General features: G+C 41.7%; 5 protein-coding genes across 7 annotated transcripts; 2 read left to right on the forward strand and 3 right to left on the reverse strand.

The window, feature by feature from the left end:
• Window positions 1-3,745: 3,745 nt before the first annotated feature.
• On the reverse strand, window positions 3,746-78,618 carry spire2 (spire-type actin nucleation factor 2). Its single transcript, XM_067998022.1, has 15 exons — window positions 78,260-78,618; window positions 73,536-73,579; window positions 52,414-52,767; window positions 39,673-39,756; window positions 37,941-38,105; window positions 33,104-33,190; window positions 27,087-27,213; window positions 20,372-20,547; window positions 18,667-18,880; window positions 15,055-15,191; window positions 12,783-12,920; window positions 11,595-11,662; window positions 10,761-10,788; window positions 9,074-9,189; window positions 3,746-7,066 (listed from the first exon to the last, which is right to left on the reverse strand). Exons 1-15 carry the CDS (start codon window positions 78,543-78,545, stop codon window positions 6,862-6,864), a joined length of 2,229 nt encoding a protein of 742 aa, XP_067854123.1. The 5' UTR covers window positions 78,546-78,618; the 3' UTR covers window positions 3,746-6,861.
• Window positions 78,619-95,254: 16,636 nt separating this feature from the next.
• On the forward strand, window positions 95,255-174,637 carry LOC137333715 (Fanconi anemia group A protein-like). The gene is made up of 43 exons (XM_067998023.1): window positions 95,255-95,827; window positions 97,962-98,071; window positions 98,227-98,320; window positions 104,668-104,810; window positions 105,891-105,986; window positions 109,386-109,459; window positions 110,940-111,052; window positions 112,765-112,847; window positions 113,882-113,915; window positions 116,143-116,212; window positions 117,734-117,846; window positions 119,765-119,841; window positions 124,504-124,645; window positions 127,296-127,429; window positions 135,469-135,579; window positions 135,877-135,972; window positions 136,222-136,281; window positions 136,723-136,811; window positions 138,259-138,319; window positions 138,494-138,543; window positions 140,938-141,014; window positions 142,616-142,720; window positions 143,720-143,853; window positions 145,657-145,727; window positions 147,882-147,981; window positions 148,427-148,626; window positions 150,459-150,555; window positions 150,837-151,007; window positions 151,684-151,757; window positions 152,317-152,445; window positions 153,502-153,592; window positions 154,782-154,951; window positions 156,217-156,322; window positions 159,128-159,187; window positions 161,949-162,053; window positions 164,554-164,666; window positions 166,345-166,486; window positions 168,724-168,786; window positions 169,489-169,594; window positions 170,023-170,098; window positions 170,532-170,694; window positions 171,570-171,662; window positions 173,055-174,637. Exons 1-43 carry the CDS (start codon window positions 95,752-95,754, stop codon window positions 173,160-173,162), a joined length of 4,380 nt encoding a protein of 1,459 aa, XP_067854124.1. The 5' UTR covers window positions 95,255-95,751; the 3' UTR covers window positions 173,163-174,637.
• On the reverse strand, window positions 173,426-214,547 carry znf276 (zinc finger protein 276). Of its 2 annotated transcripts, XM_067998024.1 has the most exons (11): window positions 214,256-214,539; window positions 198,329-198,647; window positions 196,113-196,183; window positions 193,556-194,110; window positions 190,416-190,497; window positions 189,492-189,575; window positions 186,838-186,927; window positions 186,053-186,128; window positions 183,040-183,157; window positions 178,582-178,681; window positions 173,426-176,338 (listed from the first exon to the last, which is right to left on the reverse strand). In XM_067998024.1, exons 1-11 carry the CDS (start codon window positions 214,452-214,454, stop codon window positions 176,080-176,082), a joined length of 1,953 nt encoding a protein of 650 aa, XP_067854125.1. In that variant the 5' UTR covers window positions 214,455-214,539; the 3' UTR covers window positions 173,426-176,079. The 2 variants fall into 2 exon arrangements, 1 of the variants encoding a protein (XP_067854125.1); XR_010965972.1 differs by lacking the exons at window positions 173,426-176,338; window positions 178,582-178,681 and adding an exon at window positions 183,865-184,104 and having other exon boundaries at window positions 183,075-183,157; window positions 214,256-214,547.
• A 397-nt stretch (window positions 214,548-214,944) lies between these two features.
• Window positions 214,945-218,545, forward strand: nip7 (NIP7 nucleolar pre-rRNA processing protein). Its single transcript, XM_067998025.1, has 5 exons — window positions 214,945-215,052; window positions 216,082-216,168; window positions 216,492-216,630; window positions 216,887-217,027; window positions 217,782-218,545. The coding sequence occupies exons 1-5, from the start codon at window positions 214,991-214,993 to the stop codon at window positions 217,899-217,901; spliced, it is 549 nt and encodes a 182-aa protein (XP_067854126.1). The 5' UTR covers window positions 214,945-214,990; the 3' UTR covers window positions 217,902-218,545.
• An 18,177-nt stretch (window positions 218,546-236,722) lies between these two features.
• On the reverse strand, window positions 236,723-285,549 carry dpep1 (dipeptidase 1). 2 transcript variants are annotated; one of them, XM_067997491.1, is made up of 11 exons: window positions 285,462-285,549; window positions 282,321-282,375; window positions 264,456-264,582; window positions 256,423-256,555; window positions 253,321-253,471; window positions 252,794-252,863; window positions 251,352-251,528; window positions 243,410-243,494; window positions 242,190-242,265; window positions 240,711-240,846; window positions 236,723-237,158 (listed from the first exon to the last, which is right to left on the reverse strand). In XM_067997491.1, exons 1-11 carry the CDS (start codon window positions 285,463-285,465, stop codon window positions 236,991-236,993), a joined length of 1,182 nt encoding a protein of 393 aa, XP_067853592.1. In that variant the 5' UTR covers window positions 285,466-285,549; the 3' UTR covers window positions 236,723-236,990. The 2 variants fall into 2 exon arrangements, with proteins under 2 accessions (XP_067853592.1, XP_067853591.1); XM_067997490.1 differs by lacking the exon at window positions 285,462-285,549 and having other exon boundaries at window positions 282,321-282,431.
• Between the last annotated feature and the right edge of the window lie 2,809 nt (window positions 285,550-288,358).

A 288,358-nucleotide genomic window follows, 5' to 3' on the forward strand; every position in this document is an offset into this window, starting at 1 on the left:
AAGCCTTTCCACCATCTACAAGGCACAAGTCAAGAGTGTGATGGAATACTCTCCACTTGCCTGGATGAGTGCAGCTCCAACAACACTCAAGAAGCTCGATACCATCTAGGACAAAGCAGCCCGCTTGATTGGCACCCCATCCACCACCCTAAACACTCACTCCCTTCACCACCGGTGCACTATGGCTGCAGTGTGTACCATCCACAGGATGCACTGCAGCAACTCGCCAAAGCTTCTTCGACAGCACCTCCCAAACCCGCGACCTCTACCACCTAGAAGGACAAGGGCAGCAGGCACATGGTAACAACACCACCTGCACGTTCCCCTCCAAGTCACACACCAACCCCGACTTGGAAATATATCGCCGTTCCTTCATCGTCACTGGGTCAAAATCCTGGAACTCTTTTCCTAACAGCACTGTGGGAGAACCTTCACCACACGGACTGCAGCTGTTCAAGAAGGCGGCTCACCACCACCTTCTCAAGGGCAATTAGGGATGGGTAATAAATGCTGGCCTTGCCAGCGATGCCCACATCCCATGAACAAATAAAAAAAATCATATTAAAGAAAACATGAAATGAAAGCAGGCCAGAGAAAAGAATTGGGAAGAAAATAGAGGAAGAATATAGTTTGGCTCTTCACAAGAATTACCATAATATCAAATATTTTGATCACAAGAACTATTGGCTGTAAACAGACATTTCCAGTGTTGTAATATTCCTCAACATGTCAGCTCTGCCCATGTCCCAACAATAAACTTTTAGTGTCATTGAAAGCTTAAAGCTCTGTAATGTTAATTAGAACATTCTGCTTTAAGTTATTATTTAGTTCTACATAATGTAAAAATATTCCAGAACTGTATTCTGATTCCTATTTGTACATTTGAACTAAACAATTACATGGTGGCATCACCTGACATTCAAACACTGATGGAGTCTGTCAACGAGTCGATGGATGAATTATGGAATCATAGATATTTACGGCACAGGAGGAGGCCATTCAGCCAATCATGTCTGTGCCAGCCGAAAAGGGGCTATCCAGCTTACTTCCACTTTCCAGCACTTGGTCCGTAGCCTTGTAGGTTACGGCACTTCAAGTGTACATCCAAATATTTTTTAAATGCAATGACGATTTCTGCCTCTACCACCCTTTCAGGCAATGAGTTGCAAACCCCACCACCCTCTGGGTGAAAATATTTTTCCTCAACTCCTCTCTAATCCTTCTACCAATTACTTTAAATCTATGCCCCCTGGTCACTGACCCCTCTGCTAAGGGAAATAGGCCCCTCATAATTGTATACACCTCAATTAAATCTCCCGCAGCCTCCTCTGGTCCAAAGAAAACCCCAGCCTATCCAATCTTTCCTCATAGCTAAAATTCTCCAGTCCTGGCAACATCCTTGTAAATCTCCTCTTTCCCCATCTTAATGCAATCACACCTTTTCTGTAATGTGGTGACCAGAACTGTACACAGCACTCAAGCTGTGGCCTAACTAGTGTTTTATACAGCTCTAGCATAACCTCCCTGCTCTTATATTCTATGCCTCGGCTAATAAAGGAAAGTATCCCGTATGCCTTCTTAACCATCTTATCCACCTGTCCTGCTACTTTCAGCGATCTGTGGATATGCACTCCAAGATCCCTCTGTTCCTTTACGCTTCTCAGTATCCTACCATTTATTGTGTATTCCCTTGCCTAGTTTGTCCTCCCCAAATGCATTACCTCACACTTCTCTGGATTGAATTCCATTTGCCACTTTTCTGCCCACCTGACCAGTCCATTGATATCTTCCTGCAGTCTATAGCTTTCTTCCTCACTATCAACCACACGACCAATTTTTGTATCATCTGCAAACTTCTTAATCATGCCCCCTACATTTAAGTCTAAATCATTGATATATACCACAAAAAGCAATGACCTAGTACTGAGCCCCATGGAACCCCACTGGAACAGCCTTCCAGTCACAAAAACACCCGTCAACCATTACCCTTTGCTTCCTGCCACTGAGCCAATTTTGGATCCAACTTGCTGCTCTCCCTTGCATCCCATGGGCTTTTACTTTTCTGTGGGAAAGTAAGCTGCGAGGAGGACACAAAGAGTCTGCAAAGGGATATGGGCAGCCTTTAGTGTGTCTTTAAAGTGTTTCACCTGCCCATCTCTGTTGCAATATCCGGACTGCAGCTCGTCGTAGATTTCGGCTTTGTGAATTCTATATGACATATCCACAACTACGCAACTGCTCCTCTCTGATCAAACAGTAAAGCAGTGTAAATGGAGTATCTCTATACACACAGTGGGTGTAGGCTGGAGAAAGCCTGAGTATCATTGCTCTCACGCTCAATTGTTGCACAAGCTTGCCAACTATAACCAAAGGATCCCTGTTCTGCAATGCTCCTGTGCACAATACTCTATTTATAGAGCAGAGTCTAAACTGAAGGACAGATTTGCTTGGAGTGGCATGGCATCTCCAATATTGCTGAAATGCAATGAATTCCGGATGTTTTGATCCACCATCTTTAATTTTCATCAATTCTATGTTATTAGCATTGAGCACAAACACTTTGAAATGATTATAAAAAATATGGATTATAGTTCAGGTTAATAATAATAGTTTGTTTCATTATACCCTTAGGCTTAAATGGTCAACAACTTCCACCTTACCTCCTCAGCACCAATTAATAAGAGTTGTGTTTCACTCTTTCCACTCCCAGTTCAGGCTGGCATTGTTCTCTTCTTCTCACACTCCTCAGTTTATGGCACTCCATACAGCCCCCCGCCATGTCCAGTTTATGCAAGCAATCTTCTCTTTCCCTCCCTGCCTCCCTCCAGTTAATCCGAGCAGTCTTTCTCTCTATTCCCAGTTAATGCTGGCACTCTCTTTTCTTCCCCACTTCAAAGCACTGCTCCCAGCTTATGCTCCCTCTAAATTTTAATTCCCCCCTTCCCTCTCCTTTTCATTGCCAATCCTTTTCCCCTCCCCTTCATTCTCATCAAATTCCCCCTTCCCTCCTCCCTTCGTTGCCATCCATTCCTCCCTTTTCATTTCCCCGCAGTATCACCCCCTGCTACTAACTGAAGTGATACTAGCTGCTGCATACTGTAGATGGGGATTCCTATTCTCATAGGAATTCTTGTCTGCAGTGGCCAGGATAAGTTCTAGTAACAAGAGGAGTGGCGTCGAGGGGTCAAGGACCAGGCTATGCTGATTTTTGTCAGCAGTGACTTGTGGACTGGGATCCCAAAATGCTGTAAGTGTGAAACTCTGATAGTTGGGATATGTGGAATACAAGTGAACAGCATTAGGCACTGACATTCAGGCTCCTGCCCTCACTCCATATTTCAAAAGAACCCCTTCTGTTAAGTAATGTTTGAGTACCCATCAATAACCTTCATATCCTGCAATGCACGATCTAATTAAAAAATGGTTTAAATTCCCACATTTTAAAAGTGTTCATAAAAATTTGTATACTTTAACTTCTATTTACATGGGTAAGATGGGTATAGAGGGATATGGGCCAAGTGCAGGCAATTGGGACTAGCTTAGTGGTATAAACTGGGCGACATGGACATGTTGGGCCGAAGGGCCTGTTTCCATGTTGTAACTTCTATGATTCTATGATTCTATAATTTCTGTTGTTCTGTAGAGTCTATATTACTGACACAAACATTTGATCAATGAAGTCTCCAAATATTTGCTTAAAACTTTAAGTCTATAAAATATTATTGACCAACAGAAGTGTCTCTGGACAATTTGCACAGTTTTATTTAAACCTGCAGTAAATAGAACTTGTATTTACAAGAAAAAATACATACATACTAAATAAATTTTACATTCAGTGTTGGACAGCAGGCCCTATATAAAATGTTTATTTCTTTATTTTCATATCACTATTGTTTTTAGCATGCTGTTTGACTGAAATCCAGTCATTGTACACACAACACACATCCCATCAGTCCTGGGAAGATGTATTGATAATTAGTCTTATTCATTGCTTATCATACGATAACTTTTAGTGCTGAAACACAGGTTTCCTTCTTCATAAGTTCCTTTGATGAGATGCAATTTTTCACTGGAGTGCAATGTCTTAACCAGAAGCTAACATCTTTGCCCTACAGCATGTGCCTGTCTCATTTCTGTGATTGCTAGAGTATTGCTTTAAATGGACACCAGGATGGGGAATTGCACACATACGCATGTCTGTTGACTTAGTTAGAAATGGTTTGACCTCTAGATATGCAAGGTCTTCAAGTCTGGCTTAGGAACTTCATTGACACCACAGTGCATGACTGTGAGTCCTGTTCTACGGAGGTGTATCCTTCAGGTGTGATGTAATGTTGAGTTGCCATTGCACTTCCTGGTGGCTGTCCTACAGCATGCATTAGATCCAGCAGAGAGTGGCCACACTAACCTTGTCGATATATTCACTCAAGAAGCCTTCAAGCCCATTAGGTTATGCCATCATGCACTGTCTTATTGGGTCACCCTGGTTAAACATTTTAAACATGCAGAAAGACTAATGAGAAACATTATGCCAGAGTAGGATCAACGACAGAAAAAGCAGTTGCCACAGTCCTATATATTTTTTAAAGGTACATTCTGGAGCTGTACTAAAATGTTCCTGACCAGATTTAATCACTATCAAAGGCACTTTTAGAACCTCTATTCAATAATCTGGCTTCTGATAAGCTCAACTGCCACTATCAGCAACTTTATAAACCGTTAAACATGCAATGTTCCACAATTAATTAAACTTGCTTTTTCACTCCTTGATCATTTAAGTTTCAAATCACTGCAGTCTGTAGCCTTTTCTCTATTTGCTCCCGTATCTGTCACTAAAAAGGTCAAGTCACGAGGAGGGAGAGCTTTAAAATAATTATAGGTTTGCATAACAGCAGCTATGTTTATAATTTTAATGTCCAATTTTCTCTCAAGTTGGAGTTCCCATTGTTCATTAGTTGTTTACTTAGACTATTTGCAGATATTGAATATCCTGGTAGAACATTGCAAACACAATAGCCTCATTATCTATTCCCTTTATGTGATGTTGCCTGAATGCAGTGAGCACAAGAATGGCCAAACATGGGAACAGCTATGGAGAATATAAAGTGAAAAAAAAACAAATTCCAATAGCTTGGACAATGTGTTACACTAGTACTGTGATTTCTGGAGTCAGATGACTTTATAAAAGCACTTGAGAACTTTAGGTTTATGATATTAGTTGAACCTCTCCAGTTTTAATTTTGCAACACTCTCTAAGCTAAATATTTTCTATTTCTAGCATCAGCAATGTTATAATGTCCCTCTCACATTGCTGTGAAGTTCTGGACTATCAATCTCAAAAGATCCAGGAAAGTACTGAGAAGAAATTCAAGGCAGTGTGCCCCCTAGTATTCTACAGATTCCTAAAAAGAAACTGTCCCATTTAAAAATATATTGATCTGTTGCGATACTTTTTCCATTATTACTGCATCATGTGAGCGCTAGTTTAAATAGCTCATAGAATCAGACACCGTTGATATAGGCTTGTCCAAATGTATCTGTAGATTTATGAAGCCATTGCTAATACTAGAAGACAAAGTGTTTTTAAAAGATTCCTTATTGCCCTGCGATAGCTGCTGTCTGTTAAGTGGAGCAAAAGCCCAAAGCAATATGTCTATTCACAATGGGCATTGCACCGGCCAGTCAGATAACTGCAGCCAACGGGAAGTTAAATTTCTTCTGTTGTTCTCTTGGCCTGTTAACTCTGGTAATTGATGTAACAGGACCAATTATAACATCTCACTTTGGATTCTGACAAGCCTTGCCAGATCTCACTCCAGGTATCATGGGAGTAAGATTCAAAGCTATTCCATTTATACTATGTTCACAGAGAAGCAACTCAGCTAGGAATAAGAAATCATCTTAGGCTGCACTAAAACAGAGTGAACGCCGATACTTTTTGTATTGTGATAGGCCTCATACACAACCATGGCACAGTACACATGAACGTTGATCCCCAATGTCTAAGTTGACAGGAAATGATGATTAATACTAGTACATTTATTTGAGAATTACAGTGGGACCTGCTTAAAGTAAAACCTGTGATTGACCCCATAGCATATAATGAGATGCTGTGCTAGTTTTGTGATGTGGAACATCCTGAGAATCTTAAAACTCAGTCTAGGCCATAATGAAGTCTCCATGTAATAGAATTTAAAGATCAGCAGCAGGTGCTTCAGTAGCAAGAAAGCATAGAAGAGCTAATAACAGTGAAGCCTGCAGGAGATTGTAACAAGCAAACACAAGCGAAGAAAGGAAACAGGAAAAATAAATTACTTTAATGAAATCATTGAAAATAAAATGAGTGAAAAAATAAATTTCCAATTTTGTGCATTCTATCCTGACCCAGCCTCTTGCCCCTGTCAAGATGGCTGAGTTTCAAACTCTCAAAATCTGTACATCTCCACCCTCCCCCGTCAGCTTTTAGAGCTGGTTACCAGCAATGGATGAAACTTTTAGATTTCACCCCCCATCTCAAAAATCAAAGCCCAAGCCTCCAAGCTCATGGACTCATTTGGAGGGTCCTCATTTATGCTTTGATTCTGCAGTAACTGTGAGTCATGCATAAGTGTGAAAAACATTTTTACCAAGAAAATGTTAAACCTTATCACATGACCTCCATAAACACCTGGCTCACTTGTTTCCTTAATCCTCACCGCATCTGTCACACCTGCAGGAGATCAGAATTACATGGGCACTTTTTTGAAGCATTGCATATTGTTCTTTTAGGAATTAACATCAGCACGTGCAGTGTGACTGCTGACAGTTTTGGCTAGCATCACGTAGTGATTATAATACAATCAGTTCTTGCTTTTACTTTTTTCAGGATCTTGTTGAGCGAGTGTACGTAGACTGCACTTTCCTTGAAGGGGTATTATTCAGAAGGTCCACGCTTTTTCTACTTGAATTGATGACGTCGGCAACAAATTTTGTGCATTCAGCACAAACATCTTTAAAGCTACAGCCGTGTGTGTAAAGGTGCGGAAATTCCTGTTCTACTGACCGATTACTGATACTCCTCAGAGACCTGCAACACAAAGAAACCAAAATCACGATGTGAAAGACTGAGTACCCAACAGTCGGATAGTCCCTCACTGGCACTCTTACTGGAAGGCATTTTACTGTGACACCGAAAGTCTAAAAATACAAAGGCCAAAGATGTTTATTTGTCAAAATACTGGAGCCATTTACAACTCTTGATAAGCCTAGCTATCAGGATTAAGCTCTACTTTAGTAACAACTCAAACTTTTATCTATTTAATCTTAGTTATAATTTTTTTTGAGTTAAATTTGTGTTTTTTTAAACACTATAGAGGAGTAATAACAATATAGGGGAACAATAATACCTAGCAACCTATTTATTTAGTATTAACTTCAACACTAATGCACCACCATTCAAATAAAAAAAAACTAAATATTGCTGGACTCTGACCAAAGACAACTTCTTTTGTAGCTTCTTGTAAAATTAGATTGTTTCCTTTACTTTTTTTCTATTCACAAATATAGGGGCCAGAACATCTTAGACCACAGGGATTTTTTGATCTTTTCTCAAGCTTGATCAAATAACTGAAGATTTCTTGCACTTCTAAAAGCCAATCATTCTGAATTAATGCATTTTGCCACTGAGGCAGATAAGTATGATGATTTGGATCTCTATGCCCATGTACTATCAAAGAAATATTTAATACATGTACAAAATTCTGTTGCATATATCCTGTCCTGCACTAAGTTCCAATCGCTCATCACCGTAGTCCTCACTGACCTACAGTGACTCCCTGTCCCCATAGCCTCAAGTTTAAAATTATCTTTAAATCCCTCCATGGCTTCGCCCCTACTTATCTTCACATTCTCCTCTAGTCCTATACCGGCCCCCTCGAACTTTCTATTCCACTGGCTCCAGCTCTTGTGCATCCCCTCCTCTTTGCCCTACTAATGGCAGCAGAGCCTTCCCCTGCCTGGGTCGTACATTCTGGAATTCCTTCCCTAAAGCTTGCTGCCTCTTTACCAGGTTCTCCTCCTTTAAAAAACCTCCAAGCTTTTGGTCACTCCTCTTCATATGTTCTTTCCTGGCTCAGTGTATATTTTCCACATGCCTTCTGAGAAGCACCCTAGAACATTTTTTATGTTAAAGGCACTATATTCATGGAAGTTGTTGTTAATTGATTAATTTTAATGGTTAGTAGCCTTTCTCCATATTGCGCACACTTTTGTTGGAAAACTCCCAGTTCTAACACAATCTCTGTGATAAGGAAACTTCATTAGCAAGCACCTCATTACAACACCTAAGATGCTCCACTTCCAAGGAGCAAGTTTTGAATGAGTTTGGGCTGCACTCTATCTTTTGCTGTTGGTGTCACATGGGAAATTCTCACTTTTGTTTTACAAAATAACTTTATGAAGTGTGATCTTTTTGCACTTTTTCCAATGGCAGATTGTTCCAACCAGAGGCCCACTGACAAAACTGCTGAAACAATATATTACCTGCAGCTGATAGAAAAAAAAAGTATAATTACAGCACTTTTAAAATAGAATCAAAAATAATTATAATTCTGTACACAGCAGTTACCTTATCATCCTGCATTTTCTGAAAATTATGCACAGATTCATTTTAGAACAGTTATTTTCTATTAATTAACTGTGGCTTAGCACTCGATATAAGTTGCAGCAACTGCATCACAACCACAGATCCTGCAGGGCAGACATCATCCACATGAATGGCATAAAACGTATTGACCGTAGTTGTCTGATACGACATGTATGGTGAGTAAAATCATCTGGACAAACTGCTTGCTCAGCCTATAGCCCATGGTGAGCAACCTCTGCATCCTATCTGACCTTGAGCTGAGCTTCAAATCCCATATCTTATCCATCACTAAGATCGCCTACTTCCAGCTACACAACATCATCTGCCTTACTGCTAAATAAATGAAAGCTCTTGCTGCCGCAGTTATATACTTCTCGATAGCTCACTAAAATTAAGTTTAATATAAGGAAAGCTTCAACATCCATTGTGGCAGATGGTCCAGATACTTACTGTGATTGGAACCTTCCTTTTGTCTGAGCTGTTTTTGTCTGACTGGTTCCCTGGGTATTCTCAAAACCCACAGTGTAGACTGGGATGTGGGCCAGTTTCTTGGAGGGAATCTTCATCTGTTGAAAATGTAAGTAGTTATTTTTCATAGTTCTATTTTAGGCATAGCCTGTTTCTGTTAACCTCTATGGACTCGCATTTGTGGTGGTGGTGGTGGTGGAAAGGGAAGAAAGGTGTTCAGTTGAGATTTTGGTTCTTCATACAAGAGTGATTTTATATGAAAACCAAACAGAATATACAATTAAATCCGGTCTTATGTAACAGGTTAGGAAGGACAGCAAAGTTGCCCAAATCAGTTCTGCCTACAACAGCAACTGCACCAGTACTTATTGTGTAAGGAGTATATGTCGGGACATGATGGCACTTTGCAGATATTAGAACAATACCAGGCGTTTGCTTACATATACTGTATGAGGACTGATTCTAATATAATGAAACAGTGCTACTTCATTTCTTCTGATTATAAGGATGTGCCCATTAAAGGGCACCACACTTACAAAATGGTCAGATTCCTGCTCCAGTGTCCCTAGTGTGACTGTACTACATTCTTCATGCATTTATATTTTTAATTAATTTATAAATACTAATTCTTTTTCAGAAGCACACTAATTATAAAAAAGGCTTTCTCTTATTCCAGAATTATATTTCAGTTCAAACAAGCCTCAACCAAAAAATGAGTAAGACAGCCTAATAAATTTTATTCTCTGCTTTTATTGAATCTGCCCAATTAAACCAATAACTCTTCCTTTGTAGTATTCACATTTGCAAACATTTTCTAAAATATTGCCAAAATATCAAACCTGTACTTTCTAATGGTAAATAATGATCGTAAATCAGTCCACCGTTCCCAACCAAATCAAATGCACCATTTATGAGTGCCAATGTGTTGAAGGATGTCAGGAGCACCTGAGCACCCTCTGCTACTGCCCACTGCCTAAAGAAGGATGCCCTTTAGTAGGAGAGGGGAATTATTCTGGATTGATACAAATGCAAGTACAAATACAAATTAAAAATCATTGCCTAAGCACCAGACAATTAGACAGTCAGCATCAAGGATCTTGTTTACTGCTACCAACAGTAGCTTTAAAAACAGTTGGAACTAACAACATCTTAGATGTTTAAATCAATTCATGCCCTTGTCCACGTTACTTTGAAATTGATTGTTGTTGATTCTTTTTGAAGGCTTGGGGCTGCCCAGTGCCTAGACCTCAGCACTCTCACTACACGACACAAACATGAACATTATCATTTACTGCCTGATCATGTCTATTATTCAGGAAAATGGCAATCGCTATACTTTCTGCATGATCAATCATTTACTGTTCTGGGATCTGCACGGATAACTGAGTGGTTATCCTCACCCTATGTCACTTGGGTCAGGAGGCATCCTCCTTCTGTTTTGGGGTATACTGTTTATTCTCTTTTGCCATTAGCTTTATATAGTTGTTGCAGTCTCTAAAACCAATCTCCAAAGTGCCACAAATTGTTGAACCAGAAGGAATTCATTGGCTAATGTGTGGATCAAGAATTCGTGGATCAAGAATTCGTGGATCAAGAATTCGTGGATCAGATCTCTGTGGTAAAGTGTTAATGGAATTTTTTATTAAGTAACTTTTGCAACAACTCTTACCTTCAAACTGCAAGAACCACAGACTGATCTAAAGAGAAAGAAAACAGACGTGTTTTTAAAATCATAGGAAAGTTTGTTACAGTGCTAGAAAGTAAATTATCTAAGCTAACAACATTTGTAAAATGTTTGCACAGATCTTTGGGCTATTTTTCATGTTTTTCTTTTAATAATCTTGTCAAGTTTGCTATGGGGCTGAGGCTGACATACTCAGCTCAAAAGGGCCAAGTGTTGAAATTGAAAGATGAAATTTTTACATTGGCAATTATTTGACAAACATTTGGTAAGTTCTAGCATTAGCTTCTTTTGACTGTATTTAAAATTAATTTAATCCACAAATTTACATTAACGTAATATTTTCATCTATTAGGTAAACTGTAATCAAATCACATAGGAACAATTAGCATTTATAAAACACCTTTAACATAGAGAAACATCCTACGGTGCTAAAGATGGTTAAAACCAGTAAAACTTGAAAACAAAACATGAATTTGTTATGGTCTGGAATGTTTCTCTGGGATGTTTTGCTGTAATCAATAAAATCAAAAATCTTTCTGGGGTGAGATTGTGTCCTTATTTTGTGTAACCCACAAAGGTTTCTGATAAAATGTACTGCTCAGCAGGTTTCCTTATATGAAGGAGGGGAATTTGAGTCTGTCTGTTCCCTTAGAGCTTTACTTTACTCTCTTCTTTCCAGGGTAGCCTTTGTCCTGAATGAACTGGTGAATTAATTGGAACACTGACAGTACATTCAAACATTTCAATGGAAATGTTAACCAGTACATTTGCAGAGAAAAAAAAGTTAAAGAGAAAAACTGTTTTTGTTAGTCAAGTTACCTTTTACAAAATAGACATGTTGAAGGCCATGAGAACAAGGGGAACTTCACTTTACAGCAGCAGCACACCTGCAGGTCAAAGGTCAAAGGTGAGATGTCAGAACTCCTAAAACCAAAAGGATTTGACATAACATTCGATTTTACAAAAGTATCTATGAAATGTAATACATCAAATAGGACTTTGTTTCAGCATTGTTCACCATTTTCATTTGTGACCCTAAAGCAAAGGGCAGATAAACTAGGACTGCAGGGGAGGGGGCATGGGGAAGGGGAAGAAAAAGGAAAGCAAAGTATTTTGGTGTAAAGTATTTATTACTGAATTTTTTCATAATCGCAACTACAAATAAAACCATACTAAGTGACCACTCAGAATTTTTTTTAAGAGCTGGGGGCATATTTTCCTATGTATGTAAAGATAAATTCTATTCTATTACAATACTAAATCATTATAAATTTATACAGAGTGCAAAATATACCCCCAGATCCCAGATGTGCATAGGTGATTTCCTGTCTGGATCCAGTGATGACGTGTCCATCTGGTAAACAATGGCGTTTTGTACCTTGTTTGTTTGGACGTGCCAATTGGAGCCATGACTTGAAAGTTAATCAAGCTGAGAACACAGAAATCTGGGAGGCACAATGAGAATTAAAGCTTCAAATTCACATCCAAATGAATATAATCCTCACTGTTTCTAATGGATATACTTTCTGATGTGGCCAAGCAGGAGTATTAGTCCTCTCAAATTATCAGTTTGCTGGTGATTGCAGAGCAGTTGTTTAGCACAAGATTACTGTTCACATTCGGGAGACTGCAAATAACAGAGGCTCTGAAGTCAGTTTAAGATTCCCTCTTTTCATTTTCAGTAACATTTGCAGTTTCAATCTCAGCAATGGATAATGCTTCATTGTACATGTTAGCTGAGTTTCTAATCAGTACTTACAGCCTCAGGAAATGCTGTCATGCTGCCTGTCTCACTGTGATTGAGACGTGTATCACTGGTTAGCTAAGACAAGACACAAAACTGATGTGCGAAGCTACAGTGCAGGCCACCTGCCCCTGCTCCTAACCATTGGAGACGACGTGGTGATTGAATGGTTTGGCAGAAAGGGGAGAGAGAAAAAGAGCCAGTGGGGATTGAACAATAAACAACATCATAATAGAACTGTAAAAAGTGCACAAAACACATACCTTTCCCTTTTTCAGGTTGTTGTAGAGATCTTTGCTTTGCAGAAACTTTTCCATTTCAGCTTTCACTAAGACTTTCCGAACATTGATAACTTCCTCCACAGTCAGTGCTAGGCTCTCCACTGGGTGACTGAATTCCTCCTGCAAAGAAAAATATTCCACACTCAGTCTCCCCGCATTAACCTGTCTAGAATTTATAAATAGAGGATACACATGGTTTACAGAAATGGAAACCACCGTTTACTTTTTAAATGACTCACTGAACCCCGTGCTGTTTCTGGTTCACTCATTTTATGGATTTATTTAAGTTACTTCTAAAATGAGACAAAATAATGGCTTATGTGACAGGACCTGAAATCACATAAGATAACTTAGTGCTCTCAGTACACACTTGCCTTACTCAGGAGGTACTGATGTAACATATGGCAAGTTCAATGGGGAGTGCACTGGTAAAGCTTAAAAATAAGGAACAGAAATCTTCAAACAAGTAGACATTGTAGAAAAAGTTAAATAACTATACAGCAGAAAATGGTGGTAAAAGGCTGAGGTGCACAGAGGTGCGTTGCATGATAAATGATTATGGGAATCAAAAAATGTCATTTTCAGAAATATTCCACCGCAAATAAACCACTAATATTCAGTCTACTCCTGGCGTATAACAGGACACTGAATGTCCTAAGTTCTGCCCGAAACAAATTGCAACCTTTATGAAAATCTGCTGTCTGTCTCCTTTTCGCACAAAGTCTTGTTTCTCTGTGACCCATGTGCTCGCTATCCACTTATCTGCCTATGCATCAACTTCAAATTCCTTGTGTTCATTTACAAACCTCTCCATGGCCACATCCCTCCTTACCTCTGCAACCTCATTCACCCTAATGCTTCTGTTCACATGGTTCTGGCCTCCTTTGCGTAAACTGTTCTCTTCACTAATTTTGGCTGCAGCGTGTCCAGTTTCATTGGCTCCACACTCTGGCTAAACCCTTTCCACCTTGCTAGCTCTTTCCCCATCTCCAAAAACCACTTCACAATCTACTCTTTAATCTTTGCTTTTGGTTACCACCCCTAATCCTTCTTCATTTATTTCAATATTTTTTCCACCTAGGTGTAGCAATTTGATAAATTCTTAAAGGCACCATTTTAAGTGCAAGTTGCTGTCATAGTATTTCTTGTGAATGTTCAGACTGTAGCTGTAGTAGCCTTAGGCTCAGATTTACAGCAGGCTCCCTTGTCTGGATTTCACAAGTCTCGTTGTGCCCGGAAGTCTGGTCCTTCACAGAAAAGTGCCCACCAGCAGTAGAATGGCTTGAGTAGGCACAGCTGAAGCTGTCGTCTCTTATGGTGAAACAACTGCTAACCCACCCCCACTCAATGACAGAAGATGTGAGCAGGACCAATCAACCACTAAAGCACTTGAAAATGCAGGGCCATTTCACGACCCAACATAAAAAAGTACAGGGGCACGTTGATCCTACGACAACCAACAGCCAGCTGACTTACTCCTAGAAATGTCTGGAGGAAGCATTAGGATAGGCTCTAGAAGACACACATGATATGCTGTCATCAAGAGAAAGCACTGAGGTAATACACACTCGGCACATACACTGATCACTTATAGGGCAATAAGTTAATTTCACTTTATTTCATGTTTGTCCAGAGTTTACTTCTAATGGTTGGGAGTAAGGTACCAATAGATCAAAAGATCCATAATAGTTGAGATAATGCTGAGGTTAATGTTGGTGAAGGTGTATTAAGCCACTGCACAATAGACATGATTTTTAGTTAAATGAATTGATCTGGCAATGTCTTCTTTATGACAGCATGGTGTACTACTCTTGCAGGCTGCAAAGGTTTTTCAGCAACATCCTCTGAGTCATTGTTACTGTCCTGTTCTGGCCTTGCCTTTGGATGGACCTTCTCCTCGACCTCCTCTCTGGTTAGGCCTCTTCAAATGCCAACTTTATGGAGCACACAGAAGTCAGTGATCTTGAAGAACCTAGCAGATCTGTATTGCAAGATGCCCCCTGATCTGTTCAAGCATCAGTAAAATGGTTTTAAGATGCCAATAGTTGATTTCAATGGAAATGAAAATAAGGAGGTGTCTAACGGGCGGTTGATTCAATATTGCCCTGTTTACACTATCGCCAAAAGTTAAAATTAGCCCCAATATCTCCAAAAATCAAATACCACCATTAATAATCAACCAGTACATACAATAAATCTTAAATGTACCAACTGTTTTTGCAAAGCTTATCTAGAAGTGAGAACAGATACTCACCAACCACTGGCGTTTGGAAGAGTTTGAAATGGTCTCTGGAATACCCTTTACAGAATGGAAATTGTCTCCCCGTACTGAATAAGAACGAGTGCTTCGAACTTCCTGGGAATCCACAGGCCACATCTCCTTACTTTGTCCTGTTGAAAGCATAACCAAATATTTTTATAGGAATTTGGTGGAGTAGAAACAAACTCCCTCCCTTCTTTTTTTCATAATTTTTCTCCTCTCCACTTCACTTCCCTTCTCCCTTGAAGCTGTTGGCATCTTTGTGGAATATGGTTCTTTGGGTGTCCTCTGGTACCTCTTCCATGTGGCCATTCTTCATGTGTAAAATGGGAGTCAGCAGGCAATTCAACCATAAAGGACAATCAAGTACAATCTTGTCCTCATTCAATGCCCACAATACCAGCAGAGTTTGCATGGGTAGCAACTAACGGTGGGAATCCTGGCCAATTTTCTACTCCCTAACCCAGGGGTCTGAGGTTTGAATTAGGGAGGAGAACGCAGAGAACATTCTTGAGCTGTACGGCTTCAGCTACTCACCTCTTTAACCAACCGAGCAATCAGAGGAAAAAGAGAACCTACTGAATATGTGCCTCTCAGGATTTTATGACCTATTCAGTTGTCACATAATAGAGTACAAATGTATATAACCCACACAAAAACTATGTCCTGGCCTTTGAGCTCAATTTTGTGGCCAAATGTTTTAAAAAAAAGATTCACTCATCATTTACAAGCAGTTGTTCCATTCTTCAGATTGAGAGATCCAGCTCCTTAACTCCTATTTCCTACATTACAACAGTGACCACACTTCAAAAGTACTTCATTGGCCATAAAACGCTTTGGGACCTTCTGAAGTCATGAAAGGTGCTATATAAATGCAAGTCTTTCTTTATATGAATTTACTGATTAATTAGAAGAAAATTTGAAAAGGACAACCTCTGCAAATAAAAAACACACATAACCACCCAAAGTCCTCACTGCATCAAAAAACAGTTTCTTGCAGTCATACTCTAGCTTATTTTCATGAGCTTACAATAAATTTTAAAAAGTTCAAAGACAGACGGCTCGATTTTAAAAGTAAAAAACGGGTGGGTTGGGGGCGGTGGTGGGGGGGATTGAAAATTGCCACCATTTCAGACCTGCCCCCAACCCGCCTCCAACCCGCCCATTTCTGGTTTTCACGGGGGCAGAATGAGGGGCGGGCAACCAACCCACTCCCAAGGGGAAAGGTTGGGCCTTAAAACCTTTCACTAATGGGTTGGGTCTTAAAACCCGTACTAATGGGTTTCCCGACCTCAAATTGACCCCACCACCTTTCACTAATTCACACATTTTTCACTAATTCCTGATTTCAACCCTGGGGAGCCAGGATTTTTTTTTATTTGTTCATGGGATGTGGCGTCGCTGGCAAGGCCAGCATTTATTGCCCATCCATAATTGCCCTTGAGAAGGTGGTGGTGAGCCGCCTTCTTGAACCGCTGCAGTCCGTGTGGTGAAGGTTCTCCCACAGTGCTGTTAGGAAGAGAGTTCCAGGATTTTGACCCAGCGACGATGAAGGTACGGCGATATATTTCCAAGTCGGGATGGTGTGTGACTTGGAGGGGAACGTGCAGGTGGTGTTGTTCCCATGTACCTGCTGCTCTTGTCCTTCTAGGTGGTAGAGGTCGCGGGTTTGGGAGGTGCTGTCGGGCCTTCTGTTTTACGCCTCGTGAAAGGAGGCGAGAAGGCCCGAGGCTAACAGGTAGATACCTAGAAAGGCACAGCTTGTGGGCCCAGAGGAGCAGGAGTGCTTTCCCCAGGCCCAACAAGCCTACCTGCAACAACCACCAACCCCCCCCCCCGCCGCCCCTGTTCACAGACCCCTGACCCCCGATCGCGGACCCCTGACCTCCGATCTGGCACCGGATAAGATGTTCGCCACTTCGGCCAGCGAGACCCAAGAAGAGAAGGCCTCGGGCTCACGCCAGAGATTCTGGGGTTGAGGGGGAAATCCTGAGAGAACAGACTCCTGTTGCCATGGTTACCGATACCGTGCCCACCTTATAACTACTGTACAGCTTAATTACTGATTTATAAAAGCTGTTTTTATTCTACCTTGAATTTGTAGTTTCTATCCAGATTACTATTAATTTTTTATTAATTCTCCAGACCCAGACCCTCCTCCCCCGATCCTCCCCCTCAACGATTGCGGACCCCTGCGATGACCCCCGATCCTGCCCCGCCCCCCCCCCCCCCCCCTGTCGTGACTGGCCCCCGGTCCCATCCTTCATGACTCGCGTACTAATGGGTTTCCCGACCTCAAATTGACCCCCCCCACCCGCTTCCCGGCTCTGTTTTAAAATTGAGCCCAGAATGCCCTTACAGAAGAAAGAAAATCCACCCCACAGGACCAGTTCAAGTCTCAGTCACTTCATTTTTCATTTCCCTCTAACAGCACTGCCCACAAATATGAAGCACTTTACAGATTCTACTGTTACCCTTTCAGGGCTATGCAAGGGTTGAAATCAAAACTAGAATGTTGAAGTCAAAGTATTGTTCAGTGGCGTGTGACCTTTTAGTTAGGAGCTGAGGCATTGGAGAATGTGCAATAAAGATTCACAAGGATGATACCAGAACTGAGAGGATATTTATCAGGAAAGGCTAAGCAGGCTGGGGCTTTATTCTCTAGAAAAGAGAAGGCTGAGGGGTGACCTGATAGCGGTCTTTAAGATAATGAAAGGGTTTGATAGGGTAAGCGTAGAGAAAATGTTACCACTTGTGGGGGAGTCCAAAACTAGAGGTTATTAATATAACATAGTCACTAATTAGTCCAATAGGGAATTCAGGAGATACTTTTTTATCCAAAGAGTGGTAAGAATGTGGAACGCACTACCACAAGGAATAGTTGAGGCAAATAGCGTAGATGCATTTAAGGGGAAGCTAGACAAACACATGAGAGAGAAAGGAATAGAAGGGTATCCTGATAGGGTTAGATGAAGTAAGGAGGGAGGAGGCTTGAATGGAGCAAAAACGCTGGCATTGACCAGTTGGGCCGAATGGCCTGTTTCTGTGCTGTAGACTTGATGTAATTTGATGTATAAACTGTTCTATAGTTCTTTTTTAAAACAGCCATTATGCAGAATACAGGTTCTACAGGTATTACAATTATATCAATGTAAAAGCTTCAAAAGAAATGCAGCACTTTACTTGCTCACAGATAAAGTCTGTTTATTTTTTTTACAACCCAGTCCCACACTGGTTCTATTCAACTGACAATAAGTGATGAGGTGCTAAAATTTATTCAATCCCGTCACTCAACTATTTGAGCATTTAGCACTCAACCAGAAAGTCATAAATTTGAGACCTCGGGCTGGTTGTCGAGAGCTCCTGAGTCTTGGTTAGAAGAATTTCATACTTTATCAGCCAGGGCACTACATTGAATGTTAAATAGTAACAACGGGAGCGGGGAAGGAACAAACTGTACTGCTTTTTTTATCAACCAATCATAGAGTAGCAGTCATAGAGAAGCCTGTGGCCCAGATTAATATGTTCTCTCAGCTGAAGGGAAAGTTGCATCATGAGTGAGCAGACTCTTGAGGGAAAAAGGAAGGCGAAATCACATTAACTCACCTTTGTACAGAGAGACAGCTCCAGTTACAGTCTCGGTCTCTGAATACAGTCTTGCGTCAGAACCCTTTGATGAGAGATAAGCAGATTCGGATTGTGACAGGGCTAACTCAGTCTGTAACCGGATGAGATCGTGTTCTGAGAATGAGCGATCGCGTTTTAGAGGAACTGGGGAGCTGGTTACCCTTCGCATCTCTCCATTTGGTGACTCTTCCTCCTTTTAAAGAAATAACACAGCACAACTAACACCTCTGAGTTTGTGCATCATTCAAGTCTGTTCAGGGCCTGCTTCTGATTCTGAACAACCTGGAGATCATTAACCCCATTTGACAAAAAGTTATAATGAAAATGATTGGTCTGGTATGAGCAAAAGTAACACAAATGTTATTATCCTTGTGTCCCAAATCCTGGTGGATTTATTTGCTCTCTTGTATATTTATTCTCACTAAAATAGTCAGTGACTCTTCAGCTTGCTCACAATCATGGGTAGGATGAAGCTGTCATTTGAAGGTTATAGACATGGTATGCACAATATTTTATGTCAGTAGGAACTATTATTTAATACATAGCACTTTCGTAAATGGTCGTGATACTAAATGGAATAGGGTTCCATAAATGACCAGTGACCTGTTTTAATTCTAAATTAATAAAGCAATTTAGTACAATTTAACCTTGTCCCTGTGAAGCAGGCCCAAATACTTGACGGTCAATTCCTATTAAAAAAATGAAAACTCCCACCATTTTTAGGAGTAAAGTGCCAATGTCTAATATATGATGATTTCTCAATAATATGGTGCAAAAAAAGGTAATAGTAACTGGTGATATTGCTAGAGTACCATACACCTCAAAGTTTTACATCACAATCTTTCACCTATATCCGTGCCGAGCATATCCATCACAAATCGGCAAGTCAAAAATGAACAAAATATGGTAATAGATTAAAGGGACGGGCATTTAATAGTGTAGCCGTACTTCAACTTTCACATTATTGCAACACAAAAGTAACAGTACAACTCTGGAGTCAGGTCCTATTGCAGCCCTCAGTGAAATCAGCTAACTCAGCACAACCTGTGCTTACAACCTGGGACTTTTAGAGGTACAGTAGTTTAGTGATTATGTTCTGGTCTAGTAATCCAGAGACACGGACTATTAATCCAGAGAATGTGAGTTCAAATCCCATCAGGCAGTTTGAGAATTTGAATTCAGTTTATAAAAATTCTCAAAATAAATAACTGCTATCAGTAAAAGTGACCAAAGAAAACCCAACTGGTTCCCTAACGTCCTTTAGGAATGGTAACCTACTGTCCTTACCCGGTCTGGTCTATAAGTGATTCCAGTCCCACACCAACGTGATTGACTCTTAACTGCCCTCTGAAGTGGCCTAGCGGGCCACCAGGACAACTAGGGAGGGGTGATAAATGGCAGCCTTGCTGAGGACGTCCACATCCTCAGAATGAAAATAAAAACCTTCCTGGTCTATATGGCTCTGCTTCACACTGCACAGTAACGACAGCTGATGAATCAGAATGCTCTCCGTTCTGGGGAGATTCACAAACCAGTCAAGTTTTGCTCTTGTAGTTTATGTCATCAGGAATGTATCTTGATTGTTGTAAAGGCTTTAACTTTCTCCAAAGATCCATCAGTCTTCACACTGATTAGAGTAGGAACAGCATTCATTCAATTTAAGTAGACTAGGTAATATTCTTACCTCCGAAATGCTCATTTCTTCCATTTCAGCCAGTGTCGGGGCTTTAAGTAGTAACCTGGGTCGAGGCCGTTGTGTACTTGCCATGGACTCAGGAGTTGAGAGATCTATACATGAAGTAGACTTTAGCTCATCAGTGCAGGCATGTACAAGGCATGGCAGTGATCCAAATGTCACTTCTGCAAAGGCAATGAATTTATAACATGAAGATAAACAATGATTAGTTAGTTCAAGTGAGAACAATGCATTGCTAAGTGAAGGACTGATTTCACATCATTTATTTTGCTCTTTAGAGGAAAGAATTTTAAATTTGAACTGAATTAATTCCAATTTAGAAAAAAAGGTTTTATATTTACAATGATGGAGCAGTTTAGGTCTACGTAAAGTGCAAAACTTAAGAGTAGGATAATACATTAAGTAGAGGTAAGCCTCTTTACACCAGGCCTTCATGAGTATGTAGTGGTGATATGTTTTGGACTTGAGTTTATTTTCCTCCTTAAATTGCAGCTGCATTTGGACAATTGAGATTTTAAAAACAAGCAAATTCTAAATAAGATTTGACTGTTTGATCGAATTCCCCCAAATTCTGATTTAATTCGTAGACCTTAATCATTGCATTATTTGTTAGAGGATTAAATAACTGAATTGGCAACCAACTGGGACTTGTCATATGGAATTCATCTCAAGCTGATTGCACTTACCACAAAAGCATTAACCAAGCCTTCCTGCTATTCTACAAGGCTAACAATTTTTGTCTATAGGGTGTTCCTAATACACGTCACAGTCACATGATGCGCCATGTTGGAGTACAAGCCTGTTGATTGAGCGAAGGTACATGTGAGGCCGTAGCACAGGGAACTTCCCAATGTAACCATCGGTTCGTCCTTTAAATTCTAAAACTACCGCGTGTTGGATGGTTGCAGCAGATTGTATTTGAATATTATGTATTTGTTTGTATTTTCCCCTCTCTTGTTTGGCAGTGTCTTTCCGTCCTTAATACACGAAATTAATAAAAACCAGGGTAGCAGTTGACTTATTTCCACTGCTTTTGGAACAAAGGTAATACTGAGACACCGTCTGTCAAACTGCAGCAGTATCGAGTTTGGTTTCTTTTGAGATGAGAGCCCCTGTGTCTTTCCCATCACTGACATCTCACTTTCAAGTCAAACTTACTAATTCGGAGTCAACCCGCCGATGATCACTATACACACAGACTGGCCAGAGAATGGGGACTGTCGGGAAAGAGTTCACTGCAATTATGTTCAAACCCAAAGCACTTGACAAAAGATCGTAGTCATTAGAAATATATTTTTAACTTAAAAATAAAACAATGCAGGAAAATAGCTGACTTTGTCTCCTCGACTCTGCTCTAATAACGAGATGTATTGTGTCTTTAAGTGATCCAGTGGTGCAGGAATGCAGAGTGAGGGAATGGAGGCGGAATCTCCCAAATATTTCTCAAAGAAGTTTAACTTATTTACAGGTCGTCGTCACAAAACATAAATTGTTACTTTTACGAAACAGCATTTAAATATAATTTAGTCCATTAGGCCATGGTTTTTATAGTCAAAGCAATGTGCCATTTGTCAGGATTGTGTAAAATGTGTGACCAAGTGGCAGATTTTAATAGAAAGATACCAGGGCTGAGTGTAGGAGTGACCACCGCACAGTCCTCGTGGAGACGAAGTCCCGTCTTCGCACTGAGGACACCATCCAACGTGTTTTGTGGCACTATCACCTTGCTAAATGGGATAGATTCAGAACAGATCTAGCAGTTCAAAACTGGGCATCCATGAGGCGCAGTGAGCCATCAGCAGCAGCAGATTTGTATTCCAGCACAATCTGTAACCTCATGGCCCAGCATATTCCTCACTCTACCATTACCAACAAGCCAGGGGATCAACCCTGGTTCAATGAGGAATGTAGAAGAGCATGCCAGGAGCAGCACCAGGCATACCTAAAAATGAGGTGCCAACCTGGTGAAGCTACAGCTCAGGACTACATGCATGCTAAACAGCAGAAGCAACATGCTATAGACAGAACGAAGCGATTCCACAACCAATGGATCAGATCAAAGCTCTGCAGTCCTGCCACATCCAGTCGTGAATGGTGGTGGACAATTAAACAACTAACGGGAGGAGGCTCTGTAAACATCCCCATCCTCAATGATGGCAGAGTCCAGCACGTGAGTGCAAAAGACAAGGCTGAAGCAACCATCTTCAGCCAGAAGTGCCAAGTGGATGATCCATCTCGGCCTCCTCCCGATATCCCCACCATCACAGAAGCCAGTCTTCAGCCAATTCGATTCACTCCATGTGATATCAAGAAACGGCTGAGTGCACTGGATACAGCAAAGGTTATGGGCCCCAACAACTTCCCGGCTGTGGTGCTGAAGACTTGTGCTCCAGAACCAGCTGCGCCTCTAGCCAAGCTGTTCCAGTACAGCTACAACACTGGTATCTACCCAACAATGTGGAAAATTGCCCAGGTATGTCCTGTCCACAAAAAGCAGGACAAATCCAATCTGGCCAATTACCGTCCCATCAGTCTACTCTCAATCATCAGCAAAGTGATGGAAGGTGTCGTCGACAGTGCTATCAAGCGGCACTTACTCACCAATAACCTGCTCACCGATGCTCAGTTTGGGTTCCGCCAGGACCACTCGGCTCCAGACCTCATTACAGCCTTAGTCCAAGCATGGACAAAAGAGCTGAATTCCAGAGGTGAGGTGAGAGTGATTGCCCTTGACATCAAGGCAGCATTTGACCGAGTGTGGCACCAAGGAACCCTAGTAAAATTGAAGTCAATGGGAATCAGGGGGAATATTCTCCAGTGGCTGAAGTCATACCTAGCACAAAGGAAGATGGTAGTGGTTGTTGGAGGCCAATCATCTCAGCCCAGGACATTGCTGCAGGAGTTCCTCAGGGCAGTGTCCAAGGCCCAACCATCTTCAGCTGCTTGATTAATGACCTTCCCTCCATCATAAGGTCAGAAATGGGGATGTTCGCTGATGATTGCACAGTGTTCAGTTCCATTTGCAATCCCTCAAATAATGAAGCAGTCCGAGCCCGCATGGAGCAAGACCTGAACAACATCCAGGCTTGGGCTCATAAGTGGCAAGTAACATTTGCGCCAGACAATGACCATCTCCAACAAGAGAAAGTCTAACCAACTCCCCTTGACATTCAACAGCATTATCATCACCGAATCCCCCACCATCAACATCCTGGGGGTCACCATTGACCAGAAACTTAACTGGACCAGCCATATAAATACTATGGCTACAATAGCAGGTCAGAGGCTGGGTATTCTGCGGCGAGTGACTCACCTCCTGACTCCCCAAAGCCTTTCCACCATCTACAAGTCAGGAGTGTGATGGAATACTCTCCACTTGCCTGGACGAGAACAGCTCCTACAACACTCAAGAAGCTCGACACCATCCAGGACAAAGCAGCCCGCTTGATTGGCACCCCATCTAAACATTCACTCCCTTCACCACCGGTGCACAGTAGCTGCAGTGTGTACCATCCACAGGATGCACTGCAGCATCTCGCCAAAGCTTCTTCGACAGCACCTCCCAAACCCGCGACCTCTACCACCTAGAAGGACAAGAGCAGCAGGTACATGGGAACAACACCATCTGCACGTTTCCCTCCAAGTCACACACCATCCCGACTTGGAAATATATCGCCGTTCCTTCATCGTCGCTGGGTCAAAATTCTGGAACTCCCTTCCTAACAGCACTGTGGGAGAACCTTCACCACACGGACTGCAGCGGTTCAAGAAGGCGGCTCACCACCACCTTCTCAAGGGCAATTAGGGATGGGCAATAAATGCTGGCCTCGCCAGCGACGCCCACATCCCATGAACGAATAAAAAAAAAGTCTCAGGTAGTGTGAGCTCTCATCTTGTTGCAGATTCCAAACCAGGCCTTTAAAAAATGAAGACAGCGGTGCTTGGACATTAGATTTGAGCTGAATTATAAAAATAATGTTGAAAATTTTCCCAGTTGTTTTGAACTAAATCAAACGTCAATTAGATAAACTTTTGTCAAAGAAACTGGAAATTAGATATTATTCTGTGATTTGGAATAATGACGTGAGTTACAGTCTGAAGAAAAACTGAGCGACCGAAAGTTTTATAAAACACTCAGATTGAACAGAAGCATTTTTTTAATAATTTAAAAATAGTCCTAATTGTTTCGCTGGTTAAAATCGCGGATATTAACTTGTTGGAGTGAAAACCAGTTTCACCCATATTGTAAACTGTTTGGTTGATGGTGAGAAACTTTGATCACCGGTAATAACTGGAAACAAGAATCAGTGAATGGGAATAAAGTCAGAAAGGATACTGTAAACAAACTGGGATCAGGGAGGTGTGTAACATTTCAGGGTGTGAGGGGTAATCGGAAGTACAGCACCAGGTAGCCTCGACTCAACCTCAAAACACATTTGTTGTTTGCAAAATAATTCAGAATTTACCACAAACCCGTCACCAATGAGTAAAAATGTGTGTGTGTGTAGTAGGGAGGGGAGAGAGATTATGGCGGAGGGGTTCTGAAAGTTTAGCCAGCAAACTTTTAAAGAAGGACAAGATTCAGAGTCGCATCGACTTGCACAGTGCCCGAGACTTTGAATGCTGCTGATGCTGTTTAATCAGCTAAAAGGACATGAATAAATCAACATCACTTTGAAACAATGACCTGTCAAAGTTAGTGCAACTTAACATAAATTAAGGGAAATGCATTTAACGATTGTAATCCAACATGGCTGCCAGAAGTTATTGAGTGACGTCATTAGGAACACCTAATAGTATCAGATTTCAAGATATCTGATGGCTGAGGCCTTCCTGCAAGCTCAGAACTAGCACCATCCTGCTCTTGTTATGTTCTTGTCCTCTTTCTCACTCACTGAGGCACAGACATACTCATAACTACAAGAACGTCATAAACAGTCTTGCCATGTAAGCTCAGCTTGAAGGTGTCTCTTGGAGCCAGCATCTGAGCATGAGGTGTTCTTCTGTTACTGAATGCCTGGAAGATCAGCCTCCCAGCATGGACAATGGTGCTAGGCAAGCCAGTACCTCAGAGTTAGGGTTCCCAACCCTCCCGGAATGACGGGGAGTTTCCCGGAATCGGAGATACCTCCCCCGAGCACAACCTCTAGCAACCCAGGAGTTTGTTCGGAAATCTGGGGGTGGGCTCTGAAATCTGGGGGGAGGCTCGAGAGTGGGGGAGAAGAGAGGGAGATCAGGGGGAATGATGGAGAGTGGGGAATGGGAGCTCGGGTGAAGAGATGGAGACTGGAGAATGGGGGCTCGGGGAGCGAGGGAGACTGAGGATGGGGGATTAGGGAATGGGAGGTCAGGGGAGAGAAGAGGACTGGGGGGTCGGGGGATTGGGGCTCAAGCGGGGGGGGGGGGGGGGGAAGGGTGTGGAGGTGGGAGTGGGCATATGAGCCAGCATTTCCTGCAGAGCCAGGAGCAGCAGCAACATGGTGAGTGGGAGCAGCACTGAGAGAGGAGCAGCCAGTAAAGGGGTAAGTGAAACGTAGGGACCTTACTATAGGTAAATAGTGAAAGATTATTTCCACTGGTGGATGAAAGGGGAAATAGAGAACAGAAACCAAGGTCAGGCATCATGTGGTCAGGTGTCACATGGTCAAACCTCCAGGAATGCCTCAAACCAGAGTTGGCGACCGTACTGACAGTACCAAATGTTTGCAAGCACCAGTATAGCTGCACAGTCCAGACACTGAGCTTGAGGAGGTAGCACCAGGTGAATCACAGTGCACAGTTGAGGTGGAACAAGTAACAGTGCCAGAGGAGAAGCAGGAACCTGCTGGCTATATAGCCACATGGCTGCCATCAATCACATTTGTCCTTTGGGAAATGCAACAATGATGTGAAATTGGGCAATCATGTCATGTTTGGCTGTAAAACATAGCAAGAACAGAATGGTAAGAGCCCAGTTAGGGGAAAGTCTCTGGCTTCACCTTTCCTTACTTCCTGTTGCGATTGAGTGGGAAAGAGATAAAAGTGTTGACTGCTCAACAACACATCAGCCACTTTTTCTTTTAATATATCTGTGAGTAAGAAAATGACTGATATTGCAGATGAATCCTAAACGAACCTGGAAGAAGGTGGAATTGGAAAAGTTGAGGGAGGAAGTGGCCTTGACTGCTGCTGGTGGTGTTGTCTTTATGGTGGAAGTTGATGGCAGGTGTCCTTGCAGCAGATGTCTCAGCTCTGCAGCAGCATCCTGCTGAACCAGTCCTGTCGAGGCTATTCCCCATTATCACTGCCAGGTGGCTGCAGTGGCATAATGGTGGGTGAGGGCACTCCCTCTCTAGTGTCATTTAATCTCCTTAGCTTGCTTGCTTTGATGAATCTTCCTTTGGCATGAAATCATATGATAGAGGGGCTTTGAAAGCAATCCTCATATCTTGCATTAGAACAGCAGGAGTGAAATCAGGGAGCACTTTTTCATACAAAGGGTAGTGGAAATGTGGAATTCTCTCCCCCAAAAGGCTGTGGATGCTGGGTCAACTGAAATTTTCAAGATTGAGATCAAAAGATTTTTAATTAGGTAAGGGTATCAAGGGATATAGTTCAAAGGCGGGTAAATGGAGTTGATGTACAGATCAGCCATGATGGCAGAACAGGCTCAAGGGCTTAATGACCTTCTCCTGTAGCCTTTAAAATGACAAATATAACTCACCTTTCTTCTTGTTTCTACCAGCTGTCTGCACCGGTCGAAGTTTTCTTTCCGACTTGATCTCTTCCAGAATTCGCTCATGTAGACTGCGTGGCTTCTGAGGCTTGGGCCGAAGATTCCTTTCAGAGACCTGAGAACAATTAGTCAGAAGCATTTATTCCACCCAGAGGGAGTACTGGTTAAAGCACAGTAATTACACCAAAAATAACAGATGTGAAATTTGAGTAATATACAAGATTGTAATCTACAATTCATATGTAAATTTTCATATCTCATGGGGCAATTCAAAATCTCACATCTAACACATTAACATTGATTTTTCTGGGAGAGATGACAGACATGTGGATTTAAAAAAAAAGTTTGAAATGACAGGCTGCTTGCTACCGCGCACATACATCCACTATGTACATCACTGTAGGACACAGGCTTCCCCACTGACTTTGTTCCACTTACCTGGCCTGTGTGAGTGAACAGCATTAACAACACTGCCTCGCTCACTCCAGGTTGTATTATCTGCATAGTGACAGGTTTCAATTTCCTTCAAATCTCAGAATGCTATTGTGCAGACACATACAGGCATGTGCTGTATCTTGTGTTGAGCTTACATGCCTATGTACACTCAATTGCACATTGGAGATTTGAAAGAAACTGGAGCACCCAGTGCGCATAATCTAGCCAAACACACATTACATCTACTTACCAGCAGATGTTTACTAGCCCAAGAAGTCGGATTCATCTTGATAAATAGATATAAGGCGGTTGATTCTGAGGCACTGTGTTGGCTCCAGCTATTGTACTGCAGCAGACACAGTGCAATTAAAGCACTGCACCACCTGTTATGGGCAGGTCAAATGGAAGCAAAATGACTGAAGAGTGAGATTAGGGACTATAATTCAAGTGCCAAACTTACTCTGTTAATGAGGACAAATTCACCATATAACATAAACACAAGATAACAATTAGCATTGCCTCATATTTAACTAACTTAAATCAGTGTAGTTAAATGATCTCACCCCACTAATCTTGCTTCTGTGCAGTACCCCAGATAGCAATTTGTCAGATACAAACTCCCTCAAAAGAGCCAAGCTAAGGTGAACAGGACACAGCTATGAAACTCAAGCTGGTGACCTCTACATAAAGAGTATTAAGCTACCAGACTACTTCCCATAGTACGCTTTTCCAATACTAGAGGCTGTTTGAAGGGAACTTTTCTGCTGAGACAATAGGATTAAATTCTGCAGACAACAGCATTTCGATGCCCACAATATTTAACATTTAAGCTGCCAGCAAATCCAAGGAAATGGTTGTCTCTGTGAGCTGAACAGAATTTACTGAAACAAACTCAATACTACAATAATAAAGCATTTCAAGAATCGGGAGCAGCTTTATTGTTGGAACATTAACACTAAACTATAAAAACGCTTCAAACACAAATCTAATTAAAGATATTAAAAAAACCAAAATATTTTGCTTCTCCACGCCTGTCTTCCTTTCACATGTATTATGGCAGGAATGAGAGACTATTTCAGGGCCAGTCCATCTGCAACACTCTGGCATAGTACACACACACGTGTGCGTGTCCATGTGTGTGGTATTGTTCAGTACAATACTGATACTACATCACCGACTGATAGCTGCACAGCACATACCATGTAAATCTGACTGCTATCAAAATTACAAATACACTCCCCAACTCTCAAAACCACCACAGACCTAGAACCATACCAAATAATTAATTTAAGCTAAAATATTCAATTCTGTCAACAGTTACAGCTCAGTATTTCTTTTAATCAAAACCAGTATACTTTGTTTTTTGGTACCATGAAAAAAAAATTTTCTCTCTGAATTTTCTTCAATTTTCCTCTCTCCTTTCCTGAAGGTCCAAACACTACTGTGATAAGTACTGTGCATAGCTCCTATATTCTGCACAGAACCAGTGTGTGCAGTGCAGAGATTATTTGTGTTGCATTCAACAGACTGGGCACATACGAAAGTCTTATTTGGAGAGATAATACACCTTGAATTTGTTTATGCAGGAAAACGAAAGCCACAACCATCAGAAAACTAAATGTACACAGATATAAAGCTCAACAGATTTAACCTTATTTTCTTTTTGTACAGATACTGCATTTGAGGACAATGCATATATTAGTACAGACTTGTACCAGACAAGACATCTGCAGTTCTGGCAGTGCCAACGTTTAACTTGAGGAGGGTGCTTTACTTAGTTAAAGAGTGGATACTAGATAAGAGATTTTACTGGTGCCAGTAAAGATATTGTATGAAAGGGTAGAGCATGATTTTAGAATAATGTACTGTGCAGCAAAGAAATTCAGTTATTAACTGTAACAATTGGGTAAATAAAACATACACTGAACCACATATGCAGTTGCCTCTCTCTAATTATGGAAAGAGAACACCTACTTGCTGACATGTTGAATTGTTCATCTCTGGCTAATTACTATGGCAATGAACAGGGAGCAATATCCAGGACCCTGACAAATACCAATCAATGCTCATGGTGGCTGACATCCAGAGACTGACTTGGATGAGACATCTGAGCAGCTCTTTTCCAGTTAAGACATGTAAAATTGCATCTTAGCAACGGGCTGCTTTTGAATAGGCACAAATGGGTGCTATCAGGGAGGAGCTGTTGCTAAAGATGTTTTCTACATTATTCTTTGGTGGGGAGGGAGAGAAATAGACAAAGTACTTTAAGTGTGCTTCCTCCCTGAGTACTGTCCCCTTTAAAAACAAAACTGAAACATAATTTTTTAAAAATTTGTTCATGGGATGTGGGCGTCGCTGGCGAGGCCGGCATTTATTGCCCATCCCTAATTGCCCTTGGGAAGGTGGTGGTGAGCCGCCTTCTTGAACCCCTGCAGTACGTGTGGTGACGGTTCTCCCACAGTGTTGTTAGGTAGGGAGTTCCAGGATTTTGACCCAGCGACGATGAAGGAACGGCGATATATTTCCAAGTCGGGATGGTGTGTGACTTGGAGGGGAACGTGCAGGTGGTGTTGTTCCCATGCGCCTGCTGCTCTTGTCCTTCTAGATGGTAGAGGTCGTGGGTTTGGGAGGTGCTGTCGAAGAAGCCTTGGCGAGTTGCTGCAGTGCATCCTGTGGATAGTACACACTGCAGCCACAGTGCGCCGGTGGTGAAGGGAGTGAATGTTTAGGGTGGTGGATGGGGTGCCAATCAAGCGGGCTGCTTTATCTTGGATGGTGTTGAGCTTCTTGAGTGTTGTTGGAGCTGCACTCATCCAAGCAAGTGGAGAATATTCCATCACACCCCTGACTTGTGCCTTGTAGATGGTGGAAAGGCTTTGGGGAGTCAGGAGGTGAGTCACTCGCCGCAGAATACCCAGCCTCTGACCTGCTCTCGTAGCCACAGTATTTATATGGCTGGTCCAGTTAAGTTTCTGGTCAATAGTGACCCCCAGGATGTTGATGGTGGGGGATTCGGCGATGGTAATGCCGTTGAATGTCAAGGGGAGGTGGTTAGAGTCTCTCTTGTTGGAGATGGTCATTGCCTGGCACTTGTCTGGCACGAATGTTACTTGCCACTTATGAGCCCAAGCCTGAATGTTGTTCAGGTCTTGCTGCAAGCGGGCTCGGACTGCTTCATTATTTGAGGGGTTGCGAATGGAACTGAACACTGTGCAATCATCAGCGAACATCCCCATTTCTGACCTTATGATGGAGGGAAGGTCATTGATGAAGCAGCTGAAGATGGTTGGGCCTAGGACACTGCCTTGAGGAACTCCTGCAGCAATGTCCTGGGGCTGAGATGATTGGCCTCCAACAACCACTACCATCTTCCTTTGTGCTAGGTATGACTCCAGCCACTGGAGAGTTTTCCCCCTGATTCCCATTGACTTCAATTTTACTAGGGCTCCTTGGTGCCACACTCGGTCAAATGCTGCCTTGATGTCAAGGGCAGTCACTCTCACCTCACCTCTCGAATTCAGCTCTTTTGTCCATGTTTGGACCAAGGCTGTAATGAGGTCTGGAGCCGAGTGGTCCTGGCGGAACCCAAACTGAGCATCGGTGAGCAGGTTATTGGTGAGTAAGTGCCGCTTGATAGCACTGTCGACGACACCTTCCATCACTTTGCTGATGATTGAGTAGACTGATGGGGCGGTAATTGGCCGGATTGGATTTGTCCTGCTTTTTGTGGACAGGACATACCTGGGCAATTTTCCACATTGTCGGGTAGATGCCAGTGTTGTTGCTGTACTGGAACAGCTTGGCTAGAGGCGCAGCTAGTTCTGGAGCACAAGTCTTCAGCACTACAGCTGGGATGTTGTCGGGGCCCATAGCCTTTGCTGTATCCAGTGCACTCAGCCGTTTCTTGATATCACGTGGAGTGAATCAAATTGGCTGAAGACTGGCTTCTGTGATGGTGGCGATATCGGGAGGAGGCCGAGATGGATCATCCACTCGGCACTTCTGGCTGAAGATGGTTGCAAACGCTTCAGCCTTGTCTTTTGCACTCACGTGCTGGACTCCGCCATCATTGAGGATGGGGATGTTTGCAGAGCCTCCTCCTCCCATTAGTTGTTTAATTGTCCACACCAGTCACGACTGGATGTGGCAGGACTGCAGAGCTTTGATCTGATCCGTTGGTTGTGGAATCGCTTAGCCATGTCTGTATAGCATGTTGCTTCCGCTGTTTAGCATGCTGTTTAGTCCTGAGTTGTAGCTTCACCAGGTTGGCACCTCATTGTTAGGCACGCCTGGTGCTGCTCCTGGCATGCTCTTCTACACTCCTCATTGAACCAGGGTTGATCCCCTGGCTTGTTGGTAATGGTAGAGTGAGGAATAAGCCGGGCCATGAGGTTACAGATTGTGCTGGAATACAATTCTGCTGCTGCTGATGGCTCACAATGCCTCATGGATGCCCAGTTTAGAACTGCTAGATCTGTTCTGAATCTATCCCATTTAGCACGGTGGTAGTGCCACACAACACGTTGGATGGTGTCCTCAGTGCGAAGACGGGACTTCATCTCCACGACGACTGTGCGGTGGTCACTCCTACCAATACTGTCATGGACAGATGCATTTGCGACAGGTAGATTGGTGAGGACGAGGTCAAGTAAGTTTTTCCCTCGTGTTGGTTCGCTCACCACCTGCCGCAGGCCCAGTCTGGCAGCTATGTCCTTCAGGACTCGGCCAGCTCGGTCAGTAGTGGTGCTACCGAGCCACTCTTGGTGATGAACATTGAAGTCCCCCACCCAGAGTACGTTTTGTGCCCTTGCTACCCTCAGTGCTTCCTCCGAGTGGTGCTCAACATGGAGGAGGTCTGATTCATAATGCAAATGGAGAGCAAAATGGAATTATAGGAAACAGTAGAGGGGCCTCGGAACCCTGCTTTAGTTGAAGTGCATGCTCTGTCTGAGCACGGAGTTAAGTTTTTCCTAAAACACAGCATCTGATATTTTTCTGCAGTAGAATTCTTTTAATTAACAGGGCTTCAAAATATGAAATACATGGATTTTAAAGGTCTAAAAAGACTAACGAATCTCAACATAGTAGATGAGAGATTATGCATGAGATCAGCCTGAGTTGCAGATACACTGATATTGATAGGGGACTCGTAGTGTAGTGCTGGGCGCTTAATGGATACCCCATTGACAATAGTTGCATTTAAAGATGACACCTGTTCAGACATTAATTAACTACCATATTTTCTGATAGGGAAAATAGCCAATACTTGGCTAACATTTGGATTGGGATGATTAACCAATTTTATAAAAAGAAACTCTTAACTAAACTTACAATGTCATAAGAAGGCCTAGCCTATCACCTCGTAACAACAGAGCATGCAGTAAACTAGAGAAAACCAAAGTGGGAAACAGGTGGAAAACTGAAAGTGATGTGGGAGAGGCAGCTCAGAGGTCCTTGCTAACAGCAATTAGAGGGGACAAAAAAAGAAATGTGAGAAAGAAACAAAATCGATGGGGAGAAAAAAACCACCAACTAAAATGTCTGATGGAAATAGGAATGCTTGGACTTACCGGCTTTAAAGGTGGCCGTGATCTTATAAACTCAAGAATGAGTTCATGAGCGTCTTTTTTCACACGTGGTGGGATGTCACCATCAACCTGCAAACAGAAATGCAATTGTCCTTGTGTTAATCATGTACCTAGAGTACCAAGTAGTGCCAAGGCAAAAATAAGACAAATAAAGGCACTGAAACAAATTAGCAATATCGGCTGTTCTTTTGCAATCTTGCACAGTTGCTCCATTTTTCTTTTACTACTATAAGAACAATAAGAAGCATACCCCAGCATGACTCACCTTCAGGAGAAGGTAAGAGAAAAGGAGTCATTTATTTTAACATTGTGACTGGATTCATGTCATACTCTGCAGCGTTAACCTATTTGCTTTAAATAGACCACAGCATATAAAATCAAGACCAACCGCAACATCGTCATCAAACCAGCGGACAAAGGAGGAGCCATAGTCATACAGAACAGAACGGACTATTGCAAAGAAGCATACCGACAACTGGACAACCAGGAACACTACAGACGGTTACCCGCAGATCCGACCAAAGAACACACCCACCAGCTCAACAAACTGATCAAGACCTTCGATCCAGACCTTCAAAGCATCCTACGCACTCTCATCCCACGTACTCCCCGCGTGGGAGACTTCTACTGCCTCCCAAAGATACACAAAGCCAACACACCCGGACGTCCTATCGTATCAGGCAACGGAACCCTGTGTGAGAACCTCTCTGGATACATTGAGGGCATCCTGAAACCCATCGTACAGGGAACCCCCAGCTTCTGTCGCGACACTACAGACTTCCTACAAAAACTCAGTACCCACGGACCAGTTGAACCAGGAACACTTCTCACCACGATGGACGTCTCGGCACTATACACCAGTATCCCCCACGATGACGGCATCGCTGCGACAGCATCAATACTCAACACCAACAACAGCCAATCTCCGGACGCCATCCTACAACTCATCCGCTTCATCCTGGATCACAATGTCTTCACCTTCGATAACCAGTTCTTTACCCAAACACACGGAACAGCCATGGGGACCAAATTCGCACCCCAATACGCCAACATTTTCATGCACAAGTTCGAGCAGGACTTCTTCACTGCACAAGACCTCCAACCAACACTATACACCAGATACATCGACGACATTTTCTTTCTATGGACCCACGGCAAGGAATCACTAAAGAGACTACACGATAACATCAACAAGTTCCATCCCACCATCAAGCTCACCATGGACTACTCCTCAGAATCAGTTTCTTTCTTGGACACACGAATCTCCATCAAAGACGGGCACCTCAGCACCTCACTCTACCGCAAGCCCACAGACAACCTCACGATGCTCCACTTTTCCAGCTTCCACCCTAACCACGTCAAAGAGGCCATCCCCTATGGACAGGCCCTGCGAATACACAGGGTCTGCTCAGACGAGGAGGAACGCGATGGACACCTACAGACGCTGAAAGACGCCCTAGTAAGAACGGGATATGACGCTCGACTCATCGATCGACAGTTCCGACGGGCCACATCGAAAAATCGCATAGACCTCCTCAGGAGACTAACACGGGACGCAACCAACAGAGTACCCTTTGTCGTCCAATACTTCCCCGGAGCGGAGAAACTACTCCATGTTCTCCGCAGCCTTCAACATGTCATCAATAACGACGAACACCTCGCTATGGCCATCCCCACACCTCCACTACTCGCCTTTAAACAGCCACCCAACCTCAAACAGACCATCGTTCACAGCAAATTACCTAGCTTTCAAGAGAACAGCGTCCACGACACCACACAACCCTGCCACGGTAACCTCTGCAAGACATGCCAGATCATCGACACAGATACCACCATCACACAAGAGGACACCACCCACCAGGTGCATGGTTCATACTCCTGTGACTCGGCCAACGTTGTCTACCTCATACGTTGCAGGAAAGGATGCCCCAGAGCATGGTACATTGGCGAGACCATGCAGACGCTGCGACAACGGATGAACGGACACCGCGCAACAATCGCCAGACAGGAGGGTTCCCTCGCAGTCGGGGAACACTTCAGCAGTCATGGACATTCATCCACCGACCTTCGGGTAAGCGTACTCCAAGGCGGCCTTCGAGACACACGACAACGCAAAATCGTCGAGCAGAAATTGATAGCCAAGTTCCGCACCCATGAGGACGGCCTCAACCGGATCTTGGGTTCATGTCACGCTACACGTTACCCCACCAGCGAACAAATGTTATCTGTTTTTAATATAACGGGTCAGTTGCTGTATTTTCTATGTTTCTACCTCTCTATCTCTGTTTTTTTTTTGTTTGTTGTTTTTTTTTGGTGATTTGTATATTCTGAGACCTGTCTGTCTGCACACTGATTGCCTTGGCAACGGGCAGTTGAAAAAACTGTCTGTAATCACCAAGCATTGTTCTGTGATTTATAAATGCGATTTCATTTCGAGGATTTCATTTCGTTCACCTGAGGAAGGAGGAAGCCTCCGAAAGCTTGTGAATTTAAAATAAAATTGCTGGACTATAACTTGGTGTTGTAAAATTGTTTACAATTGTCAACCCCAGTCCATCACCGGCATCTCCACATTATAAAAATGGGGAAAGTATTGCACAATTACTATACATCATCAAATTGCACAAACAGATTCTTTTCAAATTCGAGACTCAATGGAGAGAGCAAATCGATTCTAAGACTGTGTATAAAATCCCATATTGCATTTTAAGAAAAAAGTATATAAGCCCTCTCCAGGGTCTGTTCCCTTTTAGCTGAAGCATGTTGTAATGGTGAGCCTACAGAATGAATGTCCAATAATCTTAAAGTAATTACTTATTGACAGAAGTGCTGAATCGCATCAGTGTCCACTCCCTCTGCACTGTATCCATTCTAGAAATCATGCAGATGTACAGAAATAATGTTCATCAAATTAAATTGAACTGAATACACAAATTCACTAATTAAAAATATTTACAAATTTTATTCTGGTTACTCTAAATTATTTACCGCATCATTTATAAAGTATCAGCATTTGTGTTAATCTAAGGTAAATGTATCTGTCCACATATATCAAACCTCCCCAGATACTTTGTTTAACAGAGATAACTTGAAGTCTCCCAGCTCAGCTGCATAGAGACAAATGTAGACACACTCACAGAAATAACCACAGAAGATGAAAAAAAGTAAAGACCAACTAAAGACTGCAGTAGGTTATTTAAATGTGCTTTTTAAGCAACAACCGAAAAGTAAAGACACTACATGTAGTACATTCACTGCTAACATCTTCAATTTTATAACCTATACTTTTTTCTGCAAGTAGATATCTGTAAAAAATTGTGAAATGCTGTAAGGGAAGGGGTGATATTTCAGAAGGCAAATTTAATAGCAGCACTCACTGAAAATGCAAACTACATGGGGTGCATCTTAGAAAATTATTTTTAGGGGCAAAAGAAGTAATCAATTAAATGGGGGAGGAGCTCAACAGACTGCTCAGCATTATTGTAAAGTTAATTTATATCACTTCAGACACGAATCCTGGAATGTATTCCTTAAAAAAAGAATCGGCCTTTCGGAGATTCCTTTATTCTACATGGAGCTTTGTCAGAACGTTATTGACAAAATTCTGCATGAAAGGTTTCTAATCAAACTTAAAAGCCTCAGGAATCCAAGGTAGAAAATGACACTGGATAAAAAGTTGCTTAAAAATGGGAAATAGAGAGAGTCCTCATGAGAGGTGTAAGGTCAGATGGAGATGCAGAGAATCTGAGGAGTCAGTGCTTGGACCCTTGATGTATCTAATCTATATTACTATCCCAGATATCAAAATCAAATGTAAGCTTGACAAATTTGATTACAATAAAATGGGGAGGGGCAAGAGATTAAACATTTGCAGTAAATAATGAATGAAAAAAGGCTCAGAAGTATGTCAAAGTGCTTCACATACAATGAACTGTGGCGACTGTTATGTTTACCTACACGACAGGCATTTTTGCACACAGCAGATTGCAGAAACAGCAATGAGATGAATGACCAGTTAATTCGTTTTTGGTCTTGTTAGTTAAGGATACTGGTATTGAATGTTGGCCATGACAATTTAGGAGGGAACTCAAGGTATATGAGTTACGAGATGAGATTTAAAAGATTAGGATTGTTTACTCTGAATAAGAGAAGGTTCCAGGAGATACTAGTCAAGATTCTTATGGGAACAGATAAATTGAACCCCGATAATATGCTTGAGATTGCCACAAACTCTAGAATCAGGTGAGAAGGGCTCAAGCTTAGAAATGGGTAGGTGCACAAACAGTTCAGAATTAATTACTTTAAGCAGAGGGTGGCAGTGGAAGTAGACAATGTGGAATAATTAGAAAGAATTGTATAACTATTTAAAGGAATGGGCGATTAAAAGGTATTAGTTTTTGGGACCAGCTAGAAGGACTGAAAAATCTTTTTTTGTCCTGTACTTTCCTATGACCTGATAAATATATGTAAAATATTAAATGTTATGTTGTACGTAAGATAAACCTATAATATTACTCAAATTAAGCCAGGAAAGTAGCGTCAGAAGACTTAAATTTAAAAATATATATTCGGAAGAACTTTTTTACTTAAAGAATTCTAACTGTTCTGTCAAATGGGGTAGCAAAATCAAAAATGCAGCTGGACACTATAATAGGAGAGTCTGGATATTAGAGGGATAAGCTGCAATGGGGTCGATAGCCTTGACTCTTTTATATTTCTATGATTTGTTGTTTCCCAACAGGTGAACAGTCATGTGACAGAACAGTACATGATTAGATCTAACAAGATACTGTGCTTCCATTTTAATCTTTTATCTTACCATAACTTTCCGTAGTTTATATTTGCCTGCTTTAATGTCCTGCATTAACATTTCGAATGGCGTAAGGTGGTATTCTGTTGGCAGAGGATTGTACTGCTTTTCCTGAACTTTTTTTAGTTTTACACCATGGCGGAGGTCTCGCATTAGCTGCACCCACAGACGAGCCTGCAGACCCAGAGGAAACAATTCACAAACTTATTATAACTCTGGAACATGTGGAATAGCAACACAAAATATACAATGGAGTCTTCTTAAAATCTACTGATTGGGCTCAAAGAGAAGTCAGTATAAAGATGACTTGATGTAATAGGGAAAAGGCTGGTGCTGCAATTACCTTCTGTTTCTGAATGTGGCTGGTTCATTGAGAAAATGCTACACAGTAGAGTGTGTTCAAAGTGTGCTACACACATCTAGTCCAACGAGTACATTTTCAAATAATCTTGACTATATGAACTGTTAACAGCTAAAGGGAAGAGTGAATTGGCTCAGATTTGAATATTTGATTTGCTGGACATACCTTATTTTTTTTAAGCCTAACCAGTTGTTTCTTTTTCTTCAAATACAAAGTCTAAACCAGTCACAGACATATCCTCAGGATGAATTCTCACTGACAGCAAATTCATAGTGATGTTCTTATATTATAGAAAGGCACAAAAGACTTCTCTCTCCCCTTCAAGAATGTTTTTCAGTTTTTAAAAATTTGGCAAGATACTTGGGAGATCATTTTAACCTAACTCGCCAAGCGAGAAACCACGGGATCAGGTGCAACGCTGGTTTTACACCCCACTCAACCGAAGTCAATGGAGAGTAATATTGGATAGGGTGTAAAACCAGCATTCCACCCAATCCCATCACTTTCCCGACAAGCAGGTTAGGTTAAAATTTCCTCCTTCGTGTCAGAAAGTTACAAAAGCAGTAAAAAGTCAAGCTGCTTTACTGACCAATTTAAATTTATACTTTTATAAACAACATTCACCATTACAAAACGGTAATAAAATCACAGAAGTGTACTCATGGGATTTTGTGCACATAACACGAAGTTCTGTGCCTTGAAAAACCATAGATTTCTTCAACTCCCAAAAGTGTAACTGTACAGTGCACAATTCCGCTTATGTGCAGTTGTAAATTCAGAGTTTAATAAAGATTGCAGTTATGTTTGTGCATTCATGATTTATTTTTGCACTTGGTGGAGGAGAATGTAAATCCATTTGCAAACGGAACCTGCATAAGCCCTGAGTGAAACTTGGAAATTCAGGACACCAAGGCATTAACTTTCAAAAGTACAATAGGGTTTATGCTCTATTCCATTTGCAATTTTTTTGAAGTATTTGTGTATGCAATAACATCTCCCCTTGAGCTGTTTCTCAATAAGATTTTATTACCAAAGGCCGGAACACATTATTTGAGCATGGAGAAATTACAGGAGGCAACCCAGTGGGTAAGAAAAGCTCTGTTCACTAACTTGGGTGTGGATCGGTCTGTTGCTAGGGATGAGGAGAACATTTAGCAAAGGAGAACTACTGCTTCTAATAAGGCTTTTAAAATATAAACTTTCAGAAAGCCTTTGATTCCTTCAGTAATAGAGAATTCTTACAAAGTAGTTCCAATTCCCACGAGGACAATGTCTCATGTGATGGTACATCACACTGATCAAATGAGGTGAAAATCAAACTCTTGAAATTCCCTTTTGAATGCACATATTACCAGTCATGAACAAGTATACACTACTCACCCAGTCTGTATGGTTCAGGTTGTCCAATTCCACTAGTTGTGTCTGCTGTGACTGTGGTTCTCCAACCTGCATCTTCTTCAGCATCTGGAACACAATAGGAGTTAAAACACTGATGCAAAAGGAGGGTGAAATTCAGAGTGACATGGAGGCACCATGGTACAGATTTTGGACTGTTGGTAAACTCGTAGGGATAGACACAGGTTTGCTTTGCAAAGCAAATCAAGATGCAGTGAGTACACAAAAAAATAGTTGGCAGGTTGCCTAAGTTCTCCAAAATATCTCAATTTGATGTGGGGCAGTTTAGATTCACACTGGGAAAACTGAAATGGCACAATGTATAGATAATGCCCCACCTCATCCCCTCCCCCTCCCCTGAACAGCTGTCAAATGAATAAAACAAACCCAACTTCAAAATGAAAGATACAGTTTACCAAGATAGCTCAATGCCACATTTGGTAGAGACTTCATTACAGCCTTATGGAGCATCTGAAGTCCAGGAAGGATTAAGGTTAAGGTGAAGCCAATTTGGACTCTCCAAATATTTTACTTCCCTAATTTTAAACACTAGAGAGATGGACAAGGGGATAATAAAAAGTGGCAGGAGAATGAGGATTTAGTTACCAAAATCATTAGACCCACTAATACTGGTACGTAGAACTGTTCATATATAATTTGCTTCCAGTACTGGAGAGATCAAAGGATTATGAGCTCTACTGCTGTAATTTGTTTGCTTCACTCCTCTCAAGAGCAGGGTATTTACTATGTGTGAAAATCAAAAATAATTCAACAAGTTTCCCAGAATTGTACAAAATTTAACCAGAATTTTTCTCAAAAAATAAAAGACTCAACATGGTAAATCCAATTTTAGCATTCACAATTATGACAAGGAAAAGAATGGTGAGATTATCATAAATGTTATTTAAAATGATATGATGAAATCCTAGTAAGGTCACAACATATAAACAACAGTGATCCGATCAGATGGGTCCTCTACTGCACCAAATGAGACAGGATGAAATGGGACTTTAAGGTTACTATTTACTAATGTAATCTCCAGGTTATATTGAGTCACTATATTCCTCCTTCTAAAGAATGTAGTTCTTCAAGTCACAGGATTCATTTATAACAGTAAAAAGAGAACTTACTGTAGAGGAAGTAATGATATTGGCAGTGCTCCAGTTTACCTGGTACATACCATTCATCCTCATTGTTTTTCAGTGAAGTCATGCACATTGAGGAAATTATATAAACTGGTAAGAGAAATTCACTGGAAGAAATAGCCTAGAAGAGGTTTTTGTCCTGTACAAGTCTGACTGAAAGGGTTTGAAAGCATAAATGTTATTGTAAGATTCCGATTGAAGACTTTTAAAAATTAATAATCATCTAAACATTGAGACATAAATTAATAAAAACACATTTTTGGTGTACAGAATTTTCTCCTCGTTACTGATTTTAAAAATGTTTCAGTGTTAAGCTAATAATCAATAGCAGAATTTTGAAGACCTGGAAATGTTTTGCCATTTGCTTTTAGTCTGCACAGGTTTCTAAATATTCCAGTCCTTATGGTAGAGACAGATAAAACTTGCAAAATTAATTTCAGTGACAATGAATGGGCACCCTGAAGTCCCAACACCAAGTAGTCGTACACTGTAAAGGTTAGTGAGAAACTCTTTAAAAATGCTTCTGATGCCAAATGTTTATTTTAATATTCATGCTTTAATTTTTAGTAAGTCTGTTAAGGTCGATAGTACAATGACCGGTTGTGTTCATGGGTAAACCAAACTTATTAACACAAAAATTCATAGAGAACATACCCAGGATTCCTGTTAAAGAGAACAATGATGTTGGAGTGATTTGCTTTTAATCTAAATATTCTATATAAATGTTCAAAAAAATCTAGGCTCTCTGGATGGCTCAATAGGCTTGTGCTTTGCCTGGTGTGATAGTGAGCCATGCGGACCAGGAAGGTCCCAGGTTTGTTCTTTCCCTTGTGCTGAGTTAATGGTCTCAGTGAGGAGTGGTACAAATATCCTCAGTGCCCCTGGGCTAGGGAGAAAGAAAAAAGTGTGGGAATCAGGAGACAGCAGGATTGGGCTCGACTCTAATGGCATTAAAAAATGTTGTATTATCTGAGGCTCAACATTTTACGCTGAAAGTTTTCTCTACACAGAAACACACACAATTGTTTGTCGTTAAACTATAGATTTTCCTAATTTCATTCTCATTCCCACCTACCTAGCATTAAATAAAAATGCCCTATTTTTGTATTCTCAGTTCCCATACTGTGTACACTTAACTTACCAAACAGCAAAGAACGGTTGACTGCACACATAAGATCGCCCATATATTTTTATTTGACAGCAGCCAGGTTAACACATTAAACCCTGGGAAATAATAAATGCCTATGAGACACACTGAGAAACAAACAAAAGATGAATTGCTACTAGAGGTTTGAAATAGTTAAAGTCGTGTGAGGCTCCAGGCTGCCTCAGGTGGCAAGAGTGTTCCGTAGCAAGCTGCTCCACATTGATCTCACAGGTCTTTAAGCTCCTTTTCAATATGTCCTTACAATGCTTGAACTGTCCACTATGGAAATGTTTGCTCTCTTTCAGACCGAGTGGAAGTCAATCTTAGGTAGCCTTTGATCAGACATCTCAGCAGTCTTGATCAGCAGGACTTCAATTCCTGATAATTCTGAGACTCAAGATTTTAAGCTGAAAGTCAGGCCTCCAGCGTTTGGAATATTGCCTTGTCATCTGATGTTCATGATGGCATAGAGTCTGCACAGATGGTTCTCAATGAGGTACCTATAAATTATCCAAAGTGTCACAGCCAAAGAAAAGAGATGACAGAACCACTGCCTTGTACAATTCGAGCTTGGCCTTGATTTTCAGTCAATGTCATCCCTCACTTGTTTCCTCTGACAGCCAAAACTGAGCAGATCTTCCTCACTCAATAAAACACTTCTTTATCAAGAGGTGGTCTGATGATAGGGTACTCCTCACATAGGTAAGCTGCTAGAATGAACTTAGCCGTTCTCCCTCAATGAACAGTGATCTGTTCCCTCAGTGAACAGTGATGTTCTCTCTCAACAGTGAACAGTGATGGTATATACTGTGAATAAAATGCAAGCTGGAATATAACTTCAAAGGCCTGTAGACTTTGGCTGGAGTTGGCCTGAGTTCTTCTAATATGTGGGCCAACAGCAAATCATCAGCCCCATGAATCATGATTTCTTTAATTTTGTCACTGATTGTAATCTGCGGATGTTCAACGGCTATCCAGCTATCCATCAATCCTGAACTGGATGTAAACTCCTTCCCGCAGTTCTGACACTGCTTTCCTTAGCATGGCAAAGAGAAGGCAAAAAGGGTATATCAGAATATACCATTGTTTGACTATATTGGCATGGCGAAAGCATCAGACGTTGCCCGTTGCTAATCACTCCTGTTGACATTCCATCATGTAGTTGTCAAATCACATTGATAAACATGGAGAAGAATCAAATTTAGCTAGGAGCATTCACTGACCCTGTCTGCTGATTGTGTCAAAAGCCTTTCAAGTCAATGAAGACCATCAACAGGTCCTTACTTTGTTCTTTACATTTATATTGGATTATAGTTCTTTGCACTGAGCATTAGGAAGAACATTGTTTGTTTTGGTCTTGTTGAAAAGAATCCTGGCAAGGGTCTTCCTAACATCAGACCTTTAATATAGACTTCCTCTAAAAACCAATCTGTCCACTCTACACATTGAGCACCCCTTTCACCACATGGTGCATCAAAGCTCGGTACCTGAATCCCAGCAATTTCTAAATGAGGTACTAGCCTCAAATTGTGGACTTGGGTTGTGTACAAATGTGATGTGTACAGAAAGTAGCTTCATCATTATTCTGACCTTTAGGATCAAGATAACTTTCACAAATTTTGCATTACATAGGAATTGCTAGATGAAAAAAGACAATGCTACATTTAATTCACCTTCTACCATCCTGGTAGTCGCATGATACAATGATAATGGAGTTGCTGACACCAATCTGACTGTAATAAAAGTGAAATACTGTTCATCTTATCTGAAGGGAATGTTTGTGTTGTTATACTAGATAGCAGATGCCTGAGAATCATCACAAAGTAATAAATAACCACAGAAAAAGTATCCCGTGTGTCATCATGTTTTACTATATTCTGTTTGCTGAAATGGACAGCAGAGTAGACAGCATCTGAGAGAAATGTAAGTGAACTGTAGGTAACAATATGTTGTCACGCTTTGATGAGTATATTTTTAAATTGAGAAATGGTGATGTGACAGTAACACTTGAGCAGGTCATAAGAGTCATTTGAATCCTGCGATTTGATTATAGATTAAAAACTATCCCCTCCAGTCTGTAATTACTCAGTTTCTGATCATTTTATCTATCAGCTGCACGTGCTCGTGTGGATGCAGATTGCGGATGTTCTCCAGGTTTGCAATTCGCAAGGATATTTATGAAAAAAGAGCAACATGATTACTGCTGGATTATTGAAAAATCATCATCTTGTAAGTCACTTCGACTTTCTGGTTGTGTGATGTGATTTTCCTGCACTATTAGAGATTTTATTACACACATCACACAGTATATAGCAAATCTGATTGCAATAAAAGTGCTATGCCCAGAAAACATTTACCATGTTTGTATTATGGAACTGTTAATATGAGAGGAAATTTAAGATGGGCGCAAACAAAATACTATAACCCAGATTGGCAAATATAAAATCACAGGAACTTGTGCTGCGGCTAATGGACAGCTTATTGGCAATCCTAAAAACAGAAAATATTGTGAATTTTTCTTCCAGCTCAGTACCTGCTGTACCCTGTAACACGCATCAGACTAGTGTGCCTTTCCAACTGGTTCCTGCAACATGGAGCCAGAAAGTCTATGCTTTTCTTAAGCAAACATACATCATGGCGGGATTTGTGAAAGATCTCCTGTTCATTTTTACCAATTCACACAATGATTAGATGCAGGAATTTCAACAGAGCATTTTATTCATAAACCTGAAATTCATTACAGCAGACTCCTTCCCCCTTTTAGGGTTAACAATATTTTTATGAGTCTCTCACAAATACAGCCTCACATGAAACCCTCCCCCCATCCGATATTCTCTCAATGGCTCCCAAAGATGGCCATCTCAAGAGCTGTACCTTTTACCTGCAGCTCCTTACATCACTGTTAAATGGCAGTTATACTGCTGTCAAATTGAATGATCATAGAATATAACAGACGCACAATGATATAAAGAAGATGCTTTTCTATGGTTATTGCAGTGTTTGCGGGGGAAGAAATTCAACTTTGATCCGCAAGTTTTTTGGATGTAAAATGAGTGATGGGGGATAAATTTCAGATCGGGAACTCCTGTGCCAGATCTGAAGGGTGCTGGTCGCCATGTTGGAAGCGGGTGCCTTTTAGGTGTCTAGGGTGCCTGCCTGAAACAAGCGTTACATGCCTTGTACAGTATATGCAAATTAGAGTCCTAATGCTGGTTGTAGGACCCCAAGGTAGAAGTTGGGTACAAATGGATGGAGGTTGCGCCGTACAAGCTCCATCTAGTTTTACCAGGTCTTGAGCGGGGTAACCAAGGATCCTTAAAGGGACGGCTGGAGGCCGCTCAAGAAATGGCCACAAAATTTTTTTAAAAGTTACATTTCTGTGGAGCCAGGAGGAGCAGCATTGAGAGTTAACAGCAGCTTTCATAACTTTAACGACCGTTGTATCAATACAAGGCCAATAGGTTGAAAGGCAGGAGGGATTAACTTTCTTCAGGATCGGGTGAATACAAGCAAATTTCCATGGAAACATACATCGTATGGATCTTATAACTCACTCAATCAGTGAAATGAGAAAACTCTCTATCCTGGAAGTTCCTGGGGCCCCGCTCCACCAAAGTAAGTGCGGCAAAGCAGAACCTGTCCCAAATTCTGGGAACAGGGTCATTTTTTCAGAGTCCAGGTATGCCACAAGTACCTGAAAGAGTGCATCAGCAGCAGCCATCTTAGCCAGAACCAACCTGCCCTTCTAAGGCGGAGTGGAGTCCTTCAGCGGCCCACTGGAGCCACTTCAACTAGAGAAGGTAATCAGTTACCCTACTCCAGTGAAGGTTTGGGACCTTTAAAAGGCCTCAAAAGGGACTCATGTCAAGTCTCAACTGGTGTGAGTTCCATTGAGGCATTTCAAGGCTATAAAGGGAGGAAATTCCTGGAGAAGCCTAGAAACTCCCCCCATACACGCCCTTGACATAGGTCGCCCCCCCCCCCCACAACCCCGGACCGGAATTTAAACATCCACTCCAAAAAAAGCAGAATCCCATCAGAGCCAGAATCTGGCCCATATTCCTCCTCCTCCTTACCTTGAGTGCAAATATTACTTACACACTCTCCAGCACCAGAATTTCTATATTTTAAAGCTGTTGGCTTATTTTCCAAGGATTGGATGTCTCTGCTGTGTCTCACTAATCAGAACTGAACTGCTAGTCAGTAGACTAAACACTAACTGATTGTCCACTTTACTACACTGCAGTCTGACTTTATTTATGATGTGGAGATGCCGGTGATGGACTGGGGTTGACAAATGTAAGGAATCTTACAACACCAGGTTATAGTCCAACTGTTTTATTTGAAAATCACAAGCTTTCGGAGGCTTTCGGAGACTATAACCTGGTGTTGTAAGATTCCTTACATTTGACTTTATTTAGGCAGTGGAGATTTCAAAAGCAAAGTTAAGCTGCATATTCCTGACTTTATTTATTTATATTGTAGCAGCAGACAGTGAGATTTTGCTAGGCATAAAAACAGCGGTCTTCTACATGTCACAGGCTGCAAACTGAGGTGGAGCAGAATCATAGCGTGGAAAATGTCTGAAGGGAAACCCAGCTGCAGAATGAAATGGAGTTGAGGCAACATAGTAGAACTCTAACCTAGAACTGTCTGTGTGCAGGACACACACATTTCTAAGATAAAATAGGTAAAGTTCTTGTTAGGATTAGCGATTTCTTTCAGATTTTTTAAATGTAATTAAGTGTAATTTTTAGATAGATTTGTTAATATTTCCGCTACTTTGCACCTTCCAATGAACTGGATTGTCTTCCTATGGATATCCCCACTGAACTTGGTGTAGTCAATGTCACTTATATTGTTAGATGCACAAAGAAATTTGATCAGGAGCTGCAGTAAAAATTCCTTCTGCAGCCAGTTTCCCCACCTCTCTTCAAAACATGACTGAAAAATCTGTTTCTCCCCAACCTTCCCTAATACTATAACAGCAACTTGCTCTTTTTTTAGTGGCTTTAACGTAGGAAGATGTCCCAGGGTGCTCCACACAGGGTGGGGAAGGGGAGTTAGGAGAAAATTTCGGGGGGGGGGGGGGGTGGGGGGGTGACTGAAACTTACTGGGTGTCTCTACATTACCCATAAAGCAGCCTTGAGTTGTTCACCAACACCCACCTTGGTCAAAGAGTTTTTGAGGATGTTTTTGAAAGTGGAGGAAGATGTAGTAAGGCAGGCAGGTTTAGGAAGAGAATTGTAAATGCAGGTACGTGATGATTAAAAGCTCTGCTGCATTGCAGGTAGTGGAGTGGAGGGAGCAGTGTGGCACACAGCAGGGCAGCATGGAGGGCGACACGGGATGAAGACCTGAACAAGGTTACAGAGACATAGTATGGCAAGACCACGAAGGGATTTGTAAATAAGAATGAGAAATTTCAAATCAATGCCTCAGGGGATGGGGAGCCAACAGAGTTTGGTGAGGACAGGGGTGCTAGATGAGGTTGACTTAGTACGGGATAGGTTCAGCTTATGACAATTGGGCATGTTGGTGCGTGTACAGGGTGGGGCTCAGGAAGCTAGTCAGTAACGTTCTCACTACCAAAGACGTGCGTGATGATTAATGCCAAACCCTGTGACGTCAGTCAAATTTGTAAATAAACATTTCTGAATTTTTTTTCGGGGATTGTTTCAAATGTTTCACTGACCAAAATACTTTTGATAGTTAACACTGTAACCTGCAGTCAAAATGTATTAGTTCTAAAGACATTCTGTTTCCAGCAGGTTCAAGTAGCAGTAAATCAGATGAAAGTAACATTCTGTTAACTTCCAGTGAGGTAAAACAGCCCCACCTTACATTTATAGGTCAGACAATGTGTAAGAGCCTGATGGGCTGGGTGGACAGGAAGGTAATTAACTCAGTAAACATTCTATGCAGTTTACACGGGATTGGTTTATAGCCCACCTAGAGTTTTTGGCAAATTGAATAATAGATCCTGTTTTTTGTTTACATTCACCCTAGGTAAATTTGCTCAGCTAGGCTCTACCTGTATCTGCTAACATAAGCCATTCATAATGCCAACTGAGTTTCATGTAGTTAAACAGTCACAAGATTTGTTTTAACATTATAAATGCTGTTCTAACAGTGCAAGTACAGTGTCTGATAAAAGATGCAGCACCTTTGTAGAGACATTAAATTCAATGCCTTGGTACGTGTGTTTGTGGGGCATGCAATGGAGACCATTTGGAGGGGGGGGGGGGAAGACGGGGAGTCGGGAATAACTCAAATTTGCATTAAGAGTAAAGTAGGATATCCAGTAAGGATATCTATTCAGATTAGATGCTTCATTATTATTATGTTGCCTCTTGCCTAAAATGAAAGAGCCTTGAATTGTATTGGCCCCAAATTCTACAACTCACTGCGTAAGAATTCTCATTGCTAGCCCCTCTTTCAAAAGCCTCTTTATGACCATAGAAGAGAAGAGTCACTTTCATTAACTCTTCTCCTACCACAGCTCGGCATTAGTTTCACCTCTGTGAAGTGCCTCGGGATATGTACTACATTAAAGGTGTCATAGAAATGCAAGTCACTGTTGTTAAATAGCACAAAAAAAATTTCTTCCTGTAGGTTCTATGCTGTGCCACTAATATAAGCACAAATCCATCACGTTGTTGCAATTTCTATATTTGTTTCTTAATGTTTATTGTGTATTGCTCCCTGGTTTGTTTCCGTACTTAAATTGAGTATTGAAAATAAAGTCTTGATTAAAAAAATAACAACAGTCAATTGATCACAATGGTGGGTGTTATCTATCAAAAATCTGAATTTTGTGCACCATTCTTGTTTAATATTTGATCAATGCAACATTTACTGACCGCTCGCACGGGTAACCAGAAAAAGATGGCAGTAGTTGGCCAGATCTTAAGATAAAAGTAGTAAGAAAATATTAAGGTGAATGGTATTTACAAGAGCAGTGTGTCTCCATTATTGATCTGCAAAAGCTTTAGTATTTCCGGAATATATATTCACATCGATAGCAGGTGCCCCATAGTCACTACCCCTCCTCTCACCCCCAACAAATAAACATTTATCAGGAGTGACCTGTGTATAGTCGCCAGTGCTTGCTATAGAGAGATTGTGATGAGCAGAGCAGGTGAGTTACAAGACTGAAATCGATGCCCTCAAAAGGTGATAAAATGGGTCCTAGCTCAAGTGGAAGACCAAAGCTGAGATTATGCTCAAGAAGACCTAAATGAGGAAAATGGTGAGCAAGACAGCATAATGGTGAGGCTGGTTCTGATGACTGACTGACCACCATCTAATCAGAACGATGACGACTTGCATTTATATACTGCCTTGCATTTATATACTGCCCCAAGGCTCTTCATACAAGCGATCATCAACAAAATTTGACACCGAGCCACATAAAGAGATAGTAGGACAAAGCTTGGTCAAAGAGATAGGTTTTAAGGAGCTTCTTAAAGGAGGAGAGACAGTGAGGCAGAGAGGTTTATGGAGGGAATTCCAGAGCTTAAGACCTAGACAGCCAAAGGCACAGCCGCCAATGGTGGATTGATGAAAATCGGGGATGTACAAGAGGCCAGATTTGGAGGAGCGCAGAGATCTCGGAGGGTTGTAGGGCTGTAGCAGGTTAGAGAGATAGGGAGGGGCGAGGCCATGGAGGGATTTGAAAACAAAGATGAGAATTTTAAAATCGAGGGGTGGCCGGATCGAAAGCCAATGTCGGTCAGCGAGCACAGGGGTGATGGGTGAACGGGACTTGGTACGAGTTAGGATACAGGCAGTAGAGTTTTGCATGAGCTCAAGTTTACGGAGGGTGCAAGGTGGGAGGACAGCCAGGAGAGCATTGGAATAGTCAAGTTTAAAGGTAACAAAGGTAACAAACACAATAAAAGCAGCTTTTGGCTTATGCATAGCAGAAAACCACTGAGGTGTAAATGGCACGTACCTATTATGCCTATTGAAATGAAAAGAATGCATATAGTCAACATGGATTTTATGGCGTGCTACATACTAATGCAATAGATCCGCCACTGGTGCTAGTGTGTTACTAGATAATCATCAGTAACAGCAACAAAATCAAATGGGCAAGCCTTAAATTACAGTTAGAAATGTGTCATGAGTACAGAGTGCTGTTAATCATCTCCTGAACATTTGTAATGGTATTTGCATAGGGCAGTGCCTCATTTTGTTCCTGACATCCTGGTTTGATTTATCTGTTGAGCTATAAATACAAGGATGGATATTTTTAAACATCTGATCAGAGTGTGGAATGTCCAAATTCTTGAGCAGCAAATGGGAGGCAAGATGGTTACCTGTTCAAATGATTTTCACAGTCAAATTCTCTTATGTGAATAAGGTCTGACAATTTTGGGTATCCATCAAACATTTCACTTCCTTAAAAAATGTCAAATGTGTTTGATATGTGTGATCATGGCAACAGGAAATCAGGGGTAGCAGAGGACATGGAATTCAGCATACTACACCAAGGAATATGTTCAAACCACACCTTGAGCTGCTGATCTTACCGAAGCCCATCGGGGGGTGGTACTGAGTGGATGCTATATACTTGGGTCGGGGGGAAGATAGGTGAATGGGTGGACCAGATCTCATAGGCTACCAACAGGTGAGCAAAAACAGTCTAAAAGTAGCAGCGCTACTGGCAAAGGAACAGGCCCACCTTCAGGCCCTGTTGGCCAGAGTAGTCATGTGTGAAGTGACCTAAAGATATATATAAAATATGTGTGCATGTGTATATATACATATGGACTTTGCCTTGAACTCAGGAAATATCAGACAGTCTAGAACCATTCCTGATAAACCATATGACCCAGGCAGCTCCCACATAGATCTCGATCATCCTCATAAAAGGCAAAGTGAAGCCTCCATCAAGTCTTCACAAAGGACATTGCCCTGACCTGACCCATTGCTATATATGTAAATTCCCTGATCCAACCAAATACAAAGGACCATCGTCAAGTTATCCTGATCCCCAAACAGTGCACTGTTCTCAGCATGTGCACAACATACTGAGTACCTCAATATACGAACATATCCCTCTTGAAGTACCATGTGTCAAACTGTACAGTGACTTGATAAAATATATGTACTCTTTTCTCAAGGAAGACTATTTTTTTAAACTAAATTAAAAAAATGAGGGCATCTCACCAGCAGAAACCCTTTTTAAAAAAAGATCAGAGGACCATGATTAACATTAATAGCCTTTGTTGTGGATCATATATTTATGGATACTTTTGTTTTTCCGGAAATATTTAAGTGTTTAAGACATTATTGGGGGTTATGGCTTGATAAACAAAACAGCATGAGGGAGCTGATGATTAGCACTTCCTGCTGAATCATCCATCAGTTTATGACTATTTCTAACAACCTTAATTCAGCTCCCAGTCGTCCTCAATAACTCCTTCAAGACAGGCCCTCAATTATTTCATCATATGTAACAGGGGAAGGGAATCTAAAACAGAAATCTAAAACAAAATTCTGTTAATTATAATTCCCTGTTAGCTGTTTGATTTTTAAAAGGGGCCTCTGATAGTTAGCCTCCGTCTTTAAAGGGCCTATGCAAAGGGTAGCATATGCTCTTGACTAGGTGATGAAGCCACTATTCCGTCATCTCTAGGATCTGACTGATGAAATGCAAATCCTTCCCTTTCTGCCAGTCGTAAGGGTGAAATGACCATTAGCAGCATGAATCCTGATCACAAACATGAGAACTCTGTAATTTGCACAGAAACTCTGCAGAACAAAAGCACTACTGGGTAATTAACATTTAATACAAATAGAGAAATTTCATGTAACTGTGAGGCACTCATTTTTACGTTATATAAAAGGGACTCTTGATTTAACAGGATAGGGAATTTCCTAACATGAACGTGAAGTAGTTCTGCTGCACAGTCCTATCCAATAGTGGAGTAGATTCTTGGAAATATATCGCCGTTCCTTCATTGTCGCTGGGTCAAAATCCTGGAACTCCCTTCCTAACAGCACTGTGGGAGAACCGTCACCACATGGACTGCAGCGGTTCAAGAAGGCAGCTCACCACCACCTTCTCGAGGGCAATTAGGGATGGGCAATAAATGCCGGCCTCGCCAGCGACGCCCACATCCCGTGAACGAATAAAAAAAAAAATTCACCCGTAGGCTAATGAGCTTGTGTGAAAAGTATAATTCAAATGTCAGGAAGCCCAGTATCCAGACTTAGACAACGTCTCCAAGATAAAAGTTCTCATCTCATGCTACTTGCCATACTGCAGAACTCGACAGCGAATGTACCACCAGACTGAAACAAATGAGATTATCTTTAGGGTTTTGTTCCCATGTGAAGCAGCCTGACCTCCTAAAACAATAATTTAAGAACTCTCTAAAACATCCAGAGTTCCCCAGCCCTAAAAGCAACTGTGGTCTTACCTCTTTAGCATCTTTGATTTTCACCAGGAAAGTCTGTAACTCCAAGGTTTCCACAAACAATGCCCTGCAGACTGCTTGAAAATGTGCATCTGCTTCGTTACGGTCCATTAAATGTGCAGCACATGCCTTCATTACTTGTTCAAAATTCTTCACTGAACGCGGTGTACTATCACCCTCGTCCTCGTCATCCTGCCCGCTGTACCCTTCATCGGCAGTGCCATTGCTACCTTCAGAGTCACTGTTTGCCATCTGGTCAATAAGCTGCTCCAACTGCTGACTCAACTCCCGCTCCTCGTTCTCATCCAAACCCCAATCCAGTGCCCGGTAAATTGCAAATCCCAGGGACTGCACCACCTGAAAGAGAAAGGAGGAAAAAAACGTTAGTCAAAAGAATGCATGGCCTTGAATTTTATATTACCCCCCTCCCCCATTAAGATATAATAATACAGTACAACGCCAGAGTTAAAGGTGTCTTTTTTTAAACAGTTACCATTTTGTGTCATAGCACAGAGTTTTTCAATTCCTGATGATCACTTGGAGTAATGTTCTTTATTTTACTGCTTGTTACAGAGTGCTGTATTTTGTTTATTTAATATCTGAAAGCACATTTACATTCATTATTTTTCCTAATTTCTGTTTCATGTACACGGTGATATTTCAGAGTTATGGCCATTTCACAGTTATAGAATCATAGAAGGTTACAGCACGGAAGGAGGCCATCCGGCCCATTGAGTCTGTGCTGGCTCCATGCATGAGCTATCCAGCTAGTCCCAATGCCCTGCCCTATCCCCGTAGCCCTGCACATGTTTTCATTTCAAGTACTTATCCAGTTCCCTTTTGAAGGCCATGATTGAATCTGCCTCCACCAACTCCTCCGGCAGTGCATTCCAGATCCTAACCACTCGCTGCATAAAAAAGTTTTTCCTCATATCATCTTTGGTTCTTTTGCCAATCACCGTAAATCTATGTCCTCTGGTTCTTGACCCTTCCGCCAATGGAAACAGTTTCTCTCTATCCACTCTGTCCACACCCCTCATGATTTTGAATACCTCTATCAAATCTCCTCTCAGCCTTCTCCGTTCCAAGGAGAACAATCCCAGCTTCTCCAGTCTATCCCCGTAATTTAAGTCCCTCATCCCTGGGATCAATCTAGTAAATCTCCTCTGCACCCTCTCTAAGGCCTTCACATCCTTCCTAAAGTGCGGTGCCCAGAACTGGACACAATACCTCAGTTGTTAAAGACACTCAACCCCGGAGTGTCTGGATCACTCAGTACTTTACTGTAGTGTCATCCAAGATGGTTAACACATACATTTACATGAAATTGCCTGCTGTAAATACAACTGAACAGCAACATTATTTTAAAAATTACTTTAGAAGTGACATTCCAGTTCAGACTGTCCTGTCCAATAACAAATATTTAAAAGAGATCACCGCTTTGAAGATGCTATTTTCTTCTCGTACATGAAAGTGAACATGACCACATGGACACAGGAATCTCCTTACAATTAACAGGAGAATGCTCATTTGCAAATATTCCTGGCACCAATCACCAACCTGACAACAAGGAATGTTAACCCCAAAACATCAGCATAAAAAAACAGGTGATCTTTGAATCAAGGGCGTAAATGTGTGGGTGCTTTCCACACTTTGATGAAGTTTTCTTTACCTTGCTGCTCACTCAAGTCTGCTTGTGCTATGCAGCATTGCCTGTGTTGTTAAGACAGTAAACGTGTGACTAGCCAAGGCTGACACTAGATGCATAAAAGTATTCTGGGGAGATCTGCCCCTAGTTTTCCCTCCATGCAGAAGCACCTCATCTCACTTCTGCTCATTCCCTATCTCAAAGGACAGCACTGCTAAGACCAGGAACTTACCATGTAGGGAACTGTGGCCCCACACAGTGGGTTGATTTTAACTACCTGCCTGTCGGAAACTGGGCGGGTGGATAGTTAAAAACGAACAAGTCACTTACCCGCTCAGAGCTCGACCCGTTCCTGCCTTTTCCAATTTTAACCTGCAGCATTCTGCAGGTGGATAAAATGGTCACCTAAAGCAGTCAGGAGCCTCATTAATTTATGCGAATCAGAGTCCCATTACGTTAAAAGAACCCTGATGGGATTTTAACTGGGGCTTCAGTGAGGAGGCTGCTCTGGCTTTCTCGCCAGGCTGAAGCAGGTCAGCAGCTGGTCAGGAGTGCTTCTCCGGGCCCCACAAGGGAAGTTGCAGCCTCACCTGCCCCCTTCCCTCCTGCAAGTCCCTTCCAAAACCCGCTTCCCTGCCACTTTCCTGCAAGCGGCCAAGGGTAGCCCGATCTTCTGCCAGCAGCCACTCTATAGCCTCTTCCCACGGGAATGGGCAAGAAGTGGACTGGTGACATTTAAATGAGACCCGGGAGTTAAAATACCCCAGACCTGAAATGTTGCCCAGTGAATGGTTTTGCAGTCTCGAAACCCAATCGGGGTTAACATCGACCCCCATGGTACAATGAAGCCCTCCACCATCGATTCACATTTTATTTTTATTTTTTACTTGTTATTACTTTCCCTTTTTAGTATTCTAGTTTCTTAAGGTTAACTCTGTAGTTAACTGGTGAGTTTTTAATAAGCTTAAGTTTGCTTGAGCGAAAGCTGAATACTTATGAAAGCTGTGTCTATCAAAAAAGTGGTTTGAATCACAATTCCTGTCTGACCATCCAAACTGCCCCCGAAGCTGAAGTTCAGGTGCATGTAGACAGTCCAAAGTAGAAAGCAATGGGGCAGGACTCTTAAATGTTTTGGAACCTAAAATCCAAATATTACCTATATAATATTGGTAAACAAAAACCAACACTTTTCCACATACTGCTTTATCCCATTTCCTGTACAAAACCAGATCACATTGCCAGAAACCTTCAAAGAATCATTTATGTTTACATATGGAGAGGCTTAAGAGTGAAAAATGTCATTCTCCTGGAATGGATTGCAATCAGCAGTTGTTTCTGTTGACCTTATCTCAACACTATGTGTGAAGGGAGGCTCTGGACAGATACCACCCACACTCACCAGCTTCGCCAGAAAGTAACGATCCAATTACAGTGTTGTGGAAGCTTAGCAACAATGCAGAGCATAGACATTTTGTAGAGAACCTGTGCAAATTTTCCTATCAATAAACATGATTGCCTAGACAAAGCGAGCAAGACTGTATGAAAACATACTGAGAATTTGTTCAGCTGTTCCAGTGAGCATTTCTTCACTCTGCTCACTGCAGTAACTTGATACAGGATCAGGAGTAGGCCATTCAGCCCCTTGAGCATGTTCAATTAGATCATAGCTAATCTGTACCTCAACTCAATTTACCCACTATTGATCTATATCCCTTGATACTCTTACCTAACAAAAATCTGTCGATCCTCAGTCTTGAAAATTTCAATTGACCCAGCATCCAGACTTTTGGGCGAGAGAATTCTACATTTCCACTGCACTTTGTGTGAAAAAGTGCTTCCTGATTTCACTCCTGAATGGCCTAGCTCTAATTTTAAGATTGTGTCCCCTTGTTCTGGATTCTCCACCAGAGGAAATAGCTTCTCTGTATCTACCCTATTGAATCCTTTTATTAATTTAGCACCTCAATCAGATCACTCCTCAACCTTCTATACTCAAGGGAATACAAGCCAGGTTTATACATGTGCTCATAATTTAACACTTTAAGCTCTGGTATCCTTCTGCTGAATCCATGCTGTGCCCCATCCAAGGCTAGTATTTCCTTCCTGAGGTGCGCTGCCCAAAACTGAATGCAGTAGATGGGGTCTGACCAAGGTCTGTACAACGAAAGCATAACTTCCTCCCCTTTGTATTCCAGCCTCCTTGCGGTAAAAGTCAACATTCCATTTGCCTTTTTGATTACTTTTGTACCTGTGCACTAGTTTTTAGTGATTTGTGAACCTAGAGTTCCAAATCCCATTGCTCCTCCATAGTTCCCATCTCGCCATTAACAAAACATTCCAATTTGTGTTTTTTGGATCCGAAGTGGATGACCTCACACTTCCCACATTGAACTCCTTCTGCCACAGTTTTGCCAACTCACTTAATCTGTCCATGTCCCTGTGTAACTTCTTGCTTCCATCTACACAACTTACTGTGCCTTCTAACTTAATGGACATTACTTGTGAAAGTAAACTATAAGCCAATCAAAACTCAGGAAGTTCAGCTAATATTACTAATTAATAACTTAACAGGTCATCCTCACTTACTGTTTTTATAAAAATTTACTCTGTGATAAGTTTTTTTCCCCCATTGTTGTAAGCCTGCATCTATGGCACAATTATCTGGCAAACAGGGCAGGCAAGTGACCTGCTTACAGTCAGCAGCTAACCCTCCAGAACTGGCTTCTTGTTGATGTGGAAGAGAGGAGTGGGTGAACAGGACTTTGTTTTCCCTCCATTCTCCTTGAAAATGTCTGTTCGGCATTTTTCCCAGACAGCATAGCTGAGATCTGGAACCTGCCATATGAAGAGCTGCAGTGGAAAACTTGCAACACACTGCTTTGTGACACAGTGTACTGCACTCACACCCTACCTCACTGTGACAGTGTACTGCACCCACACCCTACCTCACTGTAACAGTGTACTGCACCCACACCCCACCTCACTGTGACAGTGTACTGCACCCACACCCCACCTCGCTGTGACACATTGTGCTCGTGCACACCACTTTTCCTCCAGACTGCGTGCCCACACTTAAAAATTTCAGAACCTGACCTATCCTGACAGCTTTCAGTAGATGAACCATTAGTTATTACATCAGCCTTGCGATTTGCACTCAGAATACAGAACACCATAGGTTGAATTTTCTCAGGGCTTCTCCTGCTCTGCCACCGTAACTTCAGTGGAAACTCCATTTACGGCGGCAGTGGAGCGGGAAAAGCCCCAAGGAAATTCTGGTGAATGTCAACCTCACACAGAACAGCAGCCAAGACAGCTTGTATGGCATGATGCTGAGACTCACTGCTTAAATGAACTGCAATCTATTAGAAAGAATTATGCATTGCCTAACTCTGGATAGTTTTTTTGTAAATTGGCTGTACTAAAAGGAGAATAGTCAGCCCGATTTGTTTAACTCCGACTTTAAAGGGGAAATGTAGTAATTTGAGTGGCAGCAAGAGTGCAAGTGCTGGCCAACTAATAAGATTGCAATTTCATTTTATGCCAGTGATGAGATGAGGTTAGGTTTTGACTATGGTCTGAAGCAGTTATTAAACTCTCCACTCTCCTATTCTTCATAAAACAGTGTCAGCAGAACTAAACTAAACAGAACATTGAATAGGAGCTGGTTGATTTCAGACAATTTCACTCAAAGGACTGGCGTAACTCACATAGGATCGGACCCTAGTATTCAACTGCTTGCTGTGTTATAATCTACATTTGCACTACAGACACACTTAGTGTGCTGACATAGCACTAGGAGAGACTTAAGTAAATTAAAACAGAGGTTATTTAATAAAACACACAGCACATTAATGGCACTTCAAACAATTCACTTGTATGATTATGCAAAAAAATGGAACATTAGCACAAAATTGTTTATGAAGGGGAGTTGGTGGCAGATTAGATTCAGACCAGAGAATGGGATCAGACTGCCACAATTAATGGATGTAAGGAATCCTACAACACCAGGTTATAGTCCAACTGTTTTATTTGAAAATCACAAGCTTTCGGAGGTTTTCTCCTTCGTCAGGTGACGAAGGAGAAAGCCTCCGAAAGCTTGTGATTTTCAAATAAAACAGTTGGACTATAACCTGGTGTTGTAAGATTCCTTACATTTGTCAACCCCAGTCCATCACCGGCATCTCCACATCACAATTAATGGAACCTAGGGACCCTGAAAGGCAGTCACAATCCTTACCCTGCTGAATTGGACTCTGGTGGGCAACAAATCCACATTTGTACAGGCAAAATCTAAGCTGGGCTAGATCAATAAAGCAGGGAGTGGGGAAGCAGAATGTGGGTCCCTTTTCCTTTAGACTTCTTTCTTCCTTCAATCTTTATCACTTGACTGAATTCAATGAATGAATCTCTCTGCTGGGAACTAACGATCTAATGGACAGCAGGGCCCAGCAGGTGAAATAGCTAAAAATAAGTGGAATATCTGATTTCAAAAAGCTCTCCACAAATCTCTCTGTTTTCATAATGACAATTGCAGTCTCCTTCTATTTGTGTGTTTTTTTTAAGGTAACATTAGCAAAACTATTTTTTAATCAGAGAGTTTGACTACTTAAGTCTTGTCATGTACTAGATTCTCCTGCAACATCCCCTCACAGGAGTGATAATGCATCGCTATTGAATATGGCATTAACATACTGCTCCATTTCTCCCTCAGTTCCTCATCCCAAAAGAGCTCCAAAGCAGCTCCACTGCTCACCTCACTCAATTTTTCCTTCCTCCTATTCTTTCCAGCCTTGGTGGTGTACACCATTTTGGGTTTTGGTTCTTCTTCTACTGGTTCCCCAATAAAAAATGTACAGGTCTGGGTCTGACACCCCTGATCACAGTGCCAGTACTTGTACCCATTGATCATTGCTTTTATTACTCCCCATGAACAGACCAATGCAAGCCACTCTAGACGAATAGCACCAAAGGCTTTTAAATTCCATCTGTATTTATATTTTTTTCAACCCTACAATGAATGCTTTATTCACTTTTTTCACATTTCAAGAATTCTAGTTGAATAATGACTACGTGTTACTTAAATACTACAATATTTCATCAATATCTAGAGTGATTTTTGAATACTATGCACCCTGTGTGCAGCTATTAACAGAATACTGTAACAATGCTGTAATGGGATAACATGCTGTAGCTTTTATTAAGCCTCCAGTCATTGATTCAACTCTCTGGCTCCCTACAACCTGTAGAGAGTTCTCTATACACAAAGACACCATTAGCAAGAGCTGAACGAAGGGGGGTGGGCTGATCTCCACTTACTGAAGGCAAACCTTCAGTGGAAGAGCTGATGGAGTGATATTTGAGATGCTTTCTATTCATCAATAGCACATAGCCTCTGTTCCCTCAGAAGGTTGCACAGCTCAATAGTAAGTCTGTTAAAAATCTCCAATTCCTGCTGAATGGTCTTTTTTAAAAATACAATTGTTGAAACAGTGAGTAAAATTAGAATGACGCTCAAAGGGGCCGACTTTTTCTAAAGATTTATGAATCTCAAACCTGTTTTCAAGGTTTTTTTAAAAGGGAGGTTATAAGGCATGTTAAGTTGGATAGCTTTCAGGAAGTCTTAAGGGTGCAGTTTTACCTAACATCTGAGTTAAAGAGACAAATCTGGGTTCTCATTGATGCAAAAAGCAGCAGTATAAATTAGGAGTGAGCTCCTGATCGGAGTACTATAAAAGCTCCCCTCCAAGATGGCACCTCACAGAACTTCGAGTTTTCACCAGTTGTACTACAACTCCAATCTGGTGAAAAGCCACATTTTAAATATGCCTAGGCAGCTCATGTACTACTCCTCAGAACTTTTAAAGTTGTACATAATTTTTTTAATGTAAGGACAAAAAAGATACTCCCACCAACTCACCTAATGTTGAAAATTAGCTGCCTGGGAAACCTGAACTCTGCACCTGCTGTGGTGCACTCATAAATAGAGTGCTGCTGTTACTACACCTTGATGTCGGTCAGACTGCAGTATGACTCCAGTCCATAGGCTGTTTATTGCAGTTACATTGAAACTACGGCACAGAAACAGGCCATTCGGCCCAACTGGTCTATGCCCCCGTTTATGCTCCACACAAGCCTCCTCCCTCCCTACCTACCTCATCTAACCCTATCAGCATACCCTTCTATTCCTTTCTACCTGGTGTGCTTCTCTAGCTTCCCCATAAATGCATCTATGCTATTTGCTTCAACTACTCCATATGGTAGCGCGTTCCACATTCTTACCATTTTTTGGGTGAAGAAGTTTCTCCTGAATTCCCCATTGGATTTATTTGCGTCTATTTTACATTTACCACCTCTAGTTTTGGACTCCCCCACAAGTGGAAACAGCTGGCAGAGTACCTGCAGTATAACTGCAGCTCAAGCTCCATCATGTTTTGACAGCTGCTGTGCTAGTTGGCTAGGCAGCAAACACCAACTAATGCAAACAAAAACAGAAATAATGGAAATACACAGAAAGACAGTCAACCTCTGAAAAAGAAAGACAGCCTAACATTTTAGGTGGGTCCTTTCACTAGTTCTGAAAAAAAGGTCCCACTTGAAATGTTGATATGGACCTATGGTGCATTTCCAACTTTTAAAGCTTTTATTTCAGATTTCTATCATTCAATATTTTTCCATTTATCTTTACTAACCAATGAAAACTTTTACAATGCATTTTTAAACATTTTTTTAAAACCAATGATGTGATGACATCACTATTCATGGCATGGTTTAGATACATGGTAATGTGGCACTTTAGGGGTTTGTATACAGAGGTGATCACAGCGTACCGATCAGCAATGTGAGTCCTGTTCACAACACTCAATTTGCAAAAAACTAATTTTCCCACTGTCATTGGCCCCTTTAAAACGTTTAAAGTAACATAAACTTTAAAAACAAAGTTAGCAAATCCATTAAAAAAGCCGATGCCTTTCTGTGGTATAATATTCTTCGCTGTGATGACTTCGAAAAGAAAGTATTGTTTAATTCCAGATTAAGATTCATTAATTTGCTACGGTGAGATATGGATAAAGATTAAGTTGAACCCTGACTTCTGTGCAATAGCACTCAATTGGCCATGGCCAGTTGGAATATTATGCTTTATTACAGTTTTATTTATTTGGACTGGCTTCACATTCCTGTGAAGGACCATTCAATATTACAATGTCACTCTCACCACTAATAGAAACCATCTATAAGCCCCCTCCCTGATTCAAGAATGAAGGGAAGAAAGCATTTATCAACGGCTGATCTGATCAAGTATTCAGGGTCTCCACAGTAACAGCCAGTCATGTTGATCTGATTCTGGAACAGTCTGCACATTAAAGCAGTGTTAATAGCAGTAATTTTAACAATCAACCTTTTCCTCGAATCATTCCAGAAAATTAGAAACCACGGGGATAATGGGCTCATTGCGGAAAGTCAAAAGTAACTATGACCTTTTGAGAAAACGTAAATCACCCCAGGCTGGACCGAGGCTTAGGTTGGCCAGGTTTAGCACCTTGTTATAATTTTATAAAACTTGTTTACACAATATTAAAAAAAACTAGGACAAATAACAAAAAAACCCCAGTTCAGAGATTTAAAGACAATGCCATGTGCACACATAAAACTTGGGAACCAACTGACAGTTTCACTGGAGCTCCAACTAATATATGAAGACTTTATGACCAGGCTGGAATGTGGAACAGAGAACAATGTCTGACTGAACCTTTGATTCTGTAGCTGAATTTCATGAATGATATTAATATGTACACAGTGAAAAGTATGTCCTGTTCCTGATCATTCTTCTACCAAAACATTTATACAGCAGATTTTGCATCCAAAAGAACTAAAACTGAGTCTACATTCGGCTCACACTTTTGTGAATTTTTCAAATTCTCTAATTTCATATTGTTGTTGGTTACAAATAAGCTCATATATAGACAGTCTGCTGGCACAGCACTTTGGTCCATCAATGTATTATGCTATATAGTGGGAGAGTATATGTTTGTGCTTATAATTTCCTACATGACAAGTTCCTGACCTTGGGTGGGCCTGGAAGTATAAACTACAAGTGGTGGCTATACACCTCTATGGAAGGAAGAATGTCAGGAAAATCACCCAATGCTAATCCTGTGCAGCTCTACACAGCTGCTTACAAAAAGCGGAGAGAGAATTAAAGAAAGGGAAAGAGAGACGGGAGAGAGAGGAGATATAAGTTAGTGGAGGAAAGAGAGAATAAGAGAGAGGAAAGAGGAGAGAAAAAAAAGAGAGGAAAGTGAAAAAGGATAAATAGCATAGGCCAAGGATTCTAGGAAATAGAAATAGGTTCAGAGTTGCACAGAGCTTTTAATCACATTTCTACTTGAATTATAAAGTTAATCAAATGTGGTCCACTCAGTACTTTATGTCACCAGGATGTGCCCCACTGATCCAAAAGGTTGAACACCACTGATCCACAGAACCCACACGTGACAGGATATGTTTGTTAGTCATCCCACTAAGCTGAGCATCTTAATACATCAGGAAGAAAGAACCTATTTCATATTGTACATTCACACCCAAGCATGTGTACTGTAGGGAGGGGAATTCTACAATCCATTAGCCTGCCCTTGTACGGAACTGTAGGTGGGAAAGGGGCTAACAACAGAATAATTAGAAAAATGATTAAATCTAAGTGCTCTAGCCAGAAACACAATGGGCCCGATATTAGGAGGGAGGCAAGTTGGCAGCGGGGGGGTCGACTGGCCGCGATTGTAAGTAAATTGAAGCCACTTACCTTGGCTTCTTACCTGCACTTACTCACCTCGCCAGTACTCATCCCACCACTACCACTCAACCCAATCATCATACAATCTCATGGCTCTATCTCATACTCACCCTCTCATGCATCTCTTTCACGGTCAGCCTCACTCCACCTGCCACTACCTGTGCTGCAACCACAGGGCATGCATCACTATGTGTAGTAGGAAGCGTAAGGCAAACATGTTGTGAGTATGAAGGGGATGCACAAGGGTGTTTGAGGGTTTGTCATGGTTTTTACTTATATTTGATTTCTGATCAACTCACATTACATATTATATTGTCACCACTACTGCCACGTCTTGGCCACTCTTGACTGGCTTGTGCAATAATGCCCTTTCATGAGGTTCTCCATGAACACCCTTGATGCCACCCGCTGGGTCACCCTACAGTGGGTGTATGTGTAGTTGCATGACTGCTTTGTGCAGGTGCCTGTTGCGCAGCACTGTGTTGTGTAGCTCCACGTGGCGGAGGTGGACTGCTTGCCTGGCGAGGCTGGTGATGTTGTTCGTCCTCCAATGGAGTGATGAATGCAGCAATGGACGCCCCCCCCACCCATCCTGATGGTGTGAGTGTGAGGGGGTCCACAAAGTAGGTAAATGTGATTGGACAGCAGTGTTTAGGGTATGATTTAATAATTTGGAGTGTGGAGACAACGGTGTGGCAGGCAAAACTTTATCTGAGGTGACAGAGTGCCCTGCTGCAATAAATGAGGGTTTACCCCGCACCTGTTAAACGGACCTTTGCAGCTGCCACTGGCTGCTGGCTGCAACACGTCTGTTTAAACAGGGAGTGTTTCCCCCAGCATGGGAAACACGCTCTGGGTAGTCCAAAATCCGAATCCTCCTAAAATCTCCAACTAATGAGGTCTGTAAACCACCTCAAGTACCCAGATAATGATCTTAAGTGGGATCCCGCTGGCTTTGATTGCCGGTGGGAGTCTCGCATGCGGGGGCTGTGCGCGCACCAATTCGTGTCATTGGGGAACCCGGAGGTGGGCGGGTTGGAGCCGGGCTCCGGACCCGCTCCGGAAATCCCCAATTTTAGGAGCCCCCCTGCCATGAACGCACCCGCTCGGCCATCGGAAAATTGACCCCAATGTGTCTCACTAACTAATACTGTTGCACAAGTCCAGGTGGTGTTCTATTGTACCCAGAAAACTGCTTTCTATGTTCAGCACTTTGTTCTCGTGATAACATTTTGAAAGTCGGCTTGGGCAAGCAATGTAAGAAATCAAATCAATGTGCCAATGAGCAAAGGTTGCCGCATTCCTCTGTGCTGCAATATCATACCAATGCATAATATCAGGTTACTTAATGAGAAGTGTATAGCCCATTGTCATAAAGAATGTATCACTCATTAACATTGCCTTCCAATTATGAATAGATCATTTGTGCACTACAGGGATTACAAGTATTCATATATTGGTGAAATATATTCTAGTTACTATAAGGGAACAAATTGTCCCTTCAGAATAACTTGGAATTATATTTCATATTATATATATAAAAAAACACAATAAACTCAAAAGTTGCCTTAGCACACCTTGTTCAAACTTGCCTAAAGATTAAACCTGCTTCTTTATTTATTTCACATCTCAAAGCATATTCTGTCTGCCTCTATTGGTGGACTAGCCCAGTGCCCTGGTCAGTATTCCTCCCTCAAGCAGCACTACCAAAATAAAAACTAGATTATCTGGTCACCGGTGTCATTTGCTGTTTGTGGGTCCTTGCTATGCACAGCTGGTGACCACATTTGCCTATATAACACTAGCAGTTGCATTTCACAAGCAGTTCACTTTGTGAAGTGATTTAAGATGCCCTAAAGAGATGATAAAGTGCCATATAAAAGCAAGTTCTTTCTTTCAAGGTTTATCTGCTGTCGCCCATGATTCTGTGACAATAGTGTCAATATTTCAACTTGTTATGGATTCTGATAGTTTCTCAAAGTTGTACTGGCAGAGGTTTTGGGGTAAGGATCCTGAAGAATTGTGCATGGTATAGGGGGACAAAGAATGGGAAATAAAAGAGCACAAAAAAGGGAAGGAAAATCAGCGTAACACTCTTTTAAAAAAAAATCAGTATCTAAGTTAACACAAGCTTAAAAAATCTTCCACATGAGCTTTTGCGTAGTCTTAAGTACCTTGTGAAGCAGTCTCAAAACCTTAAAGCTTCTTGTGTTTTTACAGCTGAAATTTTATGAAAAAGCAACAGGCCATTGCAAATTAATGGAAACTTTCTTTATAGAATAGAATCATAGAAATTTATGCCACAGAAGGAGGCCATTTGGCCCACCGTGTCTGTGCCGGCCGAAAATGAGCCATCCAGCCTAATCCCACTTTCCAGCACTTGGTCCGTAGTCTTGTAGGTCACCTCAGTTGCACATCCAGGTACTTTTTAAATGAGTTGAGGGTTTCTGTCTCTACCACCCTTTCAGGCAGTGAGTTCCAGACCCCCACCGCACTCTGGGTGAAAATATTTTTCCTCTGCTCCCCTCTAATCCTTCTACCAATCACTTTAAATATATGCCCCCTGGTTATTGATCTCTCTGCTAAGGGAAATAGGTCCTTCCTATCCACTCCATCTAGGCCCCTCAATTAAATCACCCCTCAGCCTCCTCTATTCCAAGAGAACAACCCCAGCCTATCCAATCTTTCCTCATAACTAAAATTCTCCAGTCCTGGCAACATCATCGTAAATCTCCTCTGTACCCTCTCTAGTGCAATCACATCCTTCCTGTAATGTGGTGACCAGAACTGTACACAGTACTCAAGCTGTGCCCTAACCAGTGTTTTATATAGTTCCAGCATAACCTACCTGCTCTTATATTCTATGCCTCGGCTAATAAAGGAAAGTATTCCATATGCCTTCTTAACCATCTTATCTATCTGTCCTGCTACCATCATGGATCCGTGGACATGATCTCCAAGGTCCCTCACTTCCTCTACACCTTTCAGTATCCTCCCATTTATTGTGTACTCCCATGCCTTGTTTGCCCTCTCCAAATGCATTACCTCACACGTCTCCTGACTGAATTCTATTTGCTACTTTTCTGCCCACCTGACCAGTCCATTGATATCTTCCTGCAGTCTACAGCTTTCTTCCTCACTATCATCCACAAGGCCAATCTTTGTACCATCTGCAAACATCTTAATCATGCCCCCTACATTTAAGTCCAAACCATTAATATATATAACAAAAAGCAATGGACCTAGTACTGAGCCCTGCGGAACCCCACTGGAAACAGCCTTCCAGTCACAAAAATACCCGTCGACCATTACACTGAGCCAATTTTGGATCCAACTTGCCAATCTCCCTTGGATCCCATGGGCTTGTACTTTTTTGACCAGTCTGCCATGTGGGACCTTGTCAAAAGTCTTGCTAAAATCCATGTAGACTACATCAAATGCACTACCCTCATCGACCCTCCTTCTTACCTCCTCAAAAAATTCAATCAAGTTAGTCAGACATGACCTTCCCTTAACAAATCCATAACGACTGTCCTTGATTACTCCATGCCTTTCTAAGTGACGGTTTATCCTGTCCCTCAGAATTGAGTACAATTATTTGCCCACCAACGAGGTTAGACTGACTGGCCTGTAATTACTCGGTCTATCCCTCACTCCCTTTTTAAACAATGGTACAATGTTAGAAGTCCTCCAATCCTCTGGCACCATGCCTGTATCCAGTGAGGATTAGAAAATGATGGTCAGAGCCTCCGCTATTTCCTCCCTTGCTTCTTTTAACAGCCCTGGATACATTTCATCCGGCCCTGGTGATTTATTTACTTTCAAAGAAGCTAATCCCCTTAATACTTCCTCTCTCACTAAGTTTATCCCATCCAATACTTCACATTCTTCCTCCATAACTACAATGTCTGCATCGTCCCTCTCTTTTGTGAAGACAGACGCAAAGTATTCATTAAGAACCGTACCAACATGTTACACCTCCACACATATGTTACTTTTTTGGCCTCTAAAAGGCCCTACTCTTTCCTTAGTTATCCTCTTGCTCTTAATGTATTTATAAAACATTTTTGGGTTTTCCTTGATTTTACTTGCCAATATTTTTTCATGTCCTCTCTTTGGTTTCCTAATTTCTTTTTTAATTTCTCCCCTGCACTTTTTAAACTCGATGTGGAGATGCCGGTGATGGACTGGGGTTGACAAATGTAAAGAATCTTACAACACCAGGTTATAGTCCAACAATTTTATTTGAAAATCATAAGCTTTCAGAGGCTTTCTCCTTCGTCAGGTGAATTGGAAATCCTTGAACGTTTCGCATTTATATTCAGAGAACAATACCTGGTGATTACAGATAATCTTTCCAACTGCCCGTTGTCAAGGCAATCAAAGTGTTCAGACAGAGAGGTGTTACCTACACGACCAGTGAATATACAAACGACCAGAACACAAAACAGAGAGAGAGAGGGAGAAACATCCGAAAGGAAGAGAAAGACAGAACTTTTTAAACTCATCTAGGCTTTCTGTAGTATTGAGTTCTCGATGTCTGACATAAGCTTTCCTTTTCTGCCTTATGCTCCTTGACATCCAGGGTGCTCTAGATTTGGCAGCCCCACCCTTTTTCTTTGTGGGAACATGTTTACTCTGCACCCCTTGAATCTTCCCCTTGAATGCTTCCCACTGCTCTGACATTGATTTACCTTCAAGTAGCTGTTTCTAGTTCACTTTTGTTAAATCACTTCTTAGCTCAGTAAAATTGGCCTTTCCACAATTGAGAACTTTAACTTCTGTTCTATCTTTGTCCTTTTCCATAACTATGCTAAAACTAACTGAATTATGATCGCTACCACCAAAATGCTCTCCCACTGATACCCCTTCCACCTGCCCAGCCTCATTTCTTAAACCTAAATCCAGAACTGCCCCCTCTCTTGTTGGGCTTGCTACGTACTGGCTAAAAAAGTTCTCCTGAATGCAATTTAAGAATATTGTGCCCTCTATACCCTTCACACTGTTTGTGTCCCAGTTAATATTAGGGTAGTTGAAATCCCCTGCTATTACTGCCCTATTGTTTTTGCACTTCTCAGAAATTTGCCTTCATATTTGCTCTTCTATCTCTCTCTGACTGTTTGGGGGTCTATAGTACACTTCCAGTAGTTTGACTGCTCCTTTTTTGATCCTTAGCTCAACCTATATGGACTCATTTGATGATCCTTCTAACATATGATCCCTCCTCACAGCTGTAATTGTTTCTTTAACCAAAATTGCCACCCCCTCCTTTTTTATCCCCTTCTCTATCTCGTCTGAAAACCCTGCAACAAGGAACGTTGAGCTGCCATTCCTGCCCCTCTTTAAGCCATGTTTCTGTAACAGCTAAGATATTGTACTGCCACGTGTCCATCTGTGCCCTCAGCTCATCTGCCTTATTCACTATACTTGGAAATTGAGATGACACTGTGAGTTTATTCCAGGCATCACTGCTCTACCTAATCTAACCAGGAAACTTTATTTGTCACCTAGAGAATACAAAAAGGTATAAAGCTTTAAATGATATTTCTGCCTTCCTAAACACTAGAATTGTATCTTTGAGTGTGCAGTATTCATTCCTGGAATGGCACACATTAGCGTAGTAAAATATCCAGTCTGTGCACTGTCCTACACTTAGAACCGAGCAGCTTGGCACAGTTCAAAGGTACCAACTTCAGTGCTAAGAAACAAAAAATGATGCCAATACAAGGACTTTGCCAAAGAAATACGCAGGCTGTCTGCTTGCTATTCGTAGCTGGTCTCTTTTTAACCTTCGATACTAATTCATATTGTTCTCTAGGCAGCTCTTATAATGGCCCTGGATTTTGGTTGTTGTGATTGGCTGATATTTATCTGTTACTTCACTGATTTGGTTGTCAGTTTCATATACTTTTCACCCATAGTAATGCCACATAGATGCAGAGATTACTTAGTTTCACAATCAGGCAAGGAACTTGATGGTGTCACAGAGAGGAAAACAGAGCCACCCTCCTTTCAACCACCTCAAGCAGCATCACCTCCAATTCAGCAGCCATCAAACAGGGGGTAAGGTTTTGGGCTGCGTAGTCACTTGTCTGCAGACTCATAGGGCTCGGTTTTCAAATGGTGGCGGGATGGTAGCGGGGGGGGCGGTCAATGGGCGCTTGGCAAACCCGGATAATAAAATCTTACCGTTCCCCATGCGGTCGCAAGTTAATTGATGCTCATTAATATTGTTTCCAGGAAAGCTGCCCAAGTAAGTTGAAAATCATTGTAACTACCTATGATGTAACAAATAAAATACCTTAAGTTTTTTTTAAATTCGTTCATGGGATGTGGGCGTCGCTGGCAAGGCCAGCATTTATTGCCCATCAGAAGGTGTTGGTGAGCCGCCTTCTTGAACCGCTGCAGTCGTGTGGTGAAGGTTCTCCCACAGTGCTGTTAGGAAGGGAGTTCCAGGATTTTGACCCAGCGACGATGAAGGAACGGCAATATATTTCCAAGTCGGGATGGTGTGTGACTTGGAGGGGAATGTGCAGGTGGTGTTGTTCCCATGTGCCTGCTGCTCTTGTCCTTCTGGGTGGTAGAGGTCGCGGGTTTGGGAGGTGCTGTCGAAGAAGCCTTGGCGAGTTGCTGCAGTGCATCCTGTGGATGGTACACACTGCAGCCATTGTGCATCTGTGGTGAAGGGAGTGAATGTTAAGGGTGGTGGATGGTCTGCCAATCAAGCGGGCTGCTTTGTCCTGGATGGTGTCGAGCTTCTTGAGTGTTGTTGGAGCTGCTCTCATCCAGGCAAGTGGAGAGTATTCCATCACACTCCTGACTTGTGCCTTGTAGATGGTGGAAAGGCTTTGGGGAGTCAGGAGGTGAGTCACTCGCCGCAGAATACCCAGCCTCTGACCTGCTCTTGTAGCCACAGTATTTATATGGCTGGTCCAGTTAAGTTTCTGGTCAATGGTGACCCCCCGATGTTGATGGTGGGGGATTCGGCGATGGTAATGCCGTTGAATGTCAAGGGGAGGTGGTTAGACTCTCTTGTTGGAGATGGTCATTGCCTGGCACTTGTCTGGTGCGAATGTTACTTGCCACTTATGAGCCCAAGCCTGGATGTTGATCAGGTCTTGCTGCATGCGGGCTCAGACTGATTCATTATTTGAGGCGTTGCGAATGGAACTGAACACTGTGCAATCATCAGCGAACATCCCCATTTCTGACCTTATAATGGAGGGAAGGTCATTGATGAAGCAGCTGAAGATGGTTGGGCCTAGGACACTGCCCTGAGGAACTCCTGCAGCAATGTCCTGGGCTGAGATGATTGGCCTCCAACAACCACTACCATCTTCCTTTGTGCTAGGTATGACTTCAGCCACTGGAAAGTTTTCCCCTGATTCCCATTGACTTCAATTTTACTAGGGCTCCTTGGTGACACACTCGGTCAAATGCTGCCTTGATGTCAAGGGCAGTCACTCTCACCTCACCTCTGGAATTCAGCTCTTTTGTCCATGTTTGGACCAAGGCTGTAATGAGGTCTGGAGCCGAGTGGTCCTGGTGGAACCCAAACTGAGCATCAGTGAGCAGGTTATTGGTGAGTAAGTGCCGCTTGATAGCACTGTCGACGACACCTTCCATCACTTTGCTGATGATTGAGAGTAGACTGATGGGGCGGTAATTGGCCGGATTGGATTTGTCCTGCTTTTTGTGGACAGGACATACCTGGGCAATTTTCCACATTGTCGGGTAGATCCCAGTGTTGTAGCTGTACTGGAACAGCTTGGCTGGAGGCGCAGCTAGTTCTGGAGCACAAGTCTTCAGCACTACAGCCGGGATGTTGTTGGGGCCCATAGCCTTTGCTGTATCCGGTGCACTCAGCCGTTTCTGGATATCACATGGAGTGAATCGAATTGGCTGAAGACTGGCTTCTGTGATTGCGGGGATATTGGGAGGAGGCCGAGATGGATCATCCACTCGGCACTTCTGGCTGAAGATGGTTGCACACGCTTCAGCCTTGTCTTTTGCACTCACGTGTTGAACTCCGCCATCATTGAGGATGGGGATGTTTACAGAGCCTCCTCCTCCCGTTAGTTGTTTAATTGACCAACACCATTCACGACTGGATGTGGCAGGACTGCAGAGCTTTGATCTGATCCGTTGGTTGTGGAATCGCTTAGCTCTGTCTATAGCATGTTGCTTCCGCTGTTTAGCATGCATGTAGTCCTGTGTTGTAGCTTCACCAGGTTGGCAGCTCATTTTTAGGTATGCCTGGTGCTGCTCCTGGCATGCTCTTCTACACTCCTCAATGAACCAGGGTTGATCCCCTGGCTTGTTGGTAATGGTAGAGTGAGGAATATGCCGGACCATGAGGTTACAGATTGTGCTAGAATACAATTCTGCTGTTGCTGATGGCCCACAGCGCCTCATGGATGCCCAGTTTTGTGCTGCTAGATCTGTTCTGAATCTATCCTATTTAGCACGGTGGTAGTGCCACACAACACGTTGGATGGTGTCCTCAGTGCGAAGACGGGACTTAGTCTCCACAAGGACTGTGCGGTGGTCACTCCTACTGATACTGTCATGGACAGATGCATTTGCAACAGGTGGATTGGTGAGGACGAGGTCAAGTAAGTTTTTCCCTCGTGTTGGTTTGCTCACCACCTGCCGCAGGCCCAGTCTGGCAGCTATGTCCTTCAGGACTCGGCCAGCTCGGTCAGTAGTGGTGCTACCGAGCCACTCTTGGTGATGGACATTGAAGTCCCCCACCCAGAGTACATTCTGTGCCCTTGCTACCCTCAGTGCTTCCTCCAAGTGGTGTTCAACATGGAGGAGGACTGATTCATCAGCTGAGGGAGGACGGTAGGTGGTAATCAGCAGGAGGTTTCCTTGCCCATGTTTGACCTGATGCCATGAGATTTCAGGGGGTCCAGAGTCAATGTTGAGGACTCCCAGGGCCACTCCCTCCTGACTGTATATCACTGTACCGCCACCTCTGGTGGGTCTGTCCTGCCGGTGGGACAGGGCATACCCAGGGATGGTGATGGAAGAGTCTGGGATGTTGGCTGAAAGGTATGATTCTGTGAGTATGGCTATGTCAGGCTGTTGCTTGACTAGTCTGTGGGACAGCTCTCCCAATTTTGGCACAAGTCCCCAGATGTTAGTGAGGAGGACTTTGCAGGGTCGTCTGGGCTTGGTTTGCCTTTGTCGTGTCCGGTGCCTAGTGGTCTGATGCCGGGTGGTCCGTCCGATTTTATTCTTATTGTGACTCAATGAGGTACATTTGCTTCTTTAAATATCATCCTACCAGCATTAATTTTCAAATGAATGCCTCCCCGCCCCCAACGCACCTGGACGTTCATTTGAAAATCGAGCCCATGGTTGCATATTAGAATTTCTCACCCTTATGTTTGCTTGTCACTTCTGAGCCCTCTCCCCCTTTCAGTCTGGGAAAGTCTGCTAATGAGCCAAAGGCTGTTAATAATTGTTTCCCTATTCTACCACTTCCCTTTAATTTTCAATATCCCTTTTAGTTTCACCTGCAAATGAGCTGAACAACAAAAATTGAGTGCTATTAGCACATTACCACTCTGGCAAGATTTATACCAGTTCTTAACCATTTCAAGAAAGAATGAACGAACAAACTTGCATTTATATACTGCTTTTCATGACATCCCAAAGCGCTCCACAGCCAATTCAATACTTTTACTGTAATGTAGGTAAACATGGCAGTCAATTTGCACACAGTACAATCTCACAAACAACAATGAGATAAATGACCAGACAAAATTTTTTGATAATGTTGGTTGAGGGATAAATGTTGTCGAGGACACCAGAACTCTCCGGTTCTTCCTTGAATAGGATCTCTTACATCCACCCGAAAAGGCAGCTGGGCCCTTGGTTTAGTGCCTCATCTAAAAAGTGGCATCTCTGATAGTTCAGTGCAGTACTGAGGGAATGCTGCACTATCAGCATAGATTATGTGTTCAAAGTCTCTGACTTGAACCCATGACTTTCTGACTCAGAGGCAAAAGTGCAAGCATTGAGCCAAGGCTGACACCTACTGAACTGGCTTACACCAGTAGACAGAAATTAGTGTCCATAGTTCTAATCCATATAGACCAGTAGGTTTGAGGTTCTGCAATGAATTAGGTGATCTCAGCTAGATTGGCAGTAGCGATGGCACAACTAACTATCAAGTAACTTCTGCTGAAAAATGCACTCGTGTGGATACCAGGGAGTACAGGATTGGGCTGCTATGTGATGCCTTCCTCCACATGATTGAATAATCGTATAGCATTCATCGTTTGGGCTTACACATGGACAATGGTCATTTGGGTGAGATACTGGAGGCTGCCCAATGTCCACGGAACTGTACACAGCAGAAGTCAATACTTTCAGGTGAGGAAGAGCGCAGCATAGGGTAAAAACAAAAAACACACAATTGGGACCTCCCAAGCTTCTGAAGGTCCTAGTGACTTTTATATATAACCAAAGTTGTCCAATTAAGACATATATTCTGTTGCCACACATCTAATAGCTATGTCTTAAATTGTTCATCTGTCAAGTAATAGCTATCAAACTATATTGTTCAGTTTCTATTGCAATCTATTCTAAATAACCGATCCATGAAATTGAATATTTCTGTTACGTGAACAAAAGGTAATATGAATCTCTGAATTACTCTAACTGACAGACACATACCTGTCCTTCTGTACATAGTGGAGGGGAAATCTTCTCCGTTGAATCTGAAATGAAAAAATAAATAGGTTACCAAGACCAACAATTCCTAGGGGACATATTTCATTACAACAATTCAAATAAAAGTTATACTTTAATGTTTTTATTAACTTTTTGTCAACTAGTGCTTTTACTAGATCTATAACTTCACTGTAAGCAGACAAGATGTTCCATCTAACGTTCCAAGATCACATAAAATTCTCAAATCCATGGTAGTCATATTCTCCCTGTCCCATTATTTTTCTGTTCTTAAAATATCGTAACATTTACCAAGAGCTCCCTGCCTAAAGTATTTATCCATTTCAAGCTGGAACAGTTGAGGAAAGCTTTATTCCATAATGATCCAAAGTAAGCAGAAAAGCCAAAATATGCCAGTTTTTAATAAAGCAGAAAATATAACAGGTTTATTTTACATGACAACAAGTCTTTGAGGAAAATTAACAAACATTAAAAACACAAATATACAAGTGATCAAGCTGAGCACTGACACTGGCAATGATTAGGAGTTCAAAGTCCAGCCTGGACGCCAGCAATGACTTACCTTTGCTGGATGATTTTTGCCATTTCTTAGTCAAGCTACACTTAGGGGCGTTCTCACAATGAATGGTTAGCTTCATACTTCAAGTGGAATCGACTGAATATTTCAATGTTCTCCAGATGGCAATTTAAAAAATCAATGAATTCAACAGAAAGAGTCTACAACTTGCTCATCAACTGGTTCCTAAATTACAATCAACATTTAATTTTTAGCATTTTGTAGTATGAACAGATTACATGAAGAACCATGGAATATGATTTACATTCCACTCTGACTATATAAAACGCATGACTTTGTTTCTCATGAATTGTCTGGTCAGTCTGGTTGCAGGATATAAATCATGTTCCACAATTCCTCTTCATTTTTTTAAATACAGAAATGGTTGAGGGTAAGGCTGGTTAAAAGGAGTTATTTCAGAGTATCCTTTTAATTCTTCTAACTGAACAGTGGTCAATGACAAAAACTAGCTATCCTTGAACACGTGACTGCATTTCAGCTAACTACATGCAGGATTCAAGCCAAGGGTTTCATAATTGTGCAGTGGAGGCTCGGTAGTCCAACCACATTGGCCAAAAATATATTTTAAACAAGTTCTACTTCATAAAGTTTGTGAAACACTGCAATGACTTGGGACCAATGTTTATACTGTTCAATGGATAAACATTACAATGTTTGTCCTAGTGTAAAACAATATAATAGCTGACAATTTCTTTTATAGAATGCTCCCAAGAATGTGTGGTGTATTGTAGGAAAACAGGTTTTGCTGGAATTAAATTCAAAGCTGTTGGCTCACATTGCAGTAAATGTTTCAAGTGCTCATCAATCCAAGATTGCTAACTTGATCCAAGCACAGACTTCTTGCAAAGATTTGTTTTCACAGTATTTTGATGGAATATAAAGTTGCTGTTTTAAACTGGTCCACATAAACAACCCTAAGTGGAGGATAATTAGTAGGGAAGACTGGGATATACAGTTTACTCCACAAATGAGAAAGCTATTTTGACTGAGGGGTGACAGTCATGAGGTCTTCCTCACAAGTGGAATAAACCATTTTTTTCCTGTTATCCTCATTAAGTTTTGTTTATATGTTTATTGCATTCTAATTCAGATTACAAGTACAATAATGTAATTCAGCTTCTCACACATATTGTTTCTCTAGAGTCCAAATACTGTTGTTTTCAAAAGTGAATCATGAAGCTACCACCATTATTTAGAAGATGCCTCTAAATTCATTGATAGCTGTTGTGCAGAAAGATCCAGGACTCTTGTGACATCAATTTTGAACAACAGGTTAAAAGTTTGGAATAACTGTTACAAAGCACCAGTTTACTGGTTTACAGCAGAAGTTCTACTTGCAATCTGCTCTTTTGATGCTAGGGATATCAGCAGAAATCAGACAAATTTTAATTTGTTGTCTTACAATTATAGTTATATTATTTGAAGACATATCATAGTTTTTAATTTTTAAAACTCAATTGGTTCACTAATATCGTTTAGGGAAGGAAGCCTGCCGTCCTTCCCCTGCCTGGCCTATGTGACTCCATTCCCAGTGATGTGGTTGACTCCTAACTGGTCTAGGAAGCCACTCAGTTATATCAAACTGCTACCAGCGGTTCAAGAATGCGACCCACCGCCTTCTCAGGACAACTAGGGATGGGCAATAAATGCTGGCAATGCTCACATCCCGACAATGAATTAAAAAAAACAACTGAGGACAAAGCGTTTAGTCCACTTAATCCACAAAACTACATCAAGAATTGCATAGAAATTAAGTCAAAACAAATCAGTATAGTCAAATCAGTTCAACAAGGCACATCACAACCTTCCATAATTGATGGAGTTCAGTAATGCTGTCCATAAAACAGAATTAAAAGTAATTTTCAAAATTTTAACCTTATTGAGAAGAGATGGGTCATCAAATGCAAACCTTTTGCCGATTGCTACTTAATTTTCCCACATACTGTGAGCTACCATTAGAGAGCTCTCATTGTGATAACTTTTCTATTCCTCGCAAAAACCCCACTTAAGTTGACAAAACAGCTCAAAGCCTGATAAACAGTCCTTTAACGATTCCTACAAATTTCTGTATGTGCTTACAAATACTTCTTTGTATGTATGTAACTGATTTAATAGATAAGCTCTGTGCACGTATATAAATCTTATTTTAATAAAATATACCAAACTGTGAACCCTATTTAATATTATAATGGTGGATGTCCACCTTTGTAATGTGATACTTTCACATGATTTACTAACTCAAACATCACACAATAGATATGAACAATTGACAGCAACATTCCTCCTGTTGATAATTCTAGCAAAAAGACAGTTTGTGTACAAAATAGGAATTTCTCCATGATTAGAGACACCTCCCAGATGAACTTGAAAAACAGGTGGACAGTGAACTTTGACTCATACAAGAGAAACATAAAGATATATAGCTGCAGTACCTGTTCCCTAAAGGGGACTTGGATTAAAGAACAGTGGATTAACTGGTTTTGTCACTTGTGTGTTAACAAGACTGCCACGTTATTACAACAACTGATAATTTCACAGTTCCCCTTTGCATATCTTGTTTATGCAAAGTATATGAAGTCCATATACCATTTTAAAACATAAATTTATAAAATACAAATGTTATATACAAGAGCAGAGGAAACCTGAATATTCTTCCATTATAAGTGAACTTCCTCTTCTTCTCCCTGGAGGTGACTGGGCAGAATTTTGAAAATCCCTTAAGTACTAAATTCACCAAGGCTAACTTAATTCCAACCAATACTCAATACACCAGTCATGGAACTTCTTTCAATATTTGGCTCTGCATCACGCCATAAACAACATAACTTTCTTTCCTTTTAAATTCATTGCCAGGCACTGTTTGTAACACTGAAATTCCATGAAGCAAGTGGCAGGGTGGGAATGAGTGCTGTAAGATACCAAAATAAAGTAGATTGAGAGTTGTATGGAATGCAAGTAAATTTTGTTTTGTAATTTTGTACAGGTATGAATCTACTGATTGTCCTCCTGTGTAACTTCTGGAGGTAAGGCACCAGCTACAGTTAATAAAAGGCAAGCAACTCATGCTCAGTTCTCTGCCAATAGCACTCTTGAACTGGCTGCGAGATGGACATGGCAGTGGCCCTGGGATTTTCTTTACACCCATGAGTTGTTGTTTCTACTTGGCACTGTACCAGCAGCAGTTGAGATTGGGAACTCAGCAGAATAGGAGGGGAGAGGAAATAAGTACAGAATTTAAGTTAAATGTGTGAACAAATAAGCATCCAGGCTGCATTTGGCAGCACAGAATTCTTGTGCTAAAATATTAAGTCTAGCTAGAACCATTAAAGTAATAAGATCCATTATTTTATGCTCACGCACTGAACTCCAAAACTATGTGTTATCAATATTAACAAATAAATGAAAGGGAACTGTAATCCATTCAACAAGTTCAGGTGACATTCAGAAATATTATGTGGACTCCATGACTGGATTAAGACAGCTCTTAAATTCTGTGTAACAAGTTCTTCCCTGGATCTAATCTGGCAAACTTGCTTCAGAACAAGTACTGGACAATTGCTCTGCCAGAGTATTCTAAAAAGCATCCCTTAAAACATGAAACCAATAAGTGACCTTGACGAGATTGAAACAAATTGATATCAAACATTCATATCCTGTATTATTGCAAAAAAATAGGTTGGCTAATTAAGGAAATGGATTGTAAGACATGACTTTTCATTCATTCTCTTCCCGAGATTTAAATAATCTTGAGTTTTGTAAAGTGTTGTGCTAGGTGTTCATTTCATTCGTGCAATGATTCAGTAATTATCTACAGCTCAGGAAGAGCTGCTGCTAACTGGCTAACTGCTAATGAAACTACAAACTGAGCTGTAGTTGTGAGATCACAAGTATCTGTGTTTGACATGGGACATGGCGAGCTGTAATTGTGAGATGGCAACTTCTCTGTGGTATATGGGACATGGCTAGCTGTAATTCTGGTATGGCTAGCTTCTCTGTGGACGATGGGATATGGTTGTAACTGTGATGGGACAAGGCTGGTGTTAAAGTGATAAGACTAGAAACTTATGGGTCGATATGGTTGGGTTGCCTGCTGCTGTAACTGTTGATGCGACAGTACTGTCTTGCCTCTTACCTGTAATCGGTGGCCTCTTCGCCTCCCCGCAGAGAGAGACAGTGCCATCCTGATGCAGCAGGATGGTTGCCAGCTCCCTGACGCGGCCGATGCGCACCTGCTCCTGGGGCCAGTCTCTGTGTAACGAGCGGCAGCATTGGTAACACACCGCCCAGGCTTGCTCTTCATTGATCGGCTGCTCGTAGGCTCTCAGGATCTCATCCAGGGATAAAACCTGCGGCTCCAACACATCGCCGTACCCGGCTACTTGCTGCTGAGGTTCTCCATCACTGCCCGACCTGGCCATTTCTCCTTCGGGTTCTCATTTCTACTTGCCAGCGTTTCTCCAGGTTTCCATAACAGCGAGTCCCTGTCCGAGTCCGCAGCTCCGGTGTCAATCAGCCGGCACCATGTGATCGCCCTGCTTCGGGGCCAGTCCCAGTCCCAGCCCAGCCTCCTAAACACACAGCCAAATGGGAGGAGAGAAGCCAGAGGAGAAAACAAAATCAGAGACAGACCGAGACAGGCGGCTCAGGTTTGAATAAATTGCAGCTTTTGGAAAGTATCCCGCAAACCGGGTATTGACTGCTGGACTCACCATAAATGTTCGCCCACAGGCTTAATGTATGGGTTGCTGCTCGGTATACAATATTGTAAATATATGCGGTTTCCCTAATAATCCACGGCAAAATACAGAGCAATACCCAAGAAGGGAGAGTGAAATGTGTTTGTATTTCACTGGCGAGAATGATCCCATACTTCAACACTGCCAACGCCAGGCTCCTTTGATTCCATCAGCCTGCCTCCACAGCCCGACCATCTATTATTCATTTACTACACATCTGCAGGATATACGGCTTACAATCTTGGGTTCCTAGCCAAGGATGACTAACAGATACCGTACGATAGACAAAATAGAATATAAAGTAGTGATTCTTTGACATTTCTGTTTGGTTCACTCAATAATTTGGTTGTTATTTTGTGATGTCTAGTCTGCTACTTGAGAGGATCCGGCAAATTGTAGAACATTGTACCCATACTGAAATAAGTTTGTTTAATACTTTGATTTTACTTTATGGGAAGAGAGATTACCCATTGTTATTTGACCTATAGTGTGCATGAACCAATCAGGTAGGTAAATAAGTATATTACAAAGGCAGTGTGTATCCTCAGTGGTGGAGAGTAGAAGCTAGTTGAGTTTAGTGCTCAATGCGTCCCTCAACACCGCTTCTACCTCCTTCCCAAGATCCACAAACAGGATTGCCCCGGTAGACCCATCATTTCAGCCTGTTCTTGTCCCACGGAACTTATTTCTTCCTATCTCAACTCTTTTTTAATCCCCTAGTCCAGTCTCTTCTGACCTACATCTGTGGCTCTTCCGACCCCTCCGCAACAGTTTCCCGGCCCAAACCGTCTCCCTTTCACCATGGACGTCCAGTCCCTCTACACCTCCATCCCCATCAGGAGGGCCTGTGGGCTCTCCGCTTCTTCCTTGAATGGAGGTCCAATCAGTCCCCACCCGTCACCACACTCCTCTGCCTGGCTGAACTTGTTCTTATGTTGAACAACTTCTCCTTTGACTCTACTCACTTCCTCCAAATAAAAGGTGTCGCTGTGGGAACCCGTATGGGTCCTAGCCATGCCTGTCTTTTTGCGGGATACGTGGAACATTTTTTGTTCCAGTCCGACCCAGGCCCCCTCCCTCACTTCTTTTTCTGGTACATTGATGACTGTATCGGTGCCGTTTCTTGCTCTCGCCCTGAACTGGAAAATTTCATCAACTTTGTTTCCAATTTCCATCCTTCCCTTGCCTTCACATGGTCCATCTCCTATTCTTTCCTTCCTCGATTTCTCTATCTTCATTTCTGGGGTCAACCAATATCTACTATAAGCCCACCGACTCCCACCTTGATTACACTTGCTCCCATGCCGCTTCCTGTAAGGGCTCTATTCCATTCTCCCAGTTTCTCTGACTCATCTGTTCCGACGATGCCACCTTCCACACCAGTGCTCCCGAAATGTCATCCTTTTTCCTCAACCGAGGATTCCCCTCCACTGTGGCTGACAAGGCCCTCGACCATATCCATCCCATTTCCTGCACCTGCCCTCACCCCTTCCCCTCCCCTCCCTCCCAGAACCACGATAGGGTTCCCCTTGTCCTCACCTTCCACCCCACCAGTCTCCACATTCAACATATCATCCTCCGCCATTTCTGCCACCACCAAACACATCTTCCCCACCCCTTTCAGCATTCCGAAGGGACTGCTCCCTCCGTGACACCCGGTCTCCTTCCCACGGCACCTTCCTGTGCGAGCACAGGAGATGCAACAAATGCCCTTTCACCTCTCCCTTCCCACCATCCAGGGTTCCAAACACTCCTTCCATGTGAAACAGTGATTTTTTTTATTTCTTTCAATTTAGTATGATGTATTTGCTGCTCATGATGCGGTCTCCTCTACATTGGGGAGACCAAATGCAGACTGGGTGATCACTTTGCTGAACACCTCCACTCAGTCCGCAAGTGTGACCCTGAGCTTCCGGTCGCTTACCATTTTAATTCCCCGTCCCACTCCCACTCCGACCTCTCTGTCCTCGGCCTCTTACACTGTTCCAATGAAGCTCAATGCAAGCTCGAGGAACATCATCTCATCTTTCGATTAGGCACTTTACAACCTTCTGGACTCAACATTGATTTCAATAACTTCAGATTATAACCACTGCTCCCATTTTTTTGGACAACAGGTGCTGGTAATGGTTCTGCCATTTACAGCTGCTCTTGACCCATCTTTTGTTCCTTTACTTGCCCCATTACTACCCTCCTTACCTTGCACCATCATCCCTTTTGTCATTTAATCACTCCTGCCCTCCACCCTATCACAGACCTTCCCCTTTGTTCTTTCCTTTCCTCCTCCACTTTGCCTGGCTCTGTACTTGCTTAAAAACTGTTAAATCTTTAACTTCTTCCAGTTCTGACGAAAGGTCATCGACCTGAAATGTTAACTCTGTTTCTTTCTCCACAGATGCTGTCTGACCTGCTGAGTATTTCCAGCATTTTCTGTTTTTATTTGAATTTAGCGCTGGGTATTTTTTCTGAGGTTCTGTCAATTGCACTTTACTTGCTTTGTTTCGTAATTTTCTTTTGCTCCAGTATACTGATCTTGTATTTTGTATTATAGAGGGGCAAAAGGGAGACTAAGCATCAGCAAGTCAGATCCACAATGCATTTATAAAAGCTACAGTGACTGTCGAAAAAGTGGATTATTTGAAACATTTTTAGAAACCTCAACTCGTGCCCAGTTGATTAATATTTGGAAGTCTGGCTGTGTCAGATAATTACCAATGCTGCCAAAATTTATGCCCTTACCAAATACACACAGCAGTTTGTGAGAAACATTATGGTGGTATACTGCAGCAACACATTAAATTTGATAGCAGTATATTTATGACCATGTGCAGTGTCATTCTCGCCTAGGCCATCATTTTGCAATCTCTGAAATCCCTGTGTATCTATAATTAACAGTCAGATGTAGCCTAGTCTGGATTTGTGCTGCCCTAATAATCTACCCACTATTTCTATATCAAGCTGATCCCAGCTTCACTGTCTGAAAAGGGTTCAGTGGACTGTGTCAAGTCTTACCTTAGGGAACCGCTGGAGGTGAATGGGCATCTCAAAGTAATTGCATCAGTGGCTTTGAGATTAATTATCTGGATAAAGAACTACAGGCAGTGTGTGGCATACAGCAAAAGAAAAGTTATTGTCCCACAGTGAAAATTAAGGGACTGCATTTCATTTACATTCAAAACATAGTTTTGCTGATATTGACAAGGTACTAAATATAAAATTCTGCTACTATATATAAGCGCTCCAGTTTAAGATTGCATATTTCTGCATATGCTGTTTAAAAAGTTGGTGCTAATTATGGCAGGATTACTGTTTCCCACCACATCAGGATACGAAATTATGCCAGATGAACAAATTCACAATTTAACACAATTATGAAAACTTACGACATATTCTTCACATGCTGTGATATGCCGCATGGTTAATTTGTTTAGGAATCAAATTCCAATGCACCAGAGTGTGATTCAATTCAATGTACCATAAATCGTATAAAAGCAATGATTTGGAAAAATGAAGAACAGTGCTTTGGTGCTCTAACATGCTGTGCTACACTGGAAGTTTCCACCGTCAGCCACGGTGACAAGTGGAGATCAGATACTTCCTCAGAGACAAGAAAAATCAGAAGGCAATTTAGCCTAGCTCATTCCCATATATCTCTGCGTTCATCTGACCTGGCAGAGTCTTGGCAGAAGGTTGTCTATATGTCTCTCTTGGTTAGGGAATGTGGTGCAGTACGGAGAGACAGGGAGCTAGAGATATAGAGGGATAGAGAGATCATGAGAGAGAGAGAATAATAAACTATAGATGAGTGATAAAGGGAAAAATGAATTTACAAATTATACTATAACCTATGTTCAATCTGGAGTCCTGACCATTTGTCAACTGGAAATTCCTTTATTTACAAACTATCTCCACAAAGATCTTTGAACATAAAATAAAAAAAATTAAGTCAATGTTCACATTGTAGAATTAAGACTAAGATTACTTTACTAATAAGCAACCAAAGAAAATACAAACAGTTCCTCCTCTTTTCTGCCTCCTCATTCCAAGAATGTTCTTCTCAGAAGGAGCAAAAATCACACACTAACTACAGACCTGAAGTGAAACTACTGGAGTTTAGGGAGACTCCAGCACATTTCTATCGCTATTTATATCAAACAAAACCTATCACTTTCACCACTGCAAAATGAGATGACTTCCAGAATGTTTTCTGAAAAGTCACTAAATATACATGCCAGTTTAGTTATAAAACTAGTGCAATGGAATGTTTTTGAATCAGTTTCAATAAATCACTTTTGTTTCCTTTTAAAATAAACATTGTACGTGTGGAGCTGAAGAGGGATCTATTCATCCACGGGTGTATTTAACAGCCTCAGTATTTATGGCCTAATCCTCAAACAAAGCTAGACTTCCTGTGACTACGACTGGGGGAAAGGGGCAAGTTCACCACACTCAACTGTATTACATCAATAGATTGGATTTTAAGCCCTCCTATTTCAGAGTTTAACCTGTATTTATTGTATCTTCTTGGCTTTCTTTATGTGTCCTGTCCAAATTCCAATTTTCAAATCAGATAAGATCACATGCAAATTGTGACACAATTTGGCACTGATGAAAATGCGGTATTTGCACTGCATACTACCCTTTAAGAGTGAAAGATACAACGGCTGTAGTGCTGAAGACTTGTGCTCCAGAACTAGCTGCGCCTCTAGCCAAACTGTTGCAGTACAGCTACAACACTGGGATCTACCCGACAATGTGGAAAATTACACAGGTATGGCCTGTCCACAAAAAGCAGGACAAATCCAATCCATCCAATTACCGCCCATCAGTCTACTCTCAATCATCAGCAAAGTGATGGAAGGTGTCGTCAACAGTGCTATCAAGCGGCACTTACTCACCAATAACCTGCTCACCGATGCTCAGTTTGGGATCCGTCAGGACTACTCGGCCCCAGACCTTGATCCAAACATGGACAAAAGAGCTGAATTCCAGAGTTTAGGTGAGATCGACTGCCCTTGACATCAAGGCAGCATTTGACCGAGTGTGGCACCAAGGAGCCCTAGTAAAATTGAAGTCAATGGGAATCAGGGGAAAACTCTCCAGTGGCTGGAGTCATACCTAGCACAAAGGAAGATGGTAGTGGTTGTTGGAGGCCAATCATCTCAGCCCCAGGATGTTGCTGCAGGAGTTCCTCAGGGCAGTGTCCTAGGCCCAACCATCTTCAGCTGCTTCATCAATGACCTTCCCTCCATCATAAGGTCAGAAATGGGGATGTTCGCTGGTGATTGCAGTGTTCAGTTCCATTCACAACTTCTCAAATAATGAAGCAGTCTGAGCCCGCATGCAGCAAGACCTGGACAACATCCAGGCTTGGGCTCATAAGTGGCAAGTAACATTCGCACCAGACAAGTGCTAGGCAATGACCATCTCCAACAAGAGAGTCTAACCACCTCCCCTTGACATTGAATGGCATTACCATCGCCGAATCCCCCACCATCAGCATCCTGGGGTTCACCATTGACCAGAAACTTAACTGGACCAGCCACCTAAATATTGTGACTACAAGAGCAGGTCAGAGGCTGGGTATTCTGTGGCGAGTGACTCACCTCCTGAGTCCTCAAAGCCTATCCACCATCTACAAGGCACAAGTCAGGAGTGTGATGGAATACTCTCCACTTGCCTGGATGAGTGCAGCTCCAACAACATTCAAGAAGCTCGACACCATCCAGGACAAAGCAGCCCGCTTGATTGGCACCCCATCCACTACCCTAAACATTCAGTCTCTTCACCGGTGCACTGTGGCTGCAGTATCATCCACAGGATGCACTGTAGCAACTCGCCACGGCTTCTTCGACAGCACCTCCCAAACCCGCGACCTCTACCACCTAGAAGGACAAGGGCAGCAGGCACATGGGAACACCACCACCTGCACGTTCCCGTCCAAGTCACACACCATCCTGACTTGGAAATATATCACCGTTCCTTCATCGTCACTGTGTCAAAATCCTGGAACTCCCTTCCTAACAGCACAGTGGGAGAACCGTCACCACACGGACTGCAGCGGTTCAAGAAGGTGGCTCAAGCGCAATTAGGGATGGGCAATAAATGCTGGCCTTGCCAGCGACGCCCACATTCCATGAATGAATTTTAAAAAAATACAGCTTCCTGGGTTTAAATAGCTTTGAAGACTTTTGACATGATTGCATTAATGGTCAGAGGGCATACGTACACCAGAGTTTGTGAAAATTACCAACAGTAGAAAACATTTCATGTATTATCCTTAAGGGGCAACGAATTGTTTAATGACTTTTTGTAAAATGTTCAATTTCACCTCGCTGACAAAGCTCCAGGCGTGTCCTGGCTCTACTTTTCAAACTGAACTGCAAAAGTCAACGTTGACCCTGCAATGTCCAGCTCCTGGGGTTTTACTTCAGTTGCTCCAGTCCAATCCACTCCCAGATCGCTTCTGTCAATCTCTGTTTGCAGACTAACTTCACAGTGCAACGGAAACCATTTCGCTCCGACACTATTGCTGGTATATAAATGCATCCTTATATGCTCCATAGTCCACCAACTGGCTTTCCTCCCCCTCCAAAAGTCTCCTAATTAAGATGAATTGTACCTTATTTGATCTCTTTTCTCACGTTATGATATTCTGCATTATAGTGTTGCATTAGGGTTTTTTAAATTCAATTTTGCAGAAATCTGTAAAGGTATTCTGCTGCATTACTATTCATCAGTGATCAAACCCAGAAATACAAAGAACTGCTACAATTGGACCATGGCCAAAACAACCACGGTTAATGACTTGACTAAGGTACAAAAGCAACAAATTCATCTGCAAATCTGTCACCAGGGAGAAACTGTTTGCAATGTCAAACTCTTCTGCAATTAAAAAAAATCCTTTATTAGATTCTGTCCATTATTGGCTATTATATTTTAGAAAGAAAGGCTTGCATTTATACAGCACCTTGCTTCTTTCGGGAACCTCTCTAAATGCTTCATATACAATAAAGTGCAATAGGTTTTTTTTAGGAAAAACAGAGCATCCATTTTGTGCACAAAATCCCACAAACAGCAATGAAGTGAACGGCCAGTTAACCTGTTTTTTGGTTGTGTTGGTGGAGGGAGGAGTGTTTGTCAGAACACCAAAAGAACTCACTGCTCTTCCTTGAACAGTACCATGGGATTTTTAACATTCATCTGAACCACCAGAATAGACAGACAAGATCTCAGTTTGACAATACAGCACTCCCTCAGTACTACACTGGAATGTCAGCCCAGATGACGTGCTCAAGTTCAGGAGTGAAGTTTGAACTCAGAACCTTCTGACATGGAGGTGATGTGTTACCAACTGAGCCGAGCCAACATTATAGAAGAAACATATGTGAAAAATATTTGTCGTATTCTAAAAAGGTCATTTGATGTATAGAATCAATTGAAATGTTCAATTCCCCAGAGCAAATATTCTTCAATTTGATTAGCACACAATTTCAGCAAAAACATACATTTATGAGAAAATGCTTGCTAGCTTTGCAGGTAAAATTCCTTTCATAAAATATTCACACTGACTTTTTCCACAGATGATTAACATCCCCTTTTGAGGTTACTTTAAATTTGAAAATGCAGTGGAAATCAACATTTCTGCCACAATTTTTACAATATGTTTAAAATTTTGAAGGTAAAGGGTCAATGCAAATATTTGGTTTGGCTTATTTTCATTCTGTTAAACTTTTAGCACTTATACATTATTGTATCATGTTTGAAGATAATAGTCATGAAAAGCCTAGGGTGTTGTCTGGGGAAATTCATTAATCAGAGATAATAAAATGTACAATTATGGTTTTGGGTTTCGTCCAAGCTCCTCTTCTCTCACTTGCTCCACCACATTTCTCCTGAACTGATGCAATCGGTCTCCTCACCCAGCAAATGTAACAGATAGAATCTGAACGAGCATTAACTGAAAACGTGAACAAAGATGGTCCAACTTGGAATTGGTTCAGCAAATATATAAATAGATTTCATTAAATTAGGAGTAAGACTGGAGGTCATGAATTTGTTGTTATATCATACTTTCAGGATTTCAAAGCTAGTAACTAGGAAAAAAGTAATGTGAGAACAAGTTATCCTTTTCCATTCCAACATTTGACATTGGTGAAGTAACACATAGGATTTTCAGAACTGATGGGCTGAAAGGCCCCGTTTCTATTTTGTAACATTTTATGTTTCTATAGGATTTTCTGTAGATTTTTAACCTCAACCGTCGCATTAGGAAATATTTCTTTAATTTATTCCAGCAAACTTTTCTGTGGGTGGAAGAAGAATGTGTATCCCCATAATGGAAGGCGGGGAGGTACGATAATTGCAGGAATAGCTTTGTCTGGTACTACTGCAGGTGCTGTTGGCTAACATTGCCCAAGATGGCAGCAGAATACAATTCTGCCATAAACAATGCAATATTTTTGATGTTTCAAATATGTAATCTGGTTAAGTTTCTACACGAAGATGTAACAGGAAATAATTCAAAGCATAATTGGAAAGCTTGTAATGTTCTCACTTCCTGCTGCCAGGTTTAATACTGTGAAGCTCACAACATACTTACATTTCATTACCTGTTTGGATACTCCAAGTTGGTTTTCAAACTACACACCCAATTTAAAATGCTCACTTCAGAGTGGTAGCTGGTACTTGGTCTCCACATCGCATAGGTGGTGAGCTCCATCAGTTCTAAGTTGCTGTGTGATTTGTAGTGAGGTGATTTATGGAAGTGGCATGTTTCAATTTAGAAGCAAATGAATCTTTGCCAATCATGACCCATGGGTGCCCACTTAGTTTTTATTCTCTTACCTTCACTATCTCTAAAAAAAAATGTTACGCTTGGTCTCGTATCTAGATTTCCACAAAGTAATCAAAGCAGCTTAATCCACAAAAATGTAGGAATCAGCACAATACTAATAAAGATGGACAATCATTATGAATTTTATTTTATGTTAAATTTTCTCTTCTTCGAGTTCCCCTTGCCATGGCAAATTCTATTCTGGAGGGTGGATTTCTTCTAGTGCTGTCACTTTTGTATTTGGATTGAAGATTGCACTTCATTTGAGGTGGAAACATCTCGCTTCTGTGCGGCTCTCCATTGATCAAGGCAACTGAAAATTTAGGATTATTATCTAGGTGGGTGGATCCAACCAACATGCAGCCAGCATTCAAATATATAACTTTTGGTCACAAGAAAAGCAAAAGGAATTCATCTTTAAAGTAGTCCCATCAGTCCTCTTAAGTTTGAGGTCCTGCTCGTGATCAATGAAGGCAAAATGTAGACCATGAGCCTTGAACAGAGACATTTTAACCTGGGAAAAAAAGGTAGGTTCAATAGGGAAAAACATACGACATGGACTACGATGGGCGCCCAATCCAGGGAATGGTGAAATATAAACTCTGCATAGAATTTGCATTACCACGATGGTAAAAAGTTTTCATTTCTTTTGCATGCAGGCATAGCCTCAGGTTCAGGTTCAAGCAGTACATAGTGGAAATCTGTATAGAGGTATGTATAAACAACAGAAATTTATATAGACAGTGGTAATCTGTTTAGACAGTAAAAATCTGTATAGAGAGTGGGAATCTGTATACACAAAGGAATCTGTATACTGTAGTGGATGTTAAATGGATCCTTGGTAACTAAAAGATGATGATACAGACCAGTTTAAAAATGAGAGGTTCAAAATATCTTTGAGGAAACATTAGCTATAATTAGTATGCAAGAACACTGGAGTAACAACTGACTTACATGATCTGTAAATATTTTTGGTGTACATAATGACACAGTATTATGTCCAGTTCTGGGCACTGCACTTTAGGAAGGATGTGAAGGCCTTCGATAGGGCGCAGAAAAGATTTACTAGAATGGTTCCAGGGATGAGGGACTTCAGTTATGTGGATAGACTGGAGAAGTTGGGGTTGTTCTCCTTAGAGCAGAAAAGCTTGAGAGGAGATTTGATAGAATTGTTAAAAATCATGACAGATTTAGATAAAGTAAAAAGAAACTGTTCCCATTGGCAGAAGGGTTGAGAACTAGAGGACACAGATTTAAGGTGATTGGCAAAAGAACCGAAGGCGACATGAGGAAAAACTTCTTTACGCAGCAAGTAGTTATGATCTGGAACACGCTGCCTGTAAGTGTGGTGGAAGCAGATTCAATTGTGGCTTTCAAAAAGAAATTGGCTAAATACTTGAAGGGAAACAAATTGCAGGGCTACAGGGAAAGAGCGGGAGAATGGGTCTAACTGGATTGCTCATAGAAAGAGCCGGCACAGACTCAATGGGCCGAATGGCTTCCTTCTGTGCTGTAACCATTCCATGATTCACTTGAATATACATAGAATACTTGAATGGAAGGCACTAGCAGAATGTGTACAAAAAGGATTAAAGCTGCCAATTGCCAGGCAAATACTGTTTCAGTTATTTTTTGCAAAATATTTATTTGTCAATTTGCTAACTTGAATGAGATTCAACAGTAAATGAGGAAATTCAAAAGGTATACTACTCACAGCAGCCAAATTAAAATGGTTGAAGTTACTGTGAGTTGCAGAATGAACTGCTAATCAAAGCACTTAAGTGGTTTACAAATGGAGGCACACTGTGATAAAAATTGCTGCATTATTAAGAGCTGGAGTGAATAACTGCAGGGAGGTGGAAGTTCCGACATCATTTCCCCATCTGTAATGACAAGGATCTACTAACATAATGCTCATTAATGGTAAAGGAAACTGGATTTCACAAAATAAATGAGGAAATGTTTTTCATATTGATGTGTTGTCTTTATTTCCTTGTCAGAACAGTGTTGACTGCAGGTAGCCAGAAGCCAGATCCTCCCCAGATTTTCTTGTAAAGCTTGGTGTCAGGGATGAGCTTGATATCCAGTTCCAATTCTGAATTTTGGCTAACTTGGACTTCCAAATTTGATCAGTTTAAATCAACTTAATTCCCGTACAAAGTACATCCAACAATGATGTAGCAGATATCACCCATGATCTATAAAGCTTTTTTGCTGAGGGTAGATATGCCCCTTCTTGTAGATACCCCCCATTTTCTTCCTCCCCTTACTCTGGTCTCATCAAGCTACACATCAATCTGACTGAGAGGCTGCCTGTTCTCAGGCCTCAAAATGCTGCCCTTACCCAGCCCAAAGAAGTGCACAAGAGCAACCTGGCAATGGTTCACCTTCAAATTCCCCCGACACATCTCCACCGCCCCCCCCCCCCGACCCCAAAGAGAGACACTGGGGGTGATTTTAAACCCCAAGAACGGGTGGGTTGGGGGCGGATGAGAGTTGAAAATAGTTGGTTTTTTGGGTCGCAACCACAAAATTTTCGGACTTTGCATTCCCAGAGGGAAGCCTGTACTTTTACAGGCCGAAGTTAAACCCGGAAGTAAAGCCGGGTTGCTGTTGCGACCCAAAAAATCACCCCCATGAGGCCTGCAGTCAGCACCTCTCCATGCGGCATGGCTGAGATCAGGAATTTAGAGCATTGGTGATTGAAAGTGTGCCCCTTCACTTCACAGCACTCCAATGCACTCATGGTATTGTTTTAAAAAAACAGTAACAGTTTTGATTCAGTAATCAAAAAAACATGCTCTGGGCCAGTGTTTGCAACCTCAGCCTCCTATTAAACCCCAAGCAAGTTTCCAATTTCATATTCTCTCCATCATGAAGAATTCCACCTCCGCCTCTATGCTGCTGAAACTCTTGTCCATGCCATTGTCACCTCCAGATTGACTATTTCAATGCTCTTTTGGCCAGCCTTCCATCCTCTAAACTTCAGTTCATCCAAAACTCTGCTACCCGTATCCTATCCTGCACTACATCCCGTTCACATATCACCTCTGACCTTGCTGATCGATATTAGCTTCTGGCCTCCCAGCACCTCAAATTTAAAAATCTCATCCTCGTGTTTAAATCTTTTCATGGCCTCACATTGAATGAGATTGCTAATTTAGGCGGAAAATTCCTCTCTGTGTTTACATTTATCTCATGTGCATAATAGTAATGCATACACAACGTTGCTTGTGGAATAAGTGCAACACATAGCTGAATTTTTCTACCTATTGTCAAATTGTGCTGAACTGTGCACGTTATATTGATGTGGGTCCACACTCACAAAGAACTGGGTTGACACTGCCAAATTTCATTTCAAGAACAGCCCTTAAAGTCAACATAGAGATTAGTCTTTCATCTCATCAACCTGGGCTAGATTCAAACCCACATCTCAGCTCAAGGTTGTAGATCTGACTATAAAGTACTGGTTTTAAATGTCTTTTACAACTCAGCAGACTTAAAAGCAATGCTTGAAGGCTGAAGGAATTTGAAAAATCATATTTTGCACCACGTACATTTTACAAATTACATTATGCAAAAATGAAAAAAACCAGTGTGGGTGGCCTGGGATTGATGCTGTCCAAACTCCAAAAACATAAAATCAAAACTAGAATGTGAGAGTTCACAATACTGTAGTTTTTCCAGGGATTTTGGAATGCACAGGGACTAAAAAGAGCATTTGTGGCCTATCCCAAAGTTCAAAAAGTACCATTTTATGCTCAATCTCTTATACTCCTCAGTTCTTTGTTGCCAAAACACTGAATTCGCTGACACTATTTTCCTCGGGAGTTTGTTCCACATATTCACCGCCCTCGGTTTGAAGTAGTTAAATCTAAACTCTTTGTTCATCCCTTTTCTGAGCTTGAGTCTGTGCCCCCCCGGTCAGAGTTTGTGATATGCCAACAATTTATTGTGGTTCAGATTATTTACCCCTTAGAATCTTTGACCCTTTAATAAGGTCGCTCCTGAGCTTTCTTTTCTCCAGTGTAAATATTTCAAGCTTCCTTACAGTCTCTTCAGAGCCCAGGTGCCCAATCTGTGTTTTCAGTTTATTGCCTTCTTCTGTACCCTCTCTAAAGCCAGTATCTCCACATGATAGTACAATGACCAGAACTGTATCATATACTCCAACTGTAGCCAAACTGATGCTATATACAAACTTGCTATTACCTGGGAAGTATGTCCATCCCTCTGGCTGTACTCCCTAATTGACCCATGAGATACCCCATTAATTGCCTTTTTCCACTCTGACGCAGCTTCATGAGCAACTATGTTTTTGTCTTCTCTGACTGAGTCAATTTCAGATATTCCTTGGGGTTACAAATAGCTTAGAACAAGCAAACCAAATACAGAGTGATCTGGATAGACCGGAGGATTGGGCAGATGTTGTTTAATGTGGACAAATGCAAGGTGATGAGACTGGAGAAGGGGAATACGCAGTGGGACTAATAAAGCAAATGAAGTATACTACAGGGGACAACATGAGTGAAATTTTGGGTACTTGTAGATAGCTCATTGAAACCATCAATACAGCTTGTGACAGCAATAAAGAAGGCAAACAAAGAATTAGGGTGCATATCCAGAGGGATTGATATTGGCTCAATCAGAAGTTGTCCTGTCTTCTGACTTTGTGAACCAATTTCCTGTGTGGCCCTCTGTCAAAAGTTATTCTAAAATCTAAGTACGTAACATCTACTGAGTTCCCCTTATCCAGTTAATTGATCTGTTAATTCCTCAAAAGAAGTCCAATATTTTTGTCAAACACAATTTTTGTTCCATAAAGCCTTACTGACTCCTTCTTATTAGTCCATATTTCTCTATGTGCTTCATTCTTCCTCCTGCAGGATGCCCTGTAATGTTTTGCCTACTATTGATGTCTTGGCTCACTGGTGTGTAGCTCAAAAATGTAATTCTATGTCCCTTTTTGATAAAATATTTGCCCTTCTCCAGTTCTCAGGCACTAATCTGGTTTCCATTTATTTCTAACTGTCCTGCAAATAAGTTTTTTGTGCTTTATTTATGGAAAAGCTACAGTTACATCCTTGAAAATACATTAATTTAAAATGTGTTATCAGCCTATTGACTTACTTTGTAAATTGTGACCTTTATAGTACCTAGGTAAAATGACATTGGGATTTGACACTTTAGTTCACCAGGCATAAGAACCTCGAAAAATGTTGAGTTTCACTTTTCATTTTAGGTTGGGTGAAGAAAATTAACATTCCTTAAAGTAGGTGATCAACAAGTGATGCAAGAGAGACATCCATGATGGAATAAACATACGGAACTTTGGATGGCCTTTTTTCGTTCTGCATTTTCTTACGTAATGTTCTCTTTAAATATGGAAGTATAAACAACAGCTTTATACAATGTTTTTGTCTAATTTTGGGACTATGTACCAAAATGTATGTTTAAAAATACAACAAAGAGTTAAACAAAATATGTAAATATGCTGAAAATTGACAGATAAAATTTAATACAGGTTAAATTACTGCACACGGAGAAAAAAAAAATGGGTGGTGTAAGTAACCCATGGATGGTACCAAAATAGCTCACATTGAAGTTGAAAGATATCTAGCACTCAACACTTCCAATCACTGCAGAGCAGGAAACAAAAAGTAATGAAAAAGCTGAACTAAATAACCAAAACAGCAAAGTACAAAGTGAAGGAAGTTATGCTTAAACTGTATAGTACTCTGGTTAGACTGTACCTTGAGTTCTGTATCCATTGAAACCTTGGAAGTGGTGCAGAGAAGAGCCAAAAGATGATCTCTGGCATCAGAGAGTTGTAAGGAGTCGTACAATACCAGGTTATAGTCCAACAGCTTTATTTGAAATCACAAGCTTTCAGAGCTTTGCTCCTTCGTCAGGTGATTTCAAATAAAGCTGTTGGACTATAACCTGGTGTTGTACGACTCCTTACATTTGTCCACCTCAGTTCATCACCGGCATCTCCACATCATCAGAGAGTTGAGTTATAAGGAAAGATTGAAGAAACTTGACGGGGAAACTTGGTTTAGAAGTACCTAAAATAGTAAATATTTTTATAGAGATGGTAAATCTGGAACAGTACTTAAAATTAAACCTCTACAAGAGGAGAAGGGGACAGGTTCAAACCAGTGAATGGCAAATTTAGGAATCAAGTCAGGAAGTCCTTTGTTGCAGAAATAGTGATCAACACCTAGAAAGGACTTCTGGGTAGAGAAGTGAATCATGTATGAAATATAGTTGGATGCTATAAGGGTGGTGGCGGTGGGAGGTTGTAATTTTTTTTGATAAATTAGTCTTTCCTTAGCTCTACCAATCTTATGTAAATGGTTGAAGAAATAGTTTCTTGTGTAGATGGTTGAAGGAATCAATTCTGAAGGCTCTATCCAAAATGTCCTGTCTTTTCTCTCCAAAGAAGCTGACTAACCAGCCACCTGTTTCCAACATTTGCATTTTTCTTGTTTTCTTTAATTTGAAGAAATAACGTCACTTCCTTTTAACTGAAAGGAGAAGCCGGATCATAACCATCTTCATGGTGAACCTTATGTTGTAAGCATTTTACAAAGAACGACAACTGAGGGGATAACTTTTACAGCGTATAGCAAGAGCAGGTTACCTACTTTCAGCCTCAGCCTTTAAGGAGGCAAGAGTTGCTCGGATTGTCAATTCCAAGTAATTTAATCCTTGATAGCTGTGAAAACTAAGATAAAGATATAACTTCACTTTTTTTTTCTTGATTCAATACATGAGATGAGAATTCTGGACAGTTAAACTTATTGTTTTCCCCAGTTGGGTTGACTATTTTATCTATGTAAAGTATACAGTACCTTCATTTAATGAATTGTAAACAATTTTACAACACCAAGTTATAGTCCAGCAATTTTATTTTAAATTCACAAGCTTTCGGAGGCTACCTCCTTCCTCAGGTGAACGATGTTCACCTGAGGAAGGAGGTAGCCTCCGAAAGCTTGTGAATTGTTTACAATTGTCAACCCCAGTCCATCACCGGCATCTCCACTTCATTTAATGAAGGTACTGTATACTTTACTACACACAAGTGAGGGTAATTATCATTTGTTGGATAAAATGAGAGTGAACGACAATAAAACCGATTTTTTAATCTGAAGTTGCAACAACATTTAAGTAAACTAAAATTCAACTCACTATACACTTTCTGTCCATTATATAAGTTGCTTTCTAAGATCTGTGATTTGGGGGGAAAAAAAGAAATTTACAGCTTATGTTTTAAAAAAAACAAACCTTACCAAAAGAATTAGAGAATTGGAAACTAATACAAGGACCTTTGTTACAGCAGGGATTACAGGACAGGGTCAGCGCGGCCTGTCAATCAAACGTGGAGCCCTTCGATATCCTCCAATAGACAGTGACTTCCGGAGAATAACCCACCAATGTCGTCGCAGCGCGGGACTAGCAGGAGGGCGGAAGTAAAATTGTGAACGAGAGAGAGAGAGAGAGCATGCGCAGCGCCAGGAGACTAGTGATAATACAACAGCGGGCAGTTAGGGTCAGTGTTTAATGTATTGCAGCAGTAGTGGGTAGATTGTTAGTAATAGCATTATTACAGCAGAAGGAGAGACTGAGTTACTATTAACACGTTATAAATTCGTACAATGACAGCAATGAGTTGGGGTTACCACAGCAGAGGGTGTCACCAATTAATATAGTTATAGCAAAGAGTTAGGTTCAGCAATTCATACAGTTGTAACAGAGAGACAGAATTAGCAATGAAGGTTGTTACAGCAGAGTGAATTTAAAATAATCAGCATTAGCATGGTGTTATACCAGAGTTAGAGCTATTATTTAATAATTGAAGCAGAAAGATGCTGAGTTAGGGTTTAACACAGTACTGAGAGAGGTAGAGGTTAATATTGTTTTATAGTAGGGAATTAATGATATAGGCAGTAAGGAAGAATGTGAAAGAAAGCTGATAACTTAAGATGGTATTTGTTTAGATTTTGTATATATCGCTGCACAGTGGCGGTGCTTTTTGTGTAAAACACAATGTCCAGTGTTACCTCCGACTATCTATCTTGTTCCCTTGGTGCAACTCAGAGAAAGACACTCTCACAATTGTTGGGTGAGTTTATACTGAATTTACAATCATTATGGTTCTTTATTTTCAAATTTGGGGCTGAATTAAAGGGACACCATCTTCATCAAACAATATGTTTGGGGAGGCAGAAGAGCATGTGTAATTTTTGTTAAAATCACTCTATATTCTCAGGTAATATGTTTTAACTGATTAACATATCACATTATGTGTTTGTATATGTACAAAACAAGTTTGGCAAACAGCTGTTCATGAGATCAGTGCCTTTATAGCACAGTAATGGAGAGACAATAATCACATGTAGCTTTAGAAATGCCTGGCTGATAACATATACAGAATGCAACTGCTTTGGTTAAGGTTCTACCCAGTATTTAATTGATGCACAAAACTTTAGTGTGGAAAGTTTCTAATGGAGAATGGTGAAGATTCTATAGCTTATGAGTGTTTCCAAGAGCTTTTCAATATTTGTAGGTGATAAACTGATTGTGGGGTGGGGGGGTCAAAACAAAACAGGAACCTACTAAAGGAGTTAGATTAAATCTGTAATTGAGCAAATCAGTGGCAGATGAAATTCACTACAAAGAAATGCAAGGTACCCCACATTAGTAGGAAAAATAGATGTCACAAACTTAGTATGGATGGTGTAGAAATTGTTAGGAATCTTACAACACCAGGTTATAGTCCAACAGTTTTATTTGAAAATCACAAGCTTTCGGAGCTTACCTCCTTCCTTACATTTGTCCACCCCAGTTCATCACTGGCATCTCCACATCATTGAAATTGTTAAAAGTGCAGCAGAAAGGCACCTGGGTGTGATAGGAGATTTGGCATTTAAAATGTCAAATCACTGGAGTAGCAATAAACAAAACAAATAGCTTAATTATAATTTTAGGTCAGTTGTGTATAATTCGGAAGATGTCCTGCTAAAGCTGTAAAATCCTTTGGCTTGACTGCACCTTGAGTATTGTGTTCAGTTTTGGTCACTAAGAAATAAGGGAAACATTTAAACTAAACTATGGAGACTGCAGAAAAGAGCTTCAAAGGATTGAGTTATGAGAAAAGACTGGAGAAACTGGAACTCTTTAGCATTGAAAGGAGGCAACTGAGACAAGACCATACAGCAGAATACAAACTATAGAAAAGTATAGATGAGCTTAATCTGGAGCACTAGTTCAAGGTATGCTGGGATACTAAAACAAGAAAAGTTTAGACATATCAGGAAGAACTTTTTTTTACATATTGAGTGATCAACACTTGGAATGGTTTTCCTGGTGGAATAGTGGAGGTAAGAACATTGGGCACATTTAAGACTCAAGGTTGGATGAGCTAAGGTGGCTCAAAGAACCTCCCTTATCTCTATTCATCTTGTCATGTGTCCTTCAGTATTCATTCGGGCATAGGCAGAATCAAATTCCAAACTTTCAGAGGATACAATCCTCCTACCCAGTGAAATTGTTGAAATTTAATTCATCTTTAAATTTAAAGAGCTGGAGCTAGTTTAGATCCTGGAACTCTGCTCTGAAATGCCATGATGGACATTCTTACTCCAGAAATATTGGCTACTACTTAATAAAAGTTCTTCAGATTTGTAATGTCAGGATATGATAATGTAGTCATGGCACAGGGATCTTGTCAATCTGCCCCTACATAAACATAGACAAGACATTTTATCTCACTCTCTTTGAAGTCATAACCTAAATTTAAACACTGGCAATACAATCTTACAAATAGCTGTTACCTGAAATAACAATTGAAATAAATGACACAAAATAATTTTCACATCTGGTAAACATGGAATTTTAGCACTGATCATATAAGTAATAAGAAATTAATATTGACTGAATTGATACTGTCTTTCGATAGTCACATTTTTCCCTCCAAAATCATTATGGTTGTAAATATATATTTTTTAGAACAGACAGTTGAATTAGAAATGTTTAATTAGTGGAGTAGTTACATTTCAATAATAACAACAAAGGAACGTGCCTTATAATGGGCAGTTAAGCTGGGATTGATGGGGAATGAAGGGAACAGAGGAAAAATAACTATTGTGTAGTCCTGCCTTGTTCAGTTTTTTTTGCTGGTCTTGGAAATTGTGATTTGTTGATGTACAGTAGTTAAGTGACTCTTAAGGAGTTCACAACATCTTTAATTTGTCCAGGTACAAGACCCCACAGGCAACGACAGAGATGCCTTTCGGAGCGTCGACTGCAAGAGACTGTGATTCGGTTTATGAGGCACCATCAGAACCTTGGTGACCTGCTCCTGGAGGTAATAGACATTTTGCAAATCTTAATTAAGCTGCTAAATTGAGAGAGAAGTACAGGAAGGTGAGCAGTGATAGTTCTTATGGGAAATGTGCATTTCCTATTGTAAGAACAGAAATTTCAATTAGAAAATAACACAAATAATTATTTTCTTTACAGGTAAATGGGTCAGTGAGTAGATGTTTATTTAATCGTGGTAAAGTTAACTCCGAGGATCAAGATGCTCATACTCCTGCCAGAGGTTCTTTTATGGGTAAGTTTATTATATAATTGCACATAGAATGTTTGTCTTTTTAAGTCTGCATTAATAATTTTAGTCATAATTTTTCTGATTGTTTTCATGCAGCAAGGACATGGGGTGCATAGACAGCCGATGTTCGCAAAAACTGACCAAATGCACAATACAATCCCTGCATAAAATGGAGCCATATATTTACTGCAACTATGCCAACCAGAAATTGTTCCTGAAGTTCACTGATCTGTAAATCTGTACAGACAAATATCACTGAGATCTCTGGAGTTCACTTTGCATATTTATGTACTAGGAAGTGAATTTCACTGGCCTAGACAATTAGAACAGGTATTATGGATATAAGGACACTAAATTATGGTCTAGTGATTCTAAACCATGATACCAGTATTTATTAGTCAGATAGACCTCACTGCAATTTAACTGTGAATCCCTGCAGTTAGGAGTGCTGAAGTGTGACTGCGTAATAGTGTGTCTAACAGCCCAGCTGAGATCAACAATAAGCTGTCAGGGAGAAAGCCAAATGAGAATGTCATCCAAGTCTAGAATTTAAACCCAGATGTCCCTGTCCAGGATGTAGTGCATTAATGGGATGTGCCACTTGCCTGCTACTCATGTTAATTTGATCACATTTAAGATGTAGTGTGTATCAAAAAATATATTTTTGCAGTAAGAAAACCACATCGGTGGGCGGACAAGTAAAATGCCTACTTAAAAATGGGAAGCTCAAAATTAAACATTTAGTCCATTTGAACATAAGAAATAGGAGCAGGAGTAGGCCAATCGGGCCCTCGAGCCTGCTCCGCCATTCAATAAGATCATAGCTGATCTTCAACCTCAACTCCACTTTCCTGCCCGATCCCCACATCCATCGATTTCCCTAGAATCCAAAAATCTACCGATCTCAGCCTTGAATATACTCAATGACCGAGCATCCACAGCCCTCTGGGGTAGAGAATTCCAAAGGTTCGCCACCCTCTGTGGAAAAAATTCCTCCTCATCTCAGTCCTAAATAGCCGACTCCTTATCCTGCGACTATACCCCTAGTTCTAGACTCTCCAGTCAGGTGAAACAGCCTATCAGCATCTACCCCGTCAAGCTCTCTAAGAATTTTATATGTTTCAATGAGATCCCCTCTCATTCTTCTAAACTCCAGAGAATATAGGCCCATTTTACTCAATCTCTCCTCGTTTACACATCCCACTAATCAATCTAGTGAACCTCCGTTGCACCGCCTCTAAGGCAAGTATATCCTTCCTTAGGTAAGGAGACCAAAACTGTATGCAGTACTCCACGTGTGGTCTCATCAAAGCCCTGTACAATTGCAGCAAGACTTCCTTACTCTTGTACTCCAACCCCCTTGCAATAAAGGCCAACATACCATTTGCCTTCCTAATTGCTTGCTGTACCTGCATGTTAAATTTGTGTTTCTTGTATGAGGACACCCAAATCTCTCTGATCACCAACATTTAATAGTTTCTCACCATTTAAAAAATATTCTGTTTTTCTATTCTTCCGATCATTTCCCCACATTATACTCTATCTGCCACCACCTTGCCCACTCACTTAACCTATCATTATCCCTTTGCAGACTGTGTGTCCTCCTCACAGCTTATTTTTCCACCTAGCTTTGTATCATCAGCAAACTTGGATACATTACACTCGGTCCCTTCATCTAAGTCATTAATATAGATTGTAAATATCTTTGGCCCAAGCACTGATCCTTGCGACACCCCACTTGTTACAGCCTGCTAACCTGAAAATGACCCATTTATCCCTACTCTCTTTTCTGTCCATTAACCAATCCTCTATCCTTGTTAATATATTACCCCCAATTCCATGAGCCCTCGCCTTGTATAACAACCTTTTATGTGGCACCTTATCGAATACCCTTTTGAAAATCCAAATAGACTACATCCACTGCTTCCTCTTTATCTACCCTGCTTGTTATATCCTCAAAAAATCCTAATATAGGAACGTAGGAACAGGAGTAGGCCATTCAGCCCCTCGTGCCTGCTCCGCCATTTGATAAGATCATGGCTGATCTGTGATCTAACTCCATATACCTCCCTTTGGCCCATATCCCTTAATACCTTTGGTTGCCAAAAAGCTATCTATCTCAGATTTAAATTTAACAATTGAGCTAGTATCAATTGCCGTTTGCAGAAGAGAGTTCCAAACTTCTACCACCCTTTGTGTGTAGAAATGTTTTCTAATCTCGCTCCTGAAAGGTCTGGCTCTAATATTTAGAGCCCCCTACTCCTAAAACCCCCAACCAGTGAAAATAGTTTCTCTCTATCCACCCTATCTGTTCCCCTTAATATCTTCTAAACTTCGATCAGATCACCCCTTAACCTTCTAAACTCTAGAGAATACAACCCCAATTTGTGTAATCTCTCCTCGTAACTTAACCCTTGAAGTCCGGGTATCATTCCAGTAAACCTACGCTGCGCTCCCTCCAAGGCCAATGTGTCCTTCCGAAGGTGCGGTGCCCAGAACTGCTCACAGTACTCCAAGTGCGGTCTAACCAGGGTTTTGTATAGCTGCAGCATAACTTCTGCCCCCTTGTACTCCAGTCCTCTAGATATAAAGGCCAACATTCCATTAGCCTTCTTGATTATTTTCTGCACCTGTTCATGACACTTCAATGATCTATGTACCTGAACCCTTAAGTCCCTTTGGACATTCACTGTTTTTAACTTTTTACCATTTAGAAAGTACCCTGTTCTATCCTTTTTTGATCCAAAGTGGATGACCTCACATTTGTCTGCATTGAATTCCATTTGCCACAGTTTTGCCCATTCACCTAATCTATCAATATCGCTTTGTAATTTTATGTTTTCATCTACACTGCTTACAATGCCACCAATCTTTGTGTCGTCGGCAAACTTAGATATGAGACTTTCTATGCCTTCATTTAAGTCGTTAATAAATATTGTGAATAATTGAGGCCCCAAGACAGATCCCTGCGGGACTCCACTAGTCACATCCTGCCAATGTGAGTACCTTCTCATTATCCCTACTCTCTGTCGCCTTTCGCTCAGCCAACTTCCTAACCAAGTCCGTACTTTTCCCTCGATTCCATGGGCTTCTATCTTAGCTAACAGTCTCTTATGTGGGACCTTATCAAATGCCTTCTGGAAGTCCATACAAATAACATCCATTGACATTCCCCTGCCCACTACTTTAGTCACCTCTTCAAAAAATTCAATCAGGTTTGTCAGGCACGACCTACCTTTCACAAATCTATGCTGGCTCTCTCTGATTAACTGAAAATTCTCGAGGTGTTCAGTCACCCTATCCTTAATTATGGACTCCAGCATTTTCCCCACAACAGATGTTAGGCTAACTGGTCTATAATTCCCCGGTTTCCCTCTCTCTCCTTTCTTAAAAAGCGGGGTGACATGTGCAATTTTCCAATCTAGATGGACAGTTCCTGAATCTAGAGAACTTTGAAAGTTTATAGTTAGGGCATCCGCAATATGCTCACCTACTTCCTTTAAAACCCTGGGATGGAAACCATCTGGTCCTGGGGATTTGTCACTCTTTAATGCTGTTATTTTCTTCATTGCTGTTGCTTTACTTATGTTAATTTTATCGAGTCCCTGTCCCTGATTCAATATTAGTTTTCTTGGGATTTCCGGCATGCTATCCTCTTTTTCTACTGTAAATACTGACGCAAAGTAATTATTCAACATGTCTGCCATTTCCCCATTGTCAATGACAATATCCCCACTTTCAGTTTTTAAGGGGCCAACACTGCTCCTGACCCCTCTCGTTTTCCTAATATAACTATAAAAGTTCTTCGTATTGGTTTTGATATTCCTTGCGAGTTCCTTTTCATACTCTCTTGCAGCTCTTACTATCTGTTTTGTGACCCTTTGTTGATCTTTGTATCCTTCCCATTCACCAGGATCTGTGCCATTTTTTGCCTTTTTGTATGCCCTTTCCTTATGTCTTATACTGTCCCTTACCTCTTTAGTTGACCATGGCTGTTTTTTTTGGCAAGTAGAGTTCTTGCCCCTCAGGAGTATAAACCGATTCTGTATCACGTTAAATGTTTCTTTAAACATTTCCCACTGATCATCAGTCGTTTTACCCATTAACAGATTTGTCCAGTTTACTGTGGATAGTCTCTGTCTCATCCCATTGAAGTTGTCCTTGCCCAAGTCTAGAATCTTAGCAGCTGATACACTTTTTTCCCTTTCAAACACTACATTGAACTCGATCATGTTATGATCACTATTGGATAGATGTTCACGCACAGTTAAGCCGTTAACTAAATCTGGTTCATTATTCATTACTAAATCTAGTATGGCTTGCCCCCTTGTTGCCTCTAGGACATACTGCTGCAGAAAACTATCCCGCACACACTCAAGAAATTCGCTACCTTTCTGACAGTTGCTAGTCTGCTTTTCCCAATCTATGTGAAGGTTAAAGTCCCCCATTAAGACCACTATGCCTTTCTTACACGCTTGTCTAATCTCTGCATTTATACAATCTAGCACTTCAGAGCTGCTGCCAGGGCTCCTATATACAACTCCCACTATAGTCTGAGATCCTTTCCTATTTCTCAATTCAACCCATAAGGTCTCTGTTGGCTGCTTACCTCTCGTTATATCCCCCTTTATCATTGAAGTGATTTCATCTCTAATCATTAAGGCTACTCCTCCCCCTCTTCCATTTTCCCTATCTCTCCTGTAGACCTTATAACCTGGTATATTTAGTTCCCAATCCTGACCATCCTGCAGCCATGTCTCTGTAATAGCTATCATGTCATACCCTCCAATTTTAATTTGAACCTGTAGTTCATTTAATTTATTCCTTATACTCTGTGCATTTGTATATAGAACTCTTAGTTGGGCCACACACACTAGCCTGACCTTCAGCTTTGATGCTGGGTTAATCGCCTTACGCCTTCTAGTTTTTACTTTATCTGTAGTGCCTAAAGTACACTTTCTTTCTGCTGCTCTATGCTTTTCCCTTTCACTTGTTCTTGAACAACTGTTTGTGCTATTTGTATTGTAAATTTCCCCTGGGTCTTCCCCTCTCTTGCTGCTCTTAACTTTACTCCTTTCTGACTCCCCACTCAGGTTCACATCCCCCTGCCACTCTAGTTTATACCTTCCCCAACTGCACTAGCAAACACCCCCGCGAGGACATTGGTCCCGGTTCTGCTCGGGTGCAACCCGTCCCGCTTGTACAGGTCCCACCTTCCCCAGAACTGGTCCCAATGTCCCAGGAATCTAAATCCCTCCCTCCTACACCATCCCCGCAGCCACGCATTCATCCTGTCTATTCTCCTGTTCCTATACTCACTAGCACGTGGCACTGGTAGTAATCCTAAGGTCACTACCTTTGAAGTCCTGCTTTTTAATTTATCCCCTAACTCCTTAAATACACCTTGCAGGACCTCATCCCTTTTTTTTAACCTATGTCATTGGTACCAATATGGACCACGACTACTGGCTGTTCACCCTCCCCCTCCAGAATGCCCTGCAGCTGCTCCGCAACATCCTTGACCCTAGCACCAGGGAGGCAACATATCATCCTGGAGTCACGTTTGCGGCCGCAGAAATGCCTCTCTGTTCCCCTTACAATTGAGTCCCCTATCACTATAGCCCTGCCACTCTTCTTCCTCCCCTCCTGTGCAGCAGAGCCACCCGTGGTGCCCCGAACTTGGCTCTTGCTGCTTTCCCCTGATAAGCCATCTCCCCCAACAGTATCCAAAGCAGAATATCTGTTTGAGAGGGAGATGGCCCCAGGGGACTCCTGCTCTACCTGCCTAGTCCTTTTACTCTGCCTGGTGGTCACCCATTTCCTTTCTGCCTGCGTAATCTTTACCTGCGGTGTGACCACCTCACTGAATGTGCTATCCACGATAGTCTCAGCATCGCGGATGCTCCACAGTGAATCTACCCGCAGCTCCAGCTCCGAAATGCGGTTAGGCAGTAGCTGCAACTGGATTCTGGTGTCAGAATGATGTGTTCTGTTTCAAGTTTTATAGCAGTTTTCAGTATACTTGACACATCTGCAGCTATAAGGATGATCAGAGCCAGTCTACTAGCTGCAGCTAAGATAAGGGACTGCCTGAAGCAGGAGTCAAACCTGCATTCATCCCTACGCCTTGTCACTGAGCATTAGGGCATGAGCATTGGAGCCACTGCACAACCCAATTAATTTTAATTTTAGGTGAGGTTGATGACATTGTTGGCTGTCTGCTATTTATTACACTTAAGTAGTTTTAAAAACCATCAGGATGCATTTGTGTTATATTGGTATATTTCAGTCTTTTAAGAAATTTGAAATATTGTTTAATGCATTTACTAATCAACGTGTTTCTTTCCTAGCCTCAGTTCTACAAGAGCAGGCTTTGCAGATGGACCTACCAGTTGGACTTTTGTCTGCCAGAGCATCCGTGGAGAAAATTCAACAAATAATGCTACTTAGGGTTACGTCCAGACGTAGTGTTATATTGGATTCTGTTCAAAGAGTAGGTGAATTTCTTTTGATCAGACAAGTATACAAATGATGGCAGTAAATGTACATTTAGAGCAGGACTGGCTAAAACTATTCTTTTAAGTTAGTCATCTACAGTGAAGTCAGGATGCCATGTGGTCCATCTGACTTTGCCACTGGTCTGATTTATTACAATATCGGTTGAACAAGTGAGAGTAGTGATTGATTTGAAATAGTTCAAGTTTCTGTTGAAAGTAGTAGGAAGGAAGGAATGTTTAGATGTTTGCCACTGTTTTGACAAAGGTTAGTTTGTGTGCCTTCCCAATGTCTAGTCCAGGGCCTTATTATCCTCCGTCTGCTATACATTCATTGGAACTGTAAGGATCTTGCTTGGGCTAGAAGGTATAGTAGATTAACAGCCTTTTCAAGTCAGGGTCCGGGGTATGAATCCAACTCTGACTGATGGAGTAAAAGTTTTTAAAAATCTGTTGGCTATAGGGGCTCTATGTGAAGTGAATTTGAGCAGTCACCAGTTCGTAGTGTCCACTCAATACAAAGCTGCCCCTGATTTGATAATATTTGACAATCTTACTCAAGTGGACGCTGGCTAGCTGGTGTGGGAAATGGAAATATCACACTGGTGCACTAGGACGTGGCTCTCCGAGGCTGGAAGCTTTTGGCACATTACCGGATCAGAGCAGAGGGAGCGTAACTCTGCAACTGTACTTGAGTGTCTAAAATAGGAACGTGCTCCATTCCCCAGCACTAACATCCCTTGCCTTGATGAGTACAGAAATTCACTAAAATACTTAGGGGAAAAAATAGGCTGTACAATGATTTCTACTGATTCTGAGCATTAATTCTGGAATAGTCTAAATGGTCAGAGTCAAAAGAGTAAAAAAAATCATAACGATTGATAAATGGAAAAAGAAACAGTTTTTAGATTTTGTTTCTTAAATCAACAATAAATAATCTAGGGTAGTAGAAACTGATCACTATCTATAAAACAAAAGGATAAAATGGGCACTCTATAACACAACAAAACTGAAAGATGTCAATTTTCATTTTTTAGATGCCACTGTTCACTAACACTGATTCATTCATATTATTCCAGTGTATGCTTGCCTGTTTACTTCAGAGTATGCAAGAACTGTTGTCCTCTAGCATGTTCAGCCGACTGCAATTCAGTAAGGAGATTTGGAAAGCAAAGGTGAGAAAAAAGGTCCAGTGTGATATAATTATGGGGTCACAACTATAGTTGTATCTCTGTTGGGAACACATATCTGAACCTGATGTGTTAATGGTGAATTTGAGACAATTTACATAGACTGTGATAGAAACGTATCTGATTTTTATGGAAAATATCAAATTTGTCAAACTGTACTTAATCCAGGCTAAATTCTATTGTAGTGTTGCGAACTCACGATGACACAATAGTGCAACAGAATTTATAATGAATGTTTCAAGAAGCATTTCATATTTTCATTTATATCATCTTTACTAAGGGTTGAGTGAAGAGTTTATTTCTTTAAATTGCTTTTGTTGGCCTTAAAATAACCAACCAAGAAAATTAAGGTGTTGCAGACTGGCCTAAATGAGGATTGTGTCCAACCTAATCTTAGTCCAGCTGTTCATTGCATGAGGTGTTCTCCTGGTATTGTCATTGGTTGCACAGACTTTTTTTGACTTAACTGTTGATTGCTAGAGATAGCTGTTCAGTGTAAATAATAGAATATTTTGTACTGAAAATTCACAATTCTCTCAGATTCAGTACTGCAAAAAGCTCAATGCTTAGGGCTTTCCACTTCTTCCATTAAAACAGAATATAAAACAGCTCTTTCCTGTGCAAACTGATGTTTAGGTATTCAGATGTTCATGCTGCTATGTGAGTTTTTAATTCCATTTAAAAGACTTCTATATAAAGTAGTCTTGTCACATTTATAAAATGCTCTTTTAAGGACAGAAGGCTACTATGACACTCCTAAACATTACAAATTTTAGAATGAAAAATATTCATGAATGCTCTGTGGAGCTCTCTTTCCTTGCCTGCTGAATTTATTCCATATTCTAGCTCTTCAAAAGGCTTCCCTGTGAGAAAAACTGCAGGCTAACAATGTTTCTGTGGCTGATAGTTTTGGTTGGGGTTAAATTCAGAAGGTATGCCTTTGCCAGATAGGTAGTGGTAGCACATGCTGCAAGGCCAATTATAGTAGTATTGAGCAGCTGGAGTAAATATCTCAAGATTAAATACTGTAGCAATTTCATCAGAATGCAAGATTGTATAATGGACTGGATTTTGCTGTGAGTGGCAAATGAATGGCGCCTGCCATTTGTTAGACTTGCACTTACCTATAGACTTTCTATGAGCTTTTGCACAGCAAGTTACTATAAGTTAGAGATCCATTCAGCGTCTTGGACCTGTGTGAACAGGGCAAGCAACAGTGTAACAAGTAACCAATCAAGATTGAAGAATCATTAATGAGCAGCGCATATACTAAACCAGGAAGTGTCAGTTAGAATAGTGAATTCATTGACAAATCAGGTACTGTAAGTGAAATAAAGAGGGAAAGAAATATTGGATTAAGAGACATAGATAAAAGAGACAGTAAGAAAAAAAATTATATAATAATTAAAAGCTGAAGGAATGAGACTCCACGCTTGTAAAAGTTAATTTTCAGTGCCAGAGAGGTTCCATGGCAATAATTAAGACTTACCACACTGTTAAAAGGGTACTTGCACTGGAATGGACAAAATCTAACATTTTCTGGTGAGTGTAGTCCATATCTACGACATCAGCACAGGAACTTCATGCCATTCAATTCATTTGAATGCTGAGTCAGCCGGTGAGATTCCATTTTCGCGCAGCTTTTGGAGCAGCTGGGTATCTTGGGCAGCAACTTCCCGATTTCCACGTTTAACTGCACATGTGCGGTCTCTGGAAGTTACTGTTCGATTTGTAAATAAATAACGGTGAACGCTGTTAGCCTCACCGTTATTTTTACAGAATTGACATTAAGGCAGCATTTGACCAAATGTGGCATCAAGGATCCCTAGTAAAATTGAAGTCATTGGGAATCGAGGAAAACTCTCCAGTGGCTGGAGTCATACCTAGCACAAAGGAAGATGGTCGTGGGTGTTGGAGCCCAATCATCTCAGCCCCAGGATATCGCTGCAGGAGTTCCTCAGGGCAGTATCCTATGACCAACCATCTCCAGCTGCTTCATCAATGACTTGCCCTCCATCATAAGGTCAGAAATGGATGTTTGCTGATGATTGCACAGTGTTCAGTTCCACTTGCAACCCCTCAGATAATGAAGCCAGTCTGTGCCCATATGCAGCAAGACCTGGACAAAATCCAGGCTTCGGCTGATAAGTTGCAAGTAACATTCGTGCCAGACAATGACCATCTCCAATAAGAGAGAGTCTAACCACTTCCCTTTGACATTCAACGGCATTACCATCACCGAATCTCGCACTATCAACATCCTGAGGGTCACCATTGACCAGAAATTTAACTGGACCATACTGTGGCTGCAAGAACAGGTCAAAGGCTGGGTGTTCTGCAGCGAGTGACTCACCTCCTGACTCCTCAAAGCCTTTCCACCATCTACAAGGCACAAGTCAAGAGTGTGATGGAATACTCTCCACTTGCCTGGATGAGTGCAGCTCCAACAACACTCAAGAAGCTCGACACCATCCAGGACAAAGCAGCCTGCTTGATTGGTATGCCATCCACCACCTTAAACATTCACTCCCTCCACCACCGGCGCACCGTGGCTGCAGTGTGTACCATTTACAAGATGTACTGCAGCAACTTGCCAAGGCTTCTTCGACAGCACCTCCCAAACCCGCGACCTCTACCAGCTAGTAGGACAAGGGCAGCAGGCGCATGGGAACAACACCACCTGCACGTTCTCCTCCCAATCACGCACTATCCTGACTTGGAAATATATCGCCGTTCCTTCATCGTTGCTGGGTCAAAATCCTAGAACTCCCTACCTAACAGCACTGTGGGAGAACCTCCACCACATGGACTGCAGCGGTTCAAGGCGGCGGCTCACCACCACCTTCCCAAGGGCAATTAGGGATGGACAATAAATGCTGGCCTTGCCAGCATTGCCCACATCCCATGAATGAATTAAAAAAAAAATCCGGCCCCCTATGTTCTGTGACAAAAAGTTTGCTCGACATGAAATGAAGTGCAGTTATGCTGATCAATCATCTGATTTTGTTAGTGGTTTTGTTTGGTCTGTGTGCTTCACTTTCTATTGCCATTTGTGTTAAGTAAAACGTACAGTGGACTAAACTAAAATATCTGTTTATCCTGCTATGATATATTCCCTATTGTAATGTCATCTCCTGTTCATCAGTTCCAAGTTTATTTCTCAACACAAATTTAGTTCTAAAACTTTGTTTTGCTATTTTCCTGCCCGTGGATAGAGTTATAAATAGAAGCGTATTCATTTTAAAATTTTTTATTACCGTTATTCTTTGGTTACAGATGTTGACTTATTTTCTAGTTTACGGTGTACCAGGCACAGAATACCTAGTACATTCGCATGATAAGTGCTATTGCTGATGGAGACAATATAATTTTTCTTTTATATAGGAACTACCCACACTGGAAGTTGTTTGGCATTTGCAGAAGGAGAACATTGTGAGCCTTGAAGAGCTGGTAGCGAGGTACGTCGGTCGAAGAAATAAATAGCTTTCTGTGTCCCATTAACAGTGATTGGCAGTATGGTGGCAACATTGCTGAGTGGCTGGTTGTCATGTGAGGACGTGCAGATCATTTTCAGGTGGGATTTGTAGAAAGAGAAAATTGAGTTGTGTTAGGAGCTTAGAACAACTGTAGGGGTGGATGGAAAGGCGATGACACAAAGAGGTATCCTTGGTTCTTCTTTAGCACCTCATTATTTGTGCTATTCCATATACCTTCCCTTTTGTACCTGGTCTTTCCTTTTTTCTCTTTAAATTAGCATGTGCTGTGCTCCATCTCGCTTTTCGAGAATTTGCTATGTGCCCACAGCAGCCACATTTGTGTTGCTTCTTTTTATGATCCTATTTTGTCACCTCAGTGTGGTAGCTGATAGGTTTCTTTGTTGCCATTCAGTTTTGTAAAATTACCTTTTTTGTACTAATGTGTATGGTTCCAATTTTTATATGTTTAGATGTAGGGTATTAATTGTAAACCCTTGATAGGTGAGAGGCAACTTTACCACCTCTTTTTAAAATATTCTGACTTCATCACACACTGCATGACATGAATAAAAGTACTTGTGCTCCTGTTGGGTATGTGGTATTGAATCACCCGTGGCTCAGATTGGTGCTCACCTTATATATCCTAGTCCCTAATTTTTCCCACATAATAAAAGTGCATTGATGTCCTGAGCCGGCAGCTGTTTCAGATTGCCTCAAATTATTATCCTCAATCTGCGCAGAAAGGAGACAAGTATTTGGTGATGTTCTATCAAAACATTTCTCCAATTGATCATATTCAGGAATCATTGATAGTACAGAACTGTTTGTCTTTATTCAAGTGTACCATCTCTACAATTCCATTTTTTTCACGGTAACATTTAAGTTCATGATAAAACTTTAACCGTTTAATTTAGAGTATAATTTTTCTCCCTTTTGCCTCTAAGTATCTATTGGCTTGTTTTGTATTTTCTAATTTTCCTGTGCCCCTCACTCTCTCTTTCTGTTTGTCTTCGGTATATACAATAAATTGGTTTTATTTTTTTAAAGAAAGTATTACTGCTGTGATTTTTTTGATATCCGTATTGGGGCTTCACTCTAAATTTATGTTGGGGGGTGGAGGAGACCACATTTTGCCACGACTCTTGGCCTCAACCTCCAGGAGTGGCAGCGGTTAGGGCTGGAGCGATGGGAAGCAGCTGAAGTGTTGCCTGAAACTGGCCAGCCAGAGGTTTAGCCATGGGAGAGGAGAACAAGGAACTGTCATGATGATATACCACTGCATTTTCTTTTGGTAGATTTTTTTTTTACAAAATCATTACATAATTTTATAGTATCAATAGAAAATTGCAGAGGATCCTTTATTCAAAGCTACCAGATGAATGTAAACGTCCTAATCTGATGTTTAAAACCATACTTGCGAGCTGACTGGAGAAGAAGTCCTGATTTTCTGCTCTGTGAACAGTAACCCTGATGTGACTGCTGTGGTATGCTGGCTCTTCAGTGATCTGTGCCTCGTTTGCTTGGGGTCTGAGGATCAACACCAGCATGAAGATATACAGAGGGAGATACTATCAGGTAGGGAGAATGGTTGAAATACTAAACATTTCAAAATGCAGTTTATGCAAAACACTCAATCTTCTAAATTAGTTAAAGGCAAAAAATGTACTTTTATACTGAATTAAATTGTCAACTAAAGTGCCCTTAGGTATATTAGGTAGTCATTTTAATCATTTGTATGCTTACTTTAGTGTATCTCAGTTTATTCATTGGGCCCTGCCATTGTAAGCATTTTGTTACTATAACTAGTATCCATTGGATGAGTAATGTCATGTGGCATCTTTGCAGAAGTACTGACTATTGTGGCATGGTGGGAGCTGGCAATCTACAATGAAGGAACCTAAAGAATCACCTTTGCACACTCTGCAAATACTCCAGTATTGTGGCCTTATAAAAGTGCTGCTTCCTGTAAAAGCTATATATCTGTCCTTTGAATTTTTGCAGGTTTGATGCTGCTGAAGTGCCTTTGTTTACATAGTTACACATCTACTTTGAGCAGTTGCATTGCCTGTGGATGCATTGCTTCATTTTCATAGAAGTAACTTAGGATCTTGCACTGATATTATGTTGAAGGCATCTTAGAACAGGTTTTTTTACATTCACTATATTCAATTTTTCCTGCATTAAAAGTGCTACTGTACAGTTTTCACTTACTGTAAGAAAATGAATATCTACTGTTTGCAGATTGATATGAACTAAACAGTGCATTTCAATATAAAACTTAAACTGACTCAAGAATTAGAAAAACAGTTGACCAAACAGCAACAAAACCATTGGCCTGGAATTTCCTGGAACTTTTCGGCGAGTGGAGTGTGCCAAGGAAACACGTGCATAATTGATTTACATTGGTTTTACACCAAAACTTTGCTTGATCGTTTGCTCCACTTGAGATATATCTGCCAAAACCCTCCAGCTCATTTGCATAGTCCCACCCCCTTGCTAAAGACCAGCACATGGCAGTTTCCTGCATTTATGCTTGTTTAATGCCGGTTTTTGCATTTCAGTGTTGACAAATGAGCTCTGCCGGTAATATTTGTGTAAGTTCCCATCGACAAGATTGGCGCAGAAACCGGTGTAAATTTCGGCATGATTTCTGCGTAAGTGCGATCCAGGAAATTCTTGGCCATTGACCCAGTAGTGTTGGACAGCTAATAGATAGAAGCTTAATCCAATTCATTACATTTCCTCTGGTGATGAAGTTGCCAACCATGGCGTGGTTTCTGGTCAAGGCATCTTCATCCACCATGAAGAAAGACTTCTTGGCAGATCAACTGAGAAGTTGCATTGGTAAGGGTCAATGTGTCTAGGTGTTTGGGGATTGTAGTATTATACTGACCTGTTGTCTTCATTTTACATTGTAAGATTCTGTTTCTATTCACCTGTATTGGAAAAAATAATTGCAGTAATGTATCTTAATGTATTTTTTCAACTAAGCTTCATGAACTTTCATGCAGGTAAAAAGAAATCAAGAAAATGATCAAGAATTGTAGTAGGTGAAAAACAGAAAATGCTAGCAATACACAGCAGCTCTGTTCAGGCAAAGAATGTACACCCCGAACATTTCCCCATCTTTTCTCTCCAGATGCTGACAACTTTGTTCTGTGTTTCCTGCATTTTCTGTTTTTATTTCTGAATTCCAGCATTTGTTTTTGTTTTCATCTCCATAGCTGTAGTAATTCTGATTGCCTGTTTCTCAGTTGTGGTTACTTAATATTATTTTGTCTTTTCAGATATTGTGACTGTATTAGTGAGAAATGGATTTCAGGAACTGAATGTTGTGGAGTTGGATCCTAAGGTGCAGCAGTTTCCACAGGTGAGGATAATACGGATGTTACACCTTCACTGGGACCCAGAGTTACTAGTTGAGGTCTGCAGTGTTTGTACCATTGCAGACTGCAGATCTTTTAAATCCAGAACGAGAACATTAGGAGACTGAATTCAAACCACCACTCAATATGCTGGTTGGCTATTATTTATTAACTTAATACATGCAAAAGTATTCTCACTGTAACATGGAGTATGTTATTTTTCATCACCTCTTATTAGTCTATCACAACCTTTATCCAGTGTCATAATATTGCAAAACATGCCCTGTTCCTATCACATATCGTCAAGCTCCATACAAGTGCTTAGTAGCCATGGTGATGCAGTGCTGAAAGAGACAAACTCTGACAAACAATACTATGTATACAATTCTGTGTTCAATTTCACAGTATGAAATATTCTCATATACAGAAGTACCTTTTTATCTCCTTTTTCGAAACTGTGCACTAGTCTGAATTAGCCAGTGTGAATAACATTCTATGTTCTGTTGTAAGGAGGTGCTGGAAGGCAGACAAGGTTAAGTCAGTTTTCTCCCCAAAATTCAAATGCCTCCACCTCCCCAAAAGCATTATCATTCTTAAAAAAAAAAAAATTGCTAAAAGTTAGTAACATATTGGTATATAGGATTGTTATGCTGGAAGAGAAAATATGGCCTGCAAAGAGATTTTTTTGAGAAAGGTATACTTTTTTTTGGTGCAGATTTTTACACAGTTATCATTTGTGTCTCAATGCTAACTTCAAAAAAAAAGTATCCCTTTGGTGCACATTTACACTAAATAGTACAGTAGTTTCTGGGCTATCAGTCCTTCACTTCTCAGGGTAGAGACTACTGTAGTAGAAGCCATATCAAGGAGAATATCTCATTTACTTTTCCCAGCACTGAAGCTCAATTATGTCCCAGGACAAAAATAGTGATCAAGAATAATGTCTTCAGCAGGATAGCTGCAAATGCCTGGAATAGATTTATAATTTTGAAATTATACTGCTTTACTGAAATGGTCTTGCTCTCCTCCTTACTAATAGATCTGTTTTGGAGTGTTGGACAGAATGCTTTCATGTAAGTAGAGTTCATTATCTATACACATATTGTGGTTTTAGGATAGGTAGCAATTAAATGACTGCTATAATGTTTGATGTAAAATATGTTATTTCTATGGTTCTAATTGACTGTTAATAATATACCTAATATGGCTGTTTATTTGAAAATTGCAATAAAGAGAAAGATGAATGTGGTCATGTCAAAATTCAGAGGTTTCTATAAAATGTTGTACTTTCAAACGCTCAGAATCCCTGTTACTCGAGCTGTTCAAAGCACCATGTGGTGACCAAGCAAAATGCCATATTCAATTCTGTCTCAACCACTCACCTTTTAGTTTGGCAGTTCTGTAACTAAGGTTTCCTCCATGTCAGTCTCCTGGATAGTAATTTCCTGACCACAATGCAACTCTCCATTTACCAAGGTATGCCCACCCCAAACCTCTGATTAGAAAATTTTCTCTCATACTATAAAATCTCCATTCAGTTTTTCAATAATCTGTTCAGAGTTTTGCTTTTAACAGTAGCACTGACTCTCATTCCATTGCTTTTGTTTTGTCATGAGCTATATCAACCTGTCTCTAAAGAAGTACTAGACCATATAGTTTATAGTCTGCTGGTCTAATATTAATTTTCAACAGCCCAGAGCCATTTTTTTTCTGGATAGTATGTATACATTGCACACAATTCTCCCTGTTGAGGCTGTACTACTTATGGTCTGATGACAGATGAAGAATTGTGATGCTGGTTAGCTCCTTTCAAAATTGTACTTGAGGAAAAATTGCAAGTAAAATAATATGTTTCTTTTGTTGTCATTTAGCAATTCTACACCAAGACAGTAATTCCTGAGAGCATTTTTCCTGTGAAAGTCTTTCCTGATCAAAATCACAAATGACATCTTCTGTGACCGTGGGGCTTTTTCTCCTCTTATCCTCCTCGACCTCTGCAGCTTTTGACATGCTCAACCACATCTTCTTCCTTAAATGTCTCTCTGTTGTTCAGCTCAGTTTGACTGCTGTCACTTCTTTCCACTCTTATCTATTGAATCATAGCCAGAATATTTCCAGCAATGGCTTCTCTTCCTGTCCCTATACCGTTCCTCTCGAGTCCCCCAAGGATCTATCCTTGGCCCCCTCTTCCTCATCTACATGCTTCCTCTTAGTGATATCGTGTGAAGGTATAGGATCAGCTTCCACATGTATGCTAATGATACCCAATTCTACCACTCCACTACCTGTCTTGATCCCTTCACTGCCTCTGTGCTATCAGACTGCGTATCCAATATCCAGCCTTGGATGAGCCGCAGTTTCCTTCATTTAAATATTGGGAAGACAGAAGCAATCACCTTCGGCCTATGCCACAAACTTTGTACCTCTGCCACCGATTCTAACTCCCTCCCAGACACTGTCTCAGGTTCAACAAAACTGATTGCCACCTCAGTGTCCTATTCAACTCCAAGCTGAGTTTCCGACCCCATATCCTCTCCATCACGAAAGCCGCCTACTTTTCTTTCTGTAACATCATCCGCCTGCACCCTGCCTCAGCCAATCTGCTGCTGAAACTTTCATCCATGCCGTTGTCACCTCAAGACTCGACCAATCCAGTGCACTCCTGGCCAGCCTTCCATCCTCCATGATCTGTAAACTTCAGTTCATCCAAATCTCTGCTGCCTGTATCCTATCTTGCATTGATTGTCCTGCTCACACATCACTCCTGGCCTTGATGACCCACATTGGCTCCAGGTCCTCCAATGCCTCCCACTTTAAAATTCTCATCCTGGTGTTAAAATCCTTTACTGCCTCTTCCGTCTCTATTTCTCCTCCACCCTACAACCACCCCCCTTCCTAGGACACTCCACTCCCCCAACTCTGGCCTTTTATGAGTCCCCCACTTCACCCCAGTATTGACAGCTATTCCTACAGCCACCTGGGTGCCATACTCTGGAATTTCTTCCCTAAGTCAAGACAGGAGATCAGTACACCTCCCTTTCCTCCTTTTAAGACCCTCCTTAAAACCCGCCTCTTTGACCAAGTTTTTGATCACCCCTCCTAATATAATTTTCTTTGGCTCAGTGTCTGTTGTCTGATTACACCTTTGTGAGGTGCCTTGGGATGTTTTTCTATGCTAAAGGCTCTATAAATGTAAATGATTGTTGTTGATGCCATTAAGCACTGTGAAAGTCTGTTCCTGTTTCATGCAAATGTACCCCATGTTCAGGGTTATTTGTTATTGACTTTCCTCTCTTCCAGGGTTGCTGGATAACGTGTGTAAGGAAAGAGAAAAAGAAGAGTCTTCTGGTCAGAAAGCAATTCAATTCTGGTATGTGCAAATGTCTACAAGTTCTCTAATTTGTTCATGACTTGGTCAGTACTGGTAGCAGTTGGCCCCAAACTGCAGGCATAGTGGTTCAGAGTATGGCATTCTTTCGCAAAGTTTCTGTCTTTTTTTATTCCTCTCGAATTTTCTCTGCTCTCCTCTCCTGAATGTGTTGTCTGCCTCACTGAGGTAAAGTTCCATGGACAGCGATCACTGTTTTCCCAACTGTCTATGATTCATGTGTGAGGTGAGTGCTGGCTGGCTAGATGACTACAGAGGACATCACAGTGGCAACTGATCCTGTCCTTACCTGATAGCCACATATATGTATATATTTACATATATGAAGGTTTACTCTATACTAGATTGATTCCTGGGATGAGAGGGTTGTCCTGTGAGGAGAGATTGAGTAGAATGGGTTACACTGTCTGGAGTTTAGAAAAATCAGAGGTGATCTCAATGAAATGTATAAAATTCTGAGGGGGCTTGACAGAGTAAACGCTGAGAGGTTGTTTCCCCTGGCTGGTGAGTCTAGAACAAGGGGGCATATCCTCAGGATAAAGGGTCGGCCATTTAAGACTGAAATGAGGAGGAATTTCTTCACTTGGAGGGTTTGAATCTTTTGAATTCTCTGCCCAGAGGGCTGTGGATGCTCAGTTGTTGAATATGTTCAAGGATGAGATCGATAGATTTTTGGGGTCTAGGGGAATCAAGGGATATGGGGATCGGGCGGGAAAATGGACTTGAGGTTGAATATCAGCCATGATCTTACTGAATGGCGGAGCAGGCTCATGGGGCCTGGGACAAGTTGTGATTAAAATTTCCCAGAATAGATGGTTCAGCCACCTAATTGGTTTAAAAATCTGTTTCAATTCAGTTCTTTCTAAAATTCTGGTATGTGACTGCCGTTCCTAACCTAAACGATGGATTATACAGTTACAAGAAATATAACAAGATCATGAGACCTTCTGAAATTACCATTCAGAATCAGAACTTTGTTCAACAAGAACATTCATATTGCTTACCAAGACTAAATGACCTATTACGGACTTGTATGCATGAAGGCATGCGTGTAGGTATGTTTAGTCATATTAGTGAATTTTTTGTACTTCATATCTGTATTTAATTGTAAATAGATATTCTAGCTGTCCTAACCTGTCAGCCACCATTGATTTAAAGAGTGGATGGTCATGTAGCATGAAACTAAGCTAAATCTAGTAAACAGATTATTACGCAAATTATTCTGAACATACAGTTTAGGATTGCAGGGAGAAAAGTCCGTCCACAGAAACTACTGTGAAACTGGACAGAGTGAGACGATCTATTCTATTGCAACACCTTGATCTGCCTTAACTTGAAATTAGAGATGCTTGGTAGGGCTCTGGACTCTGAAAATATATATATTTTTAATTGTAAGTTGTTGGTAGTGAAACTGGAAATCAAAACCGCTTTTAGAAACAAATTCTAAAATATGGTTAGCACAAATATGTCTATTTTTAATAATTTATACTGATCTTCATACAGGCTGAGTGTGTTTGACGTGGCATTGTACCATGGTGTCATCTCTCTGGATTCATTTAAGCAGTTCTTCTATCACACGCTGACACAGATCCTCACCTACAGACCTGTGCTTGAAGGTAAAACTGCAACAAATAACGCAGAAATTTTAGAAAACACTAAACTTTTAGAGTCACTCTTAGATTACAATATCCGTGTGTGTTATGAACTTGGGAGTGATAAATATGTGAAAATATTTCCAGTTCTTTGTGCTTTTCAAAAGTATTTTATTTTCCCTTCTGCAAGTAACTTTAGGCTGTATGGATTACGTTAATAGATTTATTTTTTTTGTCAATTTTTTCTTTTAACTTGCTTCACTCTTCAGGATGGTGGGATGATCCTGTCTATTAATGTCTCCAGTAGTGACATTAATATTGATGGCATATTAATGTTCCATTTATCAGGAAGGAAGTGGTTTTGTGATATTTGCTGCCACCTGCATTGCTGTAGAAATTGTTCCATTTATATTGTGGTTGTTTTAAAATCGCAAACAGTGACTGTTTTGTGGGGTGACTGCTTTGTTGGCCTTTAGGCATGGCCAGGGAGCATTTCAGCCATTCAAAAATGTGTCAACTTAAAATTTCCATATTATTACAACACATTTAGGAGATTAAAAAAAAACTTTTCTTTTAATTTGCTCCATTCCTCTAATCAGAGGTATTGATTGAGGCAGTAAGGGTTGGTCAAAATATGGACCTTTGAGAGCTGAATTCAAATCAGTAAAAACTTGCGGCCCTTCAACTGCAGCTATATGTTAATTCAGCACCCTCACACTCAGTTTCTGCAACACCCAGACAGCTCTTTTATGACGTTGCTACCATCACTCAATATTCAAGCAAAAATAGTTTAAAATGCACAAAATAGAATAAGTTAAACAATATTCAAATTGATCATCTATACTGTATTATTTTTAAAAAAATTCTCTTGAGCAATTTCATTGGCTGCTAATAATCCATTGACTCAGTGAAGCTTTTAAACAATCTCATTGGCCAACAAAGATCATGTTGATCGTTCTAGTTGTGTCCCTTTCTAGCAATCTCATTAGCTACAGTTATTTGCAAACTCATATTTGTCTGTGTTTGACGGACAGGGCTCCACACCGATGCCCGTAGAGGCAGTCAGGTGGGGTGGACGTTTAGTGAGATTTTTTTTTTAATTAAAAAAAAAAGCAATGGCTCATGGGTCTCGCGTAACCCCATGACTGTTTCTGTGGAAGCTGCTGTTGATTGGTTTTGAGTCCTGTGATTGGTTTGTAGAAACCAATCAACTGAAAAATCACAGCTACAATTTGGCCATTGTAACCGCTGCTCATTAGGCCCTTGTAACCACATGACTGTGACAAGGAATGATATTGCAAAGTTGAAATATTAAGCTATAGATTAGGATGGTTCCAGACTCAATCCCTGAATTCTGCTGAGTTACCTTATTTCAGTGAGCGGGTTGTTGGCTGCATTCGAGTTGGCCAAGGAGGGAGAAAGTCAGCCAGGGTTCCCTATCTCTTTCGATTGCTATCAGGTAACTTCTGTTGATATTTGTATGTACGTGTCAGGCTATGATCGGTTCAGACCCGATGAGTGAATAGCCCACCACCACTGTTTAGCTAATGTATGAAGAATGGCAATTTGGGTGAGATATCCCTAGAGGACTGCCAGCAGCTGCGTAGTTTGTACCAAAGCATGAGTCACTGCCATCAAGAGAAAAGGGACGAAAATGGGTAACCAAAAGCAATGCAAAATAAATTATGGTGACCCACAAGTTCCTGCTGTTCTTACTGGCGCTGGTATAGATGGTACCATATCTTTGGCCATCTGTCTGATCATCACGAAAGCTTAACTAGTTGAAGACATTAATTCACTCTGGTAGTTTCTACGGCGGCTATCAGTAATAATGAATAATGCCTTCAAACGTAGAGTACTAAAAGGATCGGTTATAATTAACAATTCAGTCAGAAGGGAATTTTGTATATAACTTTAGTGTTATATTTTCTTTCTTTCACAGCATCTGATGCCATTCGCATGCAGGCAGAGTGGTGTTTTGCCAAAACAGAGCCCCTTCTAACAACCTTATACAGAAAGGTAATTGACTATTAAGAAATATAATTACATTTCTAAGAAACTGAATTTAACTGCCCTCCTGAATTCTAACCTTCTGACTCTGGCGAAAGACTGCCCTTGCAGCTTTCTGTTTTTTAAAAAAAAACTTGACTGACGAGCAGTGTCCCTGCCTTTTAACTCCTTCTGTTCACAGCCAGAGGGGAGCACTTATCCCAGACAATGCCCAGTGTGCACCTGGGACCAGGGACCTCCCAAAACAATGGTTGTGAGCAGTTTATTGATTACTAAGGCAGACTAACAAATTGTTTATTGTTTACAGACTTCGGGGAAACAATTTCAAAGCCCAGCTCATTAGCACTTTATCACTTTCTATCTCCGTACCTTTTTTTAAAAGAAGATGTGAATAGATTTTGCTTTAAAGCACAACCCTTAAATGTCATCATTTTTTCTAAATCCTTTCTGTGTAAAAAATAAATCGTCAACAAAGCCCAAAACTTGACAAGCTATTAGACTTTCTAACCTTAAACACAGCTCCACCTTAGCAGCAGAATAATACATTAAACAATACATGACACACTCGTATCCAATTTATTGTAAGTGATGCCACAGAAGACCCATTTGTATGATATTAAAACAAATTTTTAATGAGAAGATTAGAGACAAACAGACATAGGCCCCATGTGCTATAGGGGGTAATTTTAACCCCCAAGAATGGGTGGGTTGGGGATGGGTGGGAGGTTAAATTACCAGCTTTTTGCAGTGGGACCGCGTTCCAGCTCCAACGCTCCCACTTCCAGGTTTGACCCAGGCACGTTAGAATGCGCGTGCACAACGGAAACACGGAAGTCCCGTCCCCACTTAAAGCCGGTGGGCCGATATTTAAGTGGCCAATTCAGGTTGTTGAAACGCTTTAGGTACTTAACCTTTTGTGGATTCTGCAACAGAAATGGGTTTAACTACCCCTGAACGTGTCTCCCGAGGCGTCTGAAACATGCCATTGAAACGGAGGCGAGCTAAAGCCGAAGTTCGTTTGGCCCTTTAAACCAGTAATTGACACATCTCAATAAAAGGTGCTGTATTGCAGCTGGCCACTCAGTTCTCACAGACAAACGTTTGGCTGGGAGTTCTTTGTGTTTAGACTGAGATTTCTTTGTTGAGACTAAGAATTCTTGTGTTCAGACAAATTTACGTACATTTTGGAGCTCCTCAAACTGGCAAGGTCAGGGTGGATCTATTCCACAGTACATCTGAGGAGGAGGAAAATGAAGATGGGGAACCCATCGCCAGAGCAACCGCGCACATTGCTGCCCATGATGGCAGGGAAGCTCTCCTCTCCAACAGGTTCTCATGATGAGATGTGCAAATTGAAGACTTTGAAAATACTCAGGCCACCTGGAACGACCAACCCTTTTTGCACAAAACAGTCCTACACATACACCCGTTACACACGAGTCCAATGGATGGCATTATGTCTTGCACTTCTTAATGAAGCACATGAAAGGGCAAATTCACAAAAGGGACTCAATAATGGACAGGATGTGGCAGTGATGGTGATAATAATTAAATTTAATGTGCTATAACACAAACAAATACAAATTAACAACATGACAGCTTGTCAAACACCCTTCTGCATACCCTTGGTAAATTACAATTGCTTAGCCTTTCTCTTTTTGCCGCTTCGACGTGGTGCATTCCCTGTGACTTCAGCAGGTTGCCCTCTGGGTTTTGGAGCCCGTGAGGGCCCCGCTAAAGACTGCACCACCTGCACCTGTGCAGGGTCAGACTCGGCCATTGGGGAGAGGAGGCAGCATTGCGGGTACTGGTTGAAGAGAGGGCAGTGGGTGAGACGTGGGAGCGCTTTGAGTGAACTCCCCACTTCCATGTCCCCTTTCGCCATCATCCCTCTCCCGGGCCAGCGCAATATCACTTCCACCACTGCTGGCCAGCAGGTTGGTGATCAGATGTGTCGCATTGTAAGGCCTCGGCTAATGTATCTGTCTGCCTGTTTAAGGCAGTAGATATGTTGGCATTGAGAGTCCGCACGGCCGTTATCGTGGCCTGCATGGACTCATTTGAGAGCCATGCTTGAAGCTCCATGTAGGCTATCATTCTTTCCTTCGCAGACATTCCTGCACTTACCTGCGCCACCACTCCACTAGCGATGGAGTTGAACTCCTCCATTCCTTCTGCTATTGTGGAGAGTGTGCGTGGCACTTTATCCAGTACCTTGCATAGTTGCTGCTGCACCTCTATCATTCTTCTTCTCAATGATGGCCCCCCGGGTTCAGCATCTATGTCCAGCTGAGCAGAGCTTGGAGAGGAGTGTGCCCCCGACGCGGACTCTCCACAGCTGCCCCTGCCACAAGTGTTTGCTCGTGCACACTTGTGAGTGGTGAATCACCAGGTGACAACCCAACTAACTGTCTAACAGGACCCACCAAAGTGCGAGTATCAGCGTTGGTGCATCCACAGAAGAAATGAACTCCTTTGAGGAATCACTTTCTTCCATTTCTGATGGTGTCATGAGGCACGAAGGCCCTGGAAGACAACAGAAAGTGATATTAATAATTCATCGCAAAAGTGACAATCTTTCCAATGACCACGCTGAGATCTGGCACAGTTACAACATTGATAAAATCAGTTCACCACGTGTTAAAAGATGTTAAAGTTCTGTCACCAGCCATCTGCAGGTTGCCAATGTCTCCATCTCCGATGGATAGGCATGCGACGGTCCAACTTATTTTCATGGCTTCCTAATCCACATCTGTCACCTCCACTACGTGGTGGGCCACCTCCAGTTCTGCTCCTCTCCCTTGTGTTTTGCGCTCTCTTCTACAAGGGGAAAAAGAACAGACCTGGTGGTGACTGAAGGTGACGTATTCACCCTATGAATGCATTGCTTTGGGTGAGGCTGACCATGAAAGAGATGCATTAGAGGGTGACTATCAGACAGATACATCATATTGCATCAGGATTGGGGTGAGTAGCTGTGGTGGGGGAATAAATGGGCAGTTGAAGAAGTGCATAGAAAGTGCAGGATGGTTGCTGCTGCTGACACTTAAGTGGGTGTGAAGAATTATTTGATGGGGTAGGTGTGCCAACACAGAGTGGGTGGGGTGGTAGTGGAGGGCGGGGTGGGGGGTTGTTGAACAACACAGGATGTGGGTGAATCACCAAATGTACACTCTTTTCCTGACCTGGTTAGGTCATTAAAATGCTTCCTGCAGTGTGGACTGGGCACTGTCCTCCTGCTGCTCACTGCCTCTGCCACCTCCAGCCAAGCAATTTTGGTTACAGAGCCAGGTTTCTTCCTGCCATCCACTGGAAACATTGCCTCCCTCCCGGCTCTCGCTGCAGCTAGCAGTGCATCCAGGGAGGCATCATTAAATCTAGGGGCAGCCTTTGCTTTCCTGGACTCCATTTCTCTTTTCTCCTTCAAAATCCATTCTTGGACTGGCCCTTAAAATAGTGGGCTTTAAATCATGCCATTCGGGTACGCGGTAGGCATGCTGTGCAGCTTGGAGATGCGAAACTTGGAAGCAGAGATAATTGCCTGCAGTCGAGTTATGATTGCAGATTTAAATGCGCACACTTGACTTCCAGGTTCCCCACTCGCAAATCCACCCACCCACTGAGTTCCTGGCTCCAAGATAAAATTCAGGCCAATGTGTCTGTGCTTACAAATTCCAGTTATATTTGGGACTGTAAACAAGAAGAAACAGCTTTTGTGTGCAGTCAAATGTGTTAAAAAGAGAAAACATTATCAGAATATGTATATCTTGACTCTGGATTCAAAATGCTTTTAAAAACACACTAGTGATAAAAATGCTGGGCTAAAAAGTCAAAACGAACCTAAACTTGGTCAGTTTAATTTGGGCTAGGCTGGGCTGCAGGCCTGATTCATTAGGTTCACTTTAGATTTCTTGTAAAAGGTACTGATCTTTAAAAATAGATGGTAGAGAGCCAAATCTTTGACGCACAGTGAAGGCTCTGCCTCAGTAATTTCAGTGTTTTGGATTTGTGTTCAAACTTGAGGGCTGGGATTAATTCAGGTCAAAATGACCCTGAAAATCTGAACTAAGATTGGCTTATCCTTATTTTACACATTTGCTATTGCTGATTATTAAGTCTTGTGTGAGTAATGGGATAGCCAATAATTTTCTGCATTTTCATGAGACTCTTTTTGCTTGTGTTTTTTTATCCCCCTCCTTCCATTCCCTCTAGAGGGTTAAGTAGAGTTACTGTTGAGGTCGTGTGCTGAAAGAATAAATCTATTCCTTTTAATCCTATTCTTCTGTCCTTTGTGTAATTTCACATTACCTCTCGCATTGAATTTTGTTTTCCTCCTCAGCTGTACAGTGGGCTAATCGCTCAGCAACTCACTGCCACAAGACTGCAGCAGCTCGTTCAGTATCTTTAATCCTCCAGAGCTTCTGAAACTTGGCAAGACCTCAGTAGTCAGCAAGTTTGGTTGTCTGGTTCCAATATACAGTTCTAATCAGTCTAGGATGTATGAAGCTTCTCATTTTACTTTCTAATATATATTCCATCTCTTTTACCCTGCACCTCCCTGTGTGACGAGCACTTGTAATAGTGACATTTTACTTGAACTTTTAAGCTGTATTTTAATTTTTTGGATCTACAGTTAATAATATGCTTTATTTGTCTCCTTGCTCTGTGCAGCTGTTTGTTTTATTCAGTGCAGAGGAGCTGATCACTCATCTCCGACAAGTTCTGGAGACACATGAGGTTAACTGGCAGAATGTACTATCCTGTGCTTCTACGCTGTTGGTCTGCCAACCACAGACCCAACAGCAGCTGAAAGGTACGAAATGGGCTACAGTTAAAAGACTGGTGACATAAATTACTTTTACACATCACAAGATATTGCATCATACCAGTGTGTCTCCCCTGGTCTTGCTCATGATTAGGTTGAGGAAACTGTCTGTCTTTCAGGTATGTTTCTTGTAACAGGCTGAGAGGTTACAGCGCCACTACTGGAGCAAAAAGGAACAACAAGCATTTTTTGCAGTATTGGTTTTTAGAGGTTACAGCACACCAGCTTTAGAGAAAGTAAAAACAGCAGTAGCTCCTTACAATGATACCCATTACTTTCATCACATTGGGGCATTGAGGTTACCAACTCAAGGATTTTAACATGTTGCTAGTTGATCTCTTGTGGCGTTGCATATGGTAAGTCAGAGAATATGGTTATTCCCTTATCTGTCTCTAATGTCTTTGTGTTGCTCTTTCTCTTCTGTTTCTGCCACTTTCTTTTCTCTGCTGCTTCTCCCTTTAACTCTTCCTTTTCCTCCCCCATGTCTAAGTGATAAGCATTGACCTTTTCTAACTGTCAAGTGGTGATAGTCATCTTCAAAATGCAACTGTTTTTTTGAAAATTGAAATAATAAATTAAGACAGCTAGCTCTTTCTCTCTTTTCTCTCTCTTTCTTTCTCTCACTTTTCTCTCTTCCTTAGCTTAATACACCTTTTTAAAGTTTATAGAACATAAAACAAAAGCTACAGTAGTGTGTAATCACAACGCTATCATTTTTTCTCAGACCCTTAAAAGAAAACATACTCAACATAAATTTTACCTGAGTAAATCTTTTAAAATTTGTGCTGTTTTTCAAAATTATTTGAAGAAAAGCAATTGAGCCGAAAGTTCAAGATGGTATATAAAAATATCCCATCAATACTGCTGACAGAATGCTACTGATGTATCCTGGAAAATTAGGTGCACTGCACATGCTTAGACTGGATGATCCAAAGCCGGCTCACAGAACCATGGTTTTGGCGAAAAATATTGAACCAATCTCGGGCTTTTGGGAAAGGCTGAGGCCAAGTAAAAACATTAATGAAGGCATTAAAAGACACGAGACAGTTCAGTGGATGATATTAATTACGATATAGTGAAAAATATTATTTTTTGATTTTAAAAATAAATTGTTTAAACCCTTATTTCAGGCATTAGAAATTTCAGTTACTGAGAAAAATGATGAATGAAACAAAATTCAGCAATCATTTTGAGTGATTTACGGGAGCCTGAGGGCCATATTGTGCAATCTCAGGGTAATAAACTCTCACTATAAAATAGCAACTGTTATGTGACACTTTTAATATTTAAAAACACCCATCTCTGCACCTCCTACAGGAGTAACAAATACTGCAGGTACTGATAACATGTTTCCAATGAAATGCACACCAGATGTACCAAATTTAATATATAATAAATTATAGTTGGATCCAAAAGTTCCAGCAGATTTCAGGCGCATGGCGGCAGTAGTGTAGTCTGTAACAATACATTTTAAATCTTTAATCTAATTGGGGAGTACTGTTATAACGTGCATTACAGTTTTTTCCATAATACCTGTTTGCTGCCCATATCTCTGTACATTTACCTGTGTTAATCAAATTGAAGGAAAAACAAGTTCTTTAACAGTGGAGGAACTTATTGGTACACAATTTCTTTTTTCTGCCGAGACTGTCTACAAATGCTGGATTACATGCCTATTAACCTCTGATGTGCTGCAAGTAATTTATTTAATCCTGCTGTAATTGGGCTGCCAGCACCATGGATGAGATAACTTGTCCTGGGGTAGCAGGTCTCTATTTAATGCTAGAAAATTGTGTCCAGTATTGACTTGGCTGTGATTATGATGCAACAAAGTTGATTTTCACACTTTCTGCATTCGACTGTGTGCCATCATTTATAGGTAACGTTTTGATTTCCTGCGCTGCATAGCTTTAAACCAGGGACATCAACCTATCACCAATGGGCTGCATGCAACATGCACACCATGGCAATCTGGCCCGCAAAGCCCAGGCAACTCAGTTCTATTTACAATTATATTTCTTACTTGTAGGTTGCAATTTTCTGGGTCTAGAGGTTTGGAAAGGGCTGTTCTTAATACTTTAGTGAAAAATCCTAAATCAGAACAAGATTTGTTCCCATCAGCAGTTTGAGGTATTTGCAAATTAATGGGCTAATTGACTTAAACTTCATAAGTGGCTGTGAGGCTCTGTGGTATGCACCCAAGTGGCCCATGAATGCCAAAAGCTTGGACACACCTTCCCTAACTACAAATTAAACTCTGCCTTCTATAATATCATTTAACTACTGTTATTCCATGCATCATCTTCCTATGGAGAGAGTGAGCATTTGGTTGGAGACTTCTTTATTTGTGAGATCACTGCATTCTGTGCTTAGTGAAGAGGCTTGCTCGCTGAGGGGCGAGTCAGATGAAATTGCTGTTTTGATGTCCAAGGTTGAGATCCTGTAAAGCACTGCACCTCGAATCCCAGGAGAGAACTGGAGCACATTTCAGTTGTGGCTGAAAGATTCAAATGTCTGAGTGCTAAGATTTAAACCCATGACCTCAGCAGCAAGAAACAAGTATCTTAATCACTGCTAATTACTATTAATTTCATCAGGACAGATTTTCAATGTGGAACAATTTCTCATGTCTTTCCAGAACTGCTGGCGAGGTTGCTGAAAAATTCCTTTGAGAATTACGAGTTGGAGAGTATAATCACTGCATTCCTGCTTGCACGCCAGGCTGCACTGGAGGGACCAGCTGTTTTCATAAGCTATTCCGAATGGTTCAAGGTAAGGCTAGACATTTGGCCAAAAATAGCACTCTGAAATCTACTTGACCGTCTCATCTTTAAGGAAAAGTTGATCCCTCTCAATTCTACAGGATATGGCAATCTTGACTCTTGTGTTTTTAAACATTTCAGAATAAGTGCTGAGGATATAATCTGATTCAGTCAGGGTGGGAACTCTTGAAATAATTATTGACTTTCTTTGAGAGAATCTTGGTTGGCATCTTAAGCGTTTCCATAATAGCTAAATCACATATAGCTCTATAGCATTTTTTGAGCAGGAGGGAGGGGGTGGGGGAGGGGATAGACACAAGGGAGTAAGGTAGCCTTATTGGGCCTGCTGAAGGCAAGATACTCTTGAGACTTTGCTAAACAATTTGAGACAGTTTTTCCTCTCCCCGCTGCCTCATGGGTAAATACTTCAGACTTGGACTAGCAACCCTACAAAACAGGCCTTAGTTTTGGGCAGAAAATGAGCAAAAAAAAGTGTGAGTAAGTACATAGTAACAAAGATAATTCAAATGTTGAGCCTGCTCTTTCCAACAGACAGTGCACAATTTGCATTGTTCTGGACTTTGCCTACTTAAAGGGGAGCTATATAACCACAAATAAATCTTTGAGCGCCTGAACTCTGGGACCTCCCTGTTTACGTAAATATTTAACAAATTAAACCTTTCTGATGAGATAATTCGGTGTTTAACAGCAGGGCAGGAGTAGGTGTTATTTGAATGGGCAGTGGTGCTTTCTCTTTACTCATGGATTTATCTTTGAAATCTATCCTTTGAGTGAACAAGTTGCTGTTACCTGACCTACATGTCTATTTATGGCAGTAATTCAAAGAACTCCATGATTAAGTAGGAATTACTTGACTGGATTCAATCACTAAAGCGTCATTATTTGAGCTGAATCGTTTTAAAGCCGTAATTAAAAAGGACTGAGAAAACCTGTATTTCCATAATACCTGTCATCGTGCATTTCAGATACCTGTGCTAATTAAATTGAAGATAAAACAAATTCTTCAACAGCAGTAGGACCTGTTGGTACACAATTTCTTTTACCTGCTGAGACTGTCTACAAATGCTGCATTACATGCCTATTAACCTCTGATTTGCTGCAAGCAATTTATTTCATCCTGCTCTAATTGAGCTGCCAGCACCATGGATGAGATAACCTGTCCTGGGATTAGTAGGTCTCTAAGTGATGCTAGAAAATTATGCCCAATATTGACGTAGCTGGTTTCTAGCCAGACAGAGGGCAGTTATTTTGATGAACTATATTATGTCATTTTTTTCATGCTCTTCTTTCCCCATTTATATCCCTCACCAAACCCAGCATGTATCCTTGTGTTTGGAGGGATGCTGTGTTTCTCTGAATGATGTGTACTTACAGTACAGAACGATGGAGGGAATGGTACTTTCCATTCAAGGTTAGGATTCTCCATCTGCTGTAATGATTTGCTCCCTTTTCCCTGCTTTGTCACCACTTCCTTCAGTGAGCGTAGAAGGCCAAAAGCACGACTGGAACTTGATTGTGTTTTAGCTGTAATGTTTGTGACTGCCATTTGATCCATTTGGTTATGTTCCATCAGTGAAAGAAAACCTGGGGCTCGATTTTACCGGCGGGTTTCCTGTGCGTTTCCAGCGGGGGGGGGGCCCCGAAAATCCCGATATCCAGGCACGTGACCGGATCGCGCCACGATCCCGCCCACTTCCGGGTTCCCCGATGACGTGCGGGGGTGCGTGCATAGCCCCCGCTGGTGGGAATCCCGCAGGCAATTAAAGCCAGCGGGATGCCACTTGAGTGTATTTATTTCGCTTGTTCAGGTCATTAACTGACTTGATTAAGGGACTGTGTGTGATTTTGGAGAAACATGGGACTGTTTCACACACTGGGGGAAACAGTCCTAGTTGAACTGGACGTGTTGCAGCCGTCAGCCTGTGGCAGCTGCAAAGGTCCATTTGACAGGTGGGGGTGGGGGTGGGGGGGGGGGGGTGGAAGACCCTCAGCCATTGCAGGAGGCCGCTCTGTCACTTGGGACAAAGTGTGGCCTCCACCACCCCCCTCCTGACGGTCAAAGTCACCAACCTGCACACTCACCCCGGGGTCCGGAGACATGTGCCTACCTTGCGGACCCCCTCAGATGTACATATTGCGGATGGGGGCCGTCGTAGCTGCAGTCATGACCCCCTTGGAGGGCGAACAGCATCACCAGCCTCGCCATCCACGCCGTCCACCTCGAACACGTGGAGCTCCACAACAGAGTGCTGTGACACATCCACCTGTACAGCAGGAGGGAGGGCTACCGCAGAGAGAGACGCGTCGCAGAGGGCACTACCCTCGCCACAGGGTCCACAGACCGAGGCGCAGCTCCCCGGACCTCTCCGAGCAGCAGTGCACACGGAGGCGCAGATTCACTCGACATGTAGTCGTGGACATCTGCAGCCTCTTTCATGCCGAGCTGCTCCTGGCTGGCCCCAGCACCATCTGCTTACCTGTCGCTGCCAAAGTCACCACTGCCCTCCACAACCTCTCCTCCGCATCCTTCCAGGGTGCAGCCGGGTACACCGCCGATGTCTCTCAGTCGTCTGCGCGGAAGAGCCCTGCAAATACACCTGCACCTACTCTGCAGTGACACAATGGGTGGCATCAGTGGTGGGTCCTCAGTGATACCCAGGAGCGGGCATTATTGCACAAAACAGACAGGATTCGCGGAGACATGGCAGTGGTGGTGCCAATATAATGTGTGATGTGAGTTGTTCTGAAATTCAATATAGGTAACACCCATGACAAACCCTCAAACACCCTTGTGCATCCCCTTCATGCTTACGACACGTTTGCCTTACGCTGCCTACTGCACATATGTGATGCATGCCCTGTGGCTGCAGCACAGGTGGTGGCAGGTTGAGTGAGGCTGGCCGTGAGGGAGATGCACGAGAGGGTGCGTATGGGATAGAGCCATGAGATTATATGAGGATTGGGTTGCGTGTTAGTGGCGGGGTGAGTACTCGCGAGGTGAGTAGGTGCAGGTAAGATGAGGATGAGGATGAGGTTTGAGTGGGTATGAGGGGTGATGTGACAGAGTGGTGTTGGCGGTGCCGAAGGAGATGTGGGGTGGGGGCAGTGTTGTGGCAGATGGAGTGTAGGGGAAAGACCACGTGTTCTCACTGTGGCTGACCTACTGCGGTCATTGGAGCGCCTCCTGCACTGTATACAGGTGGGCGATATGTTGGTGGTGCTGCTCACCCCATCTGGTGATACCTGGGGTGAGGCATCATTAAACTGGGAGCAGCCTTCCCCCTGGGCTGCTCCATGCTGTAATGTGTTCTATTGGTTGCAGCATCTGTCAGTGGAGGACTGCCCCTTTAACTAGAGAGCCTCCAGCTGACAGATCGTACTGCGCATGCGCAGCCCGCCCGACGCGCAGACCAGCAGCGCGGAGCCCGGAGGAGCAGGTAATTGGATCCAATTAGTGGATTGCCTGCTACGATCGCGCGGGCAACCCACTAATTTCACCGAGCGTGTTGACCACGCTCCCAAAACCCAACCCGCCGGAAACCCGCAGGCCTGGTAAAATCGGGCCCCTGGAAACAGCTTCACACAGATCAAATTATTCAGGTCCTCTTAGACAGGGGATCACATAAGAACATAAGAAATAGGAGCAGGAGTCGGCCAATCGGCCCCTCGAGCCTGCTCCGCCATTCAATAAGATCATGGCTGATCTGATCCTAACCTCAAATCTAAATTCATGTCCAATTTCCTGCCCGCTCCCCGTAACCCCTAATTCCCTTTACTTCCAGGAAACTGTCTATTTCTGTTTTAAATTTATTTAATGATGTAGCTTCCACAGCTTCCTGGGGCAGCAAATTCCACAGACCTACCACCCTCTGAGTGAAGAAGTTTCTCCTCATCTCAGTTTTGAAAGAGCAGCCCCTTATTCTAAGATTATGCCCCCTCGTTCTAGTTTCACCCATCCTTGGGAACATCCTTACCGCATCCACCCGATCAAGCCCCTTCACAATCTTATATGTTTCAATAAGATCGCCTCTCATTCTTCTGAACTCCAATGAGTAGAGTACCAATCTACTCAACCTCTCCTCATACGTCCACCCCCTCATCCCCGGGATTAACCGAGTGAACCTTCTTTGTACTGCCTCGAGAGCAAGTATGTCTTTTCTTAAGTACGGAGACCAAAACTGTATGCAGTATTCCAGGTGCGGTCTCACCAATACCTTATATAACTGCAGCAATACCTCCCTGTTTTTATATTCTATCCCCCGAGCAGTAAAAGCCAACATTCCGTTGGCCTTCTTGATCACCTGCAAACTAACTTTTTGATTTTCTTGCACTAGGACCCCCAGATCCCTTTGTACTGCAGTACTTTCCAGTTGCTCGCCATTAAGATAATAACTTGCACTCTGATTTTTCCTGCCAAAGTGCATAACCTCACATTTTCCAATATTGTATTGCATCTGCCAAATCTCCGCCCACTCACCCAGCCTGTCTATATCCCCTTGTAGGTTTTTTATGTCCTCCTCACTCTCTGCTTTCCCTCCCATCTTTGTATCATCTGCAAACTTTGATATGTTACACTCGGTCCCCTCCTCCAAATCGTTAATATAGATTGTAAAGAGTTGGGGACCCAGCACCGACCCCTGCGGAACACCACTGGCTACAGGTTGCCAGTCCGAGAATGTACCATTTATCCCAACTCTCTGCTTCCTGTTAGATAACCAATCCTCCACCCATGCCAGAATATTACCCCCAATCCAGTGATTCTTTATCTTGAGCAATAATCTTTTATGTGGCACCTTGTCGAATGCCTTCTGGAAGTCTAAATACACTACATCCACTGGTTCCCCTTTATCCACCCTGTACGTTATATCCTCAAAGAACTCAAGCAAATTTGTCAGACATGACTTCCCCTTCGTAAAGCCATGCTGACTTTGTCCTATTAAATTATGTTTATCCAAATGTTTTGCTACTGTCTCCTTAATAATAGACTCCAAAATTTTACCCACCACAGATGTTAAGCTAACTGGTCTATAATTTCCAGCCTTCTGCCTACTACCCTTTTTAAATAAGGGTGTTACATTGGCAGTTTTCCAATCTGCTGGGACCTTTGCCGAGTCCAGAGAATTTTGGAAAATTATTACCAAAGCATCCACAATCCCCACTGCCACTTCCCTCAAGACCCTAGGATGTTAGCCATCAGGTCCAGGGGATTTGTCCGCCTTGAGTCCCATTAATTTACTGAGTACCAATTCCTTAGTGATTTTAATCGTATTTAGCTCCTCCCCCCCCCCCCCCCCCTAGAGCCCCCTGTTTGTCCAGTGTTGGGATATTCTTAGTGTCCTCTACTGTGAAGACTGAAACAAAATATTTGTTCAGCATTTTTGCCATCTCCATGTTTCCCACCATTAATTTCCCCGGTCTCATCCTCTAAAGGACCTACGTTTGCCTTAGCCACCCTTTTTCTTTTTATATAACTGTAGAAACTCTTGCTATCTGTTTTTATATTTTTTGCTAATTTATTTTCATAATCTATCTTCCCTTTCTTAATCAATCCTTTCGTTACTTTTTGCTGTTTTTTGCAGACTTCCCAATCTTCTATCCTCCCACTAAGTTTGGCTACCTTATATGTCCTTGTTTTTAGTTGGATACTATCCTTAATTTCTTTACTTAGCCACGGATGGCTGTCATTCTTTTTACACCCTTTTTTCCTCAGTGGTATATATATTTTTTGAAAGTTGTAAAATAACTCCTTAAATGTACACCACTGCTCATGTACTGTCTTACCCTTTAATCTATTTTCCCAGTCCACTTTAATCAATTCTGCTCTCATACCATCATAGTCTCCTTTATTCAAGCTCAGTACGCTTGTTGGAGAACCAACCTTCTCACCCTCTAATTGGATATGGAATGTAACCATGTTATGGTCACTCATTCCAAGGGGATCCTTAACTAGGACATTATTAATTAATCCTGGCTCATTACACAGGACCAGGTCCATCACGTAACTTATTGCATCCACACGGCTATACTGCAAAACTATTTCACTGGTAGGATTTGTTAAACAAAGGTAAAGCAGCTTGCAGCATTTGTGCCTGTAATCTGTGCCTCCAGATGGGAAAGGTGAACTCTGTTATCTTACTACTAAACTAATTACAGTCTTTTGAGGGGCAGGAAGAGTGGGGAATGAAGGGCTGAAAACAAGTATGAATCCTAAGGCGTGTTGACTGCTATGTTTTTGTATTAAAAATTACAAATACTGTAAATCCCAGCACTTCAGTACCTCGCCCAAATGCTATTCTTCATGTGTGAGGCTTTAGTAGCGAGTGTCGTAGGTAGGCGCTACTACATGGAGGGTATCCCAGACAAGCCTGATCTCTCCTGATGTCTGCACTTGCACGTTTTCCAGCAGGAATCACTGGATATCCATCAGAGGAAACCCTGGCTGATTTTCACCCTCCCCTTCCCAGCCCTGACATGTTGGTTTGGCTGAGATCAGTTAAGTCAACACAGACTGGGAATCAAATTCTGACTGAATTCACTCAGAAGGTTATGAATCTTTGGAATTCTCTACCCTAGAGGGCTGTGGATGCTGAGTATATTCAAGCTTGATATAGATTTTTGGACTCTAAGGGAATCAAGGGAAATGGGGTTCGGGCAGGAAAGTGGAGTTGAGGTTGAAGATCAGCCATGATCTTACTGAATGGTGGAGGAGGCTCAAGGGGCCGTCTGGCCTACTCCTGCTCCTATTTCTTATTGAATCATTACAGCAGAGTAGGAGGCCATTCGGTCCATCGAGTCTGTGCCTATGTTCTTATGTTCTTAAATCTGCGACTACTTCATCTATACACCTTGGTTCTACACCAGCTGGTGCTTTTAAGTAGTAATTTATTAGGGAGTGCCTGAGGGTACTGTGTTTTGAAAATGATTTTAATGTTGGGGTTGAGTTTCTGCTTGTTTCCGCCAGTAAGATCAGCATAATCTGGGCGGAACCATCCAAACCAGCGCAAAAGATCGGGGAATTTTAAATGTGAGTTATGTTCGAGATCACTTGCTTTCGTGTTTTCAGCGATCTTTCACGCTGGTTCAAGATTCAATTTGGCTGAATCAGGCCGCGCCCCAGGTCCAAATTGTGAGTTGCACTGGTTCGGGAAGGCTCTTCAAAATTGCGTTCATTTTCTTAGGTGCACAGGCACTAGTAGGTGTGTTTTAAAAGTTGTTCCATATCAAAAAATATTTAATTTACTAAGAAACTGACTAGTGTACGCCAATGAAACTATTAAATGGTCCAGTATAGTTTTTTTTAAAGTAATTTTCAGTGATTTTAAATCCAGTTACTCACAGGTGGAGGACTGGATACCTTATTAAAAATGCTTATTTTTTGTGATAAACCCATTTTCAATAGAACTGCACCAGGTTACCACTCTTAAATAGATCAAGGAATACTTTTTAATGGATAGAAAAAAATAAATGACTACATTCTATTACGCTGCCCGATTGCACTGCATCATGGAAGATTTTACGTTTGTGATTATGCAAATGAGTTTTAGCGGAAACTTGAACTGTAACCTAACCAGCGCAGTGTCAAATGCATTTTGGGTGCAATTTCCCAATTGCTATTTAAAATTGGTTGTTCGAGGGAACCCTTAACCTAGCCAGCCCTTCCTACCTCTACATTTTCTGAAGGTCAGTTACATGTATAACATTTTAGCTTGGCAGATTCAGTAGTTGAAAACTGCCAGGGATATACTACATTAAGGTGTATTGTTAATTTGTATACAGATTGAAGTACTTTATCTCGAAGTATGATCAGTCAAAATCATGTATTACATCGCACAGTTATATTAGATTACTGATGGTGGTTGCTGATGAGCCAAACCGTACTGCTAGTTTATAACAGAATTCCAGCTGTACAATACTGGAGGATCAAATGGATCCTTGGGGATCTTTTAACACTGCCCTCGTCTGAGTTTGGATCACCTGCAGAAAAAATAAATGTAATCCCCAAAAGTGTTTTCTTTTTCCTTTTATTAGAATTCCTTTGGGTCTGCAAGCAGTTACCATGGCAGTAGTAAGAAGGCTTTAATTTTTCTACTGAAATTCTTGACCGATCTGGTGCCATTTGAACCTGCACAGTACTTGAGGGTAAGAAGCTTATTAGTGATCAGGTAGCAGCACTAGCCTGAGGTCTGATATATTAGTATTGATAAATTCTTTGTTCATTTAATCTATATACTCAGTTGAGGGATGATACCAAGAACAAGAAAAGCACTTGCATTTAAAATGAGTCGTTTACAATATTTTTTGCTGCCTAAATTACTAAATGTTATTTAGGGATTAGGCAAAATTGCTGAGTGTCAGTGAATTGCAATGACTGAATCTCTGCTCCAGTAGTGCTCTGCTGTGGTCAGAATGACACTCTGCGCTCTCTCTTCTGCCCAGGTTCATGTCTTGTATCCTCCATATGTGGCATCAAAGTATCGACTTCTGCTTCTGGAATATATCTCTCTGGCTAAAACTCGACTTGCCGATCTCCAGGTTGGTGAGGAAGCCAAGTCCTTTGAACTGTATGGAGCTTAACAGGATTGATGTGCAAATCTTGTTTGGTTTCACAGTAAAAAGGCCCTATTGAATGTTGTTTACGTGGCACCTTTTCCCCTAAAATTACAAAAAGTGAATAATATGAAAACTGCTGGTATACATAATTAACAGCAGTAAAAAAAAAAATCCTTATAACCAATCCAAACCATTTCATTCTGCCTGAACTCTACACATTTCTGTTTCTAGGTGTCAATTGAGGAGATGGGTCTGTATGAGGATCTGTCAACAGCTCATGGCCCCCCTAAGGTTAGTACAGAAATAGACAGATGCTGGTTTCTCACTGGCTTGACCCAAGAGTGTGTCTGCGTGTGTGTCTGCGTTAAAGCTGAGAAACAGTCCAGTTCTGTTGTCCACTCTGTTAGCTAAAGGTTTTGTTTTTAATTCTTATTCCCTGAAAATTGCATGGTACAGAACTGAAACCTAACATTGCACCTGCTGTGAAAGCTGGAAATTTTAGATTAAAAAAATCTAGACTTTAATTGGACAGTTTTTTAAAGACAATATTGATACCTTGCAAATGTTATGCATAGGATCATTCATTCATTCATTCATTCATTCATTCATTCACAGGGGAAAAACCTTGTTACACCAAGTAGATCTGAATGCTTTTGAAGTAATATTTGTGCATCTGAAAGGAAATATTCTGCTTTACAGTTTGATTAATTTTATTTAAATCTCTTTCTGTAGCCCCAGTGTCAAGCCCTGCAGGATGTTGAGAAAGCTATTCTAATATTTCAAAATAGTGGAAAGATCCCGGCCAGCGTAATGGAGGCAAGGTACAGCATGCTTAGTTTCCAAGTATTGAGATCTACCTGGGAAGGTTTGATTTATTTTTGTAGGAATTGATTGTGTTGTACCCTCCTACTGAAAAAGTGTATATAAAAAGAAATTAGAAATCTCCGAACTCATCTCGTCCCATGTCCCCCACCTCCTACTTCCTAGACCTATTCCCACTAAACTGCAGACCACCCAACTTCCCTTCCTGGCCCCCATTGTAAATAGTTCCCTCAGGTGCTCTTCCCTTTTCAAACTCTCATCATCTACCTTCCCCCAAAAACCCCTCTGTCCTTGCAAACTGTGGCCCTATCTCGAACCTCTCTTTCCTTTCCAAAATCTTTGAATAAGCCTATCTTTCCCACAACTCCCTGTTTCTACCCCTACCACAACACAAAAACAGCCCTAACCAATGTCACAAATAACATTCCCTGATTGTGACCATGGTATGTTGTCTCTCCTTTACTTCTCTATAGCCTATGACATGGTTGACCATACCGTCCTCCTCCAATGCTTCTCCTCCCTTGTCCAGCTCAGTGAGACTGCCCTCTCTTGGTTCCACTCTTAGCTATTGTAGTCAGAGCGTCTCCAGGAATGGCCCAGCCCCTGCACTATTACTTCTGGAGTCCCATAAGGATTTGTCCTTAGCCCCCCTCCTTTTCCCCATCTACATGCTGCCCTTGGTGACATCATCTGCAGACATGGGGTCAGCTTCTACATGTACACTGATGCTACCCAGCTCTACCTCTTCACCACCTCTCTGAACCCCTCTAGCCTCTATGCTGTTTGTCTGACAGCATAGAGGCGGTTTTGGATGAGCTGCAATTTCCTCCATTTAAATGTGGGAAAAACCACAGCCATTGTCTTCAGCCTTACCAGAAAATCATGCAGATTGACATGATTGTGTTTAATATCGCTCTCGTGGATGTTGGAACAGCAGAAAATTTGAATTCAGTTTTTAAAAAAATCAATCTGGAAATAAAAAGCTGGTATCAGTTTTTAAAAAAAAATGACCATGAAGCTGTCGGATTGTCGTAAAAACTCAACTGCTTCGCTAATTTCGTTTAGGGACGGCAACCTGCCATCCGTACCCAGTCTGGTCTATATGCGACTCCTGTCCCATATTAACGTGGTTGACTCTTAACTGCCCTCTGAAGTGGCCTTGCAAGCCACTCAGTTGTATCAAGCCTCTATTACAGCAGCAAGGGATAGGCAATAATTTCTGGCCTTGCCAACATCCCAAGAATGAATAATAAAAAATATAGAAACTGCTTTTCAAGACTATTTTTGTTCCTCATTCAGAATTTGGGATATCCAACTTGAAAGCCTTATCTATCAACAAGCAATATTTTATTTCTAATCATTAAAAACAAACTGATTTTACAATAGGCAGATAAACCGCTATTCCAATTTCAAATGAGCAAAAACTATACTTTTTCTTTCTCCTAGCATTTTCCGAAGACCATATTACTTGACACGGTTTTTGCCTGCTCTGCTTACCCCTCGTGCGGTTTGTATTTCTTGTATCTTAATGTTGAACTGTGATGTTATTTAAAATGCATTGTGAGCAATAGTACATAATAATATTGTGAAATTGTCCCAATTGATGTATCTTGGTTTTATAAAATGAAATACCTAATGGTTCAATGTTAATGACAATGACTTGGTGCATTGTCTCTTACAGCTGCCTGTCTCCCTGGATTCACGCATGATCTTTATTGACTCTCTAAAGAAGTAAGTGAGCACTTCAAACCTATAAGTGATGCAAAAATCTAGATTAGAGTATTAAATAGTGGGTATGAACATTGTTACATCAAAACGACAGCACAGAAACAGGCCACTTGGCCCAATTGGTCTGTGCGGGTGTTTATGCTCCACATGAGCCTCCTCCATCCCTACTTTATCTAACACTATCAGGATACCCTTATCAGGAAAGGCTGAACAGGCTGGGGCTCTTCTCTCTAGAAAAGAGAAGACTGAGGGTGACCTGATAGAGATCTTTAAGATAATGACAGGGTTAGAGCTTACCTCATATGCTTTTCTGCCGTCCCCTTAAATGCATCTATGCTATTTGCCTCAACTATTCCTTGTGGTAGCGCGTTCCACATTCTTGCCACTCTTTGGGTAAAGAAGTTTCTCCTGAATTCCCTATTGGATTTATTAGCGACTATTTTATATTTATGATCTCTAGTTTTGGACTCCCCCACAAGTGGAAATATTTTCTTTACATCTACCCTATCATTATGTGAGCTGTGAGGAGGATGCAAAGAGGCTGCAATGTGATTTAGACAAGTTGGGTGAGTGGGCAAGTGCATGGCAGATGCAGTATTACATGGATAAAAGTGAGGTTATTCACTTTGGTTGTAAAAGGGCAGATTATTATCTGAATGGTGATAGATTGGAAAAAGGGAAGGTGCAACGAGACCTGGGTGTCCTTGTACACCAGTCACTGAAAGCGAGCATTCAGGTGCAGCAAGCAGTTAGGAAGGTGAATGGTATGTTGGCCTTCATTGCAAGAGGATTTGAGTACAGGAGCAGGGATGTCTTACTGCAGTTATACAGGGCCTTGGTGAGACCACATCTGGAGTATTGTGTGCAGTTTTGGTCTCCTTATCTGAGGAAGGATGTCCTTGCCATGGGGGGGAGTGCAACGAAGGTTTACCAGACTGATTCCTGGGGTGAGGAGAGATTGGGTCGACTAGGCCTATATTCACTAGAGTTTAGAAGAATGAGAGGTGATCTCATCGAAACATATAAAATTCTAACAGGACTAGACAGACTAGATGCAGGGAGGATGTTCCCAATGGCTGGGGAGTCCAGAACCAGGGGTCACAGTCTCAGGATACGGGGTATGCCATTTAGAACAGAGATGAGAAATTTCTTCACTCAGAGGATGGTGAACCTGTGGAATTCTCTACCACAGAAGGCTGTGGAGGCCAAGTCATTAGATGTATTCAAGAAGGAGATAGGTATATTTCTTAATGCTAAAGGGATCAAGGGATATGGGGGAAAAAGCGGGAACAGGGTACTGAGTTAGACGATCAGCCATGATCATTTTAAATGGCGGAGCAGGCCCGAAGGGCCAAATGGCCTACTCTTGCTTCTATTTTCTATGTTTCTATGTGACTTTTACTCTCATTTCCTATTTCTTTTTTCTTCAGACTTATGTTATCTTCCCCAGGTTACCCCCCCCCCATCTTACTAGTTTAAAGTCCTATTGATAGCCGTATTTATCCTTTCCGCTAGGACACTGGTCTCATTCCGGTTCAGATGGAGCCTGTCCCAGTGTACAGCTCCTTCCTGTCCCTGCAGTCTTTTCAACTGCTGAATAAAATTAGTTTTGGTTTGAGTCAAAAGCACAAAACTGCCCATAATTCAGTATTAAATGACAGCCTTACTCAGGTGCCATCAAATTAGCTGGTGTAGACATTTCAAATTTAGGGAACAGGAAATCTTGGGGCAAAGGCATATTATTTAGCCAGTGTAGAGGAAGCTTTACACTTATCTATGTTGCATCGAGGGCTTAATATTACCTTTACGTACATATGCCTCAGGTGCTTCAAGTGCTTTAGAGTAGGAGAGTCAAAGTGGCCTTGAAGGGAAATTATAGAGAGTGCTCGGGACAAAGATCCTGGAGACATGGAGATGACTAGGGAAATAGAAATGCAGAAAGGACACTACAGCTTGGACCAATTAGAGTCAACTGATTCATTAAGTATACTCAAATGGGTCCTTGAGACCAAATTAAGTTTTACGGGAAACAACTGATTTGGGCCACCTATTATGTTTATTCCAAGTTTGATTTATGGTGGTGCCCCCAAAGAGCCCATTTGAGACAATTTGACGAAAAGTGGTTTAATGAGGACTTGAGAGTTCAGTCTATCATAAAAACATTGCGCGTTTCTGCCTTCATAGTATCTGGTAGAAGAGTATTATGTCAACTGCTGCCAATGTTTATTATTTACAAAGCTATCATTTCTGACCTTGCGATCCAGCAAGCACTATAGTTAACATTGTGTATTATTTAATCAGGTGGCAGTAGGTGTATGACTCAAGTTTTTTCTCATTTTGGCATTTTCTATCATGCCCTGCTGTAGTTAATGGTCTTCACTTTTTTTTTCTCCTCAGAGCAGATAAAATACCAGATAATGTGTACTCAAGCTATGTTCACGCATGTAAAAGAGAGAAACAGCATCTGCTTGAAGGTTAGAATAAAACTGTATCTGTAGAATTTTGTTCTACATTATACTCAGCGCTGAGAGCCGCAACATTCTGTAGGTACTGAGTCAGTGCATGGTGCTATTATGTGACCGGTTAAATTCAGTGGGGTTTAACTAATGTTACCTGTCAACACCAGGTTGAGGTTAAATTCAGTGGGGTTTAACTAACATTACCTCTCAACACCACTATACTAACCTGAAGTCCTACTCATTGAAGATGGAAGCATTTGTTTGACGTACATGATTTTAACAAAAACTCTCCATACTGATGATCCATGTTACTATGTTTCCGAATAGTTCACAGCCCGTTATCACCTTTCCTGTCCCAGTCCCATGTTTTCTTGAAAAAGACTCTTGATTGCGACCTGAAACAATTGGCATTGCACTGTTTCCAAAGCCTGGGATAATAATATCTAGCTCATAATACCCAAACAAACCTCCCCCATTCCCGACTTTAAAAACCCTTATATGCCATTCATCCCTTTGGCATTACTGCCCCCTCACTCTGAACCTGAACTTCTTCGCACCAACATTAAAAGACTTAGCCAGATCTGCTTCCTATCATGCAGTGCCCACAATATACAGCAGCCAATGAGCCACAATGAATGTGGTTAGTGACCTCCCCCACTCAACAGAGCATCATTCGATTCTCCCCTTCACCCCCACCAAGCAGCATTGTCCTACAGTCCGCAGCCATTGCTCAGTCAGATGTCTCAACGCTCTTCGCCCCTTTGGCCACGTGCATACGCACACTCCCCTCTCAATCACAATCCCCTTGCACATCTATTCTCCCCACAAGCACCATTTCCCAATTAGACTCTGCCCCTGTCACCCCCACAAAACAGCTCCCCCTGCACACCACCACTGAGCAGCATTCTAAGCACATCCTCCCCCTTCCACCCCCTCCGCGCCACCCTCACACCAGAAGCTGGGTTTTCAACAATGGGACACCTTGATGAGCACTTATTCAACATTACACCTCCCCCAATGAACAGCATTTCAATGTCAGAGAGGAGGACGAAAAACAGGGAGGGGAATGAGAGAGGGGAGAAAGAAAGAGGTTGGGGGCGGGGTGGGAGAAGGGTAATATTAAAATGACCATCTCTTACTACTTCCCCTTTTGAACTACTGGCTCAACCTTATATCCTCCCTTCCCCTTCTCTTTCTCCCCTCTCCCCCCTTCTCCCTCCACTTCCTCCGCCCCCCCCTCCTTCCTGCCCCTCGCTCGGGCCGCCTCCCTCCTTCCTGCCCCCCTCAGGTGATCTGGAGGGGCTGATCTAGAGGGGTTTATGACTTCAGTAGCAATAATGGATAACTATAAAGTGCAAATTTTACAAATGAAAAGTCTCTTTTGCTAAAGGCATCAAGTATTTATTATGTGCAAATATACTAATGAATGGTTATATGTATAAATGCATTATAAAATCTATTACTGGTATGTTGATGGCATTAGTCACAGTAAAGAAAGGCTCAGTGCCTTAGAATGGTGTACTTTTAGTTTTGTTAGCAATCTAACCTTAAAATATGCATTAAATAACTTGGCACAAAACACAGATCTTTATCAGTTTATTGTTTTGAAATGACAGGTGTTTCAATGCCTGAAGAAATGCACCTGATGGAACCAATTGGGGTGCTGACAGCTGGTCTCGATGAGCTTAGGAAAGTGATTACCAATCCGAGCGATAATGATGGTAGGAATGGCATGTTGGTAGAATGACAGTGGTCGTGAATAATCAAGATCGAGAATCTAAATTAACTCAATGGGGCCAATTTTTCACATCTGTGTGTACCAGTTTTCAAGGCTGATAACATCGGTAATTTTAAGAGGGCGTTGGCCAGGCATTCGATAACAAAATCAATTGAGGGATAAGATAGCAAATTGTATATTCTGTGTTTTGAACTCTGGGATCGACCAGATGGATTAAAATATAGTCTTTTCCGGTCCTATATGTTCCTGGATACATTCTCCATTCTTTCAGTATTGCCCTGAACAATTTTGGACTGTACCTTGATGTGGTGGGAAGGTTTGTGTGTTCACATGACCTTGGGAGCTATGCTGATGGGAGTATAGCTCCTGGTAGGACCACCCAAGCCATACAAGTAGAAAGGTAGGAGCCAGACCTGAGCAGTCCACAGAGCCTCCTGGTGGGGTGTTGCGAGTTAGGCTAATGCCCTGTCCACGTAAAAATGCCTTTCATTACGGAAACAACCCAGAGACAAGACAATTTTATGTTACAGATGTAAGGCAAGATGATAAAAAAAAAAAGAAAAACAAAATTTGCGTTTTATATAGCGCATTTCATGACCTCAGGATGTCCCAAAGCACTTTACAGCCAATGAAGTACTTTTGAAGTGTAGTCACTGTTGTAATGTAAGAAAGGCAGCAGCCAAATTGTGCACAGCAAGGTCCCACAAACAGCAATGTGATAATGACCAGATAATCTATTTTTTTGTATTGATGTTGGTTGAGGGATAAATATTTGACAGGACACTGGGGAGAACTCCCCTGCTCTTCTGTGAAATATCCATATTCCATCTCCCACCTTATTAATTATGCAGGATAGATCATAAGTTACTTAAATTATTTGAAATTGGATTTTCCTTTTTTTTTTCTTTGTGTATCTTCACTTAGGCTGAGAGTACAGTGATCTGTACATTTATTTCTGGTAATATTGTGAATTATTTTCTAGTTGTTTCTGCTCAGATTGCTGTAATCTCTGGCCAACTGAAAACTATGATAGATGATGGTGATGATTGCACTGCAATAGATAAACCAATCCGATTAGACACAGCTGTACCAAAATTGGGTCATCTAGAGTTGGAGGTGAGTGTTCTTTTGGCTCTGATATTGAATTAATGGTTGAAGAGGCTTTCTAAGGTTTATACTGTTATCCAAAGTTAGATAATATCAGTATTTATATACAAAGCATAGATGGGTGTGTGTACACTGTGTGCATGTATGCGTGCGGACAAGGTGTGTTTGCATGTGAGAGAAATATTTTGTTTAATTACATTTTGTGTGGTGATACAGATTAGCGTATAAATTTGTAATTTAGCTGTTTCTTTTGTATAAACTGTTCAAGTGTGATATTGGGACTGTTTTCCTGTACTCTGCTCAGTGCCCTGAACAGCTTCTGTCCATGTTTTGAAGCATGTGATCAGATACAGGGTCAGTCTGATTTTCGTTCTCTGTGACTCATCGCTGTAAAGATAAAAATATTTCAAAAGCAGCTGTCCATCAAGAACTGGAAATGGAGGCAGGGATACACCTTTAACACTTTCCTCATACCTACCTATAACATTTTTGTTTAAAACCCAACCAAATGTAGCTTCATGCTATTAGCAGTTTTTGATTAGTTTCAACAGGTGTTGAAACAGGTCACAAGCTACCCCTTTAAGTACAGACTCTGCCAATTTTCTGTTTCCATTTCTTCTTTCAACACACTTATGCTGCCATCTGACGCGAGATGGCTATGTCTGGCCAAAGGACGGCTATTTCCTTGTACAAAAGGTAGAGAGACACCTGATGACGTTAATCAGGCCCAGAGTGGTCTCCTGGATTAATTTTCGATGCCTGAAGGGGTCGGAGAGGAATTTTCCAGTTTTCTTTCCCCTAATTGACCTGAGTTTATCTTTTTTTGCGCCTCTCAGGAGATTTCATGGTTTCCGGGTGGGGTGGGGAGTGTATGTGTTGTGATGCACAACGCATCACAAATGTGTGGGACAGGCTGGATGGATTAGTTGGTCTTTTATTGTCTGTCAATATTCATATGTTCGTAACTGCTTTGCCTAGGAGCAGTAACCAATGGGTGTTCCATGGGGAACTGTCCTGGGCCCCTTGCTGTACCATACCTCAAAAAGGATACGTTAGAAAGAATTCACAGTTGAGCGACGAGGACAACTGTAGTCCTTAGTGGTTTTAAGTTAGGAAGAAAGACTCAGGTGATTGAATTTATTTTCGCCGGAGAAAAGAAAACTGAAAAGATATGTGATGCAGGTCTTTAAAATAGAGTTCAGCAGACTATTTCGCTTGGACAGTGAGCACAGAATAGTTACAAAGTTCACAAGCCTGGAGGGAGATTCGAAGATTTTATTCCCACAGGATGGTGCATGTGGAACAGGCTCTGAGAATATAGTTAATTCTATGTCAGTTCAAACCTTTAAGAGGGAACTGGATCAGTACCTACTGAGAAAGTGGATTGAACATTATAGGGGTATTAATGGATCTGTTTGATTCACATGTGACTTGGGATGAGAGTAGATGGATCTTGGGTGAGTGGGAAAGGGGAAAGAGCCCACGGTTGAGGTAGTCATGCATAGACTTTGGGATGAGCAGCTTCATGAGCCCAATGGCCTATTCTCATTCTAAGTTTTATTTTCTTCTAGTAAACCATGTTGCATCGTTGCTGAAAATAAAAATTGTATCAGTGTTTCAAAGTATTTCTAATCTTTACCATTCTGGAAATCCATTTGTACAGCAGTAAGTTTGGAAATACTGATTATTTGTACAGTCATTAAACTATATAATTGTTATAATTTGTGCTTCTAACAGATGCCAAGGCAGTTTTGAAAAAGTCATAGATAGTCGATTTCAGGCTGTGCTGTAACTATATGTTTATACTTACAGGTCAGAGACCTTCTGTTGAAGAGTTTTTGTCAGACATTTCTTACAGCTTCAAACTTCAACCCACCACAGAGGTAAGACATTGCTGTTTAATTCACAGCAATCAGCACAGTTATATTAAATGACAGGAAAAATGCCTCCTCTGTTACTCATTAGGAAACAAGTATTGATCTCTGCATCAAACTAAACCTGTTACCATATGCGGTTAAAAAGTAGCAAAAGGCCTAAAACCTGTTCATGGAGTAGTGCGATTTGCCTATGTGAATATCTGCAGTCACTAACTGAAAATAATTATTTCGAAATATAAATATATTCTTGCGTAGAGATTTAAAAAAAAATCCAAGTCTAAGTTAGTTTCAGACAAAATCAGTTTTGTTGTAGCTGTGCCTGATGTACAAATCCTAGTTCCAAACAACATCTTGTTTATTTTAACTTGCTAATACAATCTGATTCCTTTGCATTATATTTGATTTAAAAAAATACATTTTCAAAGTTTAGGAAAGATGTGAAGCCCTTAGAGAGGGTGCAGAAGAGATTTACTAGAATGATTCCAGGGATGAGGAACTTTAATTACGTGGATAGACTGGAGAAGCGGGGCTTGATCTCTTTGGAACAGAGAAGGTTGAGAGGAGATTTGATAGAGGTATTCAAAATCATGAAGGGTCTAGATAGAGAGAAACTGTTCCCATTGTCGGAAGGGTCAAGAACCAGAGGACAGAGATTTAAGTGATTGGCAAAAGAACCAAAGGTGACATGAGAAAAAACTTTTTTACACGAGTGGTTAAGATCTGGAATGTGCTGCCAGAAGGGGTGGTGGAGGCAGATTCAATCATGGCTTTCAAAAGAGAACTGGTTAAGTACTTGAAAGGAAAAAAATTTGCAGTTGTTACTCAAAAACAATCTCTTCAGTTTATTCTTTGAGGTGAATTAAACTGTTTTCTTCTGGCCAGTGTAATGCTAACCTCTTTGTTTGAATATTGTTGCCCTATTCATTCATTAAAATAAATCAAATAAACTCATTTTATTATCTGTTGACTGTCCTTCCTTTTACACCTTTCAATTTTCTGATATTCTCTGCTATTATTTTTCAGTTCTTTTCAATGGCTTACATTTTCTGTAGTTTGATTTTCTGGTCCTGTTGGTACCACTGCAACTTATAGTTCTTCTCTTGTTTCCTTTTTATGTGGGGTATCTCTCTACTATTTATGCTTAACACTTCAGTCTCTCCCATGATTTTTGATCTCTGCCTAATCTCTCTTACTGATGCATCTAACCTCATTTGATGTTATTTCTCTTGCTTTCTTCTCTCCCCGCCCTCCCCCCGCCCAAGTCCTTGATAGCACTCTTGTCACTGAGTCAGATGTTGTAGATTCAAGTCCACCTCAAGACTTGAGCGCATAAACTGGGCTGAATTGGCTAAGGGAGTGCTACATTGTTGGGGATGCTGTGCTTGGATGGATGTAAAACTGAGGCTCCAGCTGCCTATTCCTGTGGCTCAGGTGAACATTACAATTCCCATGGCAGGAAGTTCTTCTGGTATTCTGACTAACCTTTATCCCTCAACCAACGCCACCAAAAACAGATTAACTGATAATCCATCTCATTGCTCTTTGTAGAATCTTGCTGCATGCAATTTGACTGCCAAATTAGTCGAAGTAGTAAGTTACTCCACCTCAAAGTAATCCTTTGCATGTGAATGGCTTTAGGGTGCTTTGCAGAGATGTAAAAAGATGCTATATCAACGCAAGACTCTCTTTCTCTCCTTCTCCCCACATATTAGGTAGTGTAATAACAGGATGACATTGGACACAGTTGTGAAAAGGACCGATGTCTCTCAAATTTGACTCCAATATTTGCTGAGGGTACAGAAAGACCTGGAGAAATTGGACTGCCTTTAATTATTCCTGGTTATCTATTGTTCTCTTGTGTAATGCATATTGCAGTAGTTTTTGATTCTGAACCACAAGTACTCTTTTACATTATAGGTTTAAAAATAAACTACAAATGTAGAAAATGTGAAATAAAAGCACAAAATTCTGGAAATACATAACTGATACATCAGCATCTAAAAAGGGAAAAGATGGGTTAACATTTTGGGTACAGAATCTTCAGAAGGTTGACCCATAGGGTTCTATCCAAAACAATCTAGCCGTTGTCTTTTCAGATGCTGACCTTTTTATTTCTGCCTCTTGTACATATTAGTTACATATGTATTTTTCTTTGTACAGACAAGGTGAATGGGCCTCTATGTTTGTGAAAATGTTGTGTGGTCACAGAAGACTTTTACATGCAGTTCTCACCAGAGTCCTGCATTTGACCAGTCACCAGGTAAGTGAACAGCACATTGTAAGCACCAAAAGAGTTCTGAACTGTTAATAAAGGAGGTTAAAATGGGTTTGTTTTCCTTCTGGAGGTGGCAATGGGACATTCTGTTTCCTAATGTAAAAGCTAATTCACAAAGTGCAGATCTTCAGGCAGTTAGGAATCCCACAATAAAGAATAATAACAGAATATTATTTTTAAGATTAACAGTTCATTATTTCTACCAGACAAAATGGAAGAGCTTGCAGTCTGACCTATTTTAGAGATGTTATTATGTCCCTTGTAGCAGTCTAAAATAACCCGTTGATCCCTGAAGCTTGTTCAGACTTCAAAACTTACTTTATTAATAATTGGCATAAAAATCCAAATTATCTTCTCAAATTCTATTTTTGAATCTATACAGGAGATGTTTTGCATAATTAAAATCCATTAATTTTGTTATTTTTTTAAGGGTTCTTCTCTTGGTGATGTGCACATTTTAGGACTGGCTGCTTTCACAGTTCACCTACACATCTTGCAGATATTCCTTTCGCTGGTGAACCCCAGCGTGCATTTACCACAATCAGCCAGCGAAGAAAGAGTTTCTTTTGCTGAGTACCTAAACCAGTTCCTCACCTGTACGACTGGAGAATCTTCAACATTCTGTATGAGGTAAAGATTGAGCAAGCGAAGACTCTGTGTTGTGCAGAGACAGGTCTGGTTTAAAGGGTTAGGCACAAAGATCAATGAAGCAGAAATGTAGCAGCAATGAAATTTGGCAAGAGAGAAAGTAATAAATATAAATACTCAGTGGGAATATACTGAAGATATCAGCAGGAGAAATATTGATGAGCAAGCCACTAACAGTCAGTCCAGTGTTTCCATGAGGTAAAGTAAGCAAACAAATGTTGGTCTACATAGCAAAATGTACAATCTATAAATCAAAAGAGATAATTTTAAAAATTGTACACGTCATCAGAGAAAACATACCTGGTATACGATCTATTTTTGTTATCTTACTTCAAAAGGGACATGATGTTATTAGAAAATGTTTAGCAGCGGCTACAAGATTAGTACCAAAACTTAGAGGACTGAGCTATGAAGAACAATTGTGTATCTTGGCATTTTGCTCTTGAAAAGACTAAAGGGAAACTGATGGAAATTTTTTCACTTTGTAACATTTTTGTTTGCTCTGTTTATACGTGCTTACCTGCCACTCGAGGCACTGAGTCTTTTTCACCAATGCTTTTGTGCAGTGTTGGGTAAGCACTAATATACAGCCCTCACAGCATGCTGTCCTGTTATACATCGCGTGTAAGGCATAAAAGAATTGTCCACGGGGAGGCCAATACATCTGAATTATAATGTCGGACATCAGTTTTAGATTCTCACATTCTAAAATCCACAGCAACAACCGCTTGCATTTATATAGCGCCTTTAACATAGTAAAACATCCCAAGGCACTTCACAGGAGTATTATCAAACAGAATTTGACACCAAGCCTCATGAGATATTAGGTGACCAAAAGCTTGGTTGAAGAGGTAGATTTTAAGGAGCCTCTTAAAGGAAGAGGAAGAGGGAGAGGTTGAGAAAGAAAGAAGGGGATTCTTAGGGAGGGAATTCCAGAGCTTAGGGCCTAGACAGCTGAAGACACGGCCGCCAATGGTGGAGCGATTCAAAATCGGGGCTGCGCAAGAGGCCAGAATTGGAGGAACGCAGAAATCTCGGAGGGTTGTAGGGCTGTAGGAGGTTACAGAGATAGGGAGAGGATTTGAAAACAAAGATGAGAATTTTAAACTCGAGGCGTTGCTAGACTGGGAGCCAATATAGGGTCAGCAAGCTCAGAGGTGATGGGTGAATGGGACTTGGTGCGAGTTTGGATATGGGCAGCAGAGTTTTGGATGAGCTCAAGTTTACGGAGGGTGCAAGATGGGAGGCCGGCCAGGACAGCATTCTAAAATCAAGCGTGGGAAGATTAATGTTGCATGATCCAGATTTGGGCAAACTTTTTAACTTTTCTCCTCTGTTCTCCATGCCCCTCCCCTCAACTATTTAGGTAGTTATTTTAATATTCATCTTTCAGGTAATTAGTTTGCAGATATTACAGAAAGGTGAACATTATTGCTAGCTTGAAACAGAATCTATCTTTAAGGAAAAGTTTGTTTTTCTCCACTGTAGCTACCTTCTTTTCCTTTTTTAAAACAAAAACACCCCATGTTTGCAACTACTGCCAATACTGGTGTATTGGTCACACTGATGTATAAGTCAACGCTTGATTTTAACCCTAGCTGAAAAATATTAATGGCACTGGTACATAAATCGCCCCCTTCCCCCTGGTTTGAAAGTCATAAAAAGCTGAATGAAAGTGCAGCATTTGCTCTAGATTTTTTGGTACCTGCCCTTACCTTACCACTCTGCACAATCTGTGAGTATATATTTGTCTGAAAAATATTTGGGTACATGTCCCTTTATAATCTGTAAATGAAACTCCTTTTTTCTGGCAGGTTTTGTACAGCAGCAGTTGCTTATGCAGTCTGCTTATCATCATCATCATCACTTGATATTGTAAAACAGTCTGTTCCTTCTGGGTTCGTGCAAAAGGTGAAGTATTTTTTGAGCAAATATATATATGTAGTACTTTAACCTACTTTACAAGGCAATAACTGCCTTCCTCTAGTTTGGAAACCTGATACAGAATCAATTTTAATTGACTCCTTTAAAACTATATACAACCATGAAAAGATCAAATTGCTGTGTTGTCTCAGCCAGACTGCTAACACCTGTTGCCATGGCTACTTCTAGCAATATAAAAAAATCTTGATGTAACATCTCTAAAATGAACGCATCTATTCACAGCAGAGTTGCATATTTTTGTCTTTTAGCTACTGTATATAATTCCACGACTGATTCCAGCGTCTCGACAAGAACAGGGAGAACTAGTGGAATCTACATGGAATAATCTTGTTGGTCTTCATTTAAATTGGACCACTGCAGCGCTTTCAGTATTTAAACACCATACATTCAAGGAGCTTGTGAGGGTGAAAGACTTCCAGGTAACCGACTATGTCGCTCTCTTCAGCTTGAGTTTGATTGGAGATATTGGATTGACTGCCTTGATCTGCAGTTAAACCCACATTGCTCTGTAGATTAAATTGTGATATTTTAAACTGAATATATAAAGGGGTTAAAATTCGTTTTGAGCGGTAACGCAAAGCGGCTGATAATAAATCGGCAGTCTGTTTTGTACTCCGTCCGATTTACTTCAATCAAAAAGAAAATCGGACGGGCTCCCAATTCGCTATCGCACATTTAGTCCAAGACGAATTCATACCCCATGGTGTCGTGTGATGGGTGCAATATTATTACCACCTGTTTCTGACTGTTCAGCAAAGTGAAGTCTTGAGAAAACTCAACTAACAGCGTTAGAGGAAGAAAGTTTGTTAAAGTTCGGTCAACTTCAGAAAGTATTAAAAGGACAGAGTAACCTGGCTGAAGCTTTGTTATAGAAAGTACTTTTCATGTGTTTCTGGATTTATAAGCTGCTGATTAAATTAATGTTCATTGCTCTATACTTGATGCCGAAGCTCCAGAAATGTATCGAGAAGTTTAAAATGTAGCCTGTGCAGATACATATTTTACAGTATATCAAAATGTTAGGTGTATATATTATTGAGTTTAAAAGGAAAAGTCCTACCCAACTCTTTGCACTCTTTACCTTTCCTTTTCTAGCTAACATTCCATGATTGGTTGATGTCGGAACTGGCTGTCCAACCATACAAAGATATACTATCTGATGTAGACAGGTAAATATCCTCTTGACTCTAAAGTAAATGTGGACGACGTTTTTCACCTCAGTATGTTGAATACCAAATACCTGAACCAGTACCAGTTGTAGAAGGTAAATGAAAAACAACAGTGTGATTGGTTCATTTCATTTTGAAAACATTCAAAGGATGTAGTGGTATGTCTCCATCTAAAATGAATAGGTAACTGTGTTTTATATTAAGAAATATTATGTGGTTTCATGGATTCCTCTTCTGTAAAAAAAAAATACCCATTGTTATAGGCTTACTCGTTATTATGATGATGCCGCCAAGTTGAATTGTACGGTGATCACTCGATTTCAAATGTTCCCCAGATTTCAAACGATACCCACTTCCAGATTGCAAATCATTTCTGGTGATCTATTAAATATTAAAGTGATCATTCACCTCTAAGATATGGTAGGTGTAAGAATTACATTGACACATTGGACGATGATAATTGTTGTGTTTGACTTGTCCTTTGATTGTTACCAGTCAAGTACAGTGGATTTATTTGAATGAGGTTGAAATTATTAACTGTTTTATGCTTCAATTACAGGCAAGATTATCAGCACTGGGCCTGTTACCAACTTTATCTGCCATCTCCCCTTGCTGCAGGAGGATGTGGTGGGGATTTAGAGACTGCCTGTAGGATTATTATTAACACATTAATGGATTTCAATAAAAGGTAAATTTCCAACATTTTGTTGAAGTGATTGCACTATATTCACAATATGGTGTTGATAAATGCAGTCACAATCTTTCCCCTTTCACTTTCTCCCCTACCCTCATTCCCCCCAAAAAAACTTGACCACAGGCCAACCCTCGTTGTCAAGTGTCACTTTTCCCTGAGATGCAAGGTTTACTATCTCAGAACCTGATAAAACTGACACTTGTGACCAGAAGATTATGGTAGCTAGAGCTCAAACTCCTAGCCACAATTGTATGAAGCATGATTTATTTTGATTATATTCTTCTTACTATTAGCTCCCCACTTATTATGTGGGTGAGACCACTGCCCTCTTGTTTCTGGACCTAGGTTAAAATTCAGTCCAGGTTAGATGAGTTATAAATCCTTTTTCTTGCATGGCTTAAATGAGTGTAGTGGCATTTAAATTCCAATTAATTTCTGTATAGTTATTTGACCACAGTAGAAAACTGGCCCTTAAATTTCTGTGCAACCTGCATCAAACAGGTCAAATCACTGAGATCGGAAGTAAATAGTGTGACCCCTGAAAAGGGCTATGGGGTGTAGTCGATGAGCTTTATTGATTTTTTTTTTAGACCTATTGACAAGGTGTTGTCAGTGGAGCAGTAGTAAGATCTGATATGTCTCACATTTGATCCAAGAGAACTTTTATACGACATACAAAATGACAGACAGAAAAAGACCAGCTGGTCCATCAAGTCTGTCCCATTCAGCCGTTTTGCAACCGGGTAACATGACCCCCAATACTTCCCGCTCACCAGCCTCCCGGGAGAGGCAAAAAAACAAATTTTTAAAATTCCTAAGCCAATTTAGTGAAAAAAGTGTTCTGAGAAATTCCTCTGACCTCTGAAGGTGATGAAAAAAAAAACAAGTTTCTAAGAAGTAACTGATCGTGAGGTACGTTCCCCAACATCCCATCTACCTTTTGTATGCAGCGATTTCAGCAATTATGTAGTTACTGGTTGCAGGTGCTTTTGTGGGCTTGAAAACAGGATGTGTTCTCATTGCTGATTTTGGTTTTATGGTTATTTCCAGAGCTAAAGTGCAGTACTGTAAACAGTCTGACTGTTCAGAACCTCCTTCATTCAGTAGATCGTGCTTTGAGAACATTATTTGTCGACTACAGGTAACCAACCTCACTTACAAAGAAAGTATGACATGTTCATGTGGAAATTCCCACAAAAGAAACCCTGATGATTAATTTAAATTCAGTTCTAATGCTGCACAGCTCTGAAATATTTTAATCGCCTTGGATTATAACTAAATTATAAAATGTTGCGTTACATGTGCTCTTTGTTTCTGAAATACATTTTTGTTGTGTAATTAATTTGCTTTTTAGGTATGTGGACTGGGACTTTCACCCAGTGCCCAGACCTTCTTTAAATAATGAGATGAAAATTACACATTAACTTGTCACAACACTGATCAAAGCCAAGGATTGAATATGTTGGACTTGGAATTAATGTATTCAGACCTCCTCACTCATAATATGCATTCTATTTTTAACAGCTTATCAACTATCCACAATTTACCGTATCTCATAATTCAGTTTGCAATATTTCATTAAAAAGATTAGGCAGTAATTTGAATTTATGTCCTTATAAATTGGATTTCTAGTCCTTTGGAAGAGTTGTTTCTATTAATACGTTAAATTTGTTTAAATTGATTACAGGATTACAGGCATAGAATATAATTGATTACAGGCATAGAATATAAGAGCAGGGAGGTTATGCTGGAATTGTGTAAAACACTGATTAGGCCACAGCTTGAGTACTGTGTACAGTTCTGGTCATTACATTACAGGAAGGATGTAATTGCGCTAGAGAGGGTACAGAGGAGATTTACGAGGATGTTGCCAGGACTGGAGAATTTTAGCTATGAGGAAAGATTGGATAGGCTGGGCTCTTTGGAACGGAGGAGGCTGAGGGGTAATTTAATTGAGGTGTACAAAATTATGAGGGGCCTAGATAGAGTGGATAGGAAGGACCTATTTCCCTTAGCAGAGTGTTCAATAATCAGGGGGAATAGATTTAAAGTGATTGGTAGAAGGATTAGAGGGGAGGTGAGGAAAATTTTTTTCACCGAGGGTGGTAGGGGTCTGGAATTCACTGCCTGAAAGGATGGTAGAGGCAGAAACCCTCAACTCAATTAAAAAGTACCTGGACGTGCACCTGAAGTGCCGTGACCTACAAGGCTATGGACCAAGTGCTGGAAAGTGGGGTTAGGCTGGGTGGCTCATTTTCAGCCTACACAGACACAATGGGCCGAATGGCCGCCTTCTGTGTCGTAAATTTTCTATGATTCTATGATTCTAGGAGATGGTGTTTGATCTGGAAAGAGTATGGACAAAAGCACTAGGTAAAAGTCCATCACATGAAAGTGGCCATTTTCTCCTGGATGTCTTTCAAGACAGACTGGCAAGGTTGGAAATGCCAATCTTGAGCAAGCAATTAGAGCAACAGATTGAATTGCATGCATTTGTCAGGTAAGAGCAAGGAAGAAAATTCTAACAAAAAGCAATTGGAGAATAAACACAACATTAATACTACAGAATCTTTCAATGAAATACAAGAGTTGTATGGCAATGTTTTTCAAGGTTGTAAGAAAATAAAATGAAAAATTACTGACTATACTTTCGCATGGTCCAGCTGAGGTGTGGTTTTATTATTCAGTATTAAAAACAAAATCTGAAGTTTCCAGAGTAGGAAGAGTGAAAAAAGTGTGACATTTAACTATCCAGGGTATTCCCAACTAAACCAAACGTTTGTACTTTTTTAAAAAACCTTTTTTTAAGTGATGTTTTTATTTGCTTTGAAAACTTAATATGTGGTTCTCTTCTGACAAACTATAAAAAGTTACTAAACAAAGCTTCTTCACCTGAGTGAGTCTCACAAACATTGCAATAAGGTGATCACAAACTTACTCTTGTGCTATGATTGCTGTTAACTCAGGTCTCACTCCCTCTAGTCCAGACCTGCTAACTGTTCAGTAACTTAGACAGACTTTGACAAATAATTTTATGTTTCTTTTTAAATTTGTTTAGTCTTCTATATCTTGTTTAAAAATTAAAATAGAAAGAGTGCATTTCAATGCTGTGACCTGTCTCTGGGTTCATAAGTTCTAAACTGCTTGAGAGTCACTTTCTTGGCTAACAACACATCCTACAACCTTGAATATGTGGGAATACCTACATATGGGAGGTTTTTGATGTTTTGCTTTTAATTTAAAAGTTGTTTTTGTCCCTTTTTAATTATTTTCCTCTCGTTCTCCTGAAGGTGCTCACTCATTGCTGGATGTTGTGCTACAGGTGTTCTCTAGTACCCCAAATGGCGATTTTTCACACGAGCCTAGACAGGGAGTGTCAACAGTTGTTCAACTGTGGAAGCATAACAGTAGAACCAGATCCTGTCCTCACCTGACACATGCACTTTGCAGCAAAGGGCACTCGATAGCAGCTAGCAGTGGGAATCCTGCTTCATTTTGTCCACCAGAACCCAGAGGCACTGAGATCAACAATAGCACCTGCACTCCTGCCCCAGCTGAGATAAGCTAACATTACAAACACTGGGATCGCACTTGGGACCATTATGTCTGGGCAGCAAAATTTACCAGCTGTGACATTGAGAAAACAGCATTTTTTAATATATTGTATAATAATCTTCATGTAATGGATTGTGTAATGGTTAAGCTGTTGATTTCAATAGTGTATTTCATATAAATGTTTGCCTCCTCTGTTTTTGGCACGGTCAGAATTCTAGTGGCACTTCCTCCTAGTGTGCTGTTCAGAACTCGCAAGGACAGACTAAAGACAACTTTGGAATGTGAGAAATTCTTTCACTTTACAAATACAGAACTGGTAAGTCTGGTGTTGGGAATTCCATTGTAATGAGGTAAATCTCAGATTATGCTAACTAACAAATATGCACATGCTTAGACCTAAGAGATTATTTAGCTAATGAAATACAGTTGATGGCAATCAGTGGAAACATGTTTAAAACAAATCTTTCATTGACTGGAGACATTTTTTAGGTGCCAGTCAGTTCTTAGTGTGTTTCAATTTGTGTGGATGGGACTATTTCATTTCTGTCAGAGGATCCCAATGAATGGGCTTCAGTTGTGGTTATTGAAGCTTCCAGTTTTTGGGGTAGAAATTGGTCATTGTTGCACCTGTTTTCCAGATGAAAAACAGGGGCAAAAATGACCAATTTGGCAGGGCGCTCTGCACTGTGCCTCAAAGATGCTTGAAAAACATCCAACGCCATAATGATCTCTGTCGATTTTCAGGCGTTCAGGGCGGCCGCCTAAAACAGGTATTCGGCCCCTTTCATATGCTAATAAGGGGACTAATGCCTGCTTTAGGTCCTCTGAAGAATTGGGCTGCCAATTGTGGATACAGCCTGGCAAGCAGCTGCCATCAAAAATATTTTTGAAGGGTTGATGAGGAGCAGGAGTAATAATTGGACCAGGACGTGCAGAAGTAATTCAGCACTCATTTTAAAGTCATACACTCTCCTTATTTTTATATAATAATTTAATTTTAGATTGTTTATGGTTAAATAGCAAAACGTACACTACTTTGGGAAGCAGAGTAGAGTTGGTTGGAGCATAGGAGTTTCTCTGCATTGCAGGCTGAAGAGCTGGGAGACACAAAACTGTGGTGCTCCAGTGACGCCACTGACTGGAGAGTGTAATTACAGTGTGACGAGTTGACGTAGGCAGTTTCCATTATAAATGTGGACATAGGAATTTATAATTGAAAAAGTTGACAGGAAGTGCGTGGAAATGTCATTTTTACTATTTTTAAAAAATTCGTTCATGGGATGTGGGCGTCGCTGGCGAGGTCGGCATTTATTGCCTATCCCTAATTGCCCTTGAGAAGGTGGTGGTGAGCCGCCGCCTTGAACCGCTGCAGTCCGTGTGGTGAAAGTTCTCCCACAGTGCTGTTAGAAAGGGAGTTCCAGGACTTTGACCCAGCGACGATGAAGGAACGACGATATATTTCCAAGTCGGGATGGTGTGTGACTTGGAGGGGAACGTGCAGCTGGTGGTGTTCCCATGTACCTGCTGCCCTTGTCCTTCTAGGTGGTAGAGGTCGCGGGTTTGGGAGGTGCTGTCGAAGAAGCCTTGGTGAGTTGCTGCAGTGCATCCTGTGGATGGTGCACACTGCAGCCACTTTGCGCCGGTGGTGAAGGGAGTGACTGTTTAGCGTGGTGGATGGGGTGCCAATCAAGCGAGCTGCTTTGTCCTGGATGGCGTCGAGCTTCTTGAGTGTTGTTGGAGCTGCACTCATCCAAGCAAGTGGAGAGTATTCCATCACACTCCTGACTTGTGCCTTGTAGATGGTGGAAAGGCTTTGGGGAGTCAAGAGGTGAGTCATTCGCTGCAGAATACACAGCCTCTGACCTGCTCTTGTAGCCACGGTATTTATATAGCTGGTCCAGTTAAGTTTCTGGTCAATGATGACCCCCCAGGATGTTTGATGGTGGGGGATTCGGCGATGGTAATGCTGTTGAATGTCAAGGGGAGGTGGTTAGACTCTCTCTTGTTGGAGATGGTCATTGCCTGGCACTTGTCTGGCACGAATGTTACTTGCCACTTATGAGCCCAAACCTGGATGTTGTCCAGGTCTTGCTGCATGCGGGCTCAGACTGCTTCATTATTTGAGGGGTTGTGAATGGAACTGAACACTGTGCAATCATCAGCAAACATCCCCATTTCTGACCTTATGATCGAGGGAAGGTCATTGATGAAGCAGCTGAAGATGGTTGGGCCTAGGACACTGCCCTGAGGAACTCCTGCAGCAATGCCCTGGGGCTGAGATGATTGGCCTCCAACAACCACTACCATCTTCCTTTGTGTTAGGTATGACTCCAGCCACTGGAGAGTTTTCCCCTTGATTCCCATTGACTTCAATTTTACTAGGGCTCCTTGGTGCCACACTCGGTCAAATGCTGCCTTGTGTCAAGGGTAGTCACTCTCAACTCACCTCTGGAATTCAGCTCTTTTGTCCATGTTAATAGATAAATCGTGAGCCAGCTGGTAGCATGTTTTCCTGGCATTGAGAGAGGTTAGGTGGCTCCAGATTGAAGCTGTGGCTCCCTCATTACACTGATTGAAGTTGCTTTGGGATGCACTTGGCTCCTATCAATGACGTCCTTGTCCAGGAGGGGTGACATCACCAAAGCAACTGGAAACAGAACTGACAACTGACATGAGGTGTTAAGTAATTTGTTTTGCTTAAGTTTTAAGGAACATTTTTTCTATTTTTTAAATGTACATTTGAACAAAAAGTACTACCCCTCAGACTTTTCTTGCCCTTTAAATAAATTGGTTAGTTCTAGCAGTTGTTACATTCATTCTATCTAAATTGAATGAATAGATAATGCCCATTATATATACAGGTAGAGTAGGACAGAGTGACATTTAACTGAAGATATGCAACTTAAAAAAAAAAAATTGCATTTTATTTATGGAAATAATTTGTATAGTACCTTTTAAGGTGGACCATTAATCTGCTAAAATCTGCATTGTGTTTTTTTGAGAGTTTGTTGGTTTCAGGTCATGGGAATAATAAATATGGTCATACTAACTACATTTGTTTTTTTTAAATTCCCATTGATTAAGGGCTCTAAACTCTTACCTGTTCTTTATCTGTTTACAGCGGAATGGCTACTCCAAGGAATTTGTGATTCCCTTTGGCATTACCTTGCACTTCTTCAGAGTAAGGAATCCAGTTCTGATCACTAATCTCTTGTTCAGTATAAGTAAAATGTTTGCAGTACAACATAACATTCTACAATGTATAGTAGGAATAAATTGCAAGGCTGTTGCAAAATTTTATTTTCTTATAATTTACATTAAAATTAATTTCTGGGGATGTGGGCAACACTGGCAGGGCCTGTAATTTATTGCCCAACCCTAGTTACTCTGTAAAGTTTGATATAACTGAGTGGCTTGCTAGGCCACTTCAGAGGGCAGTTAAAAAGCGACCACATTGGTGTGGGACTGAAGTCACACATAGGCCAGATTAGGTAAGGGCAACAAGTTTCATTCCCTAAAGCAAACCAATCGTGTTTCTACGGCAACCTGATAGATTCATGGTCGCTTTTTTACTGATACCATCTTTTTATTAATAGATTTTGTTTTAACTGAATTCAAATTTTTTGCCGTTCCAACATCCACGGGAGCGACATTAAACACAATCATATCAGTCTGTAAGGCATTATACTGAATGCTATAATCTCACTAAAATGATCTCACTAGCATGGACTGCTGCTGCCTCCCTTGTTCTTAGCCCTTTGTATACTTTGCTGTTTGTTTTTTTTGACTGTTCTGATTGCTCTCTTTACTTAATCAGGCATTCTTAAATCGAGTGAGTAAATACTGAGCAAATCAAAAATGTGACCTGAACCCTGAGATTGAGTAGTTTTTATAACTAAGCATTTACTCCTTTTTATAATATGGTAGTCGATCTCCTCTTGCAACCCTCAGGGATACAGCCAGTGACCTACAAAAGGAGCTGGATAAAATCTGCAATTGGGAAATCAGTAGCAAATTCCATACAGATAAGTGCAAGTTGCTACATATTAGTAGGATGATGATGTATAAATGGGTAAAGCTTAAGCACAGAGGGATATGAATGTGATAGCAGATTTGGCATTTAAAATGTCAAATCACTGTGGAGCAGTAATTAACAAGCGAATAGAGTGCCTAATTATATTTCTAGGTCAGTTGATTATAAATTAGAATATTACAGAATATTATTATTACAAAGCCTGGGTCAGAATGCACCTTGATTTCAGTTTTGGTCACCAAGTCTAAGTGAAGCATTCAAGTCGTGCTGGCGGTCTAAAGAGCCACAAGGTTGACCCCTAACATCAGAGGATTAAATTATAAGGAAAGACTGTGGAAAATGGGACTCTACAGTCTTGAAAGGAGGATACTGGAAAGGGACTCCTTCTCCCTTCCAGAAGTATATGTTATTAAAAGACATTGATGAGGTTAATCTGGGGCTCTATTTCAAGGTGTGCCAAGATACGAGATATGCTTAAAAGCTGGTTAAATGAAAGTTCTGAGCAGACAAAAATCTTAGACTTACTCGAGAGAGGATAAATGGGTTGGGGCCTTGTTGCATGAAAGAAAAAAGGGGAAGAAAAATTAAAGATAGCTTTTAAAAAATAGAAAGTTTAAAAACAAAAGTAGCAAAATAAATGGTGTGTTCTTGTGCGGATGTAACTGGCACATGGTGAGCATGGAGGGGCCCATTGTATCACATGGTAGACATGGAACCATAATGGTTCATGTTGTCACATGGCTAGCATAAACCCCTCAGCAATGTCACAGGCTTGCTACAGTGTTAGAATCTTAGACGTACGATATAAGATAAACAGACATGACTTTTAATTACTTGTTTTCTTGAGTAAAATTCAATAACTCAAATGTATGATTTCCATGGTTGTTTGAACTAAGTTCTTAGTAAGAATAAGGAATCTCTTCTGTAAGAGAGTGCAAAATATTCAATTTGTAACTAACAAAAGATTTTTTTTAAAAATTCTTTCAAGCTACCAAGTAATCTGTAGGAATATTTTACAGGAATGTGAAGAATGTAAAGTTTGTGCATTTATTACCTGAGTGAGGCTGTTATGTAACTAAGTCTAAAAGGGAATCGAAAGAAGATTTAAAAATAATAAAATAGAAGAGAAAAGCTCTTAGTAAACTTCCGTGACGTACCATAGACACAAATGAGGTTTGTGTAAAAACAAAAGTAAAGCACATTGATCCGTACAAACCTCACCTTTTTGGAGGTTGTATTTTGATCTTCCGGAAGATATGTTTTTGTAGTGAAAAGTATAAATGAAGAGAATAAATGTTCCTGAAGAAGTCTTTTATTGCATCTGTTTATTATAAGCAGCTTCTAAAAAAAAAAGGATCAGATCAGCCATGATCTTATTGAATGGCGGAGCAGGCTCGAGGGGCCGATTGGCCTACTCCTGCTCCTATTTCTTATGTTCTTATAATAGAAATTGTGCTCTGTCCTAAATTGAAGATTGTTTGGTACATTACTGATGGCATCATTACAGGTGATAAGGCAGATCAGACCGTGGTTGTACAAGCAGTTCCTATGCATGGGATGGGTGGTATCCTATATCTGTGGGGTATACTGTTGCATATAATCTGCATGTTGTCTCCCATCTTAATTTAAAACTCCCTCTCTTCCCCTTGTTTGGTGCTGTGGAAGTGACCTGGGATATTAAAAAGAACCTGAAGTCAGATCATTCATATCCAAGTCATTGGACCAGATCCTGGCTCCTGTATAAAGGAGACCTCAGTACCCAGTGACCTGGCCACAGCTACCCCTAAATAAAAAAAAATATTGCCACCCTATAAGGAAGTGCTTTAATGATTACATTCTGAAATAAAATCAATGTAGGCAATGGGCATTGATGATATAATTAATATGTAACAAGTTCTGTATGTTTCAGGGTTTGCTTAATGCTTGTGTCGACTGTGAAGAACCAGATTGTGTTGTTGCTGCTATTCTGAACGATGGCAGAGCACGTTGTCCCCTGCTCATGTTATCTGCAACGGTAAACACAGTTGTATATGTCGTAATATTTGTGTGTAAACATTGCAGTCCTCTTCCTTTGTTTGTGTTTGACTCAGCAATGACTTTGTTTGTCATTTTCCATGAGTTCATAAATTGTCCCTATAGGGAATAGACACTGAAGTCTCAGGCCAATACATTCAGTCAAAGCACATTTATTATCATAACCTAATTAGCCATTCGCTAATGTATTGTACGTTAGAATATCTGAGCAATATCAACATAAAATTGGTGGTTGTGATTATAAAGTTATATGGTCAAATGACAACTTTTATACATTGCAATTGGATACTGGTCACCTAAGCTATATTTACCTGAGTAACTGTTCTAAACTGTTATAAAGTTCCTAGAGTTGTGATGAGTGCCTGCTTATATGGTACAAATCTGGTAAACTCCAACAGCTTAGTGCAATCATTGAACAGACTGTGGAGTGGTTGCTGTGAATTCACATTTAAAATTTGTTTTGTTCCCTTTGGAGTTTTCTTTGTGAAATGTAATTGTGTTGTATATAATTCATTTTACTCCATACCCAATTTTGCATAACGATATGAAATATCATGATTACACAAAAGCTAGATAAGAAGCACCTAACCTTGGGTATAACTTGATATAACTTGATATAACATGATGTTAAAAACTAAAACTAGTTTGATTGTTTAAAATATTGAAATAAATTGTTAGAGGAACTATTTACTGGCTGAGAATCATGCTGCACCATGGATTCATTGGCAGTGGTTTTGTTGTAAATAATTTGTACATGGTGAACTCCTGATCTAATCTGGCTTGTCAGAGGGTGAGGCACGTCTTGCAGGATAGAAAGGAAAACTAGAGAAAGACAATGTGAGCCATTTTCTTGGGAATGTCTGTTTCTCGAATACTATGGTATCATGCTGTTTGCAAGCATGGTCCCTTAAAATAAAGGGATCAAAGATAAGATGGGTGTCGGACAAAGAGGTAAGTTTTAAGGAGTGTCTTAAAGGAGGAGAGATGGAGAGGCAGGGGGGTTTAGGGAGAGATTCCAGAAGTTAGGGCCTAAGCAACTGAAGGCACGGCCGCCAATGGTGGAGCGATTAAAATCGGGGATGTGCAGGAGGCAAGAATTGGAGGAGTGCAGAGATCTTGGAAGGTTGAAGGACTGGAAGAGGTTACAGAGATAGGGGGGGGCGAGGTCATGGAGAGATTTGAAAACGAGGATGAGAATTTTAAAATTGAGGCGTTCCCGAACTGAGAGCCATTGTAGTTCAGCGAGGATAGGGGTGATGGGTGAACGAGACTTGGTGTGAGTTAGGATACTGGCAGCACAATTTTGGATGAGCTCAAATTTATGGAGGGTGGAAGATGGGAGGCCAGCCAGGAGAGCATTGGAATAATCGAATCTAGAGATAACAAAGGCATGGATGAGAGTTTCAGTAGCAGACGAGCTGAGGCGGGGTGGAGACGGGCAATGTTATGGAGGTGTGGGCGGTCTTGGTGATGGCGCGGATATGTGGTCGGAAGCTCATCTCGGAATCAAATAGGACGCCAAGGTTGCGAACGGTCTGGTTCAGTCTTAGATGGTGGCCAGGGAGAGGAATGGAGTTTGCAGCGGGGACCAAAGACAACGGCTTCAATCTGCCCAATATTTAGTTGGAGAAAATTTTTGCACATCTAGTCGGACAAGCAGTGTGACAAATGAGAGACAGTGGAAGGGTCGAGGGAGGTGGTGGTGAGGTAGAGCTGGGTATCATCAGCGTACATATATAATCTGACTATGTGTTTTCGGATGATGTCGCCGAGGGGCAGCATATAGATGAGAAATAGGAGGGGGCCAAGGATAGATCCTCGGGGGACTCCAGAGGTGCTGGAGCAGGAAGAGAAGCCATTGCAGGTGATTCTCTGGCTATGACCGGATAGATAAGAATGGAACCAGGTGAGCGCTGTCCCACCCAGCTGGATGATGGAAGAGAGGCATGGGAGGAGGATGGTGTGGTCTGCAGACAGATCGAGAAGGATGAGGAGGGATAGTTTACCACGGTCACAATCATCTAGGATGTCATTTGTGACTTTGATGAGGGCCGTTTCAGTACTGTGGTAGGGGTGGAAACCTGATTGGAGGGATTCAAACATGGAGTTGTGGGAAACACTGTTTTCAGATGACTTTACAGCCGAATAAGAAGTAACTGCAACTTCAGGGTATTTAGATGCAAGTTTAGCTGCTGAACGTTATCAGTTGTGTTTGCAAAAATAAATAGTTTAGGAATTTCTTCAAGTTCAGAGATCCAAACAACAGGCTTTCAGAATCATATTTCTCTAGCATGTTTAACCTTGTCTCACAACTTTAATGTAACTGCTGTCTGCTGTGGATCTATTTGGGTCTACCACGATTTATTTTTTAGTTTAAAAGTGATATTTTGTTTATCCACAAAAAGTTTTGAATATGAAACTACTAAGCCTGACCCTGTTAACTATCGTTAATGTCAGTCTGTTGTGTCTTGTTCCTGAAGTCTTGGTGGCTGAAACTGAAGCCTGTGCTGTTCACACAATGGAAACGGTTTAGTGACGCTTCACTTCCCAGAGAACTACAGAGGATGGAAGACAACCAATGTTGGGCAAACAGGTAATTCAGAAATCATGACTGCTTCAGAAATAAAGGCCATTTAGGGTTATTTACAGAGTGAAACCTAACACTAGCTGTTCCTGTAACTTCATTTCTATGGAGCTAAATGCAGCTCCTACTAAGAGCTGTAATACACAATAATTACTCTGTTTGAAACGTGTTCCTTAAGTACTGTTAGAATGCCACAGCAAACACATCAAAAATCATTTTAAAAACAGTTTTTCTGTGACTTAATGCCTTTTCTTTTTTCCTTTTATGGGGATGTAGTCCCCTGTGAGGATGTTTCTGCCAGTGAAAACTGTCTGCCCTTTTAGGAAATCCCACCCTGGAACATTGCTTTCACTACAATGTATTTACAGATCAAATCTGATTGTTCTCACTTTCCACTGTAGATCAGAACACATGGCTTGTCATTGCAGTGTTGATGATTAGACAGTAGGCGCCAGCATAGTTCAAAATATCTATTTGTTTAAAGTAAATTGGACTTGAATCACTGGCTAATACAGTGGTAGTGTCTGAGTAGTTATTGATTAAAGATATGGATGTGCACAGAACCATTAAGTTACTAAGAAAAAGGCTTTTTGAGGTTCAAAATTATGTGGAAGTGTAAATGAGAAATTGGAATACCAACTGTAAAGGAAGTTGCTGTACCATTATCATCAATAAACATTCTGGGGGGGAATACATGTTTCAGGTTTTATTCATGGTCTCTGTTACTGACACTTGGGAATTATGTGTGTTAAAAATGCACACAATGCAAAGTGACCACTTTTTAAAAGTGTTCATTATGGAATTACTGAACACCCAATGAAATATCTTTCATCAGCAAAAAAATCCCATTAAATATAAAGGGGGTTTTACCTCAAACTTCTAGCAAAGGAACCCTCTGGGAAAGGATTAAATTAGGCAGACATCTTGCTTCTCATTACCAAATCAAAAGCAAAATACTGTGGATGCTGGAAATCTGAAATAAAAACAGAAAATGCTGGAAATACTCAGCAAGTCAGACAGCATCTGTGGAGAAAGAAATAGAGTTAATGTTTCAGGACTGACTAAGGGTCATCGACCTGAAATGTTAACTTTCGTTTTCCACAGATGTTGCCTGACTTGCTGAGTATTTCCAGCATTTTCTATTTTTGCTTATTACCCCTGCTTGAAGTGTGGATGTTGGGTGAGGAAACTATCACAGTGCTGCCACCTGGTGTCGAAAGGTTGCTGACACTCAACACTAAATAATAGCACTTGGGCAAGGTAGTGGGAGGCAACTGCAAACCATGAAACCAGAACTCATCTTCAGGACAGGAGAAAATTGCAATAATGAAAAACATCAATTTAATAATTCTGGTAATGGAAGCTCAACTAGAATTCAAATTGTTCAACATGATCTGTTTTGGATGTTATCTCTATCCTTACATTTTAGAAATACATTAGATTGTTACCTTTTTTTCCTTGTGATTCCACAGTCAATAAGTTTACTTCTGAAGCTTTTTTTCTTTAAATTGTCAGATAAATTTTGGGAGTACATGAATAAAAAATTGATGTTGCGAAATAACAGGTTTGAGCAATCAGTGGGGTTGTTTTCAATGGCCCCTCTTCTACAAACTGCAGTTACAGATTGAAGTACAAGACTTAATGATGGGAGGTTTATATATTCAGATTTTTTCTTAAATTGTTGCAGGTTACTTTCGGGTAAAATAGAAAGTCCTCCACCTGATATTCCCTGGGTTCTTGGTGCCTTTTTATACTTTACTCTGCGAAGGGAAAATGAGCTAAGGATACTTCAGACAGCAATGAGAAAGATCTGTGCTGAAAATGAACTGGTAAATGTATTTTATATTATCTCATTTTCTTTCAACAGTGTACACCTCTTAGACAGAAATAAGATATCAAGAGGCCAATACATATATAGATGATTCTTAGACACATTGAACAAAATCCAGACAGCAGTGTTTGCTGATGAACCCAGTCTGATGTGTTTTCATATTCATATAATGGTTACTGTATCAAAGTGATTATCCACATTATTTAACCCTAGTTCTGTTTACACTCTACAGACACAATTAGACACAGTGAATGACTCTGGAAAGGTTGCAACATTACAAAAACTATTTTGATGTAGTTTGTAGGATGGCATGGGGGCACTGAACCCGTCAATATATATTAGCCCCAGCTCCTTATTCTGCATATATATTGTAATATATTTATCAAGTGGTGAAGAATGGAAGACCTACTGTTTGTAACTAGTACCAACATTGAGGACTTTTCAGTTATGCAGAGCTTACTTGCACTCAGAATTGCTAATTTTCATGTCTCTGTAATCGTGATTGCTTAATTGCTAATCAGCCGTGTGTTGTGGAATATTTTTGCACATAGTCATGAGAGAGAATTTCACCCCAAACTGTTCCCATGCACCTCCCAGCAACCAGCACTGGCAGAGGCTGGGAGAAGATTGCTTACCCACCCGTACAGCTATGGAAAGGCGGTTCACCTCTGGGAGGGGGAGAAGAGAAATAAATTTGGAGGTTGCATTTATTGATGCTATTAATCAGTTATGCTTATTTGACCAAATTTAGCTAAGAAATCTTGTTCTATCCTTTCACTATAATTGAAATACCCTAAATATCTGTTACATATGGAAACTACCATGAACTACTTTACCATTTACATGCTGCCTGTCGACAGTATAATGAGGAAGCAAGTGGTCAAGTTCCACATGTATGCTGAACACACCCAGCACCATCTCCATCAATCCGACGGCTCAACATTCACTGTTTTGCCCTCCTAATGTTAAGTGCTTTGTGGTTATCTTTTTGCACGTGAAGATACAGATTGTTGTTATGTGATCTGCCTATTCCTTGTTTTTCCTCTTGTTTTCCATTATTTTTAAATCATGGAGGTTAGTTAGAAATGGTGATGCTACAAGCAAGCCACGGTCTTAAGTTTTTTTTTAATATGTTCTGGGAAATTTGAAAAACACAAAAATCTACTGCCCCTTCATGGTTCTTGAGAGTGGAGCATTTTATGCATTATTGAGTTATAACTCATTACCAACATCCCAAAGCCAAGCAAAAGTATACCTCGACAATTAAGACCTAAGATGCAGTTGTCTTGTAATTGAGGAAATGTAATAATAGGGATGGGGTTTGTCTGATATGCAAGATCACATAAGAAATAGGAGCAGGAGTAGGCCGTATGGCCCCTTGAGCCTGCTCCGCCATTCAGTAAGATCGTGGCTGATCTTCTACCTCAACTCCACTTTCCTGCCCTATCCCCATCCCTTAGTGACCAAATATCCATCGATCTCCATCTTGAATATACTCAATGATTGAGCTACTACAGCCCTCTGGGCTAGAGAATTCCAAAAATTCACAACCCTCTGAGTGAAAAATGTTTTCCTCATCTCGGTCCTAAATGGCTGACCCCTTTTCTTGAGATGATGACCTCTAGTTCTAGACTCTCCAGCCATGGGAAATAGCCTCTCAGCATCTACCCTGTCAAGACTTCTAAGGATTTTATATGTTTCAATGAGATCACCTCTCATTCTTCTAAACTTGAGAATATAGGCCCATTCTACTCAAATCTTTCCTCATGGGACAACCCTCTCATCCCAGGAATCAATCTAGTGAACCTTCATTGCACCCTCTCTAAGGCAAGTATATTCTTCCTTAGGTAAAGACACCAAAAAGTACTCCAGATATGGTCTCATCAGAGCCCTATATAATTGCAGCAAGACCTCTTCACTCTTATGTTCCAACCCCCTTGCAATAAAGGCCAACAGTGACAATATCACCTCCAAGCTTTTGATATAAACTTGTGCACCTTTTGATTTCACATTTTAAAAACTTCTTCTTTCCAGTTCTGTACTACCCTTGTGTTCTATAGTAAAGATGTGTATTAGTTTTAAATTGGACTATAAAGGGAAACATAGATCCAATTTAGACTATTACATGAAACTGCATTGTGTAGAATAAAGTAGAGATTTTTCACTTTTTTTCTGATGGTATCAAAACCTCTAGATTCATGAATGTTTGTCCATTAATCACTCTTTTTATTTCAGCTCCAGATTTCTGTGCTGTATCTCAGTTTGATGGATCTGATCACATCCCTATTGCAACCAAAGGTAAATATGTGTTGCTCCATCCCTACAAAAGTTTGCTTGTCAGGCCTAGAGATTAACTGTTTCAGATACAGAGGTGTGGTACAGCCAAAGATGTGTGCTGATTCACAGAAGCTTTACATATTTTAGTATGCACTGTTCGTAATATTGGCAGGAGTCCACTTGTCATTTACATGAATAGCAAGCACAGTGTACAGTTTTCTATTAGTGGTTTTGTACTTGGACCTCCAAGAAGTTACACCTCAAGGGTGATGTTTTTACTGTCCAACAATGAAACCATCATTCTCCTATAGGAGCACAATAACTTATATGATATAGCACATCACCATAGAGCAAACTTCTTTCCATGCTTGAAGTAAAGAAAGGAGGTCAGTACTTAATCACTATTAAATTAACACATCTATACAGTTGGAGCATAACTGGAAAGTGTAGTGTCCAAGTGTGAAATACCTATATACATTTATATAGCTGAGGATCACTGTCAAACTCACCTGTGACTTTTGGAAGCTGTGTGATCTTGACGTATTCCATTCTTTAATCATTACACATCTTTTGCACTAAGAAATAACCTTGGAATATTTTGGGGTCATTTTAATGTGTGCATTCCATTTAAATAGATGATTTATAATTTGCTTTGAAGCTGTTTGAATATGGTTCTCCCATGCACCTGGGAGTCTGACAATTTTGTTGTTTTTATTTTAAAAGGAAGCCTCTGGCTTAACTGTTGCATTAAAAACATGTGCTGATGTAGTCATGGTTTTGGAGGAGCAGAACAAATCCTGGCTTAATGTATTTTTGGTAGCGAACAAGGGTAAGTTGTTTCACCTTGTCCTGACTTATTTTTAATCAGTTTCTCAAATACTATCCTGCTAATATCTGAATCGCACACCTCCTACATATTATCCCAAAACTGGAGACATGCCAAATAAGTATTGATCCCTCCATTATTACTACCAGATGAGATGGTAAATAGAAGAATGAGATGAATAAAGTCAGTTTTTCTCAAGTGCCATGTCAGCAGAGCAGTGAGGAGCCTGCTAAACATATTGAGCTTCAGTGAGTAACAAGCTTGATTGGACTGGGTGTTTTATCATCTAATGCATGATCAATAATTATTTTAATTTATCTTTAATCATTTCTGCAGAATAAGGTTTATGTTAATATATCTATTTGTGTGGCTAAAATATACAGTGCCACAAAAGACATTTGAATGTAGGCCCCTCGCTCTTTTTTTTACAGATCGCGGGCCACACCAGATCCTGTACATCATGATCTCTGATATGGAAATTAAACTTCTTCCTATTGCTTTCTACAGGTATAATATGTAACTCTAAAACAAATTAAGACCATTTCATCAATAGCTTACATTTAAGAAATGCTATTTCTGGGGTGAGTTAGATATGTATGCAGCCCCAAGTGGCCTATTTTCTTCAAAAGTGGTTTCTGAGGGGGTGAGAGTTTGAAATTGAATTTTATTTTGCAATTGCTGTACAAAACTTGTGGCGTGATGAATGTAAGGAATTGATTATTGACACCAGCCAATGAAGCATCAAAGATGCATGGCACTCTTCTTGCCTTGACTCAAACAAGAAAGGTTTTCTTGAACTTCTTTAAAGGATACTGTATTAAAACTGATTTCTAACTGTTCACACCCTTTATGTAGGAAATCAGAACAGTGATTCTGATTTGTATTCTGCATATTTGTAACATCATATTTAAGTCTTTAATAATTCTCAATTTTCCAATAGCCTTATTCCTGGTCTGGATCCAAAGCTGCTTTCTTCTGTCATGAAACGTCCAGATTTCCTGTCAGTAGCCATCACTCTGTATACAGCAATGGTCAAGCTCTTCCTTGATGGAGAAGATATAATCCCAGCCTCAGATCAGTGTGATTTACAAAGCTCCAAGCAGGTAATGTTCAATCCCTTTCTCACAAGTTGCTGTTTTCTAATTTAGTTTGAGTGGACAAGTTTTTTGTTTTTTTAAATTTGTGGTTTAGTTATTTTCTTTTGATGAAGGTAGAAACAATCTGTTTCTGTTGTATACCATTATTCAACACTATTATTATCAATTTCTTTCATGATCATACCATGTTCAAGTAGCTTATAGTCTTTCTTTGCTGCGCCAGTGCTAGGTGTCACTATTTCTGCATGATCAATGCCATGTTCTGGTTTTGAAATACAATTTATTTTCATATTAAGTGTTTCAGTTGAGATCAGCATTAACTGTTGTTGCTTCAGTTAATGCCTCTTGCAATCAGCCCATCACTGGTTTTAGACAATGCCAGCAGCCAGATTCAAGCCTTCCACATCCTGCCAATGATTCATTCTGACTGGTACGCACCATTGGTGTCTGACTTGTCTCACACCTTTGCATATGTAGACTGGTTTCACTGCGCGATAATGCACTCTGCTTTCACTTCTGGGTCCCAGGTTCAAATCCAGCCCTAGTTCTCTGCTAGCAAAAGATGTTCAAAAATGTGCTGGGGTACAAGTAGAAAAACCTTGAATTTTTTTAAAATGCCAGCAATATTTTAAAGCAGTCGCAGGTGGGATTTCTGCTGTGAATTATTTTACTACTGTGCAGTCAGGTGTCCGCCTCTAGCCAACAGCATGGTTTCTCTTTTGGCAATAGGAGATTTCAGGAGTGCCACTGGGTAAAGGAGCTATTTTATTTCACTTGATAACAAAATTTTGTCATTGAGAAGGAAGCATGGGGAAAAAATCTGAATAAAGCCACTGCTTTTAATTTCATCAATAAAGAATAAGCTTTGCTTTTGTTCCCAGCCTGACCCTTTGGGATTAATAACTCGAGGGCATCAGTTCCTCCTTTGTACAATTCCATGGTGTCCTGCTCAGACAATTTCACAACACAACAAAGTAAGTAAGAGCTTCTGACAAAATTCACTGCAATGCAAGTAAGTGATAATTCCATCATTAGTCACTTAAACCCTCCTTCCTTTTTACTTGATACTCTTATTTCACTTGATTATTTAAGGTAATTACTGGTGATAATCTCCGTAAAAGCTTTGTGTCTGAGAATGCAAAGAACCCATTTCCTTCCTACTTGTCTCGTGCTAACAATGCGATACAATTGGTCTACATTACCAATAATATCGGAGAATAGCATTCAGCAACAAAAACAGAAGACAACTATGATCATTACATACCAAAAACAGAAAAGTTAAGTAAGTTGAAATAAGTTAATAAACTTTGTTCCAAATTTTAAAAATGGTTACGTTAACTAAACGTTTAAAAGTTTAAGTTCTAACTGAAAATTTAACAGAGCAGTCTGAGACCTGCAGAAATAGATTATACAGTGGCCCCATGCAAACCTGGTTAAGAGAGTTTGCAGCCTACTCTTCCAGTTTTCTTTAAAAATTGCATGAGCAAATCCATAGACAATAACTAATAAAAATGCCGGTGTAACTTGTTCAAAGTACCTACAACTCATGAGCATCAAAGGAAAATTATTTGTAATAACTAGATTAAAACTTGTTTTGCTACCTTGCATAAATAGCACTTGACTTGCATTTATGTAGAGCATTCACACCTCAAAGCACCTGACACACCATTATTTTGAAGTGGTGAAGGTTGTTATGTAGTGAAGTGCAACAGCCATTTTCTGCACCGCAAAATCCCACACATGGCAGAGAGATATGATCAGCAAATTTTTTTTTTGTGGTAGTGTTGCTTGAGAAAGGAAGATATGAATATTAGCCAAGGCACTGGAAGTACTCCCTACTCCTTTTCAGATCATGTCAGGAAATATTTTACTGTCCACCCAAATAACAGTAGGTCTAATAATGTAGCATGTCCCCATATATTGCATTGGAGTGTCAGCCTAGATTCTCAAACTGGGGTGCCTAGACTTACGGGCTAACTATGGGGCTGATTTTCCTGTCATTTATGCCTGGTGAACATTTAGTTCTCGGGTACAAAGCAGAAGAAAAGGGGGCAGAAGATCCTGACTGTGGTAGCTATTGCTACTGCTGCCATGAAGCCATGACAAGCGATATCCAACAGTTAAATTATTTGCATGAGGTTTCCCAGAGATTTAAAAACAACTGGCCTAAATTTTATGAGGCTCTGCTGCCAACATATTGATGGCAAGGATGAATAGTAGGTAGTTAAAATACAGTTACCCTCATTTTTCTTGTTGGCATCTAGTAACCACACTCATTTTGTAACATGCACTTTACCAAACAATGTAAAATTTTAATTTGGGAATGCATGAAATAATAAAAACTAATCACTTTTTTCTTTCCTTAGCTACAGGCTGCTTGTAAGGACATTGACCCAGAGCTGAAAGCTGCACTTGACCACCAACTGCAGGTCTGCAATGGTGATGGACTCTATTCTGAACCCACTATTCTATAAAGAATAACTGACTCAAATTTAGCAGGTTTGCGGTTTTACAAGGTTGCTCCACATAGTGCTGAAAATGAATAAACACTGGGAGGATATATATTTCAGCATTGTAGATTTTCATATAAAAGTGAAAAGCTCTCAATGTTTACTACCTGTGATAAACCAAACAAGTCCAGGCCTAGAATTTGCCTTGTTCAGTTTACAATCCAGAAACTACAACCTTTACATACATACACATGATTGCTCAATTTAATCACAAAAGCACTGCAGAATTTTCTTGAAGGATCTTTATTAAAAAGTGACCTTATTTTGAAATATGCAGAGAACTTGTTCAAAGTACTGTGTGCAATAACATTAGCCAATCATTAAAGTGCTTGGCTGCTTTATTAAATACTGCATCTATGGAACACATTGGGCAGTTTCAAAGCTCCATCCACATTATTCTTGTAGAGCTAAAAGTCAATCTTGCAATTTATCAACCACTCTGTTGCATAACAAACTTTTGTGAAAGATAAAGTACCAGTAGCAACAGGGTGAAGAACTGTCATTAAGTGCAATTTCATGGATAGGATTGGATTTTCTCCAGTTGTGACAGTCTGAGGTAGCGTAACTGACTTGGGGATAGTTTTACCTTGTACAACTGGTGCTTTTATTTGGATATGTACTGGTTGAGTTCCTGGTGTGGGTTTAAAATTGCAACATATAGTACAGATGGTATTTAAAGAAACTTAATGCAACAAGAAAGCAATGTAATTAACTGAACATGTTTTAATCATACATGTAAAACTACTAGTAGTCTCATCAGTGAGCTGGCTAGTAGAGGTACGATTCAGTACTGTCCATACAATTAGTCAGATCTTGTCCTACAGAAAACTGTTTTAGGTACTGCAAAAGCAGCAAACACTTGTGAATATTTTTGGTTTTTAGTTTATTAGTCAGACAGTTGATGGATTGACTGGTTTTTTAAAAAAAATCAATCTGTTCAACATGTACCTGTGCCAGACAGTAATACAAATTTAAACAAAGGTATTTTAATGGTTTAATGTCTCCAAATTAAAAAATTGAATAAAATATTTAATTACCAAAATTGACAGCTTTGTGAACTTCCTATTGTACCATAGTTATTTTCATGGTTTCTAGAACTTCTCCCTAGTTCATGAAAAAATTACTCATTGTACTCCTTCAGATCTCATTTACAGCTATGAATTTAGAGGGAAGTTCTATTTAGTCACAAAGTATCTGCCATTAAGTCTGGAATGAGGAAAGGCCATTTGGTTCATCAAGCCTGCTGCCTCACCAAACTGCACCACTACAGACTCCCCATAGGACACTACTGTACTGAATGTTTTTTTTTAAAAAGTGGTGGGGTGGGGAAGAATGGAAAAAAAAATAAAACAAGGTGATAATTGTACCTGTTTAGTTTTGAAATTGCTGGAGACCTGACAGGGTATTCTGCTTGATTGATATCCTCAGTAAAAGTACCCCTCTGTCCCAAGACAGCAACATTATGAATACCTTTCTTGTCTATGCAAAATATTTGATATTTCATTAATGAAAAAAAGAACCAGGAGACAAGAAAAATGGTGCTTTTCTTACAGAGCATTTCAATACACATCAGTCACTCAGAAAAGCAGGTTGACCCTGTATTTGTCAGAATCATGCAGCAAATTCACAGTTTAACTTCTGGTATTAGTGGTGCAATTGTAGCAGAAAATCCCAGCACAAACCAGGGGATTTGCATCAGGCCAATATAAATGCCAATGGTACATCACCTGCCTGAACACATGTGCACTAGTTGTTAGTATTATTTAGCACCTAAAAAGATTATTCTATTTATACTGAATATCATCTGATGTGTTCATTATTAAATCTGACTTCCTCCTTCTCTAGTGAAGTGCTTTCAGAATGCATCTGGTTTTTAAAAAAATCTGAAGTGTGATTCACAAAAACTGCCCAGTCCAACTAACAAGAAATGCAGATTTTTGAAAGTTGTTAAATGTAAAACAGAACTGTCCACAAAATAGTTGCAGCTTACACTCAATTGATAAAACAAGTTTCTTCCTCTTCATCTCCCCTCATTAAAGTTACAAAACTCGGTCACAAAGGAGTTTTCGGGGAGGGGGGCGGGGGGGGGGGGGGGGGGGGAGAGAAAACAAACAACCACAATAACTTGAACTGGCCCATGGCTGAATGTCCAAACGTTTATGAAATGTAACTATGGCAGTCATGCTGATGGGCCAGTAACTAACTGAAAATGGAAGGATTTACTCTGTGTGAAAAGAGTTTAAATTCAACTGTTAGCAGTGTTGGACACGAGTCCGCTGGTTATTGTTCTTTGTAGTTAGGGGCTTCTCTGCTGAGCCGTACCCCAAGTAGCTGCTCCACCCACTTTGAAAAACAGCAGAAGAACCCCAATACTCAGTAACCTAAGAAAATAGTCTTTATTCAAACTTAAACTGCATTCATTGAAGGGTCAGCAGCCAAACTACCTCACGGTACTCTCATTAAGCATTTAAAGCTGTATCACTGAATCTATATTACCTGATATAATTACCAACAAAGACTTCATCCATCCCATTCAAACATCACATACTTGTCTGTTTAACAGTGCTCACTGGTTACATAAGACTAGATACATTTCATTTCAAGGTTTCATATGTTCAGCCCATAGCACGTTAGAAGTATTTGGCACATTTTTTTCATGAATAGGTATGTAAGTAAGCTTCATATTTGAAAGGAAAGCAGCGTCGCAGAGACATATCTCAACATTTTTACGTGGTTAAATCTTTGTTTGGTTCTTGCCAAACAAGCAAAATGCCGCACAGATTCATCATAATCCTCTGTTCAGGTGAAGATCTTGCTGACACAAGGTGCAAATTTACATATCCCATTCTTTTGACTCTGCTAGCAGTTGAGTAGCTGTATATTAACTGGGTTCCTGCTCAATCAATGTCTCCGTGCTTAGCTGGTTTGGTTCCAGTTCAACAATCTCAGCTGGCTTGTTTTTATCTGTGTTCTGGGTCAAAGGATGAACCATGGACATATGAACATTCAAATTGTGGGCCTTCTCAAACCTCTTCCCACATTGGTCACATGCAAAATCAAGTTCAGCTTCTGCCTTATGCTTAGTCATATGGTATTTCAGTGATGCCCTCTGTCTACACTGGAAACCACAAATTTCACACCTACGGTGGAAGAAAACAAACAAACTAAATTAGGCTCCCAAAAAGAAATGTGGCTGTTCTTTATATGATTATCAGTCTCAGTGACAGCTAATGTCACCATGTGTCCTGCTGGAAACTGCTACTGTTTCTCTCTCTCCTCTCCCCCCCCCCCCCCCCCCCCTTTTTAACTGAATATAAACTGCCCCTTGGTGACACCAACTGGAAGCATGGGATCAGGTATATGATATAAAAATAAAAAAACACCTGGCTTTACTTGTCTGCTTCCTTTGGCTTACGAAGCTACTGAAAAAAAGAACTTGCATTTATGTGGTGTCTTTCACATCCTCATGATGGCCCAAAGCTCTTTGTAGCCAATGAATTACTTTTAAAGTGCAGTCAGTATTACAATGTTGACAAACTGAGCAGCCAATTTGCATACAGTAAGATCCCTCAAACAGCAATGAGATAAATAACCAGATAATCTGTTTTAGTGGTGGTGGTTGAGGGACAAATCTCCAGGATACCGGTTGAATTCCCCTGCTTTTCAACTAGAGGGCAGATAGGGCCTCTGTTCAACGTCTCATCTGAAAGATGGTACTTTAGACAGTGAGTGTCAGCCTAGTAGTGCTCAAGTCTCTGGAGTGCAGCTTAATGGCATGGCCTTCTAACTCAAAAGCAAGAATGCTACCTCTAACCTCCTGACAACATAAAATCTTGTACGAATAAAAAAATTGCTCCAAATTCAATGCAGGCAATGTAGCTGTCCTTTTAATCTATTAACCTCCCCAACTGCCACTACGGGTTAAGTCTGTTACTGCAGAACTCTGATGTATTATTTGATCTGGAGCTTAATTTTCTTCCCCATATAATTTCAGTCACCAAGACTGCCTTCTTCCACCTACAAAACATTGCCCATCTCTGACTGTACTCCCCCCCTATCCCCTTGTAGAATCTCTAATCTGTGCCTCTATCACCTCACTGTTCAACTTTTCTAATGCTCTCCTCACCTCCTCCCCACTTCCACCCTCCAGTCTTGTCCAATATGTTAGCCACTAGCCAGATCTGGCTAATTGCATGTCTGATTAATGAATTCAAAATATGGAGTAATAGACACAGTTGTTGGGCATGTGATCTTAATACTCATTCTCACTGCGAATGTATGTGTACTTTAATCTTTTAGTGCAATTTTTTTGTTAAATGGTATGAAAAGCAGTGTGCTAGTGTTTTTTGATTGTTGAGTGCTTTACTTCCTTGGTGCCTGGTGGTAGATGTCTGCTTAGAATATAAATATCGTGTATATTTACTTATGTATTAGTGCATATATGTAAAATGGTATCGCCATGGCCACCATTGTGGCTAGTCAGCAATTTCTATTGGCCAACACTGCTCCATCAAATGCCACCAACCACAACTTTATCTGCTCAATGCCCCTCACTTCTATTGCCCCAGTACTCACCTCTGTGTCCTTCCTATTGGTTTCAAAATCCTGCAGTCTCACCACATCAGTGACCTCCTTCAGTTATATATCCCTACTCACCCATTGCTCCTCTGAAACCGGTTTACTCATTGTTCTCCTTCCTCTATGCTCCTGAAAGAGTTGGTATCCACTCTTTCAATCGCCTGCTCCTGCCCTCTAGAACTCTTTTCCTAAATCGTTCCACCGTATCTCCCCCTTTTCTACTTTCAAAATCTTTTTACCAACTCTTCAGCCTCCTTCCCCAAGTCCCCTCTATTTTTTGAGATACGTGGAACACTGTAGAGGGCAAAATAATCTGCGACCCAGCACGCACTGATTTCAGTTACCAAAAAATTGTGAATGGGGGAATTGCTTGTAATTTTCCGATTAGACATCTACTGTATGCATGGTGCTACCAATGGAACAGGGTCGTGGAAATGTTTCCCCATAAATGCAAGTAGTTTTTGTTCTCCAGGCTCACATGAAGATTGGCCATTTGTGCAAAAACCAGAGTTGATGGTAGAACCATCATGAGAAAATTCATGGGTGGGGAAAGAGGCAGAGCAGTGAAAATCAGTGTTTCTCTCTTGCATTAAATATTGTAGTTTTTCCTCATGTTTCTCACATCCACAATCCAATGCAGTGGAAGGTGGATTACCTAACATCTTCCTTGCCACAGTCACCTATCAAGTTTACAAAATCTACCCCACCAAAACAGCAGTGCAATATTAACATTTTAAGCTCTACTCTAACAAGTGTTATCTTGTTGTTGTGAAGTTTAACATTCTGCATTCCACTGTTTACTTACTGCAGAGGTTTTGCTCCAGAATGGCGCATTTGGTGAACTGACAGGTGCTTCCTCTGTTTGAAAGTTTGTCCACATTCATCACAGATGTAGTTTCTCTCTTCTGCAAAGTAAAAATAACATTCTTAGTATAGATTTGAAACCACAACAGAATGCAACTTGCAGTAACAAGCGGAACTCTCAGGTGAAATGCTTAATTTCACAAATAAAAAGGCAGATGTAAAATGTACAAATATTTTTAAGACAACATTGGAATGCTTCATCAATCGACTTTACTTTCCACAATAGCTGTACGATACAAGTGAGTGTATTTTATGCATCAAGATAATGTATTATACAAACTACATCTTTAATGTAGTAAACATTCCAAGGCCCTTTAGAGACTAAACAGATGTTGCACAGTACAGTAATAGGTAAGGTGGCATACTTTAACTGTACCTGTGAAATTCAACCTAAATTATTTTTACTTCACAAATGAAGGAGGTGATTGAGGCCATTTGGCCCATCTAATTCAACCTGACTTGGAAACCTATAGTTTCCTCATCTCACCATCAACTGCCACTGGACTTCAGAGTTAGATCCTCCACTATCCAACTCAGAAGATCCTTCCAGGTATTGATCACTCTTTGTGTGAAGAACATTTCCTGACATCAGTCCTGAACTTGCCCTTTTATCAGTTTATACCATGTCCTTTTATCTAACTATTTTCCAGAAAAATAAAAGTACAGTATAAGTAGGGGAACTATCCCAACATAGCACTTAAGGTATAAGAATCTTACATTTATGATGGGAACATGAAAACACTCAAAGATGGTTTCAAATCAGAGGTAAAACAACATATATGCCTGGAACGACCATTTCTCTGGGACTTCTGACAATCTTCCCCTAAAGTTACGATGGGAGATCGGGGAACCCCTGTGGAAATTCTACTCTATAAAGCTCTAAAATATGGATAGTAACAACCTGATTTTAACTGCAGTGCATTAGTAATCCATTGAACTTGGCACTAGACCCAACCAGATGCTCAGCTAGCATTTAAATGGACCAGTTTTTCATTGTATTATAGTAGGTACAGCACAGGAGGAGGCCATTTGACCCATCGTGCCTGTGCTGGCTCTTTGAAAGAGCTATCCAATTAATCCCATTCCCCTGCTCTTTCCCCATAGCCCTGTAGATTTTTTCCCTTCAAGTATTTATTCAATTCCCTTTTGAAAGTTACTATTGAATCTGCTTCCACCATCCTTTCAGGCATTACAGATCGTTACAACTCGCTATGTAAAAAAAATGTTTTCTCATGTTGCCTCTGGCTCTTTTGCCGACTACCTTAAATCTGTGTCCACTGGTTACCAACCCTTCTGCCACTGGGAACAGTTTCTCCTTATTTACTCTATCAAAACCGTTCATGACTTTGAACACCTCTATCAAATCTCCCCTTAACCTTCTCTGTTCTCAGGAGAACAACCCCAGCTTCTCCAATCTCTCCACATAACTGAAGTCCCTCATCCCTGGTACCATTCTAGTAAATCTCTTCTGCACCCTCTCTAAGGCCTTGACATCCTTCCTAAAGTGTGGTGCCCAGAATTGAACAAAGTACTCCAGCTGAGGCCTAACCAGTGTTTTATAAAGGTTTGGCATAACTTCCTTGCTTTTGTACTCTATGCCTCTATTAATAAAGCCCAGGATCCCATATGCTTTATTAACAGCCTTCTCAACTTTCCAGCCACCTTTAAAATTGTACCATTTAGTTTATATTGCCTCTCCTCATTTTTCCTAACAAAATGCATCACTTCACAGCGTTAAATTTCATCTACCATGTGACTGCCCATTTGACCAGTCTGTCCATGTACTCCTGAAGTCTGTTACTTTTTCCAAGTTTTGTGTCATCTGCAAACTTTGAAATTATACCCTCTATACCCAAGTCCAGGTCATTAATACTTATCAAGAAGAGCAATGGTCCTAATACTGACCCCCTGCAGAACACCACAGTATACTTCCCTCCAGTCTAAAAAAAAACAATCACCACTACACTCTGCTTTCTATCCCTTAGCCAATTTTGTATCCACATTGCCACTGTCTTTAATCCCATGGGCTTTAATTTTGCTAACAAGTGTATTATGTGGTACTTTCAAAAGGCATTTGATAAAGTCCATATACACATCAACCGCACTAACCTAATCCACCCTCTCCATTACATTATCAAAGAACTCAATCAAGTTAGTCAAACACTATTTTCCTTTAACAAATCAGTGCTGACTTTCATTTATCAGCCAATACTTTTCCAAATGCCAATTAATTTTGTCCTGGATTATTGTCTCAAAGTTTCCCCACCACCGATGTTAGGCTGACTGACCTATAATTGCCGGGTTTATCCCTCTCCCCTTTTTTGAACAGGGGTGTAACATTTGTAATCCCCCAGTCCTCTGGTACCGTTCCCCATATCTAAGGAGGACTGGAAGATTGTGGCCAGAATCTCCGTAATTTCTACCCGTACTTCCCTCAGTATCCTAGGATGGATCCCATCTGGACCGGGTGACTTTTCTACTTTGAATACTGCCAGTCTTTTTTTAAGTACCTCCTCTTTATCTATTTTTATCCTATCCAATACCGCTACTACCTTCTCCCTTATTGCTACAATGGCAGCATCCTCTTCTCTATTGAAGACGGACGTGAAGTATTCATTTAATACCTCAGCCATGCCCTCTGCCTCCACAAGATCATCTTTTTTGTCCCTAATTGGTCCCACCCTCCTACTATTTATAAAAGGCTTTTGGGTTCCCTTTTATTTTAGCTACTAATCTATTCTCATACTCTCTCTTTGCCCCTCTTATTTCCCTTTTTTAGATCTTTGTATTCAGCTTGGTTCTCTACTGTATTATGAACCTTACTGTGCAGAGTAGTGGTGAACCTGTGGGAGTACATCCACCATACGGACTGCAGCGGTTCAAGAAGTCGGCTCACCGCCACGTTCTCTAGGGTAATTAGGGATGGACAATAAATCCTGGCCTTGCCAGCAACGCTCACATCCCATGAATGAATACAATTGTCATAAGCCTCCTTTTTCTGTTTAATTTTAATCTCTATATCTTTAGTCATCCAGCGAGTTCTAGCTTTGGATGCCCTTCTTTTCCTCCCCTCATAGGAATGTGTCTACTCTGTACTTGAACCAACTTCTCCTTGAAGGCCTCCCGTTGTTCAATTACTGTTCTGCCTACCAAATTTTGATTCCAATCCACTAGGGCAAGATCTCTTATTAACTCACTGAAATTAGCCCTCTTTCAGTTTAGTATTTTCACATTTAAATATCCTTTGTCTTTTTCCATACTCTAAACCTAATGATATTATGATCACTGTTCCCCAAATGCTCCCCCTCAAACATGCTCCCCCTGCCCCACTTGATTTTCTAGAACTAGATCCAGCACTTTTTCATTCCTCGTTGGACTGGAAACACACTGCTCCAAAAAGTTCTCTTGTACATATTTCAGGAATTCCTCCCCCTCTTTGCCCTTCACACTGTTCCTGTCCCAGTCTATATTGGGATAATTGAAGTCCCCCATTATTACTATTCTATAATTCTTGCATTTTTCTGTACTTTGCCTGCAAATTTGCTCCTCTATCTCCTTCCCAGTTTTTGGTGGCCTATATTATATACCCATTAGTGTAATAGCTCCTCTATTGTTCCTTAATTCTAATCAAATAGATTCTGTCTTTGACCCCTCTAGTACTATTTGTCCATCCTAGTCCTCCCTGCACCTTGTTTCGCCTCTCTAATGTTTCATCCTAGTGCCCATCCCCCTGCCAAATTAGTTTAAACCCTCCCCCACAGCATTAGTTATCCTCCCTGAAAGGGCGTTGGTCCCAGCTCTGTGTTGAGGTGCAACCCTCCTGCCCGAAAACCGATTTTATCCACTTTCAGCCCACTAATATTTGGAGCAACCTTAGCAGTAAACAAATCGTGGGAGCACTTGCTTTGCCCGGAATACCCACCAGATCGCAGGGGAGATTTAATTGATGTGTATAAAATTATGAGGGGCCTAGACAGGATAGATAGGGAAGACCTATTCCCTTAGCAGAGGGGTCAGTGACCAGGGGGCGTAGATTCAAAGTAATTGGTAGAGGGGAGCGGAGGAGAATTTTTTTCACTGAGGGTGGTGGGGGTCTGGAACCCACTGCCTGAAAGGTGGTAGAGGCAGAAACCCTTAACTCATTTAAAATGTACTTGGATGTGCATTTGAAGTGCCATAACCTACAGGGCTACAGAACAAGTGCTGGCAAGTGGGATTAAGCCAGATAGCTCTTTTTAGGCCGGCATGGACACAATGGGCCAAATGGCCTCCTATGCTGTAGCTTTCTATGATTCTATAAACACGGTCACTAGTAACTAAGTGAGATACAAGAGGAAATGTGGTGACAATATAATCCAAAAACTTGTATAACGCTACCATTGACAGGTCACTTATTTACCTGTGTGAATGAGTTTTACGTGGCGCTGCAGATAGCGATCAATTAGAAACACCTTGTTACATCCTGGGTGGGGACAAGGGCGCTCACGCACCTCCTCATGATGTTCTTTTATGTGTTTCTAAAAACAGAAAACGGTTTATGTGAGAAATTAGGGAGTCTTAATTAGGTTAATATTTCATCGAGATTTGAAATATACCCCTTTACAACGTCTAGCTTTTCATGTCTGACTTACTGAATTCAACATAATGTTTTGCTACTATCTTTGATAAGCCAAATACGTTGTGGATGTGATCAAAGAGGATGGGCATATATTATACACGTGACATTAGTTTGGTAGCTATGCATTTTTGCTTTAACTGACACCTTCACCATAAATCCTTTTGTAAGAATATGTATCTTTATTATAAAAAAGCTATGCAGTTGCTAACAGCATCCACATCACCAAAACAATGATTAATTGAAATTCATCTGATCTCTGTTTCTGGGATATTACTGTCTAAAAATTGGCTGGCAGGTTTCCCTACATAACAAATCATTGCATTTCAAGCACTTTAAGATGTTGAGAGGTAAGATAAGGTGCTATGTAAATAAGTCATTTTTTTTTTCTTTTCGCCTGTGAAAGACGAGGTATTAAGATCAAGCACCATACAGGAATTCTCCAGTTAAAAATATATTTTTGACCAAAAGACATAAAAGCACCAAATTTAAAATTCAGTAACAAATAAAATGTTGCTGATTTTAGACTGAGGGGCCTAGAGATTTGGTAAATAAGTTATATAGTTATTCTCTTTTTGTTGTAAAAATCAGTGAGAAAGTACAACTCACAGAAGGACTAGTGGGGTTTATTCTTCCAATGAAGCTCTTCCACATATAGGGTAATGACATGGTGCCAGCAAAGTTGCACAATAGATTTCAGAACATCAAGCATCCATATTTGCAACAAGTCATTAAAGGACTTTTCCTATATCTGATACAATGCCCTACATAGGCTCTCCTCAGTTCTTTATCTTCAGACACATTTGCATTGTTTCTATATGTTTGAGAGACACAATACCAAATTTCAGCCTATATGCACAAAAAAAAACAGTTCTAGTTTAGTTTGTCATTCAAGTAGAAATACTAAAAATAGTCCATATTTATGCAATGTCCTTGCTGTAACATTTGCATATATTATAGGAAAGCTTGCCACTTAACCAAAATTCATCAACAGAAAAGCCCAGAGATCATCATTAAAGCCAACATGGCTCGAACAGCAACAGCCAATTGGTTACATGCCACAATGTGCTTAGTCATTCTTCCCCCCACCTCCGACAATTTGAATGAAAATTAACCAGAAATCTTGAGATGAATCATTATGATCCTTTGAGTTCTGCTTCAAAGACTTTTTCCAGCAATGATAAGCATCCCATTTAAAGGGAATTTTGTCTCTCCTGGCCCAGAAGAGCAATCTATCTTTTGAAAGCACAACACCCATGGAATGTGGAGGAGAACAATGAAGTACAGCATGGTTTCTTGCAGTTTGCATTTTGTTCTTATGATAAATCAGGCTAAAGAGGAGCATCCTTGACTGATACAACAGTATAGTGAATTCTTTAAATAAAACTCTAAAGTACTTTCTACGGCGTTATCAATGCTCACACCCATTTGATTACAGAAACAACGTAAAATAAGTTCCAACAATGCACTCACGATGGTTCTGAATCTGAGATTCAAGACTACCTGTCTATAAAGCTAATTTGTAACAAAACCCAGGGTTTGTTGTGGTAGAGTGTTCACTGAATCTCCTGCACCTTTCAATAAAGGTTTTGAAATGGAGTCCATTTTCCCTCCAAATCTTCAATGGAACATGACCTCCAGAACAGTTTAGAAATCCCTCCTGCTACATCACGAACACAGTTTTTCTCATTTTAAAATTTCATATAAAAAAAATCCAATGAATTTGCTGCTTCTTTCAAACCATGCAAATTATTCACTATTCCTCACGAAAATTGAAGGACTGTGCTAAAATAGGAGTAAACAAGAATTTGTATCAATTCAATAGAGTACAAAGCCCAATCTTCACCTTCGCCCTGGAAATTTTCTACTTCCTTCCTAGGTTTTCTAATATTTCCCCAAACAGAAGCCAAATGCTACAAATAATAACAATTAACAATAAAAGGGCAATTGATTCCCACTTGAGAATATAAACTTCTCAAATTCAGTCCACCTAAAATAACTAAAATCTACTTTTTGGTCAGTTTTATTAATTCAAAATGATTCAAATACAAGTATAGTCACTTGGTTTTACTCCATAATAGAATTTGTGGGGACAACGAGATATGACTGCCTACCTTTTGAAATATCTCCTTCCCTCTGGTTTTATTATTTATCTGGTCTCTAATTTATCTCCTCATCCTATTAAGATACTGTTTTAAATGGAAAGGGGAAAAGTCTTTTTGATCTGTGCATGTATTAATACACAGATTTCTAATTTAAAAAATTCCACAAAGTTAATTTTCTTCCAATTTAAGAGCGTTTAGCTTGCTTATAGATACGGCAGTTTCACAAACAGGAAGTGGTATTTAAATATTTTTAAAATTAAACTCATTTTAACTTCAAATAAATAAATAATTACTAATTAAAAAAAACACAAGGTTCATTTATAGTTGCTTATATTTAGTACCACTAGTAGCCCAATCTGAGAGCCATATTAGTCTGTGAGAGCAGATGTTCAACTGAGGGCCCAGAATCTGTTCTATTATCAATCCTGATTGCTCAAAAAAACAACCAATTATGTTACTGTGGCCAGTGTGGATTTTCACACTCATTAAGTGATTGTTTTTAATTAAATGCTGGATTCAGTACTGCACTGGATTGTCAGTCTAGATTATGCATTCAGATCCTGAAGTGGGGCTTGAATCCACAATCCTTTAATCAGGAGACAAGTGTGCTATCAAGTGAGTCAAGCTGACACTCAAAAAGCCTGAAGTTTTAAAATCTGTAATTGACCAATTAGTCTTGAGCATAGTTTTACCTTCAGTCCATCAGCTCCTCTGTAAACAGCACAGCAGCCCTTGTATTGACATCGGTACATGGTGGGAAGATCTTCCCTGAAAAACACCAAATGTACACTACATAGTCACACAAATTATGTATCCAATAACCATTCTGAATAACGTCCAGGCCTCTTGTATTCCAAATAATTACCAACACCTGTCAGAAATTGATTTGGGGTCTTTTCCACATTTTTGTTCGTGTTTCAGTAACTTTCGTTTCAGGCTACATAATGAATAATCATTTTTTTTGTGAGGCATGCATTATATTTAAATAATCCTAAAACAGGTAGCTTCCTGTTTATATTGGCTGCCCCTGTTACTAACCAGAGTTTAGCAAATATTTGAAGCCTCTTGATTTGTCTCATTTTCTTCACCAATCCATGATGCTGCTTGGTTAGTAACAGAAGGAAAAAGGGGGTAAGTCCCCAAAACAGAAAACTAGATTAACAGTTTGAAGATAATAGTTACAGCATGCATCTCAACAAATCTTTCAGAAATATTAATTAACTCTGCATTAAAGGTACCATGTTACTGTAAGAGACTAACAAAACCATAAAATTAATAGAATCTTATTTTAATTTGATAAATTACTTGAAACAAATCAACCTCTAGCCTAAACCATCGACAGCACAATTGAATTACAAAAGTGTCTTCCAAGTTGAACCATAAGACTGGTGCCTAAAAACTAGACATTCACCTGGAATACGTGGCCAGTAGTGAATAAGAACATTGTTAAGTCTTATTCACTCTCCAGAAGAATTACCTTTCAGAGTTTGATTTTGGTTTCCGTCCACGCTTTTGTCCAGGTGTTTTCTTCACATCTTTACTATCACATTTCTTAGTTGGTACCTTACTGAAAAGGGAAAAAAAATCCAATTCAACTACCTAAGTTTATTTTTTTTAAAAAAACTATTCCAAACTGAGCTTGAAAATTTTAAAAATTGAACAAAAGCTGATGATATAAACACTGTCATCTGTGTAACTTCTGCATATTTACACACAGAAAACTGATTTTTATATCTAATTACTTTTTTCTTAAAAAAAAGTCTTCAGCTCTGAATCTGAAAGGTAAGTGGTGTCAGAATTGCTGCACACAGATATAAAAGAATGTTATCTTCAGCATTGAGAAAATCAGGTCAATAACTGTTGACGAGTACTGACCATAATGTTGCACCCTCAATTTGTACTCTGTGAATGTAACAAGGCTCTCTTAGTCACAAACATTCAGCTCCTTGTTTTGGTAATCATATTCAATTTATACTATCTGTGGCAAAGATTAATGGAAAATCTGTTACAGGAGTGGAAATTCTTAGCCCTGATTGACATTGTTGGCAACTTCAGGGCCTTACAAAGGCCAGTTATGTAGTACAGTATTTGTCAGCCATTGGAGAAAATAGACATCCTGGTCTAATAGTCCAAAGCATGCAGAACAGTCTTGTTGACCTTACTGGCCTTTTCCAATTTTAAAACGTTACGATCCTTTTTACAGATCAGGACATAAAAACTATAAGCTCCAACACAGTTACAAAGATTGAATTTCACTTTAATATAAACTTAATCCAGTTGCAATGATGTAAGTTATAGGAAAATAAATCCAGAAACTGATAAATATTGTACTTTTGTTATATAACTTTTTAGCATTGCCCCATATGGAATCGCAGATTTAAAAAAAGAATTGAATTCCTGAGGTGAGGTGAGAGTGACTGCCCTTGACATCAAGGCAGCATTTGACCGAATGTGGCACCAAGGAGCCTTCGTAAAATTGAAGTCAATGGGAATCAGGGGGAAAACTCTCCAGTGGCTGGAGTCATACCAGCAAAAAGAAAAATGGTAGTGGTTGTTGGAGGCCAATCATCTCAGCCCCAGGACGTTGCTGCAGGAGTTCCTCAGGGCAGTATCCTAAGCCCAACCATCTTCAGCTGCTTCATCAATGACCTTCCCTCCATCATAAGGTCAAAAATGGGGATGTTCGCTGATGATTGCACAGTGTTCAGTTCCATTCGCAACCCCTCAAATAATGAAGCAGTCCGAGCCCGCATGCAGCAAGACCTGGACAACATCCAGGCTTGGGCTCATAAGTGGCAAATAACATTCGCGCCAGACAAGTGCCAGGTAATGACCACCTCCAAGAGAGAGTCTAACCAACTCCCCTTGACATTCAACAGCATTACCATCGCTGAATCCCCCACCATCAACATCCTGGGGGTCACCATTGACCAGAAACTTAACTGGACCAGCCATATAAATACTGTGGCTACGAGAGCAGGTCAGAGGCTGGGTATTCTGCGGCGAGTGACTCACCTCCTGACTCCCCAAAGCCTTTCCACCGTCTACAAGGCACAAGTCAGAAGTGTGATGGAATACTCTCCACTTGCCTGGATGAGTGCAGTTCCAACAACACTCAAGAAGCTCGACACCATCCAGGATAAAGCAGCCCGCTTGATTGGCACCCCTTCCACTACCCTAAACATTCACTCCCTTCACCACCGGCGCACTGTGGCTGCAGTGTGTACCATCCACAGGATGCACTGCAGCAACTCGCCAAGGCTTCTTCGACTGCACCTCCCAAACCCGCGACCTCTACCACCTAGAAGGAAAAGAGCAGCAGGCACGTTCCCCTCCAAGTCACACACCGTCCCGACTTGGAAATATATCGCCGTTCCTTCATAGTCGCTGGGTCAAAATCCTGGAACTTCCTTCCTAACAGCACTGTGGGAGAACCTTCACCACACGGACTACAGCGGTTCAAGAAGGCGGCTCACCACCACCTTCTCAAAGGCAATTAGGGATGGGCAATAAATGCCGGCCTTGCCAGCGACGCCCACATCCCATGAACGAATAAAAATTTTTTTGAAGGAACTGTTCCTTAATTTGGAATTTTTTCATAGAATTACAATATTAGTGATTCTGCTATCAACAATATGCCAAATAAAACATTTTTTTTAAACTTATGAGCAGATTGTCACCATTTTTAATGTGAGTGGGCTCAGTGTGTCCCTACCTTCCCACAGCAAGGCCCCATTTTCCAGGCAATACTTGAAACAGTGACAAATACAGCAGGTTAACCATTGCATCAATTACTCAATCAGAGCCAGAACCATTATGGACAGCTGAATTAGAGAATTATACTGTAATAACCCATTCAATAAATAATGAGGAATATAGCTCTTTTAAGATTAGCCAAATAAAACTGATGATTAAGATGATGCCCATATCAAAACTATTGGAATACTGAGTGATTGTTTGCACAGGTTGAAAACACTTTAGTCCAAATTACCAGTTATAACCAAGGATAACCACAATACAAAAATCTGTGAATAAATACTATCGCAGAGCTGCTTTGTTCAAACCCAAGCTACAGTTTGTTCAAGTAAAAGCTGGACCCTAGTGAAGATTGTTAGGTTTGCTAGGACTCACTTCTTCTCCCAGTATGGCTGAAAAGACTCATCCGAGGAGCCATTCTTAGCTTGTTCTTCCCCATCATCTTCACTTGACAAATACCTACAAAAAACAAAATTAGTAAGATTTGTTATCACCATTAAAATAGTGCAGTTGACAAGATAAAGTGAAGATAACAATGCAATGCGCCAAATTCCCTTCAAAGTTTAGTGTATGGCCTCACTTCTATGCTGTTTCATCTGGTTGCCCAAATGAGAACCTATCTATCAAAACAAGTTTAAATAGCAGGCAGCCTTAGCACTGGAACTCGTAAGCTTCTGATCATTGCTCAATTTACTGGGTCACAGACCACAGCAGCTCTAATTATCGTAATTAAATGAAAGAAAGAAAATGGCTAGAACAAGCAATGAGGTAGATAACATCAAACAAGTTTTTAAAGTGCAGCAGTTTGAGGTTTTTCAAGTAAGAGACCTGGAATGGTACTATAAAAAAGATGAGTGGATGAGGACATAAAATGGGACAAAATGAAATGAAAGCACTTCGAAAGGACAATCATAGCACCTACCAGATTTTAAGCAACCATATAGAATTTGCTCCATTATGGTAATGCTGGTATAGCAAATTGGCCTATTGTACTTCGAGCTCTAATTCCAGTTCCATTATTAGGCTTAAATTGCCAATCACTGTAATTTACACTATCTGCCTTACAGGCAAAACCTTGAAATGTTGCTAATTAAAAAGCACACAATCATGTTAATTAAAAATTGCCTCAAAATGTAGAATTCTAGCAATCTCAGCACACTAAATCACAATGTTTCTGGAGCTAATGCCCAACTGCCACAAATCACAAAGTTAAGTCTGGGGTCCTGCTTGAAATATTTCAATTAAGCATTGATCTACGATAAATATTAACATATTGCATTAATTGTAATGAAGTGCTACCTGTCAGAGAGATCACTGGACTCTAACCCATCTGCAACATCATCCATAACAGAACACGATGCTTCATTGCAGCTAATTTGATCTACAGCACGGGAGGGGAAAAAAGAACATTTTTACAACGACAGGAAAGGTAGTCAACGACCGCAGAACAGCACTAAATCAGTACAAAATGTTTCACCCATTATTAATTTTGTTATACAGTGACCATCATGCCTTTAACAAGATAACATCTTCTCCTTCATCTTTAATTACCATCAGTTAAACTTAGCACTTTTTCTACCTGTGATTTCTAGAAATCACAACAGCTATCTTGAAGCCGTGGATCCTATTCATAATTGAAGCAGGCAGGTGTCGGCGTACTTCCTAGGCCACAGTGTTTACTAAAACAAGGCACTGTAATACTGCGATTCCTGGTGACAATTCTCGTTTTAAATAAACATTTCAAAATCAAAGTAGTGTATTGTCTCAGGTACTTGCAAGAATTGATGAAGATGTGCAGAGTCATTCTTGGGACAATCATTTCTACCATTTTGGCACAGATGCACGGACAAGAATGTCACATTTAAATGTCAGGTAATCAAAAAAAAAACTTTCAATTCATCAAACATCTGGTTAAATGTCTGCATATTCTACCAATGCAGCTTTATACTTTTGAGTGAATCTCTTCACTTCTAAAAGGAAACTTACCTTTGCAGAGGTTATCATTTCTAAAAGTTCAACATGCTGTAAACGTTTCACTAGTATCCAAAGAGAACCTTCCAACAATACTCAATAAATATACACAGCATTTCATTCCCAGATTTCAGTTCAATGTACCCTCCCCTAAATTTGTGTAATTTCTCCATTTACTTTTCATTTCTCCTCCTACTTAAAAACTTAAATGAAACCCTGGGCATTTGCACTCTTGGGTCACAGTCTTTGAAAGTTTTGGGTTGCCATTAGCACCCCATTTCAAATGTAATCTTAATCCACTGTGCTCCCTTTATCTTTACACTCCGGTTTTCTCAAAAAAAATTAATTAGTCAAGCACTACCAGCCCTTTGTAAATCCATATCAACAGTCTCTAATTAGCCCTCTCCTTTTAAGGATTCACTAATCTTGTCCTGTATTATGGACCCTACAACCCCAATTTTACACAGCTTGATTAGTACTCCCCAAGACGATAACAGATCCCTTATTATTTCTTAGCACAATCCAGACAGTCACTGTTTCAGGATAACTACCAACAAAAATTTTCTTTTCCATGGCTGGAGTTGTATCCCTATTTAATTAGGCTCCAATAAAAGGTCAAAACTCATAGTACATGCAACCTTAATCAGACTTTTTCAATTAAATTTTGAAAAACACATAACCTTTCACGTTATTTAATTGTTCTGATATTCAGATTCATTTTTATTCTAGTAGATTGAGAGAAGAGGTGCCTCATATTATATTGTAGTATAGCACTGTGAACTGAATTGCCACCTCTCTGAAAATGGGAAGTGACATTTCCAATTTATCAAAGAATCATAGAATGGTTACAGCACAGAAGGCCATTCGACCCATCGAGTCCATGCCAGCACTTTGTAAGAGCTATCCAGTTAGTCCCATTCCCTTGCTCTTACCCCATAGCCCTGCAAATTTTTTTCCTTCAAGTATTTATCCAATTCCTTTTTGAAAGCCACGATTGAATTTGCTTCCACTACCCTTTCAGGCAGCGCATTCCAGGTCATGACTACTGGCTGCATAAAAAAGTTTTTCCTCATGTGATCCTTGGGTTCTTTTGACAATCACCTTAAATCTGTGTCCTCTGGTTCTCAACCTTCTGCCAATGAGAACAGTTTCTCTTTATTTACTTTATCTAAACCCTTCATGATTTGAACATTTAAAAAGAAATCTGAACATTCCCAACACTCCCCACTACATAGCAAGAATATGAAGCAAAGCCACTACTGAAGACTGCTGAAACCCAAGGTATTTTTCTAACTGTCTATCTATAAAAACAAATCAGAAATGGAGGGAAATATCAATGATGATTCCCACGCCTTGGTGGCTAAGTGCATAAATGCACCTAGTGTGGTATTAGGCTATACAGACTAGAAGGGCTGGATTTTCCTTCATGACCTCGGACAGAATGGATAGAAAGGCCTACTGCCACTTCCCCCCTCGCCTGTTCTTCATCAAATAGTTCCATACAGCTGCCGAAGAGGAGGTTTAACATCTCATCCGAAAAACAAAACCTCAGTACTACACTGAGGTGTTATCTAGATGATGTGCTCAAGCCTCTGGAGTGGAGCTAGAATCTTTGATCTTCTGATCAGGGGCAAGAGTGCCACCACTGAGCCAAATTGTTAATCAATTATGCATACAAATCAATTGCTCCAAATCCCACAACTCAAGTAGATTATGGTTAGGACTCTAGTTTATGGTGAACAAGTCAAACTCAATATTTAATGGAGATTTTTATTGGTATTTTGTGGATGGCATTCCATGATCCTCTCCATTTTTCCATGAAAACCATAAACCTTGGTCATGGTGCATGTTACAATACATTGAGACCAATTCAACTGCATAAACAGACAATCCATCAGATCCATTAAAACTTCCTGAAGAAACCCATCAGCAAGCGTTCTCCCAGTGCGCTGGCCAACATTTATCCCTCAATCAACATCACAAACAGATTATCTGATCATTTATCTCACTGCTGTTTATGGGACCTTACTGTGCACAAATTGGCTGCTGCATTTCCCTACATTCCCCATACAGATATTGCTGTATCTCACCAAATTAATAGTTTGAAATAGAATGAATGATTATCCCAGTTTTTGAAACTATAGCAAATACTCAATATAGACTGTGGAAATAAATAAAAATAGCCAGATCAATCGGTAAACAGACAGATTCCTCTGACAGCAATGGTGAGAAACTGACACACTGCAATTGGATCTCTTAACATCTGTCACCCAGCATATCCATTCCATTGAAATGAATGAGTAGAGTTCCATGGAGCTTCTACCTGTGACTTATCTAGGGAGGAATAGTAATCTTTCCAGTACTTATCCCTGAAGTTCTCCTTTAATAACCAAGATTACTAATGTAATTTCAATTGTGTAATACAAAAATCACAACCTCATCATTTAGCATTAAAACAAATTTCTTACCTTTTGCATGTAATACTCGAGTGGCATCCTGTAACTGAAGTTTTTCCCAAGAGCACTCAGCACCATCAGGATCTGAGCGCAAAAACATATCCTTGCTCAACGGACACTCTGAACTGTCCACAACTACTGGCTGTGAAGCAACTCCACTGTATGTACAAGGTTGAGAGTCTGATGACCAAAGTGACACTGGGACTGGTTGAAACTTAGAGACTGAACCACCCTCACCATTTTCAGTACCTGTTCCATTATGAGGTGATAGGGGTAATGTGCTTCCCACAATTTCCTCTTTCTTTGGGTCATTATTCTTGATGTGTGGGCACTGCCCTTCTTTCAGTAAAATGTTATGATTTGAATGCACGTCCAGGATGTAACTGTGTCCCTCCTGACACCCCCATACAGCTCCAACTACTCCATGATACTCTGCAGATAAGACACTCTGTACATTTGGTGGGGACCCACAGCTGCTGCCATGATGATGAGCCCAAGTGACCAAAATTTGCAAACATTGTGGGCTTGCACTTAAGACACCGTCATTTAACATCCGTTTAAAATCATCTGAAATAAAAAAAATGATAGAACAATCTTCAGCACAATGCAATTAGAAACAAATATCAAAATAAAATGATTTCATTATTGTGGTACATTGAGTCAGATGTACAAATTTTATTGTAATATCCTATTAATTGTACAAAAATATTAAAAATGGATATTGCTCCTAATGATGTCAATGACCAAGTAAGATGCTGAAGACACCAGCAAACATAAGCAAATTCCAATTGATTCAGGTTTCATTTCTCAGTCAGTATATGTCAATTCCCAGCTAATCAACCAGTGCTTAACACAGGAATAAAGTCAGCAGACCTGTGTTGACCAGGACCTAACTAGACTCATATACATATATATATATATATATATATATATACACACACAACACTACCATGCTCAGAATATATAGCATGCTCATTCAACCTACCAAGAAAATTATTTCATTTTTGGCTTTTAAAACAGAATCAATTAATTGAGCATTTTAGATAAAGAGGCTATTCTCTTGGCTAATGTTTTTGCATTGACCTCAAATAGTGCTTGATCAGTATTTAATAGCACTGGTATATTAAAAAAACATTGACAAGACAGCACAGTGAGGCCTGATTGCCAAATTAACTATGATAAGGGAGCAAGACACTAAAATCCAATACAACACAACCATCCATTTAAATGTTATGATAAAAGTCCAATATATCATACAGAATTCTCTTGAATTTCACCAGAATAATCATTTTTGAAATGATGTAAGATGTCTCTAGTATACAGTACTAAAATTGTTTGAAGATTTCTCAGACTTCGTCAATCTAAAAAGCAATTAAAAAGATAGTATAATAATTAAGGAAGCTTAAAATGTTACTATTTTAATAAAGGGTCCAATCATTAAATATGTCCTTTCACTAAATAATGAAATCTATTTACTTCTTCAATGGATGAACTACAAACCAATATGTTGGAAATAGCTATGTTTAATTTTTGGTTACATCATAATTTTTGAATAAAATCTCAATATTAGCTGTGCCTACATATTAACTTTGGTACAAAACGCTCAAAAGTTTTCTCAAATTACTCAAGATAGCAGTAAACCAATATGACACTAAACATCTTGAATTTTACAATTTTTAAAAGCACTCTTAAACTTGTGAAATAATCCTACACATCTGGACAGTAAAATCTGTGCAGCATGGAACTGTTGTCTCAGTGTCTGCACTAAAGGCATCCATAGTCCATGCAATATTATCCATGTTTGCTTGAGCTTTGCCTCCAACTGTAGAAGAGGCTTCGGCGATAGCAGATCGATTTTGGCAGATACTTTGCTTCACAAGGTGCACTCTTTTTGCACACTAAAACAATTGGAGAATCAGACATCGATCTGAAATGTTAACTACTCGATTTCTCTCTTCTCCGATGCTGCCTGGACTGCTGAGTGTTCCCAGCATTTTCTGTTTTTATTTCAGATTTCCAGCATCGACAGTATTTTGCTTTTGTTTGTGGAGAATCTGCCCTAGGTTATGTAAACAAATATTACACAGCATGCCCAGGGGTAGGGGTTGGAACAGAAGAGGATGTCATAATGAGATCAAAAATATATCAGGAAATTATTTACGTTTGCTAAAAGTCTGATAAAATTAGCCGTGTAGGATGTATAAAACAATGTCAATTAAAAAAGGGAAAAAATCCATAACATTATGTTTAAATTACTGAAATCTCATTAATATTCATGAAAAGCTGGTCAGGACCATAACATACATCCTTTGCTTTTTGAGGTACGGTTTGGGGGCGGGTGGAGGAGATGTCGACTCGTTATCAACATACTTAAGATTTTTCATCATAAGTTTTACACGCTGATTTATTGTGCCAAATCTACAAGCAATTTTACTTGTCTGGAAATGCATTTTTCCCAATGGCTGATACAGATAGAATCTAAAAATAAAATTTAATCTGTCATTTCATACAAGTAAAACAGTTCTATGCACAGTAAATTGAAGCAGAGCTGATATCTTGGTTCACTTACCAGAGATAGAATTGTCTAATGGAGATTGTGAAAGTGATTGTATTGATGATGACTCGGTTATTGCAACACATCTACAACGATAAAATAAAAGCATTACATCCAACTGAGATTGAAAACAAATGACACTGCTCCTGAAAAAGATAAGAAACAGCCAGCTTGGAGAATAGGAAGATCTCTTTACATCATAGATGGACTTTCCTCTAGCACTCTGCCATAGTTTGAAGCAGGACTGCCATGGCAAAACCCAGTTGAGTTTGCAATTCACTTAGCTTTTTACGTTTGAACAGCTCGACAATTGTTAGATGATACCTGAATATACAACGTGTATGCTGAGCTGTAATGTTTACATTCAGGGTTACAAAAAAAACCTGCTTCCTCATGGCCCCAACTTGCTGTAATACAACTTTTCATCTATCCATAATTTCTGTAATCTAATTATATCTGAACAACAACTTGCATTTATATTCTTTTCTTCTTCCAGTTTTGACGAAAGTTTATCGATCTGAAACGTTAACTCTGTTTCTTTCTTCACAAATGCTGCCTGACCTGCTGAGTATTTCCAGAATTTTCTGTTTTTATTTCAGATTTCCAGCATCTGCGGTATTTTACTTTTGACTTGCATTTATGTAGTGCCTTTAACATAAAAAACATCCCAAGGTGCTTCACATAAGGGAAAACAAAAGTGTGGTTGAAACAAATAGTTTCCAGGAAGCTTTTAAAGACTGGGATAGAAGCAGCAAGTGCCTCTGCCTACTGATGGTGAAGTGGATGGACTGGGAGAGGGTGATCAAACAGGAAAAAGGAGAGAAAAGAATGTACAGAAGGCGAAAGTCACAAGACCAAAAGGACTAGAGAATGTTACAGACACTGGGTGGCGCAAAGCCATGAAGAATTTTGTAAATGAGGGCAAGGATTTTGAATTTGATGCATTGGGGGGGGGGGGGGGGGGGGGTGGTCAGGGAGCCAATAGATATGAGCAACAAGAAAATTGGACAAGCTGAACACGATTACAAGATCATGATAATTCAGATGAGGAATGACATTTGTCCATTTTAATTCATCCATCCAGAGATCCTAAAATCACTGTTCTTAAATGATGTTAAACCGAGCCCCCAGCCACTCTTCTGGCTGGGTGTAAAAGATTCCATAGCACTATTCAAAGGAGAGAAGGGAAGTTCTCGCAGTGCCTGTGCCAGCATTTCTTCCTCAACCACCACCACTAAAACAGATTATTTGGTTATTTATTTTATTGCTGTTTGTGAGACTTTGCAGTGCGCAAATTGGCTTCTGAGTCTTCCTACATTGCAACAGTGACTGCACTTCAAAAGCACTTCATTGGCTGTGAAACGCTTTGGTCGTGAAAGGCGCCAAAAGAACTCCCTTCTCCTTCGAATAGTGCCATGGAATCTTTTACATCCTCTCCAGAGGGCAGACAGGGCTTCAGTTTAACACCTCATCTGAAAGACAGCACCTATACTAGTGCAGCATTCCCTCAGGACTGCACTGAAGTGTGAACTTAGATTATGTGCTCAAGTCTCTGAACCCACAACCTTTTGACTCAGAGACGAGAGTGCTATCGCTGAGCCAAGGCTGACATAAATTAGAAACAGTAATGGTCCCAGCACCAATCCCTGCAGCATCCCCACTCGAACTTAACTCTAACATCTTTCTTGTTTCCTATCGCTCAGAACATTTCTTATTCATTGCAAGGGTTTATCCCGAATCCTCAAATCTTAGAATTTAATTAATAATCTTTTGTGCAGAACTTTATCAAATGTCTTTTAGAAGTCTAGGTACACCTTGTCGTAGGGCTTTCCACAGTCCACTTATGTTGTCACCTCTTCCAAGAATTTGAGGAGGTTGGTCAGGCAGGATCTGCCCTTCTGAATCTATCCAAAAGAAATAATGCAAAGGTCCAAACTCTTGTACTCCAAACATATGCAAGGACAGCAACATTAGAGTTTGAGCTGTGCAAAAGACCTCCAAGATGTTGTCCAATACCAAGCTAGACATAGAATTTGATGCCACCCACTGCTCACCAGCCAACTGATGACAAAGATGGGCTAGAGTTGCTAAATAATATTCTTGGATAATTTCAATCTTGCATTTTTATTTTGGAGTACAACAGGTACTCAGGTTTATTGCATACATAATACATATCTGGTAACATTAGACAATATAATATAGTAACCTTTCAATAAGTGAATTAGAAGTACCTGCCAGCCTCTTGTCCACGCTGTACTGAAGCTACTGGTGAAGTATTCACTCTTTGAATGAAGTTTCTCAAAATACTCCGACACTTATAAAACTGAGCGTGACAGTTCTTACAGATATATTGTGGCAAAGTGGGATCCTGCCTCACCACAACACCCAATAACTTCTGAAAATCAGCACAGAAAGTCTGTTGGGCTCTGCGCTGCCTCTCTGGATTCGCCTCAATCAGAGGAACTTTTGCAAAAACATTACGTAGACTCCTGGAGGAAAACTTTCCATGGCAGAGACGGCAGTAGCTGGTGGTCACAACAAGAGGTGTAGCTAATGAGAAATGGGAAACAAATATAAAAGTCAACTACTTTGTCATTGACATCAACTATGCTGGGAATCTAATATTCAAGTTTCTTTTATGCATTTCGCTGAGCACTACATTTAGGATAAAAACCATAAATGTTAGTGAAATTTAACATGTGCAGCCATACAATTTTTACTCTAAGGAAATGTTGTTAAAATTGTGAGCTCTGTTTTAAAAAAGCACGTGACTTAATTGTAAGATTTAGTACTTAGAAATAAAATGAAGACAATTGATCTTGCTGGTGGTGCAGCATGATTGGAAACTGGCACAGCCCATCAAAGCGGTTGGATAAAGGACCTTAACTAATTCTCATGGGTTCCTAACTGCATCAAAATGGAAAGCTCTTTCCACCTAGAGAAGGAATGAAAAATATCATGAGATACATGCAATTCTCAGTGTCCAGTTATAAAACAGTAGTACCAGAGGCCAAGGGAGAGAAAGAGAAGTAAAATATAAATGTGATTTATGGATCACTCGATTGTACCTGTCCCTGCTGATCAGATGGATAAGCAAGTTGATTGAGGGGGAGTGTTTGTATGCACATATGGAACCATCTTAAATTATCGTTCATCAGAACTGGTGTCCAGATACTGTCTGACTGGTTGAGTATTACTAGCCTTTTCTGTTTTTACTTCAGATTTTCAGCATCTTCAGTGTTTTGGATTCTGCACCAGTGAGATATTTCCATGTCCCACTTCAGCCATCCGTGTAGCCTATCTGATTGAGATCCCCAATTGTGCCAATTTCGATAATGTACCGCATCGCAGACTCATGACTAAGGTCAGAGCATGTGGAGTCAGGGGACAAATAGCAGAATGGATAGCAAGCTGGCTATAAAAACAGAAAGCGGAGAGTAGGGATTAAGAAATGAGAACAGAAAATGCTGGAGGCACTCGGCAGGTTGGGCAGCATCTGTGGAGAGAGAAACTCTCTGTTTCTCTCTTCACAGATGCTGCCTGACCTCTTGAGCATTTTCAGCATTTTCTGTTTTTATTTCAGATTTCCAGCATCCGCAGTATTTTGTTTTTGTTGGAGTAGGGGTTAAGAGTAGTTACTCAGACTGGCAAAAGGTGGGAAGTGGTGTTCCACATGGATCGGTGCTGGGTCCACTGTTGTTCACAATTTACATGAACAATTTGAACTTGGGAATCAGAAGTACAATTTCAAAATTTGCAGATGACACCAAATTGAGGGGGGGGGGGTGGTGGATGGGTATAGGTAATATTGAGGAAGACTGCGACAAAATTGAAGGTGACATTAATAAACTTGTAGAATGGGCGCGTAAATGAATTTCAATATAGATAACTGTGAGGTGGTTAATTTTGGTGGGAGGAATAAGGAGGCCACATACTCCTTGGAAAATAAGAGCTGAATGAGGTACAGATTCACAAATCATTAAAAGTAGCAATGCATGTTAACAAGGAGTAATGTGCACGTTCTGGTCTCCATATTATAAAACAGATATCGAGGCACTGCAGAAGGCGCAAGACAGATTTACAAGGATGATACCAGAACTGAGAGGTTACACCCATCAGGAAAGAATGAACAGGCTGGGGCTTTTTTCTCTAGAAAAGAGAAGGCTGAGGGGTGATCTGATAGAGGTCTTTAAAATTATGAAGGGGTTTGACAGGATAAACAGAGAAAATGTTTCCACTTGTGGGGAAGACCAGAATTAGGTGCCACAAATATAAGACAGTCACTAATAAATCCAATAGGGAATTCAGGAGAAACTTCTTTACCCCGAGAGTAGTTAGAATGTAGAATGTGCTACCACATGAAATAGTTGAGGCGAATAGCATTGATGCCTTTAAGGGGAAGCTGGATAAGTACATGAGGGAGAAAGGAACAGAAGGATATGTTGATAGGGTTAGATAAAAGGGGTTGAGATGAGGCTCGTATGGAGCATAAACACCAGCATAGACCTTTTGGACTGAATGGCCTGTTTGTGTGCTGTAAATTCTATGTAATCTTAATATATGATTACAATTTCTTCTGATTGTTCAGAATAGGTTTGATTAATGAAGAGAATGTAATCTTGTAATTTATAAAACACTAATTACTTGGCAATGATTTTCAGGGCTCTTTGTTCTAATTTATTAATCCTGAAATGGGATTTAAAGAACACGAAGCTGTCGATCCAGCCTTCATAAATCAGGAATTACATTTTATACACTCTTGAATAATTTACTTACTGTCTAAATATTCCGAAGTGTTTAGTTGATCCCTTCTAATTCAGATTCAGCATTAGCATTGTAAAGAAATCACTTTCAAAGGCATATTTTGAAAAACAGAGTTCTAGGTGATATAAAGTTAACACTAAAGTTTGCTTTTTTCTAAATGACTCAAATGTTTTAGAGGTGCTTTGGTTTTATGCATAATATACGGTACCATACTTAATTTACAGAAGGTAATATATTCTCAGCAGAATAGCACATGGATATAAACTACATAAATTGGAAAAACTGAGTAGCACTCAAAAATAGATAGATAATCATTCCAAAAGCAATCTATACACTGAGAAAAAATAAACAAGTCAGTGGAGATTAAAAACCTGTCAGGTGGCAAATTTATTCATAGAATGCATGACTTAAGAAAACTGCACCGTCAGGTGAAGAACACATTTTGGAAAACAGTGTTTCAACTCAATGATTTTTGCAATCCCAGTGAAACAAACTAAAACTGTTAAGTTTGCACACAAGGGCATTTGAAATCATTCACTGATGCGAAGGATCTCTAGCAAACCCAAAAATTTATGCTATTTGTCCAATGCCAATCCCAATCATCACATCAAATTCCAGGGCGGGTTTGACTACTCCATATGCAGAGAATCACAACCAGTGTGTGTAGAAAATTAGAGGTTTCAGTCTCTTCAAGCTTGTTGGAAGAATGTACAGCAGTAAGACACTGCAAGGATAATCTGAATTAAGCCTTGAAATTACAGTATAAGAATAAAGGAAGAAGCAATATTTCCTTTTGGATGTAAATCATTTCTTCAAAGTGAAACATTATTTCACTTTTTTAAACTCCATGGGGCAGAAATTGCTCGGAGTGGCGACCAAAAACTATTAAAAGAAGGAGTAATGCGACTCTATATTTTAAACAATAATTTTTAGTTGTTTGGCAGTCATTAAGACTTACTGCGCTGTTAAAGCTTAGTTTAGACCCTGGTATATTTAAGCGTATCTGTTTTGTGGCGATATTAGGTACTTTCCAGATTGGTAGATGAGCAAGTTGGCCCTGGTTCAATGTCATATCGCCAACGAACCAGTATGAGCAAGTTCCGGATTTCCGCATTTCACTGTGCACATGTGAATGCTGGAACTTTCTCCTCCATTTCGCCACTAACAACGGTGAGCACTGTTGAACTCTCCGTTATTTTGGAAGCAATTTCTGCCCCATTATTTTAAGGAGTTTACTCCTCCAATGTGCCATAGACTCCAACTTGCTGAAAACTCTGCCGCATTTATTATAGTCCCACTTGCCCATCAGCATTGTTCTAACAATGTACACTGGCTCCTGCTCCTCTAACATATTGTCCTTGTCTATAAATCCCTCCATGACTGCACCCTGCCCAATCTCTAATCTCCTCCAGCCCTGTATCTCTTCCCAAACACTCATGCCTCTGATTCCGACATTCTGTGCCTTACCCTTCCCTTCCCCTCACCCCAATTTTAAATGGGGTACAGAAACAGAGAGTGACCTGGGGGTTCACGTACACAAATCTTTGAAAGTGGCAGGACAAGTTGATAAAGCTGTTAAAAAGTATATGTGATCCTTGGCTTTAAAATAGGGGCATAGAAGTTATGCTATGTCTTTATTAATTACTGGTTAGGCCTCAGCTGGAGCACTGTGTGTCCAATTCTGGACACCACATTTTAGGAAGGATATGAAGGCCTTAGAGAGGGAGCAGGGGAGATTTACTAGAATGTTACCAGGGATGAGGGACTTCAGTTATGTGCAGAAACTAGAGAAGCTGGGATTGTTCTCCTTACAGCAGAGAAGGTTAAGGGGAGATTTAATGGAGGTGTTCAAAATTAAGAGGGGTGAATAAGGAGAAACTGTTTCCACAGGCAGGAGGGTCAGTAACCAGAGGACACAGATTTAAGATAATTGGCAAAAGAACCAGAGGTAAGATGAGGAGAATTTTTTTAAAAATGCAATGAGTTGTTATGATCTGGAATGCACTGCCTGAAAGGACGGTGGAAGCGGATTCAATAGTAACTTTCAAAAGGGTATTGGATATATGCTTGAAAAGGAAAAATTTGCAGGGCTATAGGGAAAGAGCAGGGGAGTGGAACTAATTGGATAACTCTTTCAAAGAGCCAGCACAGCCATGAGGGTGCAAATGACCTCCTTCTGTGCTGTATGTTTCTATTGGTGGCACAGCTTTTTACTACCTTGTCCTATACTTTGGAACTCCCTCCCTAAACTTCTCTCCACTTTTAAACAAGTTTTCAGTCACCCCTCCTAATCTCTCCCTTTGGCTCAGCCTCTATTTTCCTTACACTTATTTGTGAAGCTGGGATCATTGTATACAGGGGAAAGCAACATATTGTATTATATTGTCCTCCTCACATAAGAGAATACTTCAGAATGCATTATAGGGAGACAGATGAACCCTGAGCATGGAGTAAGGAATTTAGAGGATAGACCAAAGGCACAATTGAAGAGAGTTTTTTTTAAAAAGGAAGGCTTTTAAAGTAACAAGGCTTTGGAAGATATTTCATAAGGCCAGGAGTATAATGGCTGAAAAATCAGCCTTAATGGTCAGAGTGCAGGGGCCGGAGAGAAGCAGGAAAACAGAAGATACAGCGGAGACATTTAGAAAATTAGGTAAACAGGGTGGGGCGAGGCTCTAGAGGGACTTGAAAATTAGCATCTTGAAGTTAATTCACAGTAGCATAAGGAACTAGTGGAGCTGGGAGATGAAAGGGTTGTTGGGTTTGAGACCGTGTGTGGGAAAGGATTCAGTCCATGGAATTCTGAATTAGCGGAAGTTTGTGAAGGATATAGATGGGGAAGCTGACAAGAAGGCACATTCAGAATTTAATCCTTGTGGTGGTGAAGCTGGGGATGAGAGTTTCAGCAGCAGAGGGTTGAGGTAGGGTGTAATATGGCAATGTTCCACCGATGAGATGTGGTCATCTCAGTATAAATTAGATGTGAGGTAGAAAGCTCAACTTAGAGCCAAACTGAACACCAAGGTTGTGCAACAGTGTTCCGTCTAAGCAAGCTGCCAAGAAGGTTGGTGGAGTAAGCACCAGAAGCACATAGATGCTTGTGGAGGTCAAATAGGATGGCTTCAGTTTGCCAAAGTAGGGAGTTACAACTCATCCAGCACTTGATGCTGCATAATATAGCAGCAGCCCTGGATCAATGCTGGTTGCAGAGTGCTGGTATTGGGTATTATCAGCATGCATATGGAAGCTGATCCAACGCATGTGATGATGCAGCCAATATTGTAGATGATGACTACAAAGGAACTAAGGATGGAACCCTGAGCACTGTAGCGGTGATCATGTAAGCATGGGAGGAGAAACCATTTGAGGAGATGTAGCAATTACAATGCGATAGGAATGAAATCACTAGAACTTGGTCCTACAGATGTGCGCCAGGGAAGAGAGGCAGTGAGAGGAGTGGTCAATAGTGTCAAAGGCAGCAAAAGCCTCAAGGGGGACAACAGTAATAGTGAGTCTTGGTTGAATCACACAGGGTGTCACTATGAAGGCTGATCTTAGTGCTGTGGACTGGTCAGAAATTAGATTGGAGGGACTCAAATAGGGAGGGTTAGAAGCAAAGAGCACATAGCTAAGAAGCAACAATGCATCCAAGGACCTTGAGAAGAAAAATAAATTTTAAGAGAAATGGAAATAATACCCAAGCAAAAGGGGAGGTTGACAATATCAGCGAGTATTGCTCAAGTAGGGGAAGTTGGGTAGTCTGGATCTGGGTTTGAAGTGAACCAAGGGGGCAGGTGGGAAAACTCATGAAGGAAACACATATTAGGTCTGTGGTTGAGATGAGAAGCTGGGGAAAAGGAGTGAGGCTGAGCTGTAAAGGAGGGGGTTTCAATGAACAACAGGGGAGAGGATGGGACACAGGAGACACCAGAGGCAGCCAAGTTTCAGTTGTGGAAATAGAGACATCCATGAGCCTCTCCAATCTAGAATTAAATCCGACAGTGAAGAGTGCAGGGGAGGAAGACCGGAGGAGGTGGATACTGTTGGTAAGTTTGGGGATGTCCTTGTCCTCCAGGATGATTCTGGAGTAACAGGAGAATCTCGCCATAGAGAAAGCAAGATGGCACTCGCAAATGTGTTGATGGAGAGCCAGATCAGTTGCACAGTACCTGCACTCAATATCCGATAAATGGACTAGAGATCATGTAGATGTTATTCTCGGCAAGCAGTAGGAATGGAGACCATCTGGGATAAGATGGGGGCAAGGACATTAAAGGTGGAGGCAAAGCAGTTACTGAGCAGATTGACTGACTGTGGATTGTGGACCAGAAGCTGGCAGGCAGAATGTATGGAAAAAGAGATAAATAAATTATTGGAGATTACCACACTAAAAATTATGATCTTAGAGGTGCTAAAGCAATTGGTTAAATATCCAGAGAGGTTTCTACACAATTTCATCTCTAAATTTTAGATGAAAAATCTGTGAAACAAAACAAAGTTGTAGGCATAAAAAGTTTTTCCAAAGTAAACTGAAATTAAATAAAGAGATATAGTGCTCATTCCTTCCTGAACTAATACAGGTCAGAAGGAAAATCACTATTGGAAGAAGAGCTGTGGAGTTCTCAGTGTCCTGGCAAATATTTATCCCTCAAACAACATCACTAAAGCAGATTATCTGGCCATTATCACATTTCTGTTGTGGGACCTTGCTGTGCGTAAATCGGCTAACGTGTTTCCTACATTACAACAGTGACTACACTTCGAAAGTACTTCAATGGCTGCAAGGCGCTTTGGGAAGTCCTGAGGTCGTGAAAGTTGCTATATAAATGCAAGTTCTTTCCTTCACATATGTTCAAGTATCAACTAGTTTTGGATTAAGGATAATTAGAGCAATAATTTGTGATGTGACATTAGGCTCTTTTCTATTATCCTAGTTTCTTGTTTTGATCAGTTAAGCTATATTTAATTCCTAATAGTGGCTGACAATATGACTCATTTATTTCAACTGCTGAACTTGTGTAATGTTATAAACAATCTATCAGTTGTCCCATTTTCAAAGTGAGCAGCATAGTTGGGTAAAAAGAAATCAATAAAGCATAGCACAACAGCACTGATCACTGGGTAGTCAGAGTCTCACGGGACCATGGTCGTAAATTCCATTAAATATATACTACCTACTCCTGTGGTTTTCAAACTTTTCTGTATGGGGTGCCCTTGCAAGAATTGACATACTCACGGAGAATTCATCCTGACTTTTGTTAGTGTCAGGTACCCAAAGCAAAACCATGCTATCATTACAGAACAATTATTTTTGTATTATAGTAGAAATGTTGTGGAAGGAAGTTAACAAATACAGAAATATGATGATTTCACAGACCCTTTAAGAGTCTCTCACGGACTGCTAGAGCCCAGCAAGGAACTTCAGTTTGGAAACCTATCTAGTGTGACACAGCCATTATCCAGCTGAAGAACTAGAGCAAAGTCAAGATTGGTTAGAGTCATTAACCTTTTCAGCAGCACAACCCTATATTTAGGTTTATACATTTAGCATTCTGGATAGTATTAGATTCCATTTATACATCAGACCAATGTAGTCTCAGTACCAATTAACAGTTACTCATCAAGCGGAAGTCTTGTGGTTGGTGAAATTTTTAAACTACTAGGCCCTGAATGTTGGCGGGGGTTCTCCCTATCTCCTGCCGTAATTCTGGTGGAACCCTTGGAGAAACGGTGACAACTCTCGCAGAAATTCAGGACCATTTAATTTTCAAATGTATTATTGTATTATTGTTTAAAACTAGACGAGACACAATATCAAGATAATTACTGTATGATAGCTATTTATTTGTTAATGAAGCATGGTCAACCAGCTGAGAAGTTCTGCAAGTATGTGCAGTACCTGAAACATTCAGGAACTGGAACTCCGTCATCCTGGTCTCCGAGGAAAAAAGCATAATGCAGCAGACAAAAGCCACCTGTCCAAATGTTCCCAAGTACACCAAAAGTACATTTCAGATTTATTGTGGCGCGTGAGATGATGCGTTATTGTTTGTCTACTGACGACAAACCAAAACGAATGTCTTGCAAGACATTTTATCCAAGTAACATTAGTGATAGGTCAAATAGAAGATCGATCGAACGCTTATAAAAGGGCTCAAAATTAGAAAAGAATGTGATTATAAGCAGGGGAAGAGAAGTACATTCCAATTAATATATTCCCTCCCACCCAAATATAGGGTTTGTTACAAAAAAGGAAATCAGAAAACTTAAGCAAAAGAGGAGAAATTCCAGATACTTCAAGTTAGTAAGCACTGTGCTGGAATCTTACCATATTGGGTCTCTTCACCAGAAAAGACCTGCTCAGGTTGTATGTTTAGTTTAGTATGTTTAGTAGCAGCACTGAAGTTGAACAGGTATTGCCATCCAGGACATTTCACTAAACAAAATGAGAGTCGGCGAAGACAGACCCACCATGTGTACCAGATAAGCTACTGTCAGCTGAGAGACTTGACTTGGCTGATCACCAGCATGCTTCTTTCTCAATTGAAAAATCTGAAATTTCTCCACTTGGGTAGGTGAAATTGTGAACAATCTTGGACACAGCACTTTCCCATTCTTTTCAGAAGAATGATTCTCAAATATTAGGTGCTAAAATCAATGTTTACAAGCTTTGGTGAACAAATTCTGCAAACACTGCTGCATTTAATAAACCTTAAAATAAATTATTATAGAAAATAAAAGCTGCAAAATCTAGTTATTTGTTAGTGGAAGTTTGTCTACAAGGGGATGTCAAGGGTTCTTTAAAGCCAGATTTCTGTCCATGTCATTGCATTTCTGAATTTTTCAGCTTTTGCATTACTTACTAGCATGTTATTTCAGTTTCTCTATACTAAAAGATTTTCTACAATGGTAGCATTTTCCTTCACGTACCTAACACTGTATTTCAGATGTTAAGACAAGGAATTTCCAGAACTGTGTTAATACTTACAGGGGGACTTCCACATGGAAAACTATGAAAACCAATGTGGTATGGTATTTATTTCTGTTTCAATTACTTACATGCCTCCTGATCCAAATGCAAAATGGTCTTGGTCAAACAGACCTGTTAAAAATTTGAGTTTATTATAATATCTATATGGTAATTTTGAAGTTTAAGATATGTAGATCACACCTTTGAAGTTTTTAAAAAAAAATGTATTTTGATAATTATAGGTACAGTAGCATAGTAGTTATGGTATTGGACTAGCAACCCTGTGATCCTGAGTTCACATCCCACCATGGCAGGTTATGAAATTGGCTAGTACCAGTAAAAATGACCATGAACTCTGCCAGACTGTTTTAAGAAGCCAACTGATTCACTAATGTTCTTTAGGGAAGGGAACCTGCCACATCTACCTGGTCTGCCCCACACATGACTCCAGTCCACACAATGTGGTTGACTCTTAATACCCTCAGAGCAACTAGGAATGGGCAATAAATGTTGCCTTGCCAGTGTTACCTACATCTCAAAAACAAATAATTTTTTAAAATGTACAGCAGGCTCAATGATTTCAATCACTCCCAATCTGATCCATAGTTTTAATCAAAACTGTATTCAGCATTCCAAAAATCAACTTGCATTTGTATAGTGTCTTTAATATAATAAAACATCCCAAAGCAATTCACAGAGACAAAAACAATCCCCAAACAGTAAGGGAGAAGAATTTGAGGAAGTGGCCAAAGAGATGGGTTTTGAGAAGACTTTAGGGAAGATGTAGCAAGGGTTTTGGGGCAAGCATTTCAAAATGTGGGGCCAAGATGGCTAAAGGCTCTACAACTGAAGGTGGAACAGTGAGATGAAATGCAAAGAACATCAGTCTTATGTTCTTATGTAGAAAAGTGGATGGCCTGAGTTGACATGTTGGGCTAAAGGAGGCTACAAAGATAAGCAAGAGCGAGTCTGTGTAGAGGCTTGTAGATTAGGACAAGGATTTTGATGCATTGGGGGATGGGGTGCTAATGAAGGTTGACGAGGACAGAGGCAACAGGGGACCAGAACTTACGTGGGACAGGGCAACTACATTTTGGACAAGCAGCAGTTTATGCAGGGTGCAGCTTGAGTGGTCATCAATTGAGTATTGGAACAGTGAAGTCTGGAGATGAAGGATATGGATGAGGGTTTTAGGGGTCAGCCTTGGTACAGTAGTAGAACTCTCACTTCAAAGTCAGCAGGTCAGAGGGAGTGCTGCATTGTCGGAGGTGCCGTCTTTTGGATGAGACGTTAAATCGAGGCCCCATCTGCTCTCTCAGGTGGACATAAATGATCCCATGGTACTATTCGAAGAAGAGCAGAGGGGTTCCCTTGGCATCCTGGCCAATATTTATCAATCACTAAAAAACAGATTATCTAGTCATTTACCTCGTAGCTGTTTGTGGGATTTGCTGTGTGGAAATTGATTGCTACATTTCCCTAAATAACAACAGTACTACATTTCAGAGGAATTTCATTGTCTGTGACGCGCTTTGGGAGGTTATGAAAGGCATAGGAACGCAAGTTCTTTCTTTTTTGAGCGCTATTGGGAACGAGGTACGGGCAGTTGTAGCGATGATGTGGAGGTGGAAAATGGCGGCATTGGTGATGGCTAGTGCGTGTGGTACTGATGCTCAGCTCCGGATCGAAGAGGACACCAACGGTGCGCACTATCGACACACAGACCTCAACAGAGCTGGGAGGTTTACTAGTGCTGTGGGGGAAGGTTTAAACTAATTTGGCAGGGGGATGGGTACCAGGATGTAACATTGGAAAGGAGAAACAAGAACATCAATTCATCAGTACAAAGGATTGGGAGAGACAGATAGCACTAAAGAAATAGTACGGTATTAGGTGGGATAAGACCAAGAGAGAATACAGGGTCTAAGATAGGTTTACAGTGCACGTGTAAACGCACGAAGCATGGTAAATAAGGTTGGTGAGCTGCAAGTGCAAATAGCCACATGGGAATATGACGTAGTGGCGATAACAGAGACCTGGCTCAAAAAAGGGCAGGATTGGGTTCTAAATATTCCTGGATACAAAGTGTACAGGAAAGACAGGGAAGGAAAGAAAGGAGGGGGCGAGGGTGTCAGTATTGATTAAGGAGAATATTGCAGTGCCGGAAAGAGAAGTTGTCCTGGAGGGGTCAAGGACAGAATCTATTTGGTTACAGTTAAGAAACAATAGAGGTGCCATTACACTACTGGGTGCATTCTATAGGCCACCAAGTGGTGGGAAGGATATAGAGGAGCAAATTTGCAGGGAAATTACAGAGAGGTGCAAGAACCATAGAGTAGTGATAAGGGGGGACACCAATTATCCTAATATAGACGGGGATAGTAATAGTGTAAAGGGCAGAGAGGGGGAAGAATTTCTGAAGTGTGTTCAGGAGAACTTTCTTGATCAGTATGTTAACGGCCCAACGAGGTATTGTTGGATCTGGTTCTGAGGAACGAGGTGGGTCAAGTGGAGAAAGTGTCAGTAGGGAAACATTTAGAGAACAGTGATCATAGTATCAGTGACCATAGATTAGCTATGAAAAAGGACAAGGAGCAATCTAGAGTAAAAATACTTAATTGGAGGGCCAATTTCAGTGGGTTGAGAACAGATCTGGCCCGGGTAAAATAGAATCAAAGATTGGCAGGCAAAACTGTAATCGAACAATGGGCGGCCTTTAAAGAGGAGATGGTTCAGGTACAGTCTAGGTTTATTCCCACGAGGGAAACAAAGCCAGAGCTCCCTGGATAATGAAAAAGATAGAAAGTAAGATGAAGCAGAAAAAGGGGGCGTAGGACAGATGTCAGGTTGTTAATACAAGTGAGAACCAGGCTGAATACAGAAAGTTCAGAGGGGAAGTGAAAAAGGAAGTAAGAGGGGCAAGAGTATGAGAATAGACTGGCAGCTAACATAAAAGGGATTCCAAAAGTCTTCTATAGGCATATAAATAGTAAATGGATAGTAAAAGGAGGGGTGGCGCCGATTAGGGACCAAAAAGGAGGCCTACACATGGAGGCAGAGGGCATGGCTGAGGTACTAAATAAGTACTTTGCATCTGTCTTTACTAAGGAAGAAGATGTTGCCAAAGTCACAGTAAAACAGGGGGTAGTTGAGATACTGGATGGGCTAAAAATTGATAAAGAGGAAGTATTAAAAAGGCTGGCTATACTTAAACTAGATAAGTCACCAGGTCCAGATGGGATGCATCCTAGGTTGCTGAGGGAAGTAAGGGTGGAAATTGCAGAGGTACTGACCATAATCTTCCAAGCATCCTTAGATACGGGGTGCCAGAGGATTGGAGAATTGGTGACCAGAGGACTGTTACACCCTTGTTCAAAAAAGCTTGTAGGGATAAACCCAGCAACTACAGGCCAGTCAGTTTAACCTCAGTGGTGGGGAAACTTTTAGAAATGATAATCCAGGACAAAATTAACAGTCACTTGGACAAGTGTGGATTAATTAAGGAAAGCCAGCACGGATTTGTTAAAGGCAAATCATGTTTAGCTAACTTGATTGAGTTTTTTGATAAGGTAACAGAAAGGGTTGATGAGGACAATGCGGTTGATGTGGTGTATATGGACTTCCAAAAGGCGTTTGATAAAGTGCCACATAATAATCTTGTCAGCAAAGTTGAAGCCCATGGAATAAAAAAGGGGCAGCGGCAGCGGCAGCATGTATACGAAATTGGCTAAGTGACAGGAATCAGAGTAGTGGTTGTTTTTCGGACTGGAGGAAGCTATACATGCTTTTCTTGATATATATTAATGACTTCGACTTGGGTGTACAGGGCACAATTTCAAAATTTGCAGTTGACACAAAGCTTGGAAGGGTAGTGAACAGTGAGGAGGATAGTGATAGACTTCAAGAGGACATAGACAGGCTGGTGGAATGGGCAGACATGTGGCAGATGAAATTTAATGCAGAGAAGTGCAAAGTGATACATTTTGGTAGGAAGAACGAGGAGAGGCAATATAAACTAAGGGATACAATTCTAAAAGGGGTGCAGGAACAGAGATACCTAGAGGTGGATGTGCTGAAGGTGGCAGGGCAGGTTGAGAAAGTGGTTATAAAAGCATACAGGATATTGGGCTTTATAAATAGAAGCATAGAGTACAAAAGCAAGGAAGCTATGATGAACCTTTATAAAACAGTGGTTTGGCCACAACTGGAGTATTGTGTCCAATTCTGGGCACTGCACTTTAGGAAGGATTTGAAGGCCTTAGAGAGAGAGCAGAAAAGATTTACTGGAATGGTTCCAGGGATGAGGGACTTTAGTTACATGGATAGAATGGAGAAGCTGGGGTTGTTCTCCTTAGAACAGAGAAGGTTGAGAGTAGATTTGATAGAAATGTTCAAAATCATGAGGAGTCTAGACAGAGTAGATAGAGAGAAACTGTTCCCATTGGCAGACGGATCAAGAACCAGAGGACACAGATTTAAGGTAATTGGCAAAAGAACCAAAGGTGACATGAGGAAAACCTTTTTTTTTTAAATGCAGTGAGTGGTTATGATTTGGAATGCAGTGCCTGAAAGGGTGGGGAAAGCAGATTCAATCATGGCTTTCAAAAGGGAATTGGATAAGTACTTGAAGGAAAAAAATTTGCAGGGCTACGGGGAAAGGGACTAACTGGATTGCTCTTGCAGAGAGTCAACATGGGCTTGACAGGACGAATGGCCTCCTTCTGTGCTGTAACCATTCTATGATTCTACGAGCAATACATAGCCACCAACATAAAGAACAGTAAAGCCTTCTTCAAATTTGTCAGAAGCAAGCCAAGGGTACAAAGGGATGCAGTGTCACTAAGAAATGTCAATGGAAGATGGTGACTGAGGATAAGGAGGTTGCTGAAATATTAAACCACTACTTTGCAACTGTGATCACAAATGAAATAGGGGGAGAAATGCCAAAAATTAAGATACAGTTTAACAGTTAATGTAGACATAAAACAGTCAAAATTTCGAGGGAGGATCTATTGGGTTACCCCAGAGTAATTAAGGTCCCAGGGCTCTGACAACTTTTATATCAGGGTTATGAAGGAATAATGAATCCTCTCAGCAATATTCTGCAGTGCTCAATGGACTCAGATTATATCCTAGAGGATTGGACAGTAGCAAATCTAACTCCTATTTTTAAAAAGATGAACTGTCAAGTTGCAGAGATTGGAAATTGTTTTGACACTATGTTAAAGGATAGTATGGCTCAGTTAGCACTCACTCCTGTGTGTGATATTGAAATACAGGAATTAATTGCAGAGTGCTAGTATGTTTCTTTGTAATGGCAGATTGTGCTTAATAATTTATTGGACATCTTTGAGGAATTTAAGGATCTAGTGGATAGAAATGAGACAGTGGATGTTGTATACCTGGATTTCGGAGACATTTGACACTACCCCACATAATTCACTACTGTATAAGGCTTGTGCCAATGTGACAGTAAGCAATGTGTTGAACTGGATTAGAATTTGGCCATTTAGCAGCAAGTTGTGCTGCGTGGGGAGGTATCTGGTTAGCAGGCAGTTGTTAGCGGTGTGCCACAGGAGTCATTGTTTATAAGTGATTTGGAGAATGGAATCATATCGGAGGTGTCTAAATTTGCAGATGTCACCAAATTGAAAGCAGTGGCAAATAATGACCATCAATGTGCACAAATCTAAGAGGATCTAGAGAAGTGGCAGATATAATTTATCAGAAATATAATGTTATGAGATTCGGCAGAAAAACTTATCTGCGCCAAACCCTTTCTAATCGTAAATACTTCTATCAAGTTTGTTTTTCAACAGTGAAAGTCCCAGGGTAGCTAACCCTCATAACTTTGTCCTCTTAGTTCTGGGATTCATTTAGTAGACCTCATCTATATGGTACCTTTCACATCTCCAGGACATCCCCAAGCTTCACAACCAATTAATTTACTTTTGAAATGTAGTCATTATTACTATGTAGGTCAATTTGGACACAGCATGGTCCCACAAACAGCAAACGATCAGATAATCTATTTTTGCTAGCGTTGGTTGAAGGCAGAATGTTTGTCAGGAAAGCAGAAGAATTCTCCCGCTCTTCTTCAAATAGTGCCGTTGGATCTATCACATCCACCCGAACAGGCGCCTCGGTTTAATGTCTCAAAGACGATGCCTCCGACAATGCAGCGCTGCCCTGAAGTATCGACCTAGATTAAGTCTGAGGTCCGGGGGAGTTTCTCACACACAGGAGCGAGTGCTAACTGAGCCAAACTGACAGATTTTAGGCAATCCCAGCCAAACTGACAGATTTTAGGCAATCCCAGCCAAACAGGTGCGGCTTTTAAAGGGCGACGAACAGGTTGCTATAATTTAAACTGAAGCGACGGCGCGTCGGTGGAACCGAACCGGCCCAGCCGCCGGGCACTGACCTGACTCCACACCGGGCCCGGGCGACTCCACTTCTACTGTCAAAGCCGCTTCAGCTCCGGCGCCCGGCTGTGACTCCGCCTCCCCTTCAGCCCGGGGTTGCTTAGTGCGAACCCACCGCTGCCGCTGAGCCTCCGAGAGCCTTTCCATCTTCTGCGCCATCGCGACGGACACGAAGCGGCCGCGTTTGTTCCGCTTCATTTTTTTAAAAAAAAAGTTTAAATTTAAAACATAAAAAAACCGTCACTAGGACGAACGGTAAACAACCGGAAGTGGGCGGAAAGGGAACAGCAGAAAAAACCCTCCCTATGGCACATCGATACCGAGAAAACTGTTCCGAGTGGGTCTGGGAGACAAAAACATGTTCAGGTCACACTGATGGCCCAATACATTTTTAACCGCTTGCTTATTATTGGATTTTAAAATTTCAACTCATATCTCACAACAAATTTGTTCGGTTCAATTTATAATTCAGTGCTGCATCAATATCCCGTGCAGCCCTCCCATCCCCAACAGCTACAGATAAACTAAAAATAAAACAATTCTCTACTGTTTGAAAACGCAGCAAGATTTAGCAGCAGTGTTTTAAATTATAAAGATGATCATTTTTTTTCAAGATAATTCCCTCGGGTAAAGTTTTTTTTAAAAAAGGATTTGGGTAATCGGGCGCGGGCCGGCCCTCGCGTTTCCTCGGTTACGGCCGATTTCCGGTTTGGGTGAGCGCTGAGCGCGTGTTGATGAAGATGCGGCCGCTGACGGAGGAAGAGACGCGGCTCCTGTTCGAGAAACTCGCTAAATAGTGAGTGGGGAGGGCGAGACGGGTGACCGGGTCCTGGGTGGGGGGTATTCTGCAGCGGCTGCCTGAGTCCAGTTGGCGGGGAGTGATGAAAGGAACCGACTCCAAGCCATGGGGGCAATGGAAAGGGGTGGAAGGACATTCACTTGGCCCTTTCCTGTTGGGAAAGCCGGGGGGGGGGGGAGATCCACCAGTGTGTGTAATGTGTATCTATGTGTGATTTTTTAAAATATATATATATATATATATATACACAAATCATGGTGGAGCCTCTATCTACTAAGGAATCTTCCCTATTGTCCAACTTGGAAGAAGTTCTTGGAGATTGACAACGTGGCTGAAGCTTGCACTTTAAGCACTGAGATACTTTGGTTCACGTTGTACTTCTCCTTAATGCTATGGAGCAATTTCTTAAAAACAACCAAAGTTGGGACTGGGGCAGAGTAGAGGGGGCTACACTGTATCTAACCACAATACCTGATCTACGAGTGCTTAATTCTGATACTGGGTCTTGAAGCGAAATACTTTCTTTTCCTCAGCACCAACATCAACTCACCTTGATGAACACAACACTTTTTAAAAAGTCATGATAGCAGTGTGTTGAATGACTTTGGAAAATTCCCTCTATATACCAGAAGTAATTTGCTGGTGACTTGTGTTTCTTGAGTGTGGGAGCCTTCCAAAGTTACTGAAACTCGAATTAAATACTTGAATGTTGACATAAAATTGTGAAATACTGTTTTAGGTTGAAGCCCACGTTTGCCTTTTTAAAAAAAATCTTCCCCAACATGCAATTTTAACGGTTTCCTTTAGTATGATTCCATGAGTCCTAAATTTCTCATGGTCGTAGTCTCGCAACTTATTGATCACTTTAGTCATTTTGCTGGGCAGTTATGCTTCTGTGGTAAGTTCTGGTTATTGTGTGCTCATATTTAAGTACTGTTTGGGGAAATAGACCACTAACTTTGGGGCACAAAAGTAAGAAAGCATTTTAAATTCTGCCCTCATTTTAGAATGTTTGACTATTTTCAGTATTGGAGAGAATATTAAGTTACTGGTGGATCGTCCTGATGGAACCTATTGCTTCCGTTTACACAATGATCGTGTCTATTATGTCAGGTAAGAAGTGTGACAAGTTTTTAATCCTATGCCCCTGGTTTTGAGAGAGGGAGAGATTTCAGCTGAAGTATATTTTTGGAGGGATAGGAGGGAGGTGAGGAAAGAATCCTGCTGAGGACAAGGATTGTTAAAGAATTTGTTTATATGTTTTCACTGAAGAGCAGAATGAATAGTTGAGAAACTATATTTGCATAATGGTTATTAAGGGTATTTTAATCTTTTTAATAAAGGTTTGTTTGTACAATACTATCTGGAATGGGCATTGTTATAAGATAGCACATTTGGGATTAATCTGAAATTTATTTTTGCTGTCTCTGTTGTAGTGAGAAAATCCTGAAATTGGCAACAAATATTTCTCGAGATAAACTTGTTTCGCTAGGAACCTGCTTTGGGAAATTCACCAAAACCTTAAAATTCCGACTTCATATTACAGCACTCGACTATCTTGCTCCTTATGCTAAGGTAGGTGAAGTGGTATTCTGATAACTGGTAGGAGCATCACTACTTGTAGTGGACGGGTATTTAGTGATGTTTTAGTATGGACAATGTTGGAACTGTATTTAATGAATATTAGAATGCTGAATATTATCTGAAAATACAAGCATGCCTTTAATCTTATTTCCATAATATTTTGAATCATTTTTTTAAAATGGTACAGTGCAGAACCACATTCCTTATTGTTCAGATATACAATGTAATTGTTTTTTTTAAATTTCAGTACAAAGTATGGGTGAAACCTGGAACAGAACAATCTTTCCTGTATGGAAACCATATATTGAAATCTGGTTTGGGTCGAATTACAGAAAACACAACCCAATACCAAGGCGTAGTGATATACTCCATGGCTGACATTCCATTGGTAAGAGAAAGGATTATTTGGCCCTTAACTATTGAAATATAACTAAAACCATTCTAATAGAGGGGGAAAAATAGACAAACACTGACCATAATATACTCTTAAGGTGTTTCTATTTTAACAGATACAATGACATTTAACTTTGCACTGATGTAAGATTTGCGTCACAACCTGAAATCTACTAAGTTACCTTTGTGTCATCAGTCGTTTTTTTCAAACTAGTCAAACTAGTTTCTTTTTAGTTGAATTTTTCTGATCATTTCTGCCCCCTTTCCCGGCCCTGCTCCCGCTCCCAAGTTAAAGGGGCTGAGTAAAGTAATTTTTCTCTTGTGTTTAATTATTTATGCAGCACTAATCAACTTTAGGGCAATGTAATTTATGACTCACATTGTTGGCATTTGTTGTTTATCCTTGGGTTCTGGCTTTCGAGCAGTAACAGGAACCAGCAATGCGAGTACCTAAATTGTGTATTCCTGAAAAGGGTCCCTCTTGGGAATTCTGAAGACCCTGTATGTTTTTGTTTTCCATGAACCACTCATCCCTCCTCTTAAATGCATCCATTTAATACAATTGAGCAACTATGGCATCAATAGGGAATGACATATTATATCACATATAAAATGGCACTAGCTAATGTTAATGAATATTAAGGAAGTTCTCTCAACATAGGCTGAAAGATTCAATTTCTTTGATAAACAAAGCTGAGGTTCAATACATAATTCACAGTATTTAAAATGTTCTTGAATTATTTCTAAAGGGCTTTGGCGTTGCTGCAAAATCGACTCAGGACTGTCGGAAAGTCGACCCTATGGCAATTGTTGTGTTTCACCAGGCTGATATTGGCGAGTATGTTCGACACGAGGACACTCTGACATAACTCATCTTGTCAATCACACAATAAGACTGTAGTTCTCGAGCTAAGAAGACCATCAAGAGGGGTCACTCTTTACTAAACAGTTTCCTTCTGCTGCATCCCCATGAGGAGATGCACAAAGGCCCATTTAATCAAAACATGAAGTGAATTCAACTAACTTTCATCTGGACTGTTAATATTTAATAGTAATGTGCTTCCAAGTTGATACCTTTTGTAAACCAGCAGGTCGTTATTTCAGAACTGTTTTTTAAAAAAAAATTGTACACAGGTGCGCTTTCATTTGGAAAGTGTTACTGGTGATTGAGGCTGTTACGTTTGGGCTTTTTACTTCTTTGGTTTTAAATTATGTTGAAATTTCAGATAATGGGGCTATGTAAAATTAGATTTAGTAGATTTGCCTTTTGAAAACCCTAAAATCTAATCTATTATAAAGGAATACAGTCTTTGTTAGTAACAAGATAGGATTGTCATCAGGTATCTCTGTTGCATGTATGTGTACGCACACAATGTTCATTCATATGTCCTATCTAGTTTTTTAATTAAGTCTTAAGATTTACATGTATTTTAATTGGAAACCATTGAAGATCTAGTTAATTTTGGTGGATGTTTTGGAATAAATGTAATTAAAGGAGGACTGTTTTTCCCTACCTCTGTTGCAATCAGTTCTGTAAATGTATCATTCACATTTAAAGTAGATAACGTCTTTTTCTAGCTCATTAGCTGCTTTTTTGTTTTTACAATTTAGAAAAGCATGAAGTCTAGCTGGAGTGTGACAGATGGAAGGAAGTAACTGAATCTAGTCAGATCCAGTAGAGCAGGTTACCTGAATTTTCTGGTTTTTTTCTAGCTCTTATGGGCCTTATTCCGTAGTTATGCCTTAGAGTTTATGGATTCATGAATATGTCCCCTCGGCAACAGAATATGAAACATGCTGTCGTTGATACTGCACTGCTTCAGACTGACCTTTACCTAGTAGACTTAATGGGAATCACTGTTGGGATTAATCTTATTGAGAAATGTAAGATCATCCCTTCTAACAAAACGGATCTGTAGTATTGATACTTTGGTTTATCCTTACTTTTCATCTGGGATTTAAAAATTGAGCTACACAATATTCAAATAACAATAGATATTTATATGTTAAAGATCTGATGTCTGTGCACACTTCTTGTCTACAAAACCTTATTTCCTGCTGTCACCATTTATAATGGAAACTGCATATGTAAACTTGTCACACTGTAATTACACCTTTGTGGTAGTGATGGTGCTGCAGTGCATCAGTTTTGCATCTAACAGTTCCTTACCCTTACTGCAGAGGCTTCTATGCACCAACCAACTTTGCTTCCCAGTTTGCTGTAAGTTTTGCTATTTAATACGAATCTCTAATATTACAAATTTTATATCTGCATATACTTCTGGTCAACTTTTAAACTTATTTAAACTCGTCACATTGTAATTATGCCCTCATGGCGGCACTGCAGCAACCCCTCATAAACATAGAAAAATTTACGGCACAGAAGGAGGCCATTTGGCCCATCGTGTCTGCTGGTTGAAAAAGCACTTGGTCCAACGACTTGTAGGTTATGGCACTTCAAGTGCATGTCCAAGTACTTTTTAAATGTGATGAGGGTTTCTGCCTCTACCACCCTTTCAGGTAGTGAGCTCCAGACCCCCACCACCCTCTGGGTGAAAACATTTTTCCTCAGCTCCCCTCTAATCCTGCAAATTGGCTGCCAAGTTTCCTATATTACAACAGTGATGGCACTTCAAAAAAAAAAGTACTTAGTTGGCTGTAAAGCGCTTTGGGACATCCTGAGGTTATGAAAGGCACTATTTAAATGCAGGTCTTTCTATATAGATGAAAGTGGTGGATCACCCTTGCTGTTGTTCACGGTGAGCTAAAAGTTGTGTGGTGGGGAGGAGAATGTAAGAACACTGGGATTGTTATCCTGGAAAGAATATTTATCAAGGGCACCAGATGAAGCCTCAGTCATTCACCTTAACTCTGCGTCAAGGAACCATCTGGGGTTTACCATCCAGCTTATGCCTAGGAGTTATTGATGTCTAAATTTGGCTCATTGAATTGTCTTACATCAAACAGTTTGGATTATATTAGCATTTACACTGCCAACGTCCCATCAGGATCCCCACACACTACTAAGTGAATGAATTAACCCTTTCTTGACAATTATCAAAAAAGAAATGGAATGCACTACTAGAGTTAGTATTGAAGCAAAGACCATCAAAATTTAATAGGTTAGACAAGTGGTTGAAGGAAAGGGGAATAAAGGGATAGAACAGAGTGGGAATATTTGTTCACCTTAGAATCATAGTGAGAAGCACTTAAAATTGAGTGCAAATAATTAGATATGATTAATTGATGAAATAAGTAACAAGTTTTAAAAAGTTCAGTTACATCACATTAATTCATTAACTGCTGCTGATTATAAATTTACAGCTGACATCAGTGTCTGAAATTGTTATAAATTGGTCAGATTAATTTAGAATTAGACTCCTTAGATATCTGACAAGTTAACGTTAGTTACCCAGTCTATTGAATAGGATAAAGTCTATATGCTTGTAGTTGTCAATGTTCATAGAACTTAGAAGATCTCATCCTTTTGAGCTGGTGTGGATGAACTGGTTGCCTTGACTTCTGAGATGTCAGAGTGATGAACCACCGTCTGTAGACGTAGTACTCATTCCTCCTGGATCCTCTGCTCCTGCGTAAATTCACCATCTGCACTGGTAGCTGTGTCTGGATTAGCTGGCTTAAATCTCACCTTCCTTGATCGCGGAGATTTATATGTCTAAGTAACATACTTATATCTGCCTGTTATAGTTGTACAATCTTAACTAATCTTTTTCACTGTTGGAGATGCTCTTCTGATTTTAGCAACACCCATCTACATACACAAGATAAAGTACTCCTATACCTTGCACTACTATCACTAAGGACTAAGCATTGAAAATTGAAGCCTGAACTTTAGTATTGAAAACAATATCTTGGTATATCCTTCATTTCCAAAGAAACCTCAATTCCATTGACCAAGCTGAGTGACACACATTAGAAAATGTCACCTCATAGAGCCCTGTTGGTACCCCCTGATTATCTCCAAATCAATGAAGCATGTCTTTGTGAACACATGAGTTGCACGCAGGTCTAGACAAGGCAGGAAATCTTTATGTTACCCGTGATGAATTTTTTCCAGACCTGTGGTCTTGATGGCTTGTATTCTATCCTTGGTAAGGAATGATTTGTTTGTATAAGACTTAATGCTGTAAGTAGCATTAGCCCTTTCCATAATATTCAGTCAGATTACTGACTCCATTCCAGGACACATTTAATGCAATTCTTTGGGCATTTCTCCTACAGGGTTCACAAAGAATTTGGAAAGAAGTGTCTAAGACTTGGTTTAATTGTTAATATCTGTGTCTCTGTCTTTCTCAGCAGCTTCTCAAGTAAAAAAATAAGCACTTAAAAACATTTACCTCCAAAAAGTTTTAAAATTCATTGTCCAGCTTGTTAGAAATGATTTGGAAAAACAAGCACATTAGCATTATTATAACCTAAGGAAAGATACACTTCCAGTTGTTGCACAGATAGAATTATACTGCTGAATGCTGGGAAATTCTTTATACGCTCCAACTGTGACACCTTGGGAATTGTACGCACAGATTTAGTCAGTAACTCCCTTCAGCTGATAGTTAAAGCTCTAAGCACTCGTATCAGCTGTGGCTCAGTGGGTAGCACTCTTGCCTCTGAGTTAGAAGGTTGTGGGTTCAAATCTCACTCAAGGGACTTAAGCACAAAATCCAGGCTGATACTCCAGTGCAATATTGTTGGAGGTGCTGTCTTTGGGATGAGATGATAAAACAAAGGCCTCGTCTGCCCTCTCAGGTGGATGTAAAAGATCCCATGGCACTACTTTGAAGAAGAGCAGGGGAATTTTCTCTGGTGTACTGGCCAACATTTATCACCTAAACAGATTACCTGGTCATTATCTTGTTGCTGTTTGTGAGAGTTTGCTGTGTGCAAATTGGCTGCTGTGTTTCCAACATTACAACAGTGACATTGGCTATAAAGTGCTTTGGAACAGTGTGAAAGGTGCTTTATAAATGCAAGTCTTTTTTTCTAGGCTATTGAGAAACTGAAGCCCCCCAGTAAAAACATTAATGAAGTTACTCAAATATACAATTCAATCAATGTTTTTGGATTGTTTGAGACCTCATTTTGATTATTGTTGTCAGGCTGAGGGGGAAAAATGGTAGGCAAATTTTGTTTTCAGCAATTGGATTGGTTAAGTTTGATTTTTTTTATTGCTAGATTTTCCTTAGCCCTGATAGTTACAGAGTTGTGATTTATATATTTTTTTAAAAATTCTGTCAAATTGTGATGGGGAGTACAGATCTGATGGACACAAAACATGCACTATGGTACCATTTTTAATAATTAATTACTTGTATTAAACTATTGTAACCAAAATCTTCAAATTTACAGATAACACCAGAATAGGGGGTGGTACAAAGAATGAGCCAAGGCTACCAGATTCAAAAAGATTTGGATCTCTAGGTTAACAGGATCAGTAGGTGCCAGATACATTTCAATAAGGATAAATGCAAAATAGTCAGCATTGGAAGCATGGCACCAGAATAGGGAAGAGTGTTTTCTATGAAACAATTGTGCAGCATACAGTTCAGGATAAAAGATCCATGGTCCACAGTCTCGTCCCACCCACCTCTATAACCTCATCCAGCCCTACATCTCAGCCATGTCATTCGGTCCTTTGATTCTGTCCTCTCATGTACCACCTCCCCCGCTGCAACATCATTGGTGGAAACCTCTTCCTAATTTCTCTTGCTTCTTATCTATCTCCAGAGCTTTAAAAGCCTAATCAAAACCTATTTTGTCAACCATGCTTTTGATGATCTCTCCTAACTCTCCTACTACTTCTTGGTGTTGGATTCTCCTCCGTGAAGTGCCTCCGGATGCTTTCTAGTTAAAGGTGCTTATGTAAATGCAAGTTAATATTGGTCACCTTATTATGGATAAATCTATGGAACTGCAGTAAAAGAGAAGGTAAATAAGGCTCTGGTTCACAAAGGAATATTATGAAAATTAATAGAAGTGGTATTGTTAATGTATAATGTGATAGTGGCCCCATTTGTAGTACTGCGTCCAGTTTTGGTCAACAAATAATAGGGACGATATTATTGCCCTTAAGAGGGTACAGAGACAAGTAACAAAGATGGGCCAGGAATTAGCAATTTAAGTTTGACTGGGGAAAACAACAACTTGTAGTTATATAAATTGTTTTGGAAAATTGTCCTAAGAGCACTTACATAGACAAAGAAAATGGATGCTGAGTGGGAGAAAGGAACAGGTAGAATGAAATTGGTGGACTGGAATGAAAGAACATTTGAAGAAAAAAGTTTAGTAGGCTGAAGGAAAGGGGTTGAAAATCCTTTGGACATTGCTGTTCTTTTGCAGTTTAAACTCGCAATGTGCAGAAATCACTGGAAACTTCAAGAAGCTTCGAACAGGACTTTGGTTTGCAAGAGAACTGATGAGACAAAAAGGAGTCAAAATACTACAGGACTGATACAGCATACAGAGTGGATAAAAGACTGCTGAGGTAGTTAGAGTTGTCAAGAAAAACAGGACATATCGGAGACTCGCATGTCATTGAGAGGGTCTGCACACAGATCGGGGAGGCCTATAATATTCCAATCATCTAAAAAAACAAATGAGATCATTGCACCTGGTGTAACTCATGGGGATGCTGAATGCAAATAGCCAACTGTCCATCATTGAGGCCTGTTAATGATTGAGGCCTAGCAACAGGGGCGTATTTGGACGAAAATGACACTTTCCCAATTGTTCACCTATGCCCCAATGGGGAAAAAACAACATAAAAATGGGACAGCGTGGCAGATTCTTTACTGCAGTTGGAGGAGCCTAACGAAACTTTGCCTAGAGGAAGGACGTCCTAAAAGAAGACCTCAAGAGCTACGAGAGCTGATCACTCTACTGCCTTGATGCTGAAATCCTTGGTTTAAATGTTATATGTATTGCTTCATGTTTGTGTGAACTGTTTAATCATTAAAATAACTGTAACTGGAATACAGAGCAGTGTGACTTTCTTTGACTGACTACTGTCCGGGTTTATGAATCACTGGAAAATCTGTATCCCTATAAAGCTTTTGAAAGCATGAAGAAAGGACATAAGATGGAGGGTTTTGGGAAAGATTCTCAGAGCATAGGAGCATGGTGGTTGAAAGAACAGCTGCCAATGGTGCAGCAAAAGGGACAGGGGATAAGGAATAGGCAAGTTTCAGAGGAACAGTGGGTGCGACTGAAATAGGACTCAAGGAGGTCACTGAGATAGAGTGGGGCAAGTCTTTGGGAGCACTGAAATTAAGGACAAGGATCTTGGTTGATTTGTAGAGGCATGGAAGTCCAGTGGAGCCTGCTGAGGATTGGAATGATGGAAAGTTGGGGTTTTGAGCAAGTATGGAAATAGGTAGTAGCATTCTGAATGAGTTCTAGTTTTGGAGGAAGGAATTTGGGAAAAACAGCTGGAAAGCATCAGAGAAATCAAGCCTTGGATTGATAAAGACATGGATTAGAATCTTGGTGACAGTGGGGAAGAGGTAGGGACAAAGGTGGTTGATCTTGCAAAGGCAGTATTGGCATTGAAATGGATGTGGGGAAGGAAACTCAGCTGTGACCTACAGGAATAACATGGATGACTGGTGCCCTTTTTGAGGAGTGGCTGCACCACTTTGGCTGAAGCATGCCAATAGAAAGCAGAAAAGTCCACTTGATTGTTGCTAACTGTAGGGCTCATAAAGTGCATAAATATGACATAGCTAATATTTTTACCACCAAGGGCAATTCTAACCTAACTCACCAATCAGGAAACTGACAGGATCGGGTGCAATGCTGGCTTTACACACTGCCCGATTTTGCTGTCCATTGAAGTCAATACAAGTAACGTTTGGTGTGAAAAGTGATTACCGTGCATGTGCAGGCATACCATTCTCTTTGGTTGTTCTGTAGCCAATGCACATGATCCATTCATTATGGGAAGAGTTTGAAAGCCAACTGCTTTTGGCACTATACACTAATCCCACCAGCAAAGATAACAGCTACATCTAACGCTGGACCCCACACAGGCACTGACGGTCAAGTCTGAAGTAGTGAGGTCTTCGGGCACGAGATCTCTTGTAACTGCCAGCAGACATCAGTTTTGCATGTATTGTTAATGTTGATAATAAAGTCCTGACATCCTAATTCTTGACTGATACAGAAATTGTTGATGCTAAGTGGAAAGATGCAGCTGCTAGTGGGATTTGAGAGTGAAGACCGGTGGATCCAGCAAGCAGATGGAGGTGTCCGATAATGTGCATTTGCTGAGAAAGTGACTGACAGCTAAGCCAGATGTTCTATGGGACTCTTCAGTGAATAGAGTTGACAATTCTGTGGACCAATATGCTGTTGACAAGAAGCAATCGACAATTACAGGCTATTTTGTGAAATGACTGAACTTTGCTTTGTGCAGCTTGTACAGTGGTAAAGTTTCAGTCATGTGAACTTTAATAGTTGCTGTTTGATGCTTTATAGGGTTTTTACATGTTCCTATAGTGTATGGTGTGCTGTTTTATTAAAACTCCATTAACTCAGTTTGTTTGCACTGCCAACAAATTAGAATTTTTTCACGTAAAAAGCAGCTTTGAATTAAATATCAGTAGGCTGTGGGTAGCTTTGAGGTCTATCAAAAAGGGATGGGCTCATCGGCTTCTTGCTAAAGATTCCTGCATTCTAATTTTCACAATATTTCTAAGGTAATTATACAATCTATATATAAAATACAAGTACTGTAGTGCAATCTTTTACCACACGAGGGCTCCAAACTTCTTTGGCAAACTCTGAAGTACTTAGTAGAGGCGTTGTATGCTGTAAGTAACACCATCAGAGGAGCCAAACTTTGCACATGCGAAGGGAGTGAAGTCATCGGAGGCCCCGAAAGCCGAAAATGCCTGAATAGTGTCACTAATCACTCCAAGGATTCCATTCTCACAGCATTATGCAAGTCAATACTCACCTCCAAGGTAGCAGTCACAATACCTTCATTTTTGGGGCAGCCTGCTGTCCCACCCATATTTGATCCTGAAAGTCTCAGGATGGCTTCTGGAGGATTAAGGCTGTCCTCTGCAGCTATAACTCACAAAGCATCTGCAGTATCCTAGAAGTAATGTGGTGCATGGATCGCCAATTTTTGAGTTCTTTCCTCTCCCCCTTCCGCTTGTAGATGTGGGTGATGATGCCTTTCCTCATGGACTCTGACATGCTGCCTGCCAGAAGCATACCCCCTTACACTTCCAGTAGGTCTGGGCCTATCCAGTCCCACAGAGCTGAGTACAACTCGACCGGTAAGCCATCGCTTCCAGGAGTTCTACTCTTCTCGAAGGACTGGACGGCCATTGTCAGCTCGTCCAAGGTCAGTGGCTGATCCATGCTCTCCCGCTTGCTGTCCTCTAAGACTTCCGTGATAGAGGACAGGAAGGACAGGAAGGCTGTGCTGTCTGTGGCCTTCACGTTGTATAGCCCGGCATAAAAGGATTTGCTGATCCTCAGTATGTTGGCCTGCGAGGACGTCAGGGAGCTGTCTTTCTCTTTCAGGCTGTTGATCACAGAGGTCTAGAAGAAGAAGCATGAGCACTTCTCGCCCTGCTCCAAGGAGCCGACTCTGGACCGGAAGATGATCTTTGAGTCCTCGGAGGCAAATAGCGAGGCTTGCTGGCCCTTCACCTCTCGGAGCTCCTCCCTGACATCGACTGCAGCTGGAGCAGATCCTGCATGCTTTTCTGGAGTTGTGACACCTCTCTCTGTCTCTCTCTCGCCCTCTGAACACCTTTGAGGATGAAGAACCTCTTGAAGTTGGCCTTGATCGCTTCCCACCAATGCAGCATGCAGTCGAAGAGGGGTTTCATGGTTCTTCAACCTGTGTAATTCCTCTTTAGTTCCTCGATGTCCTCCGGGGTCAACAGTCTCATGTTCAGCTTCCATATCCCCCTGCCCGCCCTCTGGTCCTCCTGCGGTTGACAGCCAACCAGTAGGAGGCAGTGGTCAGAGAAGAACACCGGCTGGATGTCAGTGGATTTGACCTTGAGTGTTGGGGACACAAAAAGGAAGTCTATCCTGTAACGGACGGACCTGTCTGGCCTGGACCAGGTGTATCTCTGCGGTGCTTCGTCTGCAGGGTTGCTGAAGATGTTGCGAAGCTTTGCGTTTTTCACCACCTCAATCAGGAGTTTGGACGTGGTGTTCAGTATACCGCTGCCCCCGCTGGATCGTCCAGCTGCATCGATGATGCAGTTGAAGTCTCCGGCGAGAACAATCGGTCTGGAGGTTGCCAGCAGTATCGGGAGATGCTGGAAGACCTCCATCCGCTCGCTCCAGAGGGTTGGGGCATACACATTGGGGCGTTCTTGTACAGAATGTCTGCCACGAGCAAGTGGCTCCCCACCACCTCCTTAACCTTGGTGATGATGAATTGACCTCCTTGCAGCAGAATCTCCAGGCCGAGGAACGACTATCGTTGCCCTAGATGGTGGTGAGAAAGGCCCTTCCAGTGTGGTCCTTTCAACCTCAGCGCCACCGCAAGCTTCCCTAGAGTCAGGAGCGGGGAAGAGACCATCTTCCACCTCCTGATGGGCTGCTCCTTTGCGCAAAGGGTGTGGAGAGAAATGCGTTGGTATCTGTCCCGGTTCATCCCAAACAGTTCGGTAACACAGGATGCTGTGCTCTACGGGCTGTTCCCCGGGATGCACACCAAGACAGATATCACCTGCGGCTGGAAAACCATCAACGCGGTGAAGGAGGCTCTTTGGTCCATCCGATACATGCTGGTATTCCAGCTGAAGGAGCTTTATTTTTATTCGTTCACGGGATGTGGGCGTCGCTGGCAAGGCCGGCATTTATTGCCCATCCCTAATTGCCCTCGAGAAGGTGGTGGTGAGCCGCCTTCTTGAACCGCTGCAGTCCGTGTGGTGACGGTTCTCCCACAGTGCTGTTAGGAAGGGAGTTCCAGGATTTTGACCCAGTGACGATGAAGGAACGGCGATATATTTCCAAGTCGGGATGGTGTGTGACTTGGAGGGGAACGTGCAGGTGGTGTTGTTCCCATGTGCCTGCTGCCCTTGTCCTTCTAGGTGGTAGAGGTCGCGGGTTTGGGAGGTGCTGTCGAAGAAGCCTTGGCGAGTTGCTGCAGTGCATCCTGTGGATGGTGCACACTGCAGCCACAGTGCGCCGGTGGTGAAGGGAGTGAATGTTTAGGGTGGTGGATGGGGTGCCAATCAAGCGGGCTGCTTTATCTTGGATGGTGTCGAGCTTCTTGAGTGTTGTTGGAGCTGCACTCATCCAGGCAAGTGGAGAGTATTCCATCACACTCCTGACTTGTGCCTTGTAGATGGTGGAAAGGCTTTGGGGAGTCAGGAGGTGAGTCACTCGCCGCAGAATACCCAGCCTCTGACCTGCTCTCGTAGCCACAGTATTTATATGGCTGGTCCAGTTAAGTTTCTGGTCAATGGTGACCCCCAGGATGTTGATGGTGGGGGATTCGGCGATGGTAATGCCGTTGAATGTCAAGGGGAGGTGGTTAGACTCTCTCTTGTTGGTGATGGTCATTGCCTGGCACTTATCTGGCGCGAATGTTACTTGCCACTTATCAGCCCAAGCCTGGATGTTGTCCAGGTCTTGCTGCATGCAGGCTCGGACTGCTTCATTATCTGAGGGGTTGCGAATGGAACTGAACACTGTGCAGTCATCAGCGAACATCCCCATTTCTGACCTTATGATGGAGGGAAGGTCATTGATGAAGCAGCTGAAGATGGTTGGGCCTAGGACACTGCCCTGAGGAACTCCTGCAGCAATGCCCCGGGGCTGAGATGATTGGCCTCCAACAACCACTACCATCTTCCTTTGTGCTAGGTATGACTCCAGCCACTGGAGAGTTTTCCCCCTGATTCCCATTGACTTCAATTTTACTAGGGCTCCTTGGTGCCACACTCGGTCAAATGCTGCCTTGATGTCAAGGGCAGTCACTCTCACCTCACCTCTGGAATTCAGCTCTTTTGTCCATGTTTGGACCAAGGCTGTAATGAGGTCTGGAGCCGAGTGGTCCTGGCGGAACCCAAACTGAGCATCGGTGAGCAGGTTATTGGTGAGTAAGTGACGCTTGATAGCACTGTCGACGACACCTTCCATCACTTTGCTGATGATTGAGAGTAGACTGATGGGGCGATAATTGGCCGGATTGGATTTGTCCTGCTTTTTGTGGACAGGACATACCTGGGCAATTTTCCACATTGTTGGGTGGATGCCAGTGTTGTAGCTGTACTGGAACAGCTTGGCCAGAGGCGCAGCTAGTTCTGGAGCACAAGTCTTCAGCACTACAGCTGGGATGTTGTCAGGGCCCATAGCCTTTGCTGTATCCAGTGCACTCAGCCGTTTCTTGATATCACGTGGAGTGAATCGAATTGGCCGAAGACTGGCTTCCGTGATGGTGGGGATATCAGGAGGAGGCTGAGATGGATTATCCACTCGGCACTTCTGGCTGAAGATGGTTGCAAACGCTTCAGCCTTGTCTTTTGCACTCACGTGCTGGACTCCGCCATCATTGAGAATGGGGATGTTTGCAGAGCCTCCTCCTCCCGTTAGTTGTTTAATTGTCCACCACCATTCACGACTGGATGTGGCAGGACTGCAGAGCTTTGATCTGATCCGTTGGTTGTGGAATCGCTTAGCTCTGTCTATAGCATGTTGCTTCCGCTGTTTAGCATGCATGTAGTCCTGAGTTGTAGCTTCACCAGGTTGGCACCTCATTTTTAGGTACGCCTGGTGCTGCTCCTGGCATGCTCTTCTACACTCCTCATTGAACCAGGGTTGATCCCCTGGCTTGTTGGTAATGGTAGAGTGAGGAATATGCCGGGCCATGAGGTTACAGATTGTGCTGGAATACAATTCTGCTGTTGCTGATGGCCCACAGCGCCTCATGGATGCCCAGTTTTGAGCTGCTAGATCTGTTCTGAATCTATCCCATTTAGCACGGTGGTGGTGCCACACAACACGTTGGATGGTGTCCTCAGTGCGAAGACGGGATTTCATCTCCACGACGACTGTGCGGTGGTCACTCCTACCAATACTGTCATGGACAGATGCATTTGCGACAGGTAGATTGGTGAGGACGAGGTCAAGTAAGTTTTTCCCTCGTGTTGGTTCGCTCACCACCTGCCGCAGGCCCAGTCTGGCAGCTATGTCCTTCAGGACTCGGCCAGCTCGGTCAGTAGTGGTGCTACCGAGCCACTCTTGGTGATGGACATTGAAGTCCCCCACCCAGAGTACATTTTGTGCCCTTGCTACCCTCAGTGCTTCCTCCAAGTGGTGTTCAACATGGAGGAGGACTGATTCATCAGCTGAGGGAGGACGGTAGGTAGTAATCAGCAGAAGGTTTCCTTGCCCATGTTTGACCTGATGCCATGAGATTTCATGGGGTCCAGAGTCAATGTTGAGGACTCCCAGGGCCACTCCCTCCTGACTGTATATCACTGTACCGCCACCTCTGGTGGGTCTGTCCTGCCGGTGGGACAGGACATACCCAGGGATGGTGATGGAAGAGTCTGGGACGTTGGCTGAAAGATATGATTCTGTGAGTATGGCTATGTCAGGCTGTTGCTTGACTAGTCTGTGGGACAGCTCTCCCAATTTTGGCACAAGTCCCCAGATGTTAGTAAGGAGGACCTTGCAGGGTCGACTGGGCTTGGTGTTTTGCCGTTGTCGTGTCCGGTGCCTAGTGGTCCAATGCCGGGTGGTCCGTCCGGTTTTATTCTTATTATGACTTTTCGTAGTGAGATTTTACAACTGAGTGGCTTGCTCGGCCATTTCAGAGGGCAATTAAGAATCAACCACATTGCTGTGGGTCTGGAGTCACATATAGGCCAGACCGGGTAAGGGCGGCAGGCTTCCTTCCCTGAAGGACACGAGTGTTGCCGACTGGCACTATCCAAGGTTCAGAAGTACGTGCTGTGGGACGCACTGAAGTGAGGTGCGACCTATGCAAAGGCTTTATGGGGAAAGGCCACTGTGTAAGGCCATCCCACCTTGTATTGTATTGTATACCATGAGTTTTAAGAAATACTGTGTTTGAATTGTAATAATGAGATTGCTTTGTGTACGATCTGCAGTGTTTTGGTTTGAATTGCACTGGTTTTGAGTTATGATATTTACATTGAACTGTGTGTATCCTTAAAGTATATTGAAATAAAGTATATTCGGAAATTTAAAAAAAGTAATTGGTGCATGCATCCACCCAAGTAACCATTGGCTTCTTGAAGGAGCACTTCAGATGCTTGGATTGTTCTGGGGGTGTCGTGCAATACAGCCGGCTGAGGGTTCAAGGATTGTTTTGTGCTGCATGCTGCACGACTTCACCCTGTAAACAGACATAATCGTGGAGACCCTGTACGAGAAAGGCCCCCAGGCGCATCAAGGGGACCAAAAAGAGGAACAAGAGCACCCTAAAGAGGCTGCAGAGCAGAGTCCAATGCTGGCTGCAAGAGCCATTTGGCCAGTTCTAAAATGGAACATCTTTGCTAACTTGCAAATGTTGTACTTGCATTTTCTGCAATGACTACATTTTCCCCATACTCCCACAAACATGCCTTCACCCACTGTACCTTAAATCTTCTGGGCAAATCACAAATATCACATTCCTGCCAAGTGATCACCCATGCTCACAAACCTTTGTAAGAATATTTTCTGCGTGCAGCTTCAGTGTAACCTGATTTTACATGTGAAAACATGTGTGTGTGAGTGCCTAGTGTTTTTTTTTGATAACAACATGTGATGACTATGCTCAAGCCTTGCTTTGTGCTCCTTCTAGATTCCACATCAGTAGCAAAATCGCGTGAGGTGGCTCACTACTGCATGAGCATTCAAAACCTCTTGAGATTGAGGTGGCCTGCTCCTCCTGGCAGCTGAGACCTGAGATGGACATCCTGTATACTGGATCACTTACGCTACTGACCCTGCACACTTTCTGCCACATGTTGAGGCGTTGGAGAGTGTTGGTGGAAGGGTCTGGATGTGTTGGAATCCTCTGAGACATCACCATGATCTGTGCCCATTCAAAACGTGCCCCTGTTGCTGGGCACAGCCTCACTATGATAACTGAATGGTGTAATGGCACCAATGAGATCAGTGAGTCCCTGCTTCATGGTTCTGTTTAACTATCCCCAAGATTCTTGAAGCCAGAAGAGATTACGGTTTTCTAACCCACTGGAACCCAGGGTTCAATCTGAACATCTTTTTTTTTATTCGTTCATAGGATGTGGGCGTCGCTAGCGAGGCCAGCATTTATTGCCCATCCCTAATTGCCCTTGAGACGGTGGTGGTGAGCCGTCTTCTTGAACCGCTGCAGTCCGTGTGGTGAAGGTTCTCACACAGTGCTGTTAGGTAGGGAGTTCCAGGATTTTGACCCAGCGACGATGAAGGAACAGCGATATATTTCCAAGTTGGGATGGCGTGTGACTTGGAGGGGAATGTGCAGGTGGAGATGTTCCCATGTGCCTGCTGCCCTTGTCCTTCTAGGTGGTAGAGGTCGTGGGTTTGGGAGGTGCTGTCGAAGAAGCCTTGGCGAGTTGCTGCAGTGCATCCTGTGGATGATACACACTGCAGCCATGGTGCGCCGGTGGTGAAGGGAGTGAATGTTTAGGGTGGTGGATAGGGTGCCAATCAAGCGGGCTTCTTTGTCCTGGATAGTGTTGAGCTTCTTGAGTACCCTTAGACCCTCTGGTGGGGGGAAGGAGGTTCAACTGCAGATATCCCTGGAATTGCCACAAACTCCATGGTGGATTGCAATTTTGCAAAATCATTCTGCAAGTCTGAGCAAATATGACTGGTGAACTCATCCAACCAACCAAGCCACCACCTGCTGTACAATGCTTCGCAAATGACTGCACCAATGTTCAGAAAGGTTCATCAGCCGAGTGAGGATGCAGCTGGCCCTCCGGATAGCAGGTTCCTCCTCTGGCGCTGTCAACTCATCTTGCTCATTCGTGTATATCTCACTCAATGCACCCCTCTGAATCATGTCGAAAACTCCTGAGGTGGATGTATCTGTGTTCCCTATAATTTAAGTACATCCTAAAAGATCCAGCCACATTCAAAAAACTCAGACAACTCCCCTGGAATTGTACCTCCACTCCCCATCAAACTCCAATAAATGCATTTCCACCCTCCGCCATGCTTGCCTCCCAGTGAAAGGGAACAGGATCTAGGTACCAGGCTGTCAGGAGATCTTTCTTGGCAGTCCAAACACCTCCGACCATATCCCAGGGTCAGATTGGGACCACAAATCAAAGACCCCCTCCCAGGATCCCAGAACGTCTGGAAACCCTACCCTGAAAGTAGACAGGATCCTTGATAGTCCCCTGAACTAAACCTCAGCCAAACCCCAGGGACTTGTGTGGTTATTGTCAGTAAATGTAAAGTGGTACATTTTGGTTTAAAACAAATAAAAGTAATAATCATACTTTAAATGGGAGAAGGCTGGGTGATGCGGCAGAGCAGAGGGATTTGGGTGTTCAGGTTCACATGACTTTAAAAGCAGTACCTCAAATAGATAATGCCATAAAAAAGCTAATGGAATGCTAGGTTTCATGGCAAGGGGTATAAAATATAACAGATGAGATGGAAAGTGAATCAATTTAAAAGCTTAATAAGACCACAGTTGGAGCAATGTATAGTTTTGGCCACACAATGGGAAGGATGTTGAGGCAACAGGAAGGTACAGTACAGATTGGCCAGATTCACTATGATGTGAGGAAAGACCAATACGAAGGAAGACTTCAAAAATAGGGTTTGTTTTTGTTAGAACAGAGGATACTACAGGGTAATTTGATGGAGGTGTTTAAAATTATGAAAGGATAGCATAGGGTAGATAGAAGCAGACAGTTTCCAGTGATTGAGGGGTCTAGAATGAAGATATAAAGATAAAAGATTAAAGTAACAGAGAACATGGGAAACTTTTTTACACAGAGGCTGTGGAACGCACTACTGGAGCTAGTGATTAAAGCAAAGACCACGTCAATATTTAAGAATAGATCAGATAGATGGTTGAAGGAAAGGGATGTTAACATGGATTGGTTGGGTCAAACAGCCTGTTTGAATATTGTAATTTTTACATAATTCCATGAGCCATGAAATGATCCTGACTCCTAAACAATGCAGTTCCTAACCTGTACACAGACATACACACAACAGTAAATATATCAATGTATTCATCTGTATATACTGTGTGACAAAACTATGCTATGATTTTACAAAATATACATTTGTATTTTATTCTCTTAAATTAAAAGGGAGAAAAAAAATGCCTGTGTCCTTCAGACACAAACTATGGGCTCGATATTAGGAGAGAGGCGGGTTGGCAGCGGGGGGGGGGGTCGATTGGGCGCGTGGGTAACACGCCCAGTGAATTCGTTGTGCTCCGCACGCGATCGCAGCCTAATTGAAGCCACTTACCTTGGCTTCCGGGTTTCGCGCTGGAAAGCTGCGCAGCGGGTGAACTGCACACCCGCATCATAGGCTGTCAGCTGGAGGAGCCCTATTTAAAGGGGCAGTCTTCCACTGACTGATGCTGCAGAAAGGAGCCAAAATTACAGCATGGAGCAGCCCAGGGTGATGGCTGCTCCCAGGTTTAATGATGCCTCACTCCATGTCTTACTGGATGGGGTGAGGAGGAGGAGGAGGAGGGAGATCGTCCACCCAGCAGACGGGAGGAAGTGGCCTACCTCTGCCACCACGAAGGCCTGGCTCGAGGCGGCAGAGGAGGTCACCTGCACCACCAACATACCACAAACCTGCATACAGTGCAGGAGGCGCTTCAATGACCTAAGTAGGTCAGTCGAAGTGAATACACTTACTCATTCTCCTACACTCCGTCTGCCACATCACTGCCCCCACCCCACATCTCCTTCTGCACTGCCAACACTACTCTATCACATCACTCCTCACACCCACTCAAAGATCATCCTCATCTTACCTGCACTTATCCACCTCGTCAGTATTCATCCCACCACTACCACCCAACCCATTCCTCATACAATTTCATGGCTCTATCTCATACTCACCCTCTCATGCATCTCTTTCACTGTCAGCCTCACCCAACCTGCCACTACCTGTGCTGCAGCCACAGGGCATGCATCACATATGTGCAGTAGGAAGCGTAAGGCAAACGTGTCGTGAGCATGAAGCGGATGCACAAGGGTGTTTGAGGGTTTGATCAACTCACATTACATATTATATTGGCACCACTACTGCCACGACTTTGCAAATCTTGTCTGGTTTGTGCAATAATGCCCTTTCCTGAGGATCACCATAAAGACCCACAACTGATGCCACCCATTGTGTCACTGCAGAGTGGGTGTAGGTGTATTTGCAGGGCTCTTTTGTGCAGACGACTGAGAGACGTCGGCGTTGTCCCTGGTGGTACACTGGAAGGATGCGGAGGAGAAGTTGTTGAGGGCAGTGGTGACTTTGACAGCGACAGGTAAGAAGATGGTGCTAGCAGGGGAAACACTCTCAGTTTAGTTGAAAATCCCACCCCTCCTAAAATATCCTACAAATCAGGTCTGCTAACGACCTGAACTATCACATTAATTGCCTTAAGTGGGATCCCACCGGCTTTAATTGCCGGCGGGTGTCCCGCATGCGGGGACTATGCGCGCACCTAAGCGCGTCACTGAGGAACCCGGAAGTAGGCGATTTTCGGAGCCCCCCCCGCCACGAACCCACCCGCTCGGACATCCAAAAATCAAGCCCTATATCTCAGTTTGGAGCCTTGAGCTTGAATTGGAAACTTCATTGGGGCCTTGGGGGTTGGAATTCCATGTCTTGTTGCAACATTTTGGGTGTATGTCTGTGTGTGTGTGAGAGAGAGATGCATCATAGGAATTGTTCTCACCCTGCTCGAGTGGAACTATAATACCCAGAGGCCACCAGGAAATCCATGTCTGAGTAGAAAGGGCCAGATGGTGCTCAGCACCTGCTGTACTGTGGACTCAGGGTTATCAGTGACGGTGCTCAGCACCTGCTGTACTCTGGACTCAGGGTTATCAGTGATGGTGCTCAGCACCTGCTGTACTCTGGACTCAGGGTTATCAGTGATGGTGCTCAGCACCTGCTGTACTGTGGACTCAGGGTTATCAGTGACGGTGCTCAGCACCTGCTGTACTCTGGACTCAGGGTTATCAGTGATGGTGCTCAGCACCTGCTGTGCTGAATTTTGACTCAGGGTTATCAGTGACGGTGCTCAGCACCTGCTGTACTGTGGACTCAGGGTTATCAGTGACGGTGCTCAGCACCTGCTGTGCTGAATTTTGACTCAGGGTTATCAGTGATGGTGCTCAGCACGTGCTGTACTGTGGACTCAGGGTTATCAGTGATGGTGCTCAGCACCTGCTGTACTGTGGACTCAGGGTTATCAGTGATGGTGCTCAGCACCTGCTGTACTCTGGACTCAGGGTTATCAGTGATGGTGCTCAGCACCTCCTGTACTGTGGATTCAGGATCATCAGTGCTGGTGCTCAGCATGAAGAAATTGTGTGTGTGTGTGCATATAAGAAAGAGAGAGAGTTGCACAATGGAGGTTGTGCTTTTCACTCTACTTGTGGAACTACAATACCTAGAGTAACTGAGGAATGAGTGACAGAAAAAAATAAAAAGCTTTTTTTTCAGCTTTTATATAGTTTAAGCCATTAAATAAATCAGTCATTGGAAGCATCCAGACAACAGAAGGACACTGTAAAAAGGCTAAGGAGTAGACTTTTCATGGGGAATTCTGCAGAAACAGTGTAAATAGCTATTTATCCAGTTTCTGCATGGTTTCTGCCAATGTTATGGTGGGAGGTCGGAAGAAACCCCATGGAAATTCTACCTCTAAATTTTTATTTGTATTCAAATAGTCTTTTCTGGGTAGTTGTCATGCTTAGGGGCTGCCGTTGCGCCTTTATCACCTTATTTGATTCTTACACTAATAAATAGTGTATTGGGTAAAGTAATGTGACAGCCGCAGGCAATAGCACCAGTGATGTTCCAGTATTGCCCTGATTCTGATAGCCATAGCCAGTTCTGCATGGATTCTGAATCTGTTCATAAGGAATGGGCTCATCATCTCCAGGAGAGTTGGATTTAACCTAGAAACAAATATATATTTTAACTCCTCCAGTCCATTACCTTGTAGAACTTACTCCTTGCTTAAAGTTTAACTCTAACCTAAAATATTAATGGCAAACCTTTTGAAATAGTGGCAAATAATGAATTCCATATTATATGGTAATAAAATTCAGAGATTTAACATATTTAACATGTACCTTCAATGTTATTGCCAAATTTATGTTGATATTCCTCTATCTTGCATTCTACATAGGTATCATGCTCATCATATCATATGCACAACCCTTTAAATTACCCAGTAGGACATCAAATATAAAAACATGTGAATGATAAATATTTGGCAATAACATTTAAAACTTGGAGTACTGCAAAAAGCACTGTTCAAAAAAAGGTGCAAGGATAAACCCGGCAATTACAGACCAGTCAGTTTAACCTCGGTTGTGGGGAAGCTTTTAGAAACGATGACGCAGGACAAAATGAAGAGTCATTTGGACAAGTGTGGATTAATAAAGGAAAGCCAGCACGTATTTGTTAAAAGCAAATCCTGTTTAACTAACTTGATTGAGTTTTTTGATGAAGTAACAGAGAGGGTTGATGAGGGAAATATGGTTGATGTAGTGTATATGGACTTTCAAAAGGCATTTGATAAAGTGCCACATAATGGGCTTGTCAGCAAAATTGAAGCTCATAGAATAAAAGGGGCAGTGGCAGTATGGAAACAAAATTGGCTAAGTGACAGGATACAGAGAGTAATGGTTGTTTATCGGACTGGAGGAAGGTAGACTGTGGTGTTCCCCAGGGGTCGATACTAGGACCACTGCTTTTTTTGATATATATATTAATAACTTGGGCTTGGGTGTATATGGCACAATTTCAAAATTTGCAGATGACACAAAACTTGGAAGTATAGTAAACAGTGAGAAGGATAGTAATAGACTTCAAGAGGTTATAGACAGGCTGGTGGAATGGGTGGACATATGGCAGATGAAATTTAACACAGAGAAGTGCAAAGTGATGCATTTTGGCAGGAAGAAAGAGGAGAGACAATATAAACTAAATGGCACAATTCTAAAAGTGGTGGAGGAACAGAGAGGCCTGGGGGTTTATGTGCGCAAATCTTTGAAGGTAGCAGGATAGGTTGAGAAAGCGGTTGAAAAAGCATATGGGATCCTGGGCTTTACAAATAGAGGCACAGAGTACAAAAGCAAGGCAGTTATGTTGAACTTTTATAAAACACTGGTTCAGCCACAACTGGAGTATTGTGTCCAATTCTGGGCACCGCACTTAAGGAAGGATGTAAAGGCCTTAGTGAGGGTGCAGAAAAGATTTACTAGAATGGTTCCAGGGATGAAGGACTTCAGTTATGTGGATAGACTAAAGAAGCTGGAGTTCTTTTCCTTAGAGCAGAGAAGGATAAGAGGAGATTTGATAGAAGTGTTCAAGATCGTGAAGGATTTAGATAAAATAAATAAAGAGAAACAATTCCCAATGGAAGAAGAGTTGAGAACCAGAGGACACAGATTTAAGGTGATTGGCAAAAGAACCAAAGGCGACATGAGGAAAAACCTTTTTACGCAGAGAGTAGTTATGATCTGGAATGCGCCACCTGAAAGCGTAGTGGAAGCAGATTCAATCGTGGCTTTCAAAAAGGAATTGGATAAACACTTGAAGAGAAAAAGTTTGCAGGGCTATGGGGAAGAGTGGAGAATGGGTCTAACTGGATTGCTCCTACAAAGAGCTGGCATGGGCTCGATGGGCCAAATGGCCTCCTTCTGTGCTGTAACCATTCTATGATTCTAAATGAGTTATCTTGCTTAAAAACTCTTGTCCAAACTCAAGCATTTTGGGGCCTTGATTAGCTGAAAAACTAGCATTTTGAACTGCTCCCAATCAGAGACCAATCATTACATTAAGGGGTCTGTCTCCAAAATGGATGGTGGGACCTAGGAGACAGAGAAAAAATGAATACATGTGGTTGCTTTAAAAAAAGTTAAAGAAAAGTTAAAATAGGGTACTAAAATTAGAACTAAAATAAAACTAAAGTCAATATCTAAATACAATAGGGAAGGGAGAACGGAAAAAAGAAAGTCATGGTGAGTAGAAGCCAGAAGTTTAATTTAAAATGTTTTGACCTACTCCATTAATGGTAGGGCTTTGGGGAGAGTTATAGAACAAAGAGATCTAGGAGTACAGGTTCATAGCTCCTTGAAAGTGGAGTCACAGGTGGATAGGGTGGTGAAGAAGGCATTCAGCATGCTTGGTTTCATTGGTCAGAACATTGAATACAGGAGTTGGGATGTCTTGTTGAAGTTGTACAAGACATTAGTTAGGCCACAATTGGAATACTGTGTACAGTTCTGGTCACCCTATTATAGAAAGGATATTATTAAACTAGAAAGAGTGCAGAAAAGATTTACTAGGATGCTACCGGGACTTGATGGTTTGACTTATAGGGAGAGGTTGGATAGACTGAGACTTTTTTCCCTGGAGAGTAGGAGGTTTAGGGGTGATCTTATAGAAGTCTATAAAATAATGAGGGGCATAGATAAGGTAGATAGTCAAAATCTTTTCCCAAAAGTAGGGGAGTCTATAACGAGGGGGCATAGATTTAAGGTGAGAGGGGAGAGATACAAAAGGGTCCAGAGGGGCAATTTTTTCACTCAAAGGGTGGTGAGTGTCTGGAACGAGCTGCCAGAGGCAGTAGTAGAGGCGGGTACAATTTTGTCTTTTAAAAAGCATTTGGACAGTTACATGGGTAAGATGGGTATAGAAGGATATGGGCCAAGTGCAGGCAATTGGGACTAGCTTAGTGGTATAAACTGGGCGACATGGACATGTTGGGCCGAAGGGCCTGTTTCCATGTTGTAAACTTCTATATTTCTATGATTCTATTTCAAATTGTTTTTTAATTGCTTATTTTAGTTTTATAGGCTAATATATTAGTAAAGTAGTAAAGCTCTGCCAACTTTGCTGATTTGTACCACTCTTGCCTTTGGTCATAAGTTTATGGTTTAGGCCACCCAGGTTCTGAACATGTAAACAAGACTGATATTCCAGTTTAGTTCTGAAGGAGAGCTGCATTGTCAGGGGTGTCATGCTTCAGATGAGATGTTAGGGTAAATTGACCAAACCCATGCTATCAGCAGGGAGTCATGCTCAAAGGGAGTGCAAGATTGATAAATTCACTCTGATGAACCAAGCTTCAACTTCAGCTTCTAAATTGTATTTGCTGTGATCCTGTTGTTTTGAACTAACCATTGTCTAAAATAGCAGCTGAGGCGAAAATGACATTTTTGCTGGTGTATGGGTTTGTGGGTGAGATTCACCTCCCTCTAACCCAGTTTGTGAAAGCAGCTACACCAAAAAAAAACAACAAAAAAATTGCAAAGTTTGCATGTTATTTTGGTTTTATAGCTCCGATTTTAACTGGGGTGAGCGTGGGGCCAACGGAACTAGCCGGATGCTCACCCCCACTGGCCAACCATAGCGCCCGGCCCATTTTAAAGGTCAATTTCTTAAAATAAGGGCCATGAAGTCAGTTTTTGAAACGGCATATGTCAGGTAACCCTTACCAGTTCAACTTGCTTAAAGACTCGTAGAAAGTTCTCTCCAAGAGCTGCTTTCACCTCCACGTCAGTCCAGTTTCTCCTCAGTAGTTCAGCTACTAAATCTGGATAGAAGGACACATCGTCCAAACCTGTAGGTACGCTTCAAAATGAAAAATATAAACTGTAATCAGGTTACTGATTCATGAGGCAGTCCAATCCTGCCCTTATCTGCTGTCCACACACATGTGCACTTTCCAGGAGGGGTTACAAATAAGGACTCTGGCTGATTTTTCCCCTACCTAACCTGGGGACTCGGAGGCTACCTGTAGTGACTCTACTGCTTACCACAGATCAGGAATCAAAATTGGATTGTGCTCTGTATGTGTCAGTATCATGCCAGGATGTGCTCTTACCTGCCAAGCTATAAGAGAGCTGTAAGCTCATTAATTCAATATTTAAGGTGATCGTCAAAAGAGCCAGAGGCGACAAGAGGAAACATTTTTTTATGCAGCGAGTTGAAATGATCTGGAATGCACTGCCTGAAAGAGTGGTGGAAGCAGAGTCAATAGTAACTTTCAAAGGGGAATCGGATAAATACTTGCAGGGAAAAAAATTACAGGGCTATCGGGAAAGAGCAGGGGAATGGGACTAATTGGGTAACACTTTCAAAGAGCCGACACAGGCACGATGGGCCGAACGGCCTCCTCCTGTGCTGTACCTACTATGATACTACAGTACATTTTCCAACAATATATTTGGGTGATTTAATGTCAGAAAGGAACACCCATTTTCTTCTTGCCTCAGGGACAAGCAATTTACACATGGCCAAGCAAATGGTCAGACGCAGGATAACCATTCCTGGTTCTATTCCAATAACATTCAAACGGCAGAAACCAATGTTACCGTAATGCCTTGACAATTACCCATTGAATAATGCATATGCCATTTTAGATTAGAATTTTCTACCTGTTTAATAGCTGAAAACATTAGAATTGCATCCATAAATGAAGATAAATGTGGAAGTTTTAAGGTACAAAGAAGAACCATGAACCCTGTATTGTGAAATAAAAACAGAAAATGTTACCAATTTTGTTGAAGTGTTCTGATGAAGGGTCCCAGCCAAAATATCAAAAGCAATCTCACCTGCTGTGTATTTTCAGTTCTCTGTTTTTATTTCTGCATTCTCGTTATATTTAATATTCTATTTATACTTGTTGGAAACTGAGACATTTCACATTTTTTCTGTAAAAGGTTTCCTCACAGTGGTTTTACATGCTAATGTGCACATCTTTCTTATAGCAACCCAGGTTTATTTTCCAGCCAGCTCAAATCATTGAGCCTCCAAAGGTTTAATACTCCTGCTATATGGTATGAGGCTCATTATGAGCTGCTCCAGTCCAATAGGCTGTATGCAACAGAATTTATTTCTCTAAGATGATACAAATGAATTAAAGATTAGTAGACTGAGTGATAATTGGAAGCTAGATAGATATGGAGTATTACCTGGTGACGCCATCATAATCTCCACCAAACCCTACAGCCTGGTAACCAGCAATCTTTTTGATGTAGTCAAAATGATCTGAAGAAATGATTTGAAAAACATGTTTTTTTTCAATCATGTTTGAATTCCATTACACTAAGCGTAATACTGTAGTTAAATTCAAAACCATGAGAAAGCTGATAGTGGTGTACTAAAGCTCCCAGTCTGAAATTGGAGATGGAGCTAGTTTAGAATCCTGCTCCACATCTAAACCACCTTGAGTGGGGAAGGGCTGTGCAAAGTCTGCAGCATCTCCCTACAGAGGAAGAGTCGGGCGAAGAAGGACAATTTGAGAAGTCACATCTGGAGGATACTTGGTAGCTCCCAGAGGCCATTTTCAGGGCGCATTGCCAACGGCCTGGGAGGCCATCCTCTTGGTTGTGAATGTGCCAGATCAAGCAGATGAAGAAAAGGGGTAGAAGTTAGAAAAATAAAGAGAAACTTAACCAAAAGATCTGAACAGATAAATAGAATTTTCCTTAAAACAGCAAAGAACTTAATTACTGTTAACAAAAAAAAGTTTGCCACAAAACTGCATTCAGTGTTTGCCCTGCAAAATTGGTGCCCGAGAAACAGATGCATCAGGGTCCAATTTCACCCCGACTAAGTTTTCTTCTGCAGAGCAGAAATTTCTGTGGTTTCACACAAGCAACATTAATTCCTGCAATTCAGGAAGTGGCATTGTAAGCCAGTAGTAAATACTCATGAAAAATAAGCATAGCTCTGAAAAGTTACATTAAAAGGATGGAGTTATTCCCAATATGATTTTTAGACGATGGAGTTTTTTTTTAAATAATAGATTGAGACGTCCTTTGTTTTCTCTTTTTAATTTCCTTTTCACCCTTTTCCTTCAGTGTTTTCAGCAGCAGTCTTTTTTTAAAAACTACCATTTTAGGTAAGTTCCCCCGTAAAATGGAGAAGAGTCTTGACAGGGTAACTCCCTTTTCCCATTAGTATGTTGTGGATGTTTACATAAGTGCAGACTCAAAGTTCAGACTTAGTCCACAACACAATAACAGCTAAAGAAAGGAAGGTAACAGAAATCTCATTGAAAATGAATAATGTTCTGTGGATATAGTGGGCTAGTCAGAAATGTGAGCTTGCTAGAAAATGTTTTCTTTTACAATAGCAGAAATTTGTTTTAAAAAGCAATTTGGCTTGAGAGCACAGTGCAAATACTGACCTGCCACATTTGAAAGATTAGCTGCTGGATTGCAGGTAACATACTCATTGTAGAAGTTCACCATCACAATACCTTTCTTCTCACTCTGTGAAGTGAATCCATTCATAAAAATGATTCAACAGGTTGATATTCACTGGACAAGTAAATGGCTGATAATACAAAGACTCCTAAACACACACACTTTCATATTCCAGAATTGTTTCAAATGCACAAACCCCACTAAAATATCACATTGGCTTTTTTCTGAATTGATATGATTGTGCCAAGTACAGGCACAAGTATCTGCCTGCAGAGGGAAAGAAAATCAAAAGGGCCAGTTATATGTGGGCAGTCTCTAGTGTCTTGTGATGGCAAACTATAAAGACTTGAAAGAAAGACTTGCATTTATATAGTGCCTTTCACAACCTCAGGACATCCCAAAGTGCTTTACAGCCAATGAAGTACTTTTTCTTTTGAAGTGTAGTCATTGTTGTAATGTAGGACAATGGTCTTTAAGCAGGCCAACTGTCTGCTGTTTTATCAGCAGAGGTGACCAGTTTAGACTGAATGAAGGTGAGGAGCAAGCTACAAAGACAGAAAATTACATTAAGAAAGTGAATGCACCCTGTGTAATTAGGATTCTTTGTATATATCAACTGTTCAACTGTCCAGAGAATGGACAATTTCATGTAATTTATTTTATCCAGGGTGAAACCCCTTTTTCTTCTGGGTCTTCTCACACCACAAACATTTGGTGGAAGGCAGGTCGGTAACATTCTCCCATGCCTTCACTAATGTCATTGTAAAACTCGGGCTCTGAAGTGTGTAAGTGCACCCAATGGCAAGTCTCATTCTGGTTTTCATACCCTCTCTGTGGGGAAGTATCTGACCTTCTCTTTGCACCTGCCTATATTGGCATAAGATTAGAAGCTCAGCATTACATAGAATGTAGAGCACAGAAACAGACCATTCGGCCCAACAAGTCCATGCTAGTGTTTGTGCTGCACACGAGCCTTCTTCCACCCCTTTTCATCTAACTCTATCAGCATATCATTCTATTCCTTTCTCCCGCATCTAGCTTCCTCTTAAATGCATCAATGCTATTCACTTCAACTACTCCTTGTGAAGTTTTAGATTATGTTTTAGACATGTTTTACATTATGGTCACCACTCATACCATTACCACTCTGTAATGTAACATTTTAGTGTAACCAAACACAAATGAAAGAGAAAAAACATACTTAAGATCAAAATTAAAATTGCATAAGTACATTCTGTTTTGTAATGTAATTTTTTTGTCACCTTCGCTCAGCCTAGCATTTGGCATTTAAAGAGCATAGGAACAGGAATAGACCATTCAGCCTCTCAGCCTGTTCCGCCATCCAATTAGATCATGATTGATCTGTACTTCAACTCCATTTACCCGCCTTTTCTCCATATCCCTTGATACCTTTACCTAACAAAAAATTATCAATCTCAGTCGCAGTCATGAAAATTTCAATTGACCCAGCATCCACACTCTTTTGAGGAAGAGAATTCCAGATTTCCACCACCCTTTGTGTGAGAAAGTGCTTCCTAATTTCACTCCTAAGTGGCTTAGCTGTAATTTTAGGATTACTCCCCCTTGTTCTGGATTCCTCTATCAGAGGAAACAGTTTCTCTGTATCTATCTTATCGGATCCCTTTATTATTCATAGACCTCGATTAGATTGCCCCTCAACCTTCTAAACTCAAGGTAATACAACCCAAGTTTATGTAACCAGTCCTCATTAATTTACCCTTTAAGCCCTGTTATCATTCTGGTGAATCTGTACTGTACCCTTCAAGATCAATGTATCTTTCCTGAACACTGTAATCCACATGAGGTCTGACCAAGGCTCTATACAACTGAAGCATCACTTCCTTACTTTTGTATTCCAACTCCCTTGAAATAAAGGCCAACAATTCATTAGCCTTTGTAATTACTTTTTGTACCTCTGCATGAGCTTTTAGTGATTTGTGTACACGAACACTTAAATCCTTTTCCTTCCCCATAGCTCCTAGTCTCTCCCCATTAATAAAAAATTCTGATTTGTCTTTCTTGGATCCAAAGTAGATGATCTCACATTTCCCCAAATTGATATCCATCTGTCATAGTTTTGCCTTTAGTCTGTCTGTGTCCCTTTGTAACTTTCTGCTCCCATCCTCACAACTTACTTTGTTTCCTAACTTAGTGTCATCTACACACTTGGATATACAACTCTCTGACCTAGAAATTCATTCCCGCTGGTCTGCCAAATCATTCCTTTAAAGACTGCCAGCTAGGCCGCATGCAGACCTGGTTTTCCTGAACACAGCCAGTCCAATGCTAGAAACCTGCTCCAAGTTAAAGTCCACCTCATGGTTCTCATCTATTTTCTGACTGACCTCTTATTAAAGTAGTACTGAAATAATTTTTTACTGTTATATTTTGCCTATGCTTTATCCCTAGGTCTTTTTTGTCCCTTACAACTCAGTACTGCTCGGATTAGGAATTGAGAGGAGTAGGGTTTGGACTTATTCCCATGAAAGAGTATACTTACCGGCACAACACCTACTGCATGGCTTTGAAATGTTAATTCTCTAACACTCAGCATCGCTGTACCAGCCACACGTTCACTTTTATAATTATATATATGTAAAACCTCTGCAGATGTCATTATTTTTATTAGCTTGTGAATAATTTACATAGAATTACATAGAATATACGGCACAGAAACAGGCCATTCGGCCCATAAGGTCCATGCCAGTGTTCATGCTCCACACGAGCCTCCTTCCACTCTTCTTCATCTAACCCCATTAACATATCCTTCTATTCCTTTCTCCTTCATGTGTTTACCTAGCTTCCCTTAAATGCATCTATGCTAGTCGCCTCAACTACTCCTTGTGATAGTGAGTTCCACATTCCATCCACTCTCTGGGTAAAGAAGTTTCTCCTGAATTCCCTATTGAATTTATTAGTGACTATCTTATATTTATGGCCCCTAGTTCTGGTCTCCCCAGCAAGTGGAAACATCTTCTCTACGTCTATCCTATCAAACCCTTTCATAATCTTAAAGACCTCTATCAGTTCATCACTCAGTCTTCTCTTTTCCAGAGAAAAGAGCCTCAGCCTGATAGGTATAACCTCTCAGTTCTGATATCATCCTAGTAAATCTTTTTTGCACCTTCTCCAGTGCCTCTATATCCTTTTTATAATATGGAGGCCAGAACTGTTCACAGTACTCCAAGTGTGGTCTAACCAAGGGAAAGATAGCAGAGGCAATATTACATATATATAAAAATTCATTAGACAAGGGAATAGTGCCAGAGGACTGGCGGACAGCTAATGTGATTCCTATATTTAAAAAGGGAGATAGAACAAGTCCAGGGAACCCATAGGCCAATTAGCTTAATGTCAGTGGTAGGAAAGATAATGTGATAAAGATAATAACCAAGTTTAACATAACTTCCCTGCTTTTCAATTCTAGAAATGAACCCCAGTGCTTGATTTGCCTTTGTTATGGCCTTATTAACCTGCATCGCTACTTTTAATGATTTGTGTATCTGTATCCCCAGATCCCTCTGCTTCTCGACCCCATTTAGACTCATAGGGCCCGATGTTACCAGGGCTGCGTGTTCTCGGCGGGGGGTCTATTGGGCGCGTGGGTAACGTGCCCGGCGAAATCAGTCAGCTCCCCGCGCGATCGTAGCATAATTGGAGCCACTTACCTGGTCCTCCGCGTTCCCCACTGCTGATCTGCGCGTCGGGCGGGCTGCGCATGCGCAGTAAGATCTGTCAGCTGGAGGAGCTCTATTTAAAGGGGCAGTCCTCCACTGACTGATGCTGCAACAAATAGAACAAATCACAGCATGGAGCAGCCCAGGGGGAAGGCTGCTCCCAGTTTAATGATGCCTCACTCCAGGTATCAATACATGGGGTGAGGAGAAGGGGGAGGACAGAGATCTTCCCCCCGGCGGGCGGGAGGAAGCGGCCTGCCTCTGCCACCAGGAAGGCCTGGCTCGAGGTGGCAGAGGAGGTCACCAGCACCACCAACATATCGCCCACCTGCATACAGTGCAGGAGGCGCTCCAATGACCTCAGTAGGTCAGCCGAAGTGAGTACACTTACTCTTTCCCCTACACTCCATCTGCCACATCACCGCCCCCACCCCACATCTCCTTCTGCACTGCCAACACTACTCTGTCACATCACCCCTCATACCCACTCAAACCTCATCCTCATCTTACCTGCACCTATTCACCTCGCCAGTACTCATCCCGCCACTACCACTCAACCCAATCCTCATACAATCTCATGGCTCTATCGCATACTCACCCTCTCGTGCATCTCTTTCACGGCCAGCCTCACTCAACCTGCCACTACCTGTGCTGCAGCCACAGGGCATGCATCACATATGTGCAGTAGGCAGCGTAAGGCAAACGTGTCATGAGCATGAAGGGGATGCACATGGGTGTTTGAGGGTTTGTCATGGTTGTTACTTATATTTAATTTCTGACCAACTCACATTACATATTATATTGGCACCACTACTGCCATGTCTTCGTGAATCTTGTCTGGTCTGTGCAATAATGCCCTTTCCTGAGGATCACAATGAAGCCCCACAACTGATGCCACCCATTGTGTCACTGCAGAGTGGGTGTAGGTGTATTTGCAGGGCTCTTTTGTGCAGACGGCTGAGAGGCGTCGGTGATGTCCCCGGTTGCACCCTGGAAGGATGCGGAGGAGAGGTCGTTGAGGGCAGTGGTGACTTTGACAGCGACAGGTAAGAAGATGGTGCTCGGGCCGGCCGGGAGCAGCTTGGCATGAAGGAGGCTGCAGATGTCCACGACTACATGTCGAGTGACTCTGAGCCTCTGTGTGCACTGCTGCTCAGAGAGGTCCAGGAAGCTGAGCCTCAGTCTGTGGACCCTGTGGCGAGGGTAGTGCCCTCTGCGACGCATCTCTCTCTGCGGTAGCCCTCCCTCCTGCTGTACAGGTGGATGTGTCACAGCGCTCTGTTGTGGAGCTCCACGTGTCAGAGGCGGACGGCGTGGATGGTGAGGCTGGTGAGGCTGGCGATGCTGTTCGCCCTCCGAGGAGGTCATGACTGCAGCTACGGCGGCCCCCATCCGGAAGATGTACATCTGAGGGGGTCCGCAAGGTAGGTACATATCTCTGGACCCCGGGGTAAGTGTGCAAGTTGGTGACTTTGATTGTCAGGAGGAGGGTGGTGGAGGCCAAACTTTGTCCCAGGTGACAGAGTGGCCTCCTGCAATGAGTGAGGGTCTCTCCCCCACCCCACCTGTCAAATGGACCTTTGCAGCTGCCACAGGCCGACAGCTGCAACAGGTCCATTTGAACTGGGAGTGTTTCCCCCAGTATGGGAAACAGTCCCAGTTTGCTCTAAAATCCCACCCCTCCTCACATAATCCCTTAATCAGGTCAGTTAATGACCTGAACAAGCCAAATAAATAGGTTCAAGTGGAACCCCGCTGGCTTTAATTGCCTGTGGGATTCCCACCAGCGGGGGCTGCGCGCGCACGCCGGCGCATCAGCGGGGAACCCGGAAGTGCACGGGTTCGAGGCGGGCTCCAGTCCCGTTCCAGGATTTCCCGATTTTCGGGGCCCCCCCGCCAGGAACGCACCCGATAGCGGGTGCTAAAATGCTGCCCATATTTCCAAGCAGTATGTGGCCTCCTTATTCTTCCTACCAAAATGTACCATTTCACATTTATCTACATTGAAATTCATTTGCCAATTATATGCCCATTCTGCAAGTTTATTAATGTCCTCTTGTATTTTGTCGCAGTCCTCTTCATTATTAACTATATCCCCCAATTTGGTGTTGTCCGCAAATTTTGAAATTGTATTTCCGTTTCCTGAGTCCAAATCGTTCATGTAAATGGTGAACAATGGTGGTCCCAGCAACAATCCTTGTGGAACACCATTTCCTACCTTTTGCCAGTCTGAGTAACTACCTTTAATCCCTACTCTGTGTTTCCTGTTTTGTAGTCAGCTTGCTATCCATTCTGCTACTTGTCCCCTGACTCCACATGCTCTGACCTGAGTCATGAGTCTACTATGCGGTACCTTATCGAAGGCCTTTTGAAAATCCAAATATATCACATCTACTGCATTACCCTTGTCTACCCTTTCTGTTGCTTCTTCAAAGAATTCAATAAGGTTGGTCAAGCATAACCTTCCCTTTTGAAATCCGTGCTGACTATTCTTTATTATATTTTCAGTTTCCAGATGTTTTTCTATTCCATCTTTGAGTAAAGATTCCATTATCTTTCCTACCACTGACATTAAGCTAATTGGTCTATAGTTCCCTGGACTTGTTCTATCTCCTTTTTTAAATATAGGAATCACATTAGCTGTCCGCCAGTCCTCTAGCATTATTCCCTTGTCTAATGAATTTTTCTATATATGTAATATTGCCTCTATTATCTTTTCCCTAACTTCTTCTAATATGCGTGGATGCAATCCTGGGGTTTTATTCTCTCCAAGTTTGATTAATTTGTCAATTATCTACCCCCTTTCTATCGTAAATGTATTTATATCTTTTTTGATCTCTTCTTCTAATGTCATACCCATCATGTTAGTCTCCCTGGTAAATACAGAGGCAAAGTAATTATTTAATATTTCTGCCATTTTGCTGTCATTACCTGTGAGTTTATCGTGTGTATATCTGAATAGCCCTATCCCTATTCTGATTTTTCTTTTGTTATTTATGTGTCTGTAGAATACTTTACTTTTTTTTAATATTCCTTGATAATTTAATTTCATAGTTACTCTTTGCCTTTCTAATTGTTTTTTTGACTTCTTTCCTAACCTTTTCATATTTCCTTTTATCATCCTCTCCTTTGTTGTCTATGTACTTAGTGTATGCCTTTTTCTTCAGTTTCAATTTTGCCCTTATTTCTTTATTCATCCATGCTGTGTCATTACTGGCTAGTTTGTTCTTGCTTTTTAGTGGGATATATTTCTCCTAGATTCTATTAATCGCCGTTTTAAATGTTTCCCACCCTGCTGTTCTATTTCTTTCTTTGTCAGTAAATTTTTCCAGTTTATTTTCCCTTGCTCCATTCTCATCCCCTTAAAATCAACTTTTTTCCAATTATTACTTTGATCATTGTCTTTCTTATGTCTTTCTCAATCTTTATCGTAAACCTTATGTTGTGATCGCTACTGCCTAGAAGTTCCCCTATGCTTACTCTCTTATCTGTTGTGGTTCATTTCCAATAAGTAGATCCAGCTTCCTCTCTTGTTGGGCTTTTTACATACTGGGTAAGAAAGGAGTACTGCACACATTATAAAAACTCCATTCCTTGTACTGCTTTACCTTCCTTTTCCAGTCAATTTATTTGGGGGTAGTTAAAATTTCCCACGGTTATTATTCTATGTCCTTTACTCATTTCACATATTTGCTTACGTATTTCTTCCTCCACCTCCTTTCCTCTATTAGGTGGTCTATAGTATACCCCTAATAGCATGATCAATTTCTTCTTATCTTTTATTTCAATCCATATGGATTCTGTTTCTATCCTTCTGTTAGTTATATCCCTTTTTTTCTACTGCCATTATGTTATCTCTAACTAGTACAGCTACTCCACCCCTTCTTCCTTCCCCATCCTTCTGATTATGTGATAACCTGAAATATTTATTTGCCAGTCCTGTTCTTTATGTAGAATTTTAAGTTCATGAAAACATTTAGACATAATGTGAAAGCTTTCTTTTATCAAACAACTATATTCGATTAAATACTCCAAATATTTTATATTTACAAAAACAAAAATTTCTGAACACCTGTGCCCGTTATTCATTCTGTCAGATTTTGTCTTGAATATTGTGCAGTTTTACAAATGCATTTAGCCAAATACGCAATGGAATTTGTCAAAATCTCCACAAAATCTGACGAAGAAAAGAAGTAAAGCATGAATTTATAACTGGGATTCTTACCACTTTCTTCAGAACTTCATCTGGCACATTGCGCTTATTGTTGCATAGGGTGTAGGCAGATGAGTGGCTAAATATGACGGGAGCCTTTGAAATCTGCAGTGCATCATTCATTGTCTTGACAGAAGTATGTGCTAAATCAATGATCATTCCCAGGCGGTTCATCTCTAGGATGATTTTCTTAGATTCAATAAAAAAAGAATAATAATTCCATCATTTTACTCAAAGTATGGTGAAGCTCATTTCTCAGATTACCTTTGAGATAACTTCATTCTGACTATTTCACTGCCTTAGTCCTCAGTCTTACTGTCTGCCACCAAACTGAAAGTAGATTCTGGCCCAGTTTAATGCTTATACTGCTGAATAAACAGGAGCTTTGTTAACTCAATAACTTCAACAGATATTACTCGGATAAAGATTGCTGCTCCAATTATTCATAAAATAATAAAGAAAATTATATAATTTGGTTTATTTACAAATGACTTGAATTAAGAAGGACTGTATAATTGTACGGTTTCTATAACTCTACTTTATGTCCAGTACTTCAAGATTGTAGAATTTTCTCAGTTATCATTACGCCCATCGTAAGAGCAACATCAGCACAAAGATTGCAGCAGTTCCAGGAGAAGGTCCACCACTACCTTCTTGGGGCAAGTAAGGATGGGCAATAAATGCGGTCTTGCCAGCGTCGGCCAAATCCCAAGAACAAATAAAAAAGTGAATATTTTGAAAGTTGAAAATGTCTTTCAGAATTCTAGAGGTCAAACTGCAATGTCTACAGAATACACATTCTGCAAACAATACAGTATTGTCCACATATGTACCTGATTGCTTGTTTCGCTGTGTATACCAAAACATTCCTATGTGGCATTGTTTACAAATAGCTCTAAAGGGAATTACTATCTAAAATCTGCAAGGATAATTTTACAAAACTGTGTTCTGGCATGGGGCCTTGAGTGTCAGAAGTGCATATCAGAAATTTGGGGTGCACCCCTCCCTCATGATTTTCTGTCTATTCATTTTAATGCTTGGAAACTCCAGGAAGGCATGCGCCCAAATTCCCAACAGGTGCTCCTTGTAGACAAGGCTCTGCGCCAACAATGTGATTCCATAAAATTGCCTCTATGTGTTTGATGGAACTTCTGTGGCTTGTGCAGTTAGAAGAGTCAGAAAAGCCATTTTGGTCATAATAATGTCACAAGCAAGTGATGCAAAGATGTGTTTCAAGGAGATTACATCATCATCTGCGCTTGCATGAAAATGATAAATTAAGTTTGCCAAACAGATTTTCATTGAAGATTTTGCCCCTTGAAGTTTTGGAAAATTCATTCAACATATAGATTGGATTAGTTCATAGAAGCCTTGCATTTATAGAAGGGATACATTGATTTAACAAATTGAGATTTCAAATTAAACACCCTTCAGCATTAGTGGCATACACTAACCTTTCCATACTCTGACAGTCCATTACTCTCAACTGGGTCAGCTCCAGTGTCCACAAGCCAGTTATCCGCCCTGAAAGATTTGAAAAACTGGTCTTTTATCTCTTGGAGATCACAGACTGATGGGGTGAACCTTTTCTGTGTTTGTTGGCCGGAAAGGTCCTTTGTGAAATGAGTCTGGCATTTTAATCACAGTCATTTGTCATAGGTTTGAGTGGGTTTGGGCCAACAGCACAAAAATGATTATGATTTAGCATTATACTGGTACTAAATAGGCACGTATCTGTGAGCCTCCAGGGGCTACAAATATGTGGAAATTAGCTCTCCATGAATAATTAATCTGGGACTGAACTGAAAGTCCGGATAGAAATGGATGTGTGCTATAGTCGGGCTGAAGTGTTGCCACACTCCATTCTGCCCTGCTAACACCACCATTTGAACTTTTGTATGCATATATCAAGAATTCAACATCGAACATATATGGATCATCTTTTAAACAAAGAGAAAAAAGTGTCCTAACTTTGTCTTACCATGGTGTGTTACAGCTATGTGTGAGGGTCATGTACCGCACGCCCAGCTGATAAAAGAGGCGTAGTGTAGCCATGTTGCTGTCTATGGAGTGTCCGCCCTCCACACCAATTAAACTGGCCACTTTACCATTTTTGAAAGCTGATGTTATCTCTGTATTAAAAAGGAATTATAGGTTATATCCAATCATCCACTTGGATTCAGATTGAGGTGATTTAGTACATTTATATTTGGCAAACAGATTGCAGGAGATTTCTATTTTTAGCATTTGATCCTACTCATTTTACTTAATTTCAAAGCCTACTTTAATATTTGGAAAATATGTGTTATTTGAAAAGCTGGAGATACTATGGTGTCTTCTTGTTGAACAGCTTTATATCTTTCAGGTAATAATTCCATCTTCAAACACCTACACAGAGTTGTATTTTGCTTGTGTGTTTGAATGTGTTTGAAGCGAAAAACTAAGTGAGTGAAAAAGGAATGTACCATCAGTAGAGTGTGCTACTAGACTATTTGTCCAGATTTAGTGCTTTCCTTGGCTTTCTCATTCCTCCAAAAGTGGATTAATGAACATTAGCAAAAAGAGAGAAAAAGACGAGTTTTGATTTTAAGTCCTTGTTAAGGTCCTTAATGAAGAATTTGTGCAGCATTCTGTATTTTACCCCTTTTCAGAACTGAAGTTTGTGGGCAGAACTTCCCAATGCCCCAGGTCACTGATGGAGCCTTGCACGTAGCTAGTGACTTATTGGAAAATAGCAAGTGCACTGCTTGTGATTTTCTGTCCATTGGCATTAATGGACGTAAAATTGTGTGGCAAGCGCACGTGATTTTCTGATTAGTCACCCATTCTGTGCGAGGACCCACAGGTGGTGTGGAGCCTCAGAATGTTGCGTTGTGTGAGTTTAAGGAAGGGAAAGATTTAGAATTTCACTTTAGCAATACAGATTAATAAATGAATATTACAGAGGAGCTTTTTTACCTTAGGGTATGGGTTTAGGGACCATTGGTGGGCATATTGCAGGAGAGCAAGAAGAGGGGGAGGCGAGGTTGACTTGGGAATTCAAAGAGCATAGAAGGCAAATGACTTGCAGTTGGTACCACCCCAGATCCATCGCATCAAAGTCGGCTACCTGGGCATGGTGGAGGAACAGTGGATGCGAAGGCACAGGCCCACCAAGAAGGTTGTGACTAAGGTGTGCCTCCTGAGTCTTGAAGACCTGCAATTATAGTCAACTTATAGCTAAGCTCTACCCGTGGCGGGAATGTTCACCACTGCCCTTAATGCCACAGGGATCTTCCAAAGATTCACAGGGGACATCACAGGAGTCAGTCACTTTGTTTACCTTGTAATCATCCAAGCCCTGAGATTGTAATGTTAACAGTTTCGGGGCTGAATCCACCTGTGGCACAGACCTAGTCATACTGTAGCACGGAGGGTCTGGAAAACAGGTGCAAAGAGGGAAGCCAGAAGCATAATTGGGGAAGGGGTAATATTTATGGTGAGGTAACAGTTCTCAAAGGGTTACTGCTTTCCCTTAAAGGAAAGTGCTTCTTTGCATATTTTAAGAAAGAAATTACGGAAATACTCAGCATGTCAGAACTGGAAGAAGTTAAAGATTTAACAGTTTTTAAGAAAGTACAGGGCCTGGCTCTGACAAAAGGTCATCGATCTGAAACGTTAACGCTGTTTCTTTCTCCACAGATACTGCCTGACTTGCTGAGTATTTCCAGCATTTTCTGTTTTTATTTTAGACTGTGGACATACTCTCCTACTGGTCTGAGACTGGTATCTGCAGAGGGTGAAGGACAGCTGGGAAGACCCTCGTTATTACTGATCATTGTGAATCACACTCTGTCCACCAAGCAAGATCTCTGTTGTTTGTTTAATGTTAGGAGAGCTCAGGTGGGAACATTGCTTTCTCATAATATTAAAGAGATTCAGCAGTGATTTGATCAAGTTACCAGGAGATCCAATGGACCACCTGAGAGCTTTTAAAACCTAGTTCCAATCTGTGCTCCACATAATGTCAAACACCAGGAGGAGGTCTCACACCACTTGGCTTTAATACATTCTGGAGTCAGACTGATGCAAACGTGACAATACAGCTGCACCTCTAAATATGGCCCTAGAGGGAAGAAGGGTACTTCAATCATTAGGAAGGCATGTGTTCTAAAATTTGTCAGGGTTCTACCAGTTACCCACTAAGACTTGCCTGCTAAGAAACTGCCTGGAACTTCCATCTGCCCGTACAAGGCAAATAACAAGGGGGCAAAGCCAAGAGGCAGGGACTCCTGTTCTGTCCAATGTACCATGCACAATTTGCACCTGAAAAGAGTTGACTATCTGGGCATTGTTGATATCATTCCCTAATGGCCAAGGAGTTCTTGCTCATTTAGCTAAGTCAGCAGCCGCCATACCTGAGTGTGCTGAGTGAGTTGAGGCATATCAGCCTCCAGAAGAATGAAAAAGCTGCATGTTCCCGCAGTGTAAGCTAAGAAATAAAAACTTTGGTGCTGAAGATGCACAGTGTCTTCCAGTGTTGCCCCCAGCAGAGTTTGCCGGGTCAGCGTGAGCACACCTCATTACCAAGGGACAGACTGGCACAAGTGCCATTTTGGGCATATCTCTGCTGCCTGTCTGCCCATGGCAGCCGGAAGCTTCGGCACCCACCCAGCCTTGTGGAACAATGGCCCAGCCACCTCCAGCCCCAGCCATGATCTTTGTTACCTTTGCGCCTCTTTAAGAGGTGAACTTAAAATTTAAAAAACAAAATTTTCTTTGAGAGAGGGGAGGCAGCTAAACTGTTTTCCTGGCCTGGTGCCCATCGTTGGAGCCCACATTCAAGGAAGTGCTTCCTGAGAATGAGCACCACATTGGTCAAGCATTTTGGTATGCTAAAGGCTGCTGCATTCAATGGTAGGATATGACTTTGTGCTCATGATTCATTATGTATTGACGATGAGTTCCTAATCCTGGTTGTCCATTAGAGGATATGGTGATCAACAGAGTTACGCACAGTTTAAATAGGTCACAAGGCAAGGAAAAAGAATGTTGGTACGTTAATTGCAACTGTTGACAGCAAATATTAGAAATGATTACTCACCACTGCTTGATCTTACAAACTGAAAAGTTTCAGGGTACTCCTGACACATTCTGTGTATGACATCAATTTGCTCCAGGGTCTGTCTCACAGCATCCTTGTACTGGGTGGCACAAGGTGTATATGCTACCCAAAACTGGAAGAACAGACAATACATCATTTTCCAATTTAGAATTTTAACAAAGTAAATTAACTAAAACTTGATGTGCAAGAATCAATCTTTTGCCTTGGCATTAGGGAGTAATGTCAGCAATATAATTAGGATATTCAGCTCCTTTCAGGGGCACATTGTACATGGTACATTGGAAGAAACAAGATGGATTGAATGGCCTTTTCTCGCTCCAGAACTAGACGCACCTCTTGCCAAGCTGTTCCAGTACAGCTACAACACTGACATCTACCCGACAATGTGGAAAATTGCCCAGGTATGTCCTGTCCACAAAAAGCAGGACAAATCCAATCCAGCCAATTACCGCCCCATCAGTCTACTCTCAATCATCAGTAAAGTGATGGAAAGTGTCGTCGACAGTGCTATCAAGCGGCACTTACTCACCAATAACCTGTTCATCGATGCTCAGTTTGGGTTCCGCCAGGACCAAGCTCCAGACCTCATTACAGCCTTGGTCCAAACATGGACTAAAGAGCTGAATTCGAGAGGTGAGGTGAGAGTGACTGCCCTTGACATCAAGGCAGCATTTGACCGAGTGTGGCACCAAGGAGCTGTCGTAAAATTGAAGTCAATGGGAATCGGGGGAGAACTCTCCAGTGGCTGGAGTCATACCAAGCACAAAGGAAGATGGTAATGGTTGTTGGAGGCCAATCATCTCAGCCCAAGACATTGCTGCAGGAGTTCCTCAGGGCAGTGTCCTAGGCCCAACCATCTTCAGCTGCTTCATCAATGACCTTCCCTCCATCATAAGGTCAAAAACGGGGATGTTCGCTGATGATTGCACAATGTTCAGTTCCATTCGCAACCCTTCAGATAATGAAGCAGTCCGTGCCCGCATGTAGCAAGACCTGGACAACATCGAGGCTTGGGCTGATAAGTGGCAAGTAACATTCGCGCCAGACAAGTGCCAGGCAATGACCATCTCCAACAAGAGAAAGTCTAACCACCTCCCCTTGACATTCAACGGCATTACCATCGCCGAATCCCCCACCATCAACATCCTGGGCGTCACCATTGACCAGAAACTTAACTGGACCAGCCTCATAAATACTGTGGCTACAAGAGCAGGTCAGAGGCTGGGTATTCTGCGGCGAGTGACTCACCTCCTGGCTCCCCTAAGCCTTTCCACCATCTACAAGGCACAGGTCAGGAGTGTGATGGAATACTCTCCACTTGCCTGGATGAGTGCAGCTCCAACAACACTCAAGAAGCTCGACACCATCCAGGACAAAGCAGCCCGCTTGATTGGCACCCCATCCCTAAGCATTCACTCCCTTCACCACCGGCGCACAGTGGCTGCAGTGTGTACCATCCACAGGATGCACTGCAGCAACTCGCCAAGGCTTTTTTGACAGCAACTCCCAAACCCACGACCTCTACCATCTAGAAGGACAAGGGCAGCAGGCACATGGGAACAACACCACCTGCACATTCGCCTCCAAGTCACACACCATCCCGACTTGGAAATATATCGCTGTTTCTTCATTGTCGCTGGGTCAAAATCCTGGAACTCTCTACCTAACAGCACTGTGGGAGTACCTTCACCACACGGACTGCAGCAGTTCAAGAAGGCGGCTTGCCACCACCTTCTCAAGGGCAATTAGGGATGGGCAATAAGCGCTAGCCTTGCCAGCGACGCCCACATCTCATGAACGAATAAAAAAAACACATCTTATGTTCTATGTTCTTAAAGAAGAATTATATTTTATTTACTTCTACGTAGTGCTCCATGAGTGACAATAGATTAAGAGGTGGATGGCCAGGACAGTTCCATTGGAGTGATCAAAGACTAAGGTGAAACTTGTCTCAGTGATCCTAATGTCCTCGAAGAACCTGCTTCGGCTAGTTTTCTCCTATGATTGGATTGGAAAAATGTAGCCTTATTGCAACTATCCTGAGAGACAGAAGCATCTGTTACCACTCCTTGCTGCCCACTGGTAGCGGGCAACGGCTTAGCTGGCCTAACGGCTGGCATGAGAGCAAATCAAATTAGGTCCAATTATGTCCTGGAATCTCTGTGAAATGGCCCTCATTAGATTGTCTTGCAAGGCATCTTTTAAAGCAGTCAGCTTTCACTCCATAAGTCACTACTGTCCTAAGAACCTTCTGCGCCTTGTTGTTGCAGATACTGTCTGGACTGTTACATTTTCAAGGATGTTCTGCATGGCCTAACATATGTCCTGCATAGTGTTGCAGATGCAGATAGTGGACTCCTCCAATTTATCCACATCTCCAGCACATGCATGGAAACCATCTCCACTGTCTGCATACGAGATTGATACTCCCATATCATTGTTCTTTTGAAGAATGGGCCCTTGAGATCAGGGCCCCTTGGTTCCTCAGCTTGTTTGTGCGCTTTCCCTTGGGAGGGTAAAGAAAGGAAATTAGTTTTAGAAGGATTGACTGTCATATATCACTTTGAAGATGTTGCAGCTCAGTAACGCACCAGCTATAAACTTTGAAAATCTGGAGATAGCAACAATCCAATGTGCTATACCTTGTCCTTGCGTTTACCAATCTGTTCTTGGCAGCTCACCTCTTACTTTCCCACCTCTCACTGCTTTTCGAGGAGTCCGAGAGGTGAGCGCGGTGTAAAAGGAGAATCCAAGAGTGGGAGGAGAGTCCGAGAGCGGGAGGAGAGTCTGAGAGGTGAGCGTGGTGTAAAAGGAGAGTCCGAGAGCGGAAGGAGAGTCCGAGAGGTGAACGCGGTGTAAAAGGAGAGTATGAGAGGTGAGCGCAGTGTAAAATGAGAGTCTGGAGAGCGGGAAGAGAGTCCGAGAGGTGAACGCAGTTTAAATCCAAGGCAAGTCATGGCAGCAAAGCTCGCACCCGTGATATGCTCCTCCTGCACTACATGGGAAGTCATGGGCACTACAGGTGTCCCTGGCGACCATGTATGCAGGAAGTGTGTCCAGCTGCAGCTACTGGCTAACTGCATTTCGGAGCTGGAGCTGCGGGTGGATTCACTGTGGAGCATCCGCGATGCTGAGATTATCATGGATAGCACGTTCAGTGAGGTGGTCACACCACAGGTAAAGATTACGCAGGCAGAAAGGAAATGGGTGACCGCCAGGTGGAGTAAAAAGACTAGGCAGGTAGAGCAGGAGTCCCCTGGGGCCATCTCGCTCTCAAACAGATATACCGCTTTGGATACTGTTGGGGGAGATGGCTTATCAGGGGAAAGCAGCAAGAACCAAGTTTGTGGCACGACGGGTGGTTCTGCTGCACAGGAGGGGAGGAAGAAGAGTGGCAGGGCTACAGTGATAGGGGATTCAATTGTAAGGGGAACAGATAGGCGTTTTTGTGGCCGCAAACGTGACTCCAGGATGGTATGTTGCCTCCCTGGTGCTCGGGCCAAGGAGGTCACGCAGCGGCTGCAGGGCATTCTGGAGGGGGAGTGTGAACATCCAATAGTTGTGGTCCATATCGGTACCAACGACATAGGTAAAAAAAGGGATGAGGTCCTGCAAGGTGAATTTAAGGAGTTAGGAGATAAATGAAAAAGCAGGACTTCAAAGGTAGTGACCTCAGGATTACTACCAGTGCCACGTGCTAGTGAGTATAGGAACAGGAGAATCGACAGGATGAATGCATGGCTGCAGGGATGGTGTAGGAGGGAGGGATTTAGATTCCTGGGACATTGGGACCGGTTCTGGGGAAGGTGGGACCTGTACAAGCGGGTCGGGTTACACCCGAGCAGGACCGGGACCGATGTCCTTGTGGGGGTGTTTGCTAGTGCTGCTGGGGAAGGTTTAAACTAGAATGGCAGGGGGATGGGAACCTGAGCAGGGAGACAGAGGAGGGGGAAACAAGGATAGAAACAAGAGACAGAAAGGGAAGAAGCAATAGTGGAAGGCAGAGAAAACAAGGGCGAAAAACAAATAGGGCCATAGTGCAAAATAAAACTAAGATGACTAGCAATCTTAAAAAGACAAGTCTAAAGGCATTGATTCTAAATGCGTGGAGCATTCGCAATAAGGTAGATGAATTAACAGTGCAGATAGATATTAACAGTTATGATATAGTTGCGATTATGGAGACACAGCTGCAGGGTGACCGAGGATGGGAACTGAACATCCAGGGGTATTCAATATTTAGGAAGGAGAGGGAAAGGAGGTGGGGTAGCGTTGTTAGTAAAGGAGGAAATCAATGCAATAGTGAGGAAGGATATTGGCTCAGAAAATCACGATGTGGAATCTGTATGGGTGGAGCTAAGAAATACCAAGGGGCAGAAAACATTGGTGGGGTTGTCTATAGGCCCCCAAACAGTAGTGGAGACGTAGGGGAGGGCATTAAACAGGAAATTAGAGACGCATGCAAGAAGGGTACAACTATAATTGGGGGTGACTTTAATCTACATATAGATTGGTCAAACCAAATTAGCAATAATACTGTGGGGGAGGAATTCCTGGAGTGTGTATGTGATGGTTTTCTAGACCAATACATTGAGGAACCAACCAGAGAACAGGCAATCCTAGACTGGGTATTGTGCAATGAGAAAGGATTAATTAACAATCTTGTTGTGTGGGGTCCCTTAGGGAAGAGCGACCATAACATGATAGAATTCCTCATTAAGATGGAGAGTGAAGTAGTTGAATCCGAAACTAGGGTCCTGAATCTAAATAAAGGAAATTACGAAAGTATGAGGTGCGAGTTGGCTATGATAGATTGGGGAACTTTACTAAAAGGGATGACGATGGATAGGCAATGGCTAATATTTAAAGAACGCGAGAAGGGATTACAACAATTATTCATTCCTGTCTGGCGCAAAAATAAAACAGGAAAGGTGGCTCAACCATGGCTTACAAAAGAAATTAGGGATAGTATTAGATCCAAAGAGGAGACATATAAAATTGCCAGAAAAAGCAGAAAGCCTGAGGATTGGGAGCAGTTCACAATTCAGCAAAGGAGGACAAAGAGATTGATTAAGAGGGGAAAAATAGAGTATGAGAGTAAACTAGCAGGGAACATAAAAACTGACTGTAAAAGCTTCTATAAATATGTCAAGAGAAAAAGATTAGTGAAGACAAATGTAGGTCCCTTACAGTCAGAAATGGGGGAAGTTATAATGGGGAACAAAGAAATGGCAGAACAATTAAACACATACTTTGGTTTTGTCTTCACAAAGGAGGACACAAATAACCTCCCAGAAATGTTAGGGAACCAAGAATCTAGTGAGAGGGAGGAACTGAAGGAAACCAGTATTAGTAAAAAAAAAATAGCGCTAGGGAAATTAATGGGGCTAAAGGCTGACAAATCCCCAGGGCCTGATAATCTACATCCCAGAGTACTAAAAGAAGTGGCCCTGGAAATAGTGGATGCATTGGTGATCATCTTCCAAAATTCTATAGACTCTGGAACAGTTCCTACAGATTGGAGGGTGGCAAATGTAACCCCACTATTTAAAAAAGGAGGGAGAGAAAAAACAGGGAATTACAGACCAGTTAGCCTAACATCAGTAGTGGGGAAAATGCTAGAGTCTATTATAAAAGATGTGATAACAGAACACTTGGAGGACATTAATCGGATTGGACAAAGTCAGCATTGGTTTATGAAAGAGAAATCATGCTTAACAAATCTACTGGAGTTTTTTGAGGATGTAACTAGTAGAATAGATAGGGCAGAACCAGCGGATGTGGTGTATTTGGATTTTCAGAAGGCTTTTGATAAGGTCCCACACAAGAGGTTAGTATGCAAAATTAAAGCACATGGGATTGGAGGGAATATACTGGCATGGATTGAGAATTGGTTGACAGACAGGAAACAGAGAGTCGGAATAAACGGATCTTTTTCCGGGTGGCAGGCAGTGACTAGTGGGGTACCGCAGAGATCAGTGCTTGGGCCCCAGCTATTCACAATATTCAATGATTTGGATGAGGGAACTAAATGTAACATTTGCAAGTTTGCAGACGACACAAAGCTGGGGTGGAATGTGAGCTGTGAGGAGGATGCAAAGAGGCTCCAATGTGATTTAGATAGGTTGGGTAAGTGGCCAAGAACATGGCAGATGCAGTATAACGTGGATAAATCTGAGGTTATCCACTTTGGTTGTAAAAACAGAAAGGCAGGTTATTATCTGAATAGTGATAGATTGGGAAAAGGGGAGGTGCAACGAGACCTGGGTGTCCTTGTACACCAATCGTTGAAAGGGAGCATTCAGGTGCAGCAAGCAGTTAGGAAGGCGAATGGTATGTTGGCCTTCATTGCAAGAGGATTTGAGTACAGGAGCAGGGATGTCTTACTACAGTTATACAGGGCCTTGGTGAGACCACATCTGGAGTATTGTGTGCAGTTTTGGTCTCCTTATCTGAGGAAGGATGTCCTTGCCATGGAGCGAGTGCAACGAAGGTTTACCAGACTGATTCCTGGGGATGGCAGGACTGACGTATGAGGAGAGATTGGGTCGACTCGGCCTATATTCACTAGAGTTTAGAAGAATGAGAGGTGATCTCATCAAAACATATAAAATTCTAACAGGACTAGATAGACTAGATGCAGGGAGGATGTTCCCAATGGCTGGGGAGTCCAGAACCAGGGCTCACAGTCTCAGGATACGGGGTATACCATTTAGAACCGCGATGAGGAGAAATTTTTTCACTCAGAGGGTGGTGAACCTGTGGAATTCTCTACCACAGAAGGCTGTGGAGGCCAAGTCATTAGAGGTATTCAAGAAGCAGATAGATATATTTCTTAATGCTGAAGGGATCAAGGGATATGGGGAAAAAGCGGGAACAGGGTACTGAGTTAGACGATCAGCCATGATCATTTTGAATGGCGGAGCAGGCCCGAAGGGCCGAATGGCCTACTCTTGCTCCTATTTTCTATGTTTCTATGTTTCTATTCCTCCTTTAAATCAAAAAACTCACATATTCAAATAACTGAAAGTTGTTTCTAGCCAACTACACTCCAGTTCACACTCCATCTGCCTTCTCACTCTGCTGGCATCTTGCAATATCCTTCCAATAACTCTTATATATGTTCATGTGGAAATCAGTACAAGCAAATTCAAATACTCGTGCTACAAATTTTAGTCAAACTCATAAAAATTCCAGAGAGTGATGCTGGGCTTTTTTTCCATTACAAATGGCTTGGTGGCTCTTAAGATAAGTTATTGCCCTCCTACCTCAGAGCACCATGAATTCTAGCCATGACGAGTGTTTGCACTTACTTATACTCATTTGCCAAATTACATTAGTTTATTGTTTTCTTACATTTCTGTGAAGCACCAGGGACGTTTTTCTACATCAAATGTGCTATATAAATGCAAATTGTTTTTGTTGTGTTCAGGCTGCTCGCTGGAGTGATACATAGCAGCAAAATACTCATCTTGAGCTAGTGGGACAATAAGAAAAAATGCCAGCACCAGTTCTGGCTCACAGAAGTTCTCTTCATGTCAACTGATCACAGATAACATTGATAATGATACAAAAGTCTGAGGCTGTGATGTTAGGAGGCATACACAGAAAATGGCTACATTAGGATAACTTGACATGAGCAGAAAGCGTTATGGGTGAATGATTTGAGAATTTCCTGTCTCATCGTTTATAAAATGTTGCCATGATACTTATGTTTCATGTTAGCCTGATGAAATTGTGTTTGGTTGTTCGCCATCCTCCCTGTCTGGCATAAAGTTAGTGCTTCTTTAAAATGAATGTTAGTAATACATAGAAGTTACATCTCAGAAACAGGCCATTCGCCCCAACCAGTCCATGTTGGCGATTACTCGCCATGTGATCAAATAGTTTCAATCACATTTACCCATCCTGTTCCTCTATCCCATCAATCACTTTTCCTTCGTCCACCTATCCAATCTAATCTTGAATGTTGAATATTAATGCGCAAATCAATTAATAAACAAACTGAATACCTGTCCTCCTACAAGACCAGTCCGCAGCTTATGGATGTTGGTGTGGGTTCCATTCAGATTGTTCAGATCGACCTTGCTCAGTTGGTTGTTGTAACGAAGCAGAAGTTGCCAGGGGAGATCATTATGTCTGATAATAAAAAAAAGTCTCAAAGGTCAAATGTCAAGATGAGATCATAGAATAGAATAGAATCATAGAATGGTTATGGCACAGAAGGGGGCCATTCGGCCCATTGAGCCTGCACCAGCTCTCTGCAAGAGCAATCAAGCTAGTCCCACTCCCCGCACTTTCCCTGTAGCCCTGTACCACCCACCAGCAGGAACAGTTTTTCTTCATTTACTTTGTCTAGACCCTTCATGATTTTGAACGCCTCTATCAAATCTCCCTTCAATCCTCTCTGCTCCAAGGAGAACAATCCCAGCCCTTCCAGCCTATCCACGCAACTGAGGTCCCTCATCCCTGGAATTATTCTCGCAAATCTTTTCTGCACTCCCTCCAAGACCTTCACATCCCTCCCAAATTGCGGCGCCCAGAACCAGACACAACACTCCAACTGTGGCCAAACCAGTGCCTTATAAAGGTTCAACATAACATCCTCGCTTTTGTACTCTATGCCTCTATTTACAAAGCCCAGGATCCCGTATGCCTTCCTAATTGCCCTCTCAAGCTGTCCTGCCACCTTCAACGACCCGTGTTCATATACCCCCAGGCCTCTCTGTTCCTGCAACCCCTTTAGAGTTGTACCCTTTAGTTTATACTGTCTCTCCTCGTTCTTCCTACCAAAATGTATTACCTCACACTTCCCAGCCATTCCACCAGCCTGTCTATGTCATCTTGAAGTCTACCACTATCCTCCTCATTGTTTACTACACTTCTAAGTCTTGTGTCATCTGCAAACTTTGAAATTGTGCCCTGTACAACCAAGTCCAAGTCATTAATATACATCAAGAATGTGACACATCAGTTTGTAGACACTTCCTTAGGATTTCTCTGAAATTGGGAAGCATACAAAACTATTTAATTTCCAGTGCATTTTGAATAAAATATTTTAATTTTATTGTGGTGTTGAAAACCTCTTCAGTATTCAAAGAATTAAAGCCTACATTGAGAATGAATCACGACTTTTATTGTGGAGGTGATTTTTCTTTTCCATTGACCTTCATGTTAGAAACCAGAGTGGGGTGAATCATTCTTAACAACTTAACCACAGAGAAAGAACTAATGCCAATATAATATTTGTAAGTACATTACGACTATAAGCTTTACTATGGGAGATAAAGTCCCTGAAATACCTGGGTTGGGAGTGGGTGTCAGTTCCATTTCCACCCAGGGAGCTGAAAATATGGACCGGGAACTGACTCAGCCAGGATTCTACTACATTTAGACCGGACCTATAAATTGAGGTTGATGACTTGGGGAGGGGGGTTGTGAACAGATCTTCTGCATGATCCCCATGAAAAGGAGTCAAGTTGGTGGTTTTCCCAGGATTCCTGGTGTGAGTCCCTTTAAGGCCTTCTGTAGACCACAAACCTTCACTAGAATAAGGTATCCTGAAGGGGATTAATTGCGTTCTCTAGCCACATAATGGCTCCAATGGGAGTCGAAGATTGAACAATATTTTCTTCGGTCCATTAAAAGGGCAGATCAGGTTGGGCTAGGGTGGGGTAACACTGGTGCGCCTCATGTGGGCTGTAGTTATGTCGATGGCTGTCCCTAGAAGTGCAAATAATCTGTGCCTGGGATATAGATGGGGTCTCCAGCCTTGGGCAAGGGCAGACTTACACTTGCAGAATAGAGCCTCAGCAATTCCTGAGCCAAGATATCCTTTCATTAAAGGATTTGATGGGGTAGATAAAGAGAAACAAGGGGGCATAACCTTAAACTTAGAGCTAGATCGTTCAGGGGTGATGTCAGCAGACACTTCTTCACACAAAGGGTAGTCGGAAATCTGGAACTCTCTCCCCAAAAAGCTGTTGAGGCTAGGTCAATTGAAAAATTCAAAACTGAGATTGCTAGATTTTTGTTAGGTAAGGTTATTAAGGGTTACAGAATGAAGGCAGTTGATGGAGTTAAGATACAGATCTGCCACGATCTAGTTGAAGGGCAGAATAGGCCCGAGGGGCTGAATGGCCTATTCCTGCTCCTATATTCCTATGTTCCTATTTTAGACAGAAATACCAAGGGGTTGAATTTCTGCTGCTCTTCCACCGATGTTATAGTGGATCAAGTGAAGAACCCTGGAAGAAAATCACTCCCCACCCCAAGTTCTTTTTTTTTTACTGATTTCATATTTAATTTGCTATCACAATGGGCAGATTTTCCTGTTCCTGCACTTGCGCGATTTGGATCTGGGTGCAATGAGAAAACAATTGATTAGGGATGTTCCCACATTCTTAAGGGGGTCCTCTCAATTTTCCTGAATGCACTTCACTCAGGCAATCCAATGTGCCCAGGCATAGGAACAGGAAAAAATGCCCCTATATCTGGTATCTGAATGCCTGTTAGCACATAAGGCTATCAAAAAGCTGACAGGATAAATAACTTTGCCAACATTAGAAAGGTTACAAATGGAGTTTAAAAATTCCTGGCAATCCAACTGAACTTTCAAACTTTGCCTTGCACTGGTCACAATTATGGTGGAGCTGGTGTGAAGTTGAAACAGCTGAAACCTTCTCAAGCCGGCCTTGCACTGTTATTTTATCCTTGCATTTCCATTAAATAAGAGAGAGCAGAATTTCATCAGGGGTTCACCAATCTCCCACCGTAACTTCAGTGAAAGATTGGCGTAAACCACGGAGAAACTGTGTAAATTGCAGTAAGTTACGATGGGAGATCGGAGAACCCCCATGGAAATCACCCCTGGGGTACTTAAATTTGTTCAGTATTACACAAGCAGCTTTTTTTCTCCTTTATTCAAAAGGATAAGTACAGCAATCATAAAGCAAGCGTTGCCTTTTTGCCATCATGCACTCCTATTGTTTTCAGTGGAACTGCAGAATGAAATACAGCATCTAAAATGCTGATACATATGGACTCCCCGCTATCCTATACTTCTGAATAGTGTCAATTAAATATGAGACAATATAAGGCACTTCTGCTGCAGCACACCAGTAGAATGATAATCCATCATCCTAGGCTAACTGCCATATTAGATGAAAACCTAAACTGGAATTTACGGAATGGCCCCTGGAATGGCCAAGATCATATTAAAATTAACAGTGACCCCAAGGAAGGCAGGAAAGAACACAATCACACCAGAAAAGAAACAAATCCCTGTAATCTCTGACCTCTGAATTTATGGAGTACAATGCTTGAGGGAACATCTATGGAGAAACTATTACTTCTGTGCCCAGTTTCACCTAACCCGTTAACAAAACAAGAACAGAATATCAAGGGCGCTGGGATAAAAGGGACACTGTCTTCATGAAAAAATGGCAAACATTTTATCGTTTGTTTACAAACAAACAACACAATGATATAAATTGCATCAAACTGTATCATTGGACCCGATATTACCAGGGCGGCGGGTTAGCGGCGGGGGGGGCGATTGGGCGCGTGGGTAACGTGCCCGGTGAAATCAGTCTGCCCCGCGTGCAATCGCAGGCTGATTGGATCCACTTACCTCTTGTTCTGGGTTCCCCGCTGCTGATCTGCGCGGCGGGCGGACTGCGCACGGGCAGTAAGGTCTGTCAGCTGGAGGAGCCCTATTTAAAGGGGCAGTCCTCCACTGACTGATGCCGCAACAAATAGGAAAAATTACAGCATGGAGCAGCCCGGGGGGAAGGCTGCTCCCAGGTTTAATGATGCCTCACTCCAGGTATCATTGGATGGGGTGAGGAGGAGGGTGAGGACAGAGATCTTCCCCACGGCGGGCGGGAGGAAGCAGCCTGCCTCTGCCACCAAGAAGGCCTGGCTCAAGGTGGCAGAGGAGGTCACCTGCACCACCAACATATCGCGCACCTGCATACAGTGCAGGAGGCGCTGCATTGACCTCAGTAGGTCAGCCGAAGTGAGTACACTTACTCATTCCCCTACACTCCGTCTGCCACATCACCGCCCCCACCCCACACCTCCTTCTGCACTGCCAACACTACTCTATCACATCACCCCTCACACACACTCAAACCTCATCCTCATCTTACCTGCACCTACTCACCTCGCCAGTACTCATCCCACCACTACCACTCAACCCAATCCTCATACAATCTCATGGCTCTATCTCATACTCACCCTCTCATGCATCTTTTTCACAGTCAGCCTCACTCAACCTGCCACTACCTGTGCTGCAGCCACAGGGCATGCATCACATATGTGCAGTAGGCAGCGTAAGGCAAACGTGTCGTGAGCATGAAGGGGATGCACAAGGGTGTTTGAGGGTTTGTCATGGTTTTTACTTATATTTAATTTCTGATCAACTCACATTACATATTATATTGGCACCACTACTGCCACGTCTTTGAAAATCTTGTCTGGTTTGTGCAATAATGCCTTTTCCTGAGGATCACAATGAAGACTCACAACTGATGCCACCCATTGTATCACTGCAGAGTGGGTGTAGGTGTATTTGCAGGGCTCTTTTGTGCAGACGACTGAGAGACGTCGGCGATGTCCCCGGTGGCACCCTGGAAGGATGCGGAGGAGAAGTTGTTAAGGGCAATGGTGACTTTGACAGCGACAGGTAAGAAGATGGTGCTCAGGCCAGCCGGGAGCAGCTCGGCATGAAGGAGGCTGCAGATGTCCACGACTACATGTCGAGTGACTCTGAGCCTCCGTGTGCACTGCTGCTCAGAGAGGTCCAGGAAGCTGAGCCTCGGTCTGTGGACCCTGTGGCGAGGGTAGTGCCCTCTGCGGTGCATCTCTCTTTGCGGTTGCCCTCCATCCTGCTGTGCAGGTGGATGTGTCACAGCACTGTGTTGTGGAGCTCCACGTGTCAGACGTAGACGGCGAGGCTGGTGATGCTGTTCGCCCTCCGAGGAGGTCATGACTGCAGCTACGGCGGCCCCCAACCAGAAGACGTACATCTGAGGGGGTCCGCAAGGTAGGTACATGTGTCTGGACACCGGGGTAAGTGTGCAAGTTGGTGAATTTGATTGTTAGGAGGAGGGTGGTGGAGGCCAAACTTTGTCCAAAGTGACAGAGTGGCCTCCTGTAATGAGTGTCAAATGGACCTTTGCAGCTGCCACAGGCTGATGGCTGCAACAGCTCCATTTGAACTGGGAGTGTTTCCCCCAGTACAGGAAACAGTTCCAGTTGTTTGTAAAATCCCAACCCTCCTAAAATATCACGTTAATCAGGTCTGTAAACGAACTGAAATACCTAAATAAATACTTTAAGTTACACCCCGCTGGCTTTAATTGCCGGCAGGAGTCCCACATGCGGGGGCTGCGCGCGCATGTCAGCATGTCAGTGGGAAACCCAGAAGTGGGCGGGTTGGAGCCGGGCTCCCGGCCTGCCCTGGGAATCGCCGATTTTCGTGGCCCCCCCGCCAGGAACGCACTCGATAGCGGGTGCTAAAATCGACACCATTGTGTCACCTACATTTAATGCCATTTTGACAAAATGACAAACATCTTTTTTGCTTTTCCACCCCCAAATGAAAAAAGTTTATCAAACTCTTTTTCATGAAGAGAATTTACCTTCTAACAATTGATGGCGGCACAGCTCTCTGCCCAATTTTCCATAAAATATGTGCAGTATGCATTTTAATAAAGATAGACCAAAGTAATGAGGCAAACTATAAAGAACATGTTATACTGATAACAGCACTTGATCACTCTAGCTGAATGTTGCTGTAACCACATCTAATTTGGAGATAAACCTTCCAAAGAAGCTAATCTGGCTCCATCACAGTTATGATTTGGTGGGGGGGAAGTGATTTTCGTGTTAAGCATTATCCAAGTGGGTTGTATACGGCGACTGCCTTTAGGAATCGGCATGGAACCCAGCCGATTTTGGTCCTGGATCCTCATCATAATGCGATCAGCAAGATGCCATCATGAAACACATTCCACAATAGGCAGCTTGCCGATCTGGAGGCAGGAAATCGGGCAGGACAGCTGGTTTTGTAGGGGCTGGAGTAGCACCTTAAAGGGGAGGGGTATTAGCATCGTCAATAAAAAGTAGCAGGACTTTGGAGTAGCAAACAATACATGTGCAGACCTTGCAGCACCAAATACAATACATTTGCAAGACTTTAAACTGCAATCCCCACAAGCAACTGCCATAAAAATGTCTCCCAAAGCAGAATCCAGCTGTCCCTGACTGGTGCTGAGGATCCTTCGAATTATTGTTGGAAATACCATCGCCCAACATCGCCCATGGTTGGTGGGCAGCAGCAGGAACTGGTGGTAGTCGGGCAGACCAAGCCGAAAATGGCTTAACTGCATCATTTGGCCCCAATTTGCATATATGGATGAGCCTCCTGTCTGTTTCTGACAAGTGCTCCGGTCACCAGGATTGAGGTTCACCCGCAAATCAGGATGGACAGCAACATAGCGGTAAGTCAGCACGACTACCCACTGCTACCTGTCTGATACCCACTGATTTTGGTCCCGCTACCGGCCTATTCTTGAGCACTAAAAAAGACTGCAATGACATAGAATCATAGAATCATAGAAGTTTACAACACGGAAACACGCCCTTCGGCCCAACATGTCCATGTCGCCCAGTTTATACCACTAAGCTAGTCCCAGTTGCCTGCATTTGGCCCATATCCCTCTATACCCATCTTACCCATGTAACTGTCCAAATGCTTTTTAAAAGACAAAATTGTACCCGCCTCCACTACTGCCTCTGGCAGCTCGTTCCAGACACTCACCCTTTGAGTGAAAAAATTGCCCCTCTGGACCCTTTTGTATTTCTCCCCTCTCACCTTAAATCTATGCCCCCTCGTTATAGACTCCCCTACCTTTGGGAAAAGATTTTGACTATCTACCTTATCTATGCCCCTCATTATTTTATAGACTTCTATAAGATCACCCCTAAACCTCCAACTCTCCAGGGAAAAAAGTCTCAGTCTATCCAACCTCTCCCTATAAGTCAAACCATCAAGTCCCGGTAGCATCCTAGTAAATCTTTTCTGCACTCTTTCTAGTTTAATAATATCCTTTCTATAATAGGGTGACCAGAACTGTACACAGTATTCCAAGTGTGGCCTTACTAATGTCTTGTACAACTTCAACAAGACATCCCAACTCCTGTATTCAATGTTCTGACCAATGAAACCAAGCATGCTGAATGCCTTCTTCACAACCCTATCCACCTGTGACTCCACTTTCAAGGAGCTATGAACCTGTACTCCTAGATCTCTTTGTTCTATAACTCTCCCCAACGCCCTACCATTAACGGAGTAGGTCCTGGCCCGATTCGATCTACCAAAATGCATCACCTCACATTTATCTAAATTAAACTCCATCTGCCATTCATCGGCCCACTGGCCCAATTTATCAAGATCCCGTTGCAATCCTAGATAACCTTCTTCACTGTCCACAATGCCACCAATCTTGGTGTCATCTGCAAACTTACTAACCATGCCTCCTAAATTCTCATCCAAATCATTAATATAAATAACAAATAACAGTGGACCCAGCACCGATCCCTGAGGCACACCGCTGGTCACAGGCCTCCAGTTTGAAAAACAACCCTCCACAACCACCCTCTGTCTTCTGTCGTCAATCCAATTTTGTATCCAATTGGCTACCTCATGAAAATGGCCTCCAGGCTCTCTGCCTAGACTAAACATTTCTTCCCAATGGACAAGTCAGCTTAAGTTTGTCACTGTAAAATTCAGCCAGTGAGGTGTACATTTCTGCTTGATACAGCACAGCTTCTCTGAGCACACAGGGAAGTGGGCAGAGGGTAGACATTAGAACCTCTCATATCAATACACTGGCCTTTGATATGATGTGAGGAAATTTGAAGGGATTCGCAAAATTTCACATGTTCCCCCCCCCCACCCCCGAAGATTTATTGGAGTTATTAAAGAAACCCTGGTGTGACTGTGTTTTTAAAAATCCAGGGTCTTTCAAAATGGCTGCGGTCAGACACATGGCAGGCTTCGTGTTTCAGACAGGTTTCTTTAAACAATGCAGTTGCATTCAAGCCCTGAGGCAAGCCATCAACATGGCCGGCCTAAACATCAAAATGCGAGCAGGAGAAATCCCAGGACAAAAGGTGAACCATCAAGGTACATTCGGAACAATGGAAAACAGTTATGGAACAGATCAGTACAGGAACCAGCCATTTATGTAAATGGGCCAGAGATTGAGGTCCTTTGTCATACGTTTTCGTGCTTAAATCGAACAATGAAGCAAGCTGATGAGGTACGAAAAAAACCTGTTACCAGGAGGGTACAACTGGGGCTTGCCCAGTATATCTCTCTCTCTTTCTCTTCGCCTCCTGGCCCGGTGTCCTGTCTGTCTGCTAGCAACTAAGAAGGAAGGCCATCCAGTAAACCTCGCAACCACATGTCGACGGGGCCAGGCCTTTTCATCTGTTTCACCGGTGAGCATTAATTTTCTGGCCGCCACAAGGCAACCTAGTTAGGTATAAAGGTGGGGGTTAAAGGGGTATTGCTAAAATTGTGATTTTAGAATTTTCCCTCGATGTGTCCGTTTCTTCCACCCCGTTAAGTGTAAGACTGTATTACATCCATAGCGATTTCTTTATCTTCTGTATAATACTGTTTACCTTGTAGTTTTAGTTTTCTTATTAATAAACATTGGTTTTCCTTGTACCAATCCACTGGTCTGTTAGTCTGTCTTTGTTACCGCCCGATAAGTCCTCAGTTCAGGATCAGGAAGGGGTAAGCGATTTGCAACCGCACAGCGGGCAGGGCAGCTCAGGAAAACATAACTGGCTGACCTATAATAAGCCCGAGAAACAGTAAAAAACCCCTTACAGAAATGGCGAGCCAGCCAGGAGCTGAGACGAAAGTGTGTAACAAGGCAGACAGTGGTGCGGAGGAGGAATCCGCAATGGAAGAAAGGTTGTCTGCCTATGTGTGCGGCAAGGTAAATATCGTGAAAAAGTGGGTGGGCGATATGTTAAAGGCCGAGCGTCCCATAGATGCAGCCATCCAGTGGACAGCAAGTAAACAGTATAAGAAAAGTATTGAGAAGGCGGTCTGGCTCTTGTGTTTTAAAAAGCAGGTCTTTGTACTAGACCGTGCTGTAGCAGCGCGAGCAGCCAAGATTAAGCAGTTGACCCGAGAGCTGCAGGAAAAGACAGCAGCCGAAGCGAAAGGGGTCGCGGCGCTCCAGGCAATAAGCCAAGAAAGGGCGCAGATGGCAAGGGACCACCAGGCAAAGGTAGAGTGCCTGGAATACCAGATCGCTGAGCTCAAAAGTAGCGCTAGAGGTAAAATGGAACACCTGGAATACCAGGTCAGAGAGGCGAGAGGCAGTGAGGTTAGGTTAATGGATAAGATCCACAGCCTCACGCAAGAATTAAAAGAGCAGGAGGAGAAAGTAGGCGAGGTAAAGGCAGCATATAAGCTGGCCTGCGCCCAGGGGTTTGAAGACGCAGATCATGGCCCCTGCAGGCAAGAAATAGAACGTTTGGGCATAGCCTTAGCGAGGGCGAAGGGCATGGTATGCCTCCTTAGCCCGAAGGCGGGCCAGTCGGATTTTACCGGCAACCCAAGCAGGAAAGTCCCTCAGGCAGCTCCCAGAGACTCCACGGCCACTACCCATAGCCCCGAGTTTTCAGGAGGTCTGGCAGCAACGGGGGGTTGGAGGATGAAGCATTAGGGGAGACCCAGCAAGCCCTGGTAGATAGACCAGGACCGGGACCAGTGTACCCCCTCCGACAACGGAGGTACGGCCCGCCCGCCGATGGCGAGGACCTAGGGGCCATCCAGAACCAGTTTGTAGTGCCGCATGGCACCCCACAGCTCAGGGCCATGGTTAGCCATATTCCTAAGCTTACAGTGAAGGGAGACCCCTCTCTACACTTCCGTGAAATAGAGCAGGCAGCGTGCGTTAATGACTGCGATGAAGCAGAACAAGCAAAAATGCTGCTGTTTTCTCTGGGTGGTGACCTCCTCCAAACCTTATCAGATGAGTGCAAAAGGGGGCAGAAAGATTACGAGGAGTTAAAGGATGAGATATTGGAGGCTATGGGACTAAATGATGGGAGTCCGTTCGCCCGGGTGGGAAAAACGGTACAGCTCCCTGGGGAGTCCCCACAGGCGTTCGCAGACAGGCTGTGGCCAGTCTACCGGAGCGCATGCCCGGGAATGCCAGGGCGGGCATTCCTGGACAGAGATCAATCGGCCCACTGGCTCCACTGTCTCATGGCAAACTGCCTGCCCCAAATTCGAACTCGAGCTGCGGCCTGGTTTGACCCCCGTAGCCCCCAGACCACCGAGGAAACGGTGATCCGCCAGCTCATGACAGCATTTAAAAATATCAGGGGTATCGAGACGCCCCAACCCAAGGGGAAAGTCCACGAGGTTAAACCAGGGGCCCAGCATAAAAGGGAATGGCACCAGGAAGGGAATCGTCCCGCCCAGGCTAAGTTAAACTGCTATGGGTGCGGGAAGGATGGCCATTGGCGCAAAGATTGTAAAAACCCCTGGAAGGACACCAAGGGAAAGAATCCCACCGCCCCAGCCCAAAAGGCAGCGATGGGGGAGGCAGAGACAGGAATTGCCCTCGCTGCCATGGAGTCATTTTTTGAGGCCATGCGATCTTTTATGGCCAGCCAGGGAAAAATAGCAGCCACTACCGGTGTGGTAGCTCCCTCAGCCCCCTCCGACGACGCCCCGAAATGACTAGAGCCCGCACAGCCTGTCTACCTGTGTGCTCTCAGGTATGATGGATGGAAGAGATCGCTCGTGCAGATGGAGGTAGAGAAGGTTAAAGGGACTTATCTGCTGGATACAGGGGCATCATGCACCGTGATCCACGCAGCTAATCCCACCACCTCACCTCTGTCTAGCGGAGTTCCATACGTTCTATCGGGGTTCACCGGCAAGGAACAGGCGGGAGCTTTCTCCAAGCCGCTCTCAATCCGCCTGGGCCCACTCCAAACCAAGTAGACGTGTGTCCTGGCGAGGTGGGAAGCGGAGGGAGGAAAGGGGATCCTAGGGGCCGACTTCATCGTGGGCTACAGGATCCTCGTGGATCTCCGCAACCATTGCCTTTGGGGAGCCGACACGGGTGAGGAGAATGGCGTGGTAGTTATCCCAGGAAAAGAAGGGAAGGGAACCCTGTGTACTGTGAAGCCGAAAGGAGGTTATGACCTCGGGCTCATGGTGGAGGGTGTCCCGGAGGAATTTAAAGCAGTCGTGCAGGCTCGCATGGCTGCGTTCGCCACGCACAAACATGACTGCGGGAGGGTCACCGGGTTTGAGGTCAGGGTAGACGGAGACCCCATGGCCCGGCCCCAGAAGCAGTATAACTTTCCTAGAGAAGCAGAGCCCGATATGGAGATGGCCATATCCTCGTTGGTGCAGCAGGGAGTGCTAAGGCCCATAGCCACTCATGTTAATTCTCCGCTTTGGCTGGTCAAGAAGCCGGACAATTCATGGAGAGCCACGGTGGACTATCGGGTACTGAACAGCAATATCCCCGCGTGTGCCCCCACAGTGGCAGCAGTTGCCGACCTCATCGGAAGCATTCCAGCATCCGCGACTACGTTCACGGTGCTGGATATTTCGAATGGGTTTTGGTCGATCCCCTTAAGGAGGGAAGACCAGTATAAGTTCGCTTTTACTTTTAAAGGGCAACAGTATACTTGGAACTGTTTGCCACAAGGTTTTCATAACAGCCCCAGCATCTTTCACCAGTGCATGGCGAGTAGTTTAAAGGAATTTAGCCAGCCCACCCAATTGGTGCAGTATGAAGACGACCTGCTCTTGTTTACCGACTCAGTCGGGGAGCATGGCCCATTACTGGCCGAATTGCTGGAGCTGCTGCAGAGTAAAGGGTTCAAGGTCAACCCAAAGAAAGCGCAGATCGGCCAGCAGGAAGTTAAATTCCTGGGCCTGACCGTCCGCGCAGGGGAACGAGCCATAGACAAGGCTAGGAAGGAAGCGGTCCAAGAGCTACCGGTTCCCAGTACTGTGGAGGCGAAAAAGCAGGCAGCTGGGATCCAACCCGAGGTTAGAAATCCCCGGCTCCCAGCAGGTCCCAGCTCCCAGGCAGCACATGCAGGCGCAGTCACGTGCGTCAGGGTAGGAGTCACCCAGGCCCCTGTCCAAACCACTCCCCCTCTCTTCTGGGACTCAGGTGGGGAGGAGGAGGAGCCCGAGGCAGTTAGCCCCGCCCCCGACCCAGGTTTTGAACCTGGAGAGGAAGACTCTCAGCCACCGGCAGCAAACAGCAGGGGGTTGCCTGTCCCCAGCTCAGACTAGGGAAGGGAGGAGCCACAGGGGAAAAGCCCCCAGCCAGCGAGGACTGCGACCCACAGCAAGGGTCCGCTCGCCAGGGTAGCCCCACCAACAGCACTTCCTAGGAGGTCCCCTCGGAAACCCCAGCCTAGGAAGGCATGGTCGCCGGCTCCCCAGTTTAAAAGGGCTACCTCCCGCGTTAAAGTTAAGTCGAAAGACAAAGGTCCTCAGCCAGCAGTCGCGGGTTGTGAGGGACCGGAAGTAAAGGTCAGTACAGCTACGCCGCAGGGAGCAGCCTGCAGCAGTCCTGACAGAATTTGAGCTGGCCGCTCAGAGACGGGCGGCGGATGTATATAACTTTAGCAGTTAAGTTTGTAGTTTTAAGTTAAGATGTATAAGTTTATTATAAGGTGTGGAACCGTAATGAAATTTTAAGATGGAACCGTTCCAGTGTTATCTACGTGAGCCGAGGTCCAGGGACCCGCTCACACTTCACCCGAGCCAGGAAGCCTATAGGGAGCCTGGCTAGATGTTCTTTATCTTTTACAGGGAATGTTCGGAGGCGTGATCCTGCTCGCCCTGTCTGGGCAGAGCCTCGCGAGAAGGGGCGACACCGAGGACCACCACATCTTCGGATGCTCCGGAAAAACGGCGCCCCTAGCCCACGATGGGAGTGGCCTACGCGAGGCGGATGAAATCGCCTTGTACACTCACGAGGGGAGCTGGCCCGGATGGCTGGGGTCAAATTCGACCCAGTACTCGAGCCAGACCGGTTTTTCATACAGGGAGACCTCCCTCCAGTGCCCGAGGATACGAATTGTTACCCCAAGGATTAGCGTCACCGTGGGAAAAGGAATATGTTTGTCGTGTAAAGGCAACGTTCCACTGGATAGGTGGTGGTGGCTTAGAAAATTAAGTAAGGATATGGGGAACCCCAGGGTAGAGTGGGAAAGGTTAGGGAATAACACCCACAGGACCATCACAGGGACCCAGGAAGGGTTAAGTGTGTGCTGGGACAAATGGTGGGAACCGGATCAGGGGATCTATGTCTGTATGTGGGGTTCAGAGAAAGTCTGCCCCACAGGCATTTCCATCATTTTCCACAGCCAGTGGCGAGATAACGGGAGGGGGATGGACTGGGAATCGCGCCTGAGCGCATGCGCGATCCCATATTCCCCAATCTCGGTTAATGCCACTGAATTAGTAACCCGCCCCCGACAGCCCCTGCCCACGACTGCGACATCATGTATGATAGTAGAGGGATGCCCCGCCACCACCAAGGGACCAGGGAACGGCTTGGTGCTAGTACCTACAGACCAGGTGCTGTATCAAGGGGTGCACTACGCGGTAGCCTCCGTGATTTTAAACCTCACCGAGGTACACCTACCCGCGTGGTGCCCCACAGAGACCGCGCAGTTGTATCAAGCCCTCTTAAAAGAGATGTTCCGTAAATTTGATCAGTTTGATTTTTCAGACGTTGACAGAACCAGACTATACACCCACGAGCTTTTGGACGGGATTGGGAGACAAAGTAAGGGTGTTTTTAACGATGTCTTAACTGGTTTTAACACGGGGTCTTCTGTCATCAGCAGTTTAGATGACATCGAGCTGCAGACCCAGATTAATGGTTTAAAAACGCAATTAAAGAAAATATAAATCGATGCGAATAAGGTGGCGGGTTCAGAGCTGCTGACGCGAAGCCTATAAACTGCACCATGGAAGCCATGGCACAAGGCCATGTTCCCCCACAGGTGGCGTATATAGGAGGTGGGACATATTGCGTCACCACAGCAGCGTCTCACTACCAGCATGGTCAGCACAGCTGGTGCGCGGTGAGTGACAGCAGTTTCTGCTTTAAACCCGAGGCAGAAGTTCAAGTGGCACAGATACGAATTGTCCCCATCCCTGAACCATCCACTGTTTACCTCACTGTGAAAGAGAATTTCACCAACCTCCAAAAGTATGTAACCCACTTCGGCTACCAGATCCCCCCTCTCCCAGAACATCTCGTTAAATTATTAAAAGCAGTAGGGGTGTCCCAAAAACACTTTTACATGCTGGAACAGAAGACTGTCCAGATAGGGGCCGATATTCTGAGTATTACGACCCCACCCTGGTGGGACATCTTTGAGAATATAGAGGTCCCCTCCTGGATTCGTCTGGCATCACACGTGCTAGTAATTTGTCAGCTCGGGATCGTCCTCTACCTGGTGTGCGTCCAGTGTAGGAATAGGGGTCTCGAGGTAGTAGTTAGAACACGAAGGGTATGGAAGGACCAGTATGCTCGGGTAGACGAAACACCCGCGTGAGTTCGGGGACGCATCCCTTGCGAGTGATGGCAGCCTGTTCATTATTTTAATAAAGATGGTCCCTTCCGTTTGTTGTTTTCAATAAAGTAAGTTTTCGTTTTGATGTTGTTTTGAATAAAGATTGTTCATCGTTGTGTTGTATAGTATGCGAAATACTGTTTCATCCCAAGTGGTGCAGGGGTATTTGGACCCCTCTGTGCTGGGATTGTTGTAATTCAACCTTGTTTTCTATCTGAATGCCTGCCATACACTGGGGTTCTCTCCAAGTAAGGGAATGTGTGTGTCGAGGGATTAGGGATAGGTAAATAAAGGGGAGGGTTGTTTGCGACGGTCAGAAATTTTGCTCACCTTGCATGGACACTTCAAGCAAGTTTAAGTATCCACAGGGGGGAGTGAAGGGATTCGCAAAATTTCACATGTTCCCCCCTCCACCCCCGAAGATTTATTGGAGTTATTAAAGAAACCCTGGTGTGACTGTGTTTTTAAAAATCCAGGGTCTTTCAAAATGGCTGCGGTCAGACACATGGCAGGCTTCGTGTTTCAGACAGGTTTCTTTAAACAATGCAGTTGCATTCAAGCCCTGAGGCAAGCCATCAACATGGCCGGCCTACACATCAAAATGCGAGCAGGAGAAATCCCAGGACAAAAGGTGAACCATCAAGGTACATTCGGAACAATGGAAAACAGTTATGGAACAGATCAGTACAGGAACCAGCCATTTATGTAAATGGGCTAGAGATTGAGGTCCTTTGTCTTACGTTTTCGTGCTTAAATCGAACAATGAAGCAAGCTGATGAGGTACGAAAAAAACCTGTTACCAGGAGGGTATAACTGGGGCTTGCCCAGTATATCTCTCTCTCTTTCTCTTCGCCTCCTGGCCCGGTGTCCTGTCTGTCTGCTAGCAACTAAGAAGGAAGGCCATCCAGTAAACCTAGCAACCACATGTTGACGGCAGCAGCAGAGCACCGGGGCCAGGCCTTTTCATCTGTTTCACTGGTGAGCATTAATGTTCTGGCCGCCACAAGGCAACCTAGTTAGGTATAAAGGTGGGGGTTAAAGGGGTATTGCTAAAATTGTGATTTTAGAATTTTCCCTCGATGTGTCCGTTTCTTCCACCCCGTTAAGTGTAAGACTGTATTACATCCATAGCGATTTCTTTATCTTAAATGTATCCCAGGACGTTATGGGAGGTTAGGGAGGAAATTGCGGGTCCCCTAGCAGAGATATTTGAATCATCCACCGCTACAGGTGAGGTGCCTGAAGATTGGAGGGTAGCAAATGTTGTGCCTTTGTTTAAGAAGGGCGGCAGGGAAAAGCCTGGGAACTACAGACCGGTGAGCCTGACATCTGTAGTGGGTAAGTTGTTAGAGGGTATTCTGAGAGACAGGATCTACGGGCATTTGGAGAGGCAGGGACTGATTAGGAACAGTCAGCATGGTTTTGTGAGAGGAAAATCATGTCTCACGAATTTGATTGAGTTTTTTGAAGGGGTAACCAAGAAGATAGATGAGGGCTGTGCAGTAGACGTGGTCTACATGGACTTTAGCAAAGCCTTTGACAAGGTACCGCATGGTAGGTTGTTACATAAGGTTAAATCTCACGGGATCCAAGGTGAGGTAGCCAATTGGATACAACATTGGCTTGACGACAGAAGACAGAGGGTGGGTGTAGAGGGTTGTTTTTCAAATTGGAGGCCTGTGACCAGCGGTGTGCCTCAGGGATCGGTGCTGGGTCCGCTGTTATTTGTTATTTATATTAATGATTTGGATGAGAATTTAGGAGGCATGGTTAGTAAGTTTGCAGATGACACCAAGGTTGGTGGCATCGTGGACAGTGAAGAAGGTTATCTAGGATTGCAACGGGATCTTGATAAATTGGGCCAGTGGGCCGATGAATGGCAGATGGAGTTTAATTTAGATAAATGTGAGGTGATGCATTTTGGGAGATCGAATCGGGCCAGGACCTACTCCGTTAATGGTAGGGCGTTGGGGAGAGTTATAGAACAAAGAGATCTAGGAGTACAGGTTCATAGCTCCTTGAAAGTGGAGTCACAGGTGGATAGGGTGGTGAAGAAGGCATTCAGCTTGCTTGGTTTCATTGGTCAGAACATTGAATACAGGAGTTGGGATGTCTTGTTGAAGTTGTACAAGACATTAGTTAGGCCACACTTGGAATACTGTGTACAGTTCTGGTCACCCTATTATAGAAAGGATATTATTAAACTAGAAAGAGTGCAGAAAAGATTTACTAGGATGCTGCCGGGACTTGATGGTTTGACTTATAGGGAGAGGTTAGATGGACTGGGACTTTTTTCCCTGGAGAGTAGGAGGTTGAGGGGTGATCTTATTGAAGTCTATAAAATAATGAGGGGCATAGATAAGGTAGATAGTCAAAATCTTTTCCCAAAGGTAGGGGAGTCTATAACGAGGGGACATAGATTTAAGGTGAGAGGGGAGAGATACAAAAGGGTCCAGAGGGGCAATTTTTTCACTCAAAGGGTGGTGAGTGTCTGGAACGAGCTGCCAGAGGCAGTAGTAGAGGCGGGTACAATTTTGTCTTTTAAAAAGCATTTGGACAGTTACATGGGTAAGATGGGTATAGAGGGATATGGGCCAAGTGCAGGCAATTGGGACTAGCTTAGTGGTATAAACTGGGCGACATGGACATGTTGGGCCGAAGGGCCTGTTTCCATGTTGTAAACTTCTATGATTCTATGATTCTGTATAATACTGTTTACCTTGTAGTTTTAGTTTGCTTATTAATAAACATTGGTTTTCCTTGTACCAATCCATTGGTCTGTTAGTCTGTCTTTGTTACCGCCCGATAAGTCCTCAGCTCAGAATCAGGAAGGGGTAAGCGATTTGCAACCGCACAGCGGGCAGGGCAGCTCAGGAAAACATAACTGGCTGACCTATAATAAGCCCGAGAAACAGTAAAAAAACCCTTACAAATTCTATGGTGTAACTACTGGCACTGGAAATTTTTATCAATTTTCGTTACATTTTGTGACAATCTTGAGAACTGGGTGTGCTGATGTAAGTACACGTCAAGATAAAAAAGATAAACTTGGGTAATATGACCAAGAATTTTCTTGAAAGCTGCTGACAGCTAAATGAATGCCATCGTCTTCATGTGTGATTTCACTGGAAATCCAGCTTGATGACTTTTGAGGAAGTTTACATGTGACACTTTTGTAACTTTACGTATAAATTTGTTTCACTCACCCATCTATAAGAGAAGTTTGCTTCATTAGTTCCTCTGCCCGCTGTCTGTACTGATCTGCAGAACAGAGTGTATAAACACACAAAAGGAAAAGGAAAATCCACATCTTCTTTAACACTGATATCTGTGACTGAGACAGAATTTTAGTTGAACTTCCTGATTTCTTCCTCTCATTTTATATCAAAAAGATAAGGTGGACCTTTAATTTATAGGCTTCTAAATTCATTATCATTTGGCACAGTCACTAGAAATACTGCTAATAGCTAACTTGGGGGAGAGGTGATATCTGGAAGTGGGAAAATGGCAGGCTGTGCCTTTAAAATTTGAAATATTGCATTTAATTTGGATTTGAAATAAGGGTTTAGTGTCCAGAGTGACGTTTCACTCCACCACCTAAAATGCTATTAAATGTGGACTCGCTGCTATCCTATACTTCTGAATAATGTCAATTAAATATAAGACAATTTGACAGACCAGTCACTCCTGCTGTAGTACACCAGCACAATGATGATCCATCATCCTAGGCTAACTGCCTTATTAGATGAAAACCTAAACTTCGATTTACAGAGATCTGGCCAGGATCATATTAAAATTAACTGTAACCCCAAGGAAGGCAGGAAAGAACACAATCACACTAGAAAGCAAATCCCTGTAATCTTTGCCCTCTGAATTTATGGCATGCACTGCTTGAGGGAACATTTATGGAGGATCTATTACTTCCGTGCCCAGTCTCACCTAACCCATTAACAAAACAAGAACAGAATATCAAGGTCACGGGATTAAAGGGACACTGTCTTCATGAAAAAATGGCAAAACTTTTATCATTTGTTTACAAACAAACAACACAATGATACAAATTGCATCAAATTGTATCATTGGGGGTAATTTTAAACCCCAAGGACAGGTTGGGGGTGGGTGAGAAGCTAAAAGTTGTAAAAAAGTAAAACCCGTCTCCAACCCACCCACATCCGATTTTAACAAAGGTGGGTCGAGGGGCCTGCGACCAACCCACTCTCAGGAGGCAGGTCGGTCAGTAAAATCTTTAAAGGAGGCTGCATGCCTTCATTTTAATAAGTTTTTTATTTTCAACTCCTGGGGGCCAGGATTTCCTGGCCTTCTGCTTCATGCCATGTAACAGGAGCCGAGAAGGCCCGGATCAACAGGGAAGTGCCTTTATTGCACTGTTTGTGGGCCACGAGGAGCAGGAGTGTTTTCTCCAGGCCCAACAAGCTTACCTGCTGCGATCCCATACACACGATCAGCTGACCACCCCCACGATCTCCGACCCCCCCACAAAGACCGTGCCCCACCCCCGATGACTGACCCCCTTCCAATGGCCAGCCCCAACCACCCCCACCCATATGTCCCATTTACCTGGCATCCACTCCCTGGCTGTCTTCCCGTCCAAACAGACAGCCAGCCTGTCAATCATGTTGCTTGTCGGGCGGGAAACTTGCTGAAAACATTTTAAAGACATCCTGACGCCAAAATAGTCAGGACATCCGGGAAACCTGTACCTTCGGGTTTCCCATCCAGAAATCCCCCCCCCCACAACTGGCTCTCTTCACAGCCCCGAGTAAATATCGGGGCCATTGTGTCACTTGCGTCTAATGCCACTTTGACAAAATGACAAACATCTCATTTGTCTTTCTCCTTCCCAAATGAAAAAAGTCTATCAAGCTCTTTCTCATGAAGAGAATTTACCTTCTAACAATTGATGCCGGAATAGCTCTCTGTCCAATTTTCCTTAAAATATGTGCAGTATGCATTATGATAAATATTGGCCAAAGTAATGAGGCGAATTATAAAGAACATGTTATACTGACAACAGCACTTTATCACTCTAGCTGAATGTAGCTGTAACCACATCTAATTTGGAGATAAGCCTTCCAAAGTAGCTAATCTGGCTCCATCACAGTTATGATTTGGTGGTGGGGGGGGAAGTGATTTTCGTGTTAAGCATTATTCAAGTGGGTTGTATACGGCGACTGCCTGTAGGAATCACCATGGGATCCAGCCAATTTTGGTCCTGGTTCCTCATCATAATGCGATCAGCAAGATGCCATCGCGAAATGCATTCCCCAATAGGCAGCTTGCTGATGAGAAGGCAGGAAATCGGGCAGGACAGCTAGTTTTGTAGGAGCTGGAGCAGCACCTTAAGAGGGAGGGGTATTAGCATCGTCAATAAAAAGAAGTAGGACTTTGAAGCAGCAAGTAACACGTGTGCAGACCCTGCAGCACCAAATACGATACATTTGAAAACATATAAACTGCAATCCCCACAAGCAACTGCCATAAAAATGTCTTCCAGAGCAGAATCCAACTATCCCTGACTACAGCTGAGGATCCTTCTAATTATTGTTGGAAATGGGCATCGCCCGACTTGTACTGCCCATGGTTGGTGGGCGGCAGCAAGAACTGGTGGCAGTCGGGCAGACCGAGCCGAAAATGGCTTAACTGCGTCATTTGGCCCCAATTTGCATATATGGATGAGCCTCCTGCCTGTTTCTGACAAATGTTCCGGTCACCCAGGATTGAGGTTCTCCTGCATATCAGGATGGACAGCAACATAGCGGTAAGTCGGCGCGACTACTCATTGCTTGATTTTGGTCCCATTACCGCCCCATTCTTAAGCACTAAAAAAGACGGTAGAGACATGAAAATGGCCTCCAGGCTCTCTGCCTAGACTAAACATTTGTTCGTAATGGACAAGTCAGTTTCCGTGGGCAAGCATTAAGCATTAAGTTTGTCACCGTAAAATTCAGCCAGTGAGGCGTGCTTTATATAGCACAGTTTCTCTGAGTACACAGGGCGGTAGACGTCAGGACCTCTCATATCAATACACTGGCTGTTGTTAATATGTGAGGAAATTCTAAAATGTAACTACTGGCACTGGAAATTTTTATCAATTTTCGTTACATTTTGTGACAATCTTGAGAACTGGGTGTGCTGATGTAAGTACATGTCAAGATAAAAAAGATAAACTTGGGTAATATGACCAAGAATTTTCTTGAAAGCTGCTGACAGCTAAATGAATGCCATTGTCTTCATGTGTGATTTCACTGGAAATCCAGCTTGATGACTTTTGAGGAAGTTTACATGTGACACTTTTGTAACTTTACGTCTAAATTTGTTTCACTCACCCATCTATAAGAGAAGTTTGCTTCATTAGTTCCTCTGCCCGCTGTCTGTACTGATCTCCAGAAAAGAGTGTATAAACACACAAAAGGAAAAGACAAACCCACATCTTCTTTAACACTGATATCTGTGACTGAGACAGAATTTTAGTTGAACTTCCTGTTTCCTTCCTCTCAGTTTATATCAAAAACATAAGATGAACCTTTAATTTATAGGCTTCTAAATTCATTATCATTTGGCACAGTCACTAGAAATACTGCTAAGAACTAACCAGGGTGAGGGGTGATATCTGGAAGTGAGAATATGACAGGAAGCGCCTTTAACATTTCAAATATTGGATTTCCTTTGGGCTTTAAGTAAATGTTTAGTGTCCAGAGTAACATTTTACGCTACAATGCTTGGCTGTTTGAAAATTGGTTAATTTCTTGTTTACAATGGTATCCTATAAGCTCAAAATCCAAAATGGAGTAACCAGTGGATGGCTACCCCAGTGGTTCAGCAATAAATAGCTGAGCCATACAGACCAGGAATGTTCCAGGTTAGGTACTTGGGAGATGAAATTTCTTGTGATTTTTGGCAGTTACACCATTGCAGCACCGAAAAGATTGAGGAAATTTATGTTTTAGCGCATTACACTGCTTATGTGCTATTCCTGAGCTTAACATAAATTTCCTCGATCCTTTTGGCAGTTTTGAGAATCCACTGCCTGTTGGAGTGTTTAATCTTACTTGTCCACTCGGTTTCAATTAAGTAAAATAGTTTGGCCATTGTACTTGATAGAGATAGTTTTATGTTACAACCAATTATGAGCAATGCTTAACATAAGGCACTACTACCAATTACGAGCAATAATCGAAACATACACAGGTTTAAACAGTACAACTGCAATAGCTGTGCCCAGGTCGCAAAGGTGATCAGTCTTCCTCCTATCTATAGCACCAACTCATGGATCACCCCTAGAATTCTGCCTGACTGGGGTCCCTGGCTGTCGTTATATTGCGTTTTCATGTATGTCTTGCGCAATTCCCCACTCCCCTTCATCCTCTTTAGTATGCCTGCGTGACACTATCATTCTTAATATAGAGACGTTTGTCCTAATGCTTATCTTATATGAAGAACATGCCATTTACTGGGTCTGGAGGTATGATGGTCTCACCCATCACTAAAGTGGACCCTTACAAACCACCAGGGTAGAACCTAATGAAATTACAGAGAGCAGACCTTGAACTGATAATACAACAGACAGCAAAAAGCTGTGTTGGCAGCTTTCAAACTGATGCATCTAGCAGTTTTTAGTTGTAAACATCCCCTTGAACCCTTGCTGCCCTAACTTAGCCTATTTTCCCAAAGCATGCTGGAGAAAGGTACGAGATTCCTTTCTCACCGCCCAAGCCCCATGGGCTCATTTGCATAGGGACGCAAATCACCTGGTGGCGCTATGCATAAAAGTTTCCTGCTTTAATGGCACCACTGCACTCTGGGTAAATTGGACCTGTATAAACCAGGTGCAGCTGCTCCCCTAGTCACCAGATATAAGCAGTAGTGAAGAGCCTTAGAGATTTGAAGAGCCCCCAAACTTTCTTTGCTGAGTTTTTCTTCCGAAATGATTTTTCCACCTTTTTTTTTAACAGTTTTTCTCACTGAGATTTACTCCTTTGAGATGATGGAGAGATGAAAAAGGGGGTGGAAGACTGAGTGTGTGTGCTAATGCTATAGGTTGCCAGGGTGATAATGTAGGTGCTGAGGTACTCACCTGATACTGGCAATCTTCCACTGGTCTCAGCATCACTTGTAGCTTTGTGGCCTCACATCCTCTTCTGAGCCAACTTGTCCTGCAGCGAAATAATGAAATGAGGGTTAGGCTTGCAGTTAAGGAGTGTGTGGCATAAGTAATATGGGAGGTGAGATGAGAGAGGAGAGAGTTTGAGTATGTTCAAGTGGAGATAAGTTTTATTGTGTTGTGTAAGGTAGCTGCTCTGTGTTAGGGGAGGTGTGTGGCCATAGTGCAGATAGGGAGTTGTTGGTGCCCTTAAGCAGAGTGGGGTGTGGTTAGTAGTGTGAGTGTTACTTTAAGAAGGTCAGGGTTAGGGTGTGGTGATGCCCAAAGTTGGCAAGGAAGAAAGGGACAAAGTACTTTGGACCTTGTCTGCCCTGGTCAAGCTGTTGAACTTCTTCTGACATTGTTGTGCAGTCCTTGGTGTGAGGGAGTTGGCATTGAGTGCCTGGGCCACCTCCCTCTAGGCAGGAGTTCCAGGATTTTGATCCAGCAATGATTAAGGAACCGTGTTATATGTCCAAGTCAAGATGGTATGTGACTGGGTGGGGAACTTCGAGTTGATGGTGTTCCCATGCACCTACTGCCCTCGTTTTTCTAGATGTTGGAGGTTGCGGGTTTGGGAGGTGCAACCTGCTCTAAGGCCTGTGTCAACACTGACCTGGAGCTGGCCACTATTTTGTATCTGCTGTCAGCCTATCTGCAGAATTCTGAGTTCTCCTGAACTGCCACTATAGCTGTTGCATCACTTCAGTCAAACACTGAAGCTGTGGAAGGTCATTCCAAACAAAAATATATGGGGTATTTTTGACCAAATATTAATCTAACACCATGGGTGGTATTAATCCTTACTTCAAATGCAACTTAGATTGATCATGTTTAGCAGAAACAAAAATGTGCAAAATGGCAGTTTGGCTTATTCTAAGGAGGGAAGCTCACTAGTAAATTACATAAATATGGTTTTAGTCATTGTGCAATCCTTCATTATAGCTGGATATAATAGAATGTAAAACTTATGGATTAACACTAATTACTGTAAATGTTGAATTATTACCAGTGGTAATGAACTACAATATGTGTGGCATGTGTGGCAAGTTACATCATTGGCACACAGCAAGATCCAGACAT

Source organism: Heptranchias perlo, chromosome 16, assembly GCF_035084215.1.
Source record: "Heptranchias perlo isolate sHepPer1 chromosome 16, sHepPer1.hap1, whole genome shotgun sequence".
Taxonomy (NCBI): Eukaryota; Metazoa; Chordata; class Chondrichthyes; order Hexanchiformes; family Hexanchidae; genus Heptranchias; species Heptranchias perlo.

What these genes read in the sequence shown, in the direction of transcription:
- spire2 (XM_067998022.1), bottom strand. Translation starts at nt 78,545, where the DNA reads ATGGCCAGGTCGGGCAGTGATGGAGAACCTCAGCAGCAAGTAGCCGGG. An exon ending in AAGAAATGAGCATTTCGGAG is followed by an intron (nt 18,881 to 20,371) that starts GTAAGAATATTA and finishes TTTCTTTAAAAG; the next exon opens with GAGGAAGAGTCACCAAATGG. An exon ending in ACATGTCTATTTTGTAAAAG is followed by an intron (nt 10,789 to 11,594) that starts GTAACTTGACTA and finishes CTTTCTCTTTAG; the next exon opens with ATCAGTCTGTGGTTCTTGCA.
- LOC137333715 (XM_067998023.1), top strand. Translation starts at nt 95,752, where the DNA reads ATGTCCAGTGTTACCTCCGACTATCTATCTTGTTCCCTTGGTGCAACT. An exon ending in CAATCCGAGCGATAATGATG is followed by an intron (nt 142,721 to 143,719) that starts GTAGGAATGGCA and finishes ATTATTTTCTAG; the next exon opens with TTGTTTCTGCTCAGATTGCT. An exon ending in TGCATTTGACCAGTCACCAG is followed by an intron (nt 147,982 to 148,426) that starts GTAAGTGAACAG and finishes TATTTTTTTAAG; the next exon opens with GGTTCTTCTCTTGGTGATGT.
- znf276 (XM_067998024.1), bottom strand. Translation starts at nt 214,454, where the DNA reads ATGAAGCGGAACAAACGCGGCCGCTTCGTGTCCGTCGCGATGGCGCAG. An exon ending in CGTGGACAAGAGGCTGGCAG is followed by an intron (nt 196,184 to 198,328) that starts GTACTTCTAATT and finishes TTATCGTTGTAG; the next exon opens with ATGTGTTGCAATAACCGAGT. An exon ending in TCGAGTATTACATGCAAAAG is followed by an intron (nt 190,498 to 193,555) that starts GTAAGAAATTTG and finishes CCCGTGCTGTAG; the next exon opens with ATCAAATTAGCTGCAATGAA.
- nip7 (XM_067998025.1), top strand. Translation starts at nt 214,991, where the DNA reads ATGAAGATGCGGCCGCTGACGGAGGAAGAGACGCGGCTCCTGTTCGAG. An exon ending in ATCTTGCTCCTTATGCTAAG is followed by an intron (nt 216,631 to 216,886) that starts GTAGGTGAAGTG and finishes TTTAAATTTCAG; the next exon opens with TACAAAGTATGGGTGAAACC. An exon ending in CCATGGCTGACATTCCATTG is followed by an intron (nt 217,028 to 217,781) that starts GTAAGAGAAAGG and finishes TTATTTCTAAAG; the next exon opens with GGCTTTGGCGTTGCTGCAAA.
- dpep1 (XM_067997490.1), bottom strand. Translation starts at nt 282,424, where the DNA reads ATGTGGATTTTCCTTTTCCTTTTGTGTGTTTATACACTCTGTTCTGCA. An exon ending in CTGGTCTTGTAGGAGGACAG is followed by an intron (nt 256,556 to 264,455) that starts GTATTCAGTTTG and finishes CTGTTCTTCCAG; the next exon opens with TTTTGGGTAGCATATACACC. An exon ending in GTTTGTAAGATCAAGCAGTG is followed by an intron (nt 253,472 to 256,422) that starts GTGAGTAATCAT and finishes TTTTTAATACAG; the next exon opens with AGATAACATCAGCTTTCAAA.